General features: G+C 44.9%; 1 protein-coding gene across 1 annotated transcript; it reads right to left on the minus strand.

Moving 5' to 3' along the window:
* Positions 1-18,118: 18,118 nt before the first annotated feature.
* Positions 18,119-173,078, minus strand: NFATC2 (nuclear factor of activated T cells 2). The gene is made up of 10 exons (XM_048497427.1): positions 172,943-173,078; positions 158,170-159,193; positions 156,273-156,441; positions 126,578-126,780; positions 125,504-125,676; positions 102,657-102,797; positions 82,254-82,309; positions 80,881-81,007; positions 77,229-77,912; positions 18,119-18,913 (listed from the first exon to the last, which is right to left on the minus strand). The coding sequence occupies exons 1-10, from the start codon at positions 173,076-173,078 to the stop codon at positions 18,858-18,860; spliced, it is 2,769 nt and encodes a 922-aa protein (XP_048353384.1). The 3' UTR covers positions 18,119-18,857.
* Between the last annotated feature and the right edge of the window lie 44,378 nt (positions 173,079-217,456).

Raw genomic sequence — 217,456 nt, forward strand, 5'->3', positions numbered from 1 at the left:
CTTTGTTTCTTATTACTCTAGCTGGTCTAGATGGTTTCAAGATGTATATATCAAGGCATATATTAAAACATCTTGTCCATCAAGCTGGCACATTTCAGGCCATTATGAATTTGACACTGTCAACCATTATGGAAGACAGGTTTTGAATAAGTTCTTATGGAAGTAGCATAGAAGGGAAGTAGGTGGCTCAGAACTTGCTGAGGCTGCTTCCGCACGGGCATTTTATGGCGTCCTGGGGACGGCAAAAACACCCAGGGAGCCATTCGCACAGGAAAATGCCGCCTTGGAGCTGCTGCCGTGCGAACGGCAGCGGCTCCAAGGCGCCCTCCCCCTCCCCCTCCCAACCGTCACTTACCTGGTCCCGGCCCTCCGGTGCGTCGCCGAGGCCTGGGGACACGCCCCCTGCCCTGCGACGCTCAAGCAGGCGCACAGGGCTGGGGGGTGTGTGTGTCTCCAGGCTTCGGCGACGTCCCGGAGGCCAGGGACAAGCCGGGTCGGCCGGGCGATGGCGCTCCGCAGCGCCGTCGTCCCAGCCGGTTCTGGGACCGTCCATGCGGACGGTCCCAGCGGCATCAGGTCGGCATGGAGTACACCGACCCAAGCCCTTCCGCCTCCGTGCGGAAGCGGCCTCAAGTATAGGGAGTTAACATAGATTATTTTTGGTAGGCTTTCCACTTTCCTGTCTGGTACAGGGAATTCCTCACCCTCACCCTACATTGTCCAACCCTAAGGAACTGCAGAGCAGGAACATGGAGCAGGCCACCATGTAGTGATGCTGTAGAGATTTCCCTTGGTCTTTATGGTGAAGACTACAGAGAATAGGAGAGCCAGCCCAGAGCATTATCTGGAAATGACATCACATCCTCCGCAAACTCTGTCTTTCCCAAATATCACTCCAGAGGCAGTTTTGGGAACCCTGCACTTTGGAGATGTGAAAGGGATGAAGGGAGAAATAAGTTAACTTGCTATTCTATCTGACTTTTTAAGTGAATTTTCAAACTTGCAGACCTTTTTGCCCAGGAAAATTTTGATGATTTAGTTGAGGTGTTAGAAAGAAAAAATAATATATGTTTGGTCAATGACATTTTGATTGTCTGGAAGATTTTCTTTGCACAGTTCCAGTTATATGTATGCTCTGCTGGAGCATGAAGCAGCCAAAGTTGAGAAGTGTTAAGTCACACTGATTTCCATATGTGATACTTCTATTCAGCCTTAACCTTCCCAGTGAAAAACATAGTGCTTAACAGAGTTTAACTTGGCTAGATCATGCCTTTGATTTATGGTCGAAGCACTAGGAATTGGAATGCTCAGGTGTCTCGAGCAGGCAAGTTTTATGAGAACCTGGGTTTCTGACCCACTGCCAGTCAGATTCAAATGTGTAGAAGAAGAATGGAGTTCTTAACTTTGTATTTACCTTCTGATACTTAAAAAAGTGTTGGATGGGCTTGTGCCAGAGGGTTGTTGTTGGTGGTTGAGAAGGTATTGCTTCCACTTAGTGTATTTTTCATCTACTGATCCTGCAAATATTTTAACCTTTCCTGCAGCCATTCTCAAGGCTAGAAATAAGCTTGACTGTAGCCCTATTCACATATAACAGTGAACACACACACACACACACACACACAAACACACAGTCTGCATGTAAATGTGGACACCCGTTTATGAAAAACAGTCAAAATGCATTCACTTTACAAATGAAAACAGGGACTAGTCTCTATACATGTGGGGCTTACAACTCATGTTCAGCTATACATTTTGTTGAATGTAATGTGAGAATGAATCAATGCACATTGAACAAACAAGTGTATACTGTACATGGGGGACTAATTAGTGAGTCAGAGAGCTAGACGGGTCAAGACACTGGCCACCTTTTCTCTACTGCTCTGACACTATCCCTTTGATGTGTAGATTGCTACTCTCAGGGAATTTCCCTCATTCCTGCTTCGTCTCTACACACCACCATTCTTGTACACATTCCTTCATCTTGCACTAGGTGTGGAAAGATGCAGACCGCATCTCTCTCCGTGCAGTTAGTTAGATTAGAATAGAAAACCTACCTTCACTTTCCTATCTAGAATGGAGCTCTCTAATAAAGACTCCTTATATTAGTTTGAAACTGTGAATGGCTCCAAGCATCTTTTGTTCTCATCACACACGCATCTGGGTAAATTCTGTTGCGTTTTGCCTCTATGCACAGTGCTGTAATGAAAAAGATATCTCTAGTCTTACCAGAGACAAATACCAACAGAAAAAGGGATGCACCCACTAATTTTTTCCTGTCTCCTGTGTCAACACTTGCATGAGCTCAGCTAAAAGAGAATGCACAAAATTATGGAGGATATTTCCATCAATAGTGAGTAGAATGTTATGGAATGTCCATGTTCAGGGGTTGTATTCATCTGTATACTGACCGTTGAGTGGAGGTGCTTGGGCACTGCTAGTTGGCATGTGGTAGCCATCTGTTTGGCCACAGGTTGCCAGAGCTGGCAGATTATTGACTTGATGTGACATGGATACTCTTAATGTGCATTTACAAGTAATGTATTTATAATGGTAACATGTTATTCCAACCTCAGCATCTTGCATATAGGAGCACGACAAATGAAACTTGGCTCTTGCTTTGTACTTTGATAGGCACACCTACCTGTCTCTGTTTATCAAACTGATCCTTGGGATCAAGGGATCTTTTATGATTGTAAATGAATTCATACTCAGAACAGCTGAGTGTTCTTGCACAGAAAAACTTGTTAAACCAGGTTGCCCACATCTGGCTTAAATACTAAGCCAAGGGTTATTGGTAAAAAGCCAGCAAATCTGCAGCTCTTAGAGATGTTTTTAATTCTAAAGGCATAATCCATTCCAAATTTAGCACTATAGAATGTGGTATTAAGTACATTCTGATTAATCTCCGAGATTTGTTGAGAATGGAACTTGGAACTTTTATGATCAATTACCAGTAGAAATTGAAGTTTTCTGAGTAGAGTTGGCAGAGTCTTCCAGTGCTGTTTTTCTTACACCAGTGTACAACATCCACAGGGAATCATCATCATTCAAGCAGCCTTAACTCAAACGTCGCCTGTTGAAGTTTAAATTTTGTGATGCCTATATATTAATTTGTCAAGTGTGGCCAGATCTACAGATAAATAAATACACAGATCAGGCCCACACTGAGAAAAAGGCAATTCTTCTCCAGATTTGGGGACTCCCCCCACCCCAGATTTGCAGAAAAAGCCTAAAAGTTGTAAAAATTATCTCAAGAGGTTTACCTTCCCCCAACAGTAGCATTATATCTATGCATGAGCAGATTACTTACCTGAGCCATTGACATGGCAGCTCTGGAGGGCCCTGTTGGCTTCCAGGGGCCCTGACACTGTTGCTGCTGTGGGGAGGGGAAATGGGGGTGACCATCACTGCTGTGGAGGGAAAGAAGCTGGCAGACAGCTGGGAGAACGATAGGGGCCAGAAAGAGACAGTGTTGGCAAGGTGATGGGGTTTAACTTATAAAGCAGAGTTAGCGCAATAATGAGGCAGAGTCAGTTGCTTACTGAAATAAAGTTTACTTACTAGAAAGGAAGGGTAACTTGGAAGAACAAAACAAGAAATATCTTTCTAACTAGCTAGCTCCATTAGCTAGCCTGTTGCTTGACTATTACATGGTAAGAGACTGACTAAGACTTAGACTGAGACTTAGCACGTGCAGAGAGCAACAAAGAATATATATCTAATGTCTACATGCAGACTGACATGTAGCCCATGTCAGGTCTGCTTGGCCAATAGGTATCAATGACCTGGTCACTGACTTCTGACCTCACTAATTAATTAGCATGCATCTATTAACTCCTCCATTACTGGATTGTGTGACTGGCACTTGCCAAATCCCATCACAAGGGAGTGGCAAAAAAGAGAGAAAGTGATGGGGTAGGCAGAGCAGAAAGAGAGAGAAGGTGACATGCAGGGGGAACAGAGAAAGTAAAAGGGGTGGCAGGAGACAGAGAGAAGCATGGGGAAAGGGGAAGAAGCAAAGGTGGGGAAAATAGCTGGAAGTTTTTTTGTGGGTCCCTGTTTGTGTGCATGTATGCACTCAAATTTCTATGTGTATATACTTTTAAAAAGGCACTACTTCCAGTGGTGTAACCCTACCAGCAGATTCTTGCAAAACTCAATCCAATCGAGAGAAAGAAGTTTACACAGGGAAGCAGGCAGGGTTCTGTGTATAACTTGCTAGGTCAGAAACCGCAGGCATTCTTCTGGAACATACATCCTAATGCTTTCCTCACCGCAGTGTTTTCAGCGGGATTCATATCCATCCACAGCTGGGTGCAAATGGGCTGGATACAGGCACAAGAAGACTATTGACTTGCCTGGAAATGTATTTTGAACAGCGCATTGTTATTTTTAGATAATTTCAGGGGTTTTACTGCCAGGGTTGATCTTTCAAATATGAAAAAGCTAGCATTCAAACTCAGATAAATTGAGTCACAAGGAAACCCAAGAATAATATGCTCTCTGGATCATCATCATTATCAACAGCTCTTTGCTTTACCACTCCAGATGAAAAAAGTTTCTTGGGAAAAACTCAGTCAATCAAAAACGTCTGGCTGATATTGGAAAGTCTTTGGTTTTTATTGTTTTATTCACTGATGATGAAGCTATATTACACTCTTTGATCAGTGTCTTCCCAGCATATGTTCTCTCTCTCTGTAAAGGGGAATTTTTATGTAGTATTCATAGAAAATCATTTGTACAATCTTTCCCTTATATGGAAATTGGGTTAGATCCTACCAGCTTCGTCTGCTGGCAAAAAAGAGGGAGGAGAAGGCCCCTGTGGACCACTGAAAAAGCTAAGCAAGGGAGATAAGCCACACAAAATGGGGACTGTAGAAAAGAGGGGAATTGGACAAGACTGAGTAGAAAACTGGTCAGATCTATCCAACACAGATTCTCTAAGTAGGAACAGTATAGTTGCTCCAGCTAGAGTTGTATGGATTGTAAAGTAGACTTCCACATATGGATTTCTAGCTGGTTGAGAGCCATCCCTCTGCATTCCCCTCTGTTTTCCAGCCAATATCTTTTGCTCACTATTTGGCAGCTGGGCACCATTCCTATATGGTGTTTTCCGGGCTTAGAAAACCTGCATGAAGCTGATTCTTGCAGTGCATGCGTAGTGCTGGATTGAAAGCGTTGTGGGGAAGCAGCTCCTAACAAAAGTGATTTGTGGCCCACAAGCTGTGGGGCTACTCTCCGTATCCAACCCCCCCCCCTTGCGCTTTTTATACTCTCTGTACCATAACAGCTGCCTTCTCTACTATAACAACCTATAAACTCAGCTTGCCTATTTTTAAACTCCTCTCTGATCTTTCTTTATTGGAACAAAAACAAAATCATCCCTAAGACTGCGATAAAAGGACACTGCAATACACATGCTCAACAGTTTCAACTCCCCCACTTGCACAGGGGCTTACACAGGTGGGAATTAAGGAGGACACAAATCCGAATTCCCTTCAAACAGGTTCTGGAGGGTTTTCCGGGCTGTGTGGCCGTGGTCTGGTGGATTTTGTTCCTAACGTTTCGCCTGCATCTGTGTCTGGCATCTTCAGAGGTGTATCACTGTGATACACCTCTGAAGATGCCAGCTTCTGAAATACAGGCTGAAACGGTAAGGCTCATCCACCAGACCACGGCCACAGCTCAAAACTCCAAAATTCCATGGTTGAGTCAAACAACCGTGAAAGCCTTCGACAATACATCCCTTCAAACAGTCCACCTTGTGTGGGTTAAAAATTGTCTTGGAATTTTATTATTGTCTTGGAATTTTATTGGAATTATTGTCTTGGAATTTTATTATTGTCTTGGAATTTTATTTCAGCTCTTCTGTGCAGGCCAAAATTCTCCTGCCTTCCCAGCCGCTTGGGGGCGCACCGGCGTGGACACAGCAGGCCCACCTTGGCGGGTTCTTGGCGATTCCAGCAAAACACACACACACACACACACACACACACACACACACACCCCGAGCTGCTTGGCAAAGTTTGCAAGGAGCCCCAAAAGAGTCGGGCTGAGTTTTATAGCTGCCGGCTTCTCTCCGGCGTCTGGAGCGCTGCCACAGCCTGGGGTTTCCTTCTCCTGCTCTCTCATTAGCTCCGTGTGCCTCTCGACATGACATACAAGCGCCCGTGTCATCAACAAAGGGGCAGCGCTGGGCGCGCAGCACGAGGCGTGTTAACATGACATTCCCCAGGGGAGATTGAATGAGAGCCTCATCGGTGGTCGTGACGGCCGCCTTCCTGAAGGTGGCGCTGATGTGCTGCACGGATCCGACTGTCTTCCGAAGTTGTGCAGGAAGAGGGTATCTTTTGCAGGTCTTCAAGTGCAGAGCAGAACTTAGGGAGCCTTTTGAGCATAAACTCGGGAGGGGAGGAAGGAGGGAAAGGATTCCGAGCTTGCGTTATTGCAACTTTGCAAGCAGAAAATGCATCTGAGCTCTAACCAACAGGACTTGCTGTTACCCTTGCATAGGTGTCAAACTCGTGGCCCTCCAGATGTTATGGACTACACTTCCCACCATCCCCTGCCAGCATCATGCTTAAGGGATAGATGTCAGCTCTGGGTTGGGAAATACATTACGATTTTGGGGGTGGAGCCTGGGGAGGGCTGGGTTTGGGGAGGGACTTCAGCGGGGTATAATTCCCTAGAATGAACCCTACAAAACAGCCATTTCCTGTCACCTGGTGATTTCTAACGGTTGGAAATGTCTGGAGCTTACCTGAAGGCTGGCGACACTGGCAGGTTCTTGGACTAGCAATTGTTGCAAAAAGCAGCGTTTCATTTGCCAGACCTAAGTAACAAATCCTTTGTGCACAAACACAGGAGTATGCCTTCTTTCCACATCTCATCATGTAGGACATTTTCCCTTAATGGCTGTCTCTGTGGCTAAGCAACAGGGAGCAGTAGTCCATGAACCAGGAATGTGGATGCCCATGGCAAACTGGTTGAGAGAAGTAGTGAGATAAATCTTGAAGCCAGCTAGTAAACTATGGCATGCTGGAACAGAACTGCTTGCATCCTGATCACTTAACTACCTGGAGTTTTCTCAAACCGGGGTTTATTGAGATACCCCTCTAGAAAAGATGTGGCTCCTTTTGTTCAGTGTTTGAATTTTGTATTCAAAGTTGGCTCTTAACGTTAATTTTGGAAGTTTGTCACACATTTGCACAGTGGCCCTCTACATGGAAACAGCTCAAATAGCATAGAGCTGGTTAGAGCTAGAAGCTAAGCAAGGTCGACCATGTTTAATATTTAGATGGAAGACCACAAAGGAAGACACGGGTTGTTATGCAGAGGAAGGCAATGACAAATGACTTCTGCTCCGCTCTTGCCTTGAATACGCCATGGTTGAGGGCACTGTGAGGTGGTCTCATTTCTACATGCAGCTTCATCATTGTGTCACCTCCTCATGCAAGAACGCTCTTTGAGAATACAAACCAATCAAAAGTCTTCTTGCTGCCCTGTTCATGGTTACTGTGCATATCATAGAAGATGCTGAATCCAGCATGCCTTTGCGTGGGTATGTGATTATGGATTGACATGACTGAGTTTCAGAGAAAAGGTAAAGGTGCAAGCACTGCATCATAACTGACCCATGGGGTGGCATCACATAATGACAAGGCAGACTGTGTTTATAGCATGGTTTTCCACTGCCTTCCCCAGTCGTCTACACTTTACCCCCAGCAAGCTGGGATATAGACCTCAGAAAGATGGAAGGCTGAGTCAACCTTGAACCAGCTACCTGAAACTGACTTCTGTCAGGATGTGTTTATAGTATATTTTGTTTGTTTTGAATACTTTGTAGTGACATTTTAAAGGCTTTTTACTGGCTCAAATGTTTTAATGTTTGCTGCCTTGAGGACACTGAGTTGTGTGGAAAGGAAGTACCGAAACATTTTAACATCAGTGCCTCAAGAAATTACATTGGGATTAAAGTTACACAATTTTAATCCCCTTGTAATTTCTTGAGGCACTGATCTAGGTGGCTCAGGTTACATCGCAGAAGCTAATCAGGTTAGCCCTGGTTAGTACATGGATGGGAAGTCCAGGGTTGCTATGCAGAGGCAGGGTTTCTTGGAAGTCCACCAAGGAAGTCCAGGGTTGCTATGCAGAGGCAGGCAATTGGTCCTCCACCAGTATTTTGAGGCAGGACTTTGAATGACAGCCCTCTTAACTTTGCTCCCATGTCACTATCCTTTGCCACATCCTCTAGAGAACAGCCAACAAGACTCCTTGTTTTGCCCTGAGAGTCAGCCACTGGCCTCCTTTGGGTCCAAAACTTCTGCAGCATTTGCCAATTTTCAGTGGATAGGGGAGCATGGAAAAAGCAATGCTTGGCCAGCAGCAGTAAGAAGAGTTTGGATTTATACCCCGCCTTCCTCTCCTGTAAAGAGTCCACCGCTCCTAACCACTATTCCACACTCTCTGAGCCATTTTAGAGGATGTGTTGGATGCAACATTGTTTCCTGTTCCCTTAAAATATGGTGCTGTATTGGTGGAACGTATTATGGGATTTTACTGTATTTATTATGTTTGATGTTGTACAACACCCTGTGTCCATATGTAAAACGGTGTCTCATAGACTGAATTGAATAAGTAAATAGGTGAATAAATAAATCCTTTCTGCAAAACTGGCTGCCAGCAAGGGAAGGTCCTGAACATATGCCATTGGCTTCAATTTCATAACAAAGTTATGGTTTAATTAGATCAGGCTGTCGTCCAAGTAGCAATTAGGTTCTTTGCAAGTCCAGCTGCAGAGTTCTTGAGGCTTTTCATCAGAGCTTGTTCCCTCTAATTAGTTGAAACTACAAGTATGTGAGCAGTGTACATACACACACACACATACAACAGCAGTAGTTGCTTTTTCATTTATTGCTATACTATAATAATACAAGCTGTATAAAAATATTTTACAAAAAGCAAAAAAAAATAATCACCATTTAATTGGGAGATTAAAATGTTGCATAGAGAAATATAACAGGTACAACTTGCTATCCAGTCCTGTTCAAAGTTAAGGCATGTTCAATGAGGAATTCAGTTAAAAACATACATATGACATAGCAATTCAAAAGCTGCTTCCATTTTTGTTTTGTTTTTTTTTGTTTTTGCAAGTAAAGGTATATTGTTAGCTGTAAATATAAGTGGGATACTTGCCAGTTAAATTGGAGCACCTTGGAATAGCCCTGAAAGAGTCCTTCCTCCGTATGCTGATTTACATAATTCAGACATTTCCCCAAACAATGCTAAAGCGCCAATACGTTTGTCAGTTTTTCCACTGTAAATGTTAAAAGCAGGCAAAAATTACAAAGTTACATTCTTTCCACCGAATGGATATTCTGCTCAATGCAGTTCTTTTCGTTGGTTTACAAATGCAGGAAATTAAAACTCTCGCTGCAGCTTCTGAAAACACCCTTTCACTGATAAGGTTATTTGTAGAGCATCTTACTTCTGCACAAAAATAGGGTGGTTACACTTCAGGTAAGATTATCTCACAAGACAAGCTGCAGTTAGACGATTTATGAAATGGCAGCTCTAGAGGAGAGCAATAGCAGAAACCTGCCTGTTACTGGATCAGTTTTTGAACATCCCACAATGAACTTGTAACAAGAAATGCAAAGAAGATGCATGAAATTCAAGAGCCATCAATGTAAAGCACATATTGCTTATACTCAAATTCTTTCCCACCACTGCTGTCTGCCTGCATTAGGGATGGATCACTTATTCAGTAAGAGGGCCACATGAATTCAACACGGGCTGGAAAGCTGTGGCTAATTAACATAGATTAGCCATCTGCAGGTAACACAGCTAGTGTATCATTTTCCTCGAAGGAGGAAGGTGCCAGATGCATATAATGGGTGCAATCCAGAGAATCCACTGAAATCAAAGCAACTTCCATTCCACCATGCTTCTTATTTTTGCGATATACTGTATTGCAATATACAATATTTTGCAATATTGGGAAGCACGTTGAAAATCTTGGAAATGATAGGCCAGGCTATCTTGAAAACTGACCAAGAAGCAATGCTCTGTTGCATGTTTCCTTCATTCTGATTCTTTAAAACTTTTGCTCATCATATTTTCAACATCTGTCTCTGTAGCCATGGAGAGTAAAGCTCAGATTTCCAGCCTTCATCCCCTGAACAGCATGTGAAGAAGCATTGTGGGATGCACGGTGACTACACACAGCCTACTTTGGCCTAAACAAACCTGTACAATTGGTACCCAGTACCTTCATCTGAAGTTGTGTACAATGCACTGAAGGTACCAGTGTGGGCTTTTTAAAAAATACAAATTATTACATATATTATATACTACAAGATATAAAATGGAAGAAACAGGCACTTATGAAATCCACGATTAGACAAGGTTTACTTCGAATTTGTCAGTGGAAGCGAGAGGGTAAACTGTCATTTTGCAATTATTATTCAGAAGCGGTATTGAAGGAAGAGAGGAAGAGGGAGGCAGGGCAATTTCAAGTGAAGTAGTCTATGGAGCTAATAGTTTCTCACGCTGTCCTTAAGATGTCAATGTAGTGACGACTTAAAACGTCAGCACGGGGACTGGGGGGGGGGGGGCAAATCAAAACAGCCCTTTCAGCTGAGCTTCTACCAAGAATCTTGTGCAATCTGAATCTTTGAGAGTACTTCTTATGCATTTCACCTTTTCTGCAAAAGGTATTAATATTGCGGTGCCTTTTCAGGCAATACAAAAATAAAGCTTATAAAGGCTTCCGTCAGCAGAGGTGGCTGAAGGAGGCAGGCAGTATGGCCATACAGCCCTGGGAGACCCATTCTGCACCTTGCTGCCCACAATAAATGATTCCACGGCATCCGCTTCCAAGCAAGAGCACTTATACTATACTATAAATTGCAGCCTACAAAAATTGCGAACAGATTATTTATAAATACCAGCCCAGAGTATGGGGAAGGGGGGTGTTTGCTTAATTTGCGACAATTTAAAAAAGCAATGGTAACGCATTTCTTCTTTTTAAAAAAGATCTTATGGTACAATATATATAGTTTGTCTTCAAAAATACATTGTGCTAGCTACTTCCGAGAACTTTTGAGATACATTGTCAAGCAGCAGCATTTTTATACAATAACCTAGTGCTGACTTTGAAAAATATATAACATTTAGAACAAGATGTCCACTGAGAAAGACAAGATACCTATTTACACGGGGCGCTATTGAGCCAAAAACAGGCACTTCCTGCAGAAAGCAACAGGATTATGTGGTCTCTGGCCCTTTCCCCACTTTCCTTAAGTCCCTCGCTACTCTCTTCAAGTAGTGCGGGGTCCAGCTCCCTTCCCCACTTCAGGGGCGGTGAGAACGCAGCCGCCCCGACGCTGCCTCTCTCCCGCCCCCTCGACGCGCGGAATTCCTGGCGCCTTTTGAAATGGCGCCTTTTGACGACCCCGCACAGAGCGTGGGGTCGTGGGGAAGCCAGGGCGCGCGCCAGGAATTGCCCGCAGCAAACCTCGGGCAAAGGTGAGTGGGAAAAGGGCCCAAATTATATGTGGGCCCATATTAAACTACTATGCAGCATAAGACAAGACAGAAAAGAAACTTTGCTTTGGCTACAACAGGCCCATAGGCTGAGTGCAAAACCACTGTTAGAAAACATTCTTTCTACCACGAAAATCACATACAATGGACACTTCCATATCATTGTTGCTAAAATTCAAAATCTTACTTTTTGTTCAATCTCACGCTAAAAAAGCGAGAAAGACAAACAAAAGGAATTATTTGCAATTAAATAAGTCAACTTAATTACAAATTATCTTTGCGTGCCATTTCTCCTTTTTGGCATCCTTCACTTCCAAAATGCATTCATAAACGACAACACTTCTCTCTAAACAGCTGTATTTGGTGCAGAAGTTTATAGGAGTTCATCCTGTAACTTTGCAGCCAAATCTGTGATTGTTTTAAAAAGTGGAAGTTCAAAAATACAGTTAAAAAAATGAGATGATCCTTACAGAACATTGCTTATACTTGAGCACAGAGTAAGGTGGATGGAAAATACAACCCAGATGCTCATCCCATGGACACTGCCTTGGGAAGGCGTTTGGTACAATGGCAGGAAAGCATTGTAGTGAAACATTTAGATAACCGAGGAAAAGAGAGAGTTTCCTCACATGCAAATATGGCTGCCTTCCAGAGAAACTGAGAACAAATTACTCATACCAGGCAATTAACCAATCCAAGGTGAACCTGATGTTTAACTTCAGACAGAAAAGAAAGAGGTTTGCATCAACGTTACAAACATTAATACTGTAAAACTACTGTGCAATCAAAAGAAATAACTTAGCACATAGAAGCTTTCAGAATTACCTGTGTTACTTCAATATATCAGCATATTACACAAAGAGGGTTCTACATAACTGCTTCTGAATGGGGTCCCTTGCTGTAGAAATAAATATACATGAGGTTACAGCTCTATTACTACCATGTTTCCCCAAAAATAAGACAGTGTCTTATATTAATTTTTGCTCCCAAAAATGCGCTATGTCTTATTTTTCCACTCCACAGCTGCATGCTCTGGTGTTCTGTTCGACAGGCATGCTTCCAAACAAAAACTTTGCTCCGTCTTACTTTTTGGGGGATGCTTTGTATTTAGCACTTCAGCAAAACCTCTACTATGTCTTATTTTCCGGGGATGTCTTATTTTCGGGGAAACAGGGTATCTAACATTTGCTCGAAAAATGATGAATGCAGTTGGGAGAGCTCACCTTTGCACAGCTACCATTAAAAGAATTGCATATATATATATGAAACTGCAATCCAGCTGGTAAGAACATTGCAGGACAATTCATTTCACTGGTGATGCATCAAATGAAGCAACAGAATTGATTCTCTGTAACCAACTGGAGCTTCCATACTAAGAGGATCGGTACTGGGAGCAGAGGGCAGTATGACTGGGTTCTATGGGTTGGATCCAGCCAGCTTTTTTGCTCAGTCACACCCAACTCTCCTGTTGCCCCTGTAGCCTCCATGGCTTTTGTTCATGCAGGTCTCATGACCCTCAGCATAGCCTTTTAGAATGGTCACGGGGGCCTATCCTCCCTTTTTCACCAATAGAAAAGTCAGTTGGATCTAACCCCATGTTCGTCCTATCTGAGAAAAGTATTGTGGGAATGCCCAATCAGTTAATGACATCAGCAGGCACTGCAGCAAGAGACTGTTGGGGGCATCTTGGGTTGAGGCTGCAGTCTCAAAAAGATTTTGAGGCCAAACTCCACCAAGCTCTCAAATGGAGACGTGAGCTTGGAGACAAGCTGCTTGCAATTCAAACGGACCAAAGAGTATCTTCCAATAAAATCATACTGCCTTGCAAAATGCAGAAAAGTCAAAATGCCATGGTCAATCGGTCTTCCTGCCGACCCATCGATGCAAGTGTATTTAAAATTGGGTCCAAGTACAGTTAAAATTGCCTTTCTGATTTTTCATGTCTGAAACTGACACACCTTTAGAAATACTCTTCTGTTTTTTTCCTATGTGCCCAACCGCTGATTTAACTGGCTCATGTGATTTCAGGAGAAGCATAACACAAATTCAGACCAAAATCTATGATCTACAAGTTAGAATATTTGCTTTTTAAGAAGGGTTCATGGACACTGATTTTTATGGAGCTGTCAATGCAACATTAGGCAGAGTTACACCCTTCTAACCCCATTGAAATCAATTGGGTTGCAGTGTGTAAATCTGGTCAGCACTCTATGGCTCATTCTGCAAATGCAGAATAATGCACTTTCAAACTGCTTTCAGTACTCTTTGAAGCTATGTGGAATGGCAAAATCCACTTGCAAACAGTTGTGAAAGTGGTTTGAAAACGCATTATTTTGCGTGTGCGGAAGGGGCCCAAGTTTCTACTATTAGATCTGAGCTAGTGTCTTAGATTATGTAAACGAAAATTTTCTCCTGGGGCTCAGTGGATCCCCCCATTGGGTGCACTATATTTGTGTAGGGGGGATGCAATGTATGTGTATGTTTTTCGGGGGGAGCAGTCAGCATAACTTGCCTTTCTCTTCCACTAGCAGAAATGCTGTTCTGCTGGTGGAAAACAAACATTGGATACAGTTCAGTATTCATTTCTTTCTACAGAACAAATCCACAGCAGCAGTGGCGTAGTGGTTAAGAGCAGGTGTACTCTAATCTGGAAGAACTGGGTTTGATTCCCTGCTCTGCTGCTTGAGCTGTTCCAAACTATTCCAAAGCAAAAAAGATACCAGAATTGTGGAAAAGGGACCACTTACTGTAACATACAGCTAGAACTGTATGGCGTAGGCATGGCATAGGAGGTTAAGAGCTCTTGTATCTAATCTGGAGGAACCGGGTTTGATTCCCAGCTCTGCCACCTGAGATGTGGAGGCTTATCTGGGGAATTCAGATTAGCCTGTACACTCCCACACATGCCAGCTGGGTGACCTTGGGCTAGTCACAGCTTCTTGGAGCTCTCTCAGCCCCACCTACCTCACAGGGTGTTTGTTGTGAGGGGAGAAGGGAAAGGAGTTTGTAAGCCCCTTTGAGTCTCCTTACAGGAAAGAAAGGGGGGATATAAATCCAACTCTTCTTCTCCTTCTCCTTCTCCACATTTGTGCCATCATAAGCATGCCTTGAATGAGGCATGAAAACTTGAAAATTAGTTGCGAAACCTACTTTGTGGCACTTGTTGAACTGAGGATTGGCACCTTTTACTTGCTCAAAGTTTTTGTGCCTCACCAAGCACAAAACAGGCAAATTATATCAGGCTGTACCTGACATGGTGATACAATGATAGGAAAACCTGCATTTCTTTTTTTTCTGAGCAAAGGCAAGAGGCAAAAAAGGAGGGAAAAGGTGGCTGTTCTAATGGACAAATAATATACAAATAAGTTCTAATGGGCAAATAGTGTACAAATAAGCAATCAACAATTGAAATGTACATGCTGACATTCTGCATATGTAGCTAGTTCAGGCAGAGGAATGGAGATTGTGTTGAAATGCGGCCCTCCCTTTTCTTTGCTTTTTACACCCTTACTTATTAAGCTGCAAGTTTTTAAAAAGAACACACATGCCCTCTGGTCCCTTTATTGTGCAAACTTGATCATGCATCTTGCAGCTTATTAAAATTCACCACAAGTGTCCAGAAGGCCATAGATCTGCCAAGTATTGTGTTATGCTGGCTCATCTGTAGCCAAGCTAAGATAAACAACTTCTAAGAAGAGGCATTTCACTGTCAGAAGGACAGCAACTGCAACAATTCAGTATAGACTTAAGTATCTGTCTGTATAGACCAGTGATGGCGAACCTTTGGCACTCCAGATGTTATGGACTACAATTCCCATCAGCCCCTGCCTGCATGGCCAATTGGCCATGCTGGCAGAAACTGATAATGTAGTCTATAACATCTAGATATGAGACCCTCCTGCAAACATAGACTTTGGTATCTGTCTGCCTTCTGCTGATCACTGGTCTCTGTAAAAGTCCAACAAATACCTTTAAACCTAGTGATATTGATTTAGCAACGGCATAATTTATATACTTAATGTATTATTATTATTATAAACAGTTCTTATATTATCATGCCATATTATATATATATTTTCCACACATTGCTTTATTTTATAGCCCAAGGAGGCAATGATTCGTTGCAAATATGATATGGTGCAGAGTATACACAGCTTTCTGGTTAACTTTAAGTTGCACCAGTTCCAGAAATTCTGCATAGTTTGATTATCAAGAATTTCAGTTACTTTGGGAATTGCCATTTATGGCTTTTCGAGTCTGATAAAACTCCACATTTCTTTTGGGGGGGCTTCGAAGATGGGGGAAGAGTTTGCTTCTCTTAAAAAAATGTAAATACTGGCTGGTTCTTTATTGCCCTCCCCTCCCCTCCCCGTTGATGCAAGAATGTGGTGTGCCAATTCAAGGTCATTTCTAAATGGAAGTCATTGGACAAAGAAGAAATATTTAAGTGTTGCCTAATCATTTAAAACAAGAGTTGGGTGAAACGCAGACCTCATTGCTGGCAAGCTAACTCCCGTCTGTCGTTTGCACAAGTCTCGTAATTTTCTGTCCTGATCTTCTGACATATAACTGGTATTGCCCGGATTGCACAAGAAGCAGGCAGATGAAAGGGTGCCACATTCAGTGCCCACGTACATACTGGTATAGGTAAAGTGAATAGAAGAATGGACAGGGACAGCTTAATCCAGAACAAGGTAATATTGATGCAAATCATTCCTGTCAGTTATTAATTAAAATGTTTCCTTCCCATCTTTCCCCAAGAACTCAGGAAAAGAACTGAAGTAATGGGAAGGAGATGTTCTAGCTCTGTGGTGGCGAACCTTTGGCACTCCAGATGTTATAGACTACAATTCCCATCAGCCTCTGCCAGCATGGTCAATAACATCTGTATGTTACAGTAAGTGGTCCCTTTTCCACAATTCTGCTATCTTTTTTGCTTTGGAATAGTTAGAAAATATGAAAGACTGCTTCCTTCATAACAAATGTGGACTGTTGGGCAAATCAAAGTCATTATGTTTTCTAGACTGCCCGAGCTGTTCTAACTCTTTCAAAAGACAGAGAGTTTTAGGACTTAATAAATTACCTGATACAGAGTTCCTGGGACTGTACCACTTCAGACTAAAAGTAGGGGAATGTATGTTTGAATGGTCTTCAATGTAAACAAAGCAACTCCCCAAAACCTCATCCATTTTCAGTTTGAGATGGTACAGCTTCAAGGATTCTGTGCTTGGGTTTTACTTAGACGTGTAGGCTGGTCCTCAGTTTCCATTTGTGTACTGGAGCAGGTGGCTGGAGGTGGGTAATGGTGAAATAATTACAACTAATGTGCAAGAGAGTCACCATATGCTGTGGTTCGTCCCTGCTATAAAGCTACAATAGAAAAAAAAACATCTCCAATCCTGTTATGAATTTTAAACATTCTAAAAAGCACCATAGATAAAGAATTAAGAAGTATCCCTGAGTCTCTGGGGCATGTTGCAGTTTTCCCTAGACACACCAAAGTTGTAAATCCCATTGGGTGGGATCCAACTTTTGCACTCAATTTGGCCCCAGTCTCTCCCTTATTGGATGCCCTATGCCAGTGGTGGCGAACCTTTGGCACTCCAGATGCTATGGACTACAATTCCCATCAGCCCCTACCAGCATGGCCAATTGTAGTCCATAACATCTGGAGTGCCAAAGGTTCGCCACCACGGCCCTATGCTATATGGCTTTTGAACAAGCAGATTACAAGATCTACGGTATAGTCTTTTTTTTGGTGGTCAAAGGATACCCACTGCTCCTCCCTTATTCACCTGGTCGGATCCAACCCATAGAGTTTCATGTCACTTCTTCAGCAAGTAAATGTACTTAGAATTGTAGCTTGATGCCCACATCTTCCATTGATGAAAACCTGGAAAAGTGCAGGGTTGCCCAGTCCCCTCAGCCACTGGTGGGGTATGGGAGGGGTAGAGTTGCCAACTCCAGGTTGGGAAATCCCTGGAGATTGGAGCCTGTGGAGGACAGGGACCTCAGTAGAGTGCAATACCATAGAGTCCGCAATCAAAAGCATCCATTTTCCCCAGGGGAACTGACCCCTGCGGTCTGGAGATGAGCTGTGATTTCAGGGGATCCTCAGGTTCAACCTGGGAGCTGGCATCCCTAGAAAAGTGGCATCTTTTAGAGTGATCTGACCTTGTGGTTTTTAACCACAAACTTCAAGACTCTACAAATATGCATGAGCACCTCAGTTCTCAGGGGTGGGCAAATCCCAGTGCAATTTTCATTATGTTTTAAAATCTTTGTCCTGTGGGAAACCTGTGGGAGAAACCTAAAAATAACCCTATTTTCAATGCCAACACTGTTTTTGAGAACAGGGTAGACCAGTGGTGGCGAACCTTTGGCACTCCAGATGTCCATGGACTACAATTCCCATCAGCCCCTACCAGCATGGCCAATTGTAGTCCATAACATCTGGGAGTGCCAAAGGTTCGCCACCACGGGGGTAGACGGTTGAGGGCCCAAAACTATAAATGCCAATTCCCATTGAGACTGATGAGAAGATATGAACAACTGTTAAAATCAGTGGCTGGGATCCTACAACCATGCTCTGCCACGCTGCACTACAGCTGCAGCACCAATCACTTCCTTTTGTGCTAACACTGCTGTTTGTGCAAGAGCTCATTGAAAACCATTGATCTTGTGCAGGCAGAAGTACTAAAGAGACCTGTGCTGGGACTGGAGCGAAGGCCAGACAGAATGTGGCCACAGGATCCAAGCCAATGATTCTGAATTTCGGCTGGATGAGGCCCTAAGTATACATCATTTTTTTTCAGAAGCATGAACTGCAGCTTCAGTGCATCATGAGAGCATGATCCAGAGATCAACTTTACACAAGCCATCAGGCACATGTTCTGCGATTTCCCCCTTCCTATCTGTAGAGCAGTTTCCCATTACAGTTGTGATGTTGTGCAGAGAGATGAGTTGCCGGGCTGTTTGGAAACCAGCAAAAGCCACGCTGCTTGCACAGTTCTGTCCCTTATGCAAACCTCATTACTGAGGAGTTTTGGTCAGGCGTTATTTTGCTACATGAGAACAACATGATCTTTGGTCAAAAGGAAGAGAGTTCCTTTTCTGATGTTTACAGTGCGAGGTGCTGCGTTGCTTAGACAAAGCTGTCAGTCCGATGCCAATGCATTGTTCCTGATGTTGAAATGGTGCCTTGGGATGGTCACTTAAGGAAGCAGGAGCTGGATGGGGCAGGAGAAAGGATCCAAGAGGTCAGGTACGGAAGCGTTCAGAAGAAGCCGTCTTGCAAATCTCATCATCTAAGTCTGACTTCTGGCAGGGAGTCCCGAAAACTCTTTCCTGATAATTTCGTTAACTGTGAAGGAGAAGAGGAGGGAGGAAAAGAAGGGTTACCCTGCAAGGGAAAAAAAAAGGACCCCCCCCCCAGCTAAGGGTGGCTCTTCTGTTAAAGTCACTTCACCCCCCCCCTCCCCGCAACACTCAGTACAGATGCAACATTGCACAACTCTCTAGCTAATTAGGTAAGGAAGAGAAGAGCACATTTTCCATCCAGCTTCTTCCCCTTTTGCAGGGACATATTTACTTCCATTGCAAATTTTGGAATTGCCTACCATTAGTGTCAGCATCCACACTAGCATTAAAAAAAATAAACAATAAGCAAAACAATATAAATAAATACAAGTTTTGAATCTGGTAACGCTTTATAGAAACCAACAATATTTCTATGGAACAATATTTCTATGGAACAAGCTCTCCAGAGACAAAACCTCCTTCATCAGATACTCTAAGGCAGCGATTTCCACCCAGGGTTCCGTGGTACCCTGGGGTGCCATGAGGATGCCCCAGGGGTACTGTGGCAATGCTACCGGCCCCACTCACTTTTGTGGTGTCTCCCGTCGGCACCAACAAGGATATAAAGCTGACCCAGGGGGCAGGGCCTGCCGCAAGGTCAGCAGCCACTTCCCACCCCACCCCCGTGCTTCCCTTCACCCTGGGAGAGGAAGGTGGGGGGGGGTGGCAAGCAGGGGAACTGGGAGGGGAAGGTGGGGGGAGGATGGCAGGGGTGCCGTGAGATATGAAGAGTGAGGTCAAGGGTACCGTGAGGTCGAAAAGGTTGGAAAACACTGCTCTAAGGTGCTACTGGACTCTATTCTGTGGCAGACCAACATGGCTACCAGCCTGAAACTGTAAATAAATACAATTGTCATATTCCAGCAAAGATGAAAAAGGAACTCTAATAAAGCCTGTAACCAAGTACACAGTAAGATCTCTTGCTGAACTTTGTTTAATCTATTGTTGAAGGCTTTCATGGCCGGAATCACTGGGTTGTTGTATGGTTTCCAGGCTGTATGGCCGTGTTCTAATAGCATTTTCTCCTGACGTTTCGCCTGCATCTGAAGAGGATCTGAAGATTCCAGTCACAGATTCAGGTGAAATATCAGGAGAAAATGCTACTAGAACACAGCCAGACAGCCTAGGAACCATACAACTCCCCATTTGTTTAATCTGTGCATTTAATTCCAGTTATTAATAAACAGGTTCCATTGGTCTGCAAACATTTTTTGCGTATCGTTTTTCTGCACTCTTACTTACTTAATGGCTGTTATTTTGTTCACATACATCATGTACCGTATCATTTGTGCACATCTTGGAGAGGTTCCCCTCCCCCTAAAAGGGAACTATTAAGATTTTTGCTGCTACTAACATTCATATTTACCTAATACTGATAGAGGTAAGATACCTATAAGAGCAAAACTTAGGGTTTTGTAGATCTTCTTTTCTTGGCATCTCACGTGTATATGCATTTATTTCATCTTAGAGTATTCCAGCATAAATGTAAGAAGGTGCTAGTCTGCACTGGTTTTTTCAGTAATCATAGTATCAAAAACAGTCTTGCAAACATACCGTATATACTCGCATATAAGTCGAATTTTTTAGCACATTTTTTTGTGCTGAAAAAGCTCCCCTCGACTTATACGTGAGTCAGGTGTACTTTAAAAAATATTTTAGGGTTTTATTTTGGCCGAGAGCAGTTTTAGAAGCTAGCGGCCGGTACCTAAAACTTCAGGGATTCTTCAAAGAGACTCTCCCTGATGAGGTATTACCACCCATGTTTGGGGAGACTAATGGCCAGTAGATGGGGCTTTACATTTTGAGGGGTCCATAACTTTGGATCCCCTAGAGACCAAGCACTTCACCAAACCTGGGTGGTATCATCAGGAGGGTCTCCCTACAAAACCTATACTCTGAAATGTTGTTACTGCTAACATAAACATTCCTCCCTGACCAAAGAAATCCCAGTTTTGAAAGGATTTTTTAACTCTTGTGTTTTAGCTTGGTTGCTGGTTCGAGGCGCTAAGGTTCTTGTACTTTTTTAAAAGTTATTGTTGATACCATATTGTTCTTATTGACCCTCTTTTCCACTTTACAGAGCTAGTTTACTGTTTTTCTTTGAAATAAATATTCAAAAACATTTAACCTACTGATGCCTCAATTAATGTAATTTTATTGGTATCTATTTTTATTTCTGAGAGAGGTACCAGTAGCTGCTGCACTTTTATACCCTCGACTTATATGTGAGTCAACAAGGTTTTCCATTTTTTTGTGGTAAAATTAGGTGCCTTGACTTTTTTCGGTGGAACCATTATGCCGCAGTATATATACGGTACTTAGAAGCGAGTTTCAAAACTGTGCCAGTGCCAGTGCAGAATATAGCAATAAGCAGAATGAGCTCTGATACGGAAAGGGAAAGAATAATACTTGCAAGGGAGGAGAAGGGGAACATTGCCTCCATATTCCAGAACCTAAGAACCACACAGAACATTATTGTGTTTCCACTGACAGCATGAACAGATTTTGCACACTGCCGGTTCAATCAATATAGCCTTCAACTGACATTCTCCACTGTGTGTGCATGAGGACATGTGCGCCTATTTACATTGCCCAGGCATTGTCTCTGATCACTTCATTTTCTCTGATATCTATTGATAAATTTACTGAGTGCAAAATCCCTTAATCATGCAGTCAAGTTTGTGTGTCTTCATGGGAAATTGCCTTGTACTGGATCAAATTCTTGGTCTGCCAGGGTCAAAACTGTCTTTTCTCACTGGCAGCAGATCACTGGTGTCTCAGGTGTTCCATATCACCTGCATACCACCTGCATATGACTGGCAGCAGATCACTGGTGTCTCAGGTGTTCCATATCACCTGCATACCACCTGCATATGACTGGCAGCAGATCACTGGTGTCTCAGGTGTTCCATATCACCTGCAACCTGATCCTTTTAACTGGAGATTCCTGGGATTGAACCCCACAAGTAAATGCTTTACCCCTGAGCCACAGCCTCTCCATTCTCTATTAAGTTCATATTTGCATAAAAATGCCACGTCACAGACTACCACAATACAAATACCAAAACAAGAGTGCACATCTAACGACGACAGAAAAGAATCACCTAGTTTACGAACACCAAGTTCGACTAAACAAACAAGAATTTGTAGTATCTAAGAAACCAACCAAAAGACAGTCGCTTCCACAAAAGGGAATTCTTTGAAGACGGGTACACGGGTGACACCATTAAGACAGCATCCATGGGAGTGGCTGTGGGTGAAGACAGCCACTCAAATAACATATGCTCTTTTCTTTGAAATTAATGGATCATCACCTAAGTTCTGCAATTTTATCTACTTCTTGGAATCAGTGCAGTGAGACCGGCGTGAACGTTGCTGAAGAGAAAATTGTGACATTCCCTGTCAGGGCATTTCTGAAGCTTAAACCAGAGCCATGGGACACAATCAGAGAAGGAACCCCTTTCACATGCTTGGCTTAGCTCACAAAGTATGGTGCTCTCATAAGATCCAAAATGATGCTTATTTAACAAATCCTTAGATGTGTGTGACAATCATGTATCTTGTATGGAGAATTTACAAACAGCAATAGCATTTTGCAAAAGTCCACATCCCAAGCACTAAGTAGCACCAATCCATTTAACATCAAGAACAAAGGAATGGATATTTTGCAAAATCCACACTCAAAGCACATGTAATTCACGTCCATGTAACATCAGAGATGGGTTTTCCAGTAAATGCCTGTTTCATAGTGACCAGTCCACTTTGTCAGTAGAATTATTCACACTTGCCCATTATGCTTCTGGGGAACCAGTCTCTGAGTTTCATGTGCTTGAGTTTAGTGCGCTTTGAGTGTGAATTTTTGCACATGCCATTGTTGTTCTGATGTTATATGGATTAGGGTTACTAGTGCTTGGGAAGTAGACTTTTACACATGCTATTGTTTGTAATAATAACCTTTATACAAAGACACATGATGATTATTAAACATAAACATGTTTTGGAATTGCCAACTTTACCATACTTTGTAGCTGAGAATACCAGTAAGGTTCTTTGATTGTGTCTTGCTGATTCCAATAAACCATAGTAGGACACACTTGACTGCAGGGAAACAACTTCTATGAAACTGCCGGAGACAGATCAACACCCTGTGACTTCAATGGGAAGCAACTGTCTTGTTTATCCTAAACAAAGGATACCTTAGCAGCTTCCCATCTCGTCAGGGGATGATGACTTTTTCACTGCCAGTTCCCTTTCAAATGAAAGAGTGAAGCTATCCAAGGACAGCTAATTGGCAAAGCGTATGCTTAGCAGAGATGTCTTCCTGCGCCAAGAAGACCCTGAGATTGCGGATTGTGAGATTACACCCCTGATTAGTGTGTAAAAGGCAGATTGCAAAAACCCTAAGAAGAACCATGAATCCCTCTATGGGTCTCCCCCTGACTCATGAACGTGCTTAAATAAGAGCACATCTTATGCAAGCTGAGCCGACTGTATTGGTAGACTTCTGAGGAAGACAGCCAGTAGTTTGAAAGCTGGGACTAGAACCCCAGAGGGGATCCCCATCCAGTCATGAGATTCACTGGGTAAGCTTTAGCAAAATACTGTGTCTTGGCCTGACCTACCTAACAAGGTTGTTGTAAGGCTAAGGAGGGGGAGAACCAGGTATACCACCCTGAGCTTCTTGGAGAAAGGAGGGGATAAAAGCCTCAACCCCCCCCCCCCAATAATAAAACATAAAATCTGGTTGCCAGCATTCTTAGGTCTACAATCCTGTGGCCACTTAAAGCCTACTTGTACTTTACTAGCAAGGAACAAATCAATCCTAAGAAGAATTATAGTCTTCTGAGCCCGTTACATGGGTGTTAACTGCTTAGAACTGCATATCACATGTGCAGAAGATCTGAATGTACTTCTTTATATATGATTGGCGTTTTTGCTTACCTGAGGCCTCACATTACATTGGCGGTCAGCACTGCTCTTTTTTGGGAGTGCTGCAGTGTAAGAGAGCAACCAGCGGGAGGTGAAATTGGTCTAGCTTTGCAATCCTGCAGCTGAAAGCTGCAACTCTCTCTCTCTCAATTTTTTAAAAAGAAGGCTTCCTGTTTTCTCTACCCAGGAAACGAGAAGAGCAGATCTTCAATGGAAATTTTTCAGTCACTAAAAATAGCAGTTAGGTAAAAAGAGGTGGGCACGGGCTCTGAGGAGGGAGCGGAGGGTCATTTCCCTTCCGTAAACAAGTGGGCTAGAAGCTGGTGGCTGGCTTATTTATCCACACATTTGGTCATGCAGTGAAGCAGAGAAGGGAAAGGGTGGGGGGGAGGAAGGTCCTGCATTTCATTTTGTGAAAGCAACCGGTTTGGAGAAAGAACATTTATTCTGTGAGAAAGTATCTTGTGACAACCACCCCTCCCCAAAGAAATGAGAGTAGCATGTTAAATTGCAGCAAAGGAAATCCCTGTTGGATTGAAGAAGGAGGCAAGTGCTTCCAGGAATACGTAAGACACAAGAGAGGCTCTTGTAGGGATGTCAACCTCCAGGTGGGACCTGGGGACCCCCCAGAATGACAGGTCATCTCCAGACCACAGGGATCAGTTCCCCTGGAGAAAAGGGATGCTTTGGAAGGTGGACTCTATGGCATGGTACCAAACTGGTGTCCTTGTCCTCACCAGTGTAGTGGTTAAGAGCCAGGTCAGCATGGCATAGTGGTTAGAACAGGAGGTCTGCTTCCCTACTGCTACACATGAAGCCTGCGGGGTGACCTCGGGCTAGCCACAGTACACTGAGAACTCTCTCAGCCCCACCTGCCTCACAGGGATGCCTATTGTGGGGAGAAGAAGGGAAGGGGTTGCAAGCCACTCTGGGACTCTTTATGGTTGAGAAAAACAGGTATAAATACAAACTCTTCTTCTCCAGGCTCCATTCCCAAAGCTCCAAGAGTTTCCCTGTTTGGATTTGCCAAATCTACCCCACCATCCCTTGCCAGTGGCTAAAGCAGGGGTAGGGAACCTGCGGCTCTCCAGATGTTCAGGAACTACAATTCCCATCAGCCTCTGTCAGCATGGCCAATTGGCCATGCTGGTGAAGCTGATGAGGAGTATGGATTCCTGAGCCTCGGCTCCTGAGATTCCTAAGGGACCTGGCAGCTAAAATCCCCTAAGGAAGTTAGATCCCATTTGTTTCAGTGGTACACAGACACAAGTGGATTGTAGGTAATAGGTTCTTATTCATAGGAGATGCATATAAAAAGGCCTAGTTCTCAGTCAGCCTATTTTTGGGCTTCACTGTTTAAGCTTGCAGGTAAGGTTGCCCCCTCTGAGTTCAGAAATTGGACCCTGGGAGGGTTGGCTTGAGGGAGGGGAGGGACCTCAGTTGGGTATTTCTGCCATACCTTCCAAAGCAGCCATTTTTTTCCAGGAGAAGTAGAATGAATGAATGAATGAATGAATGGATGGATGGATGGATGGATGGATGGATGGATGGATGGATGGATGGATGGATGAATGAATGAAATTTGTAGTGTGGAGATCAGTAGGGATTCTGGGGTATCTCCAGTCCCCACCTGGAGGCTGGCAACCCTACTTGCAGGTTTAGTTTTCCAGCCCCCAGGTGGTTCATTTTGGGTAGGTGCACCTGAAGTCAGTAATCACCAAAAATCTGCACCTAGTGGCTTAATTAGTTGAATAGCAGCCTGTATCTCACAACTTCTTTCAATAAAAGTCAATAAACTCAATAAAACATGATGCGATATTTGACTAAATATGACTCCAGTATAGAAAATGGTCACACAAGACTCAAACTCATGTAATCTTGTATTCCGCAATAAGGTCCCTGGCCAGTCAACCTGCAGGTGATTACAAACCTTCAGGTGGTCCCTGAGGATCTTCCAAAATTAAAACTGATCTCTAGATTCCAATAATCAGTTCCCCTAGAGCAGTGGTTCTCAACCTTCCTAATGCCACGATCTTTAATACAGTTCCTCATGTTGTGGTGGTCCCCAACCCTAACATTTATCCATTTTACAGATGGAGAACACTGATGCAGAGAGTCTTAGGCGACCCCTGTGAAAGAGTCGTTTGATCCTCAAAGTGGTCGTGACCCGCAGGTTGAGAACCGCTGCCCTAAAGGAAACGGTTGCTTTGGAGGGTGGATTCGATGGCATTATACCTTGGTGAGATCTCCTCTTGCTGAGGTCTCATTCTCTCTAGGTTTCACCTACTGATATCCAATCTCAATCACTGAGATAATGTGCTCCCACCAATAGATTTAGTGTAGGGTCCCCAGCTGAGCTGGGAAATTCTTGGAGATTTTGGGTGAAACTTGGGGATGGCAGAATGCAACCTCAGCAGGTTTATAATGCCACACAGTCCATCCTCCAAAGTTGCCATTTTCTCCAGGGGAAATTGACCTATGCCATCTGGATTTATTGTAATTCTTGGAGATCCCCGGGTCCATCTAGATGGGTAGTCATGTAAGAACATCAGTGTATCAGTGCTGCAGTTGTGGGATCTCATTTATAGGATGTTCATGACTCCCCATTTTTTCTGGCAGTCTGTTGATTGAAGTGTTCTTTTTATTGGGGTTTTTACTGGTTGTGCATTAAAATGTCTTTTTTTTTGGTTTTACTTAAATGTTGGTTTCACTGATGGTTTTACCTCTGGTTTTCTGAAGATGTTACAGAATTAAGATGTTTCTTGTGCAAAGGTATATCTAGGATGGGGAAACCAGGGCATGTGAACTGGACACTACTTGAAGGGGGTGCCCTTGGCCCTCCCTGTTAAGAACTCCCCTGCCCTCATCCAGCTTAAACTTCAGGCTACGCAGGGATTTGGATGGTGGTGCGCACAGTTTAACACCAGATCCGGCCAGGCTGCAGGGGAGGGAGGGAGGGAGGTAGAGAGGGGGGTCTTTTTAGTGCTTGCCTTATCAGGGATCTGCAACCTGCGGCTCTCCAAATGTTCATGGACTACAATTCCCATCAGCCCCTGACAGCATGGCTGATGGGATTTGTACTCCAAGAACATCTGGAGAGCCGCAGGTTGCAGACCCCTGTCTTAGATGCTGTTTTGCATAGCTATACCCCTGTTCTTGGGTGCCGGTTGTGAAGAGGTTTAAGTGCAGTTATAATTTGTGTCTAAATTTCTTAGAAGTTTTTCAAGGATCCATTTATGGACAGAAGGACAGGACAGAAACCATTTCAATAAACTATTTCAATAAGACACACCTGCACATAGAAATTTAAATCAGAGATAAAAAGCCTCTACACTGAACCTTCCTTTGATATGAATGGGGATGAGGGTCCCATCTCTGCACAATTCTTTGACATTTGGTGTGTGTGTGTGTGTGTGTGTGTGTGCGCGTGCGTGCGTGCGTGCGTGTGTGCTGGGAACAGCGAGGAGAGTGATTCTCCAGGGGCACTGATCTCGGTAGTTTAGTGGAGATCAGTTCTAATTTTGGGAGATCTCCAGGTCCCTTCTGGATGTTGGCAACCCTAACAGAGATTCTAGTTCTGTAAGATGTATATTTGTGTATGTAGAAACTTCAGATCGAGAGCACTATGCTTCTGGCTGGAAAATAATATCTGGTATAAATGCAAGACAATGACTATGCTAAAATGATGGTAAATAGCTCTTTCCCTTGAAAATATGAATGCCTCTGACACCAGCCATCTGTCCATCAAGCAAAGCAGTGCACAGCATATCTTAACAGTACTAGCCTAAGCAAGTTCACTAGGAAGGAAGCCAGGCCCCTTAAGTCACTGGGATTTACTTGCTAGTAAATGTGGTTAGGATTGCAGCCTGCAGCTGCCTCCGTCTGTATAAGAACAGAATGCTGAAAGACAGAATTGGTGGAAATTGCTGCCCCCTTTTCTACAAATGGAAATGCCCTGCTGTCAAACACACTGCAATGTTGGATATACCTCAAAGTCTGTACTACTGTTCAGCTGGTAAAAAGGCAGATGATCAATCAAAACAAAAGCTTTGAATGGATCGACATCCCTAAATATAACTCTCCTTTCTGCTGTGTTGGAGTGGGCAGTGAAGCTGCCCAGACCTGACACAAATCATTCATATTCTTCTATCATTGTGTCTAGGGAAATTTTCAGTCTAATTTGTACTGTTTGCAATAACTACTTGAGTTGAAAGGGAATTTTGTAAGTATGAGGAAGGGCGTGTGTGTGTGTGTGTGTGTGTAAAGATACTGCTTTTAAACCTCTTCTGCCGCCATGCATTTGGAACCCCTTCTGGTATCACACGAAAGGGTAAACAAAATGCTCTCTATCCACTTTTTCCAACACGCTTGTCTTTTGATGGTTGTGCTGCAGATATCTAGAGCTTGATTATGACTCATTCTGTCTTTGCAGTGGATGGGAGGGGGAGATAGTGGTAGAGAGTCCAAACATTCCTGAGCCCTGAATACAGTGCTTTGATTCTTGTAAATATCTAGTAAAAAGTAGCCTCTTTTAGCCAAATGGCTAGGAAGACATCCAAAAAGATTAAGATAATCAGAGGTTTATATAAAAGGGAGTGCTGTATACATTGCAATATACTGTGGGAGCCATTAACTGTTGACAGGGTGTGGTCATAAGAGCAGCCTTTATCGAAGAGTCGAGGCACACAGGGACAACCCAACTAGTGCATGTTGTCCTGTAGTTTAAACTAATCCTCACCTTGCTCTTAAATAGTTTGGGTGTATGCTCAGATATGTGCCAAACTAGCACGTTAGCCCATTTCCAGTGATCAACAATCCATCCCATTTTCAATACTTGGGCAACAGAACTGTAAATCTGGCTAGAATTTCCAATATGGCATCGACTGTACCATTTTGGCACACAACAAACTGGATACAGACAGGAACAAAGACAGTTCTGCACATACAACAGAGCTTTCCCACCCTGCTACAGCCATTTGTGTCCTGGAAAAGCTGTTTCTGAGAGGTGGGGAATCCTGTGAAGTAGCATGGGGAATGTGACATGGGCTTTGGGGTCAGGGGAGGAAGCAAGGAAAATGTAGACCTCAACCACAGTGAACTGAAGAACTTTGCACATGGGTAGAGGCTCCTCAATGTGGCTGAGCTGCACTCATCTCTCACCAATTCAGTTATGTGAACTGGTTTTTATAAAAGACATCATTTAAGTCTGTAGATTAATTTGACCCCTTTCCAGTGTGCTAGAGATAAGATTGAAAGGCCATATAGGCATGTTGCCTTCCTGTTATCTACACTAAATTTGATAAAAACAGAAAGATATGGCTGTGTTAGTTTTTTAAAAAATATTAAGAAAATCCAGCTGGATTTCAGTAGCATACAATGGACTAGTCAACGGACTTATGGTGACCACAGCAAGGGGCTTTGAAGGCAAGTGAGGTGGTTTGCCATTGCCTTTCTCTGCAGTCTTCTTCCATGGTCTAACATTTGAGTATGCACACTGCTTCGCCTCCAGGACTCCAGAACCTCATGCTGCTTTCCCTCCCACATTAAATATTATTTTATCTTAATTTTTTTCTTAAATGGGATCTTCCTTAAAAGATGCTTATGTTTCTCCTAGGCTCCTTCCGCACATGCAGAATTATGCACTTGCAAACTGCTTTCAATGCTCTTTGAAGCTGTGCGGAATAGCAAAATCCACATGCAAACAGTTCTGAAAGTGGTTTGAAAATGCATCATTCTGCGTGTGCGGAAGGGGCCCTAGCTTATGTTCGAAGCTAAATACATTTTGCTTTTCAAGTGAAATTAGCAAAAGCAACTTTTATCTTCCACAATGATGATGAGATTGGGAGATCTTTAATTTCAAAGTGATTTTGGCTCTTCTGTGTTCCTGTAATGAGGAGAATGCCTCATTTCTGAAAACCAAACTGATTAACCCCGTGATAGGAGACTTTCCTTCCAACTGAAAGCAGCATTTTTCTTTATTACAGTGCTTTTCTCAACAGTGAAACAAGCTATGTTAACAAGGCTTCTATGTAAGTGCAATTAAATTTAATGTTAATTCCCTACATAAACGCCCACCAATAGTATTAACAGCTGGGTGTAGAAATGCAGATTCAACCAGGCTCAAAATGTAAAGGGCATTCATCAGCTCTGTTCCATTATTCTCATCTTTTCTGATCAGTTTCAAGAACAGAATCCATAGCGCACACAGATTTGAGTCCAGTAGCACCGGAGAGACCAAGATTTTGGGAGTCTGAGCTTCTGAGAGTCAAAGCTCCATTCATCAGGTAATGGTGCAAATAAAAAAAAAGAAGAGGTGGTATTACATAGTGGACATTGTTCATGATGTTCATCCCTCCTCAAACTATTTTAATGAAAAATGTACTTTAGAAGTTTCAAAGTTAATCCATCATTTAGGATTCCAGAAGTATACGGACCCCTGCCCCATACTTTCCTGCTCCCTCCAAACCCCAGATTTCCAAATAGTACACACTAAGGGCAGTGGTGGGATTCAAATAATTTAACAACCATTTCCGGTGGTGGGATTCAAATAATTTAACAACTGGTTGTTTACAAGCACCATTTTAACAACCGGTTCTGCCGAAGTGGTGCGAACTTGCCAGAGGCGTAGCGCCAAGGGGGCGGGTGGGGTTTGTGCGCGCGACGCACCGGGCGGGCGCCCCTGCAGAGGTGTTCTGGAGTGTTCTGGGGGTGGGATGGGGACTTGGAGGGGCGCACGGTTTTATTTACACTGTAATCCACCCTGTGTTCCGCAAGGCAGAAAGATGGCTAATGTTTTTTAAAAATAAATAAAATAAAACATTTGTGATTGAACTTCCGGGGAAGCCTGGAAGTGATGTCAATCTTCTCTAGGAATCATCCAGAACTCTATGGTATGAGTTCTCAGCAGTTTTCTAGACAGTTTTCAGCAATTTGGCTGCTGGACAGCAGGAGGTTTTTTTGTTTCTTCTCCTCCCAGTGGACTGAGCAGTGGCAGGATGAAGAACTTGGTTTGGGGAAAACCCTACCCCCATTGGCTAGGAATACCACCTCCAGGTTGGAACAATATATGGAAATTTTGGGAGTGAAGCCTGAGGAAGACGGACTTTGGGGGATGGAGGGACTTCCGTGAGGTATAAAGCCACACAGTCCACCTTCCAAAGTGGCCATTTTCTTCAGGTGAGCTGATCTTTGTCACCTGGAGATCAGCTGTAATAGCAGGAGTTCTCCTGCCATACCTGGAGGTTAGCAACCTTACCATTAGGGGCTTGGCAGTTCTAATCCCACCCAAGAGGACATATGGATTGAAAAAAATATTTAACTGTAAGGGTTGAAGACTTAACCAAACAAAAACATCTTATACATGGGAACTTCTTGTATATTAATTGAAAATGCTGGTTGTGTGTACGCCTGCCCCACCCCCTCCCTCCAAAATATGACTGACTGTGACCTGGCTCTAAAGTACAAAGGTAGTATCCAAGGAGGCCCTACAATAAGGCTGTAAAGTGGAACTATCACCCATCCTCAAAGATTTTTTCTTGCCATGATACAAAAAAAGTTGGACATCATCAGTATGGAGTTACAGCAGCTGGATCCTAGTCCTTGGCAAGAGAACACAAGACTAATCTCCTTTATAAGCAGCATACTCTTCTCTGAATTATGCTGCAAATAAACTCTGAATATTCACTGCTCCTTCCAAGCACAGAATTCTCACAGAAATCAATAGGATACAAAAATGAGATCTGCACATGCATCCGAGAACTACGTGCAGAGAAGAGGGGTGGGAGGAGGCAAATACCGTTTTCATTCTTGCAGCAGGCAAAATGCACATGGAAAGTTATCAAGCAAAGTTTAGGTCATCATAGTAGCTGAATGGATACTGGAAACTTGCAGCGATTTCAAACACAACATGCTTTCACAAGCGCACTCACCAAACGTTAAGAGATGTCTACAAACGAACCTTTCAAACAAACAAAAACCAAAACGACATTTTACAGTAAACTAACTAGGTCACACACAAGTAAAGAATATCTGCAGCTAGACGAAAGTCAGGAAAATATCAATTACCTTCGCTTGTGATTGCTCGGATCAAAAAAGCACAGTCATTCAGTTTCATATAATGTTTTGTAGCCAGCTAAGGTGTGTGTCTATCAGCTCTGAAAAAGATTTGCAAAACCATTTTTGAGAAAGGAATGTAACCTTTGACCATATCTTAAGGTCAAATGTTACAGTGTTTGGCTGTTCATTTCACAAGAAATACTAAGACATGAATTACTTCCCGACTAACCTTCAAGCATTCACAAACATTGCTTATGACAACAGGGAATACATATATATTTTTTCTAAAATGCATGGAGTAATTTTATTCCAGGCACTTCCAGGATGCAAATTCCACAGCACTATATTACTATCGGGATTTATTCGGGAATGAGCAGAAAGAAGGTCCTTCACTTAGCTGTTTTCTCTAATAAGCTGGGAAAAATGATATACTTAAAAAAGAGATCGGTGGTGCAATCCATAAGTGTGTACATTCAAAAGTCCTGCTGAATTGAACAGGATTTGCTCCTTAGTGTGTTTAGGATTACAGAATTATTTGATCTGAAGCTAAAGAATTACTAAGCAACTGCCCTCACATCGCTCCAGCTGTATTTCATCTCATCTCAGTACACCCAGAGGGTCAACTAAAGCTGACATTGCACAAAACCCATAGGATCTTGAAGACTAGGTAAAGGTAGTTCCCTCTGCCAGCACCAGCTCATTACTGATCCATGGCATGATGTCACATCACAACATTTACTAGGTAGATTATGGCCTGTTATTGATTTACTGGATTTTTAACCCACCATTCCTACAAGATGCATAGTTCCCCCCACTCACTATGTTCTCTCAAAAACCCTACAAGGCATCCTGATCTCAGTCCTGTACTTCTTCCCACATTCCTTCTAACATTTACCATTTCAACAGGGATTTCAAAGACATGGCCGATCTGTCCCACAGTCCAGTCCTAAACATGTGTTCTCAGATATGAACCCCACTGATCTCTTGCTTCAAAGCAGGTCTGCTAATGACTGCTTTGAAAATCCAAAAGGCTCAAGTCAACAAAGGCAGCCACTACCTTTCGATTGCAAGAGCAAGGACATTTGGGAGGTCATTCATTCATAGGCTGGCTGGCATATAACACACATCAAGTGGAACTACGACAGAATGCACCAGTCAAATCTAGTTCCATTCACGTCACGTCTGAATTATTCTAAGCATGCGTTTCCACAACTGGCAGGGGTGTGGAATGCAGTATAAATGATATCAGGGCATGAAACAACTTGAATTAGACATCTGGGTGAGGGGGCTGACACAGGTCTGCCATTTTTGAGTCCTTTATAACAGGGAGCTATGTCCTCTTTTTTAAAAAAAATATGGAAAATGCTCATGATTAACAAAACAAACTGAGGTGGTTTTCACATGAACGTTTTATTCTGCCTTTGGCTCCAAACTGGAGAATCCCCCCACACCTTTTTGAGCATTCACTCAACGTCATCTTCTAATTACCCACCTGCCTGGTTTTCTCCTGCTTTGCTTTGCTTTTCTCCAAACCTGATTTCCTACCACATTTTTTTAAAGGATGCAGTCCAAGTGCATTTGCACGCCAGTCTTAATGGGAAGATGCACATTTTTGAAGGACCCACCCACTTCAACATCATGTTCCTTCTGTCAGCACCTTGTGATCACAAATTTCCCTGCCACACCACTGGATGGTTTAAAAATAATAATAATCAGTAATTGCTATTTCAGTACAGTGCAATGATGTTATAATGATCTATCGCCATAATCTACAAGGTCCTCTGAATTACCTTTACTATTAAAAAAAATAAGTGGTCCTTTTCATTGCAGAAATATTAGAGGCAAGGTGCAGGCAATTTTTGTCCAGATTGCATGGGAAGGAATGAGGATGAGAAACTACAGAATGGCTGGAGCAGGGCAAAAATTCACTGCTCAACCAATCATGTGGATGCTCCTTTGACATTGCAAATGTCCCTGCATTGGCAATGGAGGCAAAAGCAACACAGGGAATCAGGACCGTGTAGATGCAGCTTAAGTATCAACAGGCTAATATCTACCAATTATGTTCTCCGTATCCATCAGAGTACACGATGGTCTGTTTTACTTTCTCTTTTCTCTTATAAAAATGTGTATGTAAGCAGGACTGAAAAGGGGAGAGTACTTTCTCCCATAGCGGAATTGGGCTGCTTCTACTCGTTTTCGGCTTTGCAAAACTGTGCTCTGCTCTTCAAATGGCAGAAGCTTTGTCAATCATTAATATCACACCTGAGCTGTTAAGTAATTAGCTGGAAAGTCATTACACTCTAGATGGCCAGAGGACTTTCACACAGTTAATCAGTTAAGGAAGGTACTATGTGCATGCACAGTGCACTGCTTAATTCTCTGGAAACCAGGTTACAAGGATAAAGGACTGCAAAATGACTGCAGATTATGAGCAGCACACAGAGAAGGGGGACAAGAGCTATGCTGAGAAACCTTTCAACTCAGAAAGCAAGAAGTACTCCAAAGCAAACTGTATACAGGACTGCAGGTCTAAAACCAAAGCCGTGCTCTGAAGTGCTAATGCCAAATGCTCATGCTACTTCCAAAGCCGTTTACACATCATAAACAGAAATAATTCTGTGGTTCATATGATGAACTAGTCTGACAATCTTCTTCCCATAATTCCCCCTCCTACATTTGCACAGATCAAAACAGAGAAATGGTGGTGATAGCCCCATTCTCATATCAAGAATCACGGTCTCAGCTCTTCACTAAACTGCATATCTATACTCCTGATTCTACATTCTCTTACTGTGCAATTCCCTGTCTTCCACCAGTCTAAAAGTCAGGGAGACATTTGATCTTCTAATTAAAGCTACATTAGAAAAATATAGTTGCCTTGCAACAGATTTTCAGTAAACTGAACTGCTGTGTTGTATATGAAGTGGCGGATTGTGCGCTGCATAGTCCCTTGAGGTCTACATGCTCCCACTGATACCAGAGATGCTGCTTACGCCTTCCTTTCCCCTCCCCACAACAGACACCTTGTGAAACAGGCGGGGCTGAGAGAGTTCTGAGAGAACTGTGATTAGCCCAAGATCAACCAGCAGGCTGCACATGTAAGAATGGAGAAACAAATCCAGTTCACCAGATTAGAGTCCGCTGGTCATGTGGAGGAGTAGGGAATCAAACCCAGTTCTCCAGATTGGTGTCCACCGCTCTCAACCAGTAAACCAAGCTGGCTCTCTCAAAAGAGAAGGCACTATAAAAAGATGCAATGAGAATCCCTAGATCCATTCTGCCCTGACCTGGATGGCTAAGACTAGCCGGATCTCATCACATCTCAGAAGCTAAGCGGGGTTCATCTTGGCTGCTATTCAGATGGGAGACCACCAAGGAATATCAGGGTCATGACACGGAGGCAAGCAATGACCAACCACCTCTGTTGATCTCTTGCCTTGAAATCCCTTCCGGGCTGCCATAAGTTGACTGCAGCTTGATAGCACTTTACATATACACACAGATCCATTCTCTCTTTCTTAAACTCTTCTTCACAAAGGGCAGAACCAAACAGGATTCTGGGGGCTTTGGAATTCTAGCATGTGGAATGTTTAATTTCCAGTCTTTCTGAAATGGGTTTTGTAATATTTTGTTTTATATTTACAACTTCTCCGATACAAATTTTTGTTTTGTAAATACTTTAGGCCAGATGTTTTTAGTTGATGAGAAAAAGACGACCATGTGTGTCTGAGTCAAACATTTGGCTCTCCCAGGTTGTTAGCTATTAAATTACAGAGAAGATATTATTGTTTGTTTGATATTAGTTAACATATGATTGAAATCAAGTGAAATATTCTCAAGAAGGATATTCATTCACATGCTGAATTTCTAAGGGAGCGGGCATAATTGCTCTGAACTTCAGAAGTCAGGGAACCCTGGGCGTGCCATCTCCCCCCCCCCCCCCCGCCCCGTTGTGGGTTTTCTGGGCTGTGTGGCCTTGTTCTGGTGGTTTTTGCTCCTAACATTTTGCTCGCATCTATGCCTGGCATCTTTAGAGATATCAGTGAGATTAGTTTCTCCCAGTGAAATACATCTCACTGTGACATATGGATTTTAGTTTTGGTTTGAATCGTTTTTCTAATGCTTGTTTTAACTGTTAGTCATCCTAGTAGCCCTGATGGGGCAGAACATAAGAACATAGCCTGCTGGATCAGACCAGGGTCCATCTAGTCCAGCATTCTGCTACTCGCAGTGGCCCACTAGAATCAGGTTTGCCAACTCAGGGTTGGAAAATTCCTGGAGATTTGAGGGTGGAGATAAGGAAGGTAGGGTTTGTGGAGAGGAGGGACCACAGTGAGGTATGATACCATCAAATCCATCCTCCTCAGCAGCTATTTTCTCCTAACTGATCTATGTTGTCTGGGGGATCCATTGTGATTTTGGGAGGACCCCAAGTCCCCACCTATAAGGTTGCCTATAACTAAGCAGAAAGGTGGGGTACAAATTTTGTAAGTACAGTAAAGGATTGTCAAAGACTTTCACGGCCGGAATCACTTGGGTGCTGTGTGGTTTCCGGGCTGTATGGCCGTGTTCTAGCAGCATTCTCTCCTGACGTTTCGCCTGCATCTGTGGCTGGCATCTTCAGAGGATCATGTATTGTCGAAGGCTTTCACGGCCGGAATCACTTGGGTGCTGTGGGTGCTGCATCGCCACAGATGCAGGCAAAACGTCAGGAGAGAATGCTGCTAGAACACGGCCATACAGCCCGGAAACCACACAGCACTAAAGTAAAGTAATCTAACTGGTTGTTGAAATATTGAAATATCCCCAAGAAGGGTATTCATTCACACGCTGAATTTCTAAGGGAGTGGGCATAATTGCTCTGAACTTCAGAAGTCAGGGAACTCTGGGCGTGCCATTTTTTCCCACTCAATATTTTCTATCTTCCTCAGCAGCCATTTTCTTTTGAGTAACTGATCCCTGTTGTCTGGAGATCCATTGTGATTTTGGGAAGTCCCCAGGTCTCAGAACTAAGCAGAAAGGAGGGGTACAAATTTTGCAAGTAAAGTAATACAATTGGTTGTTGTGGATTTTCCTGGTTGTGTGGCAGTGGTCTTGTAGTTTTTGCTTCTAATGTTTCGCTTGCATCTATGATTGGCATCTTCAAAGGTATGTCAAGCTGAGATGTGTTTCTCTCTGGCCCCTTCTGCACAGCAAACATATAGCAGGTTGCAGTTGGGATGAAGTAACCTGTTTTCCTGTTTTCACGTTCACATGCATCTGTGCAGGCAGCATGGAAACAATCCAGGCTGCTGTCGCACCTTCACATGGAGACATGTCTCTTTTTAAAATCTACTTCTCACCGATGCATAGCTATGCAGGCACAAATTGAACCCCCACAGCCATGCTGATGTCTCACTATATGAACATCTGCACATGCGAAATTAAAAAAGGAAAACAGAGGCGAATAAAGCATCTCCTGCCAGGCCATTCGCTCGCAACCCGGGATTTTTGAAAAGACTTGCTAATAGCACGATTCTTTAAAAAAAAACTGTTTGGGGGAAATAGCACAGGGCAGACTCGCTTTAGGGGTGGGATCTGTATGAAGTGCCCCCCCCCCCGGTGTTTTTACTGTCCTACACCCATGTTAATAGGCCCGTGCAGAACGGGCCTCTGTGACACAGTAAGAAACACATTTTAACGTGACGCCTCTGAAGATCCAGCCATAGATGCCATAGGTAAAATGTTAGGAGCAAAAACAACCAGACCATGGCCACACAGCCAGGAAATCCCACAACAGCCAGTTGATTCCGGCCAGGAAAGCCTTTGACAATACAAAATAATCCAAGTTTAGGGCCAAAAAGAAACCAGGTTAATATCTTTCCTCCGACCTTTGAGAATGGTTGCAAGCTTCTTCAGATGGACTTGGGGTAGGGAAAAGAGAGAAAAGTATCTGAATCTTTTACCTCCCAGCCATTTTGCTGCTCAAAATCCACACCTCCCCGTTGTTGTATCTTCAATGAAATTCACAGCCTCATCTATTGCCTTTTTATCTTAATGTCACAAAGAGATACATGACCAGTGGTATAGTAATGCCAGAGTGACAGCCTCCCAAAACCTCCTCAGTTGTGTTGCAGCCGCAAGGCAAATGTGAAAGTGGTAGAGCAGCAAAACAGGTAAGAGACTGCAACTATTACTCAGAAGGGATAAAGTTAAAAAATTCCAGATGCTTTCAATATGAGTTGGTGGCGCTAATTTTAATACTGAAGCCAGAAGGAGAGAAAAAAAGAACCCTGATTCAACGTAAACTATTGAGCATAGTTTTGATTTTAGCAAGGAGAGTAATAGGCAGGTTGACAGGCAAGCGGAGCTGAAATACTAAGGACGTAGGATTAATTTCATAGAATTGACTCCATATGCTTCTGTTTTAGGATCCCAACCAAACAGGCAGTGAACTAAGGTCACCCGACAATATGGTTGCCAAGTGGCCAGGGGGAAAGTCCAGTTCTTTTAACAGAGACAGGAATGGGCAGCCAAAGTGTTTCCTGGTGCCTGCAGATCAAACTGATATTTACCACTCATTTGACCCAGTAGCCTTGAACAGTATCACACAGATAACATTAAAAACAGTCCTAATAGCCTGAATCAAGACTCATTCATTCACTCATATTTTTGTATCTTGCCATGACTTGGGGGAAAAACAACAACTTTGCAACAGCCAGAGTGACCTTGTGTTCAATATCTGCTGTGAGCATTCTTAGTTTTTCTTCAGCAGGAATATTTGTCCTCCTTTGAAGAAGCAGCAAAATCCATAATTCTCTTAACAGTCCAAAAGACTATGCTCTAATGTATCAGTTCACCCCAACTGCCACAAACATAATCTATTTGAGTAAGGAAGTTTCTTATGGCAACTGTCCATTCCCTGAGAAGGTATCTGGCTAACTTAAAAGCTCTTCTATATTGTGAAGCAGTTAAATATTCAGAAAAGGTCCTTGGACATGACAAACCTAAATAAAAGGCAGAGCAAACCACACATGCTCTATCATAAGTGCTCAGGAAATCCATCTCATTCAAACTACTATTAAAAGGATAGCTTAGGTTAAAGGTCGGTAAAACCCTATCCAATGATGGAAGCCTTTCTTGGAAGGAAGGGGATTCTCTAGAACTGTGGTTCTCAACCTTCCAAATGCCGCAACTCTGTTCCTCAGTTGTGGTGACCCCCAACCCTAACGTTTATCCATTTTACAGATGGAGAACACTGATGCAGATAGTCTTAGGCGACCCCTGTGAAAGGGTTATTCGACCCCCAGGTTGAGAACCACTGCTCTAGAACCTCAACCCAACCCAAATCCTTCTCTTGTGGCCTCCTTTCAGTAAGCATAGAAATGTAGGGCATTCCCCACTAAGCTCATTGTGTCCATTGTTATCTGCTGGTTATAAAGCTATACAGCCTCCCCAAATCCCACAATATTTCCTGTTTTCACATTCAAGAGGTTATTAAGAACATAAGAAGAGCCCTGCTGGATCCGACCAGCAGTCCCTTTAATGCCTACGTGACCCAGGCAACTGGTACCTGGGGAGAGAGCCCCCTCCCACCCCCCAAGATTTGCTCTGCCTCTAACCAAACATACTGTTTCAAATAGCAGTTGCTGTGAAGGGCCGACAGACAGCGCATAGATAAAGTTAGTTTTTCCTGGCAATCCCGCGCACGTGCCGATTTTTCCTTTTTTGTTTTAAATTTTTAAAATGAGATATCTTTGAGATATCTTGTTTAAAACAAAAAAGGAAAAAATAACTTGTGAGCAGGATTGCCAGAAAAACTAACTTTATTAATTAACTGTATACACCCAAAGGATGTACGGATGAGCTGCGAGCAGTGGAAAATCCATGGAAACATTTTGCAAATGGTGGCAGCACAGAGCCTCCTGAGGAGGGCAAAAAATGACAGGAGCGAGAGGTGAGGAAACCAAAACTTTGGTGGGAAAAATAAAACACGTCCTTGTTCTGTACAGTCAAAGAGACAACAGTGCTCCAGGCAAGGTAAAAACACTGTTCCTGGGGCGCAGTTTGCACGGCTACCACCTGTGAAACGAGGCAGCGCTGTGCTTCCCCCCCCCAACTGGTGGGGAAATGGCGTTTGTGAAACTTGCTCAATGAGCGAGTTTTTTCACAAACACTGTTGTGTGCCCGGCGCCATGCAAATGGCACTGGGTAAAAGATGCCGCTTTTGGGTGCATCCTGTTCTTTTTAAAACTTACCTTCTCGCCCTGTGCAGCTTCGCAGGGACAAGGAGACATGGCCACGCTGTCCTCCGACCCCCGGAGCATCACCGTGGCTGTGGGGGAGTGTCTCCTTGTCCCTGCAGAGTTGCACAGGGTGAGAAGGTAAGTTTTTACAAACAAAAAGGAGGTGCCTCTGTGTGGGCTGTGCCCACTCTGGGGCTACTCGCATGGAAGCATGCTAACGGCCCCGGGGCTACAGTGGGATCATGAATGCCGGTGTGCGGCTGCTTCAGTGGCCCATGTGGAATGGGCCCATGTGTGGAAATCCCTTGGCCCACAGAAAAGCTCTACTGGACCCAAACCGTTGATCAGAGTTTATAGAGCTTTGGGAAAAGGGTACAACGTGTTTAGCAGACTGATTCTGTCAGAGAAACACCGTGCAGACAGAAAGCCCCAGGTTAAACTCCTGGCATCTCCAATTTTAAAAAATCTCAGGTCGAAGTTATCTGGAAGAGACTTTGGGGAGCTGCTGTCAGTCACATAGACAATTCTGAGCTAGAAAACCAACTGTGACTCAATATAAGAGTTCATAGGCACACCATAGAACACACTACCTTAAAACTGTTTTCAACTCTGTGAAAAATTTGTTGTCTGTCTCTAGTCTTGATACATTGCAGCATGGTTTACTTCCTGAAAACATTTTGTTTATAGTACAGCTCCCTTTTATTTTCCCGGTATCACCTCCCCTTGAAGTTACAATGGGGGAAATTTTTTTTACAGAAAATTAAAAGGGTAAATATTGTTGAGGATGTCATAACAAGGTTGAGGGAGGAAAAGATCTTTCCAAATATATTCTGGTGGGAAAGAACTCCACGCCAGCTGCAAATGCAAATGAATACTCCTTAGTTACTCACAGCCTTGGCTGCAGAACTCGGCCCAGACTAGAACTTGTTGGCAACTAGATCCAAGCCACGATGGTATCTCCTAGTTCACTGCTCTTTCCAGTCATGTCTTTGCAGCCAAGGTACTAAATGATCTTCCAGACCAAAAATTACACCTTTCCCAATTGCTTGTTCATGTCCAAAATGAAGGGGGGAAGGAAAATCCAAGATCCAAAATCACCTCAGGGCATTGCATCCTTGAGGGCTAGAAAGGAGCTTTGTTTCTCAACATATGCTGAAGCTTTTGGGATCCTCGATTTTGTATCCAAGCCATGTCACAAAACCCACACAATTGTAGTCAGTGGGTAAAGTGCCAATTTGTATTTCCCCCCCCCTCTTACTAAATGGACCCATTTTGTCATTAGAAAAACCGACTATTCCAAATGTTTTTGGCTCTTTAAAACCACAAACCGTGAGCCCCATGGACTTTTGTGCCTTTGTTTTTATACCGCTCTGTTGGACTCTAGGATGACACTGTAAAGTGCAAGCTATTTCCCTTCAGACACATTACTGCTGCCATGAGATTAGCTCAGGAGTGGGGTGGAAGTCTTTCCATGGGCAAGATGGGAAGAGAAAGTCTAGAATGGCATTCCACAGGCCAATTAGAGTCCTGCATCTTGCCAATTGCCAGGTCTCCTCAGTGCTGGCTAGCCAATACATTGTCAGGGTTTCTGCCCAGTTTCATGTAGATATATAGCCATAGCTCCTCCCATTATGGTATTTTCTGTCAACCCGTTTCCACCAACATCTAGATTTTCCAGACATTCTTCTCCAGGTGCCTCCAGTTTCAATCCACCTCACTGGTGGATTTCCCTTCCCACTGAACTATCCCCCTGACAAACACTTTATTTAGCTTGGTGCCAAGGTTATACAGGATTTCAGTTAAGTTGGTTATTTCAGTTTCTCCCTCTTGGTATCATAAAATCAAACACCTCTAAGGTTAGGGTTCAGCTACTTGGTATTTTGAAGTCAGGTGTTAAATCTAAACTTGTTTTTATTTGCTTTTGCTGTCAATTGCCTTTTCTGGCAGACGTCTTCGAAGTCTTGTGACTCAAGAGGCAAGCTATATATATTTAAAAATATACCCCCACCTACTCCCCCATTGAGTTGCGTTGGCTCTGTTGTGGTGAGCAACAGCTCAATCTATTTGGGTGGATATTCTTTTCAGCTGGCAAATATTGGACTGTATCATTAACAGGTTATTTGTTTTCTGAACCACCAGCTATAATTTGACATATTGGTGTTTGAGGGTAGCATGGTGCTGATATTTTTTTTCTTTCTTAAGAAAAAGAAAACAAAAATGTCATCTGCATCCAGCTGTTCAGAGTTTGGAAAGCATCAGGGCTTTGTTTGCTTCCTGCGGTTCAGAATAGCGAGGGCTGCTCCAATCCCTAAAGCAGACCAAATACTTTGCCTAAAGCAAAAGAGCCCAGGCAGCTGATTCTGGTGCCACTACATGGGTGTATCACAAAACAGCTGGGAACATCTGTCAAAAAGCAGTTTTATGATACTGTGCAATGCAAAACAAAATCTCAAGATCTTCACGTTCAGCAAAATAATATTTACTGAGATTGTAATAAATTATGGAAACTATATTATGTAGATAATATTGTATCTGATTTGGCAGCACTGAAATGAAAAGCTGGACTGTAGGCAATCTTCAGTGGGCTTGCCTGGTATCTGTTTGATCCCACCCTTCCTCCAAGGTTCTTGAAGACATGAAGCTGCCTTGTATTGGGTTATATCAGTGATGGCGAACCTATGGTACGGGTGCCAGTGGTGGCACTCAGAGCCTTCTCTGTGGGCACACACAGAGTGCCCCCCCCCCCACACATCTAGGCTGGCCTGGGTTGCTCGGCTCGATTATTAGCATTAAGCCTAAGACCTAATTTTGGGGAAGTAGTGTAGGTAACCCTGTAGGTAACTAAAGCACGATCCTTTACCTGAGAGTAAGCTCAGTTGCTGGCAATGGGGCTTGCTTCTGAGTAAACCCTCCTAGGGTCGTGATTCACCTGCTGGAAGAGTTGCATGGTTGCTTCAAAGCAAAGCCATTGACTACCACCAAGCTTACTCCTGAGTAATGCACGCCTCGGAGCCAACCGTTTTTTCTAAATGAAAACCTCAGTATTCAGGTTAAGTTAGCGTGTTGGCACTTTGCGATAAATAAGTGGGTTTTGTGTTGCAATTTGGGCACCCGTCTCGAAAAGGTTCGCCATCGCTGGGTTATATGATCGATACACTTAGGAAAGCAGGGTCTGCTCTGACTGGAAGCAGCTTTCCAGGGTCTTTGGGGAAGATATTTCACACCACCTGCTACCTTGTCCTTTTAACTGAAGATGGTGGGAATTGAACCTGAGACCTCCTGCATGCCAAGCAGGAGCTCTGCCACAGAACCACAGGCCCTCTCAGCTGGTCCAAGGTCACACAGCGATATTCTAGCAAGACTATGATTTAAACTTTAGTCCCCTTGGTCCTAGGCTGACTCTTTAACCACTCTATGACACTGGCCCCTTCTTCACATGCAGAATAATGCACTTTCAATCCACTTTCAATGCACTTCGCAGCTGGATTTTACTGTGCGGAACAGCAAAATCCACTTCCCAACAATTGTGAAAGTGGATTGAAAATGCATTATTCTGCATGAGCGGAAGGGGTCTTGATGCAGTTTTGCTTGTTCTGGATCTTATGAAGTGCTGAGTGCTTGCCCTCTATATTTTATAGTGCAAAGAAACTGCATGTGCAATGTCCTACCCAATCAGAAAAGCAGTTCAGGATACATTATGCTTAACTTAGAGCAATGAGGTAGCATAAGGCCTATTCATGCTTCATAGAGACATAGAAGGAACCTGGAAGGAACCTAAAGCTGGAAGGAACCTAAAGTGTCATCTAGTCCTGCCACTGCACAATGCCAGAAATTCAAAACTACCTCCCCGCTACCCCTCCATATTCTCCCAGTGACCTGAGCCAAACTTGTAGCACTTATGAAGAGAGATACTATAACTATTTGTTTATAGGAACCACTCCTATCAGCCTCTTGTATATTAATATTTGTTCCTTTGACAAAATCATTTTTCTTTGTTCATGTAAATAATATCTTGTTCCATCATTTTACTTTAAAGAACCTCTGGTGCCTGCTTTTTATTTTCTGACAGAAATTTTTGTGTTCCCTCAGAGCAGTTTTCTCTGCCTGACTGATAGGTGCTCAGCTGAGCTGAAGAACATTTTTACTGTTTAATATAAATATAAAAATGGGAGAACACAGTGTGAACAGAAATAAAGAAAATCACCACATTCACACTACTGCACCACAATATTAACAAAGGTCTGCTCACATAAAGCACACATGACAGTTGAAATTTTTGGAGGGAAAATCTCTTCAAGGCACTAGTGAGCAGAGGGAAGCTTGGGGGTGCAACACCAGGTGCAAAAGATTATCTGGCTGTCCTTGACAAGGGCCAGTCTTTAAAAAAAATAATCTGAGAGGGTATCCATGTTGGTCTGTGGTAGAGCTGTCAGATTCTAAAGGCAAAGTGCCAACACGGTAACTCCTCCTCTTCTTTGTCTTCTCAAATTCTTACGCCCTAAAATCTTGTTGGTCTCTTAAGTGTTGCTGGACTTGAATCTCACCATTTTTTAAAGACCTCTTTATAAAACAGCAAATATTAATATTATTGTTTTAAAAGGAAAGCTGTTTTTCCACTAAAATGAGTGCCCGGAATGGCTTGCAAACAGTACTTAAAACCAATACTTTAAAAGTCAAATTAAAAAATTACAATGCACATTTAAAACCCTAGGAAGATAAAACAGCAGTCAACATTTTCAAAGGCCGTCAGGAATAAATACTTTCCTATTCAAACAGCAAAATGCTATTATTACGTACACTAAAAATTCTTTTATATGCTTTACATTGTCATTGTAATTTCTAGAGCAGGCTAGTTTTGGACCCTATTTAATACTTTTTGGCCACATTAATACTTTGACTTATAACAACTGGAAAAAGTTGACTACATACTCTTCTATTAACAGAATCTGATCAAAGAAAATGAGGCAGTTGGCCATTAAGAAATGTAAAATAGGTGATCTCCTTGGATTGTGCAGCCAAGAAAGCCAATGTAATTCTGGGATGCATCCATAAGAGTATAGTGTCTAGATCGAGGGAAGTAATTGTACCACTCTACTCTGCATTGGTCAGACCTCACCTTGAATACTGTGTTCAGTTCTGGGCACCACAATTTAAAAAGGATATTGACAAGCCGGAACGTGTCCAGAGGAGGGCAACCAAAATGGTAAAAGGTCTGGAATCCATGCCCTATGAAGAGAGACTTAGGGAGCTGGGGATGTTTAGTCTAAAGAAGCAAAGGTTAAGGGGGGACATGATAGCTATGTTTAAATATTTGAAGGGATGTCATATCAAAGAGGGAGCAAGCTTGTTTTCTGCTGCCTCAGAGACTAGGACATGGAGTAATGGATTCAAGGTGCAGGAAAAGAGAGTCCTAAACATTAGGAAGAACTTTCTGACCATCAGGGCTGTTCGACAGTGGAATTCACTCCCTCAGAGAGTGGTGGAGGTTTTTAAACGGAGGCTGGATGAACATACGTCAGGAGTGCTTTGACTGTGTGTTCCTGCATGGTAGGGGGTTGGACTTGATGGCCCTTGGTGATTCTTCCAGCTCTATGATTCTATGCACTGAAGTCGGTATTTCTATACATGAACCAAAAAGATCACCAGTAGTCAACCCCCTCCCACAAGACTGTGCAGTATTATGAATGACTCTTGAATGTATGCATATATTTTAAGGAAACAGGAGAAAAGGGAAACTTTTTAAAAAGGTATGCCATAGGCTATTGACCCCAAACTGTAAATTTTGTTCACTTTCACCTAGAAATAATTTTTTTTGCATAACTTAGTGTATTTGAAATATAAAACAGAATACCCTTGAAGAACAGACTGTTTTTTTAAAAAAATGTCACATTGATTTCATGCTGTTTTCCATATGCAGAAATAATGCTCGCAAATATGTTTTCCCAGTACAACTTGATCTTCAGGCAAGCCTATCAGGGAGGAGGAGGAGGAGGAGGAGGAAGAGGAGGAGGAGGAAGAGGAGGAGGAGGGATGTTAAGTTTGTAGTCCAGTCCGGAAGATGAAAACACTACTGCTGTTTATAGAGGAAAACCCAAGCTGTCAGTCCAAATGAATTCCTGCACTAATCCATGCAGACTTCATGTTTTCCACCCAAACCAGCCACTGCAGAGGCTATCTTTAGGAGGCAGGACACACTGTGTTTGGAACGAAGGCTCTGGAAAGCGGAGGGCATCAATGCCAGCTTGGCAGGGCTTCACTTTGGGTATGGAAAAACAGGAATGCTTTCTCTCTTGGGTTCCCCCACACAGAATTCAAGGATCCCAGCCTGGAGCAAAAACGATGCCAAAAGACATCAACCGCAAGGCTTTCCCCAGCTCTCCCTGAGCCAACTTTCACAATGGTTTCCATAGAATTTGTTTTGCCATCATAACAAAGTCCAAACTAGCCAGGCACCGTAATGTGCTCCATTTTCTCAGGACAAGCACATTCATTTCTACCTATTGTTATTTATAATTGTCACCATGTACAGGATGCTTCACAAAGTAACCAACAAAAAGGCAGATCCCTGCCCCCACAGAGCCTACAATTAAACATCCAGATGGCTACGAAAATAGCACACAAGCAGGGGATGGATACAGATTCAGAGCAGTTTCGTATTCTTAGGTGTAGTTTCAGGCAGAAATGTTCACTGATGTGAAAAGCTTTGTGGAAAGGATGGGTTTTGAGAAATGGCTTGAATGCATAATGCCCAATGAGAGACAGCAGAGTACAGTGGTTTGGGTGATGGAATAAGACCTGGAGGATCCAAGTTCCCACTCTGCCATAGAAACTCGCTTGCTGACCTTCAGCCAGTCATACACTCTCAGGCTACCCCACCTCAAAGGGCTTTTTTTAATGGATAAACTGGAGAAGGGAAGAATGTTGTGAACCACTTTGGGTCCCATTCAGAGAGCAGTGACATGATTTGACTAAGGATTGAATACAGAGGAGGAGGAACTGGACAAAAACAAAAGATAAAGGCAAGGAGTGATACCTGATCATCAGGTTAGGGGGTGATAAAAATGGATTTGAGAGAATGCAAATAGAAGTCTTGGTATCTTGTCTATAAATTTTCATCAGGTCCTTCCTGCAAGACATTCAAAATGGGATACATAGTTCTCCCTCCCAATTCTGTATTCATATCAGCGCTGTCAGGTAAATTAAACTGATGGGGTATGATTGGCCCAAGGTCACCCAATGAACTTCATGGCTGAGTGGGGATTTGAGCCCAGCTCTAGTCTCATACTCTAAATACTAGTTCTTGGTAGGGAAAATGATAACTCTTAAGGCATACTGGAAACGGATATTACAGTATGCCTCTTAAGGTATACTGGAAACTGATATTACAGATATCAATAACTGGAAACTGATATTTACAACCCAAAATATCAAATAGGAAGATGTGAGTATAGGTGGAAGGGGTATTTCTGAAACAGAGAAATGGAGTTGTGCATGTGGATCCAAACCACATTGAGAGTTTTTGTGGAGTTACCCAGATATGGTGCATAGCCAGGGAATAGCAGAGGGCTGAAAAAGAGATCTCTAAGAGATATTAACTGACAGAGGCTGTTTCCGCACGGGCGGAAAATGACGGCCTGGAGACGGTAAAAATGCCATCTCCAGGCTGCCATTTGCAGAGCTGGTGCGGCTGCAGTTGGCTAGCCAGTCGCTTGCCCGTACGATGCCGCCTCGGCCTGGCCCGCGAGCCCGGCGTGATTCCGAGTGAACAGCTAAAGAAGCTGCTTCTTTTTTGGAATCTGCCTTACGCCATGAAACTCACTGCCCGAAGCTTCACGGCGCCTCCCCGACCTCGGCACTCGACACCTTGTCCCTGGAGCCTCGGCGCGTTGCCGCTGTAAGGCTCTGGGGACCACCGCCCTACCCTGCGCCCGCTTTCGAGCGAGGCGCGCACTTGAGACCAGAGCGCTGTCCCCAGGCCTCAGCGACGCGCTGGAGGCCCAGGGACAAGCCGGGTCGTGCGGGCGCCGGCGCTCCACAGCGCCGGCTGCCCGCCTCTTCCCGGGACCGTCCGTGCGGACGGTCCCAGCGTCTTCGGGTCGGCGCGAGAAGCGCCGACCCAGCCGTTTCCGCTGCCATGCGGAAACGGCCAGAGAGAAAAGGAGGAAGAATTTCCCCTAATGGAACATCAACTTGCCAGGCTGCTAAACACCAATACTTTCCCCATGTTTACTATCCCATTTCCTACTGTTGGAGAAAGTGTGAAGTAACAACAGTTTCTCTGATCATGTTCAGAGCATTGTTATTGTCTCTGGAAAAACTATAACCCTTCATCTACATAATTTGATGCTCTACATAACTTGATGCTCTACAAACCATAGAGACATGGGGAAATCCCCAGAGTGTCAGTATGTTTTCCAGCCATTTTTCCTCCTGCTTCTAAGTTTCTCTAGGGTAGGGGTTTGTCTGACATGAGAGGACAAATGGCAAGCCTACACCAAGTGACCCCTGGAAATTAAGGACTGGACAGTTCAGATAACAACTGCATGTGTACTTCAGAGAATGAATGGGGGGAAGTAGGCTCTTTTCTCCAATATCAGCCTGCATTAGGGAACATTAAAAAAGTGAAGTTCAACTTGGAGGGACCAAAGCGCTGTTTTTTCCCTTCTAATACTTCTTGTTCCTTTGCTTCAAAATCATCCCAATTAAGCCTAGCTAAGGTTTTGTATGCAGCACATCTGTGTGTAGCAACATGAGTTTCCTGTCATAAACCAGACGTGCACTGCATGCATCACTCAGTGCATACAAAAGAGGAAATGAATGTCTTAATCTGTTCACCACAATATTGTTGAAATGCTAGTAAATATTATGGTCTAGCTGTGATTAAAGGCTAGAGTTATTTGCACTGCTGGGTTGGGGGACTTTCTGTGCATACAAACAAGGAGCAGAAGGTTTTTTTATAAATAGCTTGTAGAACATAAGGAGCATTTTTTTTGCTTAGAAGATCAAGTTCAGTGTCATGAATGGTTTCCTGATGGACCAAGAAAATGGTGAAGAACTTGAGCAGAGCGTTTTTCCCCCCAGAAATTCATTGGGGTTTGAATAAATAGGGTAAAAAACATTTGCAGGCCATCCCACTAACAAGAGCATGCAATACCTGCAATGTTTCCAATACACCCTAATATGGACTGTGATAGATAAGCCTTAACCAGAAATTTCCACTATGAACTCTGATAGATTCTCTCAACACTGTGTATACATATCAGTAGTCGGCAATGTATATATATATATCAGCAGTCAGCAAACTATGTTTAGCAAAGTCAGGAGATCTGCGTACAAGTCAGAGTCGGAATGCCTGTTTAAGATTCCAGACCTTCCAATTGGGATTGCATTCCTTAAGGAACAATGAAAAATCAAAAGAATGTTGTCAGATTATGGAAAGGTTTTCTTTTCCTACCCAAGGAAACACACACAAGATGGGAATGAATGAAAGAACATTTGCTTGCCCACCCGTGCTTGTGAATTAAGTTCCACTCAAACGTAATTTTTGTAAGAAAAAAAGAACACGTGGTCTGAACCATATTTTGTTCTGTGAGAGAATATCTTCATGATGAGCATCTCTCCTTTGGGTGGACAAAAGCTGTCTGGGCCCTGCGGGACCTTGGTGAGTTCTGCAGGGCCTGTAAGACCGAGTTGTTCCTCCGGGCTTTTGGGGAGGTTGGCCGCTGATGGCGCTCCCTTTCCCCCTTTGACCTAGGTGGTCCCTATTGCATCTATGGGGCCTACCATCCCCCTTTCGGGGGTGTGTGTGTTAAATTGTCGGACACTGTATTTTATATGTACACTGTATCTAAATGGTTTTAGTATTTAATGTATAGAGCCATATTTATTTTTATATTTGTAACTACACCTTGTATATTGTATTTTTTTCTATGTTGTACGGTGCCCAGAGCCCTTCGGGGGTGGTTGATTAAAAAAAAAAGGCTTTAAACAGATATAGGTCATCTGACACAGATTTTACACAGGTGTCCTCTGGCTCAGCCCTGACCTGGATGTCCCAGACTAGCCTGCTCTCATCAGCTCAAGAAACTGAGCAGTATGGTTAGTAGTTGGATTGGAGATCTTCAAAGAAGTCCAGGGTCACCATGTATAGGCAGGTAATGGCAAACCACCTCTATTCATATCTTGGTGGCAGGGGCTGATGGGAATTGTAGTCCATGAACATCTGGAGAGTCTCAGGTTGAAGACCCCTGTTCTACTGCATGAAAAGATAGGGGTATCTACATTTTTGCTGCATCAAATGAAAAAAGCAACAGGGGATGATTAATTTTTTTAATGGGGGAACTGTGGCTGGAGGACAAAGAGTTAAGCAGTCCTCCCTTGTTTCTCCTTCATTCATACTTTCAGTCTTTTGAGGATGCTTTGGAGTAAAAAGAAAAAAAAAGAGAGGAAAGATGCACACAACTGAAAGATACACTTCTTGCCTCACTCTTTCCACTGAGGTTGAGAAACCATCCAAACAAACCAGCACCAACGGAGACGCTGCAAAATGTCAGAGGAGTCATTCATGTGTCTCCCTCTCCGTGGTCCTGTATTTGACTTGATTCATTCATAGATGAAGTCATTTTATATTTTAAAAAAATTACACGTACACCAAAACCGACATATCCATACCACACTCGGGGATTACTTAACCAGCTTCCCAAGGCACTGGAAATCAAGAAAGCTTTTCTTATTCTTGTACAAATTATTTCATGCTCAGTGCATGCAAGGTTTGGCAGTCCCCATGTTAATTTAGGGTTACCGCGTGTTCCTTATTCTTAGGGATCTCTCTTATGGGTTCATATTCCAGAACATCACAGTCCTGTGAAATACAGAAATGTCCCTCTTTTCAAAACATTATAACACTGCTAAAATGAAATGCACAGAAAAGTATTTGAGGATGCTCCACCAGCACGAAAAAGGTATCATCCAGAACACAGACTTGACCACAAAACCCAACCTGACTTGTACCAGGTAACAGCCAAACATTAATTCAGCATTAGTCAGAGAGAGGGGAAAAACAGAGACAAAGAGAGAGCTTATTAGTAAAACCTTATAGTTATTCCTAGTACCGGTAAGTATTTGCTAATTCTTAGGACTACTTTCTTTTATCCTTTGGAACTCTCGTGGCTTGCTCAAGGTAAGCAACCTTTTTAGCTTGAATGCTAAAACATAGAGTTTGGTGCCTAAGACTGCATTCAAATACAAATACAAATACAAAACCTTTAATGGCATATAAAGAGTGGTAAAATACAGATTATGTTAAAACCAATTGACTAAAATTTACACAAAGGTTTCACTCTTGATCCAAGTGCCTTTGTTAAAAACCTGGCAACTGATTCAGTAGTGTGGGGATGATGGTCACTAAGCAGGTGTGAAACTATTTCCTTGTCTGATCTCACTGAAAATTTCTTCAAGATGGCCTCGAGAAAAAGCAACCGATAGACTGCCAAATCTTTGCAATGAAGGAGCACGTGTTCAGTTGTTTCGGGTAGGCCCGCTGCACAGGAACAAGTCCTGTTCTCCTGTGGGATGCCATGATATCTGCCTCTTGTTTGGGCAGTCGGTAACACATTTAGCCGAGCAAGCATAAAATATCTGCGGAGATGTGGATTGATTAAATTACTCATATGTTTAGCCATAAAACCCGGCAATGGTGGTGAAATGCCATAAAATGTGGGAGAACAAGTTCTGCAGGCTCCAGCTGTGAGAAGCTGCCCTTCAATGTCAAGAGTACGTTGTTTCAAAACTCCGAAAGCCTGTCTTTCGTCCATCAGTAGGAGTTGGTCAAAAGATACACCTATGTTGTTTATTTGCTTGATAATTTTGGTGTGCCAGGTGGAGTGGAAGTGGTCGCTTAACAGAAAATATGTGAGACTGCCCGGGAGGGCTCTATAATGAAGGCGAAGCCAGTATTTAAACAAAGAGAGCCAAACCCGGGAAAAAATTGTCTTGGCTCCGGTTTCTAAACAAAAGACTGCATTCTGTTTGCCCTTCACTTTCCCCACAGGGCTGCTTAGTTCCTGTGCCGCCCAAACTTTCATTTGTGAGAAGGCTAGCAGAAAACGATTGATCTTGCATAAGGGCTAATAGAAGTGACAGAGGAAGTGAGCGGCCCTTTGGCTGGAGTAAAGTGCATGTGGAAAGACATCACAGGACCCAAGTCTTGGAGTGAAGCTGGTGATGAGCTAACAAAAGGGCAGAAGGGAAAGAAAAGGGTTGCAGTTCCGCTGTAGGCAAGTTATCTCAGACCTGACTGGCTACACAGGTTCAAGAGGCAATCATGGGCATGCACCATACTTATTATCTTCTCCCGTGTTATCATTCCCAAGGGCACTGCCAGCAACTCAGGCCCTCACCTTGATTTCTTGGCTAGGGAAATTACCCTCTGGACCAAGCTACATGATCTGGAATGCTGCTGTTCAGCACGTGACGAATGGGTAGCTTGCTTGTTGATTCCCACCACTCTGGCCCCATCTGCACATGCAGAATAATGCACTTTCAATCCACTTTCACAACTGTTTGCAAGTGGATTTTGCTATTCCGCACAGTAAAATCCAGCTGCAAAGTGCATTGAAAGTGCATTATTCTGCATGTGCGTTTTGAACAATGAGGATTTCAAGATCTGCATTATACCATTTCAGATTGCAAGAGAGCAAATCTTCATCACGTAAATTATTTTCTGCAGAGAGTATTTTACAAAGGGGAATATGTTCACCCCTGTTCCCTGATGTGCAAGGAGTTTTTCTTAAAAAAAAAAACTTGGGTGAGAATTCAGAAAACAGTTCTCCTTATCTGTTGTTTGAAATTGTACAGTCTTAAATTCTACCACCTGTGACTTGGCTTTAAATGATCAAGGCTGTGCCAAACACACACACACACACACGCACGCACGCACGCACGCACGCACGCACGCACGCACACACACCTCTGCTCCCACAATGTTACACAAACAGCATTAACACTGGAGCTACAAATCTGTGGCTGGAAAAACCATAACTCCTGGGCTCTTCCTCAATGGAGGGAAGACTAAAACTTCCTGAATAGTCCACTGCATTCTTTGATTCTCACAAATGTTTCAGCGAGCAAATTACCTCATAGACCAGAAAATAACATTTCTGTTGTGTGACTCTGTTACAGTTCCCACAAGAAGCATTGCCACTTCAAGGCCCAGGTTGGGGAACCGGAAGGAATGATGCTGTGCTTGCTAGGCAACCTTGGGATATATTCCTCAATCATAACCACAAGTTGGAAGAAGTAAAGGAGAAATCTTTACAAATGGTGTTTAAAATGAATGAGATAGCTTGGCCTTTTGCTATAACAGGAGACCTCCCGGCTATTGACTTCATTCCCCAACTTCTTCACTGTCCTATCAGTTTGTTGTTCTGTCTGGTTTAAACAGTGCTCCAGAAACTCACAGCATCCTAAAGGAGAAAGCATCCCAGATTTGGGGAATGATCTTAATTATCCCTTCATGTCAACTTCAGCTTTGGGTGGACAGAATACATTTAGCACACATAGTAAAATTCAGGCAATTCATCATTACTAGCAACTTCACCACTGAAAAAGTAAAAGCATTGTACATTTCAGCTAAATATATGTACACAAGGTTTAAAAAAACCCAACACAAAATGCAGTGTTTGAAAACCAGAAAAATAGGCTATCAGAGCAGTTTTTCTTCCTAATTCTGGGCTACTTCAAAATAAGATAAAACTGCAGTGAGAAAGGGTTCGATCATGCAGCACCTGTACATTACTCCATATTTAACAACAGTAGCAGCGTGTTCTTTGCACCAGCAAAATCTATCCATGCACAATCTCTGAGGCAAAGCATTTTATATATGCAATCAACCATTTTAATCTTAAATCCTGTTGAATAGCTTAGCGTATTTGGCCTATTTTTAGTTTGCTCATATATATATATTCTTTACGAAAAATGCTAAGATTGATAGCATCAATGTCTTCAGATGTAAAAGGGGATCTTTAAGAAATGTACGCTGTTACGAGTCTGCCTGCAGAAATTCAAATGATTATTTTAATTTATTCCCCTTTTCAATTTTATCATCAAGTTAATAATTAAGTCCCATCATGGGGTTTTCAGGGCAAGAGAGGAACACGGGTGGATTGCCATTGCCTTCCTCTGAGTAGCCACCCAAAACTTCCCATCCAAATACTAGCTTTGATTCCAAACACCAATGAGCTTGAGTTAGTTTGGGCTATTCAGGCTGTAAGAATTCACTACTGGTAACTTGATGCTGAAATCTTAATTCCACAAACCCCCTTCCAAATTTCAGCACTGAGTTGCATACAGTTAATCCCTACATGAAAATGCTTTCTAGGTAGGAATTTCATCTTTAGCATTTACATCATCGGCAGTTGAAATGACCATCGCCTATTATTTTAAACAAAGCTCTTCGTTTGGAAACCTGCTTCAAAAGAAAATGGTCTTCTGTTGGGATCTCAATCCAGTTTAGGTTTATGACACATATTCTTCCCCTTCCTTTTTATAAATATAATTTGACTCTTCCTGCTACTACTGCAGGAAGTAACAAACTGTCGATTTTATCCTACGCAGATAATAACTCTCATTTTCAAAGGCCCAGATATGTCTGTGCAGACTTCTAATGTCATTAGTTAGTTATTACAAAGCAGAATTTGCTGGCTCTTGCGACAAAGCTGATGTAGCAGCTTTCTGCTGGAAACCTGCTTTGCAAACCTGTTGCTTAGATACTCATTAAACCGGTCGATTGATATCAGGGTTTAGGAGTCAGACAGTGCAAAGCCATTAGAGCTATTTAGGTCTAAATCCATTAAGAGCAATGGGCTTGGACTGTAGCAACTGCAGGAGTCCACTGCTATTTTCTTATGTTGGTAACTGGAGAGTCATCCTTCAGAGACTGATGAACACGGGGTTGTCAACTCCAGTTTGGAAAATTCCTGGACATTTGGGGATGGTGCTTGGAGGGTTTAGGGATGGGAGAGAGTTCAGCGGAGATTTGATGCCAAAGAGTTTACCCTCCAATCCTGCCCCTTTCCACCAGGAGAACTGTTATTTGTAGTCTGCAGGTCAATTGTAATTCCAGGAGATTTCCAGGTCCCACCTGGAGGTTGGAAACCCTAGCTGAACTGACTCTTCTCAGTTTTGAGGTTCTTGTGGACCAATGCAGGTAAACAGGTGTCTCTGTGGACCTATGCAGGTAAACAGAGAACAGCAGTGGCGTAGGAGGTTAAGAGCAGGTGCACTCTGATCTGGAGGAACCGGGTTTGATTCCCAGCTCTGCCACTTGAGTTGTGGAGGCTTATCTGGGGAATTCAGATTAGCCTGTGCACTCCCACACACGCCAGCTGGGTGACCTTGGGCTAGTCACAGCTTCTCAGAGCTCTCTCAGCCCCACCCACTTCACAGGGTGTTTGTTGTGAGGGGGGAAGGGCAAGGAGATTGTCAGCCCCTTTGAGTCTCCTATAGGAGAGAAAGGGGGGATATAAATTCAAACTTCTCCTCCTCCTCCTCCTCCTCCTCCTCCTTCTTCTTTTGTGGATTCCAAACTGATCCCACAGTTACTCTAGGGAGTAGTAAGGTGAGGTTTCTAAGGGTTATCTTGGCCACTTACAGATTTTAAAAAACAGCTCCATATTTGGGAGCCCCTAGGGCCGTGGTGGCGAACCTTTGGCACTCCAGATGTTATGGACTACAATTCCCATCAGCCCCTGCCAACATGGCCAATTGTAGGGGCTGATGGGGATTGTAGTCCATAACCTCTGGAGTGCCAAAGGTTCGCCACCACTGCCCTAGGGGCATGCCTTCTATTTGTTTAAAGGTGAGAGGTTACCAGTGGAAATAAGATTATCTGTGTACCTTTCGAACTGCCAGGTTTTATTATTCTCCTTGCCAAAGACAGACTGCCAAACATTTGCTCGTGGGAGCAGATTCAGTTCAGTTTGGCCAACCTAACGTTCAAATGGTACCCGAAATTAGCCTCAGTGATTCAGATATTTGGCCTGTTTCTTCAATTTCTTTCTTGGTTTTGAGCCATCTGCAACCAAATTGATTTTTTAGAAGGAGATGTGTTTATCCAATAAGGCTTAGCGGTTTGGCCAAAAACAGAGTAGCATTATGGTACAATGTGCTTAAATATCAACATGGGCTTGAAAGTTATTAGGGAGATTTGTAAATTACCAATAAGAAATGCCTCCACTCTTCTGAAAGTCCAGCTAATGATACAATTTTAGATGGAAGCTAGCACATATCTAAACCACGTCCCTGTACAGTTCTGGCATTAGGGAAAGCGAAGATTTGTTGAGATGTCCTGCAAGCTCCCCGCCCACAACCACATTTTATCCCATCCTGTCTTGAAGGAGCTTGGGGTAGCACATGTTGTTTTCCCCTCCTCCATTTTACGCTAGCTATTATTTGAAGCAAGTTAGCCACACATATACACACCGAGAACTGTCCAAGGTCACGCAACGACTTTCAAGGCTGGCAGGGATTCGATACCCTCTAGTGGTGTAAATCATTGTAGGAGCTGAAGGAAGGGCAGGGCAGCCATTTTTGACTAATATCTGTTGGACATAGAAATTTAGAATGTGAACTCCTCACTACCAGCATTTCCATGGAGGAGGAGGAAGAGTTTTATATCCCACTTTTTCCTCTAAGGAGTCTCAAAGTGACATATGGTAGCTTCCTGTTCCCCTCACAACAATAGACACCTTGTAAGGTAGGTGGGGCGGAGAGAACTAGAACTAGCTCAAGGTCACCCAGCAAGCTTCATGTGGTGGAGTGGGGAATTGAACCTAGTTCTCCAGATTAGAGTTTGCCTCTCTTAAGCACTACATTATGCTGGCTCTCATCTGCTAAATTTCTGTAGGGCCTGTCAAATAAATAAAGGCTGAGATGGGCCTGCTGCCAAGGCCAAGGTCTTCTGGTAGGACCACTCTTGCCACCACCCACTTAATTCCTTTGCTGTTCATCTGCTTGTTGTGAGTTCTTTCACTACCCACACTTCAAGCTGCATGCACAGGCTATCAAAGTCAGGGAAGGATAGGTGAGCATTAGGACTGGAAAATGCAGAAGTGTTCAGGGAAAGGATGAAAGAAGAAAAATAAGTGTTTGGATATATACCTCACCTTTCTCTCCTGTAAGGAGAGTCAATGGGGCTTACAAAATCTTTACCCTTCCTCTCCTCACAACAGACTCCTTGTGAGGTAGGTGGGGTTGAGAGAGTTCCAGAGAACTGGGACCAGCCCAAAGTCACCCTGCAGGAATGGAGGAGTGGGGAAACAAATCCAATTCACCAGATAAGAGTCCACCACTGATGTGGAGGAGTGGAGAATCAAACCAGTTTTTCCAGTTTAGAGGGCACCTGCTCTTAACTACTTCATCATGGCTAGGTAGTGTGGGAGGAGAATACAGACAAAGTGGGTAGGGAGCTGTGGGGGGTACAGTGGCAAAAAGAAGAGGGCGGAGGTCCATGAGCATTCTCGGTGTAGGGTACACTGAAGCCTGGCATTGGCCCTGTTCAATGATATGGTTCAAGGATCTCCAAACTCAATGGATCTCCTGTTCTGGAGATCTGGAGGAACCGGGTTTGATTCCCAGCTCTGCCACTTGAGTTGTGGAGGCTTATCTGGGGAATTCAGATTAGCTTGTGCCCTCCTACACACACCAGCTGGGTGACCTGGGGCTTGTCACAGCTTTCGGAGCTCTCTCAGCCCCACCTACCTCACAGGGTGTTTGTTGTGAGGGGGGAAGGGCAAGAAGATTGTAAGCCCCTTTGAGTCTCCTGCAGGAGAGAAAGGGGGGGGGTATAAATCCAAACTCTTCTTCTTCTGGCCAAAGCCTTCTCCTGAATGTTGTTCTTATAGCCTACTTCGCAAAGTGTGGTGATATGTCCTGATTCAGACCACTTATGGCATGCTGTGATGGGGAAGCAAGAACACAGCTAGTCTGGGAAGAAGCTTTATTGTGGTTGAGTTCCTAGCCACCTCCCTCTTTTGGGCAACTGTTACCATATTTCAAAAATAATCATGGAGAGTGGTTTGTGTCATCTGAGAAACCAACTTCTTAGTCCTGGTAACTATCAGTTGCTTTGGAACCAGCATAATCCAAAGGATAAAGAGCTGGACCTGTTTCTGAGGGAGGCTGAGTCGAAGTCCCAGAAGGGGCTTAGTCGTGCGGCTATCATGATGCTCCTATTATATTTCTCAGTAATTTTGCCAAACAGTTTTGCTTATTTTCTCTGAATGGCATGCCCTTTCCTTCACGGAAGAGGCTTAACTTATCCTGCTAGTTTGCTTGAGTCCAAGAACAAACACCCAACTAATTTAGACTGATGTCCTTTGCCCCCAGGAATGTGAAGACTCTCTACCACTGATCACTCACCATTGGCTATTTCCCCTCTATGGGAAATGGGCAACTGTCTATCAAAATCTCAAGGGGACATACACTGGACCGGCTCCTTTAAAACCCCAGAATAAAGGAACTTCTTTGTACATTTTCCTGTGGAACACGCAAGAGGACTGAGGGGTGTTTAGCAGGATGAGGTTTGTTGTGCCAAGATGAGTGCAGCTGGCTAGAGTGAGGAGACTTAGCCCTGTGTTTGATTTGTTGGTTTTCTTTGGACTGCTCTGCATTCTCATTCTTCCTCTGTTCTCACAACCTCCCCACTACCTTTCAATCAAGCCATGATGCTTCTCCCCAAGTAAAGCTTTCTGTTTTTTTCCCTGAGGAAGTCTATGAACACCTTTATTTCTTGTATTTGCATAACAGGAAAAAGTAACTAGGGCCAATAATCCCAGCATTTTGGAGTTGTAGTGAAGGAGGAAAATCACCCTTTGCTTATTAACCCATTTGACAAGGCCAAGTACATGTTAATGTTTTTTCAAGAGTCGCTACCACAAGAAACAACCCCCCCCCCTGCAGTTTTCTCATGGAAAAATGGCTTCGAGGGAAAGGCTCCTCCCACCCCGCCATGGCGACGTTTCAAGCTCCTTTGGGCTCTCATTTTGAAATAAACCATTTCCCGCCGATTCTGTGTGCTTGAAGAGACAGGCTTTGTGGGGGATGCGGGGTGGTGGTGGTGGTGGTGGTGGAGGAAGTGGCCCATGTCTCCCCCATCGCCACCCAAAAAGGGAGACTGGGACTGCAGTACCTTCCCTGGTCCATCCCTGCCACCAGTCTAGTCCCAGCTACAGAGTTGCCTGCTTGCTTGAAAGGAAGTTAAGCTTAATTTTTAAAACATCGCCACTGCTGGGCGGGGGACAGGAGGGGGAGTCAGCAGGGAGCTCAATGCTCCTTGCTTCTGGGGGGGAGGGACATCTCCCCCCACGTGACAAAGAAACATTGCTCCAGAGGCTTGAGCTCCCTCCCTCCCTCCCCCCACACACCCACCCACACACAGCCTATGCTGGCAGAAATTCACCACAGAATACAAAGTGGTTATAGTGTTAGAGAAAAACCGGGTATAAATGAAGTAAATGAACAAACTAAGTGCCATGTCAAAAGTTAAGTGAATGGTTGCAGTGGCCCACAGGCTCTTCTGAAATCGAAATTCCTGTGAATTCATAGAATGATCAGATACAAAGGAGAACTGAGTTTCTGGACCTCAAATGGCTACACAGCACCAGGGATTTTAGAAGGGGCAGCACTTGTCCCTCAGCCCAATATGACAAACTGTGCCTGCTGCAATCCCATCTTCTACATAGCCAGAAACCTCTTCTGTTTCTTTTTCCCCCGCACCTGGTGTTGTTACGCAGTTTGCACCTGTACAAAACTGGGAAAGAGATGGCTAAATTCTCTCAATCAGCAATTTTTAAAATGGCCAAAATTACAAAGGAGGATGTATGTTTAAAATTTGCAGTGTGGAGGAAGGAGTTGCAGACATTTGTGGCTGGTATTTTCCTCTGCCTGCGCCTCACTCTGAACATTTTGTCTGAGTCATTTCCAGTGCACACCTCAACCACAATGAGTGCTGAGCAGCTTCAGCCCGTGGCGAGCTGAGCGCTTCACCTGCAGCAGGGAGTTGCTATGGGTTGAGCAAAATTATGACTGATGCAGTTTGTGCTGCAAACATTGTTTCTCTTGAGTCAAGTCTGGCTTCCATTCAGGCAAACCTGGCACCTACTATAAACGCTGTGGCAGAGCACAGCTTTGCACATGAAAGAACCCGGTTTTATCACCTGGTTAAAAAGATCACAGCTAGTAGGAGATACTGTGAGAAAGCAGATCACCAGCCTACAGAATTTTTGGAGATAACCTACCAAAGCAAAAGTAGACAATACTTCAAGCTTAGGAAAGGACAAATGGCTCGGACTTGGCAACAAAGCTTCAGATGATAAATGAAGTTAGGGTTGCCAGCCCTGCTGTGGCAAATGCCAGGAGATATTTGGGGCAGTACCTGGAGGAGGTGGACTTTGAAGAGGATTGTTAATTCCTTTAGGAATTTTCCCAGTCTCTATGGTTTTTACCAACATATCTGGACTATTTCTAGAAGGTCACCTGGAAATGATATCACATTCGTGTTTTGTGTGTGTATGTGTGTGTGATTCATCATGACATCACTTCCTGGGGACAATGTAAGGATGTCACCATTGATCCCCACCAATTTGCCCCCTTGCTGCAGGGCACGGGATGGGAAATGACCTGCTGCTACCCAGCAACTGGCAATTCTAAGTGATAGTAAAGCTGCTCCAAGACTAGAAAACAACCCAATACCCCAAGGGGTCCTCACCTTTGAGTGGAGCACCATTGAAAAGTCATATGTCATAGGAGAGACTTATATACTATTTCTTGGCTAAAGATGTCCCTGGGGGTGCCTTGCCCAAGGGATCCTCAAATCAAGGAAAAGGCACTGCAGTTTTGCTTAAAAACAGTAAAGCATCATTTCAAAAAGATGCCTCGTTTTTCTCCAAACAGACTGTGATTTTCTCCCAGGGTTTGCTCACTAATTGACCTTGCCTGTACGTGAGGGGTGCAAGCACAAATTGCAAATGTGTACTCTGAGCGAGGCTCTTGAGTTCCATTCTGTGGTGGATCTTGCTCTCTTAATAGATTTTGTATGTTCATCTCAACAGGAAATGCTTTATAGCAAAACTTGCCTGCGGACATTGTACTGTACCAATTAAAGGATTCCTGAAGTAAAGAACAAAGGAGTGCCAGTAGAACTACTATTTTTTTTAAAAAAATCATTCAATTCATTTTCTTCCTTCCTCTGGTGCCGAGTTTCGATTTATCGCTTTCATTTGCTGTTTGCGTGTTGTTAGATGACAGGGTGGGCCATTTGGGAATACTGCTGGAGGAGTAGTTTTGAAAGAGTCAGTAGAGGAGGACTAAAGGTTTGGCTGTTTTTTATAGCTTAAAAAACCCTTCTTAATGGAAGCACCTGGCATCCAACCAAGTATCTGGTACCTTTTATCCAAGGATCTTTGTGCATTTTACAAAACAGCCATTCAAGCCTCCATGCAACTTCTGTGAAACAGCAGCTAGAAAAATGCATAAAAGCAGCTTGAAGATCCAATTAAAGAGATCACCAGAAGGGGAAAAAACCAGCAAAAAGAGAAAGAAACGTGTATCCTACTGGAAATAAAGGATATCCTACTGAGATAAAGAAACAGATGATTAAAAAGTAGCAGGGGTTCTCCAGTAGTTAAGAACATGTTTTGCATGTAACCAAATCAGTAGAATCTTCACCCAAAACAATTGCCAATAGCAGACTAAGAAATTCCACTGCCTGAGATGAAGTAGAAGCTGTATTTGTAACTAGACTGTGTAGACCAGGGGTCTGCAACCTGTGGCTCTCCAGATGTTCATGGACTACGATTCCCATCATGGGAATTGTAGTCCATGAACATCTGGAGAGCCACAGGTTGCAGACCCCTGGTGTAGACCAATGATGGTTCGGCATGATACAGTATACATGCAAGTATATTGAGAGATCCCAAAGATAATTCATAAAATGATACATAGAGTCAAAGAGTTAGAAGAGGCCATATAGGACAACTAGTCCACAATGTGGAACACGGAAGGCTAGAATATTCCTGCAGCGGCATGAATAGCTTTGCTTAGCCTGAATTTTTCAGGACTTGGAACAGGGTTTGTTACAGTTAGTACTTGGATGCAGGGCGGATTTGATTCAAATCAAATTAATTTAAATCACTAGCCAGTAAGACTTGATTTAAATCATGTTTTTCTACATAGAGACTAATTCTTGCTGGTATAAGGTTAATATTTACAACTAGATGAAGTTTTCATGTTTAAAATAATAACTTTTCAGATTAGTTTTACAGTTATATAAAATACTGTTTTGGGTATATTATTAGAAATACATAGGTAATTATGAGATTATTGAGATAATTATGAGATTATTGTGAGGTGAACTATCCAGAGTTCCTGCCTTATCCTGCATTCCTGCCTTACTCCATGGGTGGAGGAACTCAATTACAATATTCCCAAACTGGGTCTCATTTATGGCCTGCTGCCATTACAGATTTTTTCATCTAGGGAGAGGATAATGTGATAGACCTCAGGTATACACACAAAGATCGGAAGACTTGTGAAGTATTCTGTTCACAAAGTTTCACTTTCATATTTGGCCAGCCGGGATGATATCAACTGCAACAAAAAGCAAACATCTGGCCTCCCGTGGGTTCATAAAAGGGGGAATAGAATAGCTGAAGCCATCTTTAGTCTAATTTTATGTATTTTAATTAATTTATATATATGATGTTTTAACTTTTTATTTTGTTGGAAACCGCCCTGAGCCTTTGGGGAGGGCGGTATACAAATACAATAAATAAATAAATAAATAAATAAATAAATAAATAAATAAATAAATAAATAAATAAATATTTGCTGCATGCCTCTCCATCCTCACACTTAGCTCTTTTCGGCAGATCTATGCCACTCCAAGCGATTTTCTATTCATTGAACTTCTTGAAGCTTAGCACTTTAATCCTCAGGAATGCACCGGCTGGACCCAGCGGCACCGGGTGGTAGAATCGCTGTAATTTTCAACGGACCTTACGGCCTTCTGAGTCGTGACCGCATCCCCACCCCTGAATCCCCCCCCTATGAGTCACGGGTCATGAACTGTCTGGCCCAGCCTGCTCACTCGGCGCAGGGACAAATGGTCTTGCCCCTTAGGTGAGGATTTCTCATTAGGCTCAGACGCCACGCCTCCTCAAGACGTAGCCAGGTGTTGAGATCATGCGCATCACAAGGATGATCTCCCCGACCCTCCTCGCCTCCGAACTCCCTCCTACACGCCTCGGAGAATAACAATAAAAGGTGCCAGGAACCAGCGCACGCGCGAGAGACTCGCTTTAGGAACATCGGACCTCGGGGCTCCCTGCCACATTCTCACCAGATGTTACATCTCCGCCGCCTCGATCACCGTTTCCTTACGCTGACCATGTGGGATTCACCTACAAAGCTGGTGCCTAAACCCGGAACTTCTCGAACCTCCACCCTGCTTTCACCGCCATACCTGGAAAGGTCAGCGATATCGGGGTTGGAGTCGGCTGAATGCGAGCATCCAGGGACCACCGCTCGGCATCGCCTGGTCCTCTGATCCGCTATCGTCAGAAGGGTCTGGCCCCTAAGGACACTCTCTAGTCCGGACGGAACACCGGGTGAGTATACAGAGCCGCAAAAGCAGGGCTTATGATGTGCGACGCAGTTGACGAACTGGTTTTTTTTAGCTTAAATGCTATGGGTCCCCGAAAGAGAAGCGAGCTCGCGAAATTGGTTGAGGAGATTGGAAGCTCAGTGTCCATGGTACTCCAGAGGACATTGAATCTGCTGGACTGGAAACATCGGGCGCACTCTTCGCGACAGAAGGCCTAAGCGCCACGATGTCACTCACCGCCAAGTACTTTGACGCGGGATATCAATGTTATGTCGCCGCATCAGCTCGTAGATTTATGGCCCCTTTGCTGTAGGTCAGCCTCCTTCGGATGCTTTCACCTTCAATTTCAACCTCGAATTTTCTCTATCCACCAACTTGGACGCTCTGTCCTCCTTCTGCCCCTTGCTCCTTCGCCCATTTCAAACTCTCCCATGGCTCAGCCTTCCCTCTACTGTCTCCGCCTTCATTTTTTTTCAAAATACCGCGATTCTCCTCACGTGCTTTTCACCAATGGCGCTATTTCCTTAAAACTTTCTCATGAGGCTTATTAGCCAATTTCCATCTGCAAAGGAAAGAAACCCTGATGGAAGACTTACGCTCGACATTCTGCGATTGATGCCCCGTCCATTTCACAGATAATCGAGGGAGAGGATGGCGCTTGTCCCCGGGCGGGCTGTCCGAAAGCACCGCCCCTCTTTAAGCTATAAATATCCCTCACTGAGCTCCATAGCAGCCGCGGTTAGCGGGACGTGAGGGAGTCACCAGTCCCGCGGAGAGGCATGCCAGAGGTAGTCAGCGAGGGAACTCACTTAATGGTTCCCGACGACTGGAAGACCACCTTCCAGATGCTCCTGGAGCCCTGCACACTGCGGACCGTGATCTGGTTCCAGCGAGTGTCCGCCTTCAGTGGTTCCGCCGGCAGCGGCTTCTCACACGCGACAGCTTTACGGGTTTCGACAAGTTCTGCGATGCCCGACGGCCTAACAATCAGATTGGTCCTACCTGAGGCCATCCTTAATGATGCGCCTCGAGTAAAGGGCATGCTGTGGCGCTCAAAGGTTCCCACGCCGCCAGCCCACCCAGAGCTTCTCCACCATCCCGCAAAAACCCCAAGAACCCTATGCCGAAGTTTGTGAGCAGGTTCCAGGAAGCTCTAAAAGGTAAGGTTGGACAACGTAGGAGTTCGTAGGCGAGTTCTCCTTAAGCCGCCTGCCTATGAGAACGCTTCCGCTGAAGATGCCAGCAAAGCAATCAACACAGGAGTAGTGGTGGGAACTCCTGAACTGGCCTACATGCTTTGCGGGTTTAAGCCAGAGGCTGGTCCTTCGCCTACTCACGCTGGACCTCCTGGCCACAAGCCCTCTCCATTGGTTAGAAACAGCCCTCGAGGGCAGATGCTGTTTCACTGCTACCTCAGTCCGACACTTCTCGTAGATTGGTGCAGAGGACTGCCCAGTAGGGGGTCTGTAACGACTGGGGTGCCCTCCCAAGTGAGATTCCCAGGGAGGCCCCGCCCCCGTGATCTCTCCTCCACCTTAACAAGAACTATCCCTTTAGGGGCCACTGGACCTCGCTGTCTGGAGCCCCGGGTGATACACCCCAATGTGGGCGGGTATCCTGCAGGAACGGGCTTCACGAGGGCAGGCCGCGACATGGGCCTCCCTACTTCAAGAGTACATCCCCACGTCACCTTGTGTCTTGAGGGGCTCAGTAAAACCTCAGGGTGCAGAGAGCTCCATCGCCATCGGCTAAGTGGCCGGGCGGCCTCGATCAGGCGTGGCCGGCTAGCACATTTTACACTCCTGGGAAGAGGGAGGGGAGCAGGCTACACCCAGCTCCCCAGGACTCTGGCGGCACCATCGCCTCCTCCCGCCAAGCAGTGGGAGAGCTCGAGGCAGTAGCCCCGGGCCTTACTGCCCCTCCCCTCACATGGGACCTCACTTAAGACCCTCAGTATGGTGTAGAACAGGGCTACTGTCTAGAGAAAAATTCTGATCAAGCTGCACCAAACTCTCAGTGGAGGGAATTCAGCTGCCATGTGGGCCACATTGAGACTCAACATCACCAGCTATGGAACATCACTTTCTGTCTTTGTGATAAAGAAGAGCGGCCATGTATGCATTGCTACAGGATTCCCAGACAGCAATGCATCCAAACTCCTATATGGGGTCTCTTCTAAATGCTTACCTAACCCCAACCCTATCCCTTCGGACTACCAGGTCCCTATCACACCCTAGCGACAAGTTTCTTTGTATTCCCTCTCTCCCCTCAAGACTCCAGTACATTTCAGCTTTCACGGGTAACGTGGAAAGTGACCATCAGCAGCCCAAATGGGCCAGAGGTCACTAATGGAGTATTGTCTCCAGGGAATGCTCTCAACAGCCCCCACCTTGTGGCTGCTTTTGTCCATCACTTCTTAGTTCCCTGCTTTCGCTAAAGCCTCTGTGATTATAATCATTCATTACATGGATATATCCCCAAATGCTATTCCACCATCCCCCTCGGCAGAGGGATGCAATTGCTAGCCTACACATTAAAACAGTCAGGCCTATACATCGCCTCCCCTGAAGCAAGTACAAAAGAACTTGAGCCATTCTTGTATCTGGGGCATAAACTCTCCACTCCTTTTACTCCCGGGCCTTGCTCATACCAGAGATGTAAAACTCTTGTGACACGCTTCACATTCCTCCAGTCAGGCAGTGCAGTTGCTCGGAACCCTCAACTAACTGGGTCTCGGCTCCCTCACCACCTTCCCTTGTTTCAGCTCCTGTTCTACTCACTTCCCCAAAACCCAGGGACAGGATCCACCTCCCAGCAATAAGCACTTTTCTGGCAGTAAGTGAGGGTCTCTAGTCTACTGAGCAGTGGATCGGGTCCCCTATGATCAAACCCTTCTCTCCTCTTCCCTCTTTGAACACCCTCTCCCAACCGGAGTCCTAGGGTACACCTGACCGCCACAAACCTTTCTTGGTCGAATGGTTTCCACCACCTTGTGCTCGCAAAAAAATCTCCACCCCTCGGGCTAGCTTTTACTTAGATCTCATCAACCAAGGGCGCTAGCGCACTATGGTGGGGCTGTGTGGGTGGGACTCCCCCAAAACGCTGGTGCCTCTAAATAGAAAGAATTCCAGTATCTCTTTGAACGCTTTCTTTCACCTCCCTCCCAGCTGGCCTCTGAGAGATCTCTTCCACTCTCCCCTTGTGACCCGCCACTCTCCTCCACTCTACCCCTGTCCCTGTTTCGCCTTTAGCTGCCTCTCTGTCCCACCTTAAAGCTTCCCACTATCTTTCGGGCTTATTTTGGGGTAAGCTTAAGCTGCTGCCATTAGATTAAACAAAATAATGTAATGGTAGATCAGCTTACACGCCAGCTTCAAGCTCTCCACTAACGGAGGGACCTCACGCAGCTTATTCTTGCCTTTCAAATCCTCTCTAAACCTCTGTCGATTCCCACATGGCACGGGGTGATCGCCTCTCACTCTGGCCCAGGAGTTTAATGCCTTCCTGGACCGACTTAAACCTCATGGGAGGAGTCTCTTTTCCTGACACATGGAACCTACTAGCATCCAGAACCTCTAATTACTCTCTGTGAGGGGCTATGGCAAGTGTAGCCAGCGACGCCGGCCTCTGTAGCCCCTGAAGCGAGGGGAACCAGCGCCACAGGACACCATGATTCCACCCTTTCTCCGACTCTTCCAGCTACTCATTTTCCCACTAGGCACTGCCTGATCCTGTAGCATCCCCCTCAACCAGGCATTAATCTATCAAGTAGCCCCTTTGTGTTTCACTGCTCACGCTTCTTTGGTTCTCTGCCAGGGACTCCCCGGGTAAACCCGAGGGGCCCTTGGGTAATGGACTTAGGTAATGGGATGCAACCCTGTCCCTGCCTGAAGCCCCCAGCTACCTGCATGTAACTGAGGATGTCCACTGATACGCTGGGGTCACCTACCCTGAGGCTAAAATGGAACTAACTACTAATCAGCACCCTTGCACAGAGAACCGTCAAGGGGCCTCCTTAAAACGGACAACGCCCATATTCTTCCCAAGCAGCCATGCCCAGTTCTAAAATTGGAAATCACACACCTTGAATCCTATTGAATAAAGCACCAAGTGTAAGAATCAAGTTGAGAGAGCACCGTGAACTTCTAAAGAAATTCTAGCCAAACAGTTCAGAGGGAGGCAGCCCCCCCATTTAGGCCACAATGCATACAAACATAGTACTAAAAAAGCAATTTCCTTTCACCATCAATCTCCATTTAAAATCTGCCTGGCCTGTACTCTCATCACTCTGTAAAGGCAACAGATCACCCCCCAGAGAAAGACACACCTCCCAGGCAGCCACACCCCTCTCCCCCACGCCAAGGCTCCTCCATTTCACTGCTGAAGCTCCCAGATCAACCCATGTAATCTGCCCCCTCATAACCTGGGAAGGGGCATGTTTCAGTCCTTCTCCCCACAGGGTCCTCTGTATGGATTCCCAGCCCGAGCATGTCCCCACCTCAGCTCTCGAGGAACTTATGCCAAAACAGCCAGGCCACACCACTTGGGCATAAACAGGTCCCTCCCGAGGCCCTTTCGGCCCCATAGCTTTGTGCAGATCTCTATAATCAGTACCGGAACCCCAAGATCCAGAGGGTCCCAAAGCAGCCAGGAGCTACGACCAGCCTAACCTCAAGACTCGGCAGAGCACGCCCCTGCCTCTGTGACACCTAAGAACCCCAAAGCTGCAGTTTCTATGGGCTATCAAGCAGGATTTCACAGCCATCAGCAGCTACTCACACAACCACCCCCCACCGGGTGACAACGCCACCCCCCTGTATGGATCTTTCATCTACAAATCACCATCCTCTTTTCCTCCCACCGCCTCGCTGGTCTTAACCCACAGCCGAACATCCCTATAGGGTTAACCCTTGAACTCTCCTGTTTTCAGTCATTGGAATATTGGCCTGAACACTTCTCTCACAACCCTGCTCTGTGAGAATCACTGAACCCAAATGCTAAAGACCATCAGTAGCTCTCTCTCAATGACCTTGAGAAATCCATGGACCCCCCCTAACGCCATCACTCTGGTGTAGTTTTGGTAGTCAAAACAGCAAGAGCCATGCATTGATTGGTCATGCAAACTACTCTGGTTGCCTTCCTTCCGGCGACATCATCCAGCCTATGTATCATTTAGAAATGTTTTATTGTTTCTAATTCTATTGGCATATCTTAATTTTTTAGTTGGTGTTATTTGTTACTGCTGCATTTCCCGCTTCGTCTGTCTGCTCTGGACTCTCTGCTACCACTTATCGTCTCTACCCCCAGGCTCCACCCCAGGAGCCTGACGCCGCCTCCGCTTCTGCTCTCGGATCCTCCTGTCGAAACGACGCGTCGCCTCTCTCCAAAGCGTGCCTGCCCCCACCCTGTAAACCCCATGCCTCCTGTTTCCCGCAGTCCCAGCTGCCGCCCGTCCTGGTGCCCCTTGGGTGTCCGTCTCCGTCCCGTCTCTCACGCAGCCCGATGCCTGGCTCTCCGAAAGAGTGTAAGAACTTCGCTAAGCTTAATTTTAGATAATCGCGTTTATTGACTATTTGTTAAGTTATTGCATCACCACAAAGCTGTGGAGAATGTACTTAAATATGTAAGCCGTTTTTAATCTCTGATAATTCCCAGTTGATTCATATGAAAAGGTCGCGGAGCTGCAAGAAGTTGTATTTAATCTGAAATATGATGTTTTGGCTCCCATTGGTGTCAGCCCTCTGGAGCTGGCTACCGGGAGGATGGGTTGAGTGCTATTGTGCAGCTCTGCATTGGTTTAATTGTGTGCCTATCGGATCTCTGTTTCGCTCACCGTGTAGTCTACTATTGCCTGTAACGGTGTAAGAAGCTCCTCTAATTTTCACCTCGCTGGAAATAAAGTCTCTGCATATTGGGCAGCGCTCGGTCAGCTTTGACCAGACGGGCGAGGAGACAAGCTGGCCCCTTTAAATCACCCCTTAGCATTTCTCGTCCCCTCTAAAATGTAAAAAAGGAGGGGAGATAGACGCACTGCTGACCCAGCAGCACCGCGTAGAACGTTGGGGACGCTTAAACGGACTCACGCCTCTTGGTCGCGACCAAGACCTCTAATTCTCATCCCCTCTGGCGAGCTCTTGGTCATGAACTGTCTGGCTCAGTCACCGGGCGCAGGGACAATGGTCTTGCCCCCAGGTGAGGATTAGGCTCAGACGCTTACGCTCCTCTCCGCACGTTACGCTGACCACGTGGGTCGACTACATTTAACGTTGAGGAGCAGATTCTGCGTACAAAGATTTGCAAAGGGACAATGGATTAAGGTCTTTTCCTCAACTCTGTATGCTTATTTTATAACATTTTTACTGTGAAGAAGAGGTATATTATCTCTGCAGACACAAATTCACAGTTTTAAGAACTGCAAAACTAAGCATCTTCCAGATGGAAAAATTGTCCACAATAATCTCACAGAAACCTCTGGAAGAGCTTGACATTTTGAATGGATTAATGGAATTCATTAACCCCAAAATGTAAACATTGCATAAGTATCCAGTCTCATGCTACAAAATTAAAAATTAATCCTTACTGCATGGTGAATAACCTTTGAACTATAATGTATCTTAAATGGAAAACTATTGAAACTATTTTTCGATAATTTTTTCCTCAAAAAGCATTTTATTTTTTTAAAATCCAATTTAAATTTGAAAAATCTGATTTTTTTAAAAAAATTATTTTTCCCCCCCACCTTGCTTGGATGGGACACCACTAAGGAAGACCTTGATTGCTATTGCAAAAACCAACAGTAAACTACCTCTGTTTATCTCTGACGTGGAACACCCCATGGAAGGAATCAAATCAAGATCTCTAGTGAAGGACTGTCCCATCACGAGTAATTTGTTTCATTGTCAGACGTAATTCCCACTAGGAAATGTGTCTCATTCTGAGTCAACTGAAATCTGCCCTCCTGTAACTGAAGCCCATTAGACCTAGTTTTGCCTCTAAAGCAGCATAGAACAAGTTTTTTGCTCGCCTGTTTGTGACAATCCTTCAAGTATTTGTAGAATATGACCATGTCTCTCCTCAGCCTCCTTTCTCTAGGCTAAAAATACTGGCTCATTCCACACATGCAGAATAATGCACTTTCAAACTGCTTTCAGTGCTCTTTGAAGCTGTGTGGAATAGCAAAATCCACTTGCAAACAATTGTGAAAGTGGTTTGAAAACGCATTATTTTGCGTGTGCGGAAGGGGCCAAAGTTCCTTCAACTTTTCCCTATAGAACTTATTTTCCAGACTGCCTTCATGGCGCCCCTCTGAATAAATGTCAGTTAATGTAACCATGAACAGAAGTGCAAATGTTTAGATCAACTTTGCCTTGCAAGCTAAATTATTCAATTCTCAATTCTCCACCACCCCACTCCATTGCAAATAATAATAATAATAATAATCTGCACAAATACTATGCTGACACATTACAACACCCTAGCCCTCTGGGTGAGGCTTGAATTGTAACGGGCCACAACCAGATAAAGAACTGGCAGCCGTGATATTAAACAAAATTAAATAATAAATAAATGAATAAATAAAATGGCTGTGCTTGCTTATGAAAAGTTATTCTAATTATAACTTATCGCTTCTCTAATCAAACCACAGGCCTTAAAAACACACACATACACTCGTTCGCCCTGAAAGTACAAGGGAAAGCAGAAAGAAAACTTCACATTTCCTGTCCTCTCATCAAAGCTTGCCAGCCAGGGAAAAAAGAGAACTAAGTAGAAATGGCAACAGAACAGCAAGTGGACAAATACTGGTGAACCGGAAATCAGACAATACAACTGCCAATTCATATCACTTTATGTACAGGACTTCCTGCCTCATGTCAGGCAGTTGAAAATGGAACAAAGAGTACTCACATTCTTCCCATCAGTTTTTCAATTTTCTGCATTCAAGGAATGTTTCTAAAACATCTGGTTCATACATAGAACCCAAACTGTGGTTTGGTTGCCATTAACCCCCCCAAAGTTTGCACTGCCCCATTTATGGATGCATTCTCTCTTCATGTTCATGGTTTGTCCCTACCGTAATTTTCTGTGGCATCCAAACTAAGGAAATTAGGATTACTGCTAACCTGACATGGCAGAAAGTCATGGCGAAAAGAGACAAAATCCAACCTTAACTATGATCACAATTTGCTACTTATTAGGTGGCCACTGGCCATACCCTCCAAGTAATGTTAATTTCATCCCTTTAATGAACATTGTATTTGAAAAAAAAGTAACCTATAAAATCCGATTTGCGCTGCTGTTAAAATAGTTGGCCCTTGAAAAAAGTTGTCATGTGGGCTAAAAATATCTCTCTCTCCTTCAGCAATGAAAACACTCTTTCCAGAGCTGTATTTCTTTGAGCACTTCAAATTTAGCAGCTCTTTGATTTGATTGCCAATTATACTCGCAATGCTGCACCACTACACCATTTACCCCCCACCTCCTGCTTAGAAAGTGAGCTATTAGGGCCAATGTACCTGTTGGCACATTTTCTACATGGACAGCCCTTTTTTTTATGTCTCGAAGCAGCAACCGTTTATGGCTTACCATAGTTTTTTGACAAAAGTCTTGATTCAGTCCTAGGTCTACAAATTTTTGTACAGGAGTGTCCACTGAGTTCTGCACACACATCTGAAAGCACTGAGTTCCTCCATTGAGTTCTGCATCCATAAGAACTGCAATTCTGATGCAGCTTCTACAGCGAGAGCCAGCATGGTGTAGTAGTGGTTAAGAGCAGGTGCACTCTAATCTGGAAAACCAGGTTGGATTTCCTGCTCTGCCACTTGAGCTGTGGAGGCTTATCTGGTGAACTAGATTAGCTTGTGCACTCCAACACATGCCAGCTGGGTGACCTTGGGCTAGTCACAGTTTTTTGGAACTCTTTCAGCCCCACTTACCTCACAGGGGGTTTGTTGTGAGGGGGGAAGGGAAAGGAATTTGTAAGCCCCTTTGAGTCTCCTTACAGGTGAGAAAGGGAGGATATAAATCCAACTCTTCTTCTTCTACATCCACTTTATAGACAGATCTCCCATGAAGGAAAGAGGCAAATAATAATCATAAGAGTATGGATTTATACCCTGCCTTTCTCTCCTATAAAGAGACTCAAGGCGACTTACAAACTCCTTTCCCGTCCCCTCCCCATAACAGATCCCTTGTGAGGTAAGTGGGGCTGAAAAAGTTCTGAACTGTGACTAGCCCAAGGTTACCCAGCAGGTATGTAGGAGTAGGGAAACAAATCTGGTTTGTCAGGTAAGAGTCTGCTTCTCATGTGGAGGAGTGGGGAATCAAACATGGTTCTCCAGATCAAAGTCCACCACTCTTAACCACTATACCATGCTGGGTCTCTAAATAGGAATTGAGTGTGTAGGTCAGGGGTGTCCAACTCTGGCGCTTCAGATGTTCCTAGACAGCAATTCCTATCAGCCCCTGCTGGCATGGCCAATTGGTGTAGGTACTGTTCCCACTTTCCAAATCTGGCCAGGGTTGGTCTGCCTGAAATACTGTCCTTAAGAAGAGTAAAAACTAGGGATGTTCTGGGTTTTCCTTGGTGGTACCTCAATTTTTCTTTTGGTTAAAGGTACCACTGAATTTCTGTTTTATTTTGCCATGGTTTTGGAACAGCCTTCCTAAGGAAGCCGAGCAAACGATACCCATATTTCATGGTAATTATCATGACAAAGCCTTTGTATGCTCCAAGGCTTTTCAGTCCTAATAGTTTTAATTTTCGGAGAATTAGCTAGGTGTCCTACATTTACAGGTTGAAGAACTAATTCATATGTTTTGGGGTTGTTGGGGTCAGAGGTGTAGTTCCAAGGGGGCGGTGTGTGTGTGTGTGCGACGCACCGGGCGCCCCCTGTGGGGGTGTGGCAAGGGTGTTCCGGGGGCGGGGCGGAGGCGTTCCAGGGTGGGCAGGGGCAGAGGACGCACAGTGTAGCGGGTGCTTTCCCCCCTTGCTACACCTCTTGTTGGGGTTTTTTGCATTTCTAATGAATTAAAAAATACTTTGTAAATCACATTTGTCCTGAAAACATTTAAATACATTTTAAAATAAATAAATCACCTGAAAAAATCTGCACATATTTTTACACTGTTTCCTACATGGATGGGCCACGTAGGAACTGCATGATGTATAGATTCTCTCTCAGCGTTTCTGTATTTGTAGACTGATGCTCATTTCATAAAATGAGGAACTCACAAGCAGCCTGCTTGTCAGAGGTTCTCTCAGGATAATTGTGGCAGAAATGTGGAAATGTGCCTTGAGACACAGACCAGTGTTTTGTCATAGAACTAAAGGAGCAATATGGGCATAAGGAAATCACTGCTGTCCAAAAACTGCACAGAGAAAAAAGGAAGAGGAAAGTCAAAGGTTCACCGAAAGCAGAAGGGGCAGAGAGTTGAAATGACTTAGAATAAATGGGATTGTTGTTTGCAGCACCAATTTTTAAAAATGTCTTGGAAAGGTTTAGCTAGGAGCGCTATCAGCATTTCACTCCCTGCCCTATATCTCTGGTATGCATTTCAGTTTGTTTCTTCTTTCTCCCCCTCCTCAAGAAGGAACCATTTCATGCCAATACTAGCCAGATACCTTCAGTACGTGTCCACAGTGAACCAACAACATTGCTCAGATTTAATTTCCAAACTGAATCAAGGGCTGTTTCTGAGGTGGTCAAAAAGTCATTAGGAGATAGCTTTTCCTCTCAGCGTTTCCACACAACTACAAGGTACTTCATTCAGTTCTCCGCCACCAATAGCTTGTTTAGAAAGGGGAAAAAAATGACTGCTGGAAAAGTGCATGTTTTGGCAGACCTGCAGAGGGCGTAACTTTGAAAAATGAGAACACGGAGGCTGGAACTCATGGATCAGGGCCAAAAAATTTAGGTGATTTCAAGTTGCTCTGTTGCACTGTGCCATTTGGGCTGCTTCCTGGACCCCGTTGCAGTCATTATTTTTTAATCACGTGAGGCAGCACAGAGAAAAATCACTCCGTTCATATGGTGAAGTGCACAGATGGACGGTGAAAGGGCTTTGGCTCAGTGGTAGAGCATCTGCTTGGTGTACAGAAGATCCCAAGTTCAAACCCAGCCATCTCCAGTTAAAAGAATCAGTTAGCAGGCGATATGAAAGAACTTAGCCTGAGATCCTGAAGAGTCACTGCCAGTCAAAGTAGACCAGACTAACAATAATAGACCAACAGCTGGTCTGATGATAAAAGACAGCTTCATATGTTAATATGCTAGCCAGTACACGGAGCTGATCAAGAAGCCTCGATGTGCCTTCTGTACAGTGCGGTGCTATGAAAATCCTTCTTGCTAATTCCATGGCGGGAATTATCACTACCTGGAGCAGTAGGAGCAGCAAGCAGCTTTTAAGCTATACCAGCCTACCACAAACTAAGAATTTAAAGGCCAAATCTCACACCCAAAAGGGAAACAGGGAGTCAAAAGGGCAGTAATGAAATAGGTTCCAGTTGGCAAATTCATCTACACAAACTGATTCGGAAAAGGAGATCTCTCCAAACAACACACACAAGTCAGTCACTTGTAGGGTGCAATATGTTTGCAACTTTCTGGAGTCACATAGAACAGTTGCCTGGACGGGTGAAAAGGAATTGCTGACCATTGGCATAGCATAGCATAGTGATTAAGAGACTAAGCGTCAGAAAGGATATGGTTCAAATTATACCTGTGCCATAAATCCACCAATGGCCTTAGGTAAGCAGTTCTCTCTCACCTCTCCCCTGTCTGGCACAAGCATAATCACATTCATTTACTTTGTATGATTAATGTAAAGATTAGACAAAAGATACTATACTTAAAAATATATATTTTCTCAGTGCTAGCTGATAATCCTGAATTAAGGTTGCCATACCACCGTGGTGGCGAACCTTTGGCACTCCAGATGTTATGGACTACAATTCCCATCAGCCCCTGGAGTGCCAAAGGTTCGCCACCACTGATGTTAGTACATATGGCTCTGTATGCTGATGTGATGGGAATTGTAGTCCATAACATCTGGAGGGGCTGATGGGAATTGTAGTCCATAACATCTGGAGTGCCAAAGGTTCGCCACCACTGCCATACCATCTGCTATGGTGGGAGGCTTTCCACCAGCAATTCACGTGACCCACCTCTGCTCCAAGCAGCACTGGGAGAAAAATGTCAAAAATGCCAGCCTCATGTTTGGCACTTCTAGAGGAAACCCAGAAATTAGGTCACGTAGGAATATGATAACTCCTATAGTTACATAATGCCAGTTCCAAGTTTTCCTGAAAGTGATATCATGGAGCATGCACTGCTATGGCCCTCCATGTTCCTGCCCTCCCCGCTCCTCAACACCTATCAGTTGCTAGGCATGGACTGAAAACCAGAGGCGTAGCTCCAAGGGGACGGGGGGGGGGGTACGCGACACACCTGGGGCATGCCTCTGTGGGGGTGTGGCGAGGGCGTTCCAGGGTAGGGCTGGGGGCGGGTCAGGGGCATTCCAGGGCGGGATGGGGGTGGATGTTGGCGTGGCAGGGGCGGAGGACGCACCAGTACACTGGGCGCCTCTGCTGAAAACCCTAAGAAACAGGAATGTATGCACAGACATCCCAAAGCTACACCCACAATAAACTATAGAGTTTCTGATGAATCTCAGAGGGTCACCACAACAAAATGACATCACTTCCAGTTCTGTGTCGGAAGTGAAATTGCAGGTCAGCACCATGTCGAATAACTTATCCCCATCACCCAAATTTTCTCATCACGCTACCAGCTATGGCCGGCAATCCTGTTCTATTGCTGCAATAATCAATTGAATTTTGTACATCGAACTGAGCTGAGGCCCCACCCATGGAAGCAATGGAATGAGAAGCACCCAAACCTAGACTCATTCTTCTATCAGTTCCAAAAGCTAAAATATTTGCATTAACAATAAATAAATGATACTTTCATTAATCGTTATGACACAGTTAAATAAACCAACATCTGCCAGAATTTGGCCTACAGGCCTACTTTATCCATCACAAAATGTTCAGGGAGAAGTTTTATAGCTTGCTCAGTAGCACACATCACAAAAGCATTTTACAAAAGCAACATCTGCACCTATTCCCTGAGTTGTTTACAAGGGCATTTATGTCTGTTCCTGCTTTTTATTTTTAACCTTGCATTGCAAAATCTCACAAAATGTAAAGACTGTATATAAAAACAGGTGTTGTCTGGAGAATAAAAACAAATTATGAGCCCCCCCCCCCCGACATTAAAAGCACAGTGCTAATTCCAAAAAGGGAGTGACCAAAAACATGTTGCAATGGAAAAAGAACCCCACATATGAAAAGTGTTTTCCCGATGACAGATTTGCCCGGAATGCAAAATGTTGGCGCTCTGGTTTCTAACCGACTGGATGAACAGGATACGAAAAGAAGCATTGCTTACCGTCATCCAAGTAGGCTTGGTCAAGATTCTGTTCTTGCTTAACAGTCACTCCAGCAGGCAAGACTTCCTTCTGGTCACTTACTGGTGGTCCATTCTTTGCCGTTCTCTGCTGCTGAATCACAGTAGGGTACGAACTTGGACTTAGCCTCTGCGCTTGGCTGACCTGAGGCTGGCCAGATCTCACTCCACCAGTGGTGAAATTTTCGCTGCACATGATATGCTGAAATTCTTGATGGCTTTCACACCTCAGCTGTTGATTGGTTGATGGAGAACAGTGAATCACAGGGGAAGACTGCTGATTGGCTTGAGAATGGTGGAGCCCTGCTGAACTTTGGCTGGGGGAGCCAGTGTGCACCAGCACTGACCTATGCACATCTGGAATGGACACCTGTGCAGGCATCAAACTGGACTGTTGGTAGCCCAGGTGGCTAGGACTGAGACTCTTGCTTCTTTGGTATATTACAGCCCCTGAGGATTGTTGAGGATTTCGAGATTCAGGAGAAGACAGGCTTGAACGCAGCTGCTGGCAGGAAGCCATTGTGCCCACAAGACAGGAAGGCGATTCGATGACCATTGTATGGTGAGAATAATAAGGCTGTATCACTGTGCCCAAACCACTGTGTACTGTATTGCAGATTAAAGCTGGATCGTAATCGTCAATGGGCTCTGTTTTGATGGAGGGCACTGAAAGGGAGTGTACAAAGGACATGATTCTAAATAAGCAGCTATGAAACAGTGAAGGGGATCAGGGAGAGACTGCCTCTAACAAACAAACTGGCTAATTTTACCAACTCTGATCCTTTTGTGTTTTTGATGGTTTTATGCAACTGTGTTTTTTTAAGTGCAGGTTTTAACACATATATTGGGTTAGTCTTATTGCTTATAGGTGAACTTTTTAAATTGTTTAAAGGTTTTTTTTACTGATGCTTTGTTGTAAATGTGTAAACTCTGCTTCTCATAAAGATTTTAGTTCGGCCAGTTGGGGTGCAGCGGTTGAGAATTTGCAAGCTTTCGCATTACAATATAATCCCAAACTAATATATCAGAATTATCATTCATTTTTATGCACTGCCTTTGTCAAAACCATTATTTTGTGTTTTATTGCACATGGTACTTTGATACAAGAGCATTTATGCCAAAATGTGAACGGCAGGGCTGGGCAAGAACCGGGACCCAGGCTGAGCGCTCTACAACAAAGAAGATCCGGCATGCTTTGTTCTGAGGAGGATGAATATACAATCTACTAACATCTTTATGTGAAACAGAATATACTTCTGCTGTTACACACTTATTCTTGAACAGCTCCAGAGTAGCAGATTATAAATGTAAATAAATACAATGCCTCAATAATGAACTGTATGACTTTTTCCTGCAATCTTAGACCTTAAAATATTTAGATGCAGTATTTTCAATGAAACTGCTTCACACATTCACCCACTACCGGGATGAGCCGTGGAGGAATATAAATACATACACACATCACTTTTTGGCACGTACTGTGCAATTCTAAACAGGATCAGGCTCTTCTAAGCATATTCTAAGTAGGACTGCACTGTTAATCACCACAGAGACCAAGTGGTTGAAGAATGTATGCACTGACTTCGTTTGCAAAGCTCTGTATTCAAAGCAATGACAAAATTTCTCCCGGTAGAGCTATTACAGGGGTCTTCAACCTGAGGCTCTCCAGATGTTCATGGACTACAATTCCCATCAGCCCTAGCCAGCATGGGCTATTACAAAGTAATCAGCTGACAAGCATCTGTGTATGAACCAGGCCCCTGTGTACAGTAACCAAGCAGAGAGGCTTCAAGTGATATGTCTTAATCAATCAGCTCCAAGAGCTTCAAAACACACACACACGCACAAAAAACCCCAGAGAGCAAAACTAGTGAAGCAAAGCCACTTTCTGAGACGCAAACGTGACTGCACAAATTGGCTCAGAGAATGGAGGTGCCGGAAGCAATCCTCATGCGTGTGTACATCTGTCTGAGTATACTCTATCAGCATACTCATAGTATACTCCAGCATACTACATCTTGCACTTGTATGTATTGCAAATCTACTCAGAGCCCTCAAGTGTGGCTGAGGAGCATCCAAACTAATTAGGAAGACCTTGGCTCAAGTACCTGCTCAGCCATTAACTCAATGAGTGGCCTTAGACCAGGGGTAGGGAACCTGCGGCTCTCCAGATGTTCAGGAACTACAATTCCCATCAGCCCCTACCAGCATGCTGACAGAGGCTGATGGGAATTGTAGTTCTGGCTGGAAATCTGAGAGCTGCAGAGATCCTACCCTCGGTTTAGATACAATCTCTCTCCAAATTCATAGTGTCAGCTACCTACTTGTGAAAAGAGATTTTATTACAATTTATATCTTGGGCGGGCCAAAAACACCAAAATTATGTGACACTGAGGCCCCTTCCACATGCAAAATAATGTGTTTTCAAACCACTTTCACAACTGTTTGCAAGTGGATTTTGCCATTCCGCACAGCTTCAAAGAGCACTGAAAGCAGTTTGAAAGTGCATTATTCTGCATGTGCGGAATGAGCTTGACAAAGATTCCAGGGTAAGAAGCACTTAACTATTTATTTTTCATTATGAAATGCTTTACCCAAAATATATATGCATGCTTTTAACAACTAGGAGCTAGAGATGAAGTTGCCCAGTGAGAGTGGTTGTGCCAAATATACCTTCTTAAAATAAAACAAATAGCTATGCTTCAAGAACCAATGGCAGTAAATAATACTTCTTGCTCAACAGTGGCTTGCTTTGATGCAATGCAAAACTGGGGTTTATTTTTCCATTAGATTGTGAACCAGGATTTGACTTGCATGTGATTATTTAAATTCCAATTTGACTTGACAAATGCAGGTTTCATCACCTGAACAGACCCAACTTTTTTCCTGAACAGACCCAACTGATAAACCACCCTGCCTGAGTATATTGCCAGGAACATCCCATCCATCCCCCAGATTAAGCCAGCACAAACATACAACAGAAGTTGCCATATACCCTTGGTCTATCAACTGTCTATTCTGGCTGGTAGCAGCTCTTCAGAGTGTCAGGTTGAGGACTCACAACTTTTATTACCCAGGTCTTTTAAGTGGAAATGCTGGGGGATAAACCCACAATATTCTGTGCAGAAAGCTACCATTCCTCCCTGAATTGTCCATGTTCACACTTCACACAAAAAACATAGTTAAGACTAAATGTAGTTAGTACATATGGCTCTGTATGCTGATGTGATGTACTCTAACCATAGTTAGTTGAGTGGCCTGCATTTGGACAAAGTTAACATAGGGTGTTTCCCCACTTACTCATGGCTTTATACGTGGCCAGCTACTCTCAAGCGTGCATCATTTCTGAATGCTAGCGGCAGGGTTTCCCACGACCCCGGCGCTCTGGTGCTGAGGGGTCATCAAAAGGTGCCGTTTTGAAGAGTACGGGAATGATACGCACGCTTGAGGATTTCTGACCAGTGTCAGCGATAGTAAATAGCTGTCGGAACAGCTTCGTTATCGCCAGCGCCCTGTATTGGGGAGTGCCGGGGGACCTTGCGCTACTTGGCTACAGTAGCGCGGGGCAGAAGGTAAGCCCATAGTTTCCTGCGATTTCTGAACTTAGCCATAGTGTTGCCTACTCTAGAATTACCTGGGTGGTAGGTGAAATGTTGTGGCTGGCTTTTTTTCCGTTTCCCATTGATCACGTAGAAATTCACTTTGATGGGGCTGCGAATGTGTTTGTTCCGATACTCTGGTATCTCTACAAAAAGCATATTCTGAAAACGTGAAGAGGGGGAGAAGAAGAAGAGATAACACGGTATTACAAGACATTTCGTTTTTATCAGGACCTCTAGGTGAATATTTCTTGGAATGTCTACCAGGAATGTTCATTCTTCATTGCTGGAATGTAGCTGATCTTTCCAAAAAAATCTGAAAAGGACTTTTCCCCTGGACATTTTATAATCTGTCTCATCCTTTAAAAAGAGGGAAAAAGGAACACAGAGGAAAGCCGGGTAAGTCTGTATTCCAACTATCACGTAGAATCTTGGTAACAAGTCTGATGCATTTTCTCAGCATCATGGAAAGGGCTTGCTTCCCGCAGCTCTACCTTTTGTACCATATTATTTACAGATTTAGAGCCAGCATGGTATGGTGGTTAAGGTGTTGGGCTTGGATCTGAGAAATGCACGTTCGAATCCCCATTCTGTCATGGAAATGTGCTGGGTGACCTTGGGCCAGTCACATGCTCTCAGCCTCAACACTGACAAGTATTTGAATGGGAGACCTTCAAAGAAGAAGAAAAGGAAGAAGAGTTTGGATTTATACTCCACCTTTCTCTCCTCTAAGAAGACTCACGGTGAAACTGACCTCGGTCAGGAGCAAATTCAGGTCATGAGCAGGTCATGAGCAGTGCTGCAGTTTAACACTGCGCCACGGGATGGCAAGTTAGTTTTGCCCTGGGATAGTTGCCATTTACTCTCAAGTAGGCTGCAGATGTTCCCAGGCAGGTGCTCATTAATCTCTGACCATTTCTCAGTGGTTGCTATCTGCTTAGAGGTATGGAAGAGTTACAGCACAGCAACCAAAGTGTAAGCCTCACATCTGTAAGCCAGAAGAACATGGGGGTGCCCATGCTAGGCACTGGGTCGCAAAGGTTCACTAGCACAGGGAAAAACTTTCAATTACTATGGGCAAGGATGAACATCCAGTACACAGTGGTGGCTCAGAACCCGTACTAACCATGTTAAATAGGGATGGAACAATGCAATTATCCTACTAGGAAAGTCTTTTGGCACCCTAGAAGCAAGACATAATAAGGGGTCATACATTTGTGCCATAGTCCAACATAAAGTTAAGCTTTCTTACACCCACTGGTTTCAGTTAACTACAGTACAACCAAATCCTGTCAAGATTTCTGCTGCATTCTGCAGAGGTCTGCTGGGCTTACTTACAAAGAATAAAACCTGATGTCTGTGATTGGTGGCGGGGGGAGAAGAGAGGGAATAAGTGAAGACTACTTACAGGTTGGCTCTTATCTTTATCCACTGTGGCTTCCATCTCCCAAATCTGTTGCCCATCTGAAAGAAATATTAAGCCACGACTGAAAACTCTGTTCCAAAAATACCTGGATGATGCCTCCAGTAAGGAGTGGCAGCCCACAAAAATGTAGGCATTTGACTTTCAGAAGCAGCATCAAAGATCTGTGAAAGTCATCCTAAACATCCTTCATATCGTTCAGAGTCAATATTGTCAGAAGTTGGGTAATCTGTGATATCTCTAGTTGGCTTTTAAATGCATCTAGTGATATGCCTTCCTAATACGTATCACCATTTCTTCTACTGCTGTATACACCCATCATATTTTAATCTTGCCCATCCTGCCTCACTTTGGAATGTCCTCCCCATTGAAGTTCGCCTGGCATCTCTCTTCCTTTTGGGTGCCAGGATAAAAAACTCCTTTCCAGTGAGGCTTTTAGCCAAGGGTGTTTATCTTTTCTATGTTTTCTATGTTTCAGCATCTGCTTCTGGTCCAAGGATAATTTTAATCTAGATCATTTTAGGATGCCTGTGTGTTTTATGCCCTGCATAATTTTAATGACATCAATTTGTTTTAGCGGTACCAGCACTTTTTTTAGTAGTTTTGATTTTAATGGTTTGTATTTGACTGTTTCATTTGTAAGCTACCTCAAACAGATCTCTGGAGAGGAAGGAGCAGGGACACTCTAGCACAGGGGTAGGGAACCTGCGGCTCTCCAGATGTTCAGGAACTACAATTCCCATCAGCCTCTGTCAGCATGGCCAATTGGCCCATGCTGAGTATGATAAGTGGATTCTAGTCAACGCAGGTCCCCTGCAGCATTTGAATAAACTTTATTGTCACATCCAGTGCCAGGGCCGCCTCAGCCTTTCTTGGCAATGTGCTGTCATTTCCAGGTGCACAAATAAGTTCCCACCGGGGCACTAAGTATGGCACCTCTCTGAGTACCAGTGTCAGATGCCAACAACAGAGGTAGCTCGTTGTCTACTGAGCTAGATGGACCATTGGTCTTTTTCAGCATGGCTGCCTCTTATTCTATTATCCCAGACATAACTAAAATGCAACACAAGGTAGCATGCAAAAATACTGAACTTTGAAATATGGATACTCTAGGACAGGGGTCTGCAACCTGCGGCTCTCCAGATGTTCATGGACTATAAATCCCATCAGCCCTTGCCAGCAGGGCCATGCTGGCAGGGGCTGATGGGATTGGTAGTCCATGAACATCTGGAGAGCCGCAGGTTGCAGACCCCTGCTCTAGGAAGTTAATAACCTTTTAAGGTAAACTTGAAAACCAGAGTGGTATGAGGGTTAGCATGTCATAACTGGACTGGAAAGACCTGGGTTCAAATCCCCAGTCAGCTACAAAACTTCACATCACATGAACTTTATTCCAGTTGCTCTCCATAGAGATGTTGTGAGGAATAACATGTGGTAGGGGGAAGGGGGGAAGGGAAAGACCCTTGGATGCTGACCCTAACTCCTTGCCAGAAAGATGAGATGAAAACCAAACACATAAATGAACTGAGAATGTAAAAGACACAAGAATGACACAGAAGCAAAATGGATGATTCTTGTAGCACTTTAACTACAAACAGATTTATGGCGGTGTGAGCATCAGTGAAGTTTATGCTACAACAAATCATGGCTCCGGGAGATGAAGTTAAAGAGGGGCAATTTGTCTTGTCCCCACAGAGCGATGATGAGAACAGCACAGTTAGTTTAAGATACTTTCTTGTTCCAAGTAACACACGCTCTTTACCACCTTCCGTGATGAATGCAACAGCACTAGGGAATCTTGAACACCTGCCAGTTCAGCTCATGTCCTGTTAGCTGATCATGAACAGGGAGATGATTTTTCAGTGTTCCTCTGAACAGTTTGTCAGCCCGCTCGCAACTGTTTGGCAGTTGCGCCAAACCTTGGAGACAAACTAGATTTGACACATATCTCCTGTCTGCCTTGGAGGTATCAATGGCAAGGGGGCATGAGGGCTTCTTCAAGTTAAAAGCCAACCCTCCTGCTTGGGAGTCAGGTCCAGGTAATATAAATTAAAGGACATGCTGGTAAGGAAAAGATGCCAAACTCTGCAAGGCAGAATAACTGGTCCTGTGCACAGGACTTACAAACAAACAGTTTTAGTATTCTTGGAAGCTTCCAATAAAATCACTGTCTCTTGGGAAAAAGGGGGGAGGTAGAGCTGAGATGATTCATATGCATCTGAGTCAGAGGGACCTTTGGGATTGCTCCTGGGGTGGTGCAGTTTACACCCCAGCCCTTCCCCGGGAAAGTTTGCTACAAACACAAAGTACTCCATTGTTTCTAAGGCAGCTAATGGGCAAGCTCTTCAGAATGTGCTGCTCCTTCCTTACCAAGCCACCCCCAGGCAAACTCAGCAGCTGCACGTCCAAGCGGCCAGCCAGATTTCTCCACAGGTCCACTGCAGCCCTGTGACACATGTTCAACTGAGCCGGTGACCTTAAAATATCAGGCAGAGAGTGGAGTCTTCGCGGGCGTTATGCTCAAAAAGAGTTCTAAATTGTCTGCCGAAGCCACCCAAATTCTGTACCAAGGGGAAGGAAGGCAGACGGAATCCCCCAACCTGCAAATGTACATGAATTTACTTTGCTAGTGCAGTTTCTTCTTCTGGTCATGGAGAAGGGTCTGGGAGCTCCTGAATGCATGGAACGGTGCAGCAGATGAATCAAGAAATAATGATGCTACTGCTCAATTCTAGACCTCCTACTCTATGGAAAGTACTAGATCTAGGGCTGCCAGACTCCAGGTGCGTCTCAGAGGTCTACTGGAATTACAACTGCTCTCCAGTGTGTTGAGATGAGTTCCCCTGGAGTAAACAGATCCTTTGGAGGGTGGACTCTATGGGACTGTACCAGTGGTGGGATCCAAAAATTTTAGTAACAGGTTCCCATGGTGGTGGGATTCAAACAGTGGCGTAGCGCCAATGGGGCTGGGCGGGGCACGATGGGGTGTGGCCGGGCATTCCAGGGGCGTGGCATTCCTGGGCAGGGCTGTGGCAAGGATGCCCTTGGCTGCTGTGTACCCGGGTCCTTGGGCGAGGAAAGCTCGATACCTGCACGCGAGCGCCCAGGCTGCCACGCCATGCGCCCGGTGCATCTCTCCTGCTAGGACTGCTTTCAAGTTCACCCATATGCAGCTACTGCTGAGAGGAGGGGAGTAGCTAAGGCAAAAATCACGTGGCAAAATCACCAATTAGTAACCCCCTCTCGGCACACACAAATAATTAGTAACCTACTCTCGGGAACCTGTGAGAACCTGCTGGATCCCACCTCTGCACTGTACCCCACTGAGGTCCCTCTCCTCCTCAAACCCCACCCTGTCCAGGCTCCACTCCCAAATCTTCAGCCATTTCTCAACCTGGAACTGGCAACCCTAACAGGAACTGCCTGCTTTACTGAATGCAAGAATCCATCTCATTTGATCTAGATGCAGGAAACACCGCCAAGTACCCTTCAGATTAGCCATTAGTAGGAAAATTCATTTCATTTTCTTCCTAGCCACACTCAACATACATGATTTACAAGTGGAAACTAGGGAAGGCAGGGTTTTGGTGAGGTGAGGGACCTCAGCAGGGTATAATGCCAGAGTCCACCTCCCAAAGCTGCCATTTTCTCCAGGGAAATTGATCTCAGCTATCTGGAAATCACTTGTAATTCTGGGAGTTCTCCAGGCCTCATCTGAAGGATGCCAAAGTTTATGAAGCTTCATACACTCATATGCTGGGCCTAGGGCCAGAGGCGTAGCAAGGGGGGGAAAGTGCTCGGTGCACCGGTGTGTCCTCCACTCCCACCCGCGTCCCCGCTTCCACCACCTACGTCCCCACTGCACACTCCTGGCTTGAGGGGCACGCTGGCTGAGTATGTTTGCCAGGACACACCACCACCACCCTGGCTAGGGCTTTATGGGGTTGCTGCTTAAAAGTATATGGTATCTCTTATATAAAAAATAGTAAAAATCATACTTGCCCTGTTACATTATTTATGTTATATTATTTATTGTTTTATTGTGTTGTTCACCGCCCAGAGCCCTTCAAGGGAGGGGCGGTATATAAAACCAATTATAAATAAATAAATAAAATGTATCATTGCACAGCACAGGTGTGTATGCACATTCAATTACAATGTGCTGCCTGGGAGTGGGGTTTACACCAAGCTCATTGTTTACCTAGAGCACCAAAAATCTTTGTGCCAGACCTGCTTATATATTTATTCAGAGTTTACTTCAGTTTAAATTAAAGACTGGACCAAAGTATTCACAAAAAAACAAGTGTTGAGAAGGGATGCAGAGGAACCAGAGCGAGGAGGTAATTGGACTGAGGAGACGCATGGGATGGATAGATAAAGGTGAAAGTCCAGAGGTTTTCTGGAAGGGAGCTGTTACATCCATAGTTACACTCACGGATCTAACACAGTCAAAGCACAGCTTACAAAACTAGTCCAGTGCTCAAGAGACTGATGAATCATGCCAAAGCCACAAAAACATTTGATTTCGTTTAGTGTCCGAACCACTGGAACGGCACTAATAAAACGTTGTGAATCTGAGATGTTAAACAAACCCAGATGATGATTAAATCAATCCCAAAGGAGGCTGAGGAGGAGAGGAAGGACCAGGCAAAATGAACGTGTCCCCTAACTCAAGAGTTGTTCCGTTCTTGATGGTGCCTCATCATAATGACAATGGATAGGTCTTTGTGGGTATGACCACGTGCACAGCAGGCAAAGATTTCCTGAGCAAATCTGTTGCCCGGCACAGTTCTGGTCCTTTTAAATAGGATACTCGTTTATAAAAAGTCAACATCCTGGTGCAGTTGTGCTAACCTTTTTGCTTAAATAACATGCTCCATCTGTCTTGCTGCTTTGGTTTTATAATCTTGAGTGCACAAGCCCTAATTTTAGACAGTCAATATTTGCATTTCCTTCAACATCTCTGAATATTATTGCTGTTGTGAGTTGATCGCAGACAAACAGATGAGGCGAGAAATAATAAGGATTAGGCAGTATCTTTAAAGGCCAATAAAGTTTTATTTTTGGTATAAGTTTTTTGCTCATACACACTTTTTCAAGGGCATGCACACAAAAGTTTAGACCAAAAATAAAATGTTGTTGGCAGAGGTGGGATCCAACCAGTTCTCACCATTTCTCTAGAAGTGGTTACTAATTTTTTCTGAGTGCCGAGAAGGGGTTACTAAAGCAACCTCCCTGCCCAATAGGGACTGGAGGTGCGTGTGAGTGGCGGCGCCACTGTTTGAATCCCACCACCATCGGAATCTGTTATTAATTTTTTTCGATCCCACCACTGGTTGTTGGTCTTAAAGATACTGCTGGACTCAAACGTTTTTCCTGCTGCTTCAGAGCAATGTGGCTACCTTTTTAAGGAATCAGGGTTGCTTAGGTCAAGAGAATAGTTAACCCTAAATCTGGTGGCTTATCATTTTCAAGAAGATAATTACTAAAGCTGCAGGCCCTCTGAGAAACAGCCAGCCATATGCATTTTTTTTAAATAATGGTTGAAACTTTGCCAACACAAGGGATAGAAATTCCTCACTACCAAGATAGGGGAAAGAAAGCACAAGGTGAGGTTTCCCACAATCACGATCTAGTCAGCTAGTTAGTGGGGAATAACAGGAACTGATACACAAGATTTTTTATTTATTAGATTTTATAGGCTGCCTGGACCGGCCCCTTCCAGAGAACTAATGTCACTCAGATTCTATTGCTAAAAAAAGATCCCCAAATAACCGGGGGGAAGGGGGGGGGAGAAATGGGGAGACACAAGACAAAAGCTAATGGCTCAACATGTAGAAGATGGGATAAACTGAAGCGGTACTAAGCCAGAAATGATGCAATAACACCATGCAAAAAAATCCAAAGGTACACATTACTCCAGTTACACTGATGGTCACTGGACATATTCAGCGCCTTTGCAAACATGCAATATACTCCCTCTTCCCACACAGAATGGTAAACATATATGTCAAAACTGCCTAATTTTGGTAAAACCAGCTCCTATAGTACAGCAACACAATTTATATACTGGCTAATGACTGAGAGACTGGCAATGCAATCCTAAAAAATGCTCCTCCCGTCTAACTGCATTCATTTCATTAGACTGGAGTAACTCGGCTTCAGACTGCACCGCAAGTATTAAATTAAGCTCCAGTGAGCAATCTGACATCATCTGCACTATATAAGAATAAACAAGTTTAAGGGGGGGGGGGGTCATAATTCTATCCCGTCTAGCCTGAGCTGCCACTGGACCACAAGCTTTGTGCCAAATTCTAGGGGCGGGGGAGAGTCTAATGTACGTCTGCATTAGTCAAATCTTGCTTGATCCACAGCAGAGTTGTTTGGCTTAATCAGCCAATTAAACAGGTCTGTTGAGCTGGACACGTTACTCACGATCCCTAACCCGTTAGTTGAGAATAGTGAGATGATCATAACACTGCGTTTTCTGCTGCAATTGAGCTCCGTTGGCACAAAATGTGGGCCAAGAGGTTTGGGAAATTCTCCTCTCATTTTGCACAAGCTCCCTCTGAAGTGGTTTTTGCAACAGACTTGACGGGAGCGTCACATAAAACCTACAATGTTTATTTCAGACACTGGGGAGAGAGCCTATTGCAGCTTCCACTTGCAAACCTGCTGCAGTGGAGGGCAAACTGCACTCAGTTTGAGAGACCTGAGTTCAAGTCCCACTTTTGCCATGGATGCACTGCAGGAACCTGAGCAACCCTCTGTGTCTGGTCTTCATCTCCCACTGGTGGAGCTCCTGGTAGTGCAAAGGGCCATCAAATCACAGCTGACTTATGGTGGTTCCATAGGATTTTCATGGCAAGATGCACTCAGAGGTAATTTGCCATTGTCTGCTTCTGTGTGGGGACCCCGAGACTTCCTTGGTGGTCTCTAACCAAAACTGACCCTGTTTACTTCTATGTTTTGGTGAAATTGAGCTAGCCTGGACCATGCAAGTCAGGGTGATGGCACTCCTATTAACTGATGATTCTGATTCATGCAAGTGAAAGGCCTGATTCAGTATAAGTCAATTTTCCTAAAAGCTAATGTGGCTTTTCATGTACATAGTCAACGATGAGCCACATGTTCTTCAGGATGTCATCTGGGAGCCAGTGTGGTGTTGTGGTTAAGTGTTGTGGACTCTAATTTGGTGAACCAGGTTTATTTTCCCATTCCTACACATGAAGCCTGCTGAGTCACACTTCTCTCAGAACTCTCTCGGCCCCACATACCGCACAAGGTATCTGTTATAGGGAGGGGAAAGGAATGGGATTATAAGAAGAAGAAGAGCTTGTATTTATACCCTGCCTTTCTCTCCTGTAAGGGGATTCGAGGTGGCTTACAAGCTCCTTTCCCTTCCTCTCCCCACAACAGACACCTTGGGCAGTAAGTGGGGCTGAGAGAGTTCCAAAGGACTGTGACTAGCACTAGCCCAAGGTCACGCAGCAGGAATGTAGGAGTGCAGAAACACATCTGGTTTACCAGATAAGCCTCCACCACACAGGTGAGAATCAAACCTGGTTCTCCAGATTAGAATCCACCTGTTCTTAACCACTCCACCACTACATTCTTAACTACTTCACCACCACACCACTACAGCCTTACTTTTGCGAAAGCGTAGCAAAATATCTTTTAAAGGTTATAGACGCAACGCTAGATGGATACTAAGCATTAGATTGCTATCATCATAACAACAACAATGTTGCTTACATTAACTATTTGCTACTGGTTAGCCCACAGTGCCTACCTTCAAGCAAAGCAACCTTTGGGTTCACGGTCACCCAAAAGTCAAATGGCAAATCTGTGGTGATTCATTGAGAGATGTCGTAGTTTTACTATGGCTGATTACCACCAATGGAGTGACAACTGAAGGCTGCTTGGCAACTCCATGGGAGTCAAATCCAATTGTTTGCTCCATTTCCTTGCCCCTATCCCTTTGTTTTAGTTGTTAGGTGCCACTCTAACAAACTCTGTGTTTTATAGTGGAGTGTTGATACTGTATGCTGTTGTGATGCCTGGGCTCTGTTGGTGGGTTTTCAGTTTGGTCTGTGGAGAGGTGTATAGGAATGGCACTTCTGATGAGTCCATTTGGACTAAACTATTGATAAGACTCTGAATGGCTGTTGTATCTATCTGTCTCTTATGGACAATTGTTTTATTGTATTTTGGAATGCCAATAAAGGCTTGTCTATTGTCAAAATTGTCATACTGAGATTCCTTAAAGTTAACTTAAAGTAGGGTGTAAAAACCAACTTCTCTCCTTCAGGCTGTGTCTGTCTGGATGCATTTTTGATAAACCCACAGATGTGCATGCCCATTCAGAAATAGCGAGTTGTTACGTGCAACTAACTGCCTATCACTAGATACACATAGGTTGATTCCCCACTGCAGAGTCAACTAGATTCGACCCGGTTCCCTGAAAAGGAACTGACCTAGGTCGACTCCATTGTTACACCCCACAGCAGCCGAGTTCGTCCCACCAGTTCTGAGCTCAGAGGGCAGGATCACCTGAGTGCCTCTTCTGCTCTTTGTAGCTAAAAGCAGCGTGTAAACGTGTGCTGTTTGTATGTATGGCCATTGTTTCATATACAAGGATTCTTTTTTAAGGGTGCGCTTTTCCCTTCATTAAGTAGTCTTTTTGTTCTGGAGCATACGCTCCCAAAACATGTGATTGGCTGACCGGAGGGAACAGGTTCCTTGATGATTCCCCACTTTACCGGCTTCGACCACAGGAGTCTTACGACCTCCAGGTTCACTGAAAAGAGTTGTACTTCCCTGATGCGAGCTCAGGGAATTTGACAGTTTGAGGGGGGGTGGAAGCTGTGGACAGAACCGTTGGTCGAAACTCTTGAAGCAATGGCTGTGGGGAATACCTAAGTCAAACCTAGGTTGAACCTAGGCCAAACCTGCCAGTGGGGAATCGACCCTAGAATCAAATTAAAGAGAACAGCTACTTTCATTCTACCCTGCTTCAGTGCTTCTGGAGGGCATTTGGCGGAGAACTGTGGATGACAAAGATCTCTGCTCGATCCAGCAAAGCAATTCCTATGTTCCTATAGATCATCCTCACCCAGCCCTGAAAATAATCGCAGAGCAGTAATTTTGTAATTTTAGAAAGGCTACTGCAGCTTGAAAGAATTTGGCACTCTGAAGCCAGCTGGCCTTCTCCTTCAGAAAAAGACTGAATTCTGCGATGGGCTTCTTTGATTCCTCTCGGCCGAGAGACTGTCCATCACAGCCAGTTTCTCTGGCGGCCTGTTGGTGGGCCACAACCAGTGCTTTCATTTCATGAGAAAGATCTCTGGGATGATTCACTGTGGCCCAAGATGTATGTCAGGGTCTGATTGGAAGGCAGCCAGCGGAGTTAGTCATCCAGTGCAGTCCAACCCCGAAACTGACATTTTCTTTCAGGGGAACGCATTTAGAGGTACTCTCCCTGAAGTGATCGGCCTGAAAAAAATTGGCTCGAGCTGCAACTAAACATAACAACAGTAGCCGAGTAGTTGAACAGCAGGGGCCAACGTAGTTCCAGGGCTCTTTCAAACCATTGCCTGTTGCCAATTCATGGAAATATACTTAAGCAAAAAAAAAAAGAAAAAAGAAGAAGAAGAAATTTATAAACATTTTATGAAACCAAAGCTTCGCTCGAAAAAAAAAAATAAAGCCACTGGGAACCTCCAGCGAATGAGTCACCACCAGGATGCGATGACTAAGTGGGAGAAAAGGGAATTCCACTCCTTCTGCCAGGTTTTTATGTGATCAATTAGCTTTCGACAGGTGATAGAAGATTCGCTCTGCCTCTGGCTTTGGTTAGCTCCAAGACAAATGCATTAAAAAGCAATCAGTGTCTTTAAAACAAATACATGGCAGAGCTGAATAAATCAGCTTGTTCCTAGGCACTCCCCCCCCCCCACCAGTAGAAATCAAGCCGGAGAATCTAGGCCATAGTAGCTGCCTGTGCTAATGAAGGCTTACCAGCTGTAAAATTCCAAAACTGTGTGTCATGCGGGGAGATCTTCCAAAACACTGGATTCCACCCTGTCTCAATGATTCTTTTTCAGTTATGGCAACTCAGTTTCCACGGCCACTTGTGCTTGTGTGTTTGTGTTTGCATCCTCCCCGCCTCCCTATTTGTAGCATTTTTCTGGGATTCCCCCATTCTTCATCTGACATTTGCTGGCCGGGGCGCAAAAAAAGACTTTTGCTTGCTGCCAAGCACACAAGAAGCTCTAACCGAAAAGGTAAAATTCTTACACGGCTTTCAGCAAACGCCTGGATTCATCGCATTAGATCCATTCACGGTTATTAGGAACATTCTTTGCATGACACAGCAAGGGGTTCCAGAGGCTCTCTGCATTTCCAGCTCTTGCCTCATCCCAGAAGCCCAAAGGCTCTATATAACTCTCCCTACCCACAGAATATCCAGATGGCCCTAATAGATACCAGGAGTGATCCTTGATCCCCACTGTCTAGACAAGCACTGCATTTCATTAAGCCCTCACTGACGTCCACAAAAGAGGGCAGTGCATGCTGTGTGATTCCAAACAATGCCACCCTAAATGTATAATTTGCAGTCCAAACTCTAATGCCTTAGGGACCAAACTTTCAATGGATGGCTTCCTTCCATGCTGAACATAGGATGGAAATCACCAGAAAAGGGTTCCTTTCTTCCCTTGCAATTTTTCTGGGCAGGATGTGTGGACGTAGAGGGGCACATGTGTATCCCAACACCTGCCTCTGCCTGCACAGCGTTTGGAAAGGAAGCCTATGAATCGAATCAGTCAATGCTGGCAGATGAGAATGTGTGCCTTGGGAAGTGAGTGGGAGCAGACCAGATAGGGCTTCTGTGTCCTGCGGTGCAGCTCTGAGAATACACGAGATGTCAGCACATAAATTTCAATTATCTTAGACACTGGTTTGAATTGGACTGTTTTCGATTAAGAGTTCTATCCACCCACTTTTTACTGTTTTTTAATTCTCCATTTTGTTGTGGAAACAACATCTATTTTATTTATGGCATTCACAGCCTGCCGCTCTTCCATCCCAGAACTCTCTCTACACTGTGGGGAGGGGGTTTCTGAGGAGGTCTCCCATGCAGGCCATCAGCAGACACAGACCCGCTTAGCTTCAGCAAGGATTCCTGCATCATACGCCTATCCCAGTGGAGGTCAACCAATTGGCCATGCTGGCAGGGGCTGATGGGAATTGTAGTCCATAACAATTGGAGTGCCAAAGGTTTGCCACCACAGGCCTATCCACTGTATCTGAAACGAGGTGACATCAGGACTGAGAAACTGAAGGACAACTACAACATGCCACAATAAAGGTCAGGCATTCAAGATGTCAGACAGCATGGTGTACCAGAGGTGGCACTCAGAGCCCTTTCTGTGGGCACAGAGTTCGTCATTTGAGGGGGCGGAAAATCACCCCCCCCACACACACACATCTAGGCTGGCCTGGGCACGATCCTTTACCTGGGAGTAAGCTCGGATGCTGGCAATGGGGCTTGCATCTGAGTAAACCCTCCTAGGGTCGTGATTCACCCATTCGAAGCATTGCACGGTTGCTTCACCAAGCTTACTCCCGAGTAATGCACACCTCTGAGCCAACCTGAGGAGAGGCTGCAGCGTTTGGGACTCTTTAGTTTGGAGAGGAGGCGGCTGAGGGGGGATATGATTGAAGTCTACAAAATTATGCATGGGGTAGAAAATGTTGACAGAGAGAAATTTTTCTCTCTTTCTCACAATACTAGAACCAGGGGGCATTCATTGAAAATGCTGGGGGGAAGAATTAGGACTAATAAAAGGAAACACTTCTTCACGCAGCGTGTGATTGGTGTTTGGAATATGCTGCCACAGGAGGTGGTGATGGCCACTAACCTGGATATGTAGCTTTACAAAGGGGCTTGGACCAGATTTATGGAGGAGGAGAGTCGAGTTGTAATGGGCTACCAATCTTGATCCCTCTTTGATCTGAAGTTGAAAATGCCCCTTTAACAGACCAGGGTGATCGGGCAGCAACAGCTTTGAGAGGCCATTGCACGTTCCACATCCTACATGTGAGCTCCCAAGAAAGGCAACCCTTGGGTGGAGCCACTCTGCGAGGTAGCAGAGGAGCTGGGACCACTAGATGGACTTTGGTCTGATCCAGCTGGCTTGTTCTTATGTTCTTATGTTCTTAACCGTTTTTCTAAACTAAAACCTCAGTACTCAAGTTAAATTGCTGTTGGCACTTTGCAATAAATAAGTGGGTTTTGGGTTGCAATTTGGGCACTCTGTCTTGAGGTTACATTACCATCATCTGAATTGTAGCAAGTTAGAATACTGACTATTCACAATCTGGGGAGACCCATGGGTTGGAGAATTCTCACTTCACTGCCGCAGGATTAGATGCTTGCCAGGTGACCTGGTGCCACTTGCACAATTTCAACCTAACCTACCACACAGGGTTGTTGGGAGGATACAGAGCAGAAGGGAAAGATGCTGTAAGCCACTAGGGAACCTCATTGGGGAGCAAGTGGGGGGTATAAATGAAATAAATAAATAAATAAATAGCCTAGGTGCTGTTCAACCAAATCGATGCTGCTCTGACTGGCCAGACCAGGCTCAGCTACTCTGGATGAGAAAGTCGTAGCACTGAATACACAAAGCTGCTTTACACTAAAACAGACTACTGGTCCACCCAGGTCTGTACTGTCTATTCAGACTGGTCGTGGCTTTCCAGGGTATCAAGTAAAGATCTTACACATTTCACACTACCTGATCCTTCAGTTCAGTTCTGTTTCCTTGGAGTCATTTGACGAACAGATTAAAAAGAAGAGGTGCTCAAACTGCAAAGAAGATCACTTTCTGCTAATGCAACAAACAGGTAGTTGTCTGAGAAGATGACTGATCAGACTATTTAGCTGCTCTGCAGAAATTGACAAAGAAAGGATGCATTTCACCAAGGAAGCCAGTGCAGGATTTCCGACACAAGATGAGTTAGGGCAATGAACTAATGCAAGTCTGCATTGCGGCAGTTTACACCACCAAAACCAGTCTGTGAGATCCCAGACATAGTTCTCCAGCCATCCTATCTTGAGTCTCCATTACTTGAGTTCATGTAAAGAGCTGTCAAGTCAGAGATGACTTATGGCAACCCCAACAAGGGGCTTTCAAGGCAAGCGATTAAGCAAAGATGCCTTGACTTTGCCTTCCTCTGTAGTCTCCCTTGGAGGGGTGGCATGCAAGGGAGGGGAGGGAGGGAGGGGTTGCATCCAAGGGAAGGGAGGGAAGGGAAGGGGGAATCAGCCACAGGGGAATGAAGCCTGAAAGTGAAGGAGGCCATGCATGTACAATGGGCCACAGACTCCTCTGGTTCACAGGTGTCAAACTTGCGGCCCTCCAGACGTTATGGATTACAGTTCCCATCTGCCGGCATGATCTGTGCTCTGAGTTGATGGTACTGAAAGGGGAGGGAATGAGGGGTGGCATGAAAGGGAAGGGGAGCGGTCCCGGCATCTGGACCTGGCCCACCCACCCTAGCGGAGGGAGGGGGAGGGGAGGGAGGGGTGGCATGCAAGGGAGGGGAGGGACTCTGATAAGCTGCTCAGATCTTACAAGATTTCCCTCCCCTCTAGTGCTTACTCAGAAGCAAATGTTACTTTCCTTCCCAACCCAAAAGGATGGCTCAGGCAGAATTCCAGTCATGTAAGAGTGAGCTATGCATGCACCACCCCATGACTCCTTTACAGGTGGTATAAATAAACATACAACATACGTAGTCTACTCCCTGCCTTCTAAAACACAATTGCTTTGTTTGGTTGGTGCCCGCACACCCACTTGCAAACCTACCAGTCCCTCAGAGTTTACTTCCTGCCACCATTTCCTCTGCCAGGCCTTTTTATAAGATGCTTGTCAAGCTCATTAATATGTATTATGGTCAGATCAGCATAGGAAGGGTCAGCAAGTTTCGTGGCATAGGCTTGATATATGGCAAAGGAGCTTTTACAGCGCTTTCAGGTTTGGGGGCCAGCTGAAGTCAAGGAATGGCCTAAATTGGTATGCCCTTAGAATTTCTGCAACAATACTTCACTGATGCAGCTTACTAGCAATCCAGCATATAAGTCTCCCTAGGGTAAGTCCGCAGATGTTTCACCTGGTACTGTCATGTTTGAAGACATGGATACACACATCTGTGCCTTAACAAGTTCCAACGGTCCAAGCTGGCCTGATCTCACCAGATTTCAGTAGCTAAGTTAAGGTCAGGCCTGGTTAGTATTTGGATGCTCAAAGGCCAGAGAGCGGAAGAAGAATAAATTGGGCTTAAAGGGCAGCAGCCCAGGAAGGGTGCAGTCCAAGGGGTGGGCCAGGGGTGGGCCACAAGAGGGAGGCGAGGCACTAAAATTCAGGGATCCAAAGGGTCAAGGAGAAGAGAAGCTAGTTGGTGCTTGCCTTGCTGTAAGGCCAGGGCACCCCTAGCCATGGCTCCCTGGGGCACCACCCAGAGACCTCAGCCATGGTGCTGCTGCCCCACCATGCCCCAGTCATGACAGAGGGATGTTGGTTGAAAGACAAATGGTTGTGAAAGGTCAGCTGGTAAGCTGATGGTTGAGCGGAAATACTAACCAGACACTGGCTGGCCCACAGTCTTAGCTATCATAATATATCAGCGCTCAACAACAATATAGAACGTTGGCTCAAGACGTTTGCGGGGGGAGGGGGTGCTACTGGATGACCCGTAGTTCTCTCATTTATATGCAAGCCAATTCACAACCCCTCTGTATGAACAAGACAGAGAGAACCCAAGAAGGGGCACCTGCAGGTGATGGGGTTGTGCAGATAAAAGTAGCTTTGCTTTTCAATGGCCGGGATCACCAGAGAAAGGCATCTGACTGGACCCTTCACCAGCGGCATCCGTTCATGCAGGGACTGACAGAGAAACCAAGTGCATGGCACAGAGCACCTCAGGATGCGGAACTACTTTACATCTGCACAGAAGCAATTAGCAGTATCAAAGTGGTCTTCCCAATCCCAGTCAGTCACATAAAGTGCTCCAGCTGAATGCACTGCTATGCAAGCAAATGCACCTTACAATGACTAACGTGGCCCTCACTGACAAGGTGTTGCAGAGCCGCAATGTGTCATCATGTGCAGGAAACACACAAGTAGCAGCAGCAGGAGGAGGAGGAGGAGGAAAAGTAGACCAAGAAGAGGAGGTGGAGGAGTTTGGATTTATACCCCACTTTTCTCAACTGTAAGGAGTCTCAAAGCAGCTTACCCTTCCTCTCCCTACAATAGACACCTTGTTGAGCTCTGAGAGAACTGTGACTAGCCAAGGTCTGACTAGCCAGCAGACTTCATGTGGAGGAGTGGGGAATCCAACCTTCTTCACCAGATTAGAGTCCGCCACTCTTAACCACTACACCCCACTGGCTTTTGGGCACGAGAAGGTGGGATGTCAGCCTCCAGGTGATCGCTGGAGATCTGCCACTGTTACAACTGATCTTCAGGTGACAGAGATCAGTTCACCTGGCGAAAATGGCTGCTTTGGAAGGTGAACTCAGTTGCATTATATCTCACTGAAGTCCCTCCCCTACACCATGGGGGCTCTCAGAGCTCCATGAAGTGTTCAGAGTCACACTTATCCATTGACCTTAAGAATGGCAGTGTCAACAGAGCTAGGCCGTTGGGTTGCTTCTGCGGCAAGTGAAAGTACAGTTCAGATGTGTCAGGGCCATGAGTCATCAAAGTGAAATGGAAAGATAAGCAAGAATGCTCCCCCTCCAAATGCTGCTGCATGGTGGGTGGGGTTTTTTGTTTATTGGTTTGGTCTCTTTTTTTCTTTCACAAAAACACTGGGCTCTGCTTAGCCTCTGCTGTCTTAAAGAGGAAATTAACAGCATCAGAGAGGATGCACCACCCACTCACAGTGGCTTATTGCGGCTTTTGCTTACCTCTCTGAGCTGCTTTTTGGTGTGCTAGTAGCCTTTACACCAAAGCTGGACTTGGATTGTCTATAGCTAACTCTGAATTGGAATGTATTTAAACAAACTAGAGCAGTGGTTCTCAACCTGGGGGTCAGGACCCCTTTGGGGTCAAACGACCCTTTCACAGGGGTCGCCTAAGACTCTCTGCATCAGTGTTCTCCAATTGTAAAATGGATAAATGTTAGGGTTGGGGTTCATCACAACATGAGGAACTGTACTAAGGAGTCATGGCATTAGGAAGGTTGAGAACCACTGAACTAGAGTACATAACTGCAGAGAGGCCTAAGTGGACTGCATATGAAGAGGATAAATCCTTCAAAAATGGTAAAGGAGAGATTTGCAAAGGAAGTATCATATTCTACAATGTATGACTACAGAAGTGCAATAGAAGGGGAGGTTGGACTGCTGGCAAATAGGAGGCAAAATTCCAGGGACTTTGGTCCTTCTAGGGGTCTCCAGAGTCCAGCTAATCATGGACTTTATGATTTGAAGGGGGTATGGAAGGGGTATCCAAAAGGAATGGTGAAGAGAAGGTTAGGAGGTGACATGATAGCCATGTTTAGATATTTGAAGGGATGTCATGTTGGTGAGGGATCAAGCTTGTTTTCTGTTGCTCCAGAGACTAGAACCAGGAGTAATGGGTTCAAGGTAAAGGAAAACAGATTCCACCTAAACATCAGGAAAAAACTTCCTGACAGTAAAGGCTGTTCAACAGTGGAATGCACTACCTCAGAGTGTGGTGGACTCTCCTTCTTTGGAGGTCTCAAACCCTGGATATCCATGGTGGTCTCCCACCCAAGCACTAGCCAGAGCTGACCCTGCTTCGTTTTTGAGATCTGACAGGATTGGGCTATATGGGATCATCCAGGTCAGGACCACCAAAACATAGCGCTTCATAAAGGGCAGTATATATTCTTAAGAAGTCTGTCCCCTTTCAATAAGGAAAATAAGAGGCTTTCCCATATCAGGTTTTGGGCTCAGCTTCTTAACTGCATCACTATTTCCCCTCCTGAACACCACAGTATCATGTGCTGATCAGACAACTTTTGCAGTGGTCTGAAAAAAAAAGGAGGAAAATTCAATTTAAAAAAAACCTGGAGAACAATGATTGGCAAACGATACCGTATGTATGGCTGGGGGAAACCAGTGCAGTTAGGAAGCCAAGGTGAAGCAAAAAAATAAATAAAAATACAGTGCAGAAAAGGCATCCTTTGCTCCACACCGTTGCAATGTTGTGACTTTCCATGAATGATCAAAACAAAGCTGCCAGTACAGGAAATATATGGGTTTCAGGGCCAGTCTTGTGACCCCCTTTTAATTTATTCTTCTAAACTAAAGGTCCCCAATGTATTGTCTGTGGATGCCAGGGTACCCACTGATACCTTTTCTGGAGTCTCCCAAGCATTTTTAGAAAGTGGGTGAGGTTGGGTGGGGCTTTTGTCCAGAAAGGTTTCTGGTTGGCCATTGATGAATTTGATTGGTTGTGCTGATTTAAAATGTTGCTTTGGCAGCAGCTGCCATCACAGCACAAGTTTCTTCACTTTGGGCCTGAAGGCAGAGGCGTAGCTCCAAGGGAACAGGGGGTGCACGATGCACCGGGGGGTGCCCCTGTGAGTGTGTGGCAAGGGCGTTCCGGGGGTGTAGCAGGAGTGTTCCGGGGTGGGGTGGGGCGGAGGATGCACCAGTGCACCAGGCACTTCCCCCCTTGCTATGCTTGCCTGAAGGGAAGGTGCAAGAGCTGTTTTCTGGCTAACTCAGCTTCCCATGGTAGCCATTTTATAGCTGCGCCCGCCACCCTGTATCAGAATTCTAAAGGTTCCCAGGTGTTCAAAAAGGCTGGAGAGCCCTATTCAAAACAATCACTTGTTTGGTCACTTGTTGTAAGAAGAGTTTTTGGGTGACGACGAAGCAGAAAGAAAGAAAGAAAGAAAGAAAGAAAGAAAGAAAGAAAGAAAGAAAGAAAGAAAGAAAGAAAGAAAGAAAGAAAGAAAGAAAGAAAGAAAGAAAGAAAGAAAGAAAGAAAGAAAGAAAGAAAGAAAGAAAGAAAGAAAGAAAGAAAGAAAGAAAGAAAGAAAGAAAGAAAGAAAGAACCCGAGTCCTCTCTTCCCAATCCATATTTCACGAATGATTAAAAGAGATGCATGAGCAGTTAGTTTAGTCTAGTATATTGGATTTATATCTGCTCTTTCCATCCAAAGTGATCAATATAATACAACATAAACATATATAACTTGTTTTCTACAGCTGAACCTCAGCAGGGTTTTCTTTAAAATGGTAGAAAACAGATTCCCTAATTTGCAAAGGCAAGGACGCCAGGCTTAGGGTTCCTGTCCAGCAGTCACCTCCCATTGGGAATGCGCATTTGCACCTGCACACAGTCAAAATGTGGCTTTCATAGTTCTCAGCAGGTCCACACTCGCCACTGGAAACTGCTATTTACAAGCATCTGAGCTTCAGATGCAGCTTCCTATATAACTTCGGGCAGCTGCTGTTGCTGCATTTTTGAAAACGTTAAAAGCTCTATTACGCCTCAAATATCTTGCCGTGGACATCTCTGAATGGTAGCCAAACCCTAAGAGACCCCAGAGTGGGTGGTAGCTCTTACTAACCTCAAGCCTCCTCCCCCCCCAAAAAATGAGTAAGAGCTGCAGAGGTCAGCCTTCAAATGTTTTCTAATTGTGTGTGAATTAAATGTGCTGTATCCTCTCTTAGTCATCGCCCATTGTTCGCACTGGCGTGTTACCTAACGAAAACAATGAGTCTATGCTGAAGCTATTTCTTGAGGTCAGGTATGATTCAGGTCAAAAATCAAAGGAACACCAGGGCTATTCATGGCGGGCCATGATGAATGCAAGGGGAAAAGAGTAGTAAGGAATGAGTTGGAATGGGAGAAAATGATGATTATTTACACTGGGAGTGAAGAACACGCTGCCAAATGTGGCTTCTGGAGGCATGCTCCCCAAGGTGGCATTTCCTGCCCCAGACTTGGAAAAGGGGGAAGGAACCATAGGGTAGCTCCCAGCGTTGCCAGCTAGCTACTTGAAGAAGAACAATATTTTGGATTTATACCCAGCTTTTCTTTACCGTTAGGGAGTCTCAAAACAACTTATAAACCCTTTCCCTTCCTCTCCCTACAACAGACATCTCATGAGGCAGGTGGGCCTGAGAGTTTTGACAGAACTTTGACTGGCCCAAGGTCACCCAGCATGCTTCATATGGAAGAGTGGCCAAACAAACCCAGTTCACCAGATTAGAGTCTGCCGCTCTTAACCACCACATCCCACTGGCTCTTGAGCATGGTAAAGTGGGTTGTCAGCCTCCACATAGTCGCTGGAGAGCTCCCACCATTACAACTGACATTACAAGAGATCAGTGCCCCTGGAGAAAATGGCTGCTTTAAAGGGTAGACTCGATTGCATTATATTTCACTTAAGTCTCTCAGTGGTGGGATCCAAAAAATTTAGTAATAGGTTCCCGTGGTGGTGGGATTCAAACTGTGGCATAGCGCCAATGGGGCTGGGTGGGGCACGACAGGGGCATGGCCAGGCATTCCAGGGGTGGGGCATTCCTCTCTAGGAGGGAGCTGTGGCAAGGACGCAGCCACTGCGCTGGTCCTTGGGTGGGAAACGAATGCACGCAGGCGCAGGCTGCCACGCACGCCGGTGCACCTCCTGCTAGACTGCTTCAAGTTCTGCGCGCTACTGCTGAGAGGAGGGCGTAACTAAGGCAAAAATCACGTGGCAAAATCACCAATTAGTAACCCCCTCTTGGCACACACAAATAATTAGTAACCTACTCTCGGGAACCTGTGTGAACCTGCTGGATCCAAACTCTGAAGTCCCTCCCTTCCCCACACCCTGCCCTTTTTAAGCTCCACCCCCAAATCCCCATGTATTTTCCATCCTGGAGTTGGCAACCCAAATGGTGGGAGGAAGCACTGATTTAACAGCACAGTTCCTGCCTCTCTTCCTTTTTCTTCTTTCTCTCCTGACTATGATGGCTGCCAGGCTTCTGGCTTCTATAGGCCACCCTTCCCGTTACAGGCCCAGGGCAGCTCACATTATTTGAAATACATTTGAAATACAGACAGTATCACTGTCCGTACGAATAACCTCATTTCTGGATATTTTCTGGTTGGTTCCACCTCCTGCAGCAGCCATTTTCTGATTGTGCCCACCATTCTATGTCAGATTCCCAAAGGTCCTGCTGGCTAAGAAAGGTTAAGAACTACTGATATACAGGAATTACTAGCATGACATATAATATATTCTACTGGAGAATAAGGACATGGAGGCAAGGGGGATGATCAGACAGAAAAGCCCGAGTTAGGATTTGAACAAGACAAAATTAGAGAAATGACACAAACGACGACGTACCTGGTGTCTTCTCTGTGAAAACAACCTTCGACTCAGCAGTAAAATTCTGGCCAGTCAGAATCATCTGTTGCCCACCATATACCAGGCAGCTGTCGACATCTTGCCTTTCCACCATCGGAAGTTCATGCGCGGAGCGTTGAGCTGGGGACAAAATACAGCCACGAGTGAAATTAAATCTCGATCTCTTTTTTTTTGGTAGAACATTTCAGAGCTATCCATGAGGTTCCCAGTTCTGTCACTATTGCCATCTCCTCTGTGCCAAAAGAGCTTCTCCAGGAGGGTAAAATTAGTGCTGAAAGAAAATGAGGAAAAACAAACTTGTGCTCAAAGCATTTTTGTTTGGAAATAGTTGGGAGCTGGCTCCACTGCTTCAGCTGTGCTGGCTTTACCCCTTGTCCTCAACAAAACAGAACTTGGTTGAATTAGTTGGAGGCAGCCCGTGTCTGTTTCCAAGTCAATGGCCAAATATTCAAGTGCAAGTATACTACAATCCTGAAAACTTGAAATATGCCACCTGCAATGGGATTCTGGTAAACTAAACAAAAGCATTACGTTTCAAATGGTTGCTTAATGATTTTTAAATGGGTTAATGTCTCCGACATTGATACATTTAGATGACTGGTAGATTTAAATGATTTTATTGAGGAGGAGGAGGAGGAGGAGGAGGAGGAGGAGGAGGAGTTTGGATTTATATCCCGCTTTTCTCAACTGTAGGAAGTCCCAAAGTGACTTACAAACATCTTCCCTTCCTCTCCCCACAACAAACACCTTGTGAGGTAGGTGGGGCTGAGAGTGTTCTGTGAGAACTGTGACTAGTCCAAGGTTACCCAGCAGGCTTCTTGAGTTGGAGAGGGGAAACAAACCTGGTTCACCAGATTAGAGACCATAGCTGTTAATTACCACACCATATTGGCTTATATTATCTGAGGATGACGGCTTTTAAGTTGTTGCATTTCATATCTGTTGTTAGCCACCTTGAACCCTGCTGTGGCAAGGCAGGGAGGGATATAAGTCAAAAGAATAAACAAACAAACAAACAAATAAAACTCAATCTAATCTAAAAAGGGGAGGCTTTTGAATGACACAGGAAGCTTAATGGAGCCAGGCGTTTGCCCTCCAGTTTTTATACATGTATATAAGCAGAATGTTTGTGAATATTCTGTGATAGTCACATACTTGTGCATACACATTGCCATCTGAAAGACACTGTCATAGTATTCACAAACATTCTAGTTGCTGAATTGAAAGGATATGTCAGAGAATTTTGAAAATTAATGTGTGGAAAACAAGGTTGTTCGGCTGGGAGAAAAGCACATCCCCAGCTCAGAAACTGGATGGGCCAAATCATGGCTGTTAAAATTGATGATGGTATTGGAGAGGGTGTTCCAAGCATGGCAACTGAGCTGCAGAAGGTGCTGAAGAGCAGAGGCGTAACTCCAAGGGGTGTAGAGAGGGGTGCAGCCTTTCCAGGCCACGTGCACCCCTAGGGGACAGAGAGAGGGCGTTCAGAGACGTGGCAAGAAGGGTGTTCTACCAGGCGGAGGGCGGAGGGCGCACCAGTGCACGGGGAAAGCTCCCCCCCCACCCACTACGCCTCTCTACTGAGAGAGAACTTGTTAGTGTGAGGAAGGAAAATGAATCTCCCAAAAATGTAAACTAAAATTCCCTAAAGAGTCACTAGGTTTATTAAAGAGTTCGAGTCCCTCTTGAATGTGCAGGAATATGTCACACAAGATTTAGAGGAACAGGTTCTTGACTAAGAAATTAAAGTAGCGGGAGATGAATTTTACAAACTGATTCAAAAGCCAGGCCTTGCACCGTTTCCTAGAATGGTCACTGCAACCATACAATTATCTAGACCAACCTTTTTCCTTGGGACAGGACACTCTGCTCATAAGGAACACGTCTGGGATAGATGACAACATAAGCAAAACCATGCTGGATCAGACCAAGGCCCATCAAGTCCAGCAGTCTGTTCACACAGTGGTCAACCAGGAGCTTCTTGGAAACCCACAAGCAAGATGACTGCAGCAGCATTATCCTGCTTGTGCTCCCCATAGCACCCTGATACTAAATATTATTCCATGCCCATATTCCGTGCTCCTCTGACACTAGAGAAAATACGTATGCATCCTGACCAGCATCCATTTTGACTAATAGTCATGGATTGCCCTATCCTCCAGAAAAAAAAACATGTCCACTCTTCTTTTAAAACCTACCAAGTTGGCACCTATCACCACATCCCGGAGCAGGGAGTTCCCCATTTAATTATGTATTGTGTGAAGAAATACTTCCTTTTGTCTGTTTTGAACCTCTTCCCCCTCAGTTTCAGATGCCCACTTGGCCTCACTGTTCAACTGTAGTTGGAAAAGTTTTCTTCATGTGTTCCTTAAAGTTCACCTCTTTGTCCCTGGAACCCTTGAACATAATGAACAATCTATTGAAAAGGAGCAAATACTACCTCTGGTAACAGTCTTGTCTTTTTAAGAACCCCTGGTCTGACACTCTGAGAAACACAGTTCTATAAGTTGCACATCCCTTAAAATAGTTAAGTAGAAGCATTGTATCCCAAGCAATCACTTCAGTCTATCTTACGCTTTATGATGCAGGACAGCTGCAATCTCAGCATCCTTCCCCCACAACTACAACAGCTGGAAAGGATCAAGCCTTTCCTTCTGAGCACTCCAGATGTGTCGCTAGGGCAACTATTTAGGTTGGGTGACCTTGGAGTTTGAGACCTGAATCAGAACTCCTCCACATCTACCCCATCTCTACTTCTCTGGAGAATTCCTTTCAACAGTTTCTCATCTTTCTTTGCTTCTAATGCTCTCAGGGTGAAAGGGGGAGGAAAGAGGTTATTCCTGGAGGCATGAACCAGTGACGGTTGGCCTGGCCACACAGCCTCCCTACTTGTAGTTGGGTACTCTCCTTTTCTCCTGCTTCAGATGAATAACAATCATGGTGCATGGGCTACTTAAACCCTTTTCACCATTACTCATTGAACCATGCTTTTTTTTTACACCAATGCAAACTTATGAAAATTGTGGACAGTATTATGGACATTATGGACAGTATAATAAACAGAAGAGGGAACCAATCCCAACCATGAAGAGAAAATAAGCATCAGACCATGAACAGAGAGGGGTTGGATTTACAGGTGCTAATTCCTTTCAGTGACTACTTGAAACACATTACTCTTGAACTTCATGATTGAGAGGAGTAACCCCCAGACATGTGTGTGAAAACTGAACTGTCAGTTCTAAATAGATGCAACTCATGAGACTGAGTCATACCAGGCCAATCTATCCCAGGTACTTTCTACTCTGATAAAGCTTCTCTCTCAGATGCGTAGTGGAGTGCTTTCAGCATCTTATGCTAATAATTTGACTCATTTTAACTTCAGAGGTGCCAAGAATAGAGGCCAGGAGGCCACCTCTAGTCTGCAAAGCATATATTCTATCATAGAATTATATACCTTTGGCATCTACACCTTCCTAAATAACATTGTACCTGCTGAACTCCAGTAAGGATTAACAGTATGATCAACACAAAAAAAGGGTTCCTGTAACAATTTATAATGTTGTATGTGTTTCTTTCAAATGATAGGTAAGTTGTAGAAGGAAGGGGAGTGAAAGAGGAATGATAGAGTGTGGTGACTGGTGGACACTGGAGAGTGATTGTGAAGGGTTTTGTACAGAGAGAGAGGTCGTGTGTGCAAAAACAGAGTGAAAAATCATTCTGTTCTGAACTGAGAGAAGCTGTCTGTTCTAAACTGATAGTGAGAAGGGAGCTAGATGATAACAGCCTGGTATTATACGAGGTGTACAACTGGCCAGAGAAATAGGTAGAAACACTGAGAGACTAGAAACGGAGTCAGCTCCTAATATGGTCTCAGAGATGTAAAGGAGTGAGAAGACAGATTGATGTGAAGTGAAAGTCACTTCAGCGGAAGTTTTTGCCTCAGAAGTTTTATTTATGGTAAATTATTTCTTGTAGCCTTCAAGCTAAAGGACATATATAATTTTTTTACTTCATTAAATGTAACCTGGAACCCACACTAGTCATTTCCTCATGTCCACAACGGCCTTTAAGACTGCTTTAAAGGTGGATTTCTCACAGGGCAAATATAATGGGGTTTAGGGTGTACTACAAACTGGTTTTTTTTGGGGGGGGGACTTCACACAAAATGAGTTTTATTTCACTCAACCTGGGATTTTCAAAAATCACTTTTGCAAAATCCAGGGTTGGAGCCGCACCCACGTGAACCGCCAGGCAGAAGACACTTTATTTCCCCCCCTTCCCCCCGTTCACTATAAGTTCCGTGCTGTCCACCATCAGAGAGAATTCATCTGCCTGCCTTTCTGAGGGCCCCACAGGTTACAAAGTCCCTCAAGCATGGTGTCTCCCCATGGCAGTGAGTATGACCGATGTAGAGCAACATGTTCATGACTGCCCTGCCATTGCAGGAAGGTCCCCTGTTTTCTCTCTTTTTTAAATCGCATGTTGCACATGTGCAGCTACACAGGTGCAGTCAACTGTGTTGTGGGATGATTGGCATGGCTGCAGTTTCTGTATGCCTGTGCCACTACGCATGTGGTGCAGAAAATAAAATAGAGAAGCATCTCCACTGGAATGTTGCAGCCAGAGTGTTGACTGAAGTGGTCTGTAAGGACCATACCATTCCAGTCATGTTCCACCTTCACTGGCTTTCAATTTGCTTCTGGGTTCAATTCAACATACTAATATTTACATTTAAAACCCTATAGGACCTGGAACCAACATTCCTTAAGGGCCATCTTCGCATATGAACCTATCCGCTCGTTCCGGTCATCCTCGGAAGCCCTGATCTTGTTTGCCCAGTCATCTGAGGCTAGATGTGTGGTGGCCCAAAAAGGATCTTTGCTATCATGATGGCAAAGCCTTGGAACTCCCTCCACAGAGAGGTTCATCTGCCTCCCTCTCCAGGTGTATTTCAGCAGCAGAAGACTTTTGTTTCAGTAACCTCAGTAACAGTTACTGGCCCCCCTACCAATGCTTGTTTATATGTTTTTAATTGAATTTTATATTAATTGTTTTAATACATTTTAATTGTTTAAACATTTTTATGTTCGCTTCCTTGTGGATCCTGATTGGGCAGAAAGGTGGGGAAAATATTTTAAACAAACAAACAAATAAATAAATAAGAGATCATGCAGGAAAAAAAATGTTCATCTGTAAAAGATACTCTTGGATTCATGCAACTGGCTAACACAGCTGTTCTCTGGAATTATTACCACCACACAGGCATAGACTGACTTTCAGGAAAACAGCACAGAGATCATTTATAGTCAGAGAGTTTTAGCTAAGGTTCCCAGATGATTGTAACTGGTGAGGGGACCTCCCTCAGTTGCTCAATGGAGCAACACAGAGAAATGGTGGGGTAAGATCACGTGATGCCACATCACATCTGGATAGGAACCCAGAAATGATGTCATTGCATCACACAATGCTATACCAATTTCCAAGTTTTCCATTATTTGGACCATAGAGTTTCGAGGAAGCCCAAGAGTGTTACATGATGCACCAATGTAAATTCCAATGATGCAGTCAGCAATGGCATCATGTGATGCTGTTTTGCCAGGTCTCTGTCCCCCCCCCCCCCCTTAGTTTTCTACCAGTCCATTCAAAATCTATTAACTGTGTAACTAAAAATTCCCCATAAGGGATAATGGACATTTGCCATGAAAATCGTGGAGTAAGTCTGAGGCCAGGCTGTGTCGACGCATGGGGGCTGGGAGGGCAGTGGAAGCCAATTATGGTTGGCTCCACCCCCTAGCATGCCCACAGAATGCCCCTAGCCATACCGTTACATCTTTCTGCACCAGTGGGGCTGGGGAATTGCAGCAGCTTCCAGGGTTGAGCGCCGTGGAGCTGCGCAGCACCCACCCACAAATCTTCCCACTCTGGCAGTGAGGTAGGCACCTACATTGGTGGATGACTGCACCGACTCCTAAGGTAAGCCCCCCTCCCCCCAGATTGGGCTGCCCATCATTTACATGACTTCATCTTTCTAAAGTTAAAGAACTCTTATTCATACAGCTGGTCCACTAAATGGCCAGTTAAAGAGTATATGTGCTGAGATGATTTCTTCCACATGGTTTGTACAATTAATCATTCTTTGTAAATAGTCAAAATTCTGATGAGTTCATAATTGGATTTACTGCTAACCAGAGATTTATAGTTCTGAAATGATCTACAGTTCTGAATTATATCTACTCCCCCACCCCATCCATCTGTAGCACTCTAGGAAAAGGAGAGGCTTAAATTATGTCTTTGCTGAGTACATTCGCTGAGTTGATTCTGAAGCTAGACATCTTTCAAGGGAGTTCAAACATAGCTTGATAAATCTGCTTTGAATATGTACACCCCTCCCAAGGCCTCCAGTTTAGCTAATGAAATAGTCCTTTCAGTTCGATTAGTTAACCAAACTGGTCAATGCAATGACAGACACATTTATAAAAGTGTGGAGAAAATAAAAATAGAACTTTTCCATGTGTGGATTCTTGTACACCACAACAAAAAGCAAAGAAAGGCGATATCTGAGGTTCTACCAGTAGAAGAACCTGAAAAACACACAACTGCCCAGTTTTAACACCTCAAGGAACAAGGGGGGGGGCAGGTCACCCCACCAGATCACCCCACCAATTGCCCCTCCATTTGGTCAGGATTAAGTTTCAGCTTGCTGGCCCTCATTGATTCCAAAATTCCCTCCAAGCATCTGGTCACCGTTTCCACAGCCTACATGAGATCTGTTGGTAGGGTAAGATAGAGTTGAGTGTCATCTGCATATTGGGGCCACTCAGCCTAAATCTCTAGATGACCTCTCCAAGTGGTTTTAAATTGAAATTGAAAAGGGGACAAGATGAACTTTGGGGAACTTTCTAGGCCAAAGGCTAAGGGGTAAAGCAGCAGTCCCCAAGCCCCACACTCTGAAGCCTACCCTTGAAGTATAACCGGAACCACCTCAGACCAGTGCCTCCTAGCCCAATTCTTGAAGAATACCATGATGGTATCAAAAGCTGCAAGAGGTTCAGGAGATGGAAAATTAACTGTGTTGCATTTCCCTGCCTATCTCCCAATGCATGTCATCCACCAGGGTAACCAAGACCATTTCAGTCCCATAACCAGGCCTGAAATCAGATTGGATCCAAATCTCAGAAGCCTAGCAGAGTTTGTACTTGGATGGGAGACCTTCAAGGAAGATTCTGCAGAGGAAGCAATGGCAAACCACTTCTGTTTCTCCCTTACTTTGAAAGCCTTTTGTTGGGGTTGTCATAAATTGCTTGTGACTTGGCAGCAATGGCATATCTAGGGGGAGCAGAAGGGGCAGATGACCCAGATGCTGCTTTGAAGCGTCACGTGAAAGCACATTCGCCCGGTTTCCCCCCATCTGCCCTCACCCCACTAGGAGACTCCTGCACCCCAACCAGAGGCGTAGCTCCAAGGGAAGGGGGGTGCGCAATGCACTGGGTGCGCCCCCTGTTGGGGTGTGGTGGGGGCAGAGGATGCACCGCTACACCAGGCGCTTTCCCCTCTTGCTACGCCTCTGCCCCAACCACTGGTCATTGTTCGTCCACCACTTCTGCCCAGCCTCTGCGCCACTGCTACCCCTGCAGCCCTGCCACCTCCTTTGCTTTTGCAGCTTAACACTTCTGCCTTGCTTTTAGTTCTCTGCCCACCCGGAAGGCTGCTTCTACTTCCAGGGCTTGCCACTTCTTCTACCCCCTGCCGCTTCTGCCACCTCACCCACCACTTTTGCAGCTTCTTCTGCCTTGCTTGCCAATTCTGCCACCCGACTGCTTCTGCTGGCTTGCCCACTGCTTCTGCCACCCCCTGCTGCTTGTGCCACCTTGCCTGCCACTTCTGCTGCCCCTTTGCTTCTGTCACCGCACCCACCATTCCTGCCACTTCTGCCACTGTCCCCGCCCTGTGTTTTTGGAGATTTTACTTTTGGTAGTCTTACCACACAGCACGTGCAGATCATAAGGAAGTGATGGGTGTGTGTGTGTGAGGAATTACTGGGAGAAAGGAACCTGGAAATCAGTTGATTGGAGTTGGGGATTTCATTACCATGTAAGTATGAAAAAAAAGTTTAGGACAGAGTTGCCTTTGTCAAATATAATTAATCATACCCAGATGGAAAGTGTTGCACAATTTAAAGATTCTTGCAGAAGAAACCAGTTGATTGCAAGATGGCAAAAACACACATGACCCAGAGGAAATCTACCCATGTGGCAAGAATTCTGTCTAGAAAATCTTGGCCTTTATTTATAGGTATGTCCTTTGAATTTCAGCATTATAGAAAAGCAATTCAACCCTATACAACTTTGGAACGCTGGCCAATGACAGGGGGAGGAGAGCCATAGAAGAAGGATGACAAATAATTCTTTAACAGAATGATGCTCATAACAAAGTAACACAGCAGCAAATGTGTAAAGGTTTTGAATTGCTCTTGAACTAGTAACAGATGGGGATGTTTCGAAAGAAAATGTGCACATGAGTTTTTGACCCACACACTTGTTTACGTTGGCTGGGATTCACTATCAGAAGCAACATTTTGTATATTTGTGCATGATAAAGGTATCAGATGCCTCTTTTCCATTTAAATGGCAAATTCTGCAAATTTAAAAAGACGGAGAAATACTCCATGTGGGTTGGACCTTACAGAAGCAGTTCAAAAAGAGCAATCCCCTTTTCCTATCCTGGGAAGATGCTTCTGAAGCAGAGTTGTCAACTTCTAGGTTTAACTGCTCTAAAACGTCTCTTTTATCTGCGGCCACATCAGGATCTAAAAGAACGCTGGCCAAAGGAAACACTTTGCATGCCTGAACAACAGGAGAAGGTTTGTTGGAGTCCAACTAAAATGGCCCTCAGGAACACCCACAGAGGACAACTAGGGTCTCCAGTTGGGAGGGGGCCTTGCTAACAGAATTTTGGCCCCAGAAGAAATGCTTCAGCCAAGCTGGGCTCTAAACTTTATAGAGATGCAGAATGGGGAAATGAAAACACGGAAAAAATTCCTAAAAATTCCCTTCTGGACGGAGCGTTGGCAGGCAGATGGGTTCCAACCCAGAATGAGAGGAGGCCTCCTTGTCAGTATTGTTTTGTCACAGTTGGGAGAGAGGCTGGTACAGAGACTTCATTGGCCAAGGAGAGTTTGGTCAGCAATAAGAATAATCCATCGTGCCTCACCGCCATGCTGGGATATCCACCCAAGACCTTCTCAGAAGGAATGGCTGTTGGGTGAGGTTAGCATAAGGGAATTCTTTTCTTTCTAAACCTCATCCTTTGCAAATACAGAGAAAACAATGCAGAACAGGGTTATTGCTAAGTTTTGACTGTGGGGTTTTCGGGGGGGGGGGCAGTGTCCCAAAACAAAATAATGCTCCAAGAATACGGATTTGTTTCAGTACAGTTACAAAGAACTGTGATTGGTTTCTTCACAGTTTGTACACTTTGTACACTAAAGCCAGTACAAAATTAAAATAATTATATTCCCATCTTTAGCGTAAGAATCTCCCAGCCATTCCAAGAACTTTTCTAATAGTTGTGCATATGCCCATGTAAAATTGGCTCACAATGACCTCAGAATTATATCAATTTCTACATCAGCCTATGGGAATGGAGCTTAGAGTACAGCTGATAATGATTATTGGAAGGTGATGGCGGATGGCCCAATAAGGCCTTCAGGAAAAGTCCAATGAGGCTGCTCTCCCATTGGGATCTCCCTGGCTCAAAATACAGGTGGCCCTCACACTACACAAGGTGAGGGGAGGGGGAATCCACCACCATTGTATGCTATGGCCTGAGCCTTGCAGAGGGTGGGCGGGAGACACAGCCTTGTGTAGGAAGGCCAGAAGCTTTCTCTTTCTCCTTTGCCCTCTCCACGGGGAGAGGGGCTGTTGAAAGGGGCTAAGCTTGAGACAAGTCGGGGGTGGGGGAGTGGGGTAAGTGCAGGTGGGTTTCATTAAAGGTCTCCTGACCTCATAATACAAGCACTATCAGCTTTTGGGGGAACATAGGAGGGTATGGAGTGAAGGACAAATAGACTGATTCCTTCTACATCCTTTAATTCATAGACTGGAAGAACCAACTAAATGGAAATGCTATCTTCTTGGGTCTGCGTTCTGGGCTTGAAAATGGAGCCTCACGGCCTAGAACTCCATTGCAAATAAAGTTTGGCTTCCTAATTCCTCTCACCCCGCTCCAAAAAGGGGGGAAAAGGTTAAAAAAAAAACCCAAAGGAAATCAGGATTTATAGTAAAGATTGTCTGTTTAGTGTTGTCCTCCATACAAAAACGGCATGGAAACATGTCAGCTGGTCCAGTAAGCTTTCTTATTAACCCTCAATAAATTCACAGGTCTCTAGAAGGCTCAGGAAAGGTGTATTGCAAGCAGTTATTTCACACTATTTCTTTTCTTCCCCTTAGGGGCTGGCACTCCATAAAGCCGACCTACAGCTACTGTAGTTTATGAGCGCTGTCTAAACAGAATACTGTTGACTTATCCAGCCAGGGTGTTTACTTTCAATAGCAACAGCCACTGACATAATGCAGGAAAGCAACTGTTAAACGAAACACTCACTTTTGCCTCAAAACAGCATGTCAGCTCTGTTAATGGCACCGAGGAAGGAGATTTTTTATTTTTTGCAGTCTTAATTTTATCGAGCCGCCTACAAATCAAGATGTTACGGGTCCTGGTGCCAAAAATTACAACCCAGCCAGCCGTAGATGAGAAACAAAAAGGGAACTGCGGTTATCGGGGCCTCCGCTACATTTGTTTCAGGAACCTCTGCGGCGTGAGAGAAACGAACGGTGGAGAGGCAGCCAAACAAGAGTGATTTGTACAGAGGCAAACCAGAAGTCCATGGCTCAAAAAATGCAAGACGCGTGAGGCTGCGACTCAGGGGAAGGATCCGTCTAACAGCATTCTGTATAAGACAATATCAATCGACTGTCCCAAGGACAAAAACTGAACATCATGCCTCTGTGCTCAATAAGAACTTGTGACATACCCCCATCCCCTACTTACAATCCTAACCCATAATATGGTTTAATGCAGGGGTCCCCAAACTACGGCCCGGGGGCCAAATCAGGCCCCCGGAAGACATTTATCCGGCCCGCTGGGCAGAAGCGGATCTCCCCCTTCTCTATCTCCTTTTCCCCAGGTTTACAAACAGCCTCAAGCGCGGCGACTCGCTGCTCATTCCAAGCGGCCGGAGGGGACCATACCAATGCGGCAAGGGGGGGAGGAGGAGAAAGGCAGCTCTCCAGGCGGCCCCTGGAGCTTGGCACCCCGACCCCCAGGTTTACAAACAGCCTCAAGCGCAGGTGACTCGCTGCTCATTCCAAGCGGCCAGAGGGGACCGTCTGTCTGTCGGCAAGGGGGGGAGAGAGAAAGGCTGCGGAGCTTCAGGGCCAGATTGGAAGGGGACCGCGGGGGTGGGGGGCTCGGCCAGGGGCGGGTCGAGGGCGGGTGGATGGCGCCCCCCCCCACGGGCGGCACTTGGTCCGGCCCCCGGCTGGGCTCTGGTCATGCGTGAACTGGCCCTCTGTTTAAAAAGTTTGGGGACCCCTGGTTTAATGAGTCATTAAGGAAAAAATGTGGGAATGCCTTCTGCCATATAGGTGCTGAGGTCACGGTGGAAGGGGGCCTGCTGGTGGTCCCTTCCCCCTCTGAGGTGAGGGGAGTGGGGGCTGACATTATATACATTTCCAGGCCAGGTAAAGACCAACGTTTGACTGACTGATGTCATCTACGCTCAGACGATTGGTTTTCTTGCCCTCCATCTGCACGTGGACGGGGGAGGTTAAGGAGGGTTTTTTTTGGAGACTGTTTTGTTTTTAGGAATTGTTTTTAGGAGGTTTTATCTGATATATGGTGTTTTTCATTGAAATATTGTATTTTATTGTAATATTGGATAGATTTTTAGACTGTGTAACCCACCCTGGGATGTATTTGAAGGGGGGATAGAAACCTACTAAATAAATAAGTAAATGTTTATTTTATTTTTGAAGTGTCATAATCAGACCATGTCACGGTAAGAGGTGCGCTGCCTGAATCCAGCCCAGTTCCTTCACCCTGAGCCTCTAGACCAGTGGTGATGAACCTTTGGCATTTCAGATGTTATGGACTACAATTCCCATCAGCCCCTGCTGATGGGATAGCGAATCCCATCCTGGAGATTATAAGGTACTTTCCTGCAACTCTCTAGACGCCTGGTAATGGCATGCTCACTTTCCTGCCGCGGCTTGATCACACGAAAACATGAAATTGCCTTTACTTAATCAGACCACTGATCCATCAAAGTCAGTAACATCTATCTGGAATGGCAGCAGCTCTCCAGGGTCTAATGTAAAGGTCTGTCCTGCCACCTCCCATCTGATCCTATCTTTTGTTGGAAGCTGCCCTGATCCCAGCTTTTGCCAAGAAAGGTCGGGGGTATTAACTGCATAAAATTAAGTTAAAAATAAATAACTTAGGAGGCTGGGCAGTGGCATACCGTATCTCAGCCCCCAGTGAGTTGCCAGCCTCGGTGCCACTTGGAGGGATGGAGGGAAGTCAGGTGAATTGAAATGGTGCTAGCTTTCCTCCATCTCTCCAAGTGGCATTGTGGCTCCATCCCTCCAAGTGGCTCTGGGGGCAGGGGAGTTCAGCCAGGGGCTCGGCATAGTGGGGGGGGGGGGAGAGAGAGAGAGAGAGAGAGAGGCCGGGTGGTCAACCCCTCACATGACCCAGACAAATGGCGCCTGGGTTGTATGCCCCCCAAGTCCCCCCAGATATGCTATTGAGGCTGATGACTGAAACTGGGACTTTATGAACTCTGCTACTGAGCCATAGCCCAGACCCTTGAGAGCTTGCGTGGTGTAGCGGTTAAGAGCGGTGGACTCTATTCTGGAGGAACAGGTTTGATCCCCCACTTCTCTTATCTGGTGAACTGGATTTGTTTCCCTGTTCCTACACTTGAAGCTTGCTGGATGACCTTGGGCTGTATCTCACAGAGTTATTGTGAGGATACAATGGAGGAGAAGAGAATGATGTAAACCACCTTGGGTCCTCACTGAGGAAAAAGGCGGGGTAGAAAAAAATTCAATAAGAGCTTTTGTGTAGTCTTCTCCCAAAAGGGAGATGTGTTGCTGAGTATCTTGGCGAGCAGGAACTGTGCTTTCACGCAGTCTGAGTAATACACTTTCAGTCCACTTCCAATGTATTTTAACAGTTGTTCGCAAGTGGATTTTGCCATTTTACACATTAAAATTTAGCTGAAAGTGGACAGTAAGTGCATTATTCAGCATGTGTGATAGCACAGAACCTCCATGGTGTGAACCTAGGAACCTCATAACCTCACGACAGAAAAATCGGGTCCTATTTTTGCTCAGTGGCGTAGTGGCTAAGAGCAGTGGCTAAGAACAGGTGCACTCTGGTCTGGAGGAACCGGGTTTGATTCCCAGCTCTGCCGCTTGAGTTGTGGAGGCTTATCTGAGGAATTCAGATTAGCCTGTACACTCCCATACATGCCAGCTGGGTGACCTTGGGCTAGTCACAGTTCTTCGGAGCTCTCTCAGCCCCACCCACCTAACAGGGTGTTTGTTGTGAGGGGGGAAGGGCAAGGAGATTGTAAACCCCTTTGAGTCTCCTACAGGAGAGAAAGGGGGGATATAAATCCAAACTCTTCTTCTCTCTTCTTCAGGCATAGAATGACAAACTGTGGAGTAGTTGTTAAGAGTGTTAGATCTGGGAAACCCAGGTTTGAATCCCCACTCACGCTATGGAAGCTCACTGGGAGACCTTGGGCCAATCACACTCTCTCAGCCCGCCCTACCTCACAGGGTTGGTGTGAGGATAACATGGAAGAGAGGAGAATGATGCAAACCACCTTGGGTCCCCATTGGGGAGAAAGGGTGGGGGAAATAAAAACATTAAATAAATAGGTCAATCCAATTTGACGCTTTCAGACAGTAGCTAATAGGAAGTTTAAGAAACGGACTCAGAGACCTGAAATATTTCTTCAGCCAGGCACAGGGCTGGTGACTGAAAATTGTGTGCTGCTTCCAAGGAACAAACAATTCATTTCCATCCTGTCCTCTTCTCCTACAGCAGCTTTGAACTGAAGCGATGTGAAAAGACAGCACACGTTCCAGAGGCAAGTGCCAGCAGTTACCAGGGCTCAGAACATAGAGCTCTAGATGATCGTAGGAAGAAATCGTTGCCTATGAATCCACTCGGGTTAACACAAAAAGCCTCCGGAGGGGAGTCATCTCTAGTTCAAGTGTACCAAAAATTGGACACATACCGGGGATTACTGTCTGTAGCCAGACAGCTGCTCTCCTCCCACTCCCCCCCCCCCCGCACCTCCAATATTAATGGTTGCCTAGATAGATGATTTATCATTTACAGGGCATGGTGAGGGTCAGGTCATGGAAACCATCAATGACTCATTCAAACAGTTTTTAAAAGTTCGCAAACTGAACCTCCACGCATTTGCCTTTTAAAAGTAGCCACAGCCCATCATAACAAAGAATCATAGGCTCATTCCACACATGCGGAATAATGCACTTTCAAACTGCTTTCAGTTCTCTTTGAAGCTGTGCGGAATAGCAAAATCCACTTGCAAACAGTTGTGAAAGTGGTTTGAAAACGCATTATTTTGCCTGTACGGAAGGGGCTATAGAGTTGAAAGGGGTCATACATGCCATCTAGCCCAGCCCCCTGCTCAATGCAAGATCAGCCTAGAACCGTGGTGGCGAACTTTTGGCACTCCAGATGTTATGGACTACAATTCCCATCAGCCCCTACCAATTGGCTATGCTGGCAGGGGCTGATGGGAATTGTAGTCCATAACATCTGGAGTGCCAAAGGTTCTCCACCACTGGCCTAGAACATTCCTGACAAGTGTTGCTACGTAACGCTTGTCACCTTCCTCAGCAGCAGATTCCACTACTGAGTTTTTGTGAGAAAAAAATCCTAATAGCCACGCCCCTGAGCTTAAAAAGCAAAGGCCCCAGCACAGAGCCTTCCAGTTGCTTCTGTCCTCCCCAGAGGGGAGGGCAGAAGGGACTGTTGGCTGCCAGCTCAGAGTCAGCAGCCAGGAGGGGGCAGGGCTTGGGGGAGCCAGCAGCCAGGAGGGGGGCGAGGCTTGGGGGTCCTCTGGCTTCCTTGGCCCCGCCCATGTCGATGACTTCCTGCTGCCTTGCAATCTTCCCGGTCACGTGGAGGACTGATTTTGTGCCCCCCATGTGACCAGCTCAGTGACGCCCAGGGACAGAGGGTACTCCCTGTCCCTAGGCAAATACGCCACTGGGAGGCAGGGACTACCTTCTCAATGTTTCACCACTTCTAATGAAACACCAAAGTTTGTTCTCAGGATGGGATGACACGCTACAATTCATCCATAACTCTGTGGCTGAACTTTTGGGGGGCAGAAGTAATGTCACGTGTGAGTGCAATACCATGCAGCCTTCTTAATTTCCCCCCTATAGCCTGGTCATTGGCAGCAGAAGTTGGGGGGATTGGCCTGATCCCCTTAGGTCAGAGGGTGAGATTGGAATTAAGAAATCCAAACTTGAATGCCCACTCTTCCATAGGTAGCAAGGATGTAGGTAAGGGGGGGGGTGTTCTCGGATTCAACCCCCCCCCATTACATGTCCGAAGCTCCGCCCCCGGTTTGTGGGTTTTTTGTATTTAAGTGTTTTTTTTATTTTTGGCCTGCAGAGAGTGCAGTTTTTAAGCAAGCAGCATCAAAATTTCAGGGATTTGTTGGGAGACTCTCCTGATGGTACCACCCAGGTTTGGTGAGGTTTGGTTCAGGAGGTCCAAAGTTATGGACCCCCAAAGGGGGCGCCCCATCCCCCATTGTTTCCAATGGAAGCTAATAGGAGATGGGGGCTATACATTTGAGGGTCCATAACTTTGGCCCCCATAACTGAGCTCCTGCACTCCATACTGTAGTCTAGAAGAAGAAGAAGAAGAGTTTGGATTTATATCCCCCCTTTCTCTCCCGCAGGAGACTCAAAGGGGCTTACAATCTCCTTGCCCTTCCCCCCGCACAACAAACACCCTGTGAGGTAGGTGGGGCTGAGAGAGCTCCGAGAAGCTGTGACTAGCCCAAGGTCACCCAGCTGGCGTGTGTGGGAGTGTACAGGCTAATCTGAATTCCCCAGATAAGCCTCCACAGCTCAGGCGGCAGAGTGGAGAATCAAACCCGGTTCCTCCAGATTAGATACACGAGCTCTTAACCTCCTACGCCACTGCTGCTCCTAGTCTAGTCAGACTAAAGAAGTCCCACATTGAACTCTTTGTCCCACCCAAAAGCTTGCTTGGCACATCCGCTCCCCTGCCGCAACTGTGCTCTGAGCAAACTCTGCAAACAGAAGGCATTTATGCAAAACAAGCCCCTTTGCATGTCTTTCATTCATTTGCGTCACTCAGTTTAATTGGAAGTTGCTCTGCACAAAGGCTTTATGAGCAGAGCCATAATTTATTTTTTTAATGTATCTGTTAAAATTATGTGCACACGCGGGGCTTCAGAGTTCACTGGATTAGCTGCTGAAAACCACTGGCTGAACGTAGCCCGGCGGAGGCATCTCAGGGGAGCCACCAAAACAGTTCTGCGCTGCTCTTTAACTGGTCTCCAACCTGCTGTTGACAGCCTACCAGCTGGCTTCCTTGGTTGCAGGAAAACTACAGAGGGCCCGGCCAAGATGAAGACATTCTTTAAGCTGACTGTTTCTTTCCACTGTAGTTACTACCATGTCACATCTCACCAGTGCAGAAGACCTCTCTTTATGGGAGAACTGGAGTTGGAAAGGAGGAAAGTTTTTTAAAAAGGGAGAAACTTCCAGGGAAGTTGCTTTAAAAGGATTTGACCCCAAGGCACCGGCATAAAATAACTTTTAGAGAAGAGATCTCAAATTTATTGGAAGGATCGTGTTTGGAAGGTCCCCTCCCCTTTCTTTGAAATGTTTATGAGAGAGCATTTTGCATGTTAGGGTTTGGCTGTGGAAAAACAGGAGCTCTGTGGCAGTCTGAAGTCTCAGCACCTTTCATACAATAGAGCTGAGCTCACTGGATTAGGGTTGCCAAATCCCCTTGGCCACTGGTGAGGGTGGGGGGGGGGGATAGAGTTGCCAGATCCAGGTTGGGAAACTCTTGGAGATTTGGGGGTGGAACCTGGGGAGGACAGAGATCTTGGTGGGGTGCAGTGTCACCCTCCAAACCATCAATTTTCTTGGGGGGGGGGCTGACCTCTGTAGTCCAGGTCTCACCTGGAGGCTAGCATCCCTTGGAGGGTGCCTGCCAAACTTTCAAAAAGGTCTGGGAGAACAGGTTTTTATTTCACTGAAATTGCTACCCTCAAACCTGGAGGTTGGCATTCCTGCATTGGATGTATCCCAAAGGGGGCTCTAAGCCACAACCATTTGTGCTACAAAGATCTCGAAAGGTGCTGAAAAGCTCCATTTTGCTTTGGCCCCAACCAGACAACTTCTCTGCTCTTTTCAGCAGGCCAGCACAAGAGGGGGAAAGGCACAAAAGGATGCATTCACCTTCAGATTTAAATTCTCGAAGGCCAGAGTGGAATGTTACTGGGGGCGGTGCTACATCACAAATCCAGGTGGCATCTAAAGTGGAGAGCTGGTGGACAGAACAGTGGGGCATAGCCCTTCCCAGGTGCAGTGGACTTTAATCAGGAGAACCATGTGTGATTCCCTGCTCCTCCACATGGAGCCTGCTGAGTGACCCTGGGCTAGTCAAAGTCTTCTCAGAACTCCCTCATCTCCACCTACTTCACAGTCCCACCTACATTGTGTGCAGGGAGGAGGGAAGGAAGGAAAGGCGATTGTAAGTTGCTTTGAGGCTTCACTTCTTCTTCCCCAGTAGACAACACTGCTTCTACAGTGACTAATGCCCCTTGGACAAACAGCAAAATAATTTTTCAATAAATAAGAGGTTCTCTGGCGTGCACTTTCAAATCAAACACCTTATTATTTGAACTGAGGTTTCCCTTAAGAATTTTAAAGAATTGGGTTCTTTTACACGCTTCCTGGTTCTACCTATTGCTGGACTTGCTTCACTCAAAGCCGCCAATCTGTATGCATGCCTGGATTCAAGATGTCCTTGGAGATGTATTAGTTATTCCGTGCGTTCTGCACACTTAGAGAGCGATTCCAAACCCACATAATCTCTCCTCGAGCTACTGATGGCTGCGCTCTGCAACGCACAAGCTGCAAGAAATGATCTCACTACCCAAGTCGGTTCTCCCTTTGCTGCAGCTGCCGATCAGCTCCCACCTACAGGAACTCTCAGGTGAGCTATACGGAACTCTGTTGCTAGCAACCACCATCTCCAAGGAGCAGCGGTTGACAGGAGCAAAAATAAGTTAACTCCAAATCACTATTTCAAGATGTTTACCCTAAGGGATGTTGTAAACCATTCTTGCATCTGACAGATGCCTGCAGGAGAGGGTTTATCATCAGCAAGAACTACCGGCTGCAAAAGGAGAAGAGCAAGGCATTTTAATATTCGCTTTGAACCCCAGGAGATGACCCCCAGATTCCAATATTCAGAGCTAATAAATGATGCCGGTCCTAGAGCTAGAAAAATGGTCTTACAAGACATCTAAACCCAGCCTCCTGCATAATGCAGGAATTGCAAACTGGAATATTACTAACAGATGGCTGTCTAGCCTTGGCCCGAAGATCTACAGCTAGGGGGAAAGTCTACCATGTCCTATTATCTGGTTCCACTGTTGACCCATTCACTGTTAGAAAGGTTCTCCTCTTGTTATTTGTTACTTAAACTCATTAGGGCCTATCTTGTGTCCTGGAACAGCAGAGAAGTCTTGGCCTTCATCCATTCAATGACAAATATATGGTGGGTTGAAAGCAACCATATCACCCCTCAGTCTTTTCTTCTCTAGGCTAAGCACATCCAGTTCTTTCAACCCTTTCCTCATATGACTTGTTTTTAGACCCCTGACCATCTCCAGATGCCTCACCTGACCCTCTAATTTGCCTCCATCTTTTTTGAAGTGCAGAACCCCAAATATGGGCAGTACTACAAATGGGAAGTAACTAGCAGGGAATAGTTCGGAGCTACCTCCTGTCTGGATTACGATCCTAAGAGGATGCTTGGATACTGTTACTACTAAAACAGTTAAGTCCATGCTCTTCAAATTGTGGGTTCTTTCCCCCAGTTCACAGACTATAAAGAATTATAACCCTGAGAACTTTTTCAACAGTTCTGCAAGTTTACAGTTTCTAGCTAGCTTGCTCCCTTTCGAGAAGACACCATTTTCCTCCAACAGATGGGTGGGAACAGATGCTGGAATGCACACATTGGGAGCACCATTAATACATACGTGAGAAACAGAAGAGATGCCAAATGAGAGAGAGATGCTCAACTTCACATCCCTTTAAAGAAGATATGTCCAGATAAATGAAGACGGGCTGGTTTTCAACAAGAAAGCTACTACAAAAAGAAGGACCAGTTTTGATCAGATGGAATTAGACTATTAGCTATCAAGTAGAAACTCTCAAGCAAAAATATCACTCTCCATCAAAGGGATCCAGACAAAAAGGTAATTGTGGGGGAAGGGGGCTCTTTCTAGCAGGTGATACCTTCAACTAGCACCTGGACAACAGGGGCGGCATGAGTGGATTCTAAGATGCTGAAATTGACCAAAGGAAAGTTGAACTGTTAGTTCTGCAGGATGGATCCAGACTCGATCTCACCCTAACAGAAGGCACTTCTATCACCGGAAGATCATTCTCCACCTCCTTTGTGCCCAGTGCTCTCCCTGACATGCTGTTCCTGGGGAGGAGGAACCTTGGGAGGGGCATGAGGCAAAATGAGAGTTTGTAACATGAAAACAGAATGGGTGGGAACCACACCTCATCTTCCATTAGGATCCAAACCAGATTGACGTATAAAAGCATCCAGCAAGCACCAGGCAGTATACAAACTAGAATGGGGGTGCATATTTATATGATACATCAAAGTGTTTGGAACTACATCATTCATGTGGAGCTCACTGCCATGTTTCTATACTGGTTATTAGCTCAGACAATTAAGAAAAACAGATTAAGGGAATTCACTGATCTAGGAACAGTCGGGATAGCTCAACAGAACCTCAGTTGATGGGGCAGCATACTTTTGACTGCCTGTTGTTGGAGATAAACATACAGAGGATTATCTTCATGTGTTTCCCCAGAGTAGATCTTGTCTGACAAGGCAGGCCCACCACAAATAGGCAATCTAACCGTTTGGCTGTGCTTAAGCACTGCTCCACAGCAGGGAGAATCTCTGGTGCAGACACGGCATGCCAAAATCAAGAACAGCAAAGAGGGGAGGGCTCTCTCCAGTATCCCATCTCAGGCAGTTTATTGTAACTGCAGAATTTCGGTACAATGATATGAGTCATGCAATAAAGAAGTGAAAATAGTCTATTATGTGTCTGAAATCCCCAAACCACTGAAAAAGCTCAAGTTACTAACAAAACACACAGGATGAGCAAAATGATTTTTTTTTTTAAAAAAAAAATCCAAATGCAAGTCCTCCAAAAATGACTAAAGCTCTCTGGACCTGCCAGGATAGAGGCCCTTCTCGGGTCCAATCCTGGGAAATGCTAAGAACATTGGATGTAATGGTCCAGTATCAGACAGGATTAATGTATGCTAGAGGGCGAAGGCTTTCTCCCTGGGAGACCTATTGGCTGACTTCAGTTTACATTGTGCCTGACAGACACACACACTGGAAATCCCCACTCCACCAGCACAAAGTTTATTCAAGTGTATGAAGGGGGAACTCCCACACACCCCCACCCCCAGTTATTTTACCACATGTGCGGCTAATCCCGCAGTCTCTTGGAGTATTGCCTGGACATCATGGGTTGGATCGAAGCCCTTCTTGAACAGCACAAGTTCGTACCAGAGGTTTTCGCTACAGTCCCTTTCCTCCAGCAGTACCCTGCACACCCCCTCCCCTGAAAGCTGTCCCTGAGACATGGGAGACCCTCAGGACTTGCGTGTGTAGGGGATTCCAAAGGGGGAAACTGACAGAAATCTCTCTCCCCCACCGCCCTGCCGGCAATCTCTTGCAGACACTTCTGTTCAATTCATGTAGGAGCAGAAAGGAAATGTTTGCTGGTGTTACTTTGTGGTTGAAGCCTCCCTCCCACTTCATCATATGCCCGTGGTGGCGAACCTTTGGCACTCCAGATGTTATGAACTACAATTCCCATCAGCCCCTGCCACCATGGCCAATTGGCCATGCTGGCAGGGGCTGATGGGAGTTGTAGTCCATAACATCTGGAGTGCCAAAGGTTCGCCACCACGGCCATATGCTATGCTGCCCACCTGGGGAATGCTGGGATTGGATGAGGGCAGAAGGCAGCCAGGGGAAAGGAGAAGGCAGCAAAAGCTCTTTCCAGAAACTTCCTTCCGATGCAGAAAGAACTCGATGTGTTCAGGAAACAGAATGAGGCCCACTCACACTCAGACTTCATTTTCAGCAGAAAGTGCATTGAACTATATGACTGCATTTCAGCTTCCTGTCAATTCTGGAAGAACCTTAAACAATTTCAGTACCGCTATGACTGACTCAGTGCATTTCAAGCAACTTTCTATTTACGAGATGCCGCTGAGCTTTTGGCATCAATTGACTAATTTAGAATAAATATAGATTAATATATAAACAATATTGCTGAGGCAGGCAAAGGAAAACCGCCTCCGTTTTTTGCCTTGAAAAGCTTACAGGGTCACTATAAGTCAGCTGTGACATAATGGCACCTTTCACATACATGGAGAATACTGATTATTAAGTAAGTTTTTATTCCACCAGAAAGAGAAGAAGAGGAGTTTGGATTGATGTATTGTCGAAGGCTTTCACGGCTGGAATCCCTAGAGTGTTGTGGGCTTTCCGAATTGTATGGCTATGTTCCAGTAGCATTTTCTTCTGACGTTCTGCCTGCATCTGTGGCTGGCATCTTTAGAAGATCCTCTGAAAATGCTAGTCACAGATGCAGGCAAAATGTCAGGAGAAAATGCTACTGGAACACGGCCATACAACCCACAACACTCTAGTTTAGATTTATACCCCGCCTTTCTCTCCTGTAAAGAGACTCAAAGGGGCTTATAAACTCCTTTCCCTTCCTCTCCCTGCAACAAGCACCTTGTCAGGTAGGTGGCGCTGAGAGAGTTCTAAGAGAACTGTGACTAGTCCACCTGGTAGGCTTCATGTGGAAGAGCAGGGAATCAAATACGAATTCCCGAATTCACCTCTCTTTTAACTACATCACACTGGCTCTCAGCAACTCAGGGTAGTGTACCAGGGTAGCATACCAAGGCAGACTGGCCATTTAACATACAGAGAGATTTCCCAGAAGGTCACTGGTGGTCAGAACAAGCAGAGTCCAGCCCAAGGAACTCTGCCCATGCCTCTGGAGCTTCTTGGCACAGACCCTCTCATCAGGCATGGTAGTTTCTGTCAACTCCCCAACTGTCTCCTCTGGCACTGCTTCCATGAAGGCCCTTTGTCAGCTCCCCTGAACTGGGTGGACCTACAGTGCTAGCTTACAGGAGCTGCTCAGATCAACTTGCTCTTCCCAGTCTGCTCCTGCAGCCTACACTGTTCTGTTGTATTCCATTTTTAACTTCACAACCGCACTGTGACACAGGTAAGGCTGAAAAGCCACACACACTGGTCTAAGGCCTTCCTGTGAACCACAAGGCAGGATGAGGATCTGCATTCAAATCTGCTGGCCGTAGTCCAAAGACTGGAAACCAATGACATTAAACAGAAATGTGACTTACAGCATTCAATAGGGTTCGATGCCACTTGCAAAGAAACTATCCGGCCACTGGATTCGGGGATGTGCACACGAAAGACCAGCCGCACTCGGGTGTTCTTCCGGCCGATATCTGTCTCCCCTTTCCGGAGCTCAATGTCTGCATTCCTCAACTTAAGGATCCCGGCGCAGTCAATGCTGAGAAATAAACAGAAGCCTTCATCTTAACAAGCCCTACTCTGAAGTACATTCGTGTGACAAGAAAATACAAACAACTGGATTTTTTTCTGCCCTATTAAATCAATGGATTCAAAGATCACTTCCGTAGGCACCTCTTTGAAGCATGTCCTGTAGCCAGCCAAACAAGGATCTGAGTACCATTTAAACACCATTAAGCACAGCAGTTCCTAAGCCAATGAGAAACTTTAGTGGGCAAAAGCCCTACCTAGCTATGCCTTAAGGTTCCCAGATGCCCACTGATGGCAGGCATTCTTCTGGGGGTTCCTGCTGTTGTAGGAGAACACAAGATGTTCAGTGGGCAGAAGTAGGCTGGCAGAAAGGGGGGATGCTGTGCCACTCCCTCCACCCCCAAACCCTTTGGAGACACTCGCACTTTGCCCAAAACTCTATGGTTTCACCAGCATCCCATAGGGAAGATGCCCTATCACTCTCCCCCATACCCAATGTTTTCCATAGAGTTTTGGGGGGAGTGACAACACATCCTCCCTATGGGATGCCAGACTTTCCACACTGCTCCAGAAGTGACATCATCATGTGGGGATGCAGATTGCCCTCCCCCCCAGCATCCACCACCCAACAGCTCTCACCTGGTGCCAAGAGGGACCTGACAACCATGCCTTGTTCACTTTTTACAGATACTTGGTGGGCACCAGAAAAATTGTCAGCAGGATTCACTGTGGGACACCCTGTTGGGGACCCCTGTCCCAGTGTGACCCCCTAACCATTATAGAACCCCTGAAAGCTTGGGGCTGGCAGATTTTTTTAATGACCAAAGGTTCTTATCCAATTTGACCCCAAGAGTCTAGTTTCACTTTCCTCATCTTTCCAGAGAAGATCCTGGTCCTACTAGCATCCTTACGTTGCTTTCATGTTGTTTTTTGGCTCCAGCGGGATTTCCAGTACTTTGGTATTGCCAATGATTTTCTCATAGCTGGTGGTGGTGACCGTCTTGCCGGTAATACGGTGAACTTGGTAAAAAGCATGAGGTTTGAGGATCCGCTCGTCTGCCGTTCCAATGAAGATCTGAAGGCCCAGGGGTTTGTTATCCATGTAACCATGAAGCTGCCAAAAGACCAAAATCTGTTACTACACTTTCAAAATCGTCTCTGGAACCAGCAGAGAAGAGGAGCAGTGGAGGACAGCAGTGGGCCAGAAAGGGCTGAGGAGCTTGACAGAGGGCTTTTCTCAAAGCCACATCTTTTAAACAGTGTATTTTAAACAGGGGGTTTCTCTTTTTTCTCCCTTGTCCTAGGGCTGCTGATTGGTGGGAAACTGCTGAAGGGTGGGAGCTTCTCACATTTTGTAAAATCTTTTCAGTTAGTGCTGAAGGGTGGGAGCTTCTCACATTTTAAATCTTTTCAGTTAGTCTCTGGAACCAGCAGAGAAGAGGAGCAGTGGAGGACAGCAATTGAGCCCAGAAGGGCTGAGGAGCTTGACAGGGGGAGCTTTCTCAAAGCCACATCTTTTAAACAGTGTATTTTAAACAGAGGGGTTTCTCTTTTTTCTCTCCCTTGTCCCTAGGCTTTTGATTGGGCAGGCTACTTTGAAGGGTGGAGACTTCTCACATTTGTAAAATCTTTTCAGTTAGTGCTGAAGGGGTGGGGCTTCTCACATTTTTGTCCTTTTCAGTTAGTCTCTGGAACCAGTATACAATGGCCTTGGTGTTCCCCACTAAATAAAACATATTTTAAGGGATAGTAGAGGTATAGAGAGCAGCAAGAGGAGGCACTAATTAAAATTAGTATTGATTATCTAAACAAAATTAGATATGAGAGACAGGGGAAGCCAGCAGGGGATGAGGGGGCTTTCCAGTGTTTTACTGAGTGTGCATGTATGACTATCTGCCACTAGGGCAGAATTAGGTGGAGTGTGCCCTGCAAATGAGTTCCTGGCACTCAAGGAACATTATGCGTTCTCTTGAAACCAGGTGGCAGACCCTGGAGAAGCTGAGAGAGGCAGAGAGGGACAACAAACAGGGCTTTGAGGACCTAGCAGCCAGGTCCCTCCCAAGGTGACATCTCTTCAGATGTCATGGAGAATGAAGTCTGGGTAGCCGGAGGTGCAGTCTGAGGTGGTGAAGATACTCCCTTAGATGGGACCCCTTCCTTAGCTAGTGGTCAGATATCCTCTACGCACTGAGGATACCCTGAGGGGAGGTGGGGGGGCTCCTTGTAGTGGGTGATTGATCATTAGGAATATAGAGAGTTGGGTTTGTGACAGGCGTGATGACCGCATGGTGACTTGCCTGCCTGAATGCTGCGAAGATTCTGTGGATGTCAACACGTCTGAATGGAAAGCCTGTTAGACAGTGCTGAGGTGGAGTCAGCAGTTATGGTCAGTGGTACCAATGACGACTAGGAAATGTAGCAGGGAGGGTTCTGGAAGCGAAATTTAGGCTGCTAGGAAAAAATTTAAAATCCAGGACCCCAAGGTAGCATTCTCGAGAAATGCTACTGCTGTTCCTGTATGAGGGAGAGCTAGGCAAGCGGAGGAATGCAGGGTCTCAATGCGTGGATGAGAGGTGGTGTAAGGCAGGGGTTTCCAGCTGTCAGGAACTGGGGAACCTTTTGGGATAAGGCAGGCCTGGCCACGAGGGGCGGGCTTCATCTTAACCAAAGAGGAACCAGGCTGCTGGCTCAACGTTAAAAGGTGGCAGAACAGCTTTTAAGCTGATCCTTGGGGAAAGCCGACCCAGGAGCTGAGGTGACTTAGGTTGAATACAGAGTCCATGGGGATGCAGACACAGAGAGGTTTTTCTAAATCAGCCACATACAAGCGAGGGGCATAGCAATGTGATAAGTATTAGTGTCTACAAAAGGCTAGGGCAAAACACATAAATCCCAGGTTAAGGACAGAACCAGAGTAGCCACAAGTGTCTCTATGCACTAATAGTAAACATTGACCTAAAATGGGGGGAGCTGGGTACAGAGTTTTGAAGGAGGACATTGATATAGTGGAGCATCACAGAGACATGGTGGAATGGGAGAACCAGTGGGATGCTGTTATCCCAGGTTACAGGCTCTACAGGGGATAGGACAGGCGTGTGGGGTGGGGTGGCCCTCTGTCAAAAGAGAGCATAGTGTCACATAAGGAAGAAATAGACAATGCAGAGGGCTGATTCCTCTACAGAAACTGTGGATATCAATACCAGGGTGAAGCAAAGAGTTTAACATTAGGAATATATTATCGTCCCCACAGAGCCAAAGTGCACAAAGGAGGATTCTGAGATGGAAAAAGAAATTAGAGAGGCCAACAAAAGCAAAAAATATATACCATTGGTAATGGGCGATTTTAGCTATCCCATAAACTGGAAAATGCATGTTCAGGTCATGGTAAGGAGAGAACATTCCTGGATATGCTGAAATGACTGTGGCTTACAAGGCAGATGGTTGTAGAACCAACAGGAGATGTGATCCTAGATCTAATAATTCTATATGGGACCCAGGACCTGGTCTGGGGAAGTCCAGTGTTGTTGAGCGATGGGGAACAAACCACAATGCTGTCAATTCAGTATCTCTGCATGCGAACAAGTTGACAACTACTAATGTAGTTACATTTGCCTTCAGAAAGGGAAATTTCTCAAGAGATGAGGGGGGGATAGTCTTGGGAAGCTAGAAAGGAAAATCAAGAGGAGTCAAAAAATCCAAGGTGCTTGGAGGGTTATTTAAAAACACAGTCTTAAAAACTCAGCTAGAATGTGTTCCATGAGTTAGGAAAGGCAGCGCCCAGTCAAAAGAAAGCCACCATGGTTAACAAAGGGAGGTTAGGGAGTAATTAATGGGAAAAAAAAGATGTCTTTTAGAAAATGGAAGTCCAACTTAACTGATAGAAATACCAGAGAACACAAATGGTGGCAAAGCAAGTTAGCTGTAAAGGGGGGGGAGGCAAAAAAAAGGTTATGAGGCATGGCTACGAACATCAAGACTAGCAACAAACAGTTCTTAAAAGTACATCAAAAGCAGAGGGAAACCAGCTATAGAGGAAGCGGTGGGTCCGTTAGGCGATGAAGGAACAAAAGGTGTGCTAAAAGGTGACAGGGAGATTGCAAGAGAAGCTGAATGAATTCTTTGCATCTGTCTTCACCCAAGGGAGGTGAGGAAAATTCCTGCACCTGAACCAAGCTTCTTAGGAGGTGAATCAGGGAACTAGCGAAGTTGAGTGGTAGACAAGGGAAGAAGTTCTGGCAGCCATTGATAAACTAAAATGCTACCAAATCCCTGGCCCAGATTGCATTCATCCAAAGGTTCTTAAAAAAAAGAGCTCAAGCATGAAATTGCTGATGTTCTCACATTAATATACAACTTATCCCTGAAATCAGGCTCATCCTAGAGACTGGAAGATGGCCAATGTCACACCAATCTTAAAAGAAAGGTCTGGGGACCGAAATTACAAAAGACCAGTCAGTTTGACATCTGTTCTAGTAAAATTAGTAGAGAATCTATCATTAAAGATAAAATTATTAAACATGTAGAAAAGCAAGACCTGCTGAGGGAAGAGTCAGCATGGCTTTTGCAGAGGCAAGTCCTGTCTTACAAACACTAGAGTTCTTTGAGGGTGTATAGACATGTGGATAAGGGGGGAACCAGTGGACGGTGTCTACTTGGATTTCAAAAGGCTTTTGACAAAGTTCCTCACAGAGACTGTTGAGAAACTCAGCAATGGAAGGGAATAAGAGGAAGTCACTCCTATGGATTAAAACTGGTTGAGGAACAGGAAACAAAGGGATGGAGTATAAATGGGAAGTTCTACAATGGAGAGATGTAAGGTGGTGTCCCCAAGGATCAGTTTTAGGACCAAGGTATATTTTAACATTCCTCTAAATGACCTGGAAGTGAGGGGTGGGTAGTGTGGTGGCCAAGTTTGCAGATGATACCAAATTATGTAGGTGGTAAGAACCACAAAGGTTGAAAGGCTCAAGCGGACCTTGATAAATTAGGTGAGTGGAGGCTAAGAAATGGCAAATGCAGTTCAATGTGAAATGTAAAAAAGTGATGCGTGGGGGCAAAATCCAAACTTCACATACGCTACAGGGGGTCCGAGGTCTGCTATCAGTCACAGACCAGGAAAGTTTAAGTCTTAGTTGAGAAGTAGTTCCATGGGAGATATCAACTCAATGCATGGCTTGGCCGGTGAAAAAGGCAAACTCTATGCACAAGGATAATTAGAAAGGAATTGAGAATAAAACTGCAAGATTACCCATGCCCATATATAAAGCCATTGAATGCGGTGACCGCTGGAGTACTGTGTTCAGTTCTGGTAGCCACATCTCAAAAAGGTTCTCGAAGAGATAGAAAAGTGCAGAGAGAAGGGCAATGGGGATGAAGTTGGGGATTGGAGCACCTTCCTTATGAGAGGCTGGCGTTTGGGACTCTTTGGTTTGGAGGGAGGCGTCTGAGGGGATATGATTGAAGTCCTATAAAAAAATTATGCATGGGGTGAAAATGTTGACAGAGAAATTTTTTTCTCTCTTTCTCCTGTCTACTAGAACCAGGGGGGCATTCATTGAAAATGCTGGGGAAAGTGGGATAATAAAGGAAGCCTTCTTCATAGCGTGTGATTGGTGTTTGGAATATGCTGCACAGGAGGTGGTGGCCACTAACCTGGATAGCTTTAAAAGGGCTTGGACAGATTTATGGAGGAGAGTCAATCTATGGCTATAGTACTGATCACCTCCTTGATCTCCAGATTGCTAATGCCTTAGCAGACCAGGTGCTCAGGAGCAGCAGCAGCAGAAGGCCATTGCTTTCACATCCTGCATGTGAGCTCCCAAAGGCACCTGGTGGGCCACTGCGAGTAGCAGAATGCTGGACTAGATGGACTCTGGTCTGATCCAGCAGGCTAGTTCTTATGTTCTTATGTTCTTATGTCTCATTTACAATTGCAAGCAAGCGTGAAATGCAGTGAGTACTGAATAACTTGCGATCCAGCTAGATTTGTGCCAGATCAGAAGCTTGATCTGCACTATACACATCAGGCTATTAAAAATCATCTGTCAAACAGGAACCTTTTATAAAATGAAAGGAAGTTGGTATTCTCCTCACTTTCAAGCTATCAAGGCATCACAAATCAATATGAGGCAGGCAGCCAGGCTGACAACTTGCTCTTAATGGCAAGGGAAGAATGAAACCCAGGATCATCACATTGAATGCATCTGTCCTGCTGAACTGAAATGATCATTAGCGCTGTAAAGTATTTTATTGACATTTTCATAATCACAATAAAAGAGATATACACATACTAGATGAAGAAGAAAATTTGGATTTACACCCTTCTTCTCTCAACCATATGGAGTCTCAAAGTGGCTTACAAACTCTTTCCCTCCCTCCCTACAACTGACACCTTGTGAGGTAGATGGGCCTGAGAGAGTTCGAAGAGAACTGTGACTAGGTCAAGGTCACTCCCAGCAGGCTTCATGTGTAGGAGCAGGAAACAAATCCAATTGACCAGATAAGAGTCAGCCACTCATGTGGAGGATTGGGGGAATCAAACCCAGTTCTCCAGATTAGAGTCCACTGTTTTTAACCATTACAGATTACTGATAATATATATTTAATGAATAAATAGACTGGTTTATTTGAAAACTGAGAGTCAGCAGTTGCCCACAGAAGCAAATTAATAAGCAAATTAATAATACAAGTATAAATTACATGCTGTGGTAGTAATAGTTCAGAAGGCCCATTGTTTTTCTGCATCATATACTTTTTACAACGTGCTTATCTCACTGACTCTCAGTGTTACTCTCATTTATTCACAGAGTTTCTCTCACTGAAATGAAACCTTAATTAACGAATGGATTTTCACCAATAATATGCAATACTTTTTAAAAAATCATTTGAAAATAAAGGGATACACTTGAGAAATTTGAAATTCAGAGAAAAACTAATACATTGGAGCTAAAGAACTGTGGGCAGACCACCCATCAAAAAACAAATCCTCCCTATGGCTTCTGCGCATCACGGCAAAAACAGCTGTTTTAAGGTCTGGGGACATTTAAACAACGGCGAGGGCCACAACTGGAGTGTGAAAACTGCGAACACTGCAAAACTTGCCTTGTTAAAGCCTCCTGTGAGCTAGAGACAGCAGCAACCCAGAATTACAACTGATCTCTATAGCAATGAGGCAAGTTCCCCTGGAGAAATTGGCAACTTTGCAGTATGGGCATTGTATCCCACTGAGGTTCCCCTCCCCTCCCCCCTCACCAAACCTTCCCTTCTCCAAACTTCACCCCTCAAATCTCTAGTCGTTTCTCAACCCTAGGAGCCAGAGGCATAGCTCCAAGGGGGCAGGGGAGTGCGCAATGTACCGGGCGCGCGCCCCTGTGGGGGTGTGGTGGGGGCATTCCAGGATGGGGGCATTTGGGGATGGGGCGGAGGACACACCAGTGCACCAGGTGCTTTCCCCCCTTTGCTATACCTCTGCTAGGAGCACATGCATTTGTGTGGATTTTGAATCATAGCTTGGGAAATTCCTGGAAAGTTGTGGACAAGGTAGTTTGGGAGGAAAGGGAGCTCAGAAGGAATGTAATGCCACAGCATTTGTCCTCCAAAGCTTCCATTTCCTCAAAAGGAATTAATTTCTCTAGTCTGGAGATCAATAGTAATTCTGGGGCAAGTACAGGCACCATCTTGAGGCTGATCACTCAGAAGATCCTTGAACGTTATTGCTGAAAAAAAACCCCACATTAATTAAAACTGCAGGTATCATCTTGAGGTTGATCACTCTAGGAGATCCTAGAACCATATAGTTGGGGTGGGGGGAACCTCTACTAATCATCTATTTATTTAGGGGGGTTCTATGTTGCCTCAAAGTCCAAATATTAGAAACTTTAAATCCCCAGAGCAATTTGTGACAGAAATGCACCACTTTGGAGAAGACTGACTTCTGTTAATAAAAATATGTTTGTTTTTAGAGCATCCATAAGTGGTAAAAATTTTGAAGTGTGCCTGGTTTGTAGAAGGATTGCAAGGAAATATGCTCCCACAAAAATGCTTAGCAGTTTCCAAAGGAAGATCCCTACAAAAGAGAAACTAAGCTATTTGAAAAGGCTGTCCCTGAAGAGTTCTATGAAAGGGGACAACCTGCCCCAAATGGCTACCCTGCCCCCGCCCAAGATCAATTCCACAGTCAGGAAGTTCAGGATCTTCCTTCTCCAGTGAACAATGACAACTTCAAAGCCCAGACCAGAAGCTTAATTTCAATAGGTGAGGCATACATCCAAAGTTCAGGCAACGTCTTTGGCAGCTTAAACAGGCAGTTTAAGGAGCATTTCCTGCTTCTGATTATCCTGGGAACAACAGAGCTATAAAAGAAATACTGTGAAGGAAATGTTGATTATATTTATAATACCTATGTGCATGTGAGAGAAAAGAATAAAGGTTTAAAAACTCAGAATGTAAGGAAAAGTAGCAGAGTCTAGTCGAACCTTAAAGATGAATTTATGCATTGTTTTTAAGGTAACACAAGGCACTTTGCCCTTTGTGGGCTGGATCATTGGTACAGTTGTTCTACAAGGATATATGTGAGGTAGTAGTCAAAGTGTTGGACTACTAGGATCTGGGAGACCCAGGTTAGAATCCCCATTCTGCCATGGAAGCTTCCTGCACAACCTTGGGCTAGGGTTGCCATTTTCAAGGTGCAGGGAGTGGAATTTCTATCCTCATTTTCCTGCCCTCACTCCAGCCAATGGCAGGGGAGAAATACGGGGGCCACTGTCATGTTCAGCAACATGACATCATCATTTTTGGCCACGTAACCAGAAATGACATCACCATGTTGCTAGATGCTCAAGCATTCACCTAAAACTCTCCCAGAATTTCAACGGAATGCTAAGGACCCAGAGTCACAATGACATCATTCCCAGTGACACAGCTGGCAATGATGTCATTATGTCATTGAATCGTATTCCGTGAGTCACTGCCCCCAAAATCTTTTCCCCCACTGACGAGATGCCTTGCATAACTGTCTTGCCACTTAGAACAGAATAGCATTCAGCCACTATGATGCTTTGGTATGTACAAATCCATAAAATCATAAAAACTGGAAGGGTCTTTATAGGATTGTTATAGTTCCAGCCCCTTGCTCCAGGCAGGAAATCCAAAGCTTCAGAATCCCCAACAGATGGCAGTCCATCCTTTGCCTGAAGACTTTCAGTGAGGGAGAGCCAGCCCATCTTTATGCACTTGGCTCTCTTAGACTTCAAGTGTAGGTCAGCAGTTAACTAAACACCAGTCGGCACCTTTCCACAGAAGTGATAGGGAGGGAGGGAGGGAGGGAGGGAGGGAGGGAGGGAGGGATGGATGGATGGATGGATGGATGGATGGATGGATGGATGGATGGATGGATGGATGGATGGATGGATGGATGGATGGATGGATGGATGGATGGATGGATGGATGGATGGATGGATGGATGGATGGATGGATGGATGGAGTGACGGTGGGCTTGTGCTCCCTCTCCCCTGAACTATTTCCAGATCTCTCTTCTGCATGAAACCTGGAAATATGGAAAGGGAAGTACAAGGCATTAACAGTCCAATATACACTCCGTTTACTCTACTGGCTTGGTTCAGTTAACAACAACCAGTGATCCTGGCGAACAGTGATCTGACCCAGCTATTCATCTTGCATTTGAGAGGTCACCTGCTCAAGATCATTTGCAAGGGCTACTATGGGATCTATTTCCACCATACTAAAAATCAAAATGGTCCCAGTTAGGAGATATTGATAGGCATCTGAAGTGCAATAGAGCCAATCCAATATCACCTTTTCTGCTGTCATGACTGCCCAAATGCACTACTATTTTTGATATGCCCTTGAATATGATATGTCCTTTGGATATGTCCCCATCAAATTCTGATTGTTAGGGAGAAAAGTGTGCAAAAGACTCTTTCCTGCCATTCTGGTAATGAACAGTGAATTCCAGCTGCAGAATTTTTCACTAGCATTGTTTTCAATCACCTTTTATTTTTACAAAAATCTGTGTTTTTCGTCTGCTCCCAGGGATTTCAACTCGTATGTCTGATTTCAAACCAGACCACCTCCCTCTCCTTTAAGCCTCACCTTCCTGCCGGTTAGTCTTGATGCTGATTTAAATGAATAAGGCTGAAATTGGTCTCTTCTGGAGAACAATAGAGAGACTGGTGACTCTCTCATTCCCTTTGGTGTGTTAAATTGCTTCTATCACAAGACCTCAGCAGTTTCCTCCAGAGCAGAGAACTTTTCACACATGACCTTCCTTCTGGAATCTCTCTAAGGTGTCGTGATGTTTAGAGTGCATCCTGCCCATCAAAAGGTCCCCACTTGGAAGCTAGAGGTGGACACCTATTTTGGCTACCCAATCTCAGTTTTTCTTCACCTGATCATGGAACAACCTTTTCCCACTGGATCATCTTAGTCCAGGGTAGAGGTTCTCTTTCCATCACATGGACACATGAAGATACCTTGTTCTGAGTCAACTCATAGTTCTATCAAGGTCAGTACTGTCTACTCTGAGTGGCAGCTGCACTTCAGGATCTCAAGCTAAGGTCTTTCACATCACTCACAATTTGCCCAATTTTAATGGCAATCTTTCTTTGCACAACTTTTTATGAATCTTGTATTGAGCAAGTTTTTTAGAAACTAAAATGGGATTTAAAAAAAGAAATCAGCAGGATTTTGAAGCGTGGTTTGGTATGTGAAGTGTAATGGACCATGAATTCCTATGAACACGAGAGAATCTCTCTCTCATTATTAACAGTCACAATTACAAATCAAGCAATTCTACGTTTCTCACATCACCGAAAATTGAAAGCAGACATGTCTACCGCATAGCCAGTGGTCTGCTGAAAGGGAACTTGATGGTCTAAGACATGCTAAATTTGTTTCCAATTACTTGGTCCACATGCATTTATAGATTTTTTAAAGAAAACCCTAATTAAGCTGTACAAAGCAAACAGGACAAGAAGATCAGAGAACAGAACTATTAAGTTAATAGCATCCAGAAGACACACTTCTTGTATGTACTCCCTTTCAACAGTCCACAGGAGATATCTGTGCACAGAAAGCTTAACCCTCCCTCTCTGGAAAGAGACCACATGCAGAAACCATGCATTGCTGGCAACCTTCCTTGTGTGTGGTAAATGAGGAAAAACCCACGAGATGTACAATCTGTTGACCCATTCTGTCATCATATAGTATGAGATACAGGACACCATGAGAATCAGAAAGACCACACATAATTCCATATAGCTTGCAAGTCTTTGTTAAAACACACACACACACACATAGAGCTGGATTCAGTGAATTCTGGATGCGATGAGTGTATGGCTAGGGTTGCCAGATCCGGGTTGGGAACATAAGAACATAAGAACAAGCCAGCTGGATCAGACCAGAGTCCATCTAGTCCAGCTCTCTGCTGGTGGTGGAGTGGAGCCTGAGGAGGTGGAGCCTGAGGAGGTGAGGGACCTCAATGGGATATAATGGCATGAGTCCACCTTCCTAAGTGGCCATTTTCTCCAGGGGAACTGATCTCTGTCACCTGGAGATCATGTGTCATAGTAGGAGATCTCCAGCCACCACCTGGATCTTGGTAGTCTAACCTGAGACCCTGGAGAACCATTGCAACTGGTGAGAGAACATCCATGCACCATAAATTGGCTTGTGGCATCATGCTAGGGGCAATCCTCCCACCAATATCATTTAACATCTGCACGCATCTTCTTGCTGGCTGATTCAGAGATGTGGACTGGAGTGTCATCAGTTTGCAGATGACACCAAGTTATATCTGATGATGGACAATCATCTGGATACTGCCCAGGTGTTTTAGCCAGTTGTTTGGGAGAGTCAGCTGAAACTGAATCCAGCAAAGACAGAGGTCCTGTGGCTGAGCTGGGACAGGTCGGTATATACCAGCTACTGGCCCTTGACAGAGTACAGCTGGTGGCTGCTTCATCCATCAGGAGCCTTGGCATGATCCTTGATGCCTCCTTGTTGATGAAGGCTCAAGTGAATCATGCCACTTGCTTGGCATTTTACCACCTATGCCAGCAAAACAGCTTTTCAAACTGCCTTAGTCACAATGATCGCAATACCCCATGCCATGGTCACCTCTAGGCCTGATTACTATAACTTGCTTTATGCAGGGCTTCCCTTAAGCCTGCTCTGAAAGCTCCAGAATGGTCCAGAATGTGGTAGTGAGGGTCCTTGTTGGTTCCTTGTGGTGAGAGAACATTACACCTGTTCTCTGCCAGATGCACTGGTCCAGAATGTGGTAGAGAGGGTCCTTGTGGGATCCTTGTGGTGAGAGAACATTACACCTATGCTCAGCCAGATGCATGGGCTCCAGGTAGAGTACTAGATCAAGTTCAAGGTTTTGGTACTAACATACAATGCCCTAAATGGTCTGGGGCCTGTGGACTTCCAGGACCATCTTCTCTCACTATATCCTTCATGCACTCTAGGTTCAGCAAATGAGAACTTGTGTGGCAAGCCAAATCTCCTTCAGGCCAGGGACCATGAACAAGTTCTCATTTGCTGGAGGTAGAGTGTGCTGGGGGATACAGTGAGAGAGATGGTCCTGCACTCTTTGTGGAGTGCTCTGTCTGAGGAGACGAGGGCCCTGCAGGACCTAATGCAGTTCTGCAGGGCCTGCAAGACAGAGCTATTTCACAAGACATATGGTTGAGGCAGTAACATTCTTGCCACCTTTTTGGATTCTCTTATCTGAACTCCACCTTATGATAATTTTATTTTGGGAACACTGAACCATATTATAGGTGGTGCTGCCTGAGGCAGATGGATTTCGTTCCATGCAGACCAAATTTGTCTGCATGAGTAATTTTGATATTTTTAGGTAAACTCATAAACCGCCACCTTGAGTTTCCCTGTTACGCACTGGAAAACAGAATTACTAAATTCGTAAACTGTGGAATTTGATTGTTTTAGATACTGCATATTGGTTTTTAAATTGTGTAATTACTATGTTGTTAACTGTCCTGAGCCTGAAAAGGGAGGGGGCGGTCTAGAAACTTAATTACAACAACAACAACGATGTAGTATGATGATAACACACTATGGAAGTTTTTATAGTTTACACTCTTATAACTTTAGCTCTATGCCCAAAGATGCTGCTAGCTGTATTGTGTGTTTCTGTGTAAATAGCACGCTTTTATTTTTACTACAGAAGGTATGTCCCTGCTATTATGGACTTTATCCACTTTCTCAGACAGACAAAACTAAACTTCATGTGCTAAGGTACCACAGGATGCAGCAGTTTCTAGCTTTTTCTGTCTCTCTGTGTAAAACTGGGTATATTCACAGTTTAGTTTGTATAATTCTAATAGTCTCATCCTAAGTAGAATTGCATTCTTTAAGTCCATGTGTGCTAAATTAAATAGTAGATCAAAACATCACAAAATTCGTTCATGAATTCGATGTTAAAAACCACCACCACCATGCACAACAAATGTGAAGATCCTAGAGCCCAGTTCACAAAGCTGAGCACAAACAGCTAAACCCTACATTAATATAATCACAGGCAGACCTCTGGACACAAGAGGGCTGTGATTATTATTTAATGTGATTACTTACCCCCACCACAGTTATAAAGTATAATTTCTAGCCATCACTTCCTTCTATTGTCTGGACTAGAGAGTTACTATGCCACTATTAGCTGCCACCACAGACACAGCAACACTTCATGCCAAGGACCACAATGACACAATGGATGCAGCTATACATTGCAACGAGCTGGGGAAAGTCATCCCATGGACCACTTCCAACCATGCCCATATAATATTAGTAACACATGTGTTGGTTTTTAGTAGGATCTGAAAAAGACTGAAGCTTTACCCCAGATGAACCCATGGGTCTTACTTGAATTGAGAAAGACTGCTGATCTGTCAAAGTCAGCACTGACAAGCCGCTCTCCACGGTCTCAAGCAGAGGTCTTTCAGATCACCCATTATCTGCATCCTTTACATGGAGATGCCAGGGATTGAACCTGGGACCTCACATGCCCTACCACTACTACTGAAGAAGAAGAAGGAGGAGGAGGAGGAGAAGGAGGAGAAGGTGGTGGTGGGGGGGGGGTGTTTGGATTTATACGCATCTTTCTCTCCTGTAAGGAGACTCAAGGTGGCTTACAAGCTCCTTTCCCTTCCTCTCCCCGTAACAGACATCTTGTGAAGTAAGTGGGGCTAAGAGAGTTCTGAAGAACTGTGACTAGCCCAAGGTCACCCAGCAGGAATGTAGGAGTGCAGAAACACATCTGGTTCACCAGATAAGCTCCTTCCACTTAGGTGGAGGAGAGGGGAATCAAACCCTGTTCTCCAAATTAGAATCCACTTGCTCTTAACCACTACACCATGCTGGCTCTCCACAGCCCTGCTCCCAAATGAGAGGATGGAGGATGGAGAAAGCAAAGAACTCTTTTGTCGTCGTGCTAAACACAACTTCACTATTGTTAGGATAGTGTTCTTGCTCATTCATAAAGATTGCAATGAAAAAGGAGAAAGAAGTAGTGTCTGCCTAGGTTAGGTCCTCACACTGTGGTCAAGTCTAGACATATCCATTCTGTGAAAGAGTGCAGACACACTTTTAGGAATGACACTCTTTGGCAAGACCACGATTTCTTTAGCAACAGAGAAAATTAAAATGTAGATTAGGAGAACAGAGAGTTGGAGGGAAGGATGAGTTCTGCAGAAATGGGGATCCTGAAAAAGTATCTCACTTCCTAGATCATCCAGCAAATGCTCCACAACACACTTCCTCCAAAAGTGCACATAGAGCGTAGGCTGGGTAGAAAATCAACTCATTTGAGTCACATTTAGCAAAAAGAAAAAAGAAAAGGAAGCCAGACATGATGTGTACCTTTCCACATCCTATTTTAGGATTTTTTATTTCTTCCAGTAGAAATAGACTTTTCTTTTTCTTTGCATAACTCTTATTAACATAGCTAGACTTGGAGAGGTCTCTGACCTGAGGAAACGCTAGGCATTCTGGCTGATAAACAACCAACAGCACCAGAAAATAAAGACATTTTTCTCTGGGAGTTTTATTGCAGAAATCCAATACTGAAAAAAAAAACCTTAGTTAAGTCCATAACGTCTTAAATGAGGCTCAATTCCCGCATTTGTTCTCCAGAATAAGAACAAACCAGGCATATGTTCTCACGGTATGCATAAATTTGAATATTTAATTTGCACACAGGATTAGCAGCGCATATGCATAAATGGCTACTTTGTGCAAAACCGACAGCTTAGAAAGCCAGCTGAGTACACACAACCAAACTGCATTGCATTTATGTATGCTATGCTCCCAATACATGCATCCACATCTTAAGGGGCAAAACAAAAACAAAAAAATACCCCCACAATCATTCACAAAAGTCTTCATAAATCCAAGCATGCCCAGGCACAGTTGTGGATTATTCCTAAAAACAACAACAATAATTCTTGAACATTTATAGACTGTAACTCCTGTTGGTCTCTAAAATGCTACTGGATTAAAATGGAAGTGTTCTACTGAAGACCAATATGTAAGGTGACCAGATGGTCACCTTTGTAATCCGGGACGGGGAGGCGGCCGCAGGAGCGCACGGGCTTCTGGGGCTCGCCGTTTGCCGCCCTGTGACAGAGCGGCAAACGGCAAGCCCCAGAAGGCCATGCGCTCCTGCGGCCAGGCGCACGGGAGGCTGCCGCACTGCCTTGCGCCCCCAAGGCAGTGCAGCAGCCTCCCCACAATCGGGACAATTTGCAGAACCCGCGGGATGCGGGACAAATTGTCCAAAGGCGGGCCGGTCCCGCCAAAAGCGGGACGGCTGGTCAGCCTACCAATATGGCTTCACTCTGAATCGAAAGCCAGAAATCACTCTACTGCTGCAATGGGAAAAATGCCAGCACAAACCATCGTACACATTAAGGTTGTACATATGTGCAGGCATGAAGAAATGAGGATCCCCTGCACCTGTATACAGTGTCCAGCCTTGAGAATGTATCACAACCTCGCAGCCCGCCTTCTCTTATTCAAGAGCCCTCCTTTTATTCACATCCTGCGCTGTAAATGTATCGCTACATGTATACTTACAGTCTGCCGTTCTCACAGGGACTCAAGGTGGATTACACAGAGTGACTCAATTCAGTCAACACAATGGGACGTCCAATAAACAAAGCAACAGGAGTAGAATTGTTGAAATCTGGGATCACCCAGAAATTGAAAAGGCAGAACCGAAGCAAAGCATGAGTATTCACACGACACATTGCAAAAATTACATAGGAGAATCCTTCTTACAATATGCTGACATAATAGTAGTAGTAGTAGCAGTAGTAGTAGCAGTAGTAGTAGTAGTAGTAGTAGTAGTAGGAGGAGGAGGAGGAGGAGGAGGAGGAGGAGGAAAGGGGTTGGATTTTATACCCTGATTTTTTCTACCTTTAAGGAGTCTCAAAATGGCTTGCAATTGCCTCCCCTCCCCAAAACAGACACCTCGTAAAATAGGTGGGGCTGAGAAAGTTCAGAGAGAACTATGATTGGCCCAAGATCACCCAGAAGGCTCCAAGTGTAGGAATGGGGAAACAAACCCAGTTCTCCAGATTAAAGTCCACCACTCTTAACCACTTCTATACCACACCGGTTAGTATCTACCACTGTCCCTTATACAGAGGTGGGATCCAACCAGTTCTCACCACTTCTCCAGAAGTGGTTACTAATTTTTTCTGAGTGCCGAGAAGGGGTTACTAAAGCAACCTCTCTGCCCAATAGGGACTGGAGGCGCTTTTGTGCGGCGGCGCCACTGTTTGAATCCCACCACCATCGAAACCTGTTATTAAAATTTTTGGATCCCACCACTGCTTATATACCACAATTCCTTATCATTTATCTAAGAACTTTGTAAATCATTTTGTTCAGTGCAACCCTATTACCTGTGCAGCAAAGTCTTCCTGAATAATTCAATTTTGCATAGTTTGTGTAAATCCAGGAGATTAGGGGCCTTTCTGAGGCAGGCCATTCCATAAGATGGGAGCCATGATAACTTTTGTGCGCATCCACCTCCTCTTTCTAGTTTGTAAAGTTGAGAGCAGAGTCTACTTTTAAAAATTGAACTCACAAATAGAGCCACTGGGTTGTATCCAGCCCCAAAGTTCCAAAAACTGTGGTCTTCATAAGAGGAGGCGGCAATTTCTGCCAATTCCCTCTGCATCCTCAGTGATCCCCCCCCCCCCCCCGCGACTTTGCCCCTGCTGTTACTAATGAGAGTCTGTTGATCTCCAGGTGCTTACAGTCTGTGGATCCCAAGGCACTCAGTGGATTGCAATAGCAGATGGAAGCCCTATTCCACAAAAGCTGAAACTTATATGAGGAAGATCAAGGTTCAAGTCTACACACAGTCATGAACTTCACTGGCATGACGCCTTGGGATGGCTACTACCTCTCAATCCAACCTTTCACACATAATAGTGGAGTATTGCTGGCAGGTCACATCAGTGGTCCATCTACTCGAACATGCTTTCTTTCACAGTGGCTGGTCAGATTTCTCACAGCAATATTACAAGGATTATAATTAGTAAATTATACAGTTTCCTTAAATGCTAAATTATTCAAATTTTTAAGCACTTTTGGGAAACTATGGTAGCTAAAATAGCTCCAATTAAGTCCACACTATATGCAGAGAGAGAAAGAGAGAGAGGGAAAGAGAGAGACAGCTGTAGGAAAGTATGGTATCTTCTCTAGGAAGTGAGATGTGAGTCCAGTAGCACCTTAGGAAACAAGATTTTGGGGAGACAAAGCTCCCTTCCTGGGGGTGCCTATGGTGCTACTGGATTGTTCTACTGCAGACCAACATGGCTATCCTCTGAAACTTCTTTAGGAAGGAATGATTCATTTCCCATTCCTCCTACCAGAGACCTTGCTTTATGGGAGTGGTACCCTTTTCTACATCATCAGGATCTTTAAGGAGGATCACATTCATCTTCCTGTCTAGACAACACAAGCCAGACTTCCAGAAGGAAAATGAAATATGTATAAATGAATTTGCAGGCCTTGTATTTTGTTGGTCTTCACTTGACCAACTAAATTATATCAATAGTATGATGTTCTGGAGATGGGAAAGGATGCATTGCCAAAAGTCTTGAACATACCTAGTTGTAGTCTTAATGCACACTTAATGCACAAGACTAGTTGTAGTCTTAATGCACACTGACTTGGAAATAAATCCTACAGGTTGTTAATAGTTTCTTATTTTCTGTATCTTGTTATTCCATGAGTATTAAGTGGGAGAAAGTAGAGAAAAACTTGAGTACGATTAGATGTCAACAAAGATGTAATTGTTCAAAGAATGAAAGTCCTACACAAACACTCCAATCACCACCATGACCAAAAAGGGACATAATCAAAACGCTGGCAGACCAAGCAAAACAGATCAGTGAACCTCACCTTCTCACTGCTCAACTGAATAACCTAGACTGGACTCTGCAAGCAAATGGCTATTCCACAGCATAAACCAGAACAGCTATAAAACCGAGAGAAAAATGTGCAACTGAGGAAAAACAGCCCACCACAGGGAAGATATTTCTACTGTACATCAAAAAAAATCACAGACCAAATGGGAGAACTGATGGAAAAACCTTCAAACAGTCTTCAGATCCACTAGAAAATGCTACAGTCAGCAGAGGACAATAGTCTTATCGCATGCAATGCAGCTGTTGACAAGTATACACAGGGATGACAAAATGAAGCATGCTGACAAGAATAAAAGAACATGAAAGTCATTACAAACAATGGCATACCTAGGGGAGCATGAGGGGGCTCGAGACCCAGGCCCCACTCACCTGGGTCATGTGGGGGTGAATTTGGCCACCCGCCCACTGCCACTGCTTGCCATCACCGCCTGCCCGCCCTGCTTGATGACCCCGCTCGCCTGCCCCATTTGCTGCTTGCCTGTCCCACTTGCCATTCACTTGCTCACTCGCCTATTGGCTTACTTCAATTTGAGGAGGTGCAATTTGCGGGAGGAGGCTCCATTTTGTGGAGGCACACAATCAGCCCTAATAGCACAGTCTAGCCCAGGGGTCTGCAACCTGTGGCTCTCCAGATGTTCATGAACTACATGGGGCTGCTGACAGGGGCTGATGGGAATTGTAGTTCATGAACATCTGGAGAGCCGCAGGTTGCAGATCCCTGGGCTAGCCCAATCATATCAGCACGTAGGGATGCTAGCCTACCAATGGAACCCGGGGATTTTTCAGAATTACAACTTATCTCCAGACTGCAGAGATCAGTTCCCTTGGAGAAAATGGATGCTTTGAAGGTTCTATGGCACTGTACCTCACAAAGGTCCCTGTTCTTGCCAGGCTCCATCTCCAGCTGTCCAGGAGTCCCCCAAAATAAAGCTGGCACCACCACCACCACCAGTGACCAGGAAGGTCAGCACTGGAAGCTAAGCAGCGTCAGTACTTGGATGGGAAGCCACAAAGGAAAATGGGGGGCTGCTGTACCCAGAAAAGCAATGGCAGACCACTTGTACTCATCTCGTGTCTGAAAAATCTCATCAGATGGAATTTCATGAGGTTGTCATGAGTCAGTTATTGAACTTACAAATTGGAAATTGGTTACCCAGCCATCTGTACTTTCCCAAGCGGTGGCAGTGGTGAGGAATTCTCACCATGTTTCTGCACCTGTTCAGAAATCCAACACTCAGCTGTACAGTAAATATAAACTAGCTTTTCAAGCTACCCACCTACATCTCCTGAAAATACAAGGGGAGGACCTTCTTAGTTGTTGCAAGCCTTTTCCCAGATCTGTTCATACGCAGATTAAAACTTGTCTTTTTGACAAGGCATTCTGTCATTTACTGCTTGTGTGTTTCCTTTTATATTTCCCTTATTGGTCTTAACTATCTTTACAGGACATTTTATACCACCACTTTTACAGCACTCACAAAGACAATAGCTCTGTTTAGATGTGTATACATTTGCTTTTAGGAGACATTGTTGCTGATGGACTTGCCAGGTTTTTTTTATTTAAGAAAACACATAAGAACTTTCTTTTTTTTTTGCAATTGAATCGTAACTGATTTGTGGTGACCCTGTAGAATTTTTCAAGGCAAGAGATGGTCAAAGGTGGTTTGCCATTGCCTGCCTCTGTGTCATCTCCCAGGATTCTTTGGCAGTCTCCCATCCAAACACTAACCCTGGCTGAGCCTTCTTAGCTTTCAAGATCTGAGATCAGGCTAGGCTGGGCTACCCATGTCAAGGGATTAAAAACAACTAGCCAACATTTTTGCCTGGTTTTATTAGCCTTTTTGTAAGCCTTCTCAAGAGCCAGGTCTGGCTAAGAGCACAGGATCTCTCCAAAATAAATAAATATGTAATAAAATAAGGTGTTGCACTCACATGGTAATAAGCTACTACTATTCTTCTAGTGCATGTGCAAATTTTTGCTGTAGTTACTGTTGGGGCCATTCCTATTGTGCTGGAACAATTCCAGGCTTTTGATAACCAGCTGAGAACTCACTCATTCTTTCTTCATATTACCTATGATATTCAGATGGAAATCTCTGAAATATCTCTCCAACCCGAACTTGCCTGTGTGTGGTCAGTTTCTTCGACAATGCCTTGGTGGTTCAGAAAAAGATATTAATGAATCTCTGGTTAAAAGAAAATAGGAAAACAGAATCCCCGCTGCCTGCATTTAATTAGTGGCAAATACAAAAGCAAAGTGAGAAATCGCTTCCTCCTACCTTTTCCTTTTTCCTGCTGTACATGGGAAGATAAGAGCACACTTGAACCATTTTCTCTTTCCGGCTTCAAGAGAAAAGTTCAAGATTATAGCTTGCAGAGTATCCCTGATTCATGTTATTACCATTGTTCTTCATTCCTAGTGGATTACTCAGTAGACTGAGAGCCAAAATATATGTTAAGTGTGACACGAGTTGGATCGTGGGCGCCTGACCCAACGCTCAGTCACAGGCAGAGGTGGGATCCAACAGGTTCTCACAGGTTCCCGAGAGTAGGTTACTAATTATTTGTGTGTGCCAAGAGGGGGTTACTAATTGGTGATTTTGCCATATGCTTTTTGCCTTAGTTACGTCCCTCCTCTCAGCAGTAGCGCGCAGAACTTGAAGCAGTCTAGCAGGAGGTGCACCGGCGTGCATGGCAGCCTGCGCCTGCGTGCATTCGTTTCCCGCCCAAGGACCAGCGCAGTGGCTGCATCCTTGCCACAGCCCCGCCCAGGAATGCCCCCCCCCTGGAATGCCCAGCCCCGCCCCCATTGTGCCCCGCCCAGCTCCACTGGTCACAGGTTTGTGTGTGTGTGTGTGTGTGTGTGTGTGTGTGTGTGTGTGTGTGTGTAAACTGCTATCAAGCCACTTCCAACATATGGCAACCCACACGCTTGTGTGCGGAAACCTTTAAAAATGTCTCAGTCACTCTGCAAGGTCTCAAACACTAGAAATGAGAATGAGGGGCTTCAGGCTTCCCTCCCACACTGTTTTCACCAGTGGAAATGGCCATGGAGGGCACTCACCCCCTTTCTTGGCGCAACAGGAGTCAAGAAAACTATAATCAGTGTGTAGAAATCCATCTATCCACAGAAACATTCTGCTGGATCCAAGCTAGTGACTATGGTCAGATGGTCTGACTTTAAACCACAGCTTGCTGTACAAACTCTGGTTCCTCTACTAAATGGAGATAGCAGACTACACTTTGTGCCTTCTACTCATGCACACCCATTCTTCCTTAAGAGGTCAAGCCAGGATGACTTGCTGGACTGAAACCAAAAGGAAGCTTGCGAGTGTTCCTTGCAGCAGAAACAATGCAGACTCTGTGCCAAGAATTAGCCACTTCTGCATGTAAAATATATCAGTGGCTCCAGCTATTCCACTGCATAGCCTATTTTGCAACCAAGCTCAAAGCTTTAGATTCATGGGGAAACACCCAGAATGGCCAGGAACCCAGAGAATAAGAACCTAACACTAGAAGACAAGCAGCCACCACAGTCTGCAATACTCAGCAATGAGAGGGAAACATCAGAGAACATGATTAGAAGCTCTGCTCTGGCTAGCCTCAGACTAACTTCTACATTGTCAGTAGAGAGTGTAGCCCAGGAGTCTGCAACCTGCGGCTCTCCAGATGTTCATGGACTACAATTCCCATCAGCCCCTGCCAGCGTGGCCAATTGACCATGCAGGCAGGGGCTGATGGGATTTGTAGTCCATGAACATCTGGAGAGCCGCAGGTTGCAGACCTGTGTAGCCCCATTCCCAGAATCATGAGGACTAGGAATTTACTTTTAAAAACCCCAAAACAATAAAAAGGAATGAGAGGGGTATGCCAGGATGTCCCCTTCAACACAGTTTTCTGTAATCAGTTGAGAAACATACGCAATTCCCCCAGCTCTGACTTTGTGATAACATTACTCTGAGTAAATCCTGCTGTAGATAGTCACAATCCAACTTTCGATGCGTATCCAAGGTTCTGACCTCCAAAACTAGTTCGCAGAATAAAAAAACAGTCACACTTCCACAAAAGCTATGCAACACATAGCTAGAGAGGGACTCTTACGACAGTAAACAATAAACTATCTGACTTCAAGCCGCAGATGATCAGCTGCTATGTTACTTCTTATCAGAGAAATGGAGGGGGAAGATTATCAAACTGCTTTCTGTGCATTTTGCTAAACAAACCTCCCCTCTCCAGATCATATAAATATGCAAAAATTCATTTAATCTTGATAAATTAAATGAAAGATGCCGTTTTGCATGGAGTTATTGAAATTCTGAGGAGATACCAAGCATCCACAGGGCATTGAGGATATTCTCCATTGTTTCCACTCCTGCCTTTTCTTTTTTAAATTCAGCTAACCTTTTCTTTTTTAAATTCAGCTAACTGCTAAGCCCCAGCTAGGATCCATTTTCAGGGCTAAAGAAGAAGGAGAGTTTGGATTTATACCTCCCTTTCCTCTCCTTTAAGGAGGTTCAAAGGGGCTTACAAACTTGCTTCCCCCCACCACAACAGACACCTTATGAGGTAGGTGGGGCTGAGAGAGCTCTGAGAGCACGGTGACTAGCAGCAATGCAGGAGTGGGGAAACAAATCCAGTTCACCAGATAAGAGTGAGCGCTCATGTGGAGGAGCAAGGAATCAATCCTTCCTGGTTCTCCATATTAGAGTCTACTGGCTCTTAATTCTATGCTATGCTGGCTTGGTACCCATAAATTAATGCAGAGTACATACAGAGTAACTCATCAGCATGATGTAGTGATTAAGAGCAGGTGGATTCTAATCTGGAGAACCAGGTTTGATTCCCCACTCCTCCACCTGAGTGGCAGAGGCTTATCCAGTGAACCAGATGTGTTTCCGAACTCCTACATTCCTGCTGGGTGACCTTGGGCCAGTCACAGTTCTTCAGAACTCTCTCAGCCCCACCTACTTCAAAAGGGGGCTTTCCCCACTGACAGAGTTGAACTGGTTTCTACCTAGGTTTGCCTCAGTGAATCCCCACTGCCACCGAGCTCAACATTGTTTTGTCTCAGTTCCCCCCCTCCTCAGAACTGCAACATCCTTGTCGCAGTTAGAAACTACACTTTTCTGCCAGAACAAGGTCGATACCGCTTCAAAGTGGGGAAGCATCGAAACGACACCTCATCCATTCAACCAATCATGAGCCGCTTTGCGTATGCGTAAGCAGGAAATGGGAGAGTAGGTGGCCGGAGCAGAAAAGCCGCGATGTAACAACGCACTGTAAACTGTAAAAAAAGAAAAGAAAAGCTCCCGTTTCCCGCCAGTTAACACAAGCGCCAATCCACGATCGAGGAGCCGAAACCAGGCATGTTAAGATGATCCCCGCCTAATTAGCTTGGTTCCAGGGGGCCAACTCGAGTTCTGCCTGTATGGGGACAGCTCTGGAATGCATGCCTCTCACACTGAAGGAAACCGAAGGTGACCTTTATGGCTCCCTTCTGCTTGGTGGGGGAAAGCCTCAAGGTGTCTGTTGTGCGGAGGGGAAGGGAAAGGAGCTTATAAGCCACCTTGAGTCTCCTTCCAGGAGAGAAAGGTGGGATATAAATCCAGACTCTTCTTCTTCATCATCATCATCAATGCAAAATAATCTATCCCTACTCTTCTGAAACTAGGACCTGTTCTCAGCCCTGGCCCGTCCCTTTTGTACAAACTTTGAAAATATGGCTGGCAGGACTTGACAGGGATTTTACCAGAACACAAAAAAGGCATGGGCCACATCCTCTTTCGACCAAGCGCCCGTGCCAACCTGGAGGGAGAAAAGGCTGCCTGTCAACCCCGTCCTTTGTCCTCAACACAGTAGCAGTTGTTGCTATTCTCAGCCCTCGAACAAGATGTGAAATAAAAGCCCGTGTCCTCGCTGAATGAATCTCGTCCTGCCAGAGGCTCTGACTTTAACAGGCAGGCAATTGTTCGGCTGTTCGAGCAGCGTTGCTTGCCAAACGGCCTAGACCAAGAATGCAGAGGAGGAAGTGGCATCAGAGAGCAAAAACCACAAGATAAAAAGCTGGGGAGGAATCCAGATCCGCCGCTGTGCAGCTTCCCTTCCCTCACAAAAGTCAGCTCCCGTGCAAAAAAGAAAAAAGAAAAAAAGCCAAAGGTCATATTTCAAGAGGTCACACTAGTTCCTTTTTAAAAACTTCTCTTTACAGATAAAAATAAAATAACCTTTTAAGCATGGTGACCTTCCAATCCACTTTCAATCCACTTTGCAGCTGGATTTCACTGTGCGGGATAGCAAAACCCACTGGCAAACAATTGCGAAAGTGGACTGAAAGTGTGTTATTCTGCACGTGCAGAAGGGGCCATGGTGTAGTGGGTTAAGCAACAGACTTTAATCTGGAGAACAAGGTTCAGTTCCCATCCCCACGCTTTCACATGCAGCCTGCTGGGTGACCTTGAACCAGACATAGTGTTCTCACCCCTCTCAGCCCACAGGAAGGCAGGCAATGGCTAAAGACCTCAGAATGTCTCTTGCCTTGGAAACCTCGCAGGATTTCTTAGTAGAATTGTTAAACTTTTCCTTCGTTCTCCTGTGGATTTCTAGTGGAAACCCACCTCTGTAAAAGTTGGTAAAAAAGATCTCAAACTTACTTGACCTCTTGTTAAAGCATGGTCTGCCCCTTCCACTCTAAAAGGGGAAGGCCCCAGCATTTTGGGTAATATCACATGAGTGGCAGACTTTTATCTGGTGAACTAGATTTGTTTCCCTGCTCATACATATGAAGCCTGATGGGTGACCTTGGGCTAGTCACAGTTCTTCAGAACTCCCTCAGCCATACCTACCTCACAAGGTGTCTGCTGTGGGCAGAGGAAGGGAAAGGAGTTTGTAAGCTGCTTTGAGACTCCTTGCAAGAGAGAAAGGTGGAGTATAAATCCAAACTCTTCTTCTACTACTCAGATTGGCAGCGGCTGTCCAGAATCTCATGCAGACAAGGGTCTTTCACGTCTCCTACTACCAGACCTTTTAACTGGAGAGGCCAGGGGTTGAATCTGGAACCTTTTGCATGACAAGCAGATGCTCTACCATGGAGCCACGGTACCTCCCTTTGTCTCTGCTCAAGCACGAAATATTGTGAAATACATCATATACTTGTTAAAGCCCAAGATCCAAGTTCAACAGCACCTTAAAAGACCAGAAAGATTACCTCTGATGAAGGGAATCTGAGTCTCGAAATCTTATACGCTTGAATTCTACAGCAAACCAACATGGCTACCCCAACACTGAGCTCCCCCCCTACACACAATGAAAAGCTGTTCTGAAGGGCGCAATTGAGAGTGCAGAGGTGGCAAAGGAAGGCTACCTTTAATACTGTCTCCATCTGCCTTTCTCCCCACTATAGGCAGTTCTCCACACTGTGGCAGATTCCACACAGGCCAAAAACAGCAGTGTGAGGACGGTAAAAACACCGTTGTGGGGGAGAACTTCGCACAGCTACCGCTGCTGAAGCGAAGCTGCAACATCCTATTTCCCCCCCAAACAGCTTATTTGTGACTTGCTAAACGAGCAAGTCTTTTCAAAAATGACGTTCTGCACCCGGGGTCGAGCAAACAGTTGGGCAGAAGGTGCTTCTGCTCCGGCCGTGCTTGCGCTTTTTAAATTTAATTTTTATTTCCAGTTCACGCCTCCATAGCCACGCAGGCGCACAGGGTTGTATCGGAGTCTCGCGGGATGTCAGCGCAGTTGTGGGGGTTCCTGTGTGCATTCCTGTGTAGGTACGTAGCTGCATAGCTACACAGGAATAGGCAGCCAACAAAAAAATCCCCATTGCGCTTCCTTGTGAAGGCCGAGTTCTGATATGCTTACAGTTCTGATATGCTTACAGTATGTAGCCAATCATTTTTTCCCCCAAAGGTATCTTCACTACCCTACCTATCTAATGCACACCTCATTTATGACACAGCTCAAGAGAAAGAGCTTTCTTCCAATTTACAGATCTTTCCATTTCAGGTCACGGAGGGCACTCTCATTCAGTTAGCTCTAATCTGAAGGCCTGAAGATATCTTTTAGGCGAGTCCAATTAGGCCCAGCCTCATAGGCAAATTACAACACATTAAAGAGATTTAAAGCCTCTCCGCTGTAAGATTATGGGTAGGTATCTTGTGCCAGCATTATAAAACAACAGATCACTATTTAAAAACACTTTAGTCACCTTTCTACCTCGCAGAACTCACAGCAGCTTACAATGCTAGTAAAACAGTAATTATAAATAACCAATAGTCCCTCTGATCCAGGGGTCTACAACCTGCGGCTCTCCAGATGTTCATGGACTACAATTCCCATCAGCCCTTGCCAGCATGGCCGATTGGCCATGGGCCGATTGGAACTGGGAGAGCTTCCCATGCCAGGTGGCCCCTTATCTGCACAACACCAATATGGTGGTCGTGCCCCCACATCACTTACAGGAAACACTGTAAGCAACCCATAAAGACCACCATTAAAAACCTCAGTTAAGACAACTGATAAATAAAAACTAAATCAGTTCTAAAAAAACCTCTTCAACATCTTCCCAATGCTCAAAACTGAGGAGTCAGGTGCAGGGGCGGAGCAAGGGGAAACCGCACCTGGGGCGTGTGCACACCTGTCCTGTGCCCCTGGTGTGACGTTGCCCGCCCCCGCCCCACCCCGGAATGCCCCTGGAATGCTGCACCTTGCCCCACCACGCCCCCTCGATGGCCTGGCCATGCCTCCGTGGCTGCTCCGCCCGGGCCTTGCGCCCCCTGCCCCGTGGGCGCTACGCCCACGTTGGTGCTACGCCAGGGAGGTTGTTCCATAATCATGGGTCTGCCACCAAAAAGGTCCTCTCTCGTTTGCCAATCTGACAAACGTCTTTGATTGGTGAAGCAGTCAGGAGGGCTGTTCCCTGTGACCTTAATTCCCAGGCAGGCATATATGGGAGGAGCCAGTCCTTCAGATACCCCCATCCTAATCATTTGGGTTTTAAAAGCTAAGCAGCAAACTTTAATTACAACTGCACTTAGAACTCCCTGGAACTTGGGTGTCGTAAGAGAACAGGCATTTTCTATCTAAGATACATTTTCAGACCTTTCTCCAGCATTTTTTCCCTACAGAAACACATCTGGACAACCAAAGTAAGACTACTTCTCTATATGTTTGACAGCTATGATCCTCAGGTTGTCACCTATTAGCTGCTCCCCAACTTAAGGTAGCCCTCCTGGAATCAATGAGATTTTATGCTTTTTAATAAAGTCACTGCTGCTCTCAGAAGGGGGGGGGGGCATCTCTAGAATTCCTAGACGCTTGTAAGGAACTTTTATTTGCTAGGGCATTTATGAAATCAGAGCTCCAGACATGGTGTGTGATTGTGGTTATTTAGGGTTCTATTGTAGTTTTTATGTTTTGCATTTAAAACTGGAAGTAGCCTTCAGCCACAAAGGAAAGGGAATGAATGAATGAATGAATGAATGAATGAATGAATGAATGAATGAATGAATGAATGAATGAATGAATGAATGAATGAAAGCTCCAGACATGGTGTGTGATTGTGGTTATTTAGGGTTCTATTATATGTTTTGCATTTAAAACTGGAAGTAGCCTTGAGCCACAAAGGAAAGGGAATGAATGAATGAATGAATGAATGAATGAATGAATGAATGAATGAATGAATGAATGAATGAATGAATGAATGAATGAATGAATGAATGAATGAAAGCTCCAGACATGGTGTGTGATTGTGGTTATTTAGGGTTCTATTATATGTTTTGCATTTAAAACTGGAAGTAGCCTTGAGCCACAAAGGAAAGGGAATGAATGAATGAATGAATGAATGAATGAATGAATGAATGAATGAATGAATGAATGAATGAATGAATGAATGAATGAATGAATGAATGAATGAATGATGTAACTGTTAGAATACTGGACAAGGATCTGGGAGACCCAGATTCAAATATCTACTCTACCATGAAGCTTAGGTGACCTTTGGCCAGTCACATTCACCTGGTCTAATCTACTTCACAGGGCTATTATTGGAAAAAGAAAATGGAGAAGAAAAGAACATAAATAAATGAACTTAAGCCACTTTGGGGAGAAAGCAAAGTACATGTGAAGTAAACGAAAGAAAGACATAAAGCAGGAATAATCTTGTCAATATTTGATTGGGTTTCAGTTCTGCAGGTGTGGAACAGGACAGCAAAGAGAGGTTTGGAGAGACCATGAATTACCAAAGAGCCGCTCTTAAATTGCCTGGGGGTTGAGGCAGAGAATGTTACTTACGTGCAAGTTTTAATGGCACAGACATTCAATGGTGAAACAGGGCACCTGGCAAAAATGTGACTGTATATGCACACATGCAGCTGTGCCTTTTCATATAAGAGCACCAAGTGAGTTTGAAATGAACTAGAGAATTTTCAAGCAATGAAGGATTTGGGTCCAATTGCCTGAAATGGACTAGAATGATGCCTTTATCACATGCAAAGGGCCGCTGAGAGCTTGAGATCTGCAATTAAGCCAGGTGACAAATGACAAATTAAATGACAAATTATGGGATTTCTAGTCACAATGAAAGGCAGAGTGGGCCAGCACGGAAGGAAGGCAAACTGGAAACATCTGCTACTAGCAAGGGGTTGGAATATATTTGCCAGGAAGAAACGTCTTGCCTAAATGCTGGTAAAGTTCTACAATTTGGCCAAATGAGGTCTGGGTAACAAAAAGCAGGGCAATAGTTCACCTGATCCTTAAATATCTTAAGGGCACTACTCTGCTTCAGTTCAGCTTCTTGTTTTGAACTCGTTTACCTTTCCAAGGATTCATGAACCCAGTTTACTTATCTCTTATCTCTTTACAACGGCATCAACTTTATAGCAGGCCACCAAGTGTTTCACTGATGTAAGTGTCCGTTCCATACAGTATTCAACTGATCCACCCAATCTTTCACTATGCTCCCAACTCTGGCCAGTGAAAAGATTTCAAACTGGCATCACATAAAGAAGGTATTGCAAGAGAGGAAGAGACTGTAACAACCACCTGGTGACAACTTGGATTATGGCACCAAGCTTCAGAAAAGGTATAAAGATTTCAGCAGAGATGTTGACCATGGCAACATTACTACATCCAAAGCAAAGGGTTGTGCGTGTAAAACAGGGGCGCACGAACTTTTCTGGTCTACTTCTGAGTCATTTGTGACAGAGGTGAAATGTCAGCCTATAAAAATTCAGAATTCTACAGACTCTCAGAACTATGCAATTTTCTTTTTGAAAATCAACCCTATATGCAAGATATTTTTCCAAGTATATTTTGAAATCTTGTGTTTGGATTTTAAGGCAATAACATTTTGTTTCCATTTGCCAAATTCTTATATATCTTATTTTCCAGCTCTGAAAAGTCATCTGCATGCACTCCCATACCCTTTCTTTTCGTTTGTTTTAGTATAACAACCTTATTTACATTCTCCTGTTATGATATTACAGCAGTTCAGAATTTAAGGTAATACATACCGCTGGAACATGTGGTCGACAATCTAGATAGACCAGGGCATCTGAGAGCCAGCATGTGTAGTGGTTAAGAGTGGTGGACTCTAATCTGGTGAACCAGATTCGATTCCCCACTCCTCCCCATAAGCAGCAGACTCTAATCCGGTAAACCAGATCTGATTCCCCACTCTTCCACATGAAGTCTGCTGGATGGCTTTGGGCTTGTCTCCGTTCTCTCAGAATGCTCTCAGCCCCACCTGCCTCACAAAGTGCCTGTTGTGGGTGAGGGGAAGGTGATTTTAAGCCACTTTGAGATGCCTTAAAGGTATAGAAAAGCAAGGTATAAAAACCAACTCTTCTTCTCCTGTACAGAACCAAGCCACAAATTAAGTTGTATATTGAAACCATTTCTCCAGTTTCCCCAAACAAGTCAGTGTTGGACTAGAAGGGATGTCAAACTCACAGCCCTCCAGATGTTCATGAACTACAATTCCCATCAGTTCCTCCCAACATGAGCATTGGCTATACTGGCAAGGGTTGATGGGAATTGTAGTTCATGAACATCTGGAGGGCCGCAAGTTTGACACCGGTGACTAGGGTTTGCACAGTTTCTCTGATGTAAGGACATCTCTTACCTGGATCACAGGATGCCCTCCTGTTGGTGCTTTGACCGCCCCTCGACTCCCTTCTGTCTCATAATGGGCACGATGGTGAGGCTTTGGCTGCACTTCAATCTGAAGTTCATAAGAGCCTGAATGGCTGACTAGAGGCCATTCAAGTGGCGGGAGGGACTGCACAGGAATGCTGGCCAAGAAAAGAGAAATCCATGTAAACACTGCTAATGAAATGCTAGGAGTGTTTTTTTAAAAACCCACTGCACACATACAACATAGCATGAAGGCTAGGACTAGGAAACTCCATCAAGACCTTTTTTTAATGTTTGTTTACAATAATTGTTGGCACAGAGCTTTAAACTAGACCCATCCTGGACAGATCTAGAAAAGCCTAATCCCATGTTTCTCTCGTAAAGCTAACGTTGGAGGGGCACTTGCAAGGGAAACAAAACAGTGACTATGTGTGTATGTATCTATATGAATGCACACTTGAATGCTTAATCTTTGAGCTGGCCTGCTACTTATCCTCTATAAATACTCTTGTTCCAGGTCATCTGAATTTGGGGGGGGCACAGCTGGGCCCTGAAACTAGAACAGGGGTTTGCAACCTGCGGCTCTCCAGATGTTCATGAACTACATTTCCCATCAGCCCCTGCCAGTATGACCAATTGGTATAGAAAAGCAAGGAATAAAAACCAACTGGCCATGCTGGCCGGGGTGATGGGAATTTCAGTTCATGAACATCTGGAGAGCCGCAGATTGCAGACCCCTGAACTAGAAGTAAAACCAGGGAGTGGGGGGGGGGGGAGATGAAAAGAGGGGAAAGGATGTATTTGATACATGGGTGAGACTGCTGGTACATCCAGCTACTATCTGAACTTGGCCCCAGAATGTGGATTTAAAAATCTGCACTATAGGGTCAGGTACAGAAAGGGCACAATCTGAAGAATTCTACAAATTTGTGGAAAAATCTAAGGAAAATAATCTATTCACCATGCAGCTGTACATTTTCAACATGTACATAAAATATTAAGGACCTAATCCCTAAATCGCCTGCAGCAGATCCAGATTCTCAAAATAAAGTAATAAACAGCAAGCATGTTGTTGACTTTTTTATTTAAAACACTAGCCCCATAGGCAAATTAGAGGGCAAAGGTAGGCTAGGGCTGAGAAAGGAGCTAAATCTTGTCAAGTCCAGAGTTCAAATCAACACCCTTGATGGCTAGACTTTTCAGATCTTTATAATGATTACATATTAGAATATGTGTGGGGTTTTTTTTCCAGGCTGAACCAGTAGGATTGTGAGAGAGATATATACATATTCTGCTCTTTACCGGAAGGTGTCCAGGTAAATTACCAACAAAAGTTCCCTTCAGACTAGTCCAAATATGTCACAGTCATTGCGCTCTAGCAGTCATTAACAAATGAATTTTCTTAATTGCACAGGAAAATCTAGTTTTGAATTACTACGACAGCAAAGTGGGAGTGCAATATCCAATGATGTAGATCCTGTATAAGAGTCTTTGCAAACGTCCCCTGGGTATGATGGTGGGGGCTGTTGGTTGGGAAACCATGCAAAATTCCACTGTGCATTAACAATCTATGTACATGTTCAATGTATTGTCAAAGGCTTTCATGGCCGGAATCACTGGGGTGCTGTGTGGTTTCCGGGCTGTATGGCTGTGTTCTAGCAGGATTCTCTCCTGACATTTCGCCTGCATCTGTGGCTGGCATCTTCAGAGGATCTGATACTATCAGATCCTCTGAAGATGCCAGCCACAGATGCAAGCGAAACGTCAGGAGAGAATGCTGCTAGAACACAGCCATACAGCCCGGAAACCACACACTACCCTATGTACATGTTGAGGGTCAGATTTTTTTAAAAATGCATACAAATGCCATGAGACACACAGCTTACCTGCAGATGGGGATTGCAGGCATCAATTGCTTTGGCCAAGATGGTGGTACCAACAAGATTGGTTCCGGTGGTGGGTTCCTCCGATCATCCTGCTCACAAGGACCAATGTGTTCAATAGCCTGAAGCACGTGACACGGCATACTGACTTTATGCGGAGACATCAGCGAAGGATCAGGGTTAGTTTTCCAAATTTTGGTAGGAACTCCACAGGAGGGGTCGGTGGTGAGGTTGCTCATTGCATCCATGAGGATAGAAGAGCTGGTCAACTGGGTGTAAGTGACTGAAGATCCGTCGTCCCTCAAGGGGATCTGAGGAGAGGCTTGTGGGGAAGGGGTCCTCGATTGCCGCGGAGAAGCAGATGGCTGCTGACCCCCGTAGAGCTCAGTGCAAGAATACCTCCGCTTTGCGCCTGGAGACGAGGACCTTGAGTTGGGACGGGACGATGGCGAACGTGGCCCCAAGCAGGTGTCCTCCACGATGGTTGCTTGTGGAGACATTATTGGCGAGGTTCTAGGGGAATAATGAGCATGGGTGTTTTGAAACTGTGGACAAAGGTCATCACTAGCGCCATTATTTGGTGAAACGCATGGTGAGGTGTAAGGAGAAAAATTTGTCTCTGAAATGAAGCTTGCAGAGGAGCCACTGCTAGGAGGGCTCAGGCACAGCGGTTCTCGGTAGCTCTCAAAGCCGGGGACAGGCAGGGTAAACCTTGGGCTAGTGGTGGCGGAGTTGGACTGATGCTCGGCCAAGAGATCTGCGTCTCTGCTGCAGAAGGCCCCCCCTGAGTGAATCAGTTCATAAGATGGTGTTATCTCAATCCTAGGGCTCAAAGTAGGGGGGCCGGCAGCCTTCGAGTAGCATTTCGACCCTAGGCTATCTGGCTGTCCGTATCTGCCCATGTGATCTGCTGAAAGGCTAGACAAAGCGAAGGGGCTGTACGGCTTGAGGCCATAGTCCGAGACATCGTCATGAGGGTAAGCAACTCCAGTGGGTGGGCTGATGATTTTATGTGGAGTCGGTTCTTCTGGAAAAAGAAGGGCGGCTTTTAAGACTAGATATACCACTGCAGAAGCCAAGCAATCATGGGTTAATAAGAAGGCATTAGCAATAGCGGATTAAGAAAAAAAGAAGGTTGCAATATCCTTACTTACAGGGTTGACTGCACCCAGAAGATATCTCATTCATTTTCCCCCAAGGATGAATCCACCATTTTCAGCAGCACTATCACAGTACCAAGTTGCTCTACCAACTTTGAAATATATAGCTGTGGACTCTCAATGTAACTACCAACTTCACTGCAAGAAGCATTTACCGCTCTTCCCTTACCCAATGCATAAAACCACCATGGACCTCCCTTGGTTTGGTTGTATCTTTGTATTGGACCATGTCCGTACAAATTAGAAGCTGTTGAAAAGTCCTATGTTGTTGCCCAATGTAGAAGAGAAATATATTGTTTACATTTTATAATTTATTTAGATAGTTACACCCTGCTTTTCTCCTCAGTAGGGGCCCACACCAGCAAACAGCACAATGTTCATCTTCAAAACCTGTGAGGTAGGGTCTGCAGCTCGGTGGTAGAACATCTGCTTAGCATGTAGAAGGTCCCAGGTTCAATTTCTGGCACCTCCAGCTGCTGCCAGTCTGTGTAGACAATATTGACCTTAAAGGACCCATGTTCAGATTCAGTTCCGTGTATTAGACTGGGAGAGTGTGACTTTATGGCAGAGGGAGAATTTGGCCCTGGCTATCTCAGCCCATAGTCTGACACCAACCACAATGCTATGCCAGCTCCAGAGGTGGGATCCAGCAGGTTCTCACAGGTTCCCGAGAGTAGGTTACTAATTATTTGTGTGTGCCGAGAGGGGGTTACTAATTGGTGATTTTGCCACGTGATTTTTGCCTTAATTATGCCCCTCCTCTCAGCAGTAGTGCGCAGAACTTGAAGCAGTCTTGCAGGAGGTGCACCGGCATGTGTGGACAGCCTCATGCTCGCGCTGCATCTCGCTTTCCCGCCCAAGGACTGGGCACCAAGGCTTGCCAAGTCCTTGTCACAGCCCCGCCTTCCAGCAATGCCTCTACCTAGATGATGCGCAAACCACGCCCCGTATCATGCCCCCCTGCCCAGCCCTACTATTGAGCTCACGCCACTGTTTGAATCCCACCACCATGGGAACCTGTTACTAAAATTTTTGGATCCCACCACTGGCCAGCTGGCATGTGACTAGACTGTGTTACATCATTTTTACAAATCTTAAATGTATAGGAGGTTTGGATTCTCAGTCTTCCATTTTAAGTTTTCTTGGACAGTCAAGATTAAAATTTGCATGCTTTTTAAAAATGTGCAGAGCTAAGTTTTCTTAAAGCACCCGTAAAGTGTAAAATGGCAGGAAATTCTCCCACGTAGCCAGACCATACATCTACTGGAATTAGAAAGACGGTCGTGGCTTCTCAGCATTGAAACATGCATACTCTGCACATATTGAGATACCTTTGGTACATCATATTAAAAATTCAAGGATTGGCATTCAGAACAGGAGCCAAGGCTGAGCTCTGGTGAACAGTCTGACAAAACTAAGTCCAGTATAAACCCTGACTTCATTCTCTCAGGTTCCAAAATATGCCAGCATTTTCTGGCTTGCACTCTGTCTTAGGTGTAAGTGCTTGATGAACAAAATGATTTATACCCTGAGAAAGAACTGATTTGGTTGTCTAGCCAGCAGCCCTGTCCTGCATCAACTGGCTCCCGAACTGGGCCAAATTCATGTTTGCCTACCGCTTTCTCCCTGGAGCCGCAAATGTATTTACAAACCTTGGAGCCATTATGTAAGGCCTGCTTTAAGTAGGAGCACTGAACATGTAAGAAAATCTTACCTGTGCATTGTGCACTTTAGAGTTTTGCAAATAACTGAGTCAAGTGATATTAGCGTATGCAATAAGTTGTAAGACTCAGGTGGGTTGCTGTGTTAGTCTGAAGCAGCAGAAAAAAGTTTGAGGCCAGTGGCATCTTTAAGACCAACAAAGTTTTACTCTTGTATAAGCTTTTGTGTGCATAGCCACTTCTTCAGATACTCTGAAACAGAAGTCACATATGCATACACATAACACAAACAATGGATCTAACATCAACTACATCGTCTACACTGGATCTAACAACATCAACTACATAGCTAGGTTCCAATAGAACCTCCTTATCTTGTGAAGATGAAGTATTTCATGACCTGTACAGCCCAATATCTTTTGCTTTTTTATTTTGTGTGTGTGTGTGTATAAAAAACCACATAATCTAATGCTCATTCACTTTCTCATCTTCTAGTACTGTGTATGCCATCAAATATCAGCAATGTCCTTTAGTTCTCTACATAGGGCCATGGTGGCGAACCTTTGGCACTCCAGATGTTATGGACTACAATTCCCATTGCAGCCGTTAAGCATGGCCAATTATTGGCCAAATGGCGAAGGGCTGAAAATTATGGTCCATAACATCTGAGTGCCAAAGGTCCTGGAACATCGACATAGGGCAAATGGGTCAAACCCTATGCCAAAGGATAAGCGGACAAAAGTCTGACAAAACTAAGGAACCAATGGAAGAATATCTCAACCTTCTGGGACAATGTGGGATCTCAAAGTAGCTGTTTTATTGCAAAAAAAAAGTTTGGAAATAGACTAGAAATGGAAGGTTGCTTGGTTACAACTTAATACAACAATGAAGGTAATGAAAACATCAAGACTCGACAGACATTGGGTTCTTATCTCACTCCATCATTCAGTTCCTGCATCGGTTGGTAAATTCTTTTATTGTGTTCTATGCTAATTTGTTAACATTCACAGGTTTCACCATCTGCGTTAATCCAACCTTACTTAATGCTCAATTACTTATGCATATTGACCCTAACTGGTCCTTCCAGGCAACACCCTCCCCACCCTACATCCATGTAATCGTTGATGACTTCTGTTTCAGTGTCTCTGAAGATGTATGCATGCAAAGGAAAGCTTATACCAGGAATAAAATTTTGTTGGTATTAAAGGTGCCAATGGACCAATGGTAGTAGGTGATGTGGACTTTTTTCTAAGCAGTTGTGCCATTCAGTTGTATTTTTACTACACTCTCCAAAAGGCAGAAGCCATTCCCAAATAATTTGTTGGACTTCTTTGCAAACAATCAATATATTGGGAGGCACTGACACGGCCATCCTAGGCAGAGTTATGTCTATGTCCACTCAATGCAGTGGGTTTAGAAGAGTGTAATGCTTAGGATTGCAGTGTCACATATGGATTTGGAAGTCAGATACACTGGTCACCTAGGTTCCAACAGAACATCCTTATCTTGTGAAGATGAGGTACCTCATGACCTTTACAGCCCAATCCAGAGACTGCTGTGGCCAGGAACAGCACTGCTGCCACACCAACTCCAGAGGGCTTCCAGGCAGTGAGGGAAGCGAAGAAGAAGAAGGAGAAGGAGAAGGAGAAGGAGAAGGAGAAGAAGAAGAAGAAGAAGAAGAAGAAGAAGAAGAAGAAGAAGAAGAAGAAGAAGAAGAAGAAGAAGGAGAAGGAGAAGGAGAAGGAGAAGGAGAAGAAGACAATGACTTTGGATTCATATCCCCCCTTTCTCTCCTGTAGGTGACTCAAAGGGGTTTACAATCTCCTTGTCCTTCCCCCCTCACAACAAACACCCTGTGAGGTGGGTGGGGCTGAGAGAGCTTCAAACCCGGTTCCTCCAGATCAGAGTGCACCTGCTCTTAGCCACTATGCCACTGCTGCTCCTGAAAAGCAGAAACCCCTCCCACTCCACAGCCACCTGAAATTCCTCCATGGGCAAAACGTTGGGGGTGGTCCTGGGCTGAAAGCCAGGTGGTGGCTATGCTCCCAGGAATGCCCTTAGCCCGCCCCCAACTGTGCCTTTAGGCAGGTGCAGCTCTGCAGTCAGAAGGCTATTTTGGGTCAGATGCCACAGAGCTTGGTAGCACCTACCTGCCTCCATGTTTGCCCTCCCCATGAGTACAGGTGCCACTTATACCATCAGGCTGCATTAATTTCAGGAGTAGCGTCCCTCCCCCACACACACATACAATTGGGCTGTTAGCTTTCTCTTGCTACCAATAATAGCGTGATTTATATATGTGTATTATATACACAAATCCAACAGGGGTATACAATATTTGAGTAGAAGCTCTAACAGCCCAGACAAGCTCAATCTCACCAGTGCTTGAAAGCCAAAAAGGTTTCGTACTTGAATGGGAAACCTCCAAGGAAGTTTGGGATTGCTATGCAGAGGAAGGCAACGACAAACCATCTCTGCTGACCTCTTGCCTTGAAAACCCCATGAGATGGAACTTCATGGAGTTAACATGGGTCGGCTGTGACTCTCCAGCACACTTTACCTCTGTTGAGCGCCTCTTTTTTTTACCCCCTCAAGCATTGTCTTCTGCCTTCTTTGTATTCTTTTTCTTTCGTTTTGGTTTTTATGACATTCTGTAAGTGTAACTTATGCAACTGCATTGTGCAATATTTGCAGCCTGCTTAGTAAAGGGTTTATTTAAAAGTTACAGGATTAGAACTGAAAATCTGCATGGGTAGTAGCTGCCCAGAGCCCACCAGTATCAGGGCCCCAACATGTACCCCTCTCATCTGATGCCTGGCATGCCGCCATTAAATATAGGGGCACATTAATCCCCTTTGGGATGCTTTAATTTTGCTTTGCCTAGCAACCCGTTTCCCTCTTTGTCTCTGATGCAACTACCTGCAGTAAATATTTACAGGGTAAGAGGAGAGCTCTATAGTGCTGCTAGCTAGCCTGCATGTAAATTATTCAGCCCCAGAGGATCTGTGTAAATTATCCAGACTGAGAGGATCAAGTGCCACATATATAAGATCACAGTCTGTTATTCCTCATCAGCCCTGAATAATTAACATTCTCTATTTCTGGACACAGAATTACTAGGGTGGATGAGAATCATTATAACCCCGCTAATCCAATGGTGCAGCTACAAGTTCTATCAGTGGTTGCAATATGATTCTCTCTGCTGAATCTTCTGGTGGAAGGAAGCACAGCTCGTCACAGTTTGGGATCAGTTAAAATAGGGGTGGTCAACCTATGGTGCTCCAGATGTTCATGGACTACAATTCCCATGAGCCCCTGCCAGCATGGCCAATTGGTAGTCCATGAACATCTGGAGCACCATAGGCTGGCCACCCCTGAGTTAAAAGATGAGGATAGCTGGCTGTGATGGCAAACCAAGGAAGGATGCCCAGATGGATAGGGGAGCAAACTTTATTCCCTTGGGCCATCCGTCTCTGTGATTCCTGCTCAAAAAAATCTATGTTCTATTTTATCTCAGCAGTTAGCATAAGTAAAGAGTCCAGTGGCAAATCCAGATCTTGTAGTTTGGCGTCCTTCACCACTACCCTTTCTACGATTCTGCGTGGAAAAACTTACTTGAACCCCTTTTGTCCGGCCTAAACAGCATTGTGGATGTTGCCAAAACTTTGTTAGATAGCAACTCTGTCTCAGTACTGGAATCTACGGCCAGATTTCTGTGTATCGTTGTCACCGCACATTCTCAATTTTTCGCTAAACAAAATTTTAAATTATTTCTTTTTCTAAAGATTGTTTTATTTAATGATCTTAATTTTTATATTATTCAAACCTATTGTATATTTTTTAAATGCCATGACGAATTTCAATTCAATTCATTATAACCCCAATCCCAATCTACTGGGTCAGAGCAGGCCTTTGGGGGAAAGAGGGAGAAATCCATGTACAACCAACTACCTACACATACCTGCGTTAAGATGAGAGAGAAGTACTTTGAACGGCCAATTAAAATACATCCTAGCAGAGTTTCCAAAGGCTTCATCTTCATGTACATGACAGGGCGGGGTGTGTGACAAAATTCCAGAATGGAAGGTACCACTTCAGATTTTAAGTAGAACGAACCACAGTTTTAATACACCCTCATGTAAAAAATCCTTGCTACGTAAAAACAAGCATATCAATGAAATTCTAGCCCATCACTTCAAATGCTGCTGCTAACTGTCCACATACAGAGAATTAATGAATGAATTAATCATGAAAAAAAAATAGTTATCCTACTACAATCAACTGAAGTCATGACAAACTCCTGTAAAACAGGGAGGAGAGGGCAGTGCGATTAGAGTATCACACTAGGACAGTGGTGGCGAACCTATGGCACGGGTGCCAGAAGTGGCACTCAGAGGCCTCTCTGTGGGCATGCGCAGAGTGCCACCCCCACACATCTAGGCTGGCCTGGGCCACTGGGCTCGATTATTAGCATTAAACCTAAGACCTAGTTTTGGGGAAGCAGTGTAGGTAACCCTGTTAAGCGCTATTAAACCCACTGATTTTCATGCGAAGAACTAAAGCGCGATCCTTTACCAGGGAGTTAGCTCGGTTCCTGGCAATGGGGCTTGCTTTTGAGTAAACCCTCCTAGGGTCGTGAGTCACCAGTTGGAAGAGTTACACGGTTGCTTCAAAGCAAAGCCACTGACTACCGCCAAGCTTACTCCTGAGTAACATGCACTTTGGAGCCAACCGTTTTTTCTAAACTAAAACCTCACTATCCAGGTTAAATTGCCGTGTTGGCACTTTGCGATAAATAAGTGGGTTTTGGGTTTGCAGATTCTGGGCACCTCAGGCCTCAAAAGCGGGTATCCGCCATCACTGCACCAAGATCTCGAAGATCCATGCTCTCAGATTTCACTGACCATCCTTTAGCCAGGAGTTAAGGATTTTTTTTTCAAATACATGCTTAGGATGGTTTGAAGACAGGCAAATCTGGTATAGTTACCTTTTCCAGTAACTCTTGCCTTCTCATAACAGGACCAAAGTATGATATAGCCTCAGTTTAGTCATTTTAGTTTCTAAGGAGAGTTTGGGCTTGATTTGACCTTGCACTCGCTTATTTGTGTTGTTATTTCCTTCCTGCACAGAAGTGTGATCTATATGAGAAAAGCCATTGTAACCTCTAAAGCAGCCTTCAGGTGGAACGTGAACTACCACACGCAACTCTTTTTTTAAACTAACAAAAAGGGGGGGATGGATCTTTTGTCTATCCTTCGGTGAAAGTTATAATGATAGTGGCTCTTCTCCCAGAGGGGTTTTGCATAAATGCAAAGTGGTTCCAGGTGATCCAAGAGAGGCAATGAATGCCTCCTATTGATGTCCTCCATGCAGACTACCACAGTGCAGCAATACAACAAACTTCCTGGCAATGCTCAACAGTGGCTCAATATTGACGTGGTAGGGACGGCGCTAGTCGTTGAGTCAGTGACATCCCTTCCTATAACACTTAGGTTTTTCTTGGAGGTACATCACCTTTCCAAGCCCAGCCCTGCTTCAGTTGAGAGAACAGGATGGAATCACTGTCCAAGACTGGCCACGCTCCATGTGTTGGTGACATCACAGTCTGCAGCCATGGGAACAGTTGTGATGGCACAAACGCAGCATTGTGCACTTCAGGATGGGAAGAAAGGAAGGCGAGTGTGAACACTGCAGTTCCTGCTTCTAAGATTCAGTTCCCTATTTTGGCTCTAATTTGGAACAACTAGTCCAGATTTCACCACCACAAAGATCACACACATCATTAGCAAGTCCTCAGTTGTCAGTCCCACCAACCTCACTTGGCTCGCTGATGACTACTGCGGATTTTTGGAATGAGTCTTCGAGAGATGGATCAGCCAGCATCTCCACTTGCTTGACAGCGACAGCCTTTCTGGTTTTCAGAAAGGCTTCCTGGAATGAGCCTCTACAGATTCTGCTCCATGTACTGCCGCCGATGACAGTCAGCATGAAATTAGAGACACCGCAACCAAAAGTCATGTGCAGCCCATCACAACCCAGAGGGTGCATCGTGCAGAATAAGGGCCACTCAACACATGCAGGGAGAAAACAAATGATGACGCTCTTCTAGCATTCCAGCATTTGTGATTCTCAGTGAGAAGTCCTACTTAAAGGAATCAGTAGTTTACATTGTAATCAACTGTTAAGAATTAAAAAGCACTACAGTAGGACTTGATCTGAACAAAATCACGACATGTGTTTGCTAACTGTTCAGAAACTTCATTTGGTACAGAATGCTGACCCTAGGTTATTGACACCAGTATGATATTACTACACCTGTGCTTCAAAAGAACCACTGGTTATGTATCTGAGCAAAATTCAGGGTGTTGATTACTATCTTTAAAGGCTTTTACAGCCTGGCACTAGAGTTGCCCAAATTCCTGTGATTTGTACTAGAACAGCGGTGGCGAACCTGTGGCACTCCAGATGTTCACGGACTACAATTCCCATCAGCCCCTTCCAACATGGCCAATTGGGGCTGATCGGAATTGTAGTCCATGAACATCTGGAGTGCCACAGGTTCGCCACCGCTGTAATAGAACTTAGGAACAGCATGGTTGGAGACAGGATGGATCTCAGCAGATGTGTGATGCCACAGAGTCCACTTTCCAAAGCAGCCATTTTCTGCAGGGAAATTGATTGCTGTGGTTGGGCAACCCATTGTTATTCTGGGAGACCTCCAACACACACCCCCGGTGGTTCCATCATATCTCAAAAAATAAAGAGGGTTTGCTGTGAGCTAACCAGCTAAGGCAGTGCTGACCCCACTCCCCAGTGCTGACCACCTCCCCTAGTGTTGTTTGGGGCTGGGGAGCCCACTGCAGGTTCACCAGCTGAGGCAGCCCCCCCCGCCCACCAAACCAATCTGGGTTGGCAAGCCTGCTATGGGTTTGCCAGTCACCTCCCCCAATGGCCCACCCCAACCAAGTGACATTTAGGTAACATCCAGCCTTCCTAATAACTGAGTTCAACATCTCTGCTCTAACCACTACACCACAGTGGCTCATCAGCTCTGATGTTCAAAGCAGTCACATGAACTATTAATTACATTTCTTTTTTAAAAAATAAAAAGCAGGAGATTCTAATCATGGATCTCCAGCCTCTCTGGTTTGGTCTCACTAAGCCTACAACTGGATCATATTACTTTGGGTCTGCAGGTGGAAGCCCAATCCACTGAATTTGATGCATATGCAGAATAAGATCAGAGGAGGAAGGATTTTAGCCTGGCTTTCTCCCTGATGTGTCACTTTCCCATCTGGAAGGCGTGGGAGCGGGCTTTTCTCTTTTTGAAGAAATGGGCATTCAATAATGTGGACTTCCGCCGGAAATATGAAGTGGAGTAATTTATATACAGTTACCACTTCAGACAGAACCATCCCTTGGATAAACCATGAGAGATTCATTCAGGTAATACGATTCTCAGACGACGTGTAAACCGTTTAAACACTCTAAATCGTCCTGTTCTTTTGTTGGTTGTTGGTGTGACCAATGTGGATTGAAAGCGAGAACTTTTCAGTCTCTCTTCCTTAAAGTCAGGTTCATAAAAACATTTTTCTTTAAATCCAGCAGTGACTTCCATCAGTCAGGTGTGCATCGACTCACAAGCACTGTCAACAAAATATAGTTTGTAAGTCATCCCAGGGCAACAGGGCATAGGAGTCACATGGCTGCCCATCTGGCTGGATCAATCTTAACAGACATAGGACCAAATTAATTGTTCCAATCCCCCCCGTCCTTCCTACAATTTATTAAAGGTCTTTGGAGAAAATCTTAGGATTTTAAGATGAAAGAAAAATCCCGGGATCTTAGACATACTGCTATTGTTACAGTTCTGGTATAAATACAGAATGGGAAGTTTTGTTAGCTTCAGTTGGATACACTTAAAATCTTATAGCAACAGTCATTTCCCACAACTGCCAGGCCAAATTATGGGCTAAAGCCCTCCCTCCCGCCCTGGGTTTTAAATCCATTCCTTTGTAAACACAAGCTTTAATCTTTCGTCCATTAAAGATTACTGTTGCACGAAGGATTGCTTGCAGACTCATACTGGTGTCTTTTGAAAGACAAGGAATGTCCTCCAGATTACAAGCTTTGTTATGATCTCTCTTCAACTAATTATTCCCATATTGAAAATACACAGAATTAATTATGTCCATAGTATCTGTTGCTGGGAATACAGCCCCTAGAGTTCTCCCCAAATGCATACATCATGCCACATGAAGAGCGACATTTTTGCCCACCCACCTGCATACAATCTTTGTGTCTCTATTATATATAAACATACACAACCCACTTGCAAAGTAGACCGATAGCCATTCAGCCAGTTCAGCAAAGGGACTAAATTTAAAGTAGGGACTTTCCAGTTAAGCCTCTTACTGTGCAGTCCTAAGTGGCATTATTTCCTTCTAATTTTACTCAGGTCCACAGACTTAGAAAAGAGCAACTCTGCTTAGGATAGCACTGTTAATCTACATTCTAGCATGACTGCTTTGCTCGTAAAGATATTCAGCTAAGTTTAAGAATCAAAAACAAAACCACCCGACTCTAGCCAGGCACGCCTTGAGCAACAGTTTTTCTTCTAATCTCAGAACTAGATTATAGTATCTATCATCTGCAGGCAAAGAAGACCATTAAGCAGGGGTGTGTTTAAGGCATGGCAGGTATGGCACAAGCTCTGGACACCACTTTAAATGGGGCACTATCCCTGCCTGCTGACCTATCACAGCCATGCCTTCCGTGCTCCTCACCTCACCTTGCTTCGATCACCATCCAGCCCCGTGGCGCCATCCCTACCCCTCACTGAGTTGAGGTTTGGGGAGAGACTCCAGCCGTCCTCAGACAGCAACAAGGCGCACAGCTGGCTAGCAGGAGGAACAACCCGGGGTCAGGGACCTAACAAGCGCACCAACAACACGTGCAGATGTCAGATGTTTGAGCAGGGGTGCAATGTCAGTGCTTGCCACAGGCACTGTTTTCTATAGATACGCCCCTAAGATTAAGAGTCCTTTCATTCACATCAATGCCAATAGAGCGCACGGTTTATGTCAATGACAACATCTTGAACTGGCTCAGTTATCACAAGATGTGAAAACGGTTTGAAACGAGGCATGAAAAAGAAACAGTCCTTTGATCCCCAAATGCTTGATGAAGCCATAATGCCACATCTCTCAATGAAATTTTGAGCTTTGATGAATATTTTAGTAAAAACAATGTGTGACAGACATGGAGAAATGTCATCTATTTAAATTCTGGTTTAAATTTTACCGATACTCTATCTTCTTGGTACTATTAGGAAAGGTGTCTGGCCACCAACCCACGTATTCTCGGCATCCTGATACCTTTATGCTTGGATGCCCTTGAAAGACTTAAGAAGTTGCCAGCATGATGTAGTGGTTAAGAGCAGTGGACTCTAATTGGAGAACTGGGTTTGATTCCCCACTCCTCCACATGAGTGGCAGACTCTAATCTGGTGCACAGGATTGGTTTCCCCACTCCAAAACATGAAGCCTGTTGGGTGGCCGTGGGCTAGTCACAGTTCTCTCAAAACTGTCCTTTCAGACAACATTATGGGATGTTCCTGTGTGTTCCCACTGTTTGGTATGTAAGGCGAGTTAAAACTTGGAAGGTGACTTCTGCAATAATACTAGCAAGTGTAGCCAAGTCACAACCAACTCATGGCAACCCCTTATGAGATTGTCAAGGCAAGAGATGAGCAGAGATGGTTTGTCATTGCTTTCCTCTGCATAACAAGCCTGGTCTTTCTTGCGCCCAAGTACTAATATGGCCAACCCTGCTTAGTTAGCAAGCTCTGACTATAGGCCATAGCCATTTTACTCCAGAAAGAGATGTGCCTTTCACAAGAACTATTAAGACCTACAGTATGGTATAACAGTTTGGAGAAGCCTTGCTATGAAGTGACTGGCAAACCATTTAATTCATCATGTAACAGAATTCAACATTTAGTAGTATTCAGGTTACCTTGATGCACAATTTTATAGAAGGCAGAACACATATGACCCACCATACGTTTTAGAGTATCAGTATGCTGGAGAAATGCCAACCTCCAGCTGGGACCTGGAAAATCCCTCAGAATGACTCCTCGTCTCCAGACTACAAAGCTCAGTTCCACAAGAGAAGACGGCTGCTTTCAAGGATGAACTCTATGGCACTGGGCCCAATGGAGGTCCCTGTCTTCCTCAAGCTCCTTCCCCAAATCTCAAGGAGTTTCCTAACCTGGATCTGGCAACCCAACCCCCCCCCCCCCCCCGCCCATCCCTGCCAGGGGAGATCCTGTCAACTTTAGTATAGGCCAGTGATGGCGAACCTTTTCGAGACCGAGTGCCCAAATTGCAACCCCAACCCCGCTTATTTATCGCAAAGTGCCAACAAGCAATTTAACCTGACTACTGAGGTTTTAGTTTAGAAAACACGGTTGGTTCCGAGCATGCGTTACTCGGGAGTAAGCTTGGTGGTCGTCTTAGGCTTGGATTTGAAGCAACTGAGCAACTCTTCCAATGGGTGAATCTCGACCCTAGGAGGGTTTACTCAGAAGCAAGCCCCACTGCCAGGAACAGAGCTTACTCCCAGGTAAAGGATCGCGCTTTAGTTCTTCCCATGAAAATCAGTGGGGTTTAACAGCGCTTAACAGGGTTACCTACACTGCTTCCCCAAAACTAGGTCTTAGGTTTAATGCTAAGAATTAAGCCCAGTGGCCCAGGCCAGAATAGATGTGTGTGGGGGGGTGGCACTCTGTTTGCACGTGCCCGCAGAGAGGGCTCTGAGTGCCACCTCTGGCACTCGTGCCATAGGTTTGCCACCACTGGTATAGGCCATGGCTTCATAGTAGTCATCCTTCTCTTCCCCCATCAGAACTACTGTGTTTCACCCTAGCTTTGGGGTTTTTCAATTCTTCAAAGTCATCTTATTTCATATAAGATCTTTTCCGCACATGGAGGAGAGGAAACAATATTGTAAAGCACACATTAGAACTCCCTATCAGAGAGAAAAGTAGGATATAAATATCTAAACTTTGAGGGAAAGGAATGTACTGTGATGTAGGGCAAACACTTGTGGCCACACAGTTGAATATGCTTCCAAGCTCCGGATATCAAATCCTCTGTGTGAAGCATTCACAAATATTGGAGTGTATGGAACAACCAGCCCCACAATCAACCTATATCCCTCAAGCTACAATGAACAGAGGGTAACCATGGTTAGACAACCATTACAACACTATTACCATTTCGACAGCTACAGCTCAACCAGGCGCAACGCAACTGAACTTTGTCACACAACAAGATGGCTGCCTGGATACAACTGACAGGTGCCATTAACCTATACTGTCCTGTAAAACCAACAATAATTACAATTGAACTGGAAAGTTATATTTTAAGTTACCACTGTTTTTTTAAAAAAACTGTATAACTCCAAAAATGGAAGAGAACAAGATAACTACAGCAGTAGATTTTATTAGTTTCAAAGGGGCTAAGTTATCGCCCTTCTGCAAATGGGCTTATCCTATCAGCAAAAAGAACTTCTGATCACGCATCTCTCTGGCTGATACTGAGACTGTATGCAAACTTCCTATGCCCTGATGGAAGACAGATAATATTTCACAGACACAACTGATTTCCACCTAACCTCAGCCAACACTGTAATGTTCCCCTACTGCCCTCTGAGGGTTAACTGTAGAAAATAACTCTTTCCTGTACAGTAGAGTCCAGTGCTTCCTTCACTCAGCTAATTTCCTACCTAAGAGTTCAAGAGCCATTCTTCGACACCACACAGACGACCAAGACAGCAAAGTATCATCCCTGCCCCGTAGGCTGCTACATCCTCAGAGTATATATTCGAGACATCTTAAAAAGCCCTTTGCAAACATCCTCAAATAACAGAACAAAACAAGGCGGCACAAACCTGCGACTGGGTTGCTATAGTCATAATCAAATAAAATGGAGAAGTCCAGCTCGTCCTGGGGGCAGATATTTTGATTTGGATCAGGGTCCCCAAGTTGCTGAGGGTTCAGATCCGAGTCGGTCGGATTGGAAGCCATCGGTAGAGCTGGAGGTTACCTCTCGGTTTCTTGTGAAAGGGGGGAGGCAGGCAGGTGAGAGAGGTCGCCCTAACCCTCGCCGGGCAATTCTTTGCACCAAATCGAAACGACAGCCCCCTCCCTCTCAATGCAAAACAGCCTCTTCTAAATGCAACCAGAGAATTGGAGGGCCGGGGGGTATCTTTCAAGCTCCCCGCTGCAAGGTAAATCCGGAGTATCCAACACCTGTGGGACCAGTCAACCTGCCAGGAAGATGGGTTTGTATCTGGAGGCGCTGAATCTCGCTCCCTGCGCTCCTCGCCCCGGCCAAAGCGCCTCCAGCTTTGCACCAAGCGTGTGAAACCAACTATAGATGCACAAAAGCTACTTCCTGTTCTCTTGCAGCCACCTGCGGCTGAGGGGCGGAGCTTCCCCGGGGAAAAGGGAGGAGCCAGCCCCACCCCTTAGTCAGTGCAATAGCACCATGCGAAATGAGGATCTGTGTAGGTGGGCCAGAGCCACTCGGGATCTGGAACACCGGTTGACGTGCGCGACCGGCCTGGAGACGAAGAGCCACGAGTTGAAGGAAAGAAGAAGAAACCCGGAGGGAGACAGCAGCGAGGGGCATGAAAAGGGACTCCGGGGTTTGTTTGTTTTTTTAAGCAGAAAACACGTGGATGTTTGCTGGAGGTGCGGAAGGAAAGTCTGGAGAGCCGAAAGCCAGCAGGCTTCGCATAGCTTGATTGGAAATCCGAATCAAGTTCAAAAGGACTTGCTCCCAAGTTAAGTGTTTATATAAGATTGCAAGTCGAAGATGGATAGCTTCGTTTGTGGCCGGGCTTCTGGACTTTTAGTGGGACGTACTAACAGTAAGGACAGCGACTGCCCATTGACCATAGACCCATAAGAATAATGACCCATAAGAATAATGGAAAGCAAATGTGCCTTCCGTTATTCCCTGTGGGACATCGTGCTTTCCGGTTGTTGTTGTTGTTTTTCCCTATAGGCAAGTGTGCCTTCCATTATTCTCTATGGGCATTGGGCAATCAGGCGTTCTTTGTAGGCAATCATGCATGGTCAATGGGCAATCGTTGTCCTTAGTTTTGGTTATGTCCCACTTTCAGTGGATGAGAAAATTCAGCAGGTAAAGTGTAGAGAATGCAGAAGAAGAAGAGTTTGGATTTATATCCCTCCTTTCTCTCCTGCAGGAGACTCAAAGGGGCTTACCATCTCCTTGCCCTTCCCCCCTCACAACAAACACCCTGTGAGGTAGGTGGGGCTGAGAGAGTTCCGAGAAGCTGTGACTAGCCCAAGGTCACCCAGCTGGTGTGTGTGGGAGTGCACAGACTAATCTGAATTCCCCAGATAAGCCTCCACAACTCAGGCAGCAGAGCTGGGAATCAAACCCAGTTCCTCCAGATTAGATACAAGAGCTCTTAACCTCCTACGCCACTGCTGCTCCTGCAGTCACCTGCAGGACTTTCTGCTGGCATGTAGCTGTGAGAGGAAGAGGAGCCCTATGGGGGGAAATAGTGGCAACTGTTAAGCTGATGTTCATGTGGTAATATGTTATGTATGCATTTAGAAAACACATGAGTTATTCGCTTATTTCAAACATTTATATACCTGCCTTTCTCCCAGGCATCCCAGTATCATGGACTTGTAGCAGTCATTTGCCCAATATTCATAAATGTGTATCAGATATTTTAGCCCACCCCTCCTCCAAGGAGCTTGGAGCAGTGTACCCTGATCTTCTCCACTGTATCCTCCCAACAACCCTGTGAACCAGTCTTGCTTTCTCAACCTAAGCTAGCTCACAGGACTGTTGCTGCAAGGATAAAATTTTAGATCTGTGCTAGTATGATCCAACCTTTCATCACACAAACAATCCCATACAGAAGAGAAGCCATATAAGTGTTGGTGTGTGAGAAGGGCTTTGATTTTAGATCTATACTTGTTTGACATGAAAGACATACTGGAGACTGGTCATACAAATGCTCAGACTGTGGGGAAACATTTCACGTTAGTAGCAGTCTTGTTAAACTGAGAAGACCTGCTATTCACTGTACCCCAGGCCGTATCATATTAATGGAATGCTGTAAATGTGTTTTAACATATACTTTATTTGGTTGGATTTATATCCCACCCTTTCTCAACCAGGGCAGCTTACAAGAGTCAAAACACAAGAATACAAAAATAGCATATAGTTATAACTAAAACCACCTTGGAGGTCCTTTCCAACTGTGTTTCTACGATTCTATTAACATCCTGTGGAAGTGATGAGAAGAATATAGCAATAGAACTAAACCTGGTCAGCAATCTCCATCCTGGAATCTGTTCCTCCTCATTGTCTTATTCTTCCTTTTCAAAAAAACACATATTTTATTGGGGGGAGGGGTATCTTCTGCCCACCAAAGCACCTGCCTGTTTTGCATGAAACCCCTGAAATATGTAAACACCCTTCCGGTTAATTAGATCCTTTGGTTTTGGGTTCACTTTTAATTACTATTAACCATTTTTTAAACAGACCACCTAGAAAGTACGCATCCCTTTGCAAAGCACAAGAACACAGGTCCCAACCTGGAGGCACTTACAATCTAAGGCAAATATTTATAGATATCATAAAGTCCACTAAGAAGAAGGGTTCAATCAGGATGATTTTGAGGAAAGTCTTTTGAGTGTTCACCAACTGGCTGCTTGGTCAAGTGAGAAAGGCACCAACCCACTAGGGATGCCAGCCTCTAGGTGGGGCCCGGTGTTATAGCTCACCTCCAGAGTAGAGCTCAGTTCCCCCAGAGCAAATGGACATTTTGGAGGGTGATCACAGTACGTAAGTGTTTGGAGGGTGGTCTCTGTGGCATTGAGCCCCAGTGAGACCCCAAGCTCCCGCCCCAAATCTCCTGGAGTTTCTCAACCTGGATCTGGCAACCCTGCCTCCTCATACCCTGCAGGTGGCCGTGGGCACCTGGAAATCCTACAACCCGCTACAGATGTCAGCCAACCCCCATTCCCCTTTCACTTTGATATCTGCCCTCATTATCATAGTTTTGACTGAAAGCTCTTGGAATCCTGGGCAGTTTGTTTGTATTTCTCCATAAAGATGTCCATGCATGAATGACCATAATCTTTCTTAGAGAGCCAGCATGGTGTAGTGGTTAAGAGCAGGTGGATTCTAGTCTGGAGAACCGGGTTTGATTCCCCACTCCTCCACCTGAGTGGCGGAGGCCTGTCTGGTGAATCAGATGTGTTTCCGTACTCCTACATTCCTGCTGGGTGACCTTGGGCTAGTCTTCGGAACTCTCTCAGCCCCACCTACCTCACAAGGTGTCTGTTGTGGGAAGGGAAAGGAGCTTGTAAGCCACCTTGAGTCTCCTTACAGGAGAGAAAGGTGGGATATAAATCCAAACTCCTATTCTTCTTCTTAAATTGTGTGCTTGAGCTTTTATGACTAATTTCACAGGAGATTCTTAAATGGCTTCTTGCGCTTCCCTTCTCTGTACAGTGATAATGTGTCATATTAGTCTTCAAGCACACTTAAATGGAAATGCTCTGGTGCTCTTAGTAAAGCGACATCTTCTACTTTCTAGTGTGGGAGGCCACACCCTAAGGATAAGAGCTCAGATGCTATGATTCCCTATGGGAGGAAGATAATTGTCAAGTAATGAACACACACCTTTATACCTGTGCCTTTGCACAGAAAAAGAAAAGCATATTTCTATGGAGATGTTCAAATTAAATAGAGACTGACATTCAAAAAAAATTGCATACTGAATTCGCCACAGAACCCCACAAAACAATCTTGAGCACCACTTCTTGCATAACTGTTAAAAGGAATATTAAAGACACCCCCTAAGGATATTAAAGCAGATATTGAAAAGATGACACTTGATGTAGATGGCAGAGCATTTCTATGGCATACAGGGCCATCCTCAGCAGAGCTGCATCTTTCTGAAGCCACTCAAGCCCTGACTTGAATTGCCAAGGCTAGCTTGATCTCCTCAGATCTCAGAAGCTCAGCAAGTATTTGGACGGGAGACCTCCAAGGAATATCAGGGTCATGATGTGGAGACAAGCCACCTCTGAATGTTTCTTGCCTTGGCAACCCTCACTGGTGGTCGCCCAAATCAGATCTGACTGGATAGCAAAAAAAAAAAAGTCCACTGAAAGTCCACAGTAGACTTACAAGTGGATTCCAATAACCCTTGCTTAGGATTGCACTGAAAGAGAGAATCACACACCTTGTGCACCAGCAAGAACATCGCTTGGGTAGCAGGCCCTCAGCACTACTAGCTTTTTTCTGTTGTTGCACATAAGATTAGCTGGAATACTTTAGTTACCACTTACAAAATATTTACTAGTGCTCTCTCAGTATTTCCATCAGCCATTAGGGGAGGGATCCGTTTCTGTTTCCTTGCTACTGAGCACTTGAATCTCATACCATTCGCTTTGGAGGATGGATGTTGTGCTTTGTGCTCAGAAAAATGTCCAAGGATCTTATCACCTTTTTAGCTAACAGATCAACTAAATGAGGAGTGGTGTAAGATGCATAATCAAGGTATTCTCAGGCCCCTTCCGCACACGCAAAATAATGCGTTTTCAAACCACTTTCACAACTGTTTGCAAATGGATTTTGCCATTCCACACAGCTTCAAAGAGCACTGAAAGCAGTTTGAAAGTGCATTATTTTGCATGTGCGGAATGAGCCTCAGTGAATCAGTTAGCTGCTGCTCACCATGGGTTCCTGTTCAGGTTGCCATTTGCCCACTATAAGCAGGCAAGCTCCCACCAACACTCCCTGTTTCCCACCCATATTAAGTAAAGCAGCAGGGGGGAAACCAAGGGGGGAGGGGGAAATCACCACCACAATGTGGTGATGCTCTAGGAATTTTCCTAATCTATGGTTTTTAATCACTGAGATCAGGAGAAATCCTAGATCAAAGCTGTGAGTGACATTATAGCATCACATGGGACGATTTTACAGATCTCTGGTCCCCAAATACTCCCACTGCCGCTAAGAGTTGGTCTGGCAGTGAACAAACAGTGCACGCTAAGGTTATAAACAAAACGTGTGTGCAGAGACTCACCTACCCTCCAAAAGTATATTATTTCATGCCCCCCTTTTTGAAAAGGAGATTCAATTTTGGAGTCAGTCTGAGTCAGAGATATTTCCCCCAGTTTGAGGCATGGTGTGGTTTGGGAAAGAAAACCCAATGGAAAAACTGCTCATAATCTCCATGTCATCATTAAAAATGCTGAGAGCGGCCTTGAAAACCAATGGAATTACATATCATAATAAAAAAGTGTATCCTGAGCCAAATAGCGGGAAAGAGGTCTTAAGATAATATTATCATCCTAGGCCTCATCTCCGAAGAAGCGAATGATGAAATCCTTCAACTTGAGCAAGAAAATCTGTGAAGCTGTTATAAGAGAGGGCAATTCATATCCATACCTTGAAATAAGAGTTTTTCCCATAAACCTTTGTGTGTCAGAACTCACGTCACTGGATGTATAAACATCTCCCCACCTTGTTTCAAATATAGCTTTAAGTATAAATGTACCTGCGTATTGGATGCATCTGATGAAGTGGGTTCTGAATCATGAAAGCTCATGTTTGAATCAACTCTGTTCATCTTTAAAGCGCCATTATTATTGGACTCTCTCTTAATTTTGCTGCACAGACTCACGTTGCTACTCACCTGTAATTACCTTTATTTTATTTACTTTCAATATGTATAATATCTCTGCATTCGTACAATCATGATGGACCACTGGTCTGATCCAGCAGGAGCCCAGCAGCACTAGAAAGACTCGTAACATTTATTCCAGCACACGTTTTAGTATGACTCAAAGCTTCCTTCATCAGATGCATGAAGTGTCTATCCACTGCAGGTACCTTTATGCTTTAAGCTACAAGCAAGTCAGCATGGCATAGTGGTTGAGTAGGTGGACTCTAATCTGGTGAACCAGGTTTGATTCCGCACTCTTCCACATGAGCAGCAGACTCAAATCTGGTGAACTGGGTTTATTTCCCCACTCCTACACACGCAGCCTGCTGGGTAACTTTGGGCTAGCCACAGATGTCTCAGAACTCTCTCAGCCTCACTGGGTGTCTGTTGTGAGGAGGGGAAGGGAAAGGGACCGTAAGCTACTCGGGTATAAAATCAACCCTTTTTTGCTTAACTCTCCTTCTGTCATGAGCCAGCCCCTGGCTACTTACCAGGATACAGAGGACTCTGAGGCAGAACCTGGCAACACAGTGCAGCCAGAGTTGGTTGCTCCTGAGGAAGACCAGCAGTGGCATGGTGCCAAGAAGGCGGGGGAGGGCGTGATGCGCCGGTGCACGCTGGTGCAGGGGTGTGGTGGGAGGGTGGTGGGGTGTTCCAGGGTGGGGTGTGGGTGTGGCAGGGGTGCAGGGCGCACACATGCCCCGGGCTCAGTTCCCCCTCACTCTAGCCCTGACGACCAGGCAGCAGAGCCAACTCTAAGCCCTTCCCTGCCTGATGCCATGGAGGAGCCTGCAGATCCTCAGGAATCCAGTGATGAGCCAGCTGTGCTCAGAAGGCTGAAGTAGAGGCAGTTGCTGCAGAAGCAAAGGAGAAATGCTTGTCTGGCAGCAAGTTATGGGAAGATAGAAGTATCTACATTTGATGAGGATTAATTCCTTGCAGAATCCCAGCCCCTTGAACAAGCCTCTCTATATAAGCCTTGCTGTAAGCTTGCTTCTGCCTTGATTCCTGTTGCTTCCGTGTGCCAGGTCTACTGCTGATCTCCAGCCTGCTTGCCTGATCTTCCATTGGACTGTCTTCTGACCATGTTGTCTGCTGCTTGTTCTGTCCTGCAGGACTGAACCTGACCACACCCTGCCTGCCTGCAGCACACCTTCTTCATTGTAACTTGTAACCTCAAGGTTGCTCTCACCTGGATAGACCACGCTAGCCTGATCTCATTAGTTCTCAGAAACTAAGCAGAGTTGATCCTGGCCAGTATTTGGAAGGGAAACCAGGGAATACCAGTTTGGAAGGGAGACCTCTAACAAATACCAGGGTCATGATGCAGAGGAAGGCAAAGGCAAACCATCTCTGAATGTCTCTTGCCTTGAAAATCCTATGGGGTCAGCTGTGACTTGAGGGCAACTTCCCCCCCTCCCAAAAAACCACCTAAGTCTGAATAAAGCCAATATGCTGTACACTCCAACATATCTGATGAAGTGAGAACTCATGAAACAAAGTTTGTGGTAGATTATATTTCACAGGGTGGCTGGTGGCTGCTTGGGCAGTGGGCAGGAAATCCGATTGATGGGATTATTTTTCATACATATTGATAAGAGTATTGATAGAACTGAAATTATTTATTTATCCTTTTCATACATAGTGATGTGATCCCCTCCCCCCAACAGGAAATTCTACTTATTTTCTTCTAGCTAGCCACCCATCTCTCCCCAGCAATTTCTGCAGTGGATCTTCCTAACAGAAGTTAGGGTGGCCACTGTGGGAAACAAGTTGCTAGATCTTGGTGATGATTAGACATGTTCTGAAATTTGGATGTCCCTGATTCTAATCTATTTATACATTCCTTTCTTTCCTTTGGGGACAGGCCGTGGCTCAATGGTAGAACATCTGTTTGGCATGCAGTAAGTCCCAGGATCAGTTCCCAGCATCTCCTGTTTAAAAGGACCAAGTGGTGAGTGTCATGAAAGATCTCTGCCTAGAGAGCTGCGTGGACGATGCTGACCCTTTATGGATCAAGGCAACGTAAGGAACTTCATGTATCTATGTGTCCTTTCTAACGGGGACCCAAAGCAGTTTTCAGCCTGCGGGGCAGGTGAAGCTGAGGTAATTATTGGCCCGGCCAGCTTCCTGGTTCTGCTGAATCCTAGTCCAACACTTTAATCACTGTACTGTACAGGCTGCTCTGTCACCTGGACCTGGAGGCCTTAAGCAAACTATTATGGCTAGTGTGGTGTAGTGGTTAAGAGCAGTGGATTCTAATCTGGAGAACCGGGTTTGATTCCCCACTCCTCCACATGAGCGGCAGAGTCTTATCTGGTGAACCAAATTTGTTTCCGCACCCCTACATTCCTTCTGGGTGACCTTGGCCCAGTCACAGTTCTTCGGAACTCTCTCAGCCCCACCTACCTCACAAGGTGTCTGTTGTGTGGAGAGGAAGGGAAAAGGAGTTTGTAAGCCACCTTGAGGCTCCTTACAGGAGAGAAAGGTGAGGTATAAATCCAAATTCGTCTTCTCTCTCTTCATCCATAGTGCCTTTGTATATGATAACTGATCCCCTAAATGGCCCTTATGAACATTTCTGAGCTATGTGTGAAGTTCTTTTAATACTCAAAAATCATGCTACTCATTATTATGCTTCTTGTTATGCGTGCTAGTAATAATAACACAATAACCATTAACACTTAAAATCATGCTGCCTATTATTATACTTATTCACACATGCTAGTAATAATAAAACAATAATAAATAATGCTTTTGTAGTGTGGTTGAAAAGTATGGAGGGACATCCCCTGCCCTTTAAAATCATGCCTAGGCTTTGAATCCTACAAAAATCATCCTAAATTACCAGCTCTGAGCTCCGTGGTATTTACTCCCTAGAAAGTTATTCTGTAGGTTGGCTGTCTAGAGACGTTCAGAATAGGACCAGGTTCGAATCCCTGCTGGGCTTAGGAAGATTGCTGGATGACCTTGGACCAGTCACACACTCTCAGCCTAGCCTACCTCACAGGGTGGCTGTTGGAGTGAAAGGGAAAGTGTTCTGAGGCACTTCAGGTCCTCATTGGGAAAAAAGTGGAGCATAAATGAATTCAATAAACAAGTAAACATTTAGGCTTTCATCCAAAGCCAATTTCTCCACGAGGTGAGGTTATGGTTCTGGATTAAATAATGGGAGGGGGCGGGGCAGTTATATGATCTTGTGCAGCCAGCTCATTTCGTCATCCTTCACTTTGTATTCATGCTCTCCCGCTGCCCGGACAGAGAGCGAGAGAGACCCCCGCAAGCCCTGCGAAACCAGAAGCCCGTGGGTTTCCCATTCGGAAACTGGTCCCTTAGATCTGCCGCCTGGCGCGGTCCAGGGCAGCCCAAAGAATCAGCCCGGCGTCTTCCTGGAGCGCTGAGCGGGAGCTCCACCTGTTGAATCAGTGCCTCATTAGCCCAGGCTAGCCTGATCTTGACAGACCCAGAAGTTAAGAGGGAAGGGAAGGCTGGCTAGTATTTGGATGGGAAAGCACGAGGAAGACCAGGGTCCTGAGACCGAGGCAGGCAATGGCAGAGCACCTCTGAACGTCTCTTGCCTTGACACCCCTACAGAGTCTCCATAAGTCTGCAGTGGCTTGACAGCACATGCAGACAGCGATGAAAAGCACCTGACCGGGAGCTGGTGGGACCCCTGCAGCTTTCACACCTGAGAGATAAAGGGTCTTGCCACGGCTGTAGGGCTGACTCTCCTGGGTCACATGCCCTCTACCGAGTCCTGTCTTCCTCCAGCCCACCACGACCCACTCAGGTGCGGATCTCTCCGGGCTCTCTGACCAAGGGAGTGGGGCTTGAAACTGGACCCTCCTGTACCTCGGGGCTCCCTGGGCCCTTCTTTAACCCCATACCCCTCACCACCAGTTCCAATACAGCGCCTGGCACAGCAGAGGGGAGTCGACAAATAATCCGGGGGGGGGGGGCACAGCAGCATTTAGGAGCCTGCAGCGAATCACGTGCGGTCTCCTGCCTCCCCCCCCCCCCGCCCCCAGTCTTCCATGTAGCATTTTTCCAGCTTCTTATTTCGGATCCCCAAACGGGTCTTCTTCCCAAATGTTTTGGGCACCCGATGAAGGGCCTGCTTGGTTGCCTCGCTGGAAAGCGAAGCGTCCGGTTGGAAGAAGGCTTCGGCCGGGACGACACGCGGCGCAGACTCCTCCTCTCCCGACCAGCTCCTTAACTCTTCCCTCGCTCCTCCGAGGCGGGGGGGGGGGTCGCTTCGTTTTGATGCCCCTTGTTTTACCCCCCCCCAAAACACACCCCTCCTCCTCCTCCCCGGTGCCCCTCCCCGAGGACTCCTCGCGTCAACTTACCCCTCTACAGTGAAATTGACCTGAGACCAGAGAATCGCTCGCTGGCGCGGACGGGACGGTGTAATGCATAGGTGTCAAACTCGCGGCCCTCCAGATGTTATGGACTACAGTTCCCATCATCCCCTGCCAGCATGATGCGCATGATGCTGGTAGGGGATGATGGGAACTGTAGTCCATAACATCTGGAGGGCCGCGAGTTTGACATCTGTGGTGTAATGACTCTCCTGGTCCTAGCCAAGGGATCAAGAAGTAGACGCATCTCCTCGACCGAGCGCTCAGGTTGGGCCCCGCTGGGGCAAGGAACCGGCATAAGCGGCTCGTCACTTTGCAAGGAAATGTGATCCCTTCTGGCCCGGGATCGCAAGGCTGGGATCCGATAGCGCCTTGAAGCGCAGCAGCGGAGATGGAGAATCTCAGCTTTTGACAGTCAACGCCTTGTTGACCACCTGGCCCTCTCGACAACTTCGAAGGTGCTACGGAGCCCCCCCGGCGACCCACCTGAAGCGATCTGCCAAGGAGGATAGGTGACACTTGAGAAAAGTCCCCCACGCGCCATGGATAAGCAGTGCAATTTTTTAGGCAATGGGTCAGCTCCATTCAGCGCAGCGGGGCTTGCTCCCAGCTAAACGTGGCTCCCTGCCGCTCCAAACACACCACAAGCGATTGCCATCATTTGGGGCTTTAATTCGGAGGAGACACGCAGGATCGTTCCCTACAACTTCGGGCCAGGGCATAGTCGTTTGCAGCAGCCCTCCGCTCAGGAGAATCCTAACACCCCCGCAGATTCGGGCAGAGAATGCTTGAAGAAGAGTCTGGCTCCCCAGATTCTGAAATCCAGCAAGATTTCAGACCCCTAACATATTCCGCCTCTGGAGACGGAAATCCCGGTTCCCAAAGCGGGGCGTCAAGGGTTAAATCTTCCCCAGCTGTTCAGGGATCCCGACTTCCCCGCCGAGGAGGCCGAGCACAAGGACCTGGATGTGGCTGAAAGGAGGTTTCAGGGAGGAGGCCTTCCCAGCAGAATTTGGCAGAGTTGCTCCAACTCGGGTGGCCCAAGGCTCCCGATCCCCGAGAGAAGCCCCCGCAAAGTTGATCCGGCGACCCCCTTCCTCCCCTCCCCCCCCCCAAGAAACCTCCTTTCAACCGCATCCAGAGAGGCTTTCCTCGTGTACTAGAATTAGGGTGGCCGGTGAAAGACATCTCACGCTTTTCCTTTGGACTTCCTCGGAAGTAAAAGGCGCCCCAGGAGAGCGTGCACATGCAGGAGGAAAGCGCGAGCAAAGAACAGCACCCCCAACCCCGAGAGGAATCAGACCGCGTCTAGTGGGGCTGGGGGGGTTAGATGGGGATCGAGACCAAGGTGGGGGGGAAAGGAGATTTTACAAAATAGAAATTGCCCAAACTCTACCTTGATCCATAGACCTCATGATGTGGTGATAGTGGACCAGCTGGCACGCGGCTTCTCTCTGCATTTGGATTCTGCAGGATGGATGTGTACAGACAGAATTGGAGAAAGAGCAAAGCAAATCTATGATGCTGCTGGGGACGTGCGGGGGGATCGGGGTGCCTGCGTGTCCGTGTTTCTGCAGAGATTGGCCGGGTCTTCTCTAGAGCATGGTCCGCCGCCCCGATCCCCGCCGGCTCCCCCGGGCAGCCCGCCTGCTGGCCGGCTGGGCGCGTGGGTCTCGGTGCGTGCTGCGAGGCGCGGGTTCCCCGAGAGGGAAAAGGCGACTTCCTTCCCTGCGCCGAGTGTTTATAGTCGTTGAATGCTGTAAAATAACGGGATTCCCTCACTGTTTCCTCCTGTTTATGCCCAGCGCCATGGAAACCCCGGGAGCCGCGCCAGCGGCCCGGCCGAGGAGGGCTTTCCTGCAAACTTCCACTCACTGCGGAGAGCCATGACGTCGCCCCCCCCCCCTCCCCGCCGCTGCCGCCGCCAAGAGGCCGCCCCGCGCCCGGCCGCGCTGCTGCTGCTGCTGCTGCTGGGGCCGCACAAGCGCCGGATTGTTCGACGGGAGGAGCGGAGGGGAGTTTCTTTCTTTCTTTCTTTCTTTCTTTCTTTCTTTCTTTCTTTCTTTCTTTCTTTCTTTCTTCTTTCTTTCTTTCTTTCCCTCCCTCCCCCTCTCTCTTCCTTCCTTCCTTCCTTCCTTCCTTTCTCTCTCTCTCTTTCCCTTCTCTCTTCTTTCTTTCTTTCTTTTTTTCTTTTTTTTTTTCTTTCTTTCTTTCTTTCTTTCTTTCTTTCTTTCTTTCTTTCTTTTCTTCCTCCCCTCTCCTTCTCTCTCTTTCCCTCCTCTCTCTCTCCTTTCTTTCTTTCTTTCCCTCCCTCCCCTCTCTCTTCCTTTCTCTCTCTCTCTCCTTTCTTTCTTTCTTTCTTTCTTTCTTTCTTTCTTTCTTTCTTTCTTTCTTTTCTTTTCTTTCCTTCCTTCCTTCCTTCCTTTTTTTCTTTCTCTCTTTTTTCCTCCCTCCTCCTCCCTCCCCTTTTCTTTTCTTTCTTTTCTTTTCTTTTCTTTCCTCCTCTCTCTCCTTCCTTCTCTTTCGCCTCTCTTCCTCCTCTCTCTTTCTTTTCTTTCTTCCCCCTCCCTCCCTTCCTCCCTCCCTTCCTTCCTTCCCTCTTCCTCTCTCCTCTCTCCTCTTTCTTTCTTTCTTTCTTTCTTTCTTTCTTTCTTTCTTTCTTTCTTTCTTTCTTTCCCTCCCCCCTCTCTCTTCCTTCTTTTCTCTCTCTCTCTTTCCCTCCTCTCTCTCTCCTTTCTTTCTTTCTTTCCCTCCCTCCCCTCTCTCTTCCTTTCTCTCTCTCTCTCTCTCTCCTTTCTTTCTTTCTTTCTTTCTTTCTTTCTTTCTTTCTTTCTTTCTTTCTTTCTTTCTTTCCTTCCTTCCTTTTTTCTTTCTCTCTTTTCCCTCCCTCCCTCCCTCCCTCCCTCCCTCTTTCTTTCTTTCTTTCTTTCTTTCTTTCTTTCTTTCTTTCTTTCTTTCTTTCTTTCTTTCTTTCTTTCTCAGGAGCCAAAATTGGATTAGATTTTGTCTAAACAGAAGGAAACCCCAGAAGGGCTCCAGTGTGCATCGCTGCAGAATTTACATCTGGCTCATTTTCAAAGAGCAGAAATGTCTGCCAGGAGGCACCAACCAGCCCAACAAAGGCTCAAGTCAGTTCTGACCTGGCTTCAGTTGCTCTGCAGAAAGTCCAACTGAGCAATGGATCTCGACCCCAGGGAAACGTGCATGCTGCCTCCAATTAATGAAGCAGGCGCTCAATAAATAATAATAGTACTAATAATACCACCCACATAATGATAAAATCTCCATCTATCAATTACAAAAGGCAACACTTCTTGGATCTGCCCGTATATTATGCTGATACATCACAACACAAGATTCTTGGGAAAACCAGATGCATAAGACGGCCAACACTGGCTGACGATCTAGCAGCTGTGATTTCATAAATATTATTATTATTTTACTAATGAAATTGAATAGGACTTCAAAAGTGTTTACTTTTTTTTACTGAGCCATTCCCCCAGTTTCAACTAAGATTCTGTGTTCCAAATGTTTGTTTATGTTTTAGATGTATCCCACAACAGTGGGGGCTCAGGGCAGGTGAAAAAATATCAAATGTATCTTTAAAAACAGAAGCAGTTAGAATAGATTGAACCCCATAAAATAATGCAAATAATAAAGATGGCACCCTAAACTCCCAGCAGAGCTGACTCCCAAGACTTACAGAACCCTTCACAAAATAAGTGGGGAGGGGGACCAAGGGAGGGCATATAGAAGAGGAAGGCTCTGCCTGGTGCCCAAAGCAGCCCAAAGTCCTCAGCCATGTGCCTGGCAGAACATCTCAGTTATTCCAACTTTTCATGTCTATTTATTTGAACATTTATATCCCACTCTTCTCCACAATGGGAACCCAACATGGCTTCCAACATTGTTTCCCCGCCTCCATTTTTCCTTGCAACAACAGCCTTGCAAGGTAGATTAGACTGAAAACAAGTCTAATCACCCGGGATGCTTCCATTTCTAAGCGGGGATTCAGGTCCCAATCTCTCTAGTCCAATGCACTCATCCCTCCTTGATGCTGATTAGTTGGAGGGCAGAAAATGAGTGGGGCCATTTCAGACACCTTCTTTGCACACAGGAGTTTAGGTGAAAAGGCCAGGCTGTTCAAGTTCTCCTTTAAGTATGCAGGTTACACTGTCGGGGTTTTTTGTAAGAATTGTGAACATAGTCTAAGTACCCTTTAGAGCTGTGTTGATTCTGAAATCAAAACTTTCCAGGAGCAAATACAATGAGATACAAATTGTTGCAAACTCAATGGATGGCTGCTAGCCCAACCTACCTCCCAGGGTATATGGTGGGAGGGGGGGGGGGCAGAGTTCCTTGGCCAGAGTTCCTTGGAGAAAAGGATAGTTCAGAACAAGGGATGGCATATCACATAATTTCATCATGGGCCAGAAGGGGATGACAGTGTACAACTGGATGGTTGCAGCTAGAATGTCTGCAGTTGAATAATAAAGAGTTTAGGGCCAAGTGATCAGGATCACAGCCCAGAGGCTGGTACTTATTTCCAGGTTGTGACTGGAGCAAACTGACTTGCTGTTTAAGCAGGATTGAAACAAAGCTGAAACCAATCATTTGAAATTCTCGGCACTTGAATGCCCACCTTCTCTCGCCTTGGTTTTTGTGCCGAGGTTTTGTGGCTCTTAGAAATGACCCTCTTGAACTTGCAACGTTGTCCAGGTCAGAGGTGACTGTGGGAAGTAGCAGTAGTGATGACTCATGTCAGGCCTCCCCCAAGAAAAGCTGGACGGGCTCTCGCTGCTGGCACTCAGCCGGCCCTTTTCCATCCCGCCTCCTCCAGTCCCAAGATCACCTCTCCAGAGTTTCTGCTTCTGTTTTCTTTCTTTTCTTGTGGTGGGGTTTGTGTGGTAGCAACTGGGAGGGAAACACACGACCCCCTCTTCCACCGTGTCATTTTTGGAAGCAAAGGTACAGCAAATATTCTAGGGCCCAGGGGGCCAATTTATGTAACACAACCTCCGTTGAACTCCAAAGAGTTCAGGCAGCTGGGACGTAGTCAGGGGAGGGAGGGGGGATTTGCTGGAAAGAAAAGGGGACACAGAGTCCCCTTCAAACCTAGGCAAGGAAATCTGCCCTCTCTGCAGTTTGCTACCCAGAATCCTGCTTCCTAAGACTTGCATAGATTTTAAAAAGTCATTTAATTTATCCTGGTTCAGTTGCCAGTTTTATAGTACTCTGCAAAGGGAAACAGTGGATGTGGATTGGTGTAGTATAGTCCAATCTCATCTGATATCAGAAGCTAAGTTGGGCTGTTATTTGCTAGGCTAGGGGGACGTCCAGAGAAGACTCTGCAGAGGAAAGCAATGACAAACTACCTATGCTTAAACACACCTTGAAAGCCTCATCAGGGGTACACTATTAGTCACTTGACAGCATATCTCTCTCTCTCTCTCTCTCTCTCTCTCTCTCTCTCTCTCTCTCTCTCTCTCACAAACACACACACACACACACACACACAGTAAAGCGGTGGATGCTTCCTAATAATTTAATTAAAAATTAGAGGAAAAATGGAGATTTTGTTAACAATATTCTGAACCATACAGGGAGAGAAAGCAGGTGATAAAATTTTGGTTAATAAGTATCACCATGACATGGGTGAAGGATAGTATTTTTTAAATGCACCTTCATATGAATGAAAAATTCTATGTAAATTTTTTAAAAAACAATCTGTGTACCAAGTTGAAGGATTCTAGGCCAGTTATTTCCTGATGATCTAGTTTTCTACTTGAATGGCAATTTTTTTAAAAATGGAAGAACTACTAATGTAAACCTGTCTACCTGAAATCTGACAGACTCCTGCACCAGATGGAACCTGGTCTGATTAAGGAACTGTCAGTCTTCCTCTCAGTAAATGGGAGTTTTCCAAATACCTCTGAAAGAAAATATTAAAGGAAGCAAGTGTATGCTTCAGAAAAGCATTCCAACTCTGAGTAGCTGAACTGAAAGACACTTCATCTGCTTCACTTTATAGCTTTGCCCCCCCCCCCCCCCCGCTCTGGACAGAGAAAAAACTGCATTTTAAAAAAATTCTGCCTCACATTCCCATTCAAGCGCAATGGACTGGAGACAGAACATTGACCATTTTCACCAGTGATGCTTAAAAAGTAAGCAGAGATTGCAGGGGTACAAAAATGAGCACCTGCTATGGCAGCAGCAAGAGGGACAAGAACAGACCAAAGCAGAGTCTGCCCACACACTCAGCAGCCTCCCCTTTCCCTCTTTAGAGCACATGCCAAAGTGCATAGCATCAGTTCATCAGCTCTCCCACAGCCCATAATGCCCCTCTCCTCTTACCAGGGCCATATTATCCATAAGGGTAACCAGGCTGAAGCTTAGGGGCACCACAGGGACTAGGAGTCAGTCAATATTTCTTTGCTGAGGCACTGTTACCAGCACCCTAGGGCTCCAATGGTTAAAGGCACTTTGCATTCAGCTGAGGTTTGTTTTGAGTTGGGGAGGGAGACAGTGGGCCAATAGAGCACTAGTATCAGGGTAGTGACATCATGCAGCCTCCTTTCTTATTATACCTCCATGAGCAATACAGTCTAGTTGTGACTTTGATCGCAGGTGCTTGAATGTCCCACAAGTCATTGGCACCAGTCAAAACATTTATTATTTATTAAAAATTGAAAAGAACAAATGGCTGCCAACATGTAGAAGCACAAGTCAGGATTTCAAAAGAGAAAAAAAGAAGAGCGATTGCACTGTGAGAAAAGAGGTCAGCAGACTACATTCGAACTGGTATCGGTGTCCTGTGTCCGTGTGAATATTGAAAGTGTAAATGATGGTATAAATATCTGAAAACCGAGGGACCTGACCAGGAGTAATACGGCCCTGCCTCCTATTTCCCCATTCTCAGCCCAGTAGCACTATAAGGGTATAGTGTGGCTGGGCTAGGAATAACAAAAGTCCTCTAAAAGGTTAAAGGGAGAGGAAATGGAACGTGGTTGCCAGCCGCCATTTTGAAACTTCACCTTAGTTCTCCCCATCCCCAGAGCAGCTGTGGGTGGAATGTCCAGGTGGAACCTCTGCCCACATCCACACCACAGTTCCCCCTTTGAATCTGACCCAAGAGGGTTTATTTTGGATCCAGTTTAAAGGCAAGAGTCCATGGAAGTCCTCAAAGTCGTATTCAAAATAAGCAGCAGCAGCTCACATGGACATTCCTTTGAAATGCAAGGGCTTCCTACTCTCACCATGGAATGGGGGCGGAATTCCCTTCTGAAAGTGGTTGGCAATTCCTCTCGCACTGTTTACGCCACACATGAATGTTGCCTACATGGGCCAGAAAGTAGAAAATAAATGTACACATTCTAGACAAAGCCAGTTTTATATAATAGTCTGGTTTATGTCCAACCCTATTTAAGCACTGCATGTGAAAACAACTTTGTTTGGAACAAAAAGGTGTAGAAATAAATCTGTTAGCGAGCGGCTGTTGAATACAATAGGCACAACCCAGCCAAAAGTGAAGCAATTTTAAGGACCCTTGACTTCAAGCATGCACTTCACTTTCTGCTATGGAAGTCAAGGTGCGTGAACAATACTGAGCTTTCCCTGGATAGCACCCAGTGAGATCAGACGTCTTAATGACAACATCTTGAGCTGGATCCAATCAGGTTTCCCCTTGGTGAAAAAGAGGAGGGGGGGTCTCCCTTGACCACCAAAAAGGTTGTGCTGAGGATTATGGAAACTTCATGGATAAAAGTCCCCTGGCGGAAGTGATGGAAGCTCCTCCCCGCCACACCATTACTGCTATCTCACACGGCCAATGGATACTCCTCTGAACACAGTTGCTATTCTCTGACATACACAGGCACATAGGCAGTAGTGGGATTCAGCAGGTTCGCACCACTTCGGCAGAACCGGATGTTAAAATGGTGCTTGTAAACAACCAGTTGTTAGTGGGGTGCTATGTGGTTTCCAGGCTGTATGGCCGTGTTCTAGCAGCATTCTCTCCTGACGTTTTGCCTTCATCTGTGGCTGGCATCTTCAGATCCTCTGAAGATGCCAGCCACAGATGCAGGCGAAACGTCAGGAGAGAATGCTGCTAGAACACAGCCATACAGCCCGGAAACCACACAGCACCCCAGTGATTCCGGCCATGAAAGCCTTCGACAACCAGTTGTTAAATTATTTGAATCCCACCACCAGAACCAGTGGTTAAATTATTTGAATTCCACCACTGCATGTAGGTAAGGGTTTTTTCCCCACAGGTTCAAACCCCTCCCATTTCATGTCCAGTTTGGTTGAAACAATGCATGGAATGGAACAGCCGAATAGTTGCTCAGTCACTGAACCCAGGACCTTCAAAATCCCCAGGACCAGATAACAGGTGATGCCAAAGACCCCTCCTTGAGATGCTGGAGAACTACTGTCATTCACATTAGGCAATACTGACTTTAATAGAATAATAGATTGTGTCACAATAAAGGGACTGCTTGTGATTGTTCCCAGAAAATCTCCATGGGGGTTGCACAGGGTTTTCCTCTTTCAGGTGACTGGTCCAATGTCACACTAGTACAGGGGTCTGCAACCTGCGGCTCTCCAGATGTTCATGGACTACAAATCCCATGAACATCTGGAGAGCCACAGGTTGCAGACCCCTGCACTAGTAAATGTCATGGCTCATCAGGGATTTGAGCTCTGGTGTTTAGGATCTTAATCTGGCATTGCATATTCTATCATACACAGGCCTAATATATATATATTTCACATCTGGCTACCTTGAGAGCATTGGGCTGGAAGTGCACAGCGCACATAGTTTAAAATAAAGACAATGAATTCAAGCTGAGAGAAAAGAGGAAATATGGAATGCATATCGTCCCTCTGTGTATGTGTGTGTGAGAGAGACAGAGAATGACAGTAATTGACAGGTAGAGAAATTCCTCCCCACTGTGAAGGGGTCATCTCTGTAATATCAACAAAAAAACCTAGCAGGTGGGTTACCAAGGCAATGAGTGTGAAACTGACCAGCTGATGGATGATACTGACCAGAGGGGAATGGCTAGGACTAGTATAGTAACTGCTGGCTGACACTCAAAGGAAAGAAGGGTCTGGTACAGCACCATGTTCCCTGGAGTGAATGGAGCATTTTGGGCTACCCAGGTGGAAAGATCTGCCCCCGCATTCCTGCCTTACAGCTGGGAGAATCCCTCTTCTGCGGTTAGGATGCTCAGGTTGGCTTCCCTCAGCCAGGACAGTTTTAAAAATACATTGTCTTCTTTAAAAATAGCAAAAAATTCATCTGCTCCTGCCGGTTCACTTGAGAGAATGTTCCTAAAATATCTGTTTTCCATCACCAATATATCTGCTCTCTTCTTTTTTTCCGAGCTCGAAAAATGCTGAATCCTGCTACCCAGATCCAACTCCAAAGAGGAGGGTTGGCTAGAGAGACTGCCTTCGTAACGCTAGCATTCCCCATCCCGGCCCAGCATCTGACAGCTTTCCAAGAGCTTCTGGAGAAATCCAGCGAGAGAAATATGTGTCCTCCTTGGGCTGCTTCTCTGCTGCTGAGTTAAACTTTCCTGATGGAACTTTCCCCTCCTGTTTCTGGCTTGGCTACAGAAGACCTAAGAGTGACCACGGACTGGGAGTCCGCTGAGCTATTACATAACTCCCAGGAACTCCAAAGGAGAAAGGGAATGAGTTTCCTTAGAAACCAGCAGAGTTTTCTATATAGTTGTAGATCTCAATTCCTTCTCAATGGAAGGCCAGATACCTCCCCCTGTTTTTCCCCTTTCTTTTTTTGGAAACATGAAAAGCAGGTTTTATTTTTGTAGGAGAGAACACAATGGCTATTTATTCCTTCAGATGTTCCCTCTTGTCACCATTGCTCAGATATTGGATCGGTTGCTTTCCATCTGAACAGGGATCCCTGAGAGAGCAAACCTGGGTCAATTGAGGGAAGAAACTTCCCTCTTTCTTCCCCTCCAGATGTCCCTTTGGAGGAGAGAAGCCAGCACAGTATAGTCCAATCTCATCAGACCTTTGAAACTTAAAAAAAAAACCTTTTTAAAAATATTTATTAAAATATAAACATGAAACTGATACAAACAAAATTTTAAGACACCAACAACAGAACTATTACAAAACATCAAATATACATGCTTAAAATTAATTTCACATTCTAGATTTAAAATATTCAATTTTTTAAATTTATCAGACATTTGGTCATGTAGTAGACAAGTTCGTTTACATAATTACATTCTGTTAATTTATCCAACCAATCCTCTTTCTTCAGGATTATGTTCTTTTAGTTCTGAGCAAACATTAGCCTTTGACTGCAGATCTCCAAAGCAAAGCAAGGTCGGTACTTGATGGAAGGTAGACTACCAAGGAAGACTCTGCAGAGGAAGGAAATAGTAAACCACTCTGTTTCCCACTTACCTTGAAAGCTGCTTGCTGAGGTCACCATAGGCCCCTTCCGCACGTGCAAAATAATGTGTTTTCAATCCACTTTCACAACTGTTTGCAAGTGGATTTTGCTATTCCACCCAGCTTCAAAGAGCACTGAAAGCAGTTTGAAAGTGCATTATTTTGCATGTGCAGAATGAGCCTATTGGTTGTGACTTGATGGCCCTTACATTTATGTACCTTTGAAGATTCAGGTCACTGATGTCCTGTACTAAAGGGAAAAACCCCTCAAGACTGAAGATTTCATTTTATATCTGTATTAGACAGGAAGACAAAGGCCTTTTCCACACAAGTTGCTTATAATTATTCAAGAACATCTTTTTTTTAAAAAAAAAACCCTTTACCATGATGCCTGTCCATACTCACCTTCCCCAAATGTATCTTGGGTGCCATAAGGGATTTTTTTGAGGGGGGGGGTATTTGTAAAAATGAGGCTTCATTGATTCTTTGCTTTGATTCTCTGTACCTCTGTTTAATTGATGACTCATAGATTCGACCGAAAAATGACGAAACCACAGAAATGATGACAATAAAGGCATAAGGAGTGAAGTCAGGGTTGAAAAAAATAGCACCAAGGGCAATGGCGTGGAAAGGTGTGGAAAACAGCAACTGGAAAGATAAAATGTTGTAAATATGACCACACAGCGAGGGAAGACGGCTTGGAAATGTTTTAGTCTAAAATTGTCGTAAAGGGTTTTTAAAACAATAAACAGAGAAAAAGCAGCTTGAAAATGTTTTTTGGAACCAAAAAGGGGGGAAACTATGGAGCTCCATGAAGGAAACATTTCATTTCCTGCCTGAAAACGTTTTAAATGGTGTGTACAGAAAAAGTCGAAGACCAAGGGAACAATCCATTAGGATGTTCTTCTTCAAAAACTCCACTGAAACATGCTGGAGTGCACAAGATCAAACCCATTCCTTTCAGAGCCTAGCAGGTTTCAACGTTTGTCAGCCGCAGAGGAAACCCAAAGAAGAATCCTGTGCTACCTTACAAATGAATGACACTGTAAAACATGGGATGTTTGGAATGCAACTGTAAACCAAATCCAAAGTCCTGTGGCACTTTAAGGATTAGCTACATAGAATAGAATAGAATCTTTATTGGCCAAGTGTGATTGGACACACAAGGAATTTGTCTCCGGTGCATATGCTCTCAGTGTACATAAAAGAAAAATACATTTGTCAAGAATCATAAGGTACAGCACTTAATGATTGTCATATAGGTCTAGTAAGCAATCAGGAAACAATCAGTAGTAATGAAAACATAAAATGTAAAATCATAAAATAAAATAAAATAAAATGTAAAATAAAATGTCAGCACAGGCTATAGTCATACAGTCATAAGTGGGAGGAGATGGGTAATAGGAATGATGAAGTGGCGAAAAGTAGTGCAGTAATTATATAATAAGTGTATAAGCAATAAATAGTTTAACATTATCGAAAGGAATTATTTGTTTAGCAGAGTGATGGCATTCGGGAAAAAAAAAAAAACTGTTCTTATGTCTAGTTGTCTTGATGTGCAGTGCCTCTGTAGCGATCGCTTAGAGTGGTAGAGTAAGAGTTGAAACAGTTTATGTCCAGGATGCAGGGGTCAGGTAAAATATTTTCTACAGCCCTTTTTTGGACCCAAAGCAGGCAGCATACAGGTCCCTCAATGGAAGGCAGGTTAGCAGCAATTGTTTTGTCTGCAGTTCTGAGTATTCTCTGAAGTCTGTGTCGGTCTTGTTGGGTTGCAGAACCAAACCACAGCAGTTATAGGAGGTGCAGAGGACAGTCTCAATGATTCCTCTGTAGAACTGTATCAGCAGCTCCTTGGGCAGTTTGAGCTTCCTGAGTTCGGCGCAGAAAGAACATTCCTTTGTTGTGCTTTCGATGACATTTTTGGATATTATTAGGTGACATTCATTTTAGGTCATGCGATATGATGGAGCTCTAGAAATTTGAAGCAAGGTCTCTACTATTGACACTGTGTTGTCTAGTATTGTGAGAGGAGGTAGGATGGGAGGGTTTCTCCTGAAATCTACCACCATTTCTACGGTTTTAAGTGTGTTCAGTTCTAGATTGTTCCAGTGGCACCACGAGGCTAGTTGTTCAACCTCCCGTCTGTATGCGGTTTCATCGTTGTCACATTTGTTCCAGTATTCACTTTCATGACACAAGGCTCATGTCTTCAGACACTAAGGCAAGAAAGAAAACTCTTTTTCCTCAGAAAAGAAGGCCCCTTCCGCACACGCAAAATAATGCGTTTTCAAACCACTTTCACAACTGTTTGCAAGTGGGTTTTGCTATTCTGCACAGCTTCAAAGAGCACTGAAAGCAGTTTGAAAGTGCATTATTCTGCATGTGCGGAATAAGCCAAAGTTACAGAAACAGAATATTGTTAGAATTGGCCATGTTCTGTGTGCAAAGAAATGAGAAGACGACCCTGCATGGGATAGGCAAGTAATCAGCTAGACAGGAGTATAAGGTTAGGCCCCTTTCTCCCTTTTTCTGTGTCATCCCTTGTCTGTCCTTAGACTGATATTCCCAGGAGCCATTTCCGCTTCCTCAGAAACACTTCTCTTTCTCCTCATAGCCAGTTAGACTGTCTCTAAGCTTTTCTATCTATTACGTAGTTCTTTTTTAAGCTTTAATAACATCAATAAACACATTTAATCTCTAATTAATAAGCATATTTAATCAGAAAGTGTGAAATGTAATCAGAACATGTGAAATTTCGCTGATGAACTTGCACTCTGCCTACAAATGTGACATGCTGTCATTTGAGTTATTATATCAGGCTTCTGCTCAACTCCTCCTCCTGTTCCCCTAATTTTCGGTTACTGTAATTTCTATATTGAGGTAAAGATACTTCTTTCTTCCCGTTGTATCTGAAGAAGTGAGGTCCGTCTCATGAAAGTTCACACTGGAATACATTTTGTTAGTTTTTAGGGCTCTCACTGGACTTCTGCTTTGTTTTACTATGATAGCATAACACAGCTACCCCACTAGAATTGTAAACCAACCTTTAGTTTGAGTCATTAAGATGCTCAACAATCTGACTGATGTCTAAATAAATAACATTTATGTTCATACTCTAGTTGTGTTTTTTCTATATCCTTTCTATACCCAGAAAACCAGCACTGAGGGGCAAGGAAGCTCAAATCAGAGACATCAATCAGCTTAGGTGTTTGGGGCAACCGTCACTCATCTCTCTGATGACACATAACCTGCACCAACACCCACATTCTTGCACACAGATTCATGAATCCACTCCTGTGCATAAACTGGTGCTCACCCAGTGTTTAATTCATAAAAACAGAAGTGCCCAGATTCAGACCTGCTTTGAACCATCTTGCTCAATTATTACGGTATGCAGGGAAGTGAATTGAGGTGACCAGATTAACAGTGACTTCAATGTTGCTTTGTATAGTTAAGAACTCTTAATGTTGTGAGGGCTTCACCTCCAAGTTTTACTAGCTACTTGGGGGAAACAGTGTTATAGGATGTGAACAAGGTCAGGAAGAATGTAACTGTCAAATAATATCTGAGCACAAAATGTTATTGAAACATGTCCATAGAGTAAGATCCAGACTTATACTCAGAATACGGATCTGGGGCCAAAACAGTCCATTCTCATTTGCACCAAAAGTCACTACTAGATATCTTGTGTGCACAAGCAATTACTACTGTGATTCATTTCCTGGCCCTGGTTGAGGACAATCAAATACTTTCTGGGCCGGGACCACCAGTAAGTTGTTACCAGCAGAGTGAAATTCTCTTTGGATGGCAATGAGATTTTAGTCCTCCTTGATCTGAGATTGCAAATGCCTTAGCAGACCAGGTGCTCGGGAGCAGCAGCAGAAGCAGGCTATTGCTTCCACCTCTTGCATGTGAGCTCCCAAAGGCATCTGGTGGGCCACTGTGAGTAGCAGAGTGCTGGACTAGATGGACTCTGGTCTGATCCAGCAAGGCTCTTTCTTATGTTGTATAAGCTTTTGAGAATCTAAACTCCCTGAAACTGATGTAGACCGCCAGTTTACAGGGCTCTCTAGCAGTTCGTGGGAACATATAAAATCAGCCAATAGTGGGTGTGATGGAAATTATATTTGGGCAAAGCAGGATATTGTATTACAGGTAAGAATATACCTTCTTGTAAAATTTTTGCTTTTGAATGCAACTGCACACAAGCTTTTCAACACATCTTGATTGAATCCAGGTGGGGAAAACAAAGGATACAACATTGTGTGGGCTGGGCCCAGCATACCAGCCCGGAAGCCCAGGCAAAGTGTTGCTGGAAGATAGATGAGCAACCTGTCTCATCTGATGAAGAATATTGTGTGTGTTCTTCTGCGTACAGGTGAGTCTTTACCTGGACACCTCTAGTCGCTCCAATCAACCTGCTTCAGAGCCTCCAGTTGGCATCCCTTCCCAAATTCACTTAGTGGGAAAAACCATGTTGCCGGATGCAAGAAGCTGTTTTAGGAAAGCAAAGCAAAGACTCCAAATTGCTACCGTTTTCCCCTTGTGCTCTTGAGAAGATCAGCCGTAAGGTTTCCTGAGGATGTGCTCCCAAGCCGCAGTGGCAGCTCTTTGGGGCTTATCATAACAGACGACTCTGTTTTTCATTTGCAAAAGCATTTCAGTCTCACAGCAACAAAAAGTATTTTTTGACAAAGGAGACTCACCCTTCCAAAGTAAATAATCTGCACAGATGCTGCCATCAGACACTATTGAGAGCAGATCATAATCTAAAGTGCTGCTAGTGGACTATACCAAAGAAAGCAAACACAGCAAGCACAGTATTGGATCCTGGGTATCAGGGTAATGGTTTCCTTCAGCACAAGGAGCCTTCCCCTGACGCAAGATCCTCTTGTAATAGGGGAAGGTTCCTCGCATTGGAGAAAAGCAACCTAACTTGCATAATGGATCTCTGGGATCCAACTCATACTTGGTAAAAAGGTACAACTACACTGTATTGACTTTCATTGGCTAGGTTCTGTTTTTATTGGCTGGTTTGTTCCTCACTGAAGGATGCATAGTGGCTAACATCTAAAAAAGGTAAAGTTTCCCCTTCAGTTGTGTTCGACCCTGGGGTACCACTGCAAGCAGTGATTTTTATAGGCAAGCCGATTTTTATAGGCAAGCCATTGCTTTGCCTGGCTATTCTTTACCCCCGAGCTATGAGCTAGGTACTCATTTACCGACCAAGAAATGAATGGATGGCTGAGTTGACCATGAGCCAGCTGCCAGGATATCTGACCCACAGGGGTCTTGAACTCCTGACCGTGCGAGTGGCAGTGCAAGCATCTTCTAAAATCTTACTTGGCACCGTGCGTGGGCTCCTGGCTTCATGACCTAATACAAAGTCCAATTCAGCATATTCTTCATATTTAGTCGTAAGAATCATCTTAGCGATTGATAACAAATATTGGGAAAAGAGTCTATGGTCTGCCTTGCTACCTGCTTTTCAAAAGTCTCCATACAAAGTGCTCTATCTTGCAGTACTTTCTGAAATTTAATGGCGAAGGTTTCCCTCTTACCACCTCTCAAAATCTATTCCAGAGGACAGAGAAAGCCCATGACCAAGATGAGAGACAGTTGCCTAAATAGCAGCCATAAATTCAGATCAAGCCAGCAACGGATACATACAGAGGTGGGATCCAACCAGTTCTCACCACTTCTCTAGAAGTGGTTACTCATTTTTTCTGAGTGCCGAGAAGGGGTTACTAAAGCAACCTCCCTGCCCAATAGGGACTGGAGGTGCGTGTGTGCGCCGCCGCCACTGAATCCCACCACCATCGGAACCTGTTATTAAAATTTTTGGATCCCACCACTGGATACATATATCAACAGCTCAAAGCATATAGGCCACAGGTATAACAGGCCCGACCCTGACATTCTAACAGGTTAAACTTTGTTTATATGTAGATGAAGGAGGTAATGTAACAACTGTTGTGAAAAAAAAATCAAAGATGCCTTTAAAGTGTTACATGAAGTGGGTACAAGCCAATCTTGGACTGATGCTGTCCTGAATTGGTTGCCCAATCTATCAGGACTGAAACAAGCACTATTGATTCTCTTGATACAGGTTGTAACAATAATGGTAGTAGTATGTTGTTATTTGCAGTATTCCTCTGCTGTAATAGCCATGTGTTCCTCTCTGTGCACAAATCATAATTTAGGATGACAAGTTGCTAGAGAAGAACCACTGTTTGTGTTGGAATCTTTGCCTCTCTGTTCTGAGATTTATGTGAGTCAAGATCCTCTACTTAGTTATTCTGGATATTTAAAATACTCTCCCTTTATAAATAAATGGTCGAGTTTTGAAAGGGCTGAGTGCCAAGACAGAATTTAAGAAATAAATGTTATTATTCTCTTAAAGAATATATTCTGATGTTGTACTAACTATATTAGTGTAACGGACTTCATATTAACCGTGCCTTAGACGACTCGTACCTTCTGAGGCATGCACAGTGTAAAGCCTGATTAAGTGATAATATTTACTTCAAATTATGTAGTTATGTGTTTTCCTGAACAACAACAACAAGAAGAGTTTGGATTTATATCCCCCCTTTCTCTCCTGCAGGAGACTCAAAGGGGCTTACAATCTCCTTGCCCTTCCCCCCTCACAACAAACACCCTGTGAGGTAGGTGGGGCTGAGAGAGCTCCGAGAAGCTGTGACTAGCCCAAGGTCACCCAGCTGGCGTGTGTGGGAGTGTACAGGCTAATCTGAATTCCCCAGATAAGCCTCCACAGCTCAGGCGGCAGAGTTGGGAATCAAACCCGGTTCCTCCAGATTAGATACACAAGCTCTTAACCTCCTACGCTACTGCTGCTCCTTTGTTTTTTGTTTTTGTTCACTTTTAAACCAAACCTTCTCATATCTGACAGTTTTACCTCTGTTCGCAATCCAGGCTTGGGAAGGTTCCTACCCAAATTGTATCCCCTCAAACTAGTTTCCCTTGGATTTCACACTAGGAACTTTGGTGCTGTGGCCCAGAGGGAAAAGGAGATTGTGACAGAAGGAGAAATCCTTTGAGGGGCGGTTTTGAAGTTTTCAGCAGTGTGCACCATTCTACCATGGTCCACTTCATGGGCCTTCAACTATGTCACAGTCCTGAACTCTGTGGGGAGTTCTGGACTGGAGTGCAGTTACGGGGGGGGGGGCATAAATGCACCCCCAAGAAGAGGTGCCTGGAGCTTGAGACCCCCCTCCCCCCAGATACGCGAGTGGTTACTCTGGTGTCTGGTAGTAATTTCTTGGGGGCTCCTGGCCCCAAGGACATTGGGCTGGCCTCAACAGAGTCAGGGCCTTTTTGACCCTGGCGGAACTCTCTGTCTGCTGACACCAGGGCCCTGCCGGGCCTTAATCAGTTCTGAAGGGCATGTAAGACAGAGATGTTCCACTGGGCTTTCAGCTGAAGTGATTCATTAGTGATCCATTAGTCCAATGTGTCCATCTCGCTTGCACATTATATTTGGGCACTCCCTTCTCCCCCCTGGCAATTTTAAGAAAGGGATTCAATTGGGTTGGGGGATGAAATAGATTGTTAGGCTTGGGGTCCAAGGATCTCTAACAGGTTACCATCCGTATGGATTTTAGACTTTTTAAAGAAATAGTTTATATCATAACTTTGGGGTTGTTTGAATGTTTAGTTTTATATTAAACCCTGAGCCCTGAGCATGGGTTAGGCTGGGAAGGGTAGGGGATAACTATAATAAAATTAAAATAAAAGAAAGAATAAAGAAACTCCTGTCCTACAAGGCATCTGGCAGCAGGACAAATATCAGTTTGCTGTGATGAGAGAGAATCCAGATAAATCCACCTAAATCCTATAAACTCAACAGAATTTGTTGTGGCTGATGTTGGAGTTTTTGAAATTGGAACTCCAGATGTTTAATTTGCCCATTGAGGCTACAGAGGTGGGAAATGAGTGAATTTAACTCTTTCCTCACACTTTCCCCAGATGAAAAAGTCCTCCTGGTAGAGAGAAAAAAGACAGGGAATCCATACTGTGCCTGTATCTCTCCCTCCCTGCCCCCCCCCCCCCCCCGGCAGTTTAAAGCAGCTGGGGTTGAGATTCCAAATCAAGATAGGAATTAATATTGGGGGTGGGGAACAATTATTCCCCTTCATTAGCACCACAACACCAAGCCATGTCACGCTTCTCTCCACTCACAGCTGTATTTTAGGCCCAATGTTTGTCATTTCAATCACAAAATTCCATATTCACATTGATTTTAGACCATCTTTTGTATGAAGGTACTGTTGTTTACACGGAATGAAGAAGTGTTTTTCATCTGTCAGGCTTTATTTTTATGGGACACCAAAGTCCTCCAGTTTACTTCCCTCCCCTCCATGCTACCCCTCACTCCCTCCCCTCCCTTGCATGCCACCCCTCCCTCCCCTCCCCTCCCCTCCCTCCGGTAGGGTGGGTGGGCCATGTCCAGATGCCGGGCCTCCTTCCCCTCCCCTCCCTTGCATGCCACCCCTCTCTCCCCTCCCTCTCCCTCTCCCCTCCCTCTCCCTCTCCCTCCGCTAGGGTGGGTCATGTCCAGATGCTGGGCCCCAAATTTTCTCCCGCAAAATGCTTATCTTAATGTCCTCAATACATTTATTTGTGCTGGGCTGTGCAGAAAGGGCCAGAGAGACAATAGAGGACAGAACTTATAGCATTAGAAGTTGTACCAAAGAAGACATCCAGCTCAAATGGCTATCAATGCTTAATTTTTGTAACTTATGTTCAAGTTTGCAGACATGCAGGTTATATTTTTGAAACCCCAAAGGTGTTTTTTTTTAAAACAAACTTGTTTAGAACGAAGGGGGAAATTTTCACATTGAGCTTGGGGACTGTAAATTGAGAGTTACTTTTCAACAACTTTGTCCATGCAAATGAGAACCCATCTTTTATTCATCTAATTCATTCATGCACCACCTTTCCCCACCAATAGAGTGCTTACATTGTTCTCCCCGCCTCCATTTCATCCTCACAACACCCTGTGAGGTAGGTTAGGCTGAGAGAATGCGACTGGCCTTAGGTCACTCTGCAAGTTTCTATGGCATGAGTGGGTATTTGAACTCAAGGCTCCCAGATACTAGTTCAAAACTCTTAACCACTACACTACACTGATACATTACTTGGATGGATTAGAAAGGACTGGGTGGTTTCAGCTATGATCAGGTCACGATGACATGCCTGTTTGGGTGCCTCAAGAGCCAGTGCTAATTAGTGACAGAAGTATGAAATGCAAGTCCCTCCGAGCCGCCATAAGCAGGGTCAGCCATAATTAGCACTTGGATGGTAGACTATCAAAGAAGACTGGGCTGCTATGCAGAGGCAGGCACTAGCAAACACCTCTGCTCATCTCTTTTCTTGAAAACCCCATGGTCCTGAGGTCATTGTGAGTCATTTGTGACTTGTCGGCAAGTTGTTAAATCGTACCGTCTTCTGGTGGGACAACAGAGACATCAACCCACTACTTTTGCTCACTCCTTTTCTACTGTAGTATGAATTAAATCCCACAACTGCGGAGCAATGATCAAAAATGTTTTTGGAGAGAACTCTGCTTAAAGTATTTGACAAAGGTCCATCGTTATTTAGTCCTAGCATGGCACGATGCTCATTCAGTACTTCCATGATTATTTCTCACTGCAATACAAAGGAATGTAGCTGTGAGGGCTGTGATTTAAAGCGGGGATGATTTCCCCCAGTACTGGCAAGTGCGGTAGCGGTGATGCTGAGAGAAAAAATAATTAAATTGCAGCCCTTTATAGTCCACCATAAGAAAAATAAAGGGGAAGGGACAACTCCTTGGAGAGGGGCAGTGGCTCAGAAGGTAAGTGATGTGAAAAAAAACTCTACCTGAGGGTGCTGGAGAGTGACTGCCAGTCAGAGGGGACAATACTGAACTTGACAGACCAAATTGTCTGACTCGGTATAAGGCAGCTTCTTGTGTGTTCAAGTGCCTGGTTACCTTAAAGGTGTACAAGGCCAAAGGCACTGATTAAAACCAGTACTTGAAACTGGAGCGAGAAACAAGAGGAAAACTCTGCACAGAGTAGGGTTGCCAATCTCCAGGTGGCACCTTTAAGGAGATTTCCCACTATTACACTGGAGCTCCAGACAATCAATACCAGTTTTCCAGGAGAAAATGGCTGCTTCGTAGGGTGAAGTCTACAGAATTATACCCTGCTGAGATCCCACCCCTCCCCAAACCCTGCCCTCCCCAGCTCTACCCCTCCCTCCAGATCTCCAGGGTATTTCCCAACTTAGAGCTGGCAGTCCTTCAGAGCAGGATAACTCGCTTCTAGTTATCTCTTGTCAGGAGGTGGGCTATTTGCTTATTTTTTAAAAAAGTCTACTGACTACTGGGGCAAATATCAGCAACAGCTTTATTAATTTACCTGACATCATTCAGATTATTCTTTGTTTTTGTGAGGAATAAAATAGACCATTTAGAAGAAGAAGAAGAAGAAGAAGAAAAGGAGGAGGAGGAGGAGGAGGAGGAGGAGTTTGGATTTATATCCCCCCTTTCTCTCCTGCAGGAGACTCAAAGGGGCTTTACAATCCTCCCTGCCCTTCCTTCTTTCACAACAAAACACCCTGTGAGGTAGGTGGGGCTGAGAGAGCTCTGAAGAGCTGTGACTAGCCCAAGGTCACCCAGCTGGCGTGTGTGGGAGTGTACAGGCTAATCTGAATTCCCCAGATAAGCCTCCACAGCTCAGGCAGCAGAGCTGGGAATCAAACCCGGTTCCTCCAGATTAGATACACGAGCTCTTAACCTCCTACGCCACTGATGCTCCTAGCTTCTGATCCAGAGCAAATTTGATTTAGACTAAAATCTCATTGGAATTAATGGCATAATCAATCAATTGGATGTTAATTTTAGGTACATAATCATATCTTAAATACATGGGAGGGAGAAGAGGGTAATCCTTAAGTAAACTGCATTGCAGGCAATTTAATGTTTGGCTCATTTTTCCTCTGTGTTGTTGAGGGCTTCTTCCTGCTTCTTCCCCAATAAAATAAAAGATCTGTAACTTTAGACCACAGCAAGAGAAGGCAGAATCCAACCTTAACACTGAGCACAATTTGCTATTCATTATGTGGCCACTGGTCACACCCTGCAGCTAATGCTGAATTTCACACATTTAATGAACACCACGTTTGAAAAAAAAAAAAGACCTGTAAAATCTGATTTACATTGTTTTTAAAATACCTGGCACTTGAAAGAAAACATTCAAAAGTAGGTACTTGCGAAGAGAGCTTTAAGAAACATACCCTCAGTAAGCCAGTCGTTAATTGGGCTGAAAATATATTCCCTCCCCCTCATCAATGAAAACATTCTTTCTAGCGCTGTATTTCTTTCAGCACTTCAAATTTAGCTGCTCTCTGTTTCGACAAGCCAAGCATGCAAAGTTATTTAAGGACGGAAAAGCCTTCACAATATAATTGTCGATACTTGGGATGCTAAGTTAACTTGACAAGTTCGCTCATGATGTAGTCCAGGTTCTATAATTAGTACGGTACTTGCAACTGTAATAAAAACTCTCGGCATTAGGTCAGTTCTTGTCTGGACTGTTTAAGAGGTACCTTGCCGCATGCTTTGATTCAGGCATGTTCAGCTTTTATTGGATGTTAACACCTGATATTTCCTCCCGGCTTCGACGTTACTGAATGCGTTGCTCTGTCACTCTCTTTGCGGCCAGATTGTCAACAGGAGCTACCCTGAAACCAAGAAGATTGGGGACAAACGTAAATCACTTAGCCAACTGCACAAAGGGCAAACACAGCTGGGGCAGTCCATGCTGTCCGAAGTAAACAGCTGTGGCATGTGATTTTTTTTAAAAAAAATGTACAAAGCCTGTATTGTTGCTCAGCAAGAAAAAATGCCCATAAAACAGAAATTCAGCACTCTCTCAACTGGCTGGGATCTCTGTTGGTGGGACCCAATTTGGGGGTGCAAGGTTGGTTCCCTTGTAATAATAAAACCATAAAAACATAGAGATGCAAGGGTCCTCAAGGGTCATCTAGTCTAACCCCCTGCACAATGCAGGAAATTCACAACTACCCCCTCTTCCAGTGACTCCTGCTCCATGTCCTGAAGATGGCAAAAAACCCTTCAGGATCCCTGGCCAGTTTGGCCAGGAGAGAAATTCTTTCCTGACCCAAAGTAGTGATTAGCATTACCCCTTCTCACATAGAAGGGACCATGAGAGCCAAGCAGTGACACAACCCTTCCTGACCTTCTTCTCATGATCTGCCTGAGTTCACAGTGGCCCTAATAGTGCCACTGGACTCTGGACTAGCCATATTGAGGTAAGAGTGTGATTGAGCCTCACCTTGAAAGGGGGTCTTGAATTTCAAGAAGCAGCAGTGGCGTAGGAGGTTAAGAGCTCATGTATCTAATTGGGGGGGGGGGGTGGGGGGGCGGTGGGGTGGGGGGGGGGGGGGGTTGAGGGGGGGGGTTTGGGTGGGGGGGAGGGGGGGTGGGGGGGGGGGGGGGTGGGGGGACCCCCCCCCCCGTAACTGCACTCCAGTCCAGAACTCCCCACAGAGTTTGGGGGGGGTGGGGGGGGGGGGGGGTGGGGGGGGGGGGGGGTGGGGGGGGGGGGGGGTGGGGGGGGGGGGGGGTGGGGGGGGGGGGGGGTGGGGGGGGGGGGGGGTGGGGGGGGGGGGGGGTGGGGGGGGGGGGGGGTGGGGGGGGGGGGGGGTGGGGGGGGGGGGGGGTGGGGGGGGGGGGGGGTGGGGGGGGGGGGGGGTGGGGGGGGGGGGGGGTGGGGGGGGGGGGGGGTGGGGGGGGGGGGGGGTGGGGGGGGGGGGGGGTGGGGGGGGGGGGGGGTGGGGGGGGGGGGGGGTGGGGGGGGGGGGGGGTGGGGGGGGGGGGGGGTGGGGGGGGGGGGGGGTGGGGGGGGGGGGGGGTGGGGGGGGGGGGGGGTGGGGGGGGGGGGGGGTGGGGGGGGTCCTTGGCTGGAAACTAATCGCAACGCAGGCGCAGGTTGCCACGCACGCCGGTGCACTTCCTGCTAGACTGCTTCAAGTTCTGTGCACTACTACTGAGAGGAGGGGCGTAACTAAGGCAAAAATCACGTGGCAAAATCACCAATTAGTAACGCCCTCTCGGCACACACAAATAATTAGTAACCTACTCTCGGGAACCTGTGAGAACCTGCTGGATCCCACCTCTGTGACTGTGACTGTGACTGTGACTAGGCCATTTTTTGCTGGGTTTCTTTTTAGGGGCCATGTCTGATTACGTTGTGTTGTGTGTATCTACATACACACACACAAACACACACACACACAACATACACACATATTGCATTTTATATATTTATTGTAAATCCATGTTGAGAACTGCTCTGAGATGGGGAGAGTGGTATAAAAATTGAAGGAAGGAAGGAAGGAAGGAAGGAAGGAAGGAAGGAAGGAAGGAAGGAAGGAAGGAAGGAAGGAAGGAAGGAAGGAAGGAAGGGTAGTCAAAGAGGAACCCTCCCTTTTTCAATAGCAGAAAACCTGGTGTGATCTAACCTTCTGACTATTTTAACAAAGTGAATATTGAGTAAGCTTTCCTCACTCTGGATTCTGGGAATCAGCATGGTGTCATGATGAAGAACAGCAAACTCGACTCTGGAGAACCAGGATCGATTTCGAATTCTTCTGCAAGAAACCTTGGGCCAGCCACAGTTCTCTCAGAACTGTCTCAGCCCACACAGAGGCAGGCAATGGCAAACCACCTCTGAACGTCTCTTGCCTTGGAAACCCTACAGGGTCACCATAAATCAGTTTTGACTTGGAGGCACTTTCTATTATCACCTCCACTCTAACGTCTGCTTTTGAGATGTGCAACTCTGTGTATAATGTAATTTTCTTTTTTTCTGAAAAAATAGGTTGAGGAGATAGTGATCCAAGGCCATAAACCCAATTGTTCAGCTGAAACAACCTCCATAAAATCAACTTGAGAAAACCCCTGAATCTTTGATTGCATTTTTCAGCAAGGCCTGTGTAATTTTCGTAATTCATTCCTTATCCTTCCTCAACACCACATAGTGGCCGATCTTAAAATGTGTGAGAATAAAATTGATTGTTATTGAGAAGTATCAACAATGTGGTAATTTACCATCACAATTTGATCACAAAATGCACAGGGTCATGAGTTTATTCATTTGTCCAGTGTTCCCAAAATGATGTAGTAGAATTTTACTGAGCCATCGGCTGATCTGTTCTCTTTGTCTAGTTCATACTGTGGATAATTCTACTTCCCCTCATGGTAAACAAGTTTCTGCCTGGCTATAGTTCACTCTCATATTTAAACGAAAAATCTGTTTCACATAGAAGGACAAATACGAATGTCTCTATTACCATTGTCTTTAATGCACTGAATTCTTTGGCACAGACTTTTCTGGTTACTAGCTTTAAAAGGATTTGAACAAAACAGAATGATCTCCCGTATGTACAAGCATGCTTTAGCAAAGCTCAGAGAAAGAGAATTGGAAACACCAGAATATCTGATGTTTCGCCTAATCTTCCCTCCATGTGATTTAATTACCTGATTTCACCTCCTGGAAAGCACCTGGCAAGAAAAATAAATTCCATTCTCACAGCACTGTGTCTCCTCAGAGCTGATCAAGAGCTTTTCCACTCAGACAGGGGTGAGCTGAACAGACCTGAGGCCCGACAAGCGATCACAAACAAACATAGTGCATTCACTTGCCAAAGTGTTTTGCTACAATGTTCTCAGAATTTGGAGGGATTCTGGATGTATGGAGGAGAATTTATTTAGTTGCCGCCTGAAATTTGAAATGACAGGGTGGAATTAAAAACCAGATAGTGAAAAAAATACAAATAATGGGCTGCTAATTCAAAATTATGAAAATATCGTGAGCAAGATAACATTACATGTTAAGGGTCCATAATAGCGTACATCACAAATATTTGTTTACATGTACATAACACAAATTAGATACAACCAGACAATTTTTAACCCTGGCTAACCTGCCAATTTTTAAACCTGGCTAACCAGATGTGTTTTATCCTTCCTCAGTGGTCAAAACTGACATCCAGATTAGAAATAATGTTTATTATAATCTTTATGATTGAGATAGAGTGATTTGCAAAAATCTCTTCAAATGGCACTTCAGAACACTAGAATCTTCAATAAGAGATTGATCTTCTATCCCAGTATATACCAAATTCTTGAAGGAAAGGTGATATATGTCTGCTACAGCATTTTCATTGTATCTAATAACAAACATAAGTCTGGAGCAAGTGGTGTAAGGTAAAGTGCATGGTACAATAAGGTCTTTCAGGACATACTGGGGCAACAGTATTGATGGGGACAATGGCTCACCCACTGCTGCTAGTCTCAGTGCAGGCAGAAGCAACTGGTAAGCCAACACTGATAATTCTTGCTGTTGAATGTCCTGAATCAAGCAGCTCCTGTAGTGTTTGTGGAACGCCCAGGGGGGTTGGCTCTGTTTGCCAATGGCTCTTCATTGCAGAGGGCCAACAGGAACTTTCCTGGTAAATTAAATGACCAGTCTACCCCTGGACAGAACGGAAACACAGGCTCTCTACCTTAGTGTGAACAAGGCCCATTTAGGTTGACAGGTCCACCCTGGCAACTAGCAGGGGATGGGAGGTAGGATTGCCAGATCTGGATTGGAAAACTCAGAAATTTGAGAATGGAGCCTGAGGAGGGGAGGGACCTCAGTAGGATACAATGCCAGCGCGTTCATCTTCCAAAGCATCAATTTCCTCCAGTTGAGCTGTAATTCCAGTGGATCCCCAGGTCTGACCTGAAGGCTGGCATTCCTGAGGTCCAGAGAATCAGAAATTCAGTGGGATGAAAAAGAGCATTAAATTCAACCTTTGCTTTCTTGCAGGACAATTCACACACACACCCTTGCAAAATAAAAAAGAAAATTCAGCTTCCCCAACTGGAGTATAGCATCCACGGAGAATGGTGTTGCCAAATCAGCTATGAACAATGTATTGTTCCAGAAAAATCAAGCTAGTTTGAAGCGAAGCACATATTATCAGCAACGTAGAATGACGTTGTTGTAAGATGGTGTTGTAAACTGTCTGATATCTGGCGGAATCTCTCTCAGCTCACAGGTGGACATACGGATCTCTAAGGATGAGGAAAACCAATCAACCACATGCAAAACAGCATATTACTATTGACAAAGAACTGCAGCTTAAAACAGCAGCACTGTGTCCTGTTCTTCTCCACTCTCCCTGTAACCTATGGCAAGGGTTAACCATTTTGTGACATCACAACATTATGGTTTAATCTAGTGGGAACATAAGAACATAAGAAAGAGCCTGCTGGATCAGACCAGAGTCCATCTAGTCCAGCACTCTGCTACTCGCAGTGGCCCACCAGGTGCCTTTGGAAGCTCACATGCAGGAGGTGAAAGCAATGGCCTTCTGCTGCTGTTGCTCCCGAGCACCTGGTCTGCTAAGGCATTTGCAACCTCAGATCAAGAAGGATCAAGATTGGTAGGGAAAAATGCATATTACATTGATATTACAACCCAACCCAGGTAATTGTTTCTATATATTATAGCGAATAAGATCAGACCACAACACAAGGTTACCAGCATTGGGAGCTTCCTTCCCGGACACATGAAATGGCTTCACAAGGTGCATAAAGAAGAATTTCAGAACAATTTATAATGCATCAGCTAGGATAAATTTAAATACAGCGCTCATTGGATAACCATACCTTGGAAACGGGGAAAAAATGAAAGGCACAGGAATTTTTTTTGGTAAAGCTTAAATCTGGAAACTTTACCCAACATGTGCGAGCTCCTAAAAGCCTGCCAACTCCTGCAGTGTTTAAAAACTTCTTGTACAACTAAAGCCACATGAAGAATGAAATTAAACTCAGTGGAAATCTGTGACATTTTTAGCATTAGGCAATGCTTGTGTGAAGAAGGGCAAATTTTCCCCCAGCCTCTCCAGAACTATTTCTAGCTTTTAATTATATTTCAGCATAATTCAGGACAGCTTTTTATAATGATGACCCACTACACAAAACTTATGTAACCTATTCTTTTTTTAAAAAAAAAGAAATTAGAAATTAAGACCATTTGGAGGGAAAAGGCCTTGTTGCAGGGGTCCCCAAACTTTTTAAACAGGGGGCCAGTTCACTGTCCCTCAGACTGTTGGAGGGCCGGACTAAAAAAAACTATGAACAAATTCCTATGCACAAATGATTGTAAAATGTTTGATTTCACCTTTCAGCCTTTCTGTCATGGTCTATTTTTAGAACAGTGACCAAAGTATGTCAAGTACAGGGTTGGGGCCGGTTCCTCCTCTCCCTTGAGCCCCCACTGCACATGAATGGAGCCATCGCTGCCATGCCTGGCGGGCCGGATAAATGACTTCTGGGGGCCACATTTGGCCCCCGGGCCGTAGTTTGGGGACCCCTGCCTTGTTGTAATAATGAAGTTGGTGCTTTTTTGTCTCAAGGAGTTTGAGGCCCCTTCCGCAAATGCAAAATAATGCATTTTCAAACCACTTTCACAACTGTTTGCAAGTGGATTTTGCTATTCCGCACAGCTTCAAAGAGCACTGGAAGCAGTTTGAAAGTGCATTATTCAACGTGTGGAATGAGCCTAAATGTCCTATCATCTGCTTGGCGCCAATATTTGCAATAGGGGAAAAAATAGGCAGTGAAAAACTAATTTTGGAAATATTGCTTGTTCTGGAAACTGTTGATGTTTTTGAAAGATTCTGAACCATTTTTTATGGGGAAAGGCAATTGCGTGGCTGCCTAGCACATGGAATGTACAAATAAGGTCCATATTCATCCCTAGAATCTCCAGTTTAAAAGACCGTGATTGCATAGCTGGGAAAAGTCAGTGCACCTTGTCTGGTTGCTGTTGAACAGACAACATAGGGATAAATGGACCAGGATACAGATCCTATGAATGAGTTTGCATATACTAGAATACATTCCACCACCGAGGACAGCTCCTCTTCCGCTAAAATACCTGCTTATACAAGGACTCTTTGAAAGTCATTGGTTTTGTAAAATGGAAGTTTCAGGAGATAGGAAGTGTACTCCATGGTAGGGACTGGAGTGCTTAAATCTCATTCATAGGAAACAAATCTTATATTATGACCTGCTGTAGCTAGTTTGATTAAGTAGGAGGTGCTGGATTTATCACTTGGAAAATACAATGCAGTGTTTGTGATCTAGTTATGGTGACTTGTTCCTTCTGTCAGGGGCGTAGCTTCATAAAACGGTGCCTGAGGCTCACCCTGGATGCTATGCCCCTCCTCCACAGCTGAGTCTGGGGTAGGGGCACGGCAGGACTCACCCTGCCCCCAATCTCCAGGTGGAGATTGGAAGCAGCAAGAACCTGTGGGATCCTGGTCTCAGCAAGGCATGGCTCCAGTTTTTAGAACTCAGCCCAAGACTGGCTGAGGCCAGAATCAGACTGAGCACTGAGGGCTGGCCAGCTCTAGTTTTATACTGTTGACTCTGCCCCGCAAGCTCCACCTGACCAGAGGTGGAGCTTGGAAGGTGGAGCCAACAGTATAAAGCCAAGTGGACAGCTCCCCTGCTCTGTCTGAATCTGGCTTCAGTGAGGCTTGGATCGAGCTCTAAACTGCAGGCTGGAAGTTTCCAGTTGGACCCAAGATAGGTTGGTTGGAGGAATCCTATTTTAAAGACAGCTGTGTCTCTACCCACGTCTGCCAACCTTTGGGGAGCCTAGCAGTGCAGTGCCAAAATGGGGAGTCCATTCTCTGCATTGGCTCACTGTACCCACAAAGTTGCCAAGCTGAGTGCCCCATGGGGGAGTGCCCCATCTGTTCCTTCGGCTAATTCCCTGCTGCAGAGAAAATGGAGTGGAATTGAAGATACAAGAAGAAATCTGGTCAGGAAGGAGTCAGCTGACTCTGCTCTAGCTGTCTCGCAGCTTCCTTCCCAAGGCAACTCTGGGGCAAACTGCTTGTACACTTACATGTGCATTTCCACAATGGAAGGGGGTAAAGAGTTTAAATTGGAAATTCAGGAAAGGCACAAGTCTTTGTGGGGAAGGCATATGTCTTTGTGGGGGCACTTACCCACCTATATGCCCTCTGTAGCTGCAGGTCTTCTTCCAGTTCTGACCTTTAACGTCTTTCATGCAGTGGTGGGATCCAAAAATTTTAGTAACAGGTTCCCATGATCGTGGGATTCAAACTGTGGTGTAGCGCCAATGGGGCTGGGCGGGGCACGACAGGGGCTTGGCCGGGCATTCTGGGGGCGGGGCATTCCTGGGAGGGGCTGTGGCAAGGACACAGCCACTGTGCCGGTCCTTGGGCGGGAAACGAATGCACACAGGCGCAGGCTGCCACACATGCCGGTGCACCTCCTGATAGACTGCTTCAAGTTCTGCGCGCTACTGCTGAGAGGAGGGGCGTAACTAAGACAAAAATCATATGGCAAAATCACCAATTAGTAACGCCCTCTCGGCACTCACAAATAATTAGTAACCTACTCTCGGGAACCTGTGAGAACCTGCTGGATCCCACCTCTGCTTTCATGTACATGGCTCTGGACAGTGGAGGGAGCACCTTTTCTTAATACAGGATCTTGAGTACCTAGCCCAGTTACGATAAATCTCTAGTTCCATTTTTTGTGTGGTTAGCAACTGCTATAGACAGGGCTTTGTCGGTGGAAGCCCCACTAAAGACAACAGCAGTAGTTTGAGGGGTATCAACATGAATGTAAACATCCAGTTCAGATGATGCCTTTGCCACGAATGCACCTTTGGGCAAGCTAGGCCTTTTCTCAGCATTTCATCTGAAGTATGGAAGTAATATAGTTCCACCTTACAGGAGTGTTCTAAGGATTACAGAGATAATAAGAAACATTATGAACATTACGAAATACAATGTAATAAATATTATGAAACATTATGACATGCAATGTGATAAATATTATTTGACCTTTACAGCTGACGAAAAATGTCAAAAATATTTCAAACCATGGATGCTCTCACATTCTTATCCAGGTTATTTTGCTTTCTAGCTCAGCATTATTTACTCTGACTCTGCAATGTCAAGGGTACAAAAATCCTTTTTTGAAAGGCTTGCAGTGCAATACTCCCTTAACTGAAGGTGTGGATTGAACCAAGGCAGGCTGCATGCAAGGCATAAAGCTAGTGTGTTGCAGGGATTAAGAACAGTGGACTCTAATCTGGAGAACCAGGTTTGTTTCCCCATTCCTCCACATGAAGTCAGTTGGGTGACCTTGGGCTTGTCACAGTTCTCTCAGAACTTTCTTAGCCCTACCTGCCTCTCAAGGTTTGTGTTGTGGGTAGAGGAAGGGGAGGAGTTTGTAAGCCGCTTTGAGACTCCTTATGGTTGAGAAAAGTGGGGTATAAAATGAAACTCTTATTCTGCTTGTATCACAGAGCCATTCTAACTGGTTAACCATGCGTCAGTCCCATACTTAAGAGTCAACTCGTCTCACATTATCGCAAGGATAGAGTAGGAAGGATAAGCCACTCTGGACTCCCTGGAAGAAGGGTAAGATAATGAAAATTGTACTAGACAGATAGCTACAGCTCTTTTATTTTTCTGTGGTATTTTTCAGCCCAGACCATGCATCCATCATATAAATATGCCAAGAATGACAAAATGTTGATGAATTAATACAAACACATGTCCACATGTCCACATGCTTTAGGGCTATCAACCTCCAGGTAGACACTAGGAATCTCCTGGAATTACAGCTGATTTCCAGACCACAATAATCAGATGGAGGAAGAAAATGGCTGCTTTGACTTATTTTATTTTATTAAATTTATATCCCGCCCTTCCTGACCAAAGTTGATTGACTGATTTGATTGATTTATTCGGTTTAATACCTCACTCTCTCCACCACACCAGGCTCAGAGTGGCTTCCAATACATGTAAATACAATTTGCATGTCATTTAAAATAGTAAAATAACAAAATATCAAATTATCAGTAAGCCATAGAACTATTAGCCTATAGTGCGAAAACAAGCCCAAGGGTGCAGTGACACCTGCCCTCACATAATGCATAAGAAAAAGCGGAAGGAAAGGAGGAAGGGAGGCCAGCAAGATGGATATGTCACGCCCGTTCTTGCCCTCAATTTTGGGCCTGGTGGAAAAGCTGTGTCTTGCAGGCCCTGTGGAATTGGGATAAGTCCTGCAGGGCGATGGTCTATTTGACAGAGCATTGCACCCTTTGGAAGGTGGACTCTGTACCATTATACCCCACTGATGATATCCCTTCCTTCCTCAGTCTCCTCCCTCACCAGGTTCCATTCCCAAATCTCCAGATATTTTTCAACTTGGAGCTGGTAACCCTATTTACAGTGAACCAAATCACTGGTCCCTCAAAGTCAGTATTCTTTCCTCTCAGACTAGCAATGGCTTTCCAGGTTCTCAGTAGAGGTATTTCACATCACCTCTTAATTGATCCTTTTAAAACTGGAGATGCTGGGGATTGAATCCGAGACCTTCAAACAAGACCAAAATTGTGGTTGATATATTCTTATTCAAAATGGGATTCATAGCTTTGGATTCTGAAGTAATTGCTGGACCCTGAACAGTAACGTTTGGACTTTAAAGGATAAAAACTAGAGATTCTTAAAGTTTAAGAACCTGAAGTAAAAGTTTTAAATGAAATCTTGGTTCTCTAATTCAGTACCTATTTGCTATTTATTTCCCTTAGAAACACTTCTAGGCCGTGCATCAACTGTTCCTCCACACAAACATATTTTTCCTCAGTGTAAGGTATATAGTGTAAGATTAGCTATAACTGTTACAACCAAAGAGCCAGACTGACAGATCTAGCCATGTTTATCACTGGAAAAGGAGGATATCAGTTATGAAAAGTTACTTTGCAAGGAGACAGAGCATCTTAGCATTCTTCTAAACTATTCTGATTGACAGTAGCCCTTATCTCTGGAAAAGGAGGATATCAGTTATGAAAAGTTACTTTGCAAGGAGACAGAGCATCTTAGCATTCTTCTAAACTGTTCGGATTGACAGTAGCCCTTTGGGCAAGATGTTTCCTAGCTTTGTTATTTTGTTTTAAATGCAAGCTGGGAGAATGGAACCTGAGTTTTTCACATGTTTTAAAACACCATGCCCTACCAATGAGACTTTGCTGTCTTTTAGGCCAATGTGGCTGAATATCTATATTTCTATTGCCCAGATAAAACGTTGGGACAGTTGGGTACTCTGGGACTAACTGGTTCTAGAAAACATAATTTTGAGAGTCTCTCTGTTAATACTCAAGTTCCACCTAGTGGGCAAAACTTGCAGGATATATTTACAGCAGTTCAGTCTGAAACGACACTCATGCGAAGAGCAGAAACAGACAGACAAGGTGCAGTTATGAGAGCACATGACCTTCCTAATGTTAGTTCAGACTCAAAGACCTTTTTGTTGCCTGGAAGAGGAATAGTCATTGGCAGACTGGGCAGGACAGGAGCCAGCAAACCCACAACCAAAGAATAAGCACCAACTGTTAGTAGGTGGGGCCATTTGCACATTATGAGGCAGAAATCATAGGTCACTGATTTTCCAACGGTAGTGTCTGGGGCGGCACAGCAGCTAGGCCCAACATTTCAGATGCATGTACTTGCAAATGTTTGCTCCATTCACACTCTGAAGCTTTAGGGCCATACATTTAAAATTGTAGCATATGAAGCGGAAGAAACCGCACAAACACAAAACCTATCTAAATGTTGCATACAGAAAGCTGTTTGGTAATGAAAACACATTATTATATTCAGTTTTCTGGAAAACCAGTGTGGTATAGTGGTTAAAAGCACTCGACTTGTACTTGGGAGATCTTGGTTTGAATCCCCACTTGTGCCATGAACATTCACTGGGTGACCTTGAGCCAGTTACATTCTCTCTGCCTAACCTACCTCACAAGATTGTTGTGGGGATGAAATAGAGGAGGGGAGAGCCATGTAAGCTGTTTTGGGTTTCCACTGAAGAGAAAGGCAGGTGTGATGGTCGCCCCACACCTCCTTAACTTCTTCAGGCAGGGAAACCACTCACTGACCTGTCTTGTTATATTTTTTTTCTAGTGCTAGGTGAAATATAAGCACTTTGCCTCAGTCCTGTAACTGACCCAGAAGGGGAAGGATGCCTGTTGACTTAAACCTTCCTAGGCAAATCCTATAACAAGGCACACAAAATAAATGCTGAGGCAGATTTTAAACTTAAACAGAGTAAAAACTTTATTAACAGAGAGGAGATGGGAAAGGGAGATAAATAACTTGGATGGAATGGATGAGGCAAATAAGGCAGGAGAAATGTATGTACCCTCAAATTGGCTATGCATTGGAAAGACTGGTGACTGCAGTGCACATGTGCAGAAATGAGGCATTTTTGGAGGGCCCAGTAAAGTGGAATCACTTTGCTACAGGTTCTTGAGATTTTGAGAGGGGGGTTCTGGAGAGAAGAGGGAGGACTGCATTCAGTGGCATTATATTCAGTGACTGCTTTGATTGTGCATTGAAGAGAAAATTGCCTACAGTACACATGTGCAGAAAATGGTCCTGAAACGTTGGACCATTAAAACATGGCATTAATTTCCAATGTGGACCAGTAACACCCTACTTGAAATGAAGCAATCATGGTAACACTCTCCACCCCGATCCCAGATCAAAAACTGAAATGAAATTTTTCTTCGTGTACAACTCTGGTCTCCATTTAAAAGGAAGAGGTAGCCGGTGATGTCTGACTTCAGGTAATGCTGTGTTGTGAAAGACCTTTGTTTGGCTAAGAGCCACACTCAACCAAGCTACATCTTGGCTAATGTTTAGGTGCAATGGCTAGAATTAATTTAGTGCCATGTCA

This window comes from Sphaerodactylus townsendi, linkage group LG05 (assembly GCF_021028975.2).
Source record: "Sphaerodactylus townsendi isolate TG3544 linkage group LG05, MPM_Stown_v2.3, whole genome shotgun sequence".
NCBI lineage: Eukaryota > Metazoa > Chordata > Lepidosauria > Squamata > Sphaerodactylidae > Sphaerodactylus > Sphaerodactylus townsendi.

Excerpts from the sequence above, each read along its gene's own strand:
- NFATC2 (XM_048497427.1), bottom strand. The coding sequence starts at position 173,078 with ATGGCTTCCAATCCGACCGACTCGGATCTGAACCCTCAGCAACTTGGG. Across the intron at positions 156,442-158,169 it reads CCTGCAATCCCCATCTGCAG|CATTCCTGTGCAGTCCCTCC; the intron begins GTAAGCTGTGTG and ends TTTCTTGGCCAG. Across the intron at positions 81,008-82,253 it reads ATAAAGATAAGAGCCAACCT|AATATGCTTTTTGTAGAGAT; the intron begins GTAAGTAGTCTT and ends TCACGTTTTCAG.